General features: G+C 32.7%; 7 protein-coding genes and 2 pseudogenes across 17 annotated transcripts; 6 read left to right on the forward strand and 3 right to left on the reverse strand.

Moving 5' to 3' along the window:
- Nucleotides 1-8,066: 8,066 nt before the first annotated feature.
- LOC148625990 (uncharacterized) lies at nt 8,067-9,155 on the forward strand. The gene has a single exon (XM_088571075.1). It carries the CDS (start codon nt 8,067-8,069, stop codon nt 9,153-9,155), a length of 1,089 nt encoding a protein of 362 aa, XP_088427201.1.
- A 4,995-nt stretch (nt 9,156-14,150) lies between these two features.
- On the forward strand, nt 14,151-21,677 carry LOC148625991 (uncharacterized). Of its 2 annotated transcripts, XM_088569511.1 has the most exons (7): nt 14,151-14,384; nt 14,796-14,857; nt 15,424-15,535; nt 18,597-18,643; nt 19,160-19,241; nt 19,569-19,609; nt 20,986-21,677. In XM_088569511.1, exons 1-7 carry the CDS (start codon nt 14,287-14,289, stop codon nt 21,291-21,293), a joined length of 750 nt encoding a protein of 249 aa, XP_088425637.1. In that variant the 5' UTR covers nt 14,151-14,286; the 3' UTR covers nt 21,294-21,677. The 2 variants fall into 2 exon arrangements, with proteins under 2 accessions (XP_088425637.1, XP_088425638.1); XM_088569512.1 differs by lacking the exons at nt 18,597-18,643; nt 19,160-19,241.
- Nucleotides 21,678-24,740: 3,063 nt separating this feature from the next.
- Nucleotides 24,741-34,958, reverse strand: LOC148625992 (uncharacterized). Its single transcript, XM_088569513.1, has 5 exons — nt 34,652-34,958; nt 33,914-33,947; nt 30,777-30,920; nt 26,242-26,484; nt 24,741-25,410 (listed from the first exon to the last, which is right to left on the reverse strand). The coding sequence occupies exons 1-5, from the start codon at nt 34,652-34,654 to the stop codon at nt 25,385-25,387; spliced, it is 450 nt and encodes a 149-aa protein (XP_088425639.1). The 5' UTR covers nt 34,655-34,958; the 3' UTR covers nt 24,741-25,384.
- An 8,468-nt stretch (nt 34,959-43,426) lies between these two features.
- LOC148625993 (putative N-acetylated-alpha-linked acidic dipeptidase) lies at nt 43,427-63,640 on the forward strand. Its single transcript, XM_088569510.1, has 18 exons — nt 43,427-44,294; nt 46,191-46,491; nt 46,841-46,969; nt 47,383-47,566; nt 49,672-49,768; nt 50,057-50,146; nt 50,535-50,620; nt 51,030-51,149; nt 51,435-51,520; nt 52,954-53,017; nt 53,223-53,290; nt 53,561-53,643; nt 54,422-54,509; nt 55,747-55,824; nt 56,917-57,082; nt 57,999-58,080; nt 58,852-58,944; nt 59,657-63,640. The coding sequence occupies exons 1-18, from the start codon at nt 43,990-43,992 to the stop codon at nt 59,856-59,858; spliced, it is 2,322 nt and encodes a 773-aa protein (XP_088425636.1). The 5' UTR covers nt 43,427-43,989; the 3' UTR covers nt 59,859-63,640.
- A 2,868-nt stretch (nt 63,641-66,508) lies between these two features.
- On the forward strand, nt 66,509-92,322 carry LOC148625994 (uncharacterized). 5 transcript variants are annotated; one of them, XR_015919969.1, is made up of 30 exons: nt 66,519-66,723; nt 70,058-70,145; nt 70,566-70,740; nt 71,333-71,641; nt 71,961-72,045; nt 72,549-72,604; nt 73,035-73,121; nt 73,500-73,546; nt 74,383-74,471; nt 74,857-75,000; nt 75,414-75,588; nt 77,077-77,150; nt 78,256-78,399; nt 78,867-78,963; nt 79,145-79,227; nt 80,049-80,189; nt 80,578-80,656; nt 81,271-81,356; nt 82,276-82,413; nt 82,861-82,924; nt 83,573-83,634; nt 84,328-84,421; nt 84,640-84,710; nt 85,676-85,810; nt 86,189-86,345; nt 87,086-87,180; nt 88,550-88,699; nt 90,245-90,405; nt 91,322-91,579; nt 92,091-92,322. XR_015919969.1 is itself a non-coding variant. In XM_088569515.1 (29 exons), exons 3-29 carry the CDS (start codon nt 70,104-70,106, stop codon nt 90,360-90,362), a joined length of 2,997 nt encoding a protein of 998 aa, XP_088425641.1. In that variant the 5' UTR covers nt 66,520-66,723; nt 69,423-69,617; nt 70,058-70,103; the 3' UTR covers nt 90,363-90,657. The 5 variants fall into 5 exon arrangements, 3 of the variants coding, with proteins under 3 accessions (XP_088425641.1, XP_088425640.1, XP_088425643.1); XM_088569515.1 differs by lacking the exons at nt 91,322-91,579; nt 92,091-92,322 and adding an exon at nt 69,423-69,617 and having other exon boundaries at nt 66,520-66,723; nt 90,245-90,657; XM_088569514.1 differs by lacking the exons at nt 91,322-91,579; nt 92,091-92,322 and having other exon boundaries at nt 66,520-66,723; nt 90,245-90,657.
- A 7,796-nt stretch (nt 92,323-100,118) lies between these two features.
- On the forward strand, nt 100,119-154,567 carry LOC148625995 (uncharacterized). Of its 5 annotated transcripts, XM_088569520.1 has the most exons (29): nt 100,119-100,195; nt 105,104-105,184; nt 106,105-106,285; nt 111,711-112,013; nt 113,523-113,619; nt 114,211-114,245; nt 117,016-117,114; nt 117,595-117,675; nt 118,119-118,205; nt 119,614-119,663; nt 119,994-120,082; nt 121,266-121,409; nt 122,031-122,151; nt 123,022-123,095; nt 124,202-124,342; nt 125,360-125,474; nt 127,134-127,148; nt 130,450-130,529; nt 131,258-131,407; nt 133,301-133,379; nt 134,401-134,486; nt 136,162-136,302; nt 138,128-138,218; nt 142,255-142,337; nt 143,889-144,023; nt 145,403-145,571; nt 146,269-146,357; nt 150,897-151,037; nt 153,206-154,567. In XM_088569520.1, the coding sequence occupies exons 2-29, from the start codon at nt 105,158-105,160 to the stop codon at nt 153,243-153,245; spliced, it is 2,943 nt and encodes a 980-aa protein (XP_088425646.1). In that variant the 5' UTR covers nt 100,119-100,195; nt 105,104-105,157; the 3' UTR covers nt 153,246-154,567. The 5 variants fall into 5 exon arrangements, 4 of the variants coding, with proteins under 4 accessions (XP_088425646.1, XP_088425648.1, XP_088425647.1 ...); XR_015919971.1 differs by lacking the exon at nt 146,269-146,357; XM_088569522.1 differs by lacking the exon at nt 143,889-144,023.
- A 1,316-nt stretch (nt 154,568-155,883) lies between these two features.
- Nucleotides 155,884-156,641, reverse strand: LOC148625996 (uncharacterized; annotated as a pseudogene).
- On the reverse strand, nt 156,442-167,550 carry LOC148625997 (uncharacterized; annotated as a pseudogene).
- Nucleotides 165,501-221,858, forward strand: LOC148625998 (uncharacterized). Of its 2 annotated transcripts, XM_088569518.1 has the most exons (29): nt 165,501-165,633; nt 168,957-169,037; nt 170,159-170,339; nt 170,849-171,151; nt 173,455-173,551; nt 175,816-175,856; nt 177,613-177,714; nt 178,324-178,410; nt 179,389-179,475; nt 181,603-181,652; nt 182,039-182,127; nt 187,757-187,900; nt 188,494-188,611; nt 190,224-190,297; nt 194,720-194,860; nt 196,662-196,776; nt 201,084-201,098; nt 203,686-203,765; nt 204,148-204,297; nt 206,350-206,428; nt 207,676-207,761; nt 209,563-209,703; nt 210,161-210,248; nt 211,384-211,466; nt 212,032-212,166; nt 212,404-212,563; nt 216,156-216,244; nt 217,255-217,395; nt 217,862-221,858. In XM_088569518.1, the coding sequence occupies exons 2-29, from the start codon at nt 169,011-169,013 to the stop codon at nt 217,905-217,907; spliced, it is 2,949 nt and encodes a 982-aa protein (XP_088425644.1). In that variant the 5' UTR covers nt 165,501-165,633; nt 168,957-169,010; the 3' UTR covers nt 217,908-221,858. The 2 variants fall into 2 exon arrangements, with proteins under 2 accessions (XP_088425644.1, XP_088425645.1); XM_088569519.1 differs by lacking the exon at nt 201,084-201,098.
- The last annotated feature ends 4,539 nt before the right edge of the window (nt 221,859-226,397 follow it).

Consider the following 226,397-nt stretch of genomic DNA (forward strand, 5'->3'; position numbering starts at 1 on the left):
AGAAATACAAAAAATAATAAATAATTCTTTAGTAAAATAAGACATTTTATTAACTACATTTTCACTTTATTTCATTTCCTTCCATATATGATTCGTTTCTGTTTTGTTTTAATTTCACACTGCGAATGTTTTTTTTTTGTTTTTTGTTTTTTTGTTTTTTTTTGTTTTGTTTTGTTTTGTTTTGTATTCGTTTTATTTTGTTTAGTTGCATTCCTTCTCTTAAATTTCAAATACTTTGATCTAGTGTCACCTGATGTCACATGAGGACGTCTAAAAACAAATCATGTATTGACTGGGATTTCCTGTTCTTCATAATCTATAAATAGAAAAAAAACCAACATGTTTTTATTTATTGTATGATTTGTACAATCAACATTACAAACACGATTTTAATGAACTCTTTAATCGAATATTACATAAAACAGCACAATATACAAATGCATACATGCATGCAAGTTACACTTATGAGTGGCGGATCATGTCACAATAGGGATATTTCTATCGGCTTACGTTTTCTAACGGCTTACTTTCAACAAGTATCGGCTTGGTTTTCAAATGTATCTACTTACTTTTTAAAAGTATCGGCTTACTGTTGAAAAGTAAGCCGATAGAAATAACTTTATGCATAAAGTAAAAAGTAAGCCGATACTTTTTAAGTTTTGCAAATCTGTCAGCCATTCAAATTCCCGTTTATATAGGATTTAAACCTTTCTAAAACTTAATGGATAAGAACTTACTAAAATGTGATAATTTGTAATTCTGATTCGAGTCTGGTGCATACTTCGTTGACGACGGTAAATTTTGATTTCATTACATTCTTATCGAAAGATGCTACTTGACAATGATTTTACGAAATCAAACTTGTTAATCAATATAATTATACATACTACGTGTTATGTAAGCAGATTTGATATAAGCCAGTGGATCACTTTCACGACACACTTGTGGAATTTGTGTACTACAATAGTCCATTGGTTGGGAGGGTTCACCGTGCACCCATCTCCACTTATCAACTTCGTGGTTAAGTACCTTTAGACACCTTTTAAGGTAGGGGTTATAGTGATTTCTTAGTGCCCCCATTAGGTCCCAGGGACGAAGCCCCCTCCCCCCTCCCCGAAGCAATATATCGATGTTATTTCTTTGTATGAATGTTGATGCAGGACATGTATATATGCCACATACATTGCCATGAACATAACTAATTGCAATGTGCATAACAAAATATTGTTGATAACAGACTTTCAAGAGAATTTTCTAAATGAAATAAGAATTGCATCATTCTTTCAAATTTTGGGATCGTTTAGACTTCAATTTTTATAACGATTGGTGTTGTTCTTATTTGTTTTGGTTTCTTCTTGATTTTATTTTTCGTTTGTTTTTGAGTCCTTTGTTGATCGGGATATACCTACGTCAATCGAATAAAGGAATGATAAACAGAGAAACGATTTCTTGATCGTCCATCATTTTTTGACGCCTTTTCTTTTCTATATATACATTTGCAGTGGTGAGGGAGAGCTAAGTTTCTACTTACACATCACGGTCCCGTCAGTACATTGTAATATCTTGCCTATGTCTTGATATTTTGAGTTTGGATCAGTCAGATAATGTAATGCATAAAAATTGTAGTCCATTCAGCTGAACTAGTAGAAAGAAAAGGTTTTGTTATACCTCGGGATTTCGTTTATCTCCATTAGATGGCTTTAAGTTTATTCCCTTTTACATATTTAGAATTCCTGATTTTCAAGTAACATTTGCATTTAACTCACCTTATTGGGAAGACGAATTACATGAGATCCCAAGTTTATTTCAATAGTTTCATTTAAAACTGTTCTTTTTTTATATACATCTGTTGACACTTGATCAGGGACTAAAACAAGATTTTTTGTCAGTTGTGCTCGTCGTTCTCGAATAAACTTGTTTTTGAATTTACTGATTTCTTCAACTACAGTCTTGAATATAAAACAATATACAAAGAAGAGACTTTCCAGTACCTTGTAAGGTCAAGCTCACACCCATATGTTGTATTCAAAGGCTTTATAAAAGGCGAGACTATAATTCGCCACGTTCAGAAACAAAACGAAAACTAGTATTAATTGTGTTCGACACCAACACAGATTCCTATTGTCACAGGAGTTCCCAAAATCAGCTTTTTACGGCTCCAGGAGTTGGTTAATTTGTTTGGGTTTTTTTTGTTTTTTGTTTTTTTTTATTTTCTTAAAAAAATTCTCGACCTGCAGCCATCTCGAAATGGCGGCCATTTTCAAAATCAAATTTTATTAAATCGGAAGCTCTTTTAAACAAAATATCAAGTCTCTACATTTTTTCTCTTCATTTTTTATGATTTTTCACATCTTTAAACGGTGACCAGGTTGGAAATTTCAAAATGTTTGGGAACATTTATATATGGTCCCTATTTCTCTGCCAAGTTTGGGTTAAATTCATGCAGCCGTTTCACAGGAGTTCCGCGGACAAAAGTAACAGACTATGCAAAGTAAAGTTGGAACAAAAATAACAAAATTAACCCTGTAGATTTATTGCTGCATTCAAAAACTTTCAAAAGTAGATACCGAAATTCAGTCATTTGAAAAATCATACATGAAACTTCTGAGACTCGTAAATTAAAAGTAATGATGTATTACAGTGAAATTATTAATAGAAAACAATATTAAGAACATTTTCCTGAACGCAGCATTAAAGTATTTAAAGAGAGCAATAATGAAACACATCGGAACATACTCCAATACATAATCAAAAATACATTTTGGTCTTTTGTAGTCTATTGTTAAAGTAAAAAGTTACAAGAAATTCTTACAGAAATATAAAATGAAATGCAGCTAGATACACCCGTAGAGATAGAGCCCTGCATGACAGACGGGGCAAATATAGACACACAATGCAAGCTGAATACATGCAGCTTTGAATTTTTAATTAGCGTGAAGATATCACTCAATATTGTCCAACACTGGAACTATCCTGTAGGGAATCAATCTCTAAATAATATTCATGAAATGGAGGTGCGTTCGACCAACCCGACTTAGATGATATAAACTGTGAAGCCACCTACATGTTTACACATATTTCAATAGTGTATGGTCTGAGATAACTTCCGTGCACCTCACTAACTAACCAAAACAATGATTCTCAGGAACCCTTATACCTTTCATTAACAAATTATTTTATCGCCAAAAAATGAACTGAAGCATTTTTGTATTTTTTGGGCACTTTTTGTACCTCTTAGAGGCAAATATCCAATGTTTTTGTTTTTGTTTTGTTTTTTGTTTTTTTGTTTTTGTTTTTGTTTTTGTTTTTTTGTTTGTTTGTTTGTTTGTTTTTGTTTTTTTGTTTTTGTTTGTTTTTTTTTTTTTTGTTTTTTTTTATTCTTCTAACTTAAATTTTCTTCAAATCGAAGTACATTTTGTCAGACAGCCAAATATATTAGCTTTCCATTTTACCAAAAAGTTGCAGTTAAAAAAATACGTACCCTTACCCCATCGAAAAATCGCTTAAAATGACACATTTTTTTCGATGTTAAAACCCCTAAAATATTTATACTTCAGTAAAAAATGGCTTATTTAGTGTTTTCTATTTAGTACTATCATAATCAATACTTCTGGAGTTCTTTTGATGACTTTCAAAGTCAGAATTGATCAAAAATTGCAAAAATTGGGATTTTCGATTTTTTTGGACTATATATAACCTTCTAGGTATTTCTAGGGAGAAAGGAGTCCCTTTCAGTTGTAAAGTGTTTTTATATCAAAATAAAGACACTGAAAGCAACCCATATATTTCTAAAATAAACTCTTAAGATGGAAACGAATGTTAACCGTACTAAAATGAAAGCGCTCTGAAAAAAAACGAGCTTTTAACAAAATTGCAGTTCGTTCCCAACTAGTTCGTTGACCATTTCAAGGGCCTTAACGAACTTGCATGAATATTTATCGAACTATACTGATTTTTTAAACTGTTTCAATATACAAATAAAAGAACACGCCAATAAATCAAAGTACTCAAGTACTGAATCAATCTATATCCATTGTTTAAATTTTACGCCTCAAATAATCGTCAGATTGTAAAAATATGGGATAATAGAAAAGTACAGGGGTCGAATTCAAACGTATATAAACACAAGATTACTGTTTTAAATGATTAATATTGAACTCTGATATTTTTTTAATACACCATTCTGATTACAAAGGTCATTACAAATAAAACATACCTACAAAAAATTATGATGCATGGTAGCAGTGCACCGATATGCGTGATATTCAGGTTCGCGATGAAACATGAAGCAATTAAGCAGGGATATGGGGCTCCCTATGCACTCAGAACCTCTGGGTGATGCAAAAATCTGCTTTCTAATTACCGGTATATGTTTGCTGACACTTAAATCTACGGGAATACAAAGTTCTTTTTGATGGAATATTTGAAAAAATATGTAAATTTATAACAAACTATTCAGGGTTAATATATTTCCTGAAGGTTTACTAGAGTTTGGAATTTTCACACCACAAAAGAAGTGACTGAGAATCAGCTGTTAGTCGTTATCTATTCTATAGCTTTCACAAACTTGTTTTTAACTCTGTTGGTGTCTAGTTTGTAAAAATATGGCAGGTGATATCGATTCTAGATGGTGAGCATAACGGTGTCTCGTTACAGCACAGTAAAAAGTTTAAACTTGAGTTTTATCCTTGCATCAAAACGGAAATACAAGATCATCAGTTCTAATAAACACTTTAAACAAAAAGCCGAGTTTACCAAATATAAAATTGAAATCAAGGAAGCCGGGATTCTAACGGCGACTAAGAAACATCAATGAGGGACAAGAAAAATGAAATAAAATATCCGCTTCCAAAAGTTTTACATGATTCTTTTTTTTTTCTTTTCTGATTTCTAAATGAATGTTGATCCGGTTTTCCCATTTCCAAATAACTGTGTCACCACATTCTTTTTCAGGTGACTTTATCGCATCACAATGTAAGCGGGAATGTAAGGTTATTTTATGCAAAAACGTTAACCTTGAGTCTTTTAAAAAGTAGATCTTCCATCTATAAATTTCAGTCTGAACGGAAAAGACATTCCGCTTAACAAAACTCATAAACATTTGGGAGTTACTTTTAGTGACGACGCAAAATGGAACGATCACATAAAAAATCTAGCTACCTCGATTAGAAAGCATCTTAGTATTCTTCGAAAATTAAATTTACACTTTCTAGGAATCACTTAGAAAAACTGTTTACAGTGTATATCCGACCTTTATTTGAATATGCCTCAGAAGTATGGGATAATTGTGGGGTAGAAAACACTCAAAAGATAGAAACTTTACAACTCGAAGCTGCTAGAATAATAACTGGCTTACCGACATTCACCAAATCGGAGCAAGTATATCGAGAAATTGGATGGGAACAACTAAAAGATCGACAAAAACGTAAGAAATTAAATTTATTTCATAAAATATATAATAAAATGGCCCCGGATTTTTTACAAGATCTAATGCCACCGAAGATTCAATCTACTACAGTATATCCGCTTCGAAATGGTGAAGATATCATTGTTCCCTTTTGTAGGCTGTCGGTGACTCGTGAATCCTTTCTTCCATCAACAATACTTAAATGGAATAAAGTAGACAGAATATTAAGGGAGATTAAGGCACCCAAACAATTTAAGTCCATCGTGTCATTGTGGTCATACGTACGAGACTTCTCACCAGTACTTTTTTGTATGCCCTATTTATAGCAATGCAAGAACCAAACTAATGAGCGACCTACCGCGGGTTCTTGAATTTTGCAGTATAGACCTACATCTATTTGTTGGTCTTGCAGAAAATGTATCAGAAAAACAATATCAGGTTGTGTTGGACCGCGTATATTCCTTCGTTAAATGCACGGAAAGACTCCTTATTGCTTATCACATCACACCTCACCACATTACCTAATGTTATATTTTTACTGTCTCGTCTTAATTTTGTAAAACATAAATAACACTATTGAATTTGTATGCCTATACTTTATTGTCATTATTATTATTTCAGGAAAAGACTTCATAAGTATGTTATTTTACTTGTGTCTGATCCATTTTGTTTATTACAAATAAAATATGTTTAAACTAAACTTGAGTCTGATGCAAAATGTTTTTCCCGAATATTTTTACAGGATTCCAAGTGTATTGTCATGCTAAACACTGATAGAACATTTATAAACTTTTGTATTACAAATGTATTGATGTAAAAATTACCACCTAATTAAAGAAGTTTCTTTTCTCAAATTTTAATTCAATATACTTATTTCATTAACAATAATACTGACTGATTCCATGCTTTAAACCATCTTATAAAATATAAGATAGGGTATACACTTTTTATTGCACATATAAAGGACATTAACTTTTTTTGTAATTTAAACGATAGGAAAAGATTTTGTTTTAATGAGAATATGCATCGCACCCATCCCCACAGCCGATAAATATTGACAGTTCCTTTTTTTCTCTCGGTCACATTCTCATTTTCCTTCATTTTATTTGTGTTTGTGTTTGTTTTTTTTTTGTTTTTGTTTTTGTTTTTTTTTTATCATGTGATTTTCCCCCACCCAAATGGAGTATTTACTTATTTGTTATTATATAAATCGATTGAGTATCAATATTCGAACGAATATATTACGGTAATTAAAGATCATTTTCCTTCTTATCGGAAGTAAGGAATCACGGTATTCATCCTGGATGGAGAACCACCATTTCGAAAGGGAAAGCGTGTAGAATTATTTGCAGTCGATGAAATACACACGGCGAGTTAAGGAGGGGTTCCCATAACATAAGTGTTCTCTCGAACAGGGCAGGAATCGTCCAACCTGGAAATTTATATAGAAAATATATCTATTTATTTGCAATCGATTGATACGAAGTTTGAAAAAAATCCTCTTACATGATGAACTGGTATGTTTAAAGGGGTACCTTTCCTAACGGTCTTGAATGTGCCACCTGTCAATTCATATGTATTGTATCTACTTGCGTAACAATATCTTCGTATTGCATGTATTACAGGAATTGCATCCCAGTAATATCACTTAACGGAAATGTTGATAAAGGGTTGGGTAGGAGTGTTTCTATGGATCAATTGCACGTTACCAAGAAATATGTCGTTCAGTTATTATAATCATGTAAATCTTGCAAATTCTAGTTTGTTTTCCATTTTTATCACCCACATGCACCACTAATTAAATCTTTTCCAATAAATATTGTCACTATATTGTTTTTATCAGCCTTCAGTCAATTAACACCAAATCATTAATAGATACACTTAAACAGTAATATATGTTATAACAAGAGGCAAACATCATATATATTTTTATCCGAATGTACAATACTAATTTATATACATGTAGATATATCATGACTGATTCACTAAAATAATTAAATTGTAAAATGTTTTCTCGAAGTTTTCTAAAAATAAAATTGAGTCTCTTCGAGGCTTAGCAACTAAAAAAGTCTGCAGAATCAGAACTTTACATGTACTAATATCGAGAGTGGTAGACAACGAGGTATAGAAAGAAAAAAAAACAGCAAAATAATCATTATGTAAGAATAAATAAATAGGCGATGAATCGAAAGTTCTTCGGTTCTGTCTCGGGGAAAACCATCTCTAAAATCATTGTAATACATTCAAATTTTTGAATTTCAGATGTCAACCAAAAAGCCATTTGTTCTTCATAACCTTTTTAATTTGATATTATTGAGAACTTTCCTCTTTTACCACATTATGTATCTACTTAATGTGTCGGTTTGATACAGTAAAGGTCATAGGTGTTATAAATGACAATTAGGAAATTGGTAATCAGAAGTTTACTGATAAAAATGTATACACCCATGAAGTGATGATAAACATTTCCCAGTGGCATTCTATTGTTCTATTGTTTAAAAGTACCTACCACCGTATCAGAGATTTCTTGTTATATACAATGTAGATTGATAATGTAATTCAGTGTAGAATAAAATGCTAATCTAAATAGATGCCTTCTATACTCAATCCTGTTATGATATAAATTGTAAGGAAACATAACAGAAATTGGCGACGAGTAATGGCTGGATATATTGGCAAAATCGAAAATTTCGTTGACAGTATTGAACATTGGACTTCATATGTTGAACGTCTTGAACAATATTTCACAGTGAATGAAATAGGAAACGATAAACGTGTACCGGCATTATTGAGTTTAATTGAAGGTAAAACATATGCTTTGTTGAGGAATCTCACAACACCTGAAAAACCAAAGGACAAAAGTTACGATGACATACCGGTAGTCAAAATCTTGAAAGAACATCTATCTCCCGCACCACTGGAGATAGCCGAAAGATTTCGATTCCATAAGAGAGGCCAAACAGACAGTGAATCAATCCATGAGTACGTTGCTCAGATCCGTAGATTATCAGAACATTGTAACTACCCGGATTTAAACAACACTTTAAGGGACAGATTAGTTTGTGGATTGAAGTCAGAACAAATCCAAAAGAAACTTTTGTCAGTGCAAGCACTAACATTAGATAAAGCTATTCAAATATCTGTCGCGATGGAGACAGCAACAAAAGACGCTATGGAGTTACAAGGGAAACAAACCGAATCAGCAGTGCATAAAGTGAAGAAAAGTAAAACGAAGTCGAACTTTCAAAAACATCAAACTATGGAAAACAAAGGAAGCTATACGTGCTACAGATGTAACAAACCGGGACATAAAGCAAATGACTGTCGTTTCAAGGATCAAACCTGCCATAAATGCAACAAGAAAGGACATATTGCAGCAGCATGCCGATCGAAGAAGAAGAAGGTATTCTCTATTAATGCCGAAACCGATGATGATCAAAGTGATGAAGCTGGGATCTATACTGTGTATATCGATCGACAAGAAAATCGAAATTCAAATGATGATGGGAATTATTCCGCTAAATCATATGATCACAGTAACAAACAAACTGATACTGGAATTTATACAGTGAAATTCAATTCAAAAGAAATTACAGTGGATGTTACAATCAATAACAAATGTGTTAAAATGGAAGTAGATACAGGATCCGCTTTAAGTATCATGCCAAAAATTTATTACGATCAATTGTTTCCAAAACGGAAATTAGAAGGCACTGACATAGTGCTTCGTACATTCTCAGGAGAATAGTTAAAGCCGTTAGGAGTAGTTAATGTCCAAGTTAAGTGCAACTCACAGAAAGGTGTTTTGCCGCTCTATGTTGTTCAAAAAGGAGGAGCAATTCTTTTCGGAAGAGAATGGCTACGAAAAATTCGACTTGATTGGAATTCTATCAACAAAGTGAGTGTTGAAAGTATTAAAACGGAAACGAATCGACTAATGGATAAGCGCAAATCGGTATTTAGAGACGAAATCGGTTGTGTGAATGGAATTAAAGGAAATCTTATCTTGCAAGATGATGCCAATGCCGTGTTTATGAAAGCGCGACCAGTACTTTATGCGATAAAGCCGAAAGTTGAGAAAGAACTTGACCGTTTACAAAAAGAAGGAATTATTTCGAAAGAAGCAACGAGTGAATGGGCTACACCGATAGTGCCCGTTGTAAAGAAATCAGGAGGAGTCCGAATATGCGGTGACTTTAAAGTTACTATAAATCAACAATTGAAGGTTGATCAGTACCCATTGCCGAGAATTGAAGATATATTCGCTACATTATCAGGAGGAGAACGTTTTTCGAAAATTGATTTGACGCAAGCCTACCTGCAACTCGAGATGAACGAGGAATCAAGAAAGTATTTGACAATAAATACTCATAGAGGACTTTACAGTAGGTTATTATTTGGAGTCGCTTCAGCTCCTGCCATCTGGCAGAGGACCATCGATCAAATCCTACAAGGACTACCAAGAGTACAGTGCATATAAGATGACATGGTCATCACCGGTCGAGATGACCAAGAACATTTGGAGAATCTAGACAATGTTCTTCAAAGACTACAGGAATTCAAATGTCCGTCAACAAAGACAAATGCAGATTCTTTGAGAAGGAAATCAAATTGTGTGGACATAAACTCGATAAACATGGATTACACAAGACAGAGGACAAAATAAGAGCAATTTTGGACATACCAGAGCCTGAAAATGTTACACAGGTACGTCAATATCTTCGTTTGATAAATTTCTACCACAAATTTCTACCGAACATTGCTACCGTTGTGTATCCATTACATAAATTACTAGAGAAAGAGCACAAATGGGACTGGAACGCCGACTGTAGAAAGGCTTTCAATGAGTCAAAGAAACTAGTCACGTCTGACCAAGTTTTGTGTCATTATGACCCTAACCTTCCAATCCATCTTGCTTGCGACGCTTCACCATATGCTTTAGGGCCGTACTTTCACATGTGATGAAAGACGGGGTCGAACGCCCAATTGCCTTTGCGTCGAGATCACTTAATAAGAGTGAGCGAAGTTGCAGTCAAATTGACAAGGAAACGCAAGGGATTGTTTTTGGTGTGAAGAAATTTAACGCATACCTGTATGGTCGTATATTCTGTTTGATAACCGACCACATGCCGTTGGTGTCGATATTCAATTCACGAAAAGGGATTTCAACAACGTCTGCGGCTCGTTTACAAAGACATGCTTTATTTTTGAGTGGATACGTGTATGACATTGAGTACAGAAATACTCACAATCATACAAACGCTCATACGTTATCTAGAAATCCGCCAAAATTCAAGACACCCGACCAAGAGGATTATTGTGACGAAGTAGATGTTTTTTATGGTAAAACAGCTAGAACAGATATGTCTAACAAGTGACAGTATCAGACGAGAGACGGTACGTGACACCGTGTTATCGAAAGTCTATGAGCTGGTGCAAAAAGGTTGGTTCGTGAATAACGAAAAGGATTTAGCACCATACTTCAGCAGGCGGAATGAAGTTTTTATCATTCAAGAATGTTTGCAGTGAGGAATTCGGACAATTATTCCTCAGAAATATCAAAAACAAACTCTTGAGTTATTACATTCCGCAAACCCGGGAGTTGTGAAGATGAAATTACTCGCAAGGAGTTATGTATGGTGGCCCTCTATCAATTTCGATATTGAGTCACTAACAAAAAGTTGTCCGGGATGTCAAAAACATCAACGTGACCGGAAACAGGTACCACTTCACCCGTGGGAGTGGCCATCAACGCCTTGGAAACGAATTCATATTGATTTTGCAGGGAAATTTATGGATTATATGTTTTTGATTGTCGTTGACGCTCATTCAAAATGACCAGAGGTAGTACCGATGAACAGCACATCAGCTGGACAAACTATCAAAGTCTTGAGAACTATCTTAGCAAGAACGGGACTACCAGAACAAATAGTAAGTGATAATGGACCACAGTTCGTTTCAGCCGAGTTCAAAAACTTAACTAAAATGAATGGAATTACACATATTAAATCCGCACCGTATCATCCGGCAACAAACGGACTTGCAGAACGTTTTGTACAAACTTTCAAACAGAGCATGAAAGCTATGAAGGGGGAAACTTCTGACATTTACAAGACACTTGCAAATTTCTTGCTTACCTACCGAAACAATGTGCACAGTACGACGAATGAAACACCAGCTAAACTATTTTTGGGTCGACAGTTACGTAATCGACTGGATTTATTAAAACCTGACATTAGCAGACAAGTGCACGACAAGCAGATGAAGTCAGCTATAAAACCAACGAAGGAGATAATAAGACAATTCAACGAAGGAGATTCTGTTTCTGTTCGTGATTACAGAGGCCAGAACAAATGGACAAGTGGACATATCTTTAAACGCAGTGGACCATTGAACTATCAAGTAGAAACACCGAATGGACATATCTGGAAACGTCACGCAGACCAGATAATCAAATCAGACTTTAAAGATCAATCGAACGAAGTCAGTGACAATCTTATTGAACAGAATATAACCAGTGACACTGTTGCAAATGACAATCAAACACAAAAAGCAACATCCAACGATGAAACAGTTCCAACAAGAAGATATCCATTGAGAAATCGAAAACCAGTTGTGAAATTAGATTTATGAGATTGGTTGTAGTGTCGTATGGGTAATAATAACTCCCATGTACACCCAAAAGTAGGGGTTAGGTGTACATAAAGTACAAGTTAGGGAATATATTGTTTAATGCATGATTTAGTTAGTTATTTTCATAGTTAAAGTTGTCTTTACAATATAGACAGTAAATATTTTTATTAATCTTATTCTCAGATTTCATTCATTCAAGATTTTTACTACGTGTGTAAAAACAGCTGATTCTGGAGTACTCTTCTCTGACACTCGTATGTTTAATCTAGAAGGGAGGATATGTTATAAATGACAATTAGGAAATTGATAATCAGCAGTTTACTGATAAAACTGTATGAAGTGATGATAAACATTTCCCAGTGACATTCTATTGTTCTATTGTTTAAAAGTACCAACCGCCGTATCAGAGATTTCCCCAAATTTTTCTCTGTTCAAGTACACCTCTCAGTGTGATATTAAGTATCATAAAAAAAAACATACACAAATACATAAAGTAATATGGCGAGATCATAAAACAAAATACAACATAAAAACAAATAAACAAATAAAGAAAGAAAGAAAGAAAGAAAAGTAGAGAATAATCAAAATGCACATATAGAAAACAAGAAATTTAGTCACACATGAGACAGCACAGGTTCATATTTACAATCATTACAGTGACTACAGTGACATTTTTTACCCCACACCAAACATTTGTATCAGCTGTAAACTAATCGAAGGACGTCAGAGTTCCATATCTGTGCTGCCTCATATCTTAAGGATTTCTTACCGTAGATTGTGGTTTATGGTCGGATGCCTCCGTTGTGTTTACAAATTATAGTTACTACTTTTAACAGATGATACTAAATCTTCCAAAACATAGGTCATTTTTGTTGATAATTCTCCAAGACAATTGTGCGCATCTTTCTTGTCTTTAGACATGGTGACTGTTCCAAAAGTGAATTATAAGAACTTGTATAATAAATATAAACTAAACAGAGCGCGCGCTCTTATATTTTAGTCTTAACTTAATCTATCAATGTTGTGAAACTTTCGTCAATTGTTTCTTTCTACTGATGTGAATTCCCTTTCAATTTTCAGTTGATTGGACTAAATTCGTTAAAAAGTGGAAAGGTTTTCTCTTTTGGGATTATAACTCAAATTCAAAACCTTGCAGAAAGCGATTTGGTGTAAATTCCCTTTCAATTTTTTGTAACTCAGGAAGGCGGTCCACTGTTCTCAGACTGCGAAGAAATGGAATCTTTTTATAGGGATTCACTTCAATTATTATTGTTACTATTATTTATTTTTTTTAATACACATTTCATCAAGAAAGTACTCCATACCCCGAAACCCAGACCATCTCGCTTTTAGAGTGGGTGAATTAGGAACTTACAACTTACTTAATTTATACCCATGAATTTATGAATTTATGAAGATGTACATGTATGTCACATGTGTACACCAAGAAAACGGCATTCCATGGGTAGGTTTAGTCCATTGTGCTAATATTGCAAAAAAATCAACATTGTTGACATGACATCGTTTATATTGGCTTCGATGATAAGTTCATTGATGATTTGACAAGTGTTGAATCTTTTATTTCTGGGGCTTGACATTCAGTTTAGTTGAGTTTACGATTTTGATAAGGATCCTGCACCTATCGTGAGAGAGTTTCTTTCAATTTATATTATGTTCTTGGCTTTTTTGTTGGCTCTGTCGGAGTACAAATACATGGCAGTGGCAGATTCAAGGGGCCGGGACCCCCTTATAAAATATTTGTTGAAAAATTGTGTTAAATCTTGAAAAACACTCACTTCGTGATCCTTACCGGTGATCCTGTCAAGAATTTTTTCCCCCCTTTTCTTACCTAAAACTGTGGATGCGCCACTGTATGGTTAGGCAGTTCATTCTTTGTATATTGAACTGGAACTAGCAATAAGCGTGCTAGATTAGATATGTGATTATGTTAAGGTATTTGAATAAAGTTAATAATTCAATGTTCTTTCACTGATATCAGTTCTGCTATAAATATTTCTTTCCAAACATTTTAATTGATTTGCATTTTCTTTTCTTTTTTTTTTTTTTTTTTTTGGTTTTTTTTTTTTTTTACATTTTTTTTAATTGCTAGTTCGAAACACGTCGAGTGGTGAAAGAATCACTTGACTAGAGAATAAACCAACAAATAAGGAAGGATGCGAGCTGAGACATAACTCACACCATTTAGATTAAAATTAAACCGATAGGTCAACAGCAACTACATAATAATGACTGGCTTTAAATGGCAACTCTTACTCTTGCTGGTGGTTGTAATTCTCGCCAATGCAAATAAGCGAACAAGTGATAGTATTGCGGGAGAACATTGGTAAGTCATAACTATTGCTCTAGTTAACATTAAGTGTTGTCATTCTACCACTAACATGTAGGTATGGTACAACAACGGTAGAGCAATCTGCGTTTAAAAATTATTTGATCTCCTAAAAACGACTGAAATGAACTATTTGAAATGCAGCTTTATACCTATTAAATCGTAAAGCATATGTATACATTCGTCGGTATTTTTAGTGTTCCTAATTATTCTTTAAAAAAAACTCTGAAAACAATGGTACATGTAACATGTTTACGAACTTTCGAATTGTTACAAGTTATATATGGAGGATGTAATTTTGGACTATCGTAGGATCATTATGAACTGTAAAAAAATCCTATATTCCATTGATTTTCACAGATTTGCTATTCAAATAAAATAGTATTTTCTTTTTAATTATATCTCTAGCAATACGACAGATGGTTCAAGATGCTGTTTCGACTTTTATTTGAAAGACGGAAAATGCAAAGGTACGTAAATACTCTAAAGACACCTCAAATGTTGAAAATCTTTAAAAATATAACTAAGATATGATTTATCATATTTATCTAACTAAAGTATTCGAATTTTTGCATTTGAGACTTGGAAATCATACTCACAGAAACTATAATATATGGTATACTAAGTGGGATGCATCACACAGAGAAACCAAGGAATTTCAGGCGGCTGGGATGAATGGATACTTAATTTTAAAAGACTCAAACTCTGATTCAACCTCGCTCTGAACTCGGAACTCGATAGTTAACGCAATGCTTCGCCATACTCCGTATTCATACATGCTACATCCTTAGTCTGGAATTGATGCGAGGTTGCAAATTTGGTCGCTCTTTCAGTGGTATTCGAATTCCTTCTAAGATCTGACATATGTGGCAACACCGCCTGCACCAAATCCGACGCTCTAGACCACTCGGTCAACAGTGTAGCAAATAGGGTCGTCACATTCTGAGACGTATATTTATATACTAAAATAAAACTGAAATGGCATCTAGCAATATAATGTATCTACATTATACTTTGTACGATATCGTCATTCTAGAATGTGAAAATGGAACGCACAAGCCAGGTGACAAAGACCACTGTATTAAATGCGCAGACAATTCCTATGGTAAACGTTGTGGTCATGAATGCAACTGTTTAAGCAATCAAATGTAAGTAAAAATTTAGGCTTTTTCTTCCATTTCTAGCCGATGATTTAAAATGCATGTGACTTTTTAACCACCGGGTGATTAATAAAACATCTGCGAGAATTTTCCCGCCATTTAACATATTCCTAGTTTGCTACAGATTTCATAAGAGCTGTGTCTATTCTTGATTAGAATTATTTCTTCACTCTTTGTGGTAAAATTAAGATTGTAATTATTCAGAAGTGCATCAACAAATCGTAATGTAGTAGATATATGACACAATGAATGAATTGCATTTTTGAAGAATCTGACCTGTTATTTTCAATTTTTGCCGTTGAATTCAGGGAAGGAACAGATTCTCCTCCAGTGGTCTCGGGGATTACAAGATTTCTCATCCCTCGATAGTTAAAAGTTACAGACCGCCAATTCAACCAATGAGCATTGGGAACGTACGCAAAAATAGTCCTACGCAGAAATTACCCCTGTTCCTCATAGTGCTGTGAAAAAAGTTCTCATCTCATTTAAAAATATTTAAACAGTTTCTGAAAGGAAAAACATTTCTATACATTTTATAGGTGCATTTTGCTTCTTGTGATGTGAAGCCTAATCTCCATAATGATTTCTAAATATACCCCTATCTTGTGAAAACACTGGGATTTCCCATGCTATTTATAGACACTTCACTTCCGGTGACCAGTCCTGCAATGCAAGTCTACTAACCCCACATGCCATTCTGAGGATTGTGAGCTGACATATGTAGAATCATGCTGATATATAGTCCTCTGCAGGTTAAAGTTAAGGTAAAGTCCAGAGAAGCCATTGAATATTGTGAAATTAGCATAGAAGCCTATGGGAAGTGGAATTAGTGGTTTTTAGCCTAAATGTAAGATTTAACCTCGCTAAAGCTTGCGGGTTTAAAGAAATATAAAACTTAACTACATATACATGTAGCTCGAATGGAGAAATTTTGTAATCCCCTCGAGATCGGAGGAGAACTTATACATGTTTTCCCTGCAATGAGTCATTAAAGGGCAAATAATGGGTGTCAAATAAATTTATACTTTATTTGTATAGTAGCCAATAAAGCGATTAAGCTCCGCCCACCATCATGGCGTCACAATCAATAACGTTGTCAAAAGTGGAAGTAGGTCATAGAAGAAGAAATTTCACATCGGAAAAACATGACGGAAATTGTTGTTTAATTTTGAATATTTATGCTATGTTTATGACTCGTTTAAAAGTATATGTTACAATTTACAATATTTCGTCAATAATGTCCATCTCTTAGAACTACTTTTTGTCGCGGGTTTTCATTGAAAATGCTTAAGGGCCCTCGACAGATTCCTACTTTTGAATTAAATTCTGTTAAAAACACAAAACCATCAAAATTGACTTATTGCAGGATAAACACAATATTAGTGTATTACAGAAAAAATATATAGAAAGTATTTGTATAAGGCTAAGGAAGGGGAAGTAATTGCGTGGCTCTTCCGAGCCGAATACAAATACTTTCTATATTTTTCTATATAGAAATATATATATATTTCTAATATTAAAATGAATACCATTTACGTTGATATTATTTGTCGTACCTTTGTCAATCTTCTTTTCTCCCTTTTTTCTTACATATCACAATGTACATATAAGTATCTTTTCTTTATTTTAACACAATCTATTTAAAGCTGCATTAGCTGTCATTTTCGTAATTTTTTGTTTCTGTCGAAGTATGCCTTAACTTTGACTTATGTCTACTAAACTGTCTTTTTCTTATACAATTTCATTTTGATATTCACAAATAAAATGCTTTAAATACATGAAATAGGTTTCTATATATTTATTGTTGTGCAAGACAAAAAAAATCGAACTAGCAAGATAAGTTCGTATGCATTTGACTTCTGGTGACCTTTATCCGCGCATGTACTGTAAGGATCGCTTCTTTAATAACAAGCATGATTGCAAAATGAAAGTGGTTATTGAACGACAAGAAAGACCGACGGACTCAAGCCTTAAAAGAAACAAAGTTTGAATATATAACGCAAGGATCCTTTTGAAATTTACACATTATGATATAATGCCGCTTAATATGATCATTATTTATTTAAAAACTAATCAAGAAATAGATGAAATGAAATGTGAACAAGACACGTGCTCACCTGCGTATCCGTTATTGTTATTTTTTTACCGAGGTTAAAGTATCTTTAACCCTGGGGAATTATCATGTCTTGTCGGCAATCTTCAGAAGTAATGGCGAAAAATAATTAGCTCAGACCTATCGATCTTCTCTTATTTACAAAAACGTTGTTTTCACAATATTCTGTAAGGTATTATCGACATTAATTGCATTAGTAAAATCTTACTTCATTGAATCAGCAAAATTCAGTAGAATCAAAACTGAACAAATTTGGCAGCTAATGCAGCTTTAAGGAATGACTTAGCATATTATATAGTGTGGTGCATACTGAATAACCTGTTTTGCAGGCTATTTTTAAGCATACACCACGGGCATTGAGGTTGTTCCTAATAACCAAAAACATATAACAGCCATTCCTCATAATTCAGTTTTAGTAACAATGTTTAGCGAATAAATCATTAAATCATCGTTGATGACACCACAGTCACCAAAACAAAATATGGTTTTAATGATGGACAAAAATTGCGTGTAACTTCTGATATCAAACTATCTAAAAAAAAACAATTATTATTATAAATCATTGAGAAATCTATATGATAAATAAGATAACCACAATATAATTATTCGTTCTGAGGACACTTAGAAATTTATCTCATGCATGGAACAAGTTCCGCGCAGTCTTCAAATCTTGACGTTGTTCGACACTGTTTGGGTAATTTACTCTTCCCAAACTATGAAGAACATGTAAAGCAGATGGTACTTTTTGGATGGTTTTCAATGATCAGTATGGAAATGAAAACGATTTATTTCAGATTAAAAATTCTTTATTCGTATTCCATTTGTAAATTTAAAAGTTAATATAAAGATTAGTAAAAAACTTGATAAAAACCAGAAAACATAGAAAGTTTGTAATACATTGTATTAAATTTAATCCGCTATAAATAATGTTTTCAGATGTGACAATGTTGTCGGCTGTATTAATAATCAGTCCGGGTCTGAAAGTGAGTGTGATAATTGAGAAGATATTTTCCACTGAAACCTGGCTAAACCGTATATTTTTATAATACTTAAATCGACATTAGGGACTGCTAACAGTATCTGTTTTAGACAAATTCTCGGACTATTCAGAGTTCGATTTAGCCAGGTATTACTTTTTTTTATCAACTAATGATACAGTTATTTTTCTTTTAAAGTGCATTTTCTAATCTACAACTACATGTACCCTAAAACCGCTGAATGGAATTCGATGAGACTACAAACAATGGGTGCACGATTTGACCAAGTGCCGATTTGGCTTGTTACTAACTGGTTCTAATGTAGTCGAAGGGCTGACAAATAAGGTTAAATGTCCCACAGGGAACGAGAGCATGCATTTCAATTAATCTAATAGTGCTTACTGATCAATATCGGTGAGTAATGATGTATAGTGTATATCAATACTCGCCATACAGTATACGTACACACCTTGCATATAACGGATATCCATTTTGTCATAACGGTTATCCATTTTGTCACAGGAAAAGAAAGTCTTGGTTCTTCATTTGAGGTTGTTGTACCAGTTCTTGTTTGTGTTTTTGTACTGATCATTCTTCTATTTTTGTAAGTAATGTTTAGAAATAAATAGCATTAATTCTTTATAAATATATGTAGTTTCTTTATCTCAACCGAGAAATTATAAAAGCATACGAAAGAAACATCGAAAAACAAATATTACTAATTTAATATTTGGTCACAACTTATTGCAGACGAACGGAAATAAATAGTTGAGGCTGATGCTGCTTGTTGTATTCTTTTAACTTTTATTCCTCAACTACTTTTGTTTCTAACACTGAACAATTTTGACAAAGATATTGCTTTAATTTGTTAAATGTAAAATCGAAATATCTATATCTTTTATATCATGATCTGATGTTCTGTAACTTACAGATATCTCAAATTCTACAAACGACGATGTGGCTCAATAAAAGGTAAATATCGTTATTGGGTGAAAAATAGGATATTGTGTTATTTATAATAATATCATGAATGCTTTCAACATAAATACGACTAATACTCGTCCAGTATAATATTAAAACCGTTTTGGCTCGGGCAATTGGACAAATGGCATATTGGGGTGGCCATAGTAAAAAAATGTTATAAATTGTATAATTAAGATATATAATAGACTCTTTTGTGCTAACTGTAGGATAGTCGATGAGCTCTACGCATGCTCAATATATACTTCCGCGAGGAAAATTCTTTCGTTCTACCCAAGCCCTACCTTGCGGAAGTGTACATTGAGCATGCTCACCAACTTAGCACAAAAGGGTCTATTCTACAGATGCCAGAGGGGTTCAACAAAGTTTAAATATTGAATTTAGATAAAATTTTTCGTCAAAATAACCAAAGCAACAATATGCAAATAAAGAAAAATCCATTCACGATTGATGAAAATATTCAAATGATATATGCAAATGACCATAAAAGGAAAATCCATCAACCAATGATAACACAAGTTGCAGAATAACGTTGAGACTAATATAGCTCTCTCACTGAAACGACGCGCGCTAGGTGTGCACTTTATAAAACAATTTGAGCTGAATGTCGTTCAACCTCGCTTCCGGCCAATCTGTACATTTGACCTGGACACCAAAACAAAAATGAATTTTACCTAGTAACCGCTGAATGATTTTCAAAATAACTTCGAAGAAATATAGTTCGATACAAAAATTAATCTATTTCCCATAATAAACAAAATGTAGATAAGCAAAAACGTACAAAATGTTATAAGCTCCCGTTACCGTCTATGATTATTTAGACAGTCAGTAGATCTGTTCGAGGGATTCGACAAATGACGTATTGAACTTTTTATATTTAATAGAAATGTAGCATAATTGCTTTCCAAATTGGTCTCCGGCTAGCCATGGATTGCCTCTGTACAATAACCAAGGCAATATGGAAAACCTGAATACTATTGTATTAGAACGCTTGATATGAACAGTTTTTGTTAATTGCTTTAATATATGCCTAATTATTGTACATATGTACATGTAATACTACTATAAAACTAAAACATGAATAAAAACGTTCTATCGACTCCACAATGGCATGACAATCAACAACATTGAAGAATGTCAGCATTCTGTTCTCATAATGTTTTTTTTTATTTTTAATAAGTCTATACACATACACAGTGAAGAGTTCAGAAATTCCGAAATAGCGGGTTGGGTCCCGGTACAAATGTATATCTTTGGATCTGCCTTTGACGCATATACAAGTGTACATGTATAGTCAAATACATATTCATTTGAGTATCTTCATAAAATATGATGGTAATATTGATTGTTTATTCATGTATTTGTAGGTGTTCACTGTCGCCTTAGTCGAAGAACTACAACACAAAAAGAATCTCAAAACGACGAAGACCCTTACTCTGAAATTAGAGAGTCAGAAATGATCAAAGACCTCAATTCGAATGATGCGTCGTATGACATTGAAACACCGGGTGATGGTTACAATCATCTTAGAGTGAATGGTAAATACAAGAAGATGAACTCAAATAATTACAATGAAAAGGTATACTTCAAACTGGAAAAAATGATGGCTACCACGGATGAAAAAACTACCGATCCAAATTATGACAAGATGGGAAATATTTCATCACTTAAGTGATTCATCATTTGTTTCATTGGTGTATATATACTCAACAAAAAAGTTAATATCATTCAATATATTTTATCATCATCAGCATATGATTAGGTGAAATTACTATAAATTAATCACCGTAACAAAAAACAAACTTTTTCAAAATCACATAACAGTTTAGTAATGTTTCATATAACTCTCGTAACAAGTTTATTTCATAATTTTGAAATATTAAAACAAGTATTTAGCCTTTATTCTTTATCATTAAACTTGCAGTGTTTTATACTTTTAATGTTATTTCACAGTATAATATTACTGTATTTAATACAATACCAAGTATGAGTCATTAGCGACAAGAACAAAAAGGTTATCATTGTTGTTTTTATTGAATAAAAAAGCAGAAGTTTTTAATATTTATTCAAATGAATAATACTTTTACCAAAATACAGCGATATTTTTGAGGGTTACAAGATTTAAGAATACTATTCTCTATCAAAGAACTCATTTCGCGAGACGTTGATGAAACAAACTTTTGTAGTTGGCACCTTTTGTTGATTGGAACGGCCTAATGCAAGTGGCCTAATGTTCCTTAGTATCTTTTTTCTTTAAAATATACCAATGCTGTTTCTCTTTGTCTGTTTGTATGTTTGTTTTAAACTTCTATGACCATCAACATGTAGTTTTGGGGTTCAAAATCCTATAGAAGTTCTTTTTAGACAGTCGTCTGGTTAGTAATTTAGTAGCAGTCGTTATAAAAATCAAACAGGTGGTGATTCATGCATGTCAAACACCCACCGAATTCATACATGCATTTATTTCTTGTTTAGAAACAGTTAATGATCATATAACCAGTCTTACGTTTTTCATTTGATCATTGAACTTCAGAGAAAGAAATCATATAGATTGCACAGGAAATTGGCCTCTGCAAGAGTTATTGTTCTTGATTTAGTTTGACTTAGTTGATTTTAGTGGGAGATAAATGTACGATTTTCTCAAAAATACAGAAATAAATATTGAAGGGACACAATTGTTATGCAAATTATAGCATATGTAGATTGAAAAATCATCATTTTTTCTTTGGTGGGATTTTCTTAACGATGAATCAATTTGACATGGGCAATGCCTGAATTTTATATGGACTGGTACTTTGGACAAGTTTACATACAGGAAGGCAAATCTGAAATAAAGATCGGTACTGTCAAAAGGATTCCTGTTTATCCCTAAACATTGTTTGCGGGGGTATAATAAAATATTTATAAACGCACTTTGATTAAGCAAAACAGCATAAGCACGGAACTTGTTTTATGAATGCACATGTAAGGCTTACAAGAAAAAAAAACAAAACGTAAAAGATACAAAAGTTGACACTGATATGCATGTCCCATCAAAATTCATGGACCTTTTTGTGAAAGTTACAAGAACAGTTGCCATGATGAAAATGGAAACTGAAATGTTAGGAAATGAGTTGAATAAATGCAGACATTCCCAAGACGAAACTCATAGACAAAAATAGTTATGAAGACTCTGTGTCATTTTAATTTTGCTTCATTTCAGCGCACCTAAAGCAACTGAACATTGCACTTTCTTATCCTACTCTAAGTAACATTACCCTACCGATGTACCTGGTCCAGTTTTTAGTGGAGTCGATTGGTCATTTACTTTTGTTACTTTGTATGTATGATTTTAGTTACTTTATGTTCTTTGTTGTGTATGTCTGTTTTCTATGTCTGGTCTTTGTCCCTAGATTACATTCTTTTGATTACCGCTATAACTTGGTTCCCTTGATTCATCTCTCTACAAAGCTGTGCAGTAAGTGCGCGCGTCTGTTAGCCTTGTGGCGACATCCAAAAGTAGTAATGATCGGCTTTACAATTATATATCTTCACATAAAAGTAAATGCCTTAATTCTCGAATATTTGTATTAAATATACTTAGCATGTTTGTCACATTGAAATAGATATATACTGAATCGGATTCATAGATTTTGGAAGGATAAAAAAAAATAGGTGCTAAATTTTGTCCAAACTTTGCACGAAATTAATCAAATTTTCCAACCAAGGGGCATTTCAACACAGCGACCCCGAACCCCCACTTCCTTGCAACCACACTCATATGTACTTATATCTACTATTGTTTTCTATGAATCACCTCTATCATTGATAATGTCCGAGTTATGTATGGATTTTGTACTTATTTGACTTTTACAGAAAAAAATGCAGATACAATTGGATAGTGTTAACGCTGTACAATTACGTTATTTTACTACTAATTACAATCTTCCGCTTCCTTGTGAATAATTGGAAAACGTGTTGAATGTTTCCGACCTTATGATCTATTGTGTCATATTCAATGAGTGTATATTGATATCTCTTCCTTTAATACTAGTACTTCACTATGGAAAAACACAAATTTATGAAGAAAGAGAGTTTTTTTTTTTTAAATGTGAACAAAATTATATTTATAAAGTAGATGAAAGCAACATGATATCGTTGGCTTATACTTTGCATACATATGTATAATGTATACAAGTATGTCATATATTTAGATTAAAATATATTTTTTTGTAAATGCATCATAAGTGTTTAATCTTATATCATCTACCCCATATCGCATTTTTATATCACACCTTAGACCTACATGTATATCGCATACCCTTTATCATACCCCTAGACCTACATTTAAAATGTATATCGCATACTTTATATCGCAGACCTTCACAGACCATACTTTAATATATGTTAATAAATATGTAATTGGCTCTGTTATAGGTTTTAGGTCGGTCATATTGCTCGAGGCGGTTGTATTAGTCCCGAGGCATCGCCGAGGGCCAATAAGGCTGTCTAGGCCAATATGATTGACCGAAACCTATAACAGGGCCAATATGAAATTACTTATTTATTGACAATTTTATTAACCAACTCAAGTAGATGATTTGTAGAGCAGTTGTTTTTTGTGTTTTACCAAGAACATGTAGGTTTATTTCCATTAATCAGTCTTAAATATCCTTTTTGTATAAAATGGAAGATTTTTTTGTGTTTCTGCAGCTTTTAGTCTTGGTGATCAAAGTTCATGAAATCCAATTCTAACTCAAAATGGCGGTATCAAACGACCGGAAGTTATGATGCCGTATTGACCCTCTTTTTTCATATTGGCCCCGTAAAGATGCCTGGTTTGAATTTATATCAATTGGTCAGTTTTTGACATATTTTAACGTATTTTGGGTAGTTGGTTAATAAGTATGGTTATAATATATGATGCAATGAACATGACATGTTAAAATGATCTGTATCACACATGTATCAATCCTTGACCCCGGTGGCCCTCGGGGTAATGTAGGAGTCTCGGGTTGATACACGCATGTGATACTAGTTTTGACATGTAATATTCAGTATGTGATGCTAGTATGTATATACACTACTTTTAATTACTTTAATAACATTGCATCGGCGTTGAATAAATGATAATGATCTTAAGTTTAATTCATAAATATTCTTTAATCTCAATAGTATAACACTTTTCTCAATTTTTTCAAGTGTGTCAACATCCTTCCATTGTTTAAGGAGGTAGACCTAGGGTTAGCCTATCAAGCTATAAACTGAAACAGAATGATATCAGTCCAAGTTACTTTGATGCTTGCATGAGATTGATGTAAAATGCTGAATACAAACGTTCGAATTATTTGTAAGAGTTGTGTCCTATACCCTAGACTACGTACTTAAAACAATCATTGAACACGAAATAACATAGAAGGGATGAGGGAGGAAGAGATAGGAAATATCGTCTAGCGGGTATTTTTCGCGATTGTAAAATTTGCTCCATGAAGGTGTATTAAAATTCGCGGTCTTTTTTTTTCGCCTCTTCAGATTTAATGGAATGAAAATTATATGTAGAATATCTGGACCTAAATTTATCAAGCTTTCATTTTCGCGATTTCTATAACTTCGCGAATATAGCAAAAATTAAAAACTAATTAAAGATATCTCGCTATACGATAATTGTGCCTTTAGGTCCATATATCTAATATCTAGGTTCACTGTCAAAATCATTGTTGCATGCTATATGTTCAGTATTTCCTTTTGATCAGCGGGTTGATATGAACGGTTTTCCTCTTCAGATATTTACTTTTTCAGTATTTGGACAAATTCTGAAAATAAAAAAAAAATGTGATGTCAGTGATCAACACAGTGTTAGGTTAAATAATGGCAATATAGCGAAGACATGATTATCGTCGTAGAAACGACGCTATAAATCACCCCTACCCTATGATCTACCAGATAGGAATTACTGTATTACAAATAAACGAAAAATCTCGAGTTTTCAGTTTTCAGTTACCAAAAATTAATATAATATTAAAAAATAAAATAAACAGTTGAAATTGATACGCATTTCTTTAAAAATAGATCTGCTTTTTCATAGTTTTTTAGGGTTGTTTACGACATCAAAATTGGTCATCAATTTGTTTTTGAAGTTTTTAAAAGTTGGAAAGTACTGCTTTCCTAAGTCATTTAATACTGAATGATTCATTGATTGATTGATAGTGGTTTAACGTTCAAGAGTAGATATTTCATGCATTTTAAAACGAAAACATTTGAGAAATCGTAGAGACCCCGATTTATACTAGTCCGACACTCTGAGTCGGATATTTTTATGAGCTCGCTAATAGAAGCAACATCCCGCAGATAGGCATACCACCTTCTGATTCCCAGCCAAACCAGATGTCGCTCTTTCCCTTAAATATCATGTGCTTAGGAGAGAAGCGATGACTACCAATTTTACAGTCTTTTGTGTAATTTGGCTGGGTATTGAACCCACGACCCCTCGCACTAACACGCTGTACACCAAGGTCACCGTGGTGGTTATTTAATATTGATATAAGTAGCGACTTTCACTTGTTCAATCCATTGAGAAAAAAAAACGATCAGAAGGGAAGTATGACAATGAATTTTGATTGCTATGAAATACTTGAAAATAATACCTTGAAAATTGATGCAGCCGTCTCCATCGGTATCTACAACTTGCATTATTTTTTTGACTTGCTTTTCTGATATGTTTTGACCCAGTCTGGCCATTGCCTTTTTGAATTCTTTACACGTTATTAATCCATTTCCGTCGAGATCGAAGGCATTAAAAGCTTCTCTCAATTTGTCTAGATGGTTCGTGTTTTCTTCCTTTTGAAGCATCATTGCTACAAATTCATTGAATTCTATTGTGCCATTTCCTGAAAAATACGATATTCAGTCGTTTTAAAAAAAGATTCGTGTAACTGGAGACGAATAGTATCACAGTTAACTGGGTATATCTGATTTCCTGGTCAATATCATAAGCGGCCCTAGGATCGCTAAAAATATAGACTTAGGTCACTAGCGATGGGTATGCACGATATATGAATAAATTGAAGCATATAAATTAAAAAAAAAAAACTGAAACTATCTAAATTAACTTAATTATAATGCATTTATATCGAAAGGAAATATAAGTAATTTGAAAGAAATACTCAAACGTTTCTTTTTGGAATTTGAATATAAGAACGTATAAAATTAAATAAAATTATAACGTTTTATCCGCTCGGCCAATTGAAGTTAGAAGACATCACTGGTGACCCGGGGTTATATTTGAGAGAAACTTGTGGTACGAAAATATTACCTGGGCTGTCAGGTTAGGTAAAGGGGTTACAAAACACCTAAATGAAATAAGTGTAAAATCAGCGAGACGTTTTATTTTATGACATTCTGATATCAAATTCAAAGCACCTTAGTGATCAAAAGTTTAGCTGATTACTTGAAATTATTCCCATAAAACATGTTGTTAAAATTTCTTGAAATTTATTTATTTTGCTTCCTTTAAAGTAAAATAGTGAATATATTTTCAAGAAATTCAAACGGCCTAATAAATTTTAGAGAAGATACTAGGTACCCCTTAAAGGCCACAGCTAAACATATAAATCTTTGCGTGAAATGAAGAGGTACTGTGACATGTGTAATGTGGGAAGTTAAGCGGAGTTTCCCGAAGTCGTCGGGCACAAATAGGGGATATTTGACAAATTAGCGATCACTTTTTTATTTCTGCTTATGAAAAAAAACAACAAAAAGAATAGACTGAATCCTGCTGGTGTACAAGGTCTACGGGATTTGTTTACTTTTTACTCGGAAGTCACGTGACTGGCTTCGAGTATTGTAAATATAAGAATGACAAAAGGGCTTCCGGCAGATAACTTCACGGACGGAAATGCTTTCTTCAAATTAATGGGTGATTCTCCTCTAAACTTTAAATATTTCACCGATATCCAAAAAGAATGATATTTCAAACATTTTAAGTGTTAATTTTCAGCTAAATATTGTCGAACTGGTAAATTAAATCGAGACACCAAACTATTTTTTGCCACACTTGGCCGCTGAGTAATTTCATAGAAGATAGATAAAGGCCAATACAATTTAATTGGAGTTATCTCTATTTGGGTGGTGTTGGATTTCAACTATGCCCCGTGAATGGTATTATAATCAAAATTATTTCATCAAGAAGCGTCACAATCAACATCAAGTTTAAGGTCTCAAGAACGGAAACAAAGGCAATAATCTTATTTTCACGATATTTGTGTACATCTTTGTTTTGTTTTGCTGCAGGTTGCAAAGGAAATATGGGTTCAACACCAAAACAGTCTCAAACCTTAGTCCATGTCATGACCGACACTTTAGCACATTGCTTAAAAAATAAACACCGGGAACCTATCTTGCAGGTTGCACGCCAAGCGACTTACGAGTTTCAGCACCTTCGGTGCTTTGATTGATTATTTCACTAAATTTGCCGTAAGATGTTTATTTACTGAAAAAAACTAGATTTTAAATTTTTAAAAATGGATTTATTGTATTCATTTATGTTCATTGCTTTTATACATCAAATAGTTCCCGATGTGTAATAAATTTCCATAATATGAAATAAATTCGGAAAATTCACACACTGACTTTTTTCCCGCCAAAACGTAAAAACTGAAATAACGTTTGCCGATCACAAAGTTTAAAATAAAACCAATAAATGACGAAAAAATCTATATCTAATAGATATGTTATCGTGAGTAAGAAAAATATAATAATTACTCGTGCTAAGAACGCTAAAAATAGATTTAAAGTTTACTCGTACGTGCACGTTACGCGCACTTGTTCATGTACATATAGAAACCAGGCAGTTACTATATTCTATGGGTGGCACATTGTATATTTTATCCCACAGATTTTTTTTATTCTAATGTAATTGTTGAACCATGTGTATGTCATTATAGTATGAAGATTTGTTTAAATCGACAAAGGATGGCTCAGAAAATGACTTTAAATTTCCACAAGAAAGCAACCAAATTTTGCATAAAGTAAATTTCTCAAAAATCTCATCACGTTTCTGTTAGTCACTCTTTCCAGTGAATTATCCTATTGATACTGAAAGGACCGGAAATAACTTATTAGTAAGTACTTAATTTGTAAAAATATTTTAGAAGTGCTATCAAATGAAATTTTCAGAAAATGCTCGGAAATCACAAGGAAGTCTCATTTAATAAACTGATTTCATAATTATAATTTTAGTACAGTATTTCCGTTCAATTCAAGGTCACTTGTTTTCAACAACCTTTTATATCGAAGTTAAAAACAGACTATCGTAGCAAAACTGTTGGCATGGCCATTGTAATTTTTTACTTGCATGTACATAGGTGATGTATATAATTATTGATATAATTTGACTGAATGACTCATGTGCTTAATGAAGACTCAGAGACATAATCCTTCGATTAGTCAAATTAAAGTTTGGAGCTAGCATGTCAGTAATGCTAGTATCCCTTTGTACAGATACAAGTAGTCGTTTCTATGCTGTGTATGCTGTGTTTGCTGCCCATTTTTACATTGGACTCAGAATTGAGTTTTGAATTTGAGTTAAATTTGTGTATTTTGTTGTCTGCATTTGATAGAGATAGTGAAACCAATCAAACTAGTTCAACCCCGTCGCATCCTTTTTTACTATAAAAAATTAGGAACTTCTAGATTTGTTTAAAATTATTGGACTTTGAGGTTTTTGTACATGCTTAAAGTATAGTGTGATACCAATTTCGCTGATACAACGTATTTGTCCTTTCGGAGCAAGTAGAAGGCAGTCTCCGTGTGTAGAAAAAAATATCACCGTTCATTTATAAATGTCTATAGTGTGTCTTTTTGATGTTTTATTCTTTAGAAGGGATGTTACTCCTTTGGTAACATTTTCCTATTTCACTTTATTTATATTCAGGGGCCTTTTAGTCGATCCTTTTTTCCCCATATTCATAAACCTTAGGAAACCAGAACGTTTAATTTGAAATACATTTTGATATTTTAATAAGTTTCTCACTTATTGCAATGCGACAGATGCCGCTGGGAAAAACAGGACATACATGTACTTACCATTTTGGAGTGCCTAATGTCATTCCCGATATTTTTCTATGGGAGTTCATATTGTAAGGGCTTCAATTTTTGAGTGGTGACTAATTTTCTTTATCTTCAGCTTACATATCTAATCTTATTTCATGCTTTTCCGTACATTGTGAATGTTGAGCGGTTTTCTGTTTTAACGTTCGGGTCTTTTACTCGGATTTTGATGTACCTCAATTCTCCTCTTTGCGTTTCGATACTTTTTTGCCGATGTTGAAAGCAAACATCTAATTATGATATAATTATAGAGGTAACACGCTTTCTGATTGGAAAGACCAAATTTTGTTATGCGAATTTGGCGCCATTAAACTTTTTTGATGATCTATTCGTTAAGTTTTGATACTAAAATTGAATAACAATAAGTGATGACTGTTGTATTCGGTTTGTGTATTTGAAATAACCTTAATAGCCGTGATGCACATTTGAAAATAACATTTAAGTGTGCACCACGTGAATGGGAACAGAAAAAATGAAACATATAAAAATATGAGATGTGGTATAACTGCCAATTTTAAAGTCATCCATTAAACTTCTACAGGACACCACGCAGTCTTCAATGATGGGAAAATCCATACCATAAAGGAAGCTGTAAACGGCTCCGAAATAAATGAATTGAAACTATTCATAAAAGACGAAAAAACGTAAAACGAATAACAATGAACATAAAAAAAACAAGGACAATCACTGAACTACAGGTTCCTGGCATGGGACATGCAAATTAAGTATGTGGCGGAGTTAAACATGTTTGTTTTCCCCTCATCTGGGAAACCGTGAGAAAATACAACAATAAAACTATAAAAATCTGTTGAATTCGGATTTAACTCTTGAGATTGATACAGAATACAAACACTTTTACAACTAGGACAAAGACAGCAAGCTGTATCTACTTCGCCCAAGTAATCGCTTTTTCCGTACGCTTGTTCAAAATCTAAAAGCAACTGATAAGCACACCTTGTTTAATAAAAAATATATCAATAAAAACACGTCCAACAGGATTTAGTGAAAATATATCTTAAAATGTCTAAACAGTCATTCCTTAAATAATTTTTAACTTAAATGCAATACTAACCATCCTTGTCAACTCTCTTCATGATTTTACTGATATCAGAATCGCTGGGATATTGTCCAATAGAATTAAGATAGGTTTTAAGTTCTTTACATGAAATCTGGCCGTCACCGTTGGCATCAAATACTCTGAAAGCATCTTTGTATTCTGAATTTAAAAGTAGAAATCTGTTTAAAGTAAAGGACCGTGACATATAAGCATGCGCAATCATTTATACAATTTTAAGGTATTAGAGTCTTTTATCTTTATAGTTGAGGAAAAAACTGAAAAAAAATCTTGTTATGCAGTTCACTCCGATGCGTTACCTTTGTAGCAACCAACAAATTAAATTATAATTGTGCTTTAAGGAAGTAGATCTAGGGTAAGGGACACAACTCTTAAAAATCATTGGAACGTTTGTATTTAGCATTTTACATCAATCGTATGTAATAGTAATCAAGGGAACCAAGGTTATAGCGGTAATCAAAAGAATGTAATCCAGGGACAAAGACCAGACATGGAAAACAGACATACACAACAAAGAACACAAAGCAACCAAAATCTTAAATACAAAGTAACAAAAGTAAATGAGCAACTCGGACTACACTAAAAAACTGGGAGCATGGACCAGGTGCTCAGGTAGGGTAAGCGTCCTCTGCTTTCCTAGAAACACCCGCCGAATTGCTCATAAAAAAGTCAAGTCTGGGGTAGACAAACGAGGAAAGGAAAACTATGACCCGTTGAATAAATCAGTTTTCATGGTGCTCATGGATACACCATAACGATCCACGAGTTCATGATGACGACCATAAAACTTCTGTAGTGATGACTTCAATCTTGTAGCAACATAACCCTGTTCCAGAAGCCTATTTGATAGAGTTCTAGCGAGATACAAAAAGTCTGCGTAGTTTCGGCAAGCTCTGGCATAACGTATGACTGGTGATATAAAGACTCCATACGCAGAAGCCGAAGGGATGTTGCCACAGATGAAAGGAAAGGTGACAATTCTGAATGAAAAGTCATCACGTTTGTCGTAAAGTTTGGTCAATAGTTTTCCTTTACCATCGATTTCTAAGTGTAGGTCAAGATATGAGGCTGACTTCACAGTGTCTGTAGTATCCTTTATCTCAAATTCTTTTGTGTAGATGCGATGCATCAAATCCCCGAAATTAGGATTGTTTAAAGATAATACGTCATCTATATAGCGGAAACTGAGATTGAATGATCTAGCCAAACGATATTTTTTCTTTCTAATCAGATCAGCTATAAAGTCAGCCTCATAAGAGTGAAGAAATAGGTCAGCAAGTAAAGGAGCACAATTTGTTCCCATTGTAACTTGGATTCATTTTATTCTCTTTCAAAAGAAAGCTTGAGAGGCTTTGGTGAAATTGAATATAATACAAATATATCACTGATTTCATGAGTTATGTCCCTTACCCTAGGTCTACCTCCTTAAATTTAACGTTGTGCCACAAATCATAATGTGTTTTTACCAATATTTGTTTATCATTTAAGGATCATTTAAGTACCCATTTTACAGGCATTTAGGTAGGGAGTTGGTAAGCTAAGTTTTGCATCATATTTGTATACAACAGATCGTGTGTAGCTGTATCTTTAGCTTCCAGTATACCTGTTAATTGGCTCAAAGATATATTTTGCAAAAGTTACCTCGTGGCGCAGATGTGAAGTATTCTTTTAAATTATGACATATGCGCCAATCATGTTGAGTTGTGTTGTGTTATTGAACTTTTTTTTATTTATTTCTTGTCTTTTTTTTATCAAAGGCTGATCCCGGCTCGGTACACCGGGTGAGCTGCCTTAAGTTTTTCTGCACAAAATAGATGAAATGAAAGAAAATCACTGTAGCGTTACGGTGCGCGTTCCCTTGCACCTTCCTGTTCTTCAATTCATATATCTGTCCATATCTGGACGTTTCCCTCTTTTTTTCTGGCTGCTTTTCTGGTCCATGGTGTAAAACACTTAGAAGAAATTATTTTATTAAAATTTGCCATTTATACGCAATAAAAAATAAAGGAGAGAAAATGGAACCAAATAAATGATTTCCAGATACTGTTCTTGTCAGAAATGAGCAGAATGCACATTCATCACATGTTTATTGAATCATTATGCTCCCATTCTATACTAGATGTTCTGCCAATATCATCGTAGAAGTGTCTGGTCTATTTAATAATACAAATGTTTGACACCCTGATGAAAGACCAGAATCAATACTGTCTCTGTTTTATCCTTTGATATTTCAAGTTAAACAAACTCTGTGGTTAAAACACGAAATAAGCATAAAAAGTTCGATTTCAGTGCTATCTGTTCAATTATAACAGTGTTCTATAGAACAAGTATTAAATCATCCTAACACCGAGAAAAAATGACGTCGGGGTTGAAATGCTTCTAAAAATATTCTGCTGCAGGATACTTTCGAAGACTTTCAAATTATGTCTTTAAAGAAACAATCGTTTCCTAAGAACAACAAATTAAAGTGGTTCGTGGGGATGCGGGAGTGCTCGATTTGTCGTATATTAACTGTGTTACTTTACTTATTGCTATAGAGTTTAAAGGAAAATCTAGGAAACCATGATTTGGAGGGTAATCACAAGAATATAACCCAAGGAAAACAACTACACTGTAGGTAGGGAAAATAGACAAACACAACAATGAGCATGAAATAAAAAAAAATGATATTTATATAGATAAAAAAACACAAAAACAAAAGTGAACGAGCAACACGGTCTCCACTAGAAACAGAGAATGGACCCGGTACAACCAGTAGGGTAAGTGTCCTCTGTTTTTCTAGACACACCCTCCAACCTCCTCATAAAATGCCATGGTAGGGGTAGACGAAGAGGAAAAATAACAATAACAGTACCACGGTCTACAAATCAGTTCTTATAGTGAAGATGAACTCGCCACAACGACCCACGATCGAATTTGCATAAAGACTGCACAATTCACTAATGCCTAAAAACCTACATGTCAATCTAAGATTTACTAAAAGGTATATTTCAAAGATGTTAATATTGTAGAAGTCAGACAATTTTTATTGTAGAAAATTTTGAAAGAATTCTACATGTGTATTTCCATAATATGCTTCCAAAACAAACTTAACGCTACAGACATCGCTTATTGTAAAATCTACCTTTACTAACCTTTAATTTGTTCTTCTGTCAATGTTCGTTCGGCCTTAAAGAGAAACCACCATATTAAGGGCATTTAAACATTCACATTAGACAAGCATATGTGTACATCTCTATTCAACCATTTTAACTATAAATGTACGTGTGTGTTTATTCAGTAAATGCAATACCAAGTAGCCGAGGCATCATTGTCAGCTAAGTCATATTGTAAATTTCTTTTTACTTTCGACAGCTTTTCATTTTGGTTTTTTGCAGACTGTCTTTTTTTGAAAACAAGGATTTCAAGTAAAATAAATCAGAATTATTAAATAATTGTGATTAAACAGAAAAAAAAGAACACCAATACATTACACTGACCAACTTTCACTGAAAATCTAGTTTCCACTTTCCCTTCAGCTTAGTATTTTTTAAAAGACAAATATAAATTGTCAGAAGGTATAACTAGTATTTCTATTGAAAAACTTTACTTGACAAAATGCATCGTTTGCGAAAAACAAAAATGAACAACTGTTGACAATTGAAATGACATTTACCCACAATTCTTTGATCATAGGGACAATGAGTGAGTTTTATCATATTCGGTCGAATGAAATCGAATTTGTTCAAGATACAACGCACCGATGTCTTATTTTGGTTAAGATTTTACCACTTGATCAAATATGCCTAACTGTGTAACGTTTGTTGAAGAATGCTAAAGATATCTAAGGAATCTTTTTTCATGAAAAACTGATAACTTATGCTAAATCTTACCATAATAGTATGAAAACTCGTCAAAATACATCCATTGTTTACATGTACTAAAATGTCACTAAACTCTAACTTATATTTGTTTTGACAATATTATGATAACTCTTATTACTACAGTATAAACACAATGCCATTTAAACTAAAGCCGACAGGCCGTTCCGATATATAAACATATTCCATTGTGAAGCACCCTTCAGTCAAATGTTTCCTTCTCTTCGTAATATTGATGGAAAAAATACCGACAAAGGGAATATAAATCTGAATTAATTAATAATGTATTATGTATCTCAGATGTATTCTGGAATCTGTAACCATGATCCAACAAGTAATTAACAGTTTTCGTCAATGCATATGCATTTATTTGTGCATGGAACTTATTCATAAATCAATAATTAAAAACATTCTGATATCCGAAAAGTCACTTATGCTAAAATAAATAAAAACAGAATGTCTTATTTCAAAATTTACCCAAAAGGGGTGAATGTTTTAAGTTAGACCTAAAAGTATAGCATTACAAGTTAGTCTCACATATTACAGAGCAAATCATACATAAAGATTTAGAGAGGGCTCTTAATACTGCTGGTAAAGTCAAACAAGTGATTTGACGGATCAAGAGATTTTGAAAATAGATGGGGGAGTGCCATCTGAGTTTTAAGAAAAAAAGTGGGTTGAAGGCTATTTATTTTGCCAAAATTCTGCACCAAAATTACAGAATTTGCTGATAAAAGGGGAAACCGAGCTGCGGAACCCCTAGATCCGCCACTGCAAAGTCTACAAAATTACCAACTTCAGCAATAAACAGACAACTCGGCTATTAAACACGTGATCTTCTATCATACATATTCTACCCTTTTTATTAAGTCAAGACACTCACAGAGGGGCAGATTTGACTTAGAATTATTGATGAAGTTTACATATATAGTAATTGCATTAAGGAATTAAATGATGCGGTATATGATACAGTTGGGAATAACATCTATGAACGACTGAGCAATTTGGTAATGAATGCGTCAATTCTTCAATGCGTCATTCTTCTTTCCACTGATACTTCTGATACTAAAGTATAATGAAAGCCATAGATTATGCAACAATAAACCTTATCTGCAAATAATCAGTTTGTGTTTTTTTTTTTTTTTTTTTGTTTTTGCTTCGTAAATCTTATTTACATTGTCTGGAGATAGTCTTGTAAAGTTCAATTTAATCTGGTATAGTAATTGAAAATCGTCACTGTAACATGCTTACTTCTGTGGCTATTTGTTTTAAGTACTTCTCTGTCTAAGTATCAGGCAAAATATGGTGTGGATCACGAAGGAAAAACGCAGAGATTACATTGTATTATCCAAGTATTTATGCCTAATTACCTCAAGAAATAACCATCAAAGTGTTTATAAAGTTTGCTTTTTTAAGATATTTATAGGTCAAATTTAGTTGAAATGCACTATAGTTAGTTTGTTTGTTGGGATTTAACGTCCGAGCAGCAATATTTCAGCTATATTCAGACAATGAACATGAAATTGATGACAAAATGAACATGAAATGATGATAAAATGAAAAAGGGATGGGACACAAGGACAATGGGAAATTGGGAGAGGTGGGAAGGGTCGGGCAATTTAGCCTCCTGTGGCGGAGCCCTATGGTTCCTACTCCTATCGAATACCAAAGTAGGGTTCTTTAACGTGGAGGAACGTGGCATCTTTCCCAACACTGTGCACCACTATGGTTTGCGGTCAGGATTTCCGTATTATAGGCTGACAATCCCAGCATGTAACACACCAGGGGTATCCCATTCCACCACCTGGGGCACACATCCCAGTTGTTCAGAGCGCCCTAACCCCCGGCTAGGGTTCTGAGCACTATTTAGTCGCCTTTTACGACAAGCTTAGCGCTGCTGCAGGCCTATTCTTTTAACACCCGGACCTGCACAGGGCGAAATGCACTATAGAAAAATGGCTGGAAAATTTTCCCGCACTTTTTTTCCTATATAACCAGTAAAAGAATATTTATGACTAAAAGGAGCACACTAGGAATCTGTAATAAAGATTCTGAGAAAGTTTCATTGAAATCCATTCAGTGTCGTGGGAGGAGTAAGGGATAAGTGATGGGCTCCGCTGTGTTATGGTAGGACGAACGGAAGAAGACACCTATCACTATAAATCCCCACTCTTCAAGTATAATTATAATTAAAACTATAATATTAAGATTTTTATTAAAGTTCTAACACTCATTTTAAAAAAAAGTCAAGTTGTCGTTTTTACAGAGTCCCGATTAAACTTGTAAGGTGCCAATTTAACCAAATGCCGATTTCACTTGTTTTACTGGTTCTGATATAGGGAAGTGCTTAACTAACACAATTAGATACACCACAGGGAACCAATGCACGATTTTCGTAGCCTATATAATAATGCAAACAGATCAAGATCGTTGTACAATAATCTGGTGCATTGATGAAATTTCCCTATGACGTTATTGATGGTGGTCACACGACTACCACTTTTATCATATAAAGAAAAATAAAGGAGAAGGGTCATTAAGGGCCATTTTTTGCCTAATCTTAGAAGTAAATGATTTTATGGTTTTCTCTTTGTTTCAACGTGTTTGTTACCATAAATAACCATTTTTTATCATTCAAAGAATTTTTTTTCATTTTTGGGCCAAAACTAGCAAAAAACAACAAAAATCAAGGATTTCTGAATTTTTTTTTTATAAATAATTCAGTTTTCATCGTACGAACATAATAATTAATGAAATGTTAAGAAATAATGTTAGTCATACTTTGAGCTAAAAAAAATACTGAAAAGAGCATTATGAGATCCATTTTTGGGTAAAAACATTAAGGCATGCCTATTTCACAGCTTGTGAGCTATGCCATAGCTCGCAAAAATACAGACTTTATTTATTATGCTTTTATACAAGGGCCTACAAAATAAAATAATTATTTGGTTCTTGTTTCCCTACTCTACCTATTTTTGAGAGTGAAACCTTATTTTTTTATAGCATTTTTCCACAAGCACCATTTAAGTCAAAGCATTAAATTTCAACACAAAAATATTTATGCGAAACATTGCACACTCTGGTAAAAATGTTTCAATTAAGTTTGTTTGAATAGGAAACAAGTGATAGGTGTCCATAAAATGCCTTTTAATCCATTTCTTATTAGTTGAATGCATCTTTGGTAGAAACCTCAAGTAATAGTTACTGCCAGTAACTTACTGGGCCTGCCAGGTTGAAATTTTATATTATATGCTTTCTAAACATGTTTATCAATGAATCTGTGACGACTTAACCTGGAACCTGTTTTTGTTTTTGTTAGCTTACATTTCGGATGTATGGGCCAAAACATTTATCGTCCCCCTCCCTGTAGCCGTGTAGCTACTGACCCATCAAAATTAGTACTTACCGTTTTTTTTTATTTCAAGTTATATTTTTTTCCGCCATTCCATTCTTCAAAAGAAATTTGTCAAATAAAAAAAATCAAAGACTACCTACACAAATGGTCAAACTACCATAGAAAAATCATTCGTCTGAGTAGGTCGGGAGAGGGGGAAACAAATATTTTTAAACGTGGCCAAGGCAATGGTTGGGGCCTGTAACTATTAACCTGGTTGCGTATCAAAGAACTGCAACATTTTATTAGTTGAATGGGTCATTATTAAAAAAAACTCGGCTAATAGTTAAATACTGGACCCGCCGGTTTGTTCATTCGACTGTTTGTTATTTTAGTCGTTGACAGAGTGGTGTATTTTAATTTACAGATATTGGACAAAAAGGGGTAATTCAACACTTTCTTCGAGGTTTTTAGTCTCTTTACTAAGATATGTACCTTTTTTTTTAAACTTATGTGCTATTTTCCGAGATATAAAAGTTCTAGCAGCAGAAGGCATTTGTACTTCCTGTTTACAACTACGTGTACATGCTATAACTGACTGGCCGCATGAAAAGAACACGCAAATATTTTAATCTTGGATTGGGAAAATCATATCTGTTTCATTCATAAAGTTTTAAGTTGTTCTTTTTATGCGACCACATTGAATTTTTACCTTATCGATGCTGAAATCGCGGACATGACCCGTTTTCCGGTGGATAGGCGATCGTTCAAAGAGCGATAACTCGAGTAATACAACAATTATCGTACACAGTAAGATCAGACATTCGTCTCCTCGGATATAACGGTTGGCCATCACGAATTACAGCTTTTTGTTTTAATAAAAATTGGGCATATGGAGGTCCTGAATGACCCTTCTCCTTTAAGTATTCAGACAATTTTTAAACATTTATTTCAAATATTTCAGATAATATCAGAAATCATGTAAGGATATCACTCAAAAGTGACAAAATACATAGATAAATATTTACATAAAATTGTTTTAAACTCACTAAACACTTCATCTTTTACTCATTGTGCATTTAGTCAGAACAACTATTTTGTTAATAAAGACCGGCGCGTAGCTCCCATATATGCAAAAAAAAATCATTTGCTTGCACATCTCTTCGCAAATTTCAGCTATTGACGGACTTAGTACTTCGGGTTATACCAATATCTGACTGGCCGGATATCTTCTCTGATTTCATAGGCTCTGTCTTGTGACTGTCAGTTACATAAATATTATCCTGGTTCCCGGGACTACGTTCAATGTATTAGCTAATAGCAATACACTCTCACGAGTATATGTGTAACATACTGAATATTGCGATCGGGAACCAGTCTACATAAATACAGGGTTCAGTACAGGGTTTAGTCTATAAAGTTTGATTGCCGGTCAAAATTTATAAATGAAGAAGTTAAGACTTCTATTTCAATAAGAAAAGTTCCGATAACGACAATAGTGGACATGAGATATGCAGTTCCCGCGTCCCGCCCCCTCTAGATTCAGCGCGACCTCTTCCGGTCAGAGTACCTAATGCAGTGAAGTAGGGAGCGAAAAAACAACTGATTTATGAAATATTGCGATATTTTAGTCATTTTACAAAACGGAAAATATATTTCAATATGTGACAGTGTAACCCCCACCTCGAGTCCAGCGTACGCCGTCTAAAATCGCTCGGAGTACGGCGTACGATTTAAAGCGTACAGCGCTCGCGCACAGAAGTGCCGCGTATGCTTTAAAACATCCCGAGTCCTGCGTACGAAAAAGGGGATGGGTTATAATAACAACTATAACATATTTATTCTTGTAATATGTATTTTTGCAAATACGATATAACTGTAAATCGCGGCTTAATATTTCAGCCCGCCGATTTTTGTGACTTTTTTCTAACATGGAGTCCCCCAATAGACCCTTTTGTGGTAAGTTGGTGAGCATGCTCAATATACCTTCCGCGAGGTAGAGCTTGGGTAGAACAAAAGAATTTTCCTCGCGGAAGTGTATATTGAGCATGCTCTGGTGTTCATCGACTATCCCAACAAAAGGGTCTATTATATTGTCACATCGAAAAATTGGAAATGCTAGTATATTATAAAATAAGATGTTCCGAATTCGCAAAAAGTTGAACCTTAAGTTCATGTAATTATACCTCCGTTCGGAAAGGGAGGGGTATACTGCTTTATCTTTGTCTTTTAACTTTCGTCCGTCTCATTTTTTCCTCCCTATTAAAAAACAGCTACCTACTATTTGTTATGCAGTTTGAGTAAGATGGCCTATATGACGTGATATATTTTTCAAGTCTGCTGCTTTCTACTTTCTTTCCAATATCATGATCATGGAAATCACTAGTGAGCCGTCGCTCACAAATTTATATCAATGTTTTAGTAGTATGTTTATGAATAAATAAAAACAATGTAACAATACAAATAACTAAAAATTATGGTCAGTGATATTTTTTTTTCTGGTTAAAAAAACAACCCTCTAAATCGTCAGGTCCTCGGAGCTTCCGGGGGGGGGCTTCGTCCGCCTGGGCCCACTGGGGACCTTGAGCGGTCCCCAGATCCCTTGTCGAATGTATTCTGCTTGAACATGGTTAATTTGTCTGCCCTGAAACAGACCCAAATCCTGTCATATATGAAAATACTCGCATAAGCAAAGTTTAATCTAACTAAATACTAACTTGTTTTCATAGATAGGGTACAGATATATTCATATAAGCATTTATGACTTTAGTAGTTAAAAGACTATTAAACATGTGAAGTAATTTTTTTCTTTAATGTAAGTAAAAATAATAGAAGTAATAAATTTGAATTTTAATTTTAATGGTTCAAAGTACCATGATATGTGTGTGTGTGTGTATGTGTGTGTGTGTAATTTCTTTCATAAAATATATCTGTATAGTTGTATAATACTTATCCTGGCAAAAGAATTTCAAAACATACATGTATGTATATTTGGTTGTTTATCTGTTAAAGACTTGTCATTTATTCCACTTAAGTAGCTGTCTTTGTAAGAATCATGCAAAATTTGAAAAATGTGATACACCCCAAAAAAGGCTACATATTTGTATTTTTATAATTAAGTTGCTTTATGGGTCTATACCATGAAATGTGTAATTATTTATTCATGTCTGCCTGCTCTTAGGAGATAATCCACATTGAAAATCCAATAGATTCTATTGTATTTGAGTGTCATTTACAGAGTTATTTCCCTTAATTTTCAAATATACAGTGCATTCTATATAATTTTTATCTCCTATGAGCATGGGTTATATGAAAAACCACATGTTAATTTCTGTTTACTATGACATTTCAAACAAAATATCAAAAATAAAAATATGTAGGCTTTTCACCCATGAATCACATTTTGCATGATTCTTAGCTGGAGTGCTACTAAAATACATACACAATGATACAATTCAAAAAATGTTAATAATATATACTTCAAATTTTGATATGCTGTATACGTATTTCATGGAGTAATCTCTCATCAGCACGACAGTCAATTTTTAATCAAAACCCATAAGAACATGGTCTGTACCCTTTTTTGCGACGGAAAGAAAAGTTCGTTCAGAATGACACGATATGTGATAGTGTAAACCCTATGGAACATGGTTCGTACCCCATGGGCATTGAATAATAAACTCAAAACGTAGTAAGCTAAATGATCCTGGTGGTGATTGTGACTTAAATATTTCGATCAATGGCGTCAGACATGGCTTTACAACAAATTTCAGAAATTAAGTAATGATCGATACGTATAAAACATATCTACTTACATTGTTGTTAAACAGATGACATATAATCACTATTTTAATGCTTCTTGCAAATATTTATAATTTTAGCTTTTCACATTTTGTGTGTTTTGTTTCCGTAATTTGACTCCTGTAGTCTGTTTTGAACTGGTTATTTTTGCTTGTTACATCTGCTTTTTATACGTTTTATAGACTTCTGTTATTCATTTCTGTTACGGTTTTAATGTTCAATTCTGTTTTCTTTTTAAACGTTAATTCAACCTAAACCGACTTAAAGTCGCATGACGTTTGAAATAGAAATAAAATATGACAAAGTTAATAAATGATGATTTTGACATTCCAATTATAAACTTTCTTTTCTTAATGGCAATATGCCAATAAATCGAATTCCAGGTATGGAGTATATATTTCACAGTTAATTCATTACTGTCATACATGTGATTTTTCTCAGTAGAGTGAGAATGATGTTTGATAAGATATGAAGACAGGGGTATCTTCACTTCAGAAGTTCAATGATCGCCATTACTATCTAAATGACCGATGTGTTCTTTTTATCTCATAGATGAGACAAAATATCTTTTGTTAGTTTTCACAACTTACGTGATAGAAAATCTGTAGAACTTGGCGCCTACCAGATTTAACCTATATTGAACTTGACGAGTGCCGCTGGCGGAGAAGTACAGTTTTTACCTTCCGGAACACCTGATGTCAATCCCAGAGATCATATAGCAAGTGCTTTAATTTTTTTTTTACTGGTTGTAATTTTTATCTTCAGTTTTTTTTTCATATAATTGTAACTTATTCTGTTGTCTTCATTGTGTATGAAGATTGTCTCTTCTTCCTGTTTTCGCGTTAAAGTCATGTTTAAGATTATTATTATGTCTTCGATGTATCATTCTGTGTTGATGCTTCGGTACTCTTTTACCGAAATTTAACTAATGAACATTATTAACTTATTAACAATGAATAAAATGAATGATTCTCCAAACGCTTTACAAGTTTTGTAGCAAAACGATCTCATTCGTGCAAAAACTAAGGCTATATCGCTTTCAACCAGAGTACCAAATGTTACTTTTATGAGAACAACATCCACAAATATTATATGTTTAATCCAGTAAATAAACCATTGAAACGCAAATATCATTTTCGTATAGAATATAATTCTTGAACAATGCAGTTTGAATAATTAGTTTTTTTCAAAACAATTATGATACAATCTAGCTAAATTATGGTTATCTTATCTATATAATCTTTATCTCAATCCTATACAATGATCCATTTGTGTAAAATCAGAAATGGCTTTTAACTTGAGGAAAGTAGCAACATTTCACTTGTTTTATGTTGTTTTTTTTTCTCCAAAATTTCTAGTCACCATTTTCTTTTTTGCGACTTTGCATTTAAAATGAAAAAAAAAGAGTCCTCACTAACTTCAGTTTGATAAAGACAAATTTATATTATATGGACTATAATAAACCTTGATAATATCATGAACGGTAAAATTAAATTGTTAAAATTACAGTCGAAATGCTTTCAAACTGCATCATCCGCGTAGTAAAATAAATTCTCTTCAAAGGTTCAAAGGTTAACGCACAAAGCTTTGTGAAGAAGTGACAACATTGTATTTTTATTTCATTTGTTCCTTTTCTTTGTTGGGAGTACAAGATCACTGTCAGTTGGACAACCGGAAGCCCTTGTGTATGATATTATCAAATCACAGGTGGTTGCTGAGGAATCCAATGCATTGTATGTGTCTTGGTTAAACAATCAATAGACTGACAGCTGGCGCTGGTTTCACAAAAAAATCTAAAATCCTTTCTGAACTCGAATTTCAACTGATCATATCACTAACAATTTAGGATTTTAGAACAAACCCAAGGATCTGAGAAAAATCTCAACTTGGATTTTGTTTTCTTAAGAAACCTAGCCCAGATTGAACATAATGGACATTATCCTTTAAACTACACATCACTTCAAGACACAAGGACCTCAAAAGTCCAGTAACTACCATCAACATACCAGATAACACTTAAATACAATTTACTTGTATGATAAGATAATCTCAATAATTATTGATAATTTTAGGACAAGATTTTACAAATGATGCACAAGATAATAATTCAAATACGGTTATCATGTTAACATATTGTGTATAAGTTTTAGATTGTACACGTATATATTAGACATATGCACTCTTTATATACGAGCATATAACAAATACGTTTAAAATGCCTAAAACATACGATTTAGAAGTACCTCAAAAGAGGAGAAGGAAGATTAAAATAACGGACTATACATCTTATATCTTTGGTGCTGTTGGCGTAGTTGGCGGACTAGTAATTGGTGTATTGATAGGACGATATGGATTGTGTAAGCCTTTGGAGGATAATTCCGGATCTGACATTGGGCCAACGCATCGACCACAGAGTGCATGGGAAATGATTTCTCCCTATTTTCTTGACGATGGGGATCCTTCAATCAGTGACAAACTTATCAATGATATCAACACAAGTAACATTAGACAATACCTGAAGTAAGCAAAACAAACTTATGATAATAATAATAATAATAATAATAATAACAATAATACTGATTATAATAATAATAACAATATCCTTAAGCTACATTTCAAGAGGTAATTTAATTCAGTTTCCACTAATCACTAATCCCCTTGTATACCTACTGTGTCTGAGTCTATCAATAAATCTTGCCTTGTCTTGACCTCATATCTTGACCTTCTCTACCAGATCGATGGCAAAAAGAAAAATCATAACAAAACCATACAACAAACGCGATGACTTCTCAACTTTCATTCCGTTTATGGCACCACCAACACCTGCGTTCACAATTTATATGTAATACCCACTATACATACAAGAATCTTTCTGAATAATCCATTCATAGTCATTCGCAAGCATTAGTATTGAACTTATGACATGCCCGATTGAAGGGACTCGTAAAGCATTGGTTTGCTATTTTAAACGATTGTTTTACTATTCATTTATCAATTATATCGAGTAGTTTACCATAATTTTTCGATGAATTAGCGGATAACTACGAATTCAAGCGAGCAATTTGTGAATATATATGAATATTTTGCCCAAGTCGAAAGAATTTTTGGTTTAGTATTGGCTTATTTTATACGTAAAACAAGTAAAATGTTGAATTGAAGAATACATGAGGCTGTATGGCTTGAATTCGTATCGCAATATGCAACTCCATTGAAAATTCATTATCGTTCGTAAAACACTCTTAACTAAACCGCTAGTTTTCGTAATTCCGTTAAGTTTCGTTAACCAATCGTTAACTATTCGTGACAGCTTGAATTAAATCGTGACAATTTGCATTGCACTCCAAATTATTGTTTACAATATCGTATACATTTGTAATTTACTCGTAATTAATTGCAAGAAACTTCTTATCTAAAATGCATCGCATTCATATTCATAGTAAATCGTAAAGAGATCGTTCATTCTCGTAGCCAACCATAAAACACTCGCAAACCAGTCGTTAAAGTGGCTTAAATTGCAAGGATTCGTGTTAGTTTTACGAATCTTGTAAATTATGGAGATTCGTAAAACGATATGTGTATGTGAAAGGGTATTATGCAAGAGCTCGCCGAAACTACGCAGGCGTTGTGTACCGTTGCTAGACTCCTTACAATCAGGGTACTGGAACAAGGATACATTGCTTTGCGATTAAAGTCATCATCTCAAAAAATGTGTGGTCGTCCCTATGAACTCATGATATCAAAAGAATATGATAATTGTGTAAAGACTGGACAGGAAAAACAAACACACACAGCAAAAAGCATCAGGTTACCAAAATAACATGTACAAAAAAACTAAAGTAAATAAGCAACTCGGACTCCACTAAAACTGGGAGCATGGAACAGGATTTCACCATTTCTATGTGTCACAAAATTATTTTAACATCCGCTGTGATTTAATATTGGTGGATGTTTTGTTCCCCTTTTCACAGTACTGAGACACTTTTGCAGTTTTAATGGTAAAAAACTAAAGCAATGGATACTTAAAGACTCATTGTGAACTGGGTTTTTAGAATAAATAAAAGGATAGCAATTCAGTAAGATTCTTCTAGAAAAAAATCAAAGCATCATATGCTATTTATGTAGAATTAAGATGGTACTGAACAAGAACAAGGACATAGAAACCGTTGTGATTTGGTGATCACTTAAGCAAGCCCTGTCACTTCCGCTTTGTGCAAATAGAAGTTCTTATGACTTTGAAATGATATGCATTTATTTCTCTTAAATTTTATAATTTGATTGTTTCTTTTTATATCAAAATCCAACCGTGATTGAACATACTACAAATATCAAACCGATTATTGTAAGCATGTGTATGTCTCATAGTCTTCAAGAAATGCTATTAATCTTTAGAAATGAACAATTAACCTATTTTCATAGAGAACTATCAGAAAATCCCCATCTTGCTGGGACCGATGCCGATTTTAAGCAAGCTGAAGAACTTAAAAACTTTTGGAAAAGTGTCGGATTGGACGAAGTCCATATCCAACCATATGACGTGTTACTATCCTACCCAAACACCACAGATGAAGATAACATGAATCAGATACAGATAATTTCCAGCAACGGAAGTGTTATATATGCATCTCCTCTTTATGAGAAAATTTTGCATCCTTCAGAAAACAAAACAGGTGTAGTCCCTCCATTTAATGCCTACTCATCTCCTGGAGTTGTGAATTCGGTGTGTACACATTATTATATACGCGTACAAAATATGACACATTACATTAAAATTCAATGAATATTGTCTTTTTCTCGCCTTTAATTTTTTGTTAAGCTACTTTTCTTGTTGTTGATCGCTGCTCCCATGTTTCATGATATAAGGATTTACTGTTTTATTGAACTATCTACATATGTTTTTGTTTTTGTTTTTGTTTTTATTTTGTTTTGTTTTTTCTTTGTTGATTTATTTTTTTTCGCTTCGTTAATGTTATTCCTTTTAAGTTACACTTATTTAACTATGGCTTTCCTTTTGTTTTGTGTAAATGTCCTACTTTCGTGATAAAGATTTTCCCTTTCTTATGTTGCAGTCTGAATTGATCTATGTAAATTACGGTCGTGTGGAAGACTACAACTATTTGGAAAATCATTTTCCTAGTATTAACGTTTCTGGAAAAATTGTGATAGCAAGATACGGAAAGATATTCCGAGGAGACAAGGTAAAACCCTTGTAAATAACATGACTATTATTTATTCTGTTTAATTACCAAGATAAGAAAAAATACAAACAGTAAAGAAACATGTGAGTTAGGACTAATTAAGGGAACTATGATTCGATCGGGAATCAAAAGAGTATATACCAAGGATAATTGATGACTAGATAGGGAACATAAACACACACAAAAAAGAAATTGTTATTAAGGTAAGGTGCTGAAAACATTTTTTCTTGTTTGATGACATTCCATTTCATTCTTAGTCATCATGAAGGAAAACGGTCACTTACAAAGCATTTGATGTGCGATACGCATAGTCATTTTTATACTTATTGACATTATTTCCTTAAACTCCGACTTGATTGTAGACAATACACATGCAATATGTTCACTGAAAATATCTCTCTAAATCTGTACAGGTTGCTCAAGCTACAAGACATGGAGCGATTGGAATTATAATATACTCAGATCCGGCTGACTACAGCGATAACCAGACAGAAAATGTTTATCCTGAGTCAATGTGGCTTCCACCATCAGGTGCTCAAAGAGGAACGGTAATGAAAAATAATGGCGACCCTCTAACGCCCGGTTATCCAGCAACAGGTACAGTGAATTTGTTTGGACGGAAACCGTTTGCCACTTTTTGGAATCGGTTTAAAAATACCATATAATCACAATAAAAGTAGTCATGTATTGAATCAATTTATATCGATCGCTCGAATTTTACGCCTCAAATAATTGTCAAATAGCAAAAATAGAGCATAAAAGGATAGTACAGGGATCGAATCCAAACGTTTCTAACAAAAGCTTATTGTTGTAAATAGTTTATACAGAACACTTCAATTTATTTTTAAATTCACCATTTTGATTACGAAGGACATTTAATAAAACCATGCACACCAAATTCATGATGCACTGTATCATTGCGCCAGTTTGCGTAATATTTCAGTTTAATGCCGGTTACGTGGAATACCTTGATTAATAAACTCTCAGATATACCGCGTAATTGAACTACATGTAAAATTACTAGTTGGCATTTCCCATTCTCGAAAGTTTCAAGTTGAAATTCAAGTTATGGACCTTCAGATCGAAACTGTCTGTCAAATCGTTCGAACATAAGCCACAATCATTGAAATGAATCATATCCTTAGATACATGTCCCTCTCAATTATCTACATTCCTCAGTTGATAAGACAAATATATAGCACAAACACTAATGTTCCAGATACACGTACGGTAACAAAACCGCAAATGCTTAGAATATAATTTCAACAATGTCTGGTGCAGAAAACACTAGCTATGCCCTTTTGGAGGCCCTGCAGCACATTCAGCTCTATTGTCTTTACACATGACCAAACTAGCCAAATCAAATGATAATTCCAAAATGCAATATTACCAGACCACAGACTGGCACCATTCCCGGAAAATGCATTATCGAAATTCCTATGCCATCGTTTTAAACAAGGTTTCATTTTTATTTGTCATCAGATGTCACGAGGCGGTAACCGTAATAAAAATAAATACACGATATAGTTTGTGATACATCGTGATGGCTTCGGGGATTATGCTACCCTTTTGATAAAAAACACTGACAAAAAATGAGCTACACATAATAGCATTGAACCCCTTCCCTTCAAAGTTTCTCTATCGTCTAACCCGGACTTGACTTTCTATGAGCAACTCGGTAGGTGTTTCTAGAAAAGCAATGTCGGTGCATCTGGTCCATGCTCCCAGTTTTTAGTGGAGTTCGAAATGCTCATTTACTTTTGTTACTTTATATTTATTATTTTATTTATTATATGTTCTTTGTTGTGTTTGTCTGTTTTCCATGTCTGGTCTTTGTCCCTGGAATACATTCATTTGATTTCCGCTAGAAACTTTGGTTCCCTTGTTTACTCTTTATATAATTTTCTCGATCGGATCCACTGCTCTTTTTGTAAATATTTAAATCTGCCAGGGACTGCAGGAAACATTTGGAGACAGCTCATCCAATTGGTACTCAGCATTTCTCTTTATATTTCATTTTTATGGTTGTCATTTATAGATTAAAATCGAATGTTTGTTATGCGTCTAAAATAAATAAGCACCTTAAATTCATCATTCATTGATAGTTAACGACTGCTTTATTCGGATAAATGCATAGAAATAAACAGGTACTGATAAGAGTTAGAGGTCAACTATTCTTAATTAGATTGTTGTTAATACAATCCTAATTCATCAGCATAGTACGCCGTAAAAGTTGTTTATTGGGATTGTTTACTGGCGTATTAACATAGAATTAAACTGGGTATATTAGAAATACCAATAAAACGGACCTGGCTCTCTGCATCTAAACTTAAATGGGTATGTCAATTAATGGGACTATTTTACTGCGGTAATATAAGATAATTGAAGATGCTATCAGGTTTTTCAAACCTAAAGGCTCTGGTGACTGCTTTATCAATTCTGATCTTCGATCTAAATTGATACAAAGTGTCTTGTAAAAAACAGGTTTTCCGGTTTTTTTTCTGGGTTCGGTATCAACAGACTTTACTTGTAGTAACTTTAAAAATGGTTTATGTATACCTTGGGGATAATGTTTTTTTTTTATCTTATGATTTCATTTCCAAACCTTTCTTTTTAGATTGTTTTTTTTTTAATTTGTTTGATTGTTTGTTTATTTGTTTGTTTTTGTTTATGTACTCAATGAAGTTTATTGTTGAAAATAGATACGGCCTACAGACTAAGCAAGGAAGAAGTAAAAAAATGGTTGCCAACAATACCAGTACATCCCATTGGATATGATATCGCCTCAGAACTGTTCGAGTAAGGAATAATCATATATTTGAAATAATTGGAGTTATGTCTTAACACTACAGCTATGTTTACAAGTTACACAAAAAACCTTATATTGATAAAGAAAACACATAAGAGAAAGGAAAAAAGATGAAAGTTGTTAATTTAACACGAGTTTTCTTTGCTACTGGAACAACAACAAAGGCTGAATGTTTTAAATTGGGTTGTCTCTAAAAACCCAAAAAGTTTGGGAGTAAAAATGACGATTAGTGAACTGATTTTTTAACAAGTTGTGCGTGTTTACTTTTTCTTTTGCAGTTCAATGACTGGACCTACTAATATCAGTCAGGACTGGAAAGGTGCAATGAATGTGACATACAGGCTTGGTGGTCCTCTCAATAATAATCAGTACGGTATTTGAAAGTTTTGAATAATAAATACCAATTAAAATAAAATTCATACACTGCAAGTGATAGAGATGATTCAAGGTATAGAAAAATTCTTCGAAATTCATGTGTAACCATTGTTTTTTTTTTTTAAAGTCATTTGCTGTTTGTACGGCACTGAAGTGCTTTTTTGAAACACATATTTCTCAATGAACTCAACCAAATGATGCAAAGTAAAAATTTCATACAAATCTATATATTTTTTTATCTCAAAGGTGCAACAATCGAACTAACTGACTAAGACTGGTAATGTGGCCATTCTTGTACCTTGTTATTCATTTGAAGAAATGTATTCCAAATTTAACTACAGACAAAGTGGCGATCTGATTGCTTTTACTTCAATAATTTAGGATAGTGAAGATGCGTATATCAACATCAAACCAAAGGCGAAAGATTTATGATGTATTTGGAATAATACGCGGAGCAATTGAGCCTGGTGAGATATTTGATTATTATCTGTCTGTTGTTTCTACTACCATTTGTACCGATCAAGTATTTTTTAAGAAGGGAGACCTAAGGTAAGGGACATAACTCATGAAATCAGTGATATGTTTGTATTATCAATTTCACCAAAGCCTTTCAAGCTTTTGTTTGACGCAGAATAAAATGAATCCAAGTTAATTAGATGCTTACATAAAATTGATGTAAAATTCTGAATACAAACATTGCAATGATTTTTAGGAGTTGTGTCCCTTACCCTAGGTCTACCTCTTTAAAGCCAGTCACCCTCTTCAATATTTCATTTTACAACTGACATGCAAATATTTTAATTTACATGTATTTAAAGTATTGCTGACGTAAGAAATATTTGCACACATGATAAGTGATTTAGCCTTTTCTTTAAGATCGTTATGTATTAGTTGGTAATCATAGGGATGCGTGGGTGTTTGGTGCTATTGACCCGTCAAGTGGAACTGCTGTGTTGAAGGAAATATCACGAGCGATGGGTTTTAGAGTAAAAAATGGTGAGTTTTTTTAAGACAATTTGAGATTTCAAACTTTTCAAAAATACTTTGGTTTCAATAAGTAAATGAATTTATATTTGAACCTGGCATGAATTTATCAAAACTTTTCAATCATCTAAAAGAAATACACGTTTTCAATTTCAAAAATATCAAAAGCTTAGAGTCATAATGCTTCAACCGTTACCGTTAAAGAAAGAGTGCATGAAATAACTTTTGTGTGGCTTAATCTTTACACACAAATTTGAAAAAAAGTATGAGATAATCCATACACAATACGTACTATAGGAGAGTGGCGACCACGCCGATCAGTAATATTCTGTAGTTGGGGAGCAGAAGAATATGGATTAATTGGATCAAATGAATGGGTGGAGGTAAGCTTTTAGATGTATAATGGTATCAAACTGATCACTTGATAACCGACAAATAAATGGGTGGAGGTAAGCTTTTAGATGTATAATGGTATCAAACTGATCACTGGTTAACCGACAAATGAATGGGTGGAGGTAAGCTGTTAGATGTATAATGGTATCAAACTGATCACTGGTTAACCGACAAATGAATGGGTGGAGGTAAGCTGTTAGATGTATAATGGTATCAAACTGATCACTGGTTAACCGACAAATGAATGGGTGGAGGTAAGCTGTTAGATGTATAATGGTATCAAACTGATCACTGGTTAACCGACAAATGAATGGGTGGAGGTAAGCTTTTATATGTATATTGATATCAAACTGATCACTGGTTAACCGACAAATGAATGGGTGGAGGTAAGCTTTTATATGTATAATGATATCAAACTGATCACTGGTTAACCGACAAATGAATGGGTGGAGGTAAGCTTTTAGATGTATAATGGTATCAAACTGATCACTGGTTAACCGACAAATGGCTATTAAATCTCGACATTAACGTGCACACTGTGGAGGAAATACTTAGTATAAGATTATTTTGCTGATTTTGTGGATCGTTATGGTGTATCCATCAGCACCATGAAAACTGATTTTTTCAACGGGTCATAGTTTTCCTTTCCTCGTTTGTCTACCCCGGACTTGACTTTTTTTTTAGCAACTCGGCGGGTGTTTCTAGAAAAGCAGAGGACGCTTACCCTACCGGTGCACCTGGTCCGTGCTCCCAGTTTTTAGTGGAGTCAGAGTTGCTCATTTACTTTTGTTACTTTGTATGTATGATTTTAGTTACTTTATATTCTTTGTTGTGTATGTCTGTTTTCCATGTCTGGTATTTGTCCCTGGATTACATTCTTTTGATTACCGCTATAACCTTGGTTCCCTTGATTACTCTTTGTACAATTAAAAAGGTTCCAGAAATTTTAGGCTTCTTGTGAACAACAGACACTAGTGAAATCTTTAACTTTTCTGTGATGAAGTAGAGACGACGACCCTTTATATACTTTACTGTCAAAATTATTCAACCAATCCTGTTTCGGTTCATTTTACCAGACCTCTCCAATTTACTACAAAGTTTTGCTTTTTGAATCAAAACACACAACTAAGTTTAAAAATGAAAAATGTTTATTGTGGAAAAAAAATATTTATTTTCAATTAAATACGTATAATGTTCTCTTAATTTATTTCTTGTGCATGCAGATGTAAATATGCTTAATTTTTAAATATAGAGAGAGGGACTTTGTAAAAACCCGAATCATTGCCAAACGATATTTAATAAATAATTTTATTATTTATTTGAGTTATTATTCAAACGAAATGTTTAAACTTAAACTTTAACAAATAACGAAAAGCGAAAAAAAAATGAATCAAGATATAACAAAAATGAAATTTTCTTTCAGCAATTTGCGAAGAATTTGCAGACAAGAGGAGTAGCCTATCTGAATGTTGATATCGCTGTTTCAGGTACTTTAAATCAAGAGTTTAAATGCCTGCGGATATATGCGTATGTTACGTGACTGATCTATTCACTCTCGGGGTCATGCGAAATAAGTCCGTTCATTTAAACGTGGTCAAAAAGACGCAAACATATGCAAAACGTATGTCTGTTTAATTTATAGAAATAAATTTTGTATAATTTTCAAATTAGCTACTTTATTTCAATTTACAGGCAACTATTCCTTTACTGCGGACGCCTCACCATTATTAAAGCATGTTATTTACGAAACAGCTAAAAGGGTAAGAAATCACTTGAATAGAGATAATTCTAAGCAAGTACTTACTAATAAAACTTTTCTTAAAGTTAAAATATGCATACCTTTACCTTGAAAAAAGACGGTTTTTGCTTAAGCAAGTGACGAAGTGTTATAATCTTTACTACTTTTCCAGATCCTTGTGGTGTTACATGAAGTTTAAATACAAAAGATGGAACTTATGAAGTACGGCAATAAACATTTTACTTACATTTGGATATCTCCACGTTTACATTATAAGTAACATTATTCACAGGTGCAAAGTCCAGACACATTTGAAACATTGTATGATCATTGGAAAAAGAACCACCCTGATTCAAAAGATCCAACGAAACCGAGGTACGTTCATCCATACACGTTCAAGAACTCAAAAAAGAAAAAAAAATACAAAAGGAACACCTTTAGCTGCTAAATATATCTAAAACATGAAGTGTACATATTGAAAAAATGATGCCTATTAACCTTTCAAGGACGAATGATGCGTTGAGTGAAGTAAAAGATTACTGAACAGGGGTAAACAAATTTAAAACGAGATACTCTGAATTTTAGATACAAGTTGTAAAATAAATAAAGAACAACAACATTAAAGGAAAAACACACATCATAAGTGACAACAACATTACAAAACTTAAACTTAAGAAATATGATTTGAATATAAGTCGCTAACGGGTGGATACTTCATTTTTTAATAAGGTTCGGCTCTTTTATTTATTGTCTTAATAATTAGTAAATCATGAATTACTTCGAATGTTCAAATCAAAAATACATATTTTTGTACTAGTCATAAGACTCATCGTCATCTGATTTTTACATTAATATTAGTGATAAGTGGTTGTCTACTGACAGCTTGTTTCTTTTTCCATTTTTGACGAAAAATTCCCTACTAGACAAAATAATGACTGACATGACCATCAACAGTCGTTTTTGACTGATACAAACACAAAATGTCTTAATCAACGCATTATCTGTCTATGACAAATACCACAACGGTAGGAAATGTTGCATCAGCCATTTGTTGTCAATCTAAACAGAAGAAAGGGCCAAGTAAGAAAATGCAATAAAACAAGGATATTTTTTGCCTTAAAGAAATTATATTGAATTGTCAATTTCAATTAAGGGTACCTGTTGCTGGCTCTGGTAGTGATTTTGCTCCATTCATGCAACTTGCTGGAATGCCAATCATTGACGTAACCTATGGTAGTAAGGTAGGTATTTTTGAATAAATATGTTTCAGGAAGACTAAATTTTATGATTGTTTTAAAACGGACTGACCTTTGAAGTCACATTATTTTTAAAAATAAAGCTACATAATGGTCAGCACTTGGTAAATAGTAATGTAGTGGAGTATTGTATCCGTGAATTATTTCAACTCTAATTGGATACAATAAGGCTTCTGGAACAGGGTTATGTTGCTACAAAATTGAAGTCATCAAAACAGGAGTTTTATGGTGGTCATCACGAATTCGTTGATTGTTACGGTGTATACATCTGAACCATTGATTTGTCCAACGTGCCAGAGCTTTCCTTTCCTCTTTCGTCTACCATAGTCTCGACGTTTATAATGTTTCTAGAAAAGCAGAGGACGCTTACCTTACCGGTGCATCTGGTCCATGCTCACAGTTTTTAGGGAAGTCCGAGCGCTGCTCATTTACTTTGTACTATTTTAGTTATTTTATGCTCTTTGTTGTGTTTATCTGTATTCCATGTCTGGTCTTTGTCCCTAGAGTACATTCTTTTGACTTACCCTAGAATCTTGGTTACCTTGATTACCCTTTCTGCATATAATCTAAACGTCCAAATGTGTTGCACGAAATTACAACAAATATTGAGCAAAATTCTACAGTGACGTAGGTAAAATTGAGAAAAACGTAGGTATGATGTCGGAAATAAGACTTCTATATGTTTTTGTCGTTCGTCATATGTATATTCTCGTACGCGTTTTACGATCATGGGTGTGTTATAATGAACATTGCATCACGTCATATTATAATTGTATCTAAGGTCTAGAGCATGTATACACAAAAGGTTAAGCTGTTATTACGGTAAAAAGCGTATCACATACGGGACAATATTCAAAACATACAGATGATTTAAGATAAGTAATCATCAAGGCTATATCTATTTTATTTCGTGAATGGTTAAAGGTTTTATTTCTTGAAGATGGCTTTATAAACTTTCAAAAATCATTTTGTGTAAAATATTGTATGAGTAGTACACATGAGTTCAGCAGTAAAACTTTTATTTTCATTGTATCGTTTGAATCGAATCATAAACATTCATTTTATTTGTGTCATATATTTTACATCTCTTATACGGGCATTAGATAAATCTTGAAAGTTTGCCCTAATAAACATGGGAACGTTAGCGCTTTTGAAATCGAAAACAAGCTTGCTTCAAAGCACTATACAATTTACTTTGATATTTTCTTTCTACATGCTACAGAAAGCGAGCTATCCGTTGTACCATTCAGAATATGAAACTTTTTATGCAGTAGAGACTTTTTTGGATCCAAACTTCAAGGTGAGTATATGATGTTTAAAGCAAAATTGATTTATCGAACTTATAGCTTATTTTTTTTATAAACAAGTAGCATTGCTAAAGTTGACAGTTTGATAAAGTCTTTATTATGTTTACTTGGTCAACCAACTGCCTAACACATTAAGTAGCACTCCAGCTAAGGATTATGCAAAATATGATTCATGGGAGAAAAACCGACATGTTTTTATTTTTTGATATTTTGTTTGAATTGCCATAGTAAACAGAAATTTACATTGGTTTTTTTTCATATAACCCGTGTTCTTAGGAGATAAACATTATATATATTGCACTGAAAATTGCAAAATTAAGGGAGATAACTCTGTAAATGACACTGAAATACAATAGAATCTATTGGATTTTTAATGTGGATTATCTCCAAAGATCAGATAGATTTAATTGAATAATCAAACTTTTCATAATATATACCCTTGAAATAACTTAATTACAAAAATGAAAACATGTAGCCTTTTTTGGGGTGTATCACAGTTTTTCAGATTGTGCATGATTATTACAAAGACAGCTATTTAAGTTTTAAAAAGATAATTACATAAAATTTTTCTCCATTTTGGGGAAACATATCTATCATTGAGATTGTTATCACTATTGTAATGTTTTCATACATGGTCGTTTTATTTACTTCTAAGACGGCTAGATATTTTGTAATTTCACACCATAAGATGAACAAGTGATACGGTATCAACGATTCGCGGTTGTGATGAGACACATTTTATATAAAATCTGATCGGTCGAAAATGACGTTGTGACGTTGTTAACGCTGTTCTTCCTTTGTAACAACTAGTGACGTCATGGACGGACGATCGTTAGAATTTCTACAATTACAAATGCTGAATATCAAGCTGCAAACTATTTCAAGGAATTATAGAGGAAAAGCTTTTTTAAAGCGTGAAATTTGAATATTGCAAAATATCAACTTGTCTTTTTTAATTTCAACATCATAAAAACCTGCCAAGACTCATTTAATATTGAAATAGTATGACTTGAGTTGGTATTTAACAATATTCAACTTTCACCCGTTATAAAACCTATCATTTTATTTCTTTCAAAAATCTTTAGTACCACCAAACTGTTGGACGTGTACTGGTAGAGGGAGCTAGATACTTAGCAGAGGAACTGATTGTTCCATTCGAGGTCACAGATTATTCTAGCAAAATAAATGAACTTGTGAAACAGATAAAACTTGACAAAGGTCAAATATTATCAACGCACAGTATCAACATGAGTAAGTTACTTTTATCGATAGAAATATTTTCATTACAGACTTACAGCATAAGAAATTTCACTTACGCGACCTCTCTGAGGAATTGTTTCTACCTTTAACTATTGTATGGTGAGCTTCTGCAATTTTTCTTTCTGCATTTGTAGTTCTTTGTATCTGGCATTACCACTTGAGTGGTTTCAAATTAATCACTTGCAAACCTGATTTGTTCAACGTGTCATAGTTTTCCTTTCTTCTTTCGTCTAACCCTGACTTGATTTTTTTATGAGCAACTCGGCGGGTGTTTCTAGAAAAGCAGAGGACGCTTACCCTACCGGTGGACCTGATCTATGCTCCCAGTTCTTAGTGGAGTCTAAGTTGCTCATTTGCTTTTGTTACTTTGTATGTATGATTTTAATTACTATATGTTCTTTGTTGTGTATATCTGTTTTCAATGCTGGTCTTTGACTCTTGATTGCGTTCTTTTGATTACTGTTATAACGTTGGTTCCCTTGATTACTCTTATTACATTGTGGTTCTGCACTATATCCCTGTGTCTTGTATATCCTTGTGTTCATCATCTTTTTTCATACTTAAGAGACAAACACATTCTTAAGTTTATCTATGTGAGATATCCTTCTCTCACCCGTGGGCACGGGTGAGATAAAACACGAGATGATCCTGATGTCACAATAAAACATTTTATGATGTCTCGTAATGTCAAAGGGATTTCGGTAAGTAGAGCTTTCTTAAATGACGTAATAATCACAAAATTATTTGTTAATATCTCTTAAGTGAAAAATTGCAACAACTGCAAATATGAATTAATTCCTTTAGTTATGCTTTGGAACATCAGACATTCGGAATGATCAAGTTTGTCGTTTGGGCAATGTGAATCTAGTTTTGATTATAATATTATTTTCATAAATTATTTTTGCAGGTTTATTAGATCAAGCTGCTGAAAATTTTAATAGCTCCATACATAGGTTTAAAGAGGCTATTGGAAACGTCGACAGAAAAAAGTAGGTAAAAATAGACACCCAAAGAAGAAAAACACACCCGTATATATTTGATTTATGTTTATTCACTGTGGAAAGTGTAACATCTCAATAGTCGTTTTTCATGTAACCGACTTTGAGTTCGTTTTTAATATAAAAGAAAAGGGAAGTAACTTTCTACATTCTTGTATTCTGACAGACTCGTTTACTGTCAAATTGGAGCAATGTGGAGTAGTATTATTCAAATTCAAATATTCAATTTATTACATCCGCGGTAAGTACTTTGATACTTTTAAATAACTTATTTCAAACCATTCAGGTGCTTACAAAAGTGAAAATAGCTTAGGTGTCATAGCAAATGTTAACAGTTTTCCATTTCTCCAATGAGACCGCCAACCAGGTTGTTTCGTGTTAGTGGGTCAAGTCCATTTGAAAAAAAAACCTTGCTAAAATGACTTGCATTCTGTAAATATGAAAAAGGACAATTGTACTATAATATTCGATGAAATATATGACTTTCATTTATATACTGCAATTTATATGAACGATCATTTGACTAATTCAGAAAACAAGTGACATTTTATGCAGTTTAAAATTACATATTGATGAATGAAGTAAAAACATACTAATTACAAATGCAAGTAATCAAATTGGTCTTCCTGATTTGGTAAAATGATGTAACGAGGTTATATAAACTTATATGTTCAGTCCATTAGAAATATAAATTCTACATATTTCCTGTAGATAATATTAATGTATTGATATTCAAAATCGCATCTCTTTTCTACTCTTCAGTCCGTTTTCAGTAAGAAAAGTTAATGACCAGTTAACATTACTAGATAAGGCCTTTTTAGATCCTCAAGGCTTGCCAGGGAGGCCTTTTGCAAGGTAAATATAAAATTTATATAAGAAAAAGAAAAAGAAACAATTTATTGACTTAATCTTATCATTCATGTAAACGTGACCTATTTATCAAATTTAAATTAAAAGTTTAAGTGTAAAACAATTTAAAATTTTGAAATTAAATTTGAAAATGCAAGTGTTTAATAATAAAAAAAAATGCAATGGGTATTCTATGGGGTATTTTTATATGGATATTAGAATTACGACAATGAGGGGGGGGGTGAAACATGGTGTAAGTGGGAAGTTTATACCATTCAAAAGCTTTACGTCCTAAATGGTAAAAGGGCAGCACACTTTATTCAATTATTCAAAGGAAAGAAAATGAAATACAAACAATATTAAAATAAAAAAAAAAAATACATGAAAAATATACATATGTTAATACTGAAAGGACAACACAAAAATTGTCATAGTTTTACCATAAATAATTGAGTTTATGAAACAGTAATCCTGCAAACTACAAAGTTTTGAACTGGACAAACTAACGCAAAAGCAGCTAAAATGATTCACGAAAGTCAAATAGTTAGTACACACTTATGTAAAGAAAACATAATGAAATATCAATTGTGAGCACTTTTAATTTACACTGAAAGGTCTTCTTTATCGAGTCATGCTTAAACGTCATATTTATTGTAATACGCTTTATTATAGCTAAAGTATAACTGACTATCTCTGAATATTTTGCATTGGGTTTTAGGCATATTTTGTTTGCTGAAAGTAGTGTTAATAGTTACGCTGGTAGCAGTTTCCCTGGACTGGTTGATTCTCTGTTTGAGATAGAAAGCGCCCCAAATCAGGAGCAGAGATGGGACATTGTGCGAAAACATTTCTCAGTTATCATATTTACAATCGAGTCAGCTGCTTCTACGATAAAGAATGTTACCAAATTCATGTCGTAGAGCAAAATATAACTTTTAGTATTTGTAATGTGTTACCAGAAAAAAACTGATATAGATGTGTATGGTTCAAGAAGAATATGTTTATCATGTTCATTTCACGTGTGAATATACTATTTAATTGTTGAGCTTAATGTTGCACCACAGAAGATGTGAATGAATAAGTATTTGAGCTAACATTGTTCATCCCGGTGGGGTTGTAGTCACTTTGACATATTTACCATATCTATCATCCTTTTATTTCTGTAGCTTCTTTTGTAAACAAGACTTTGTTGTATGAAGAGGGTACACTGTAGGCAAAATTTGCATATAAGAAGTATGGATTGCAAATGGCTGTATTTTAATCTTATGAAGATGATGTGTCTGTCTAAGAATGTATATGAACTGTGGCACACGAAGAAAAAAAAACGTATATTATTTCATTATCCAAGTATCGATACCTTATAACCTCCAGAAATAATCAAAGAGTTTGTAAAATTGCCTTTATAAGATATTGGTAGGTCATATTTAGTTGAAATGCACTATTAAAAATCCCCTGCCCGCAGATTTTCTTTATATGAGCAGTCAAAAATACCCACATCAGCATAAATTTAGATAGCATTTCAGTTGTTCTTCTAGATGATTTGAAATTATTTGAGGCAAAAAAGGCTAAATTGAAAAAAAAATATGTGCCACCCATTGTCTGATTCTTACACAGAATGGTATTCAAAACAATTAACCATCCTTTCTTACAAAGCATTTTGCATTAATATTTTAATTCAAACGGTCTTGGTGTTATTTTGACATTTTTTCTGATTATGGATAGTTCTAAAACTAATTATAACAATTATACATAATTCTTAATTCATAAGTTTACAGTGTTTTATCTGAAAATACTCGCTCTAGATACTTATATGTCACTTTGATAAACAGGAGGTGTAACGTTTACATTATGTTTACCTGAAAGTTATGTACGTATGTTGGTGAGAAATGCACTAATGACAGTAACAAATAAAAATAAAATCAGTTACTTCTAAAGAAAAAATACTGACTGACATAACTGTAAAATTGAAAAAAATGACAACATCAAGTATTGTTATTACAATTCTTCTTCTTCTTTTTTTAAATAAATGTTCCGCTTTTAAGCAGTATTCCAGATATTAGGATTAATGCAATATGGGATTCATTTTTTGAAAGACCTACATGATTATTTTTATTTTTGATATTTTGTTTAAATGTTAAAGTAAACGTGAATTAACAGAGTGTCTTTTAATAAATCCTCTTCATAGGAGATGAAAATTATATGGAATGTACTGTTGAATTCAAATTTATGGAGATAACTCTGTAAATGAAACTCAAATTCAATAGAAAGTAGCCCCGTGCAGGTCCGGATGCTAAAAATAATAGGCCTGCAGCAGCGCTAAGCTTGTCGTGAAAGGCGGCTAAATAGTGCTCAGAACCCTAGCGGGGGCTAGGGCGCTCTGCCCACAGAGCAACTGGGATGTGTGCCCCAGGTGGTGGAATGGGGTACCCCTGGCGTGTTACATGCTGGGGTTGTCAGGCTATAATACGGAAAACCTGACCGCACCGTGTTGGGAAAGACGCCACGTTCCTCGCACGTTAAAGAACCCTACTGTGACATTCTCCCGGAGTAGGAACCTTTGCGCTCCGCCACAGGAGGCTAAAGGTTACAGACCACCAATTCAACCAATGAGCATTTGGAACGTACGCAAAAATAGTCCTACGCAGAAATTACCCCTGTTCCTCATAGTGCTGTGAAAAAAAGGTCTCATCTCATTTAAAAAAATTAAACAGTTTTTGAAAGGAAAAACATTTCTGTACATTCTATAGGTGCATTTTGCTTCTTGTGATGTGAAGCCTAATCTCCATAATGATTTCTAAATATACCCCTATCTTGTGAAAACACTGGGATTTCCCATGCTATTTATAGACACTTCACTTCCGGTGACCAGTACTGCACTGCAAGTCTACTAACCCCACATGCCATTCTGAGGATTGTGAGCTGACATATATAGAATCATGCTGATATATAGTCCTCTGCAGGTTAAAGTTAAGGTAAAGTCCAGAGAAGCCATTGAATATTGTGAAATTAGCATAGAAGCCTATGGGAAGTGGAATTAGTGGTTTTTAGCCTAAATTGTCCAACCCTACCCACCTCTCCCTATTTCCAGTGGCAATCAAAATTTGTCGACCCCATTGTCCTTGTGTCCCATCCCTTTTTCATTTCATCATCATTTCATGTTCATTTTATCATCAATTCCATGTTCATCGTCTGAATATAGCTGAAATATTGCTGCTCGGACGTTAAACCCCAACAAACAAACAAACAAACAATAGAAAGTATTTGGTTTTCAATGTGGATTATCTCCTCAGAGCAGACATATTAGGATGAATGATAATACATTACATCATATAGATCCACATAACAACTTGATAACACAAATGAAATGTGTAGCCTTTTTATAATGTGTATCATCTATTACAGAATTTGCACGATACTTACAGACTGCTACTGAAACAACTTTACTCTTTGTCTTTGATTGCCAGGGCATGTTAGACACATCGAACGGAGTATTCAAGACGTTGTTTTATGTTATGAATATTATGTTACGTTTTTCAACAATTGTCAGGGAAGGATTGACAAAATTTCAAGTTCTGGTAAATTATCTTGAGGCACTAGATTTTTAGTACGCAGCTTAAGTATGGGGTCCTTTATCATGGTATACGCACTCCTATTTCTTGTTTAACGACGTCACAACAACCTACCTATATCTGTCTTTGACCCAATTTTTTACTTTTATTACTTTTCTTTTCTTTTTTTTTTTTTTGTTTTGTTTTGTTTTGTTTTTTGTTTTTTGTTTGTTCACGATTTCTTCTAATCTTTAAGGGCTAAAGGGTGTGTTTAGTTATATTCTAAAGTGCTTATATTTCTATTTTCCTATTAACATAAGTTGACGATCTTCACCTTTTTAAAAGGTCGATCATTTGTGCAGAGTATTTTGATATATCGCATATAAATGTATTTATCAGTTACATTTTTTCTCTATATAAATTCAGAAGTAAATTCTCAGGAAAAAGTACAAAAATGAGACTACACATGACATGACATATGGACATTCAACACTTGAACATGAAAAAAGTAATGCTGTCGAGATGATAAGAATCACATTTTTGTTAATTTTGATTACTTTGAAATTCTGAAAAGGATGAGAGTCCATAAGGCCTTGTTCTGCCTACTGAAATAATTGGTAAAAAAATATTAATTTGGAAGAAAACTAAATAATAATGTAATACATATTGTAATTTTTCAATTTTATGCATTCAGTTTGTTATTTAATGAGTAACAATACAAAAACGAATGCACAAAAACCCCCTGAAAGGCTATTTTGTCAATAAAATAGCATTTTTTCACTCTTCTGCCACATATTTTATAGTGAGATCCAGCGTTAACCAAAAAAAAAAGATTGATACTGAAAGTGTGCATTTATAAAATCTTTCTACGGGAAAAAGGATTTTTTATTTTTTGTTAACGCTGGATCTCTATGTGCATTTAACAAAAAACCTTCTAAAATCATGCTTAAAATTCCTTTAAAAAAGTCGTACTTTACCTGTATATGTATCATGTGACCTAGCTAACTGTTACATGATTAAGTACCTGGCCACCCGTGTAATATACGCTGAAATCCTAATTACACTGTACAAGTGGAGTAGACATATTCATTAAAGAGCTTCTATCTCACCTTTATGCCAAAGAATGAAATAAAGTCTAAAATAATCTTTGATCAGACGTCGATTGTGATATAGCCACCGCTATAAACATGTATGCATGTACGTGAATGCACTTATATACTTTGAACCGCGTTACTGTCCTTTACGTGGGATTTTTTCTATGGATTTAATATTGGAATCCAAAAAGTTGGAAACACTGTTATAATATCGAGCGCGAATAAAGGTTTTTACTCGCTTCTGTTTTTATTTTGAAAATAGAAAAACTAAAAGCCGTTTTCTTTGTTTGCCTGTAAAAAATCAAGGTCTGGGTATTTATTGCAATGATTAAGTACAGTTCTATATAACGAAATTCTTTCGACACTGCTTTCTTTATTCGGGAAAAATCTTCAATACATATACACTTTAGAATGAGTACATATTAAACATGTCCTTACATGTATTCGATATTGCAAATTTAATATATGCAAATTGCTGTCAATTTTACGCAACTTTCTGTGTATAAAATCCTGTTGGTTAAGTGTCTTGTATATAAAGTAAATATTCCAACATTTCATTCGTATTTACTGTGCACTGACACATACGCCACAAAACATGTAGACACTTAAAATACCCGTTTTATATCAAAGCTGGTACCCGAGGAAGTACTTTGATGCTCCGCTCAGGAGGAGCATGGATATACATGTAAATTCTTCATGTCCATGTGTAAATATCTGTGCTTAATAGTCTACATGTAGTTTTAGTATTTGCTACAATATTTGTGCCAAGCAGTCCTGTCGTGCTAATTGTTGTCTGCAGTTCCGCTTTTTGTCGGTTTTTTCGAATATTAAATGCAAATTTTAGCGTCTATATTTTATGTGAACGAAGTTGTCTTTTATTTTAGTTAGCTGCATCCTATGTTACGTTTGTATTTAATCCATGCCTCTTGAAGATATTAAAAAAAAACAAAAACAAAAACAAAAACAGGCGCGTCGCGGGTGGTGGATTTAATGGGGTGCGACAATGCCTTAATATACAATAGGTTGACAGGTTAAATAAGCATGGTCTGACCGCGAGCCATCTGAGGTTTAGTGGTATGAATATTCACGTGACATTTATTGAAATTAGTTTTTGAACCCTAATTTAAGATGTACCCAGATTTCATGCATTTTATCGGAGATACGGTTTGCATTGATGTTACATGTAATCTGCGGAATTCCTACAAAAGGATACCCCCTGTGATTCTTATCCGAAATTGAAGTGTGTCACTCTTTGGCTTCTTAACTTCCCAGTTTCATCCCCAATATTTTGACTGATGAATAGCGAAAATTTCGAAAGCGGCAGGATTTAACCTCCCACCGGGAGACTGACAAGACAGTTGAAGATTACGGAATGTATGATGAAATGTTGGGAGGCTCCAGTCGAAAACGGCCGACAGCCGGAGGTTTAATACCTATATATATATGCATCTATTTCAAACTTTCCCACATTAATTTACTATTATTCGGAATCATAAATTCTAATAAAAAATGTTTTATTTTCATTTTTCTCGTTTATGTATTTTAAAACTTCGCAAATATTATAGAAATTGGTGATTTAATTACCAGTATTGATAAGTTTATCAACAATGATTTGTGCATGTACGTGCTTATTATTTTTCAACTATTGTACTCTGAAAACTTTTAATACATTGCTTAGGGATCTGTCTGTTTGTCTGCCTGTCTGTCTGTCTGTCGTTATCCATTATAATCATTAGTGACTTTTAACTGGTTTTGAAGATATATATAGCCACTCATGCAGTGTTATTATGTAGTTGATGAAGTGACGATAACACATGATTTGTATATTTGCCCCATCTCTGTTGATTCTGTTTTCAGCGGAACATACTCTGTGACTCGATGATTTTAATTTTTTTTTCAAATTTATACAAGTTTGATTCAAGTAAAACGATATTTAACGGAACGGGAGACAAAAATGATTTATTGTTTAAAGCTTTATAAAACGTAGAAATTACAGGGCTAAGTGCGCACCAATTCAAAACTACTCAACGAATTGTTACATCGGGCACTGAAGATAAAGTAATATATATGCATTCTTAATTTGAAGCTTCAAAGATTAATTCATGCGCAGACAAAAAAAAAACGCTAAATAAAACATATTTTTGGCCGATTCTAGACCCAAAACTATAAAATATTAACATTACATGTATGATATGGTAACATATTATGTTGAATTGATAAAAACGCACACACAACAGATCAACACTAGAAGAGAAATACTTGTATGCCTCTATGACCAGGTTTTCCTCCAAATCTTGTTACTATTATTGTCTAACAGATTGCATATTTCTTTAATAAACAAAATAATTTTTCTCCTTTGATTTTATTAAAACGAAGATGAAATAAATAGTTTTAATAAAAAAAAAATGGAACAATTTTGAGTTTATTAAAGGGAGATAATTTCATTTCTTCTAGTAGACGCTACAGCGCCTTATGTACCTTCATCCTTTGTCCGTCCCCCTATAGTTTCCACAATGTAATTGTTAAGTTCATAGTGGGGACAGAGTTGACATTATCCGTCGCTTTCGTATTAAAAAAAAAATTGCCGCTTTTCACCTTTTTTTTTTTGGGGGGGGGGGTTAATCAAAGCGTTTTTAACAATAAAATATTAAAATATAACAAACTACGCCTTACTTAAAAAAAATTCCGAATTTGCAAATTCTTTACGACTTTTGAACATGATTGCTTACAAAATGCAGTAAAGTTGAGTAAATTTTCAAAGGCAAGTCTAACCAGGACAGGAGCGCAAATGAGCGTGATGCCAATATTTTGGGAAATAGTTGTCTGCCCTTACACGAAAGTAATCAGGATCTTTAATCGATTGTTTTGCCAACATGAACAATATAGCTCTGCCGTATTTCGATTCATTTAATATTTCAAAATCTTCCAATTTGTCCCTGAACTAGGTGTATGTTTCTATATCTTTTATCTTATATGTGAAACGTATTTGCACGATTGAATTGATGGTATCGATTTAATTTTGGGTGACAAAGTACAGACCTATTTTTGGCTTTGACTTTCCGAATGTGTTTATTTTGCCGAAGTATATGTGTCTAATTATACATTTAAAGAAGAAACGAAAGTAGATGCAGCCATATTCACAGGTAAAGTATACATAATAACAATTAGTTATCTATAAATATACCTTACATTTCTGGAATAGTTAATTTTGGCGTTCTGGTGTTGTATTTTAACATAATTGCATTTTTAGCTTGTTAGTTTTTGAGGTCTGTTTACTACTGTGTAGTACAGTCCATTAGATACACAGCCTCTTATTGAAAAGGAAAAGAGGAAAAGACTATCTTTCATATCATTTTAATCATTTAAATGAACTTGTTTGCTGAACAAAGTATTTACCCCTTTAATGAGTCTACTTTTGGGATAACTCGTGACATAATATATTGACAGCTTAGAGGACTTTAAAGCTCCTTGTTAAATACTACACATATTTTGAACTACACAAAATTTAAATAGTAGTAAAAAGGTGGCTTTGTGCGAACACCACCAAATCAGGTTGCTGACTATTTATTGGATATTATTAACATTTTGTTTGTTTGGTTGGTAATAAGATACACATTACTAGTAACTGCACATATTACTTGCACCCACCTTTCTTCTTAAAATTAGGTCTCTTGAACAGGGTTATATTGCTATAAGATTGAAGTCATCATTTCAGAAGTCATAAACTCGTGGATCGTTGCGGTGTATACATCTGAAAATCGTTCACTGTGTCATAATTGTCAATCCCTCTTTCGTATACCACGGACTGTACTTTCTACGAGCAACTCGGTGGGTGTTTCTAGAAAAGCAAGCAGAGACCGCTTTCTGTACCGGTATACCTGGTCCATGCTCCCAGATTGAGTGGAGTCCAGGTTGCGCATTTACTTTTTCTTTGTTAGTGTGGTTATTTTATGTTCTTCGTTGTATGTGCCTGTCTCCCCTGTCCAGTCTTTCTTCCTAAATTGCATTATTTTGATTTCTGCTAAAATATTGGTTCTCTTGATTATGATTGCATTGATACACTGAACTGAGAGATTTATATTTTTACCGCATTAATTAAGTCTTTGTATTTCAGACACGTGACTCATAAGTATTTATAAACATTAACTGGTCAATATGTCATCTCTTGCGCAGAGGGTATTTTTGCTATTTTTAACTCCTAACCCTATTTATGAAAATAATAACAGTACATCGGAAACAGCTTCGCAGATCCCGTATAAAAGAGCCTCTTTGCCGGCGAAGTGATACGTAGGAAATCAGAAAGCGATTTTAGGTCTGCGGAGGACATTGGTCAATACGGTCGACAAATTTCCGTTAATTCGTATTTTATTTATGATGGATTGGTCTCGAAAATATCTTATGCTCCAGGGTTTATGCATGACCATTTTAGTATTGCCTTTTTTATCAGCTCAGTATATCGGTCCAAAGGGTTTAAGCACCAGTTATAAATAATTTACAAATTTCATTTTTATACAAAAGCATAAAAACCAGCGGATGAAGTGTGTTCTTTGTTATTCGTTCACGTATCTGTAGTGCAATTCACTTTTTACAGTACTTATAGCACATCGCTTTACATTATGATTGGAGATGACCCTTTAATCAGCAAATAATTGTTTTTCCCTTATGATTAAAAGGAATTTAATGACAACGTTTCTTCAAATCAAATGTGACGTCGGAAATAAACAGAATAACATCTCACTTAGTTTTGACAAGTTGGACAGAAGTGACGTCATTGACGCTTGCGTATTGACCAATAACATGTAATTTGCTTCCTTAGATGTCATTTTAACTAAACTTGAGTCATGCTGTCTTGCAGTATCAAAAAGAAACGACGGAACAATTTTGTAAAAAAAAAAAAAATAAAAAAAAAAATAAAAACTTCATCTTGTCTTATCCTGTCATATGAGCAAACCGTATAATCAAGTAGCTTGCTTTATTCCATTTTGTGAATATGATGATAGAAGAGCTAACAGGAACATATATCCTTAAATCTTGCCGCCATAACTTCTGACTTTTTAACAAAAACTGACAATTATAAGTGTGCAATATACATTTATAAAAAAAATTAAAAATTCAAGCGAATGAATTATGTGTAGGCATTTGACCATTTGAGGACCAGTAAGACCAAAGCTTAACAGTTATATCTTAGTCTCTATAAGAACTGTACTGAAATATCATGACAAGCCATTTTTGTAGAATAGATGAAAAATGATAACCGGTCAAACGTGATTCATCATATTGAAGATACAGCAATCTGACGAGATAGATAGACTTGTCAAATTATTGGTTGATTTGTAGTGTTACTGCTCCTACTTGCTTAATCGTAAAGATTAACAAGGAAACTTATAGCATCTCTCGATCAAGAAAATTTTAAATATCTTAAATGTGAACGGCATGACTAGTTGCATTTTCAACTACCCGGAGTAAGTAAAAGACAAAGATTAAAAGCAGAAGAGAATAAAGGAAATGCTTCGCTAATTTTGCATACATTCGTAAGAAAACAGATAAGTTTTTAATGCTTGTCGACAGATATAAGCATACCATTTCTAGTTTCAGAACTGATAAGCTGTTAAATCTTTCAAAAAACTTGTTTATTCGAATAATTCAAATCTACAATCATTTAATCAAATTGGTTCATTTTTAAAAGTATTGACGCTGGAAAAGTGTAACTTCTAATATAACAAAATGCAATGCAATAAAGAATACCATATACTATTTCGCGTGCAAAAGTAAATAAAGTAAATTGAAGGAACTAAGACTCAAACGGTAATCAAATTAACTTTAATTCAATGATAACGGATAGACAGGGGAAGTAACCTCGCATAGAGAAAAAGGAAAAACCGAAAACATAGAAGTAATAGTAAATGAGCAACCTAGATTCCTTTGGAACATGTGAACCGTGAGGAAAGGCGTCCTCTTCATTTCTAGAAACAGACACCAATTTGACATAAAATGTCACGTCCGGGATAGACGAAAGAGGAACGGAAAAAATGACACGGTAGGTAAATCGGTTCTCATTGTGCAGATTGATAAACCATAACAATTTACTAGTTTTATACGAAAACTCAATACGCAATATGCCTCAGATCATAAGATAAGTATGAAATATGGGATGAGATGTCGTCGCGTTTGTTGTATAGTTTGGTAATGTGTTTTCCTTTTCCATCGATCTCTAAGTGTAGGTCATTATATGAGACCGACTTCAATGAGTCTGTAGTGTCTTCCATCTCAAGTTCCAAAGATATCCCTTCTTTTGGATAAGGTAAGATATAAAGTAATTCATTATCTATAATATTCCATGATTCGAAAATTCGGAAAGAATGACTGAAGTTATTAAGTCAATTATGTCTAGTATTATAATTAAGGTAGGGTTGCCGACCTATAACAATTCAAATTTGCCATTTACACACAAATCCAACGTAACTGATTTTTTTCCAGAATTATTAACAGACATGTTTGATGTGATGACCGATGAAATGTGAAAATGAAGGATAAGACTTTTATGACATTGCTGCTTATTTCACTTGTAAGGAATATAACTTAATGTAAAGAAATATAAACAATGCGTATGTTTTCCAAAGGCCTTCATTACTTCTTCGTTTATCTAAAAATTAACCCAAAAAAAATAAAATCGGTTTCGAAAGATATCTGGACATGGATGATCAAATGATGATTTCATCCGATAATCGTTACCAATTGCCCTAATTTACATGTAGCAACAACGATTGACTAATATATGCAGAGTGAACTTTACGCAAGGTTTGACATCTTGAAAGATGTGTCGTTTGTTACGAAACCTACAAATAAAGTCTGAACAAATCTTAAGTATTATTTTATTTTATTAAATATTATCATGTGACTTCTTTATATTATCAGTATATTAATATTTGGAATATTTAGGATGAGAATGATGCTGTGCTTATATTTTTTATTTTGCAATCAACAGCTATATCGAAATTTCTCCAGAGAAATTCGCAGGGTCGAGCGTTGTCCATCAAGAGCGGAAAGGTTACAAATACGTAAACTATTCAACTGTACATCAAATGAAGTCTACCATTGTTTATTGGATGAAGATGGTTTTTTAAAGGAAACGTGCAATGCTTTTATACAGCTGCCCCCTGGTAAACTTATGTGTTCTATCTTATTTGATTTGTATTAAGTAGCAGTATTTGTAAGAATCATGCGAATTCTGTAATATGTGTTATACCCCAAGGCTACACATTTTTATTTATTTTGACCACTCGTACCGCTGTGACATCTATGGCAACACCGCCTACACAAAGTCCAGCGCCCTAGATCACTCGGCCAGCTAGGCTATATAAAAATATAGCTTTCGCTGGGCGGGTCAATCCTTTTCGTAGAATAAATCAATCTAGGATTGTAACTTAGTACACGATGTATTGTAGTACGGTACAGCTCATCTAAGTGTTGTTATGTAGGATAGAGGATTAAATCAACAAACAAATCAATATTTTACATGCAACTCAGAATGTGACGACTCTATTTGCTACACTGCTCCATTGGATCAAATTGATACAGGGAAAATCACGTTAGCATAGAAGGGTCTGAAAAATTCCCAATGGTGTTAGAACTGTCAGAATAGAAGCATTTATATATGTTTCAACAATTTTAATTTTATTTCAAAGAAGTAGATACTTGTAGACTGTAATCATGCTGAACGCCTTGGCACCTTTACTTTCAATTTTTGTCCAGGATATTTCCCACGCTATTCAACACATACAGATAGAGTGTACTACACTTCATGTTCAAGCGACAGATACCAGCCTGGACCTGTAAAGTCTAATGAAATAACAAATTGCGAACTCAAAAAATCAACATGCAGTGGATTGGGTCAAGTAGTATGCAACAATGGAAGTACTGTAAAAGATTTACAGTGTGGATGTGACTACAGACTCGGATATGTCCCTGGAGGCTCTAGCTCGTGCTGTTCGCCTTCAGAGTCAGCCGACTGTTATTGTAGCATAATACCTTGTAATGATGATAACCATGAGCTTAACGCAGGTTTGTTGTTTCTTTCATTTTTTTTTATTTATATATATTTGTATGATATGTTATATATTGTTTATTAAATGTAAGCCAGTGTTATTTTTTCATGTTTTGATTGTCGTCAGATACTACAAAAGTTTGGAATTGCTATTCACTGTATTAATATCAATTCTTAAACCATAATTTTTTTCTCTTTTTTTTTTTGACAATAACACGATCTCGATTTTGTACGAAGAAAGATTCAAATGCATGCAAGATTTGTAATGAATATTTTGCAAATCAATTGTCATTTTGATTTACAACCGCATGCAATTAAATCATATTTGCAATGTAGATTACCAGTGTGTTAAGAAGTGCCAAAATGGATATTTTAGACCTGATGGAAAGAGTGATTGTGAAAATATTTCTGACTCAGTCAGGTAAGCAATAATAGGACATGCAATAGTATCGGGCTATCGACCAAATTAGCAAAATATTGATCAGGCAATATTCTTGTAATTCAAAGGTTCTTTAAATCGAAGCTGTCTGTCCGGACAAGAAATTGCAAGACTGCTGTCTGGAGTTTTAATTTGTTTTTTTTTCTGATTATCGTATTATTTTACGGTAGTTTGTTTTATGTCACTTTGCCAAGTTCATTAAATGAGTCAGCAGACATTACCATTTCATAAGAGTCGTATAATGTAAATGTGTATTTTTCGCGGATGAAATGAAAAGCGTATCCGCGATATTAGTTAACGCTTTATAACGTTGATATTATTTTTGAAAACTCAAAAATTGATATCCGCAAATATGTTTATTTGACATAATCCGCGAAAATAAGCAACTGAGAAAATCTTTAGGTTATTTTTATAGGGGTCGGGGATAACATCTCTTCCAGACAATTCAATATTCAGCTTTTCTTTATATTATCATGATTTTTTAGGATTGATATGACAACGCAATTTACGATCTTAAAGGATAGAATATTTGAACCAGAAGGTATATATTTCTGTATTGTATATTTGTCCTTTTAAAAATTTACATTACAACTGTACGTAATGTACGTTTCAGCATTATTGATAGCGCACTCTCGCAACATTGGCTGGTTTAGTCTCTTGTTATATATTGACACAATTAAGGTAATCACCGCTTGAACGATAACTGATGATTGTTATCCAAGTGTAAAGACAGAGCAAAGAAATCGAAGATACAAACAACAACTAACATTCGAAACCAAATTAAAACACTACAAGAGTTAAAAGTAAACAAAACATTCCACACTGTAAGAAAATAAATTGAAAAAGGCTTATGCTAGAATGGATGTGTCCTTCTATTATAAAATATTTTTGAATAACTTTCGCCCTAAAAGTTAAAGATACGTTTTTGAGTGTTTCCCATTTTTTTTTATTATTATTATTTTACATTTCAGGTTTTAGTGTTAGTAAGATGCGTCCTGTTCCGACAGGAACAATCTATAAAGTAGGAGTTGCAACTTTCATATTCCTTTTTTTCATCGGTATGTACAAGAGATTATTTAGATATAACAAAAAGATAACAATCATGAAGAGTGTAATTTTCATTTAAAATTAATGGATTGATTTCATGTAATTATAATATACATGTAGTAATGTTGTAATTCTTACGATTTTCATGTGTGGCACTATCGTCAGTGTAGTCAGGTTTATACATGTATATGACATACACATATCTAAGTTTGTATATATTTTTTTATATTGTAGTGTGTTTTTGTATAGTCAGAAATTTAACAACATTACTAAACATTTAGTTTGATAACAACAATGCAGCAATAAAGAATAACTTTAATGATGAAAAAAATTATCGTTTTTTTAGAGGTTTTTGAACTGTTTCTTTCTAAAATATATCTGTTTTTCAGTGTTTTTTGTTAGCTGTTTCTTTTTATTTACCCACAAGTTAATTGAAGTAAGTAAACTTTGCTCACTTTAACATGATACGGAAATTTTAAACATAGAAAAAAGTAATATCAAAATGATTAAAACCAGAAAATGTTGTCATAAAAAGAATATGGAAACTCAGATAATTTTGAATTGAACAAATAGCAATTTATATGATATAGTTATTCACATTACATAATAAACCTGCTCATAGATTAGATTTTGCTTCTTATTAAAATTCCAATCTAATTAGCATATGTCTTTTTCGTGCATTATGATTGGTTGATCATCTTCTATGATCTCAACGATTTCGAAAACAATAGGGGTACTAGGGGCCATTATATTTACTTCAAATATTGAAAATGACAACCATGTTACATTATCGATTGAATACTGACATTTTAAATGTCAATTTTTGGTGTCACTGAGTAAGAGCCTCAAAGAAAAATAAGGATAAATATATTTCAAAGAGATTTGGATTGGAATTATATGGATTAAACACTTTTTTCTATAATATATGGACGTGTAAATCGTACCATTCACTCTCAAACCTGATATAAATAATATTCAGACTTTTAATTGTTCTTTAAGGAAATAGCCCGATTTTACACATCGGTATATTCTGGAAAAGTGATATTTACATTTAAATTCCATTATAGAATCAGTTTTGGATTTACGACCATGGTAATTAAAAGATCTGTGCCACATAACCTGGTGCATTAAGGTTTAAAATTACTGGTAAATATGTAGAATGAAAACAACATAAATTTTGAAGCTAAATTATACAAAAAGCAAACATGACTCAAAGCAATCACCATTCTTCATTGTATGCAGAGCTGTTCTTATTTTGTATCTGTGGTATAGGAAAGAAAAACTTGGGACGAGAAATGTGAAGAACACGTTTATGAACTTATAAATGCAGCTAACAAAGGCGATCTTGATACCGTCAAAAGGTAACAACTAAACTTATTTATGTAAATATTGCAGTATAACTGCTTTTTGCTATGCTTTATGCATACGGAGAGCTTTAACATGATAATGGTATGTAGTAAGTTTCACAGTGGCACAGTTTCACTAATTTGATATGAAAAAAAAATAAAGTTTATCGCATACACATTACATGTAGTTCGATCTAATTAAAGCCTACCACACATAGCTTCTAATTCTGGTTAAAAACATATTGAAACATTATAAAATTAAAATATTATTTTTACATTATATTTTTTTCACAAATTGTTTTACTGGTAACTGATGACATGTACAATATTTCATATTTTTTATAATTTGACATTTATTATTTGTTCACTTACTACGGCTGATTTTTAATTCTTGTTGCAGTTACATCGACGGAAGACTTGTCGGTATCAATGATACTGATATTAATGGTCGCAGTGCACTCCATTTGGCTGCATGTGAAGGACACGTTCATGTAGTTGAATTCCTGCTCTCTAAGCAAGCAGTTTGCCCTTCAACTAAAGACAGGTAAAATAAATTGCTACAATATACCTCCCTAAATCGAACCCTTTTGACTCTGTAATTGATTCGGTTTAAATAGGTGTTCGATTTACTAAGGTAAGATTCATTTGAATTGATATAAATGAACTTAACAAAGTGTCTGGTTTAGACAAGTTTTTTGGATTATAAAGGGATCAGTTTATATTATATATATGTAGTTGAGACAAGTATCAGTGTATCAGTATAGAGGATATTACTGAACCGATGCTTCTTTGGAATAAAAACAAGTTTCACTCTTGTATATATTAAATGATCATTGCATTATCAATACTTATCGGTTACAAAATCTTGTATTTTTTTATTTTATTTTGTTTTCGTTTTCTAATTGATTTTAGTTTAACAGCAATTTCTTTCTTTCCTATTTTTTTTCGGGTGTTTAGATGTATGGAGTTTACGTCTCAAGAAGATGCAGAATGGCATTTTGAGCATGTTTTAGCGAGTCAAGATACTTTGGGGCATTACAGTAAAAAGAAAACTTATTATGAAGAAACAATAAGTAAATTAAAAGGATACAAAGGTCCAAGTTCATTAAAATTAAGAACACCAAAGACAAAGGTAAATGTTTTTTTTTTAACTTGTAATTGTTGTTGACCGTTGTAGTTTATCCATGAACATAATGATTCTCCACATGTATAAGTGAACGCGCTTTTTTAAATATATACTTTTGTAATGGTAAGATTTAAAATCTACTGTCTCTTATCTAAATGATCAACCAATTATATGGGTATATAACCAATATATAGCGTGTATAAGACTTGAATGTTCTTATGATTATTGACAAAAGAACACACAGAAATTAATGGACAGATGAAAAAACGTATGTTGTCACCCCACCTTCATGCTTCAACCATTAATTTTTGCGTATATCAAAATATTTAGATTTTTTACAGTAAAATATTTGCGAGTATCAAAGTTCACGGTTATAACAATCTAATCAAAATTAGACCTATCAATTAACCAATTCAGTCACTGAATGTAGGATCTAACAGCACTCCATTCTACTTTCTATCTTTATGATTTTTCTGGCCAGCAAATCAAATTTCATCTGTCATGTTTATAATAGCATTACTCAAAGGGAAAATCTGGAGGATTCTGAAAAGGTAATCTGAACTGGTTGGAGTGTTGTAAGATCCAACATGCAGTGACTGAATGAAACAATTGAAAGTTCTGATTAAAATTAGATTGCAGTTATAAAAAAATACAATTCATAAAGTCGAAAATCAGTTTCGCGTGTACTATTTTTTGCGCTTATTTGTCTTCCGCGGAAATAGCGAAATATTACACCGCGAAAAATCATATGTTTACAGTATAGCGTATAGCGGGAAATTTTCGCGAGAAATAGCGAAAAAAAAAACATAATATTTAAGTCTAGATATTTCAAAGTTATCTCCTTTTGACTGCTTTTATGGACGAAAAAAACAAACAAAAAAAGGCCGAATTTTATACATATAGCAAAATCGCATAAGTTGACACCTGCAAAAATTACCCGCAATACGGTATTAAATGTACGTGAATATATTTCTTTCCCCTTTTAGTACTTTTGCAGTATTACAGTAGACGAATTAAATTATAATAATTATTATTTCTGAACATTTGATTTGACTATTTCAAAATACAAATTACATATCGTATAGATATAAATATATACAAATATCTCAAATTTTGACAACATGGGATCATGATTGATACAGAGAAGATTAGGTGTGAACATTTAAAATAATGTTAGAACTGTCAAATTTGCTTCGTATTTTGGTTTTGATCGTTTCCTCCACGGGAATCGAACTCGTATCGTCATGACATCTGTGGCAACACTGCCTGCGTTAACTCCAGTGTTCTAGACCACTCGACCAGGTGTGTCATTTCTTCTGTAGGATTAAACTGGGTAGTAACTTAGTACACGATGTATGGTAGTACAGGACAGCTTATTTAGGTGTTGTTTATATATTTATAGAAGAGAAATATGTATTTTAATACAGTCACTTAAAATAGTTGGACTATTTATCCTGGCGTGTGTGGTTTTTTTTTTTTTTTTTTTTTTTGTAGCTATATTTGAAAGATAACGTGGCTCTTCAACTAGTAAAAGCAGCAGAAACGAACGATATAACAGAATTACAAAGGTAAAACATATTTGAAACCTTGACGAACTAAATACTATCAACACATATATTTCAGTAAAGATTGCTACAGTTATCGCACATACACTCATACGGGTGCTGAGAACTACCATAATCATATAAAAACTACATACTCGTGATAACTTGTACAACAGTTGCTCTCAAAAAATGCAGATATTTTACTTTATAAAAGTTTATTTTAATCAAATGGAGAGAATAATAACAGAAAAAATGATAACAACAAAGAAATAAACATACCTCAGGAGATAGTAGTCCACAGCATTCTCTTTTGAAACAGTTTTTCTCAAGCACTGCAATATAATTCTCCCTCTCCTATATCTTTTTCTTTGTACTAGAATCCAAAATCTCCACAACCGAACAGTTTGTTTGTGAATTTTTGCTCAGAGATAAAAGAAAAAAAGTTAAATTCTTCAAGAAAAAATTTACAAATGTATTTAATGTTTATCTATGAGTTTTTACTTAAAGATAAATGAATAGAAAAGCATCCAATCGTATTAAATATTTGTATATATATTTGTGATATTTAAATCTTTAAAATTAATTGACCCAGTTTCAGCAATTTCTTTAAATTTGATAGATTAATCCAGTCATTTTACAAAATTCGTTGCCGTTTTCAGCCATTTTTGTATAATGACTATGATTTGGTCATTAGATAGACGTCAGTTAGAGAAATGTCTGAATTTAGAAATTGCTATATATATATATAATAGTGCAGCATAAAAAGAATTCTACTGTTTTTAACCTAATATCTAAAACTTAAAAAAATTATAACCAGGATATTAAATGTTTAAATGCGCCTCAATCCTTCAGAATCTATATTGTTTTTCATCCAATAATTAATCATTAAGATACAAGTTTTTAGCAAAATGAAGTTTATTATGATTTTCCGTTCGTATTCACATACACTTAGAATTTTATTATATTGTTTTCTTCTTAAAGCATAACCTGAAACTTTTTAACTGATTTTTTCACTTATAATGCATTGTATTCTGCAAGTCTGATAAAAAAATTCTTAGAAGTTAAATTGTGGCGTTGACTAGTTATATTGTGTTTACTATGGAAATATTTTCAGTAATTTTATTTTCAGATTATTCAAATTGAAAACAGAAATGAACCTGGCAGATTCGTCAGGAAAGACAGCTCTACATGTTGCAGCAGAACAAGGGTCGTTAGATATCATAACTTTTCTGGTCAATGAATGTGAGGTATCGCCATTTGCACGTTCGAAAAAGTAAGTACTATACTGTATTTTTAAACTAGATACCAAAATAATGTTTAGGAATAATAAGTATATCACTTATCTTTTTCGTAAAGTTATAAAATGCCGAAAAGGCTCGAGATGAATTTGGGGGGGGGGGGTGGGCGGTGGAGGCTCTTCCTTTTTTTTAGTTGTTTATCGTTCTATCTTTATATGTTTGTCTTATCAAACAAATAACATGCGATTATCATATAATATGTTGCACTTTTGATTGTGTACACCACTCATTTGTTTTTGTTTTTTTTTGTTTTTTTTTTTTTTGTTTCTGTTAAAAGTTCAGAAAACTGATAACAAATCCAATACAACCTTTTTTGGGGGAGGGGTGAAATATAAAGCCTACAATGATGCTTAAATGGAGATGATTATTTCTAAAAACTATTCAAAGACCTTTAGATTAGAATGGTACAATTTATTATTACAATTTTTTTTGTAATCTGTAGTGGAGAGAGACCTGTTGACTTAGCTAAATCAGAAGACAGCAAACACGTACTGCAGTCTGCAATGGATGATCATTTAAACTGTAAACCTGAAGTCAAGGTAGGATAAAAAGTTTGCGACAACAAGCGCTACCCAAAAATGCTTGTGCACATTGTACTGTCTTTTATCAAAAATTATATATGACTCGTGTTACTATTCAGAAAAAGCGCAGTTTATGAGGAACATGACATGTCTGAAACTAGATTTGTATATTTTTTATTACTTTATTACATCTTTTCAGGATACCGAAGACGAAACGCCAACTATAAGGATTTTAGAAATATTAAAGTGGGCTTCAGATGGGAACCTAAAGAACCTTAAAAAGTAGTATACTATAGTTTATTGTGTTAATAAACTGTGTTAAAAAATCATTTAATTGTTATATTGCTATATTTTGTATATGTGTTAAAAAGGTGCCCGTAGCACATTTTCAATTAAGAATCCACGATGTGCGACCGGTCAACGCTTTTACACACCGATGAAACATCGAAATGAAATACTCAATTCTTATAATTACTTTTTATATGTTTTTTATTGTTCCATTTCTATTTCATTTAATATATACATATTAAATAGGCGAACACAGTGAACAATAAAAGCAGTGCACGTAAAGTGAATGTTGCCTAAGAAAATAGCTTGAAGATATGTTTCATCGAATCATGAAAAATCACGTGTCAAGCCGATTCTCCAATGAGATTATCGTATTTTAATGATATGCAAATTAAATGCATTTATCAGAATATAAAAAAAACGTGTATTCTAAGAAGTTTGAACGATATAATATAAGTAATATCATAAAAGATATTGTTTGGCTTTCAAGTATGTTTCACTAACTATTGTTGCTAAATATTGATCTTTTTTATGTATAAAAAAACGCTTTTACTCAAAGTAATATCAACAAAACCAATATATGATCGGTTTCAATTAAGGTGAAACCAACTGAAATAAAGAATTTGATAGAATGTGCAAGTAAATTATATATTTTTGTAAAAATTTAAAGGATTTTAGATTAATCGTAAAAATATTTTGTTTCTACAAAATTTCAATATTATTTGCATGGTTAATAATGAAATATGGCTTATTTTAACATTCAGTAGATGAATATAATTTTATCAATATATACTAGCAATTGCCTTTTTGTTCAGGTTTAGTGCATTAGACTACGATTTGTCACTTTGTAATTATGATATGCGAACAGCACTTCATGTAGCAGTGTCTTTTAATCAAGAGCATGTTGTTGAATATTTACTCAAGGAAGGAAAGATTAAAGAAAATGTCGAAGACAGGTATATTTCCGGAGTTATCATTTTCTACACGTTTTATTTTGTAGAATGCTTTTACTTGTTAAGAGAGCGTTGAATGCCATTGACAATTAAAACATGTCTATATTAAATTAAAATTATATTATAACTTAATTTGTTTTCAGAGATTATTGCTAAAACTTTTTATGTAACAGCAGACCAGTGTATATTGTAATAATTATTTCTGTTTCCACACTTGATCGACAAATTTCTTATTAAGGGTGAAGAAACTCTACACACAAAAGTGAATCTAAATTAACTCAATATGACAAACAAGGATATATAAATAACATATCAAACATTTTCAAATGACACAAGCTAATCATTTTAAAAGCATAATGATGTAGTGTGACTTATCTATTCTTTCCATTAGATGGCAAATCACTCCACTGATGTTGGCCAAGGAAAGAGGAAAGAGAAAAATATTCAGACTGTTCTTAGATCTGTGTCCGGTAAATTTATCACTTACACTTTTAGATTTAGGAAACAGTTTTATAAACAAAAGTTTGTCAACTGTCCTTAATTAATTCTAGTATATATGAACACGAGAGTGCTCTTGGCATGTGTTTTAGAAATAGTTTCAAGGTTACAAAAATAACCAGTACAGATTTATAGCTCGTTTTTTTTTCTTTCGCATTGTCTAGTACAATGCGTTTAGCACTGATTATCAATACGTAAATAAACTAATGAGGAACATACTGAAATGAACTGATCATTTAGACATGTAATTATAAGGGTCACCAATTATTTTTAAATTACTCTAAAAAAGTGAAATAATTGATTTCATCAATTACTTGCACCTTAGAGATTTTGAAAACTGAGGCAAAAAAAGCTTTATTTTACCAATGATATATACCATTTAAAATTGACAAGACACAATAGTTTTGATAATGGATTAAGTGGTAATAAAAACATGCATATGGCATTTTTATTTTTCTACTTTTCAATGTTAGTTCACTTCAAATGTTCATTTAAAAACACAAATTCGACAGATAAGTAATACCTGTATTTGCTTTTGTGTTCAGAAGTCGTTTGTTTAAGCAACATGCATGTGTTTTCTTCATAGAATGTTGTTAACACTGAAAGTGACGAATATAAAACGTATTGCTTGCTTATGGCCGGTAAAAATGGTGATGTCGAGATATTGAAGCGGTAAGTTAATAAAAAAAAGCCAAAATTTCAATGTATTGTTATCTGTCAGTCATCAATATCATGTTGCTTGGCAATATCGGATTTTAAGCAATAAGTGTTGGTTATCATAAGAGTTGACTTCCAAAGAAATCCGTCTAGAGATACTATATTTACAGGAAGGGAAGGTAAATAAAAATAAGTTTATGTGTTGTCTGCAAAACATTTAGGTGTATTTTTTTCAAAGTTGAAAAGAAATAGCAGATCTTGTTATTATTTATTGCGTCTAAACAAAAGGGAGATTGATGGTAGTGTGAAATACATGTTTCATGCTACATGCTTATAGTTAAGTCCCTACCGAATTTGGTTCTCTCCTTTGAACCGGCGATCATTTCTTCTAGATATGTTAAGGTTTGCACGAAATTTATTAAAGTAGTGAAATAAAGGCAAAACCAAAATTACCAAACCCATACATGTAATCATATATCCAGAAGTAAATAGTAAAAGGACTAAAAATATCAAGGATAAAACGATAAAATCAAATTAACAACTACGTTTATTTATTTTGATAATACGAAAGTTGATAGTCACAAATGTAAGATACAATGTAACAATGTATATATAATACTGTTCAGTTATTTTGTTGTTGTTATTGTTGTTGTTTTTTTCTTTTCTTTTTTTTTTGTTTTTTGTTTTTGTTTTTGTTTTTGTTTTTATTTTGTTTTTTAATTATACATTTATGCCAAAATAAAACCGAAATCGACATTTCTGTCAATGCGCCATATTATTCGTTTGGCTGTGTATATATCTGTATATAGATGTTTGAACCAGCGGATATTTGTGTTTTGCTCTTTAGCCATTGTTCTTCTATAGGAAAACACAATTACATGTAGTATATACATATATATAATACAGTCTGTGGACAATATTCTGCATTTATTAGATTTAACAAAAATGGAGTAGATATGAGTTTACAAGATTACGATGGAAGAACAGCACTTCATCTTGCCTTTGCTGAAAATCAGAAAAATGCTATCAACTTTTTACTTGAATGTGGCTGCAGTGGAAACATAACTGACAGGTTTATATTTTCAAAGTCATTAAATGAAAAGGATTTGGTTTGTTATACCAGCTTAGATTTATTTGGAATAAATAAATTGAGTTTACTTGCAACACTCAAGCTCAGCCAGTAAACGGATGTTTGCAACAGTGAAATCTAGATAGGCGACGTCAAGTCTTCGAATTCAAAAACGGTTACCTCCATTCTAATGTAACCACCAAATTTGTTTATCAATTAATTAAAAAATAAATGATACCAGAAATTTACAGTATTGTTGAATGAAATTCATGTTACAACAAATTATGCACTAGAATTATACCGCAATACATTATGATGAATTAACTTTGTAGGTAAAATATAACTAATGTTTATAGACTTGTGTTAAGTACACCAAAATACACGATAGACGCAAAGCATATACAAATGTTAATGGTACACTGTATTAAATGATTTATGTTTGATCCAAAGGTATGGTAGAACAGCAATAGATAAGGAAACAATTAAACGTATAGAAAGCATCAGGCGAGACAAGGTAACTACATTTTTATACTCCCAACGCTTGAAAAGCGGGAGGTATATAGTGGTCATGGTGTTCATCCGTTTGTCCGTTCGTCTGTCTGTTTTCTGTCCCCAAGTCTAATCTGCAACTCCTCTGAAACCGATGAATTTAGTTTATTGAATCTTTCACAGACTTTTTATAACATTATGCTATTGTACATCTCCTACCTTGTTTTTAAACCACTGATGTTACTCATGGGATACCATATATGGTTTCTGGGGAGGGAAGCGGGTATCACCAAGTGAACTTCGGTCATAATTTTTCTAGTATTTTACATAGAAGATATTTTTTTGTTCCTGTATCAGAATAATTACATGTTATAGTAAGCTTATCAATGGAATAATTCGAAGTAGCTAGTTATGATTAATAAGTAATCAAACGAATCTATCGGGTAAGTCAGTTTAAGAAACATAGCAAGTAAATAAAAAAGTTGTTAAACTATTGATATAAGTATAAGTCTTTACAATAAATTATCTTGATCAAAGGCTCAGTAGAAGGGTATCGTTTGACGAAAGCGGTTATTAATACATGAAAGCATCTAAATGCAGAACCACTTATCTTTATTGTTTATAAAAGAGAGTTGACTGCACGAAGCTGAGTTGTTTATGTTTATTAACACAGAATATACCGACTACTGAACACAGTAAACAAGATGACCGTTCATCCGATACTAAAAAGGAAAGGTAATATCTGTGTGTTTTTCTAATCAAAATTCAGTTATAAACAAAATTAAAAATTCAAATTATGGCAAAACAATTAATACAATTAAAATACCAATCGTATAAATATTGCATTTCTTGTATACTGTACATGTGTTTCAAGGAGTAACATCCCATCAATAGCAATCGAACTTAATGCTTATGTATGTCAAGATTTAAAATAAATCCTACACAAAAAGTACTCAAAACCAAAAACATCGAAATAGGAAGCCGTATCTCAAATTAAATGAGTTCTAACATATTATGTCAAAGAAGCTACACTATTGTGGTTCCTTGTTTGAATCGAGGAATGAATTGTAAAGTTGAAATATAATCAATGAACAACTGGTTGTTAATTATCATTGGCTATTATCGTTTGATCAGCATTTCTGAAAAAAAATGTTTAGAGGTTTTTTTTCCTTTCATTAGACTTACCAGATTTATTTCCTAAATCATTCGCGAGATAAAAGATAATGGAAGGGGTGTCAATATTAGGAATTACATTTTTTGTCAATTATCTTCTGAATTGTCCTATTTGTAAAAATGAGACTTGCGTCCTATTTGCTCTCATGCAAAACCCAAAAATCTGTGAATTTTATTGAACTTGTTTTCTTTGTTGAACAATTACATATAAACTTTTTTGTATTATGTGTTGAAACTGATTGTTCTTTTTTGAAGGGTCGATTTGACTTCCTATTTCGCACAATGTTCAACATTAAATAGTTTGCAGATTGATGTACCTGGGCTAAAAGAAAAGTATACCAAACCTCAGGTATGTGTTTCCATTTTTGTTGTTTCTTTCAAATGTTTGCTAGCATGTCATTTATATTTATGGAATAAAACAAGATTGTTGTTCTTGATGCATTGATAGTAATTATACGTTCAAAAACTCAATTGAGAGCAGCACAGGTATCATCCACTGAATTTAGTTACTAAAAGAAACCTGCGTTTTAACCAAGAAGTCGTAACTTTTTTTTTATTATTTACTAGATAACCGACAAGTCAAATATGTATGTCATATTTGAAGCCGCGGCTAAGGGAGATTTAGATACTTTAGAAAAGTAAGTATGTTTAAATGAACTGAATTAAAGTGCACTGCGAGCATCTTCTAAAAACCGGATCTATTAATCTAGTAAAATGGGCGTCATTTGCACATATAACAACATCCGCCGAATTGCTAATTACCGGATATTATGATAACCAAGGTTTTAGCGGTAATCAAAAGAATGTAATCCATGGACAAAGACCAAACATGGAAAACAGACATACCCAACAAAGAACATAAAGTAACTAAAATCATACATACAAAGTAACAAAAGCAAACGAGCAACTCGGACTCCACTGAAAACTGGGAGCATGGACCAGGTGCACCGGTAGGGTAAGCGTCCTTTGCTTTTCTAGAAACACTGGATAAATTCTCCAGTGTATACATTCCATAGGTGATCTATTAATGTCCCTTCTTTGAAGAACAAGGATAATGCCAAGTAAGCGCTTGTAAGTCAAGGGCATGTTAAACCTTTGCCGATGTCATCATTACAGATCGTAATCACAAATTAATTGACCGATATGAAGTTTCCATCTCAAACATTGAATTCTTCAGTTAGATTTCACGTCTTACTGGGTTGACTACTCTCTGAATCATGACATTTGTCGGATTTTATCCACGTGCAATACGACAGTACCGCCGCGAAGCAGGTCATCCTTACCTTTCCTGTGTGCAGATTCCTGATCTTTACTCTTTCAATATGTATTGTGTTTATCATGTTCATGTCTTTGTGATTTTTTTATGGTTTTTTTTCACGTGTAAACTTCACTTGGAGTTTGATGTTTTTTGCAAGGGTCCTTCTATTGTGATATGTAGGCATTTTTTCCGATGTTTGATGGAAATAGAATAACCCATATTTACTCCTGTTTTATAAACTGTCAATTTAAATAGGTTTTTGACGTTTTGTATTTCAAATGGTGCATTCGAGTATTACCAAAACAAGCAGCTTTGAATAGAACACTTTAATGTAAATTTCTACAGGTGTGATTACCCTTTCTGTGATGCAGTTGACTACTTCAAAAACACTCCACTTCATGTGGCGGCTTCTGTTGGGCATATGAATATAGTTCAATATTTAATAAAGGAAAGGAACGCGTCCCCCTTTATAAGAAATAGGTATGTTTTAATTAAAGGCGTCACTGTTTCAATATATGAACTAGTGCTTGTAGTTTCATAAATTACATTATGCTTATATTTCGCATTTATATGTAATGTAAAAATCGAAACTCGAGGTTAAGATTCGATTTGATTTTCTGTAGGAATTTTGGTAATACCAAACTGTCATATACTGATATAAGCTTTAGTCGTAGATATACGAAATAAATTTGACATTGAAACCATTTATTTTGCTATAATTTATCGGAGAAAGAAATTAAATTGTATAAATCTATCTATCAATCTATTAATCTAGATTAATTTCTATTTGTAAAAACCATTTTGCCAGAAGTTGTATGATATGATGTAAAATATTTATGCTTTATACTGTTATAATAGCATTAGGAAAAGGCCAGTAGATTTGGTTGAAGACGGAATCAAATGTCTTGTTTCAACAGCAGCCACATTGGAGAATCTGCACCAGCGCCAACGTTTTACAAAAGTCAAAAGTTTTCTGCTCAGAAAATCAAAAGAACTTAGTAAAAATGTTTCACATGCAAGTATTTGTATTTCGTAAAGACCACATTTCCTCTTGTAGAAAAAGGTTGTAAAAAACTAAACGGAAACTAAACGATTGTAATGGGGTCTTGAAAAGCAATGATTTTGTTTATTAAATTATTACTACTTTAATAAGATAAGATCATGATTTTCAGATCGACACCAACACTCTTGTGACACATCTGAAAACATTTCATAAACAAAATGGCAAGGAATGTATTCCTTTAACCAGCGTTGGTAGTAATCATTGATTAAACGACAATTATTTTTCACAGAACGTAGAACAGCCTACAATCGAGCTTTTTCTTACTTCTGTTAAGACACTAAAAACGGACAATTGCTGAAAGGGTCGAGATATGATAAGTAAACGATTATCCATTTAAAAAGAACATGAATCAGCGTACCGGATCTAGATACTGTAATAATTCTTCTTTTTTTGTGTGTGTGTTTTTTTTTATTTTTGAACTGCACATTTTAATTTTAAATCTTTTAAATCGATTGGAAGGCTACTTTTGCTTTGAATTCACTTCCCTGGCACATTTCTGTGGGTCTGTTTGATACCAATTCCGGTATGACTGAGCTCGGTATAAGAAATGTTAATCAATAGATCAAATGCGTACTCGTTATATCAGTCTTGTTGACCGATAACATTGTCATAAATATATCTTTCATTGTAACATTATATATTCTTATTCTTCGATTGTGTAATGATTTTACTATACAAGCCTGTTTTTTTAGACATTAGACAAATCTTTCCACATTTACGATGAAGATGTTCAGGTGTTTATGCTTTTGAATAAAACGTACAAGGGAGATATAATGTCAGTAAGAGGGTAAGACATTGTAATAAAAAACACTAATATCATTTATAGAGAGATAAAATGTCCTTTTGGTCTTTTACTAATATATTTGAAATGCAACATAATAGTAAGCATTTGCGCCCAAAGGTATCTTAATAAAACGAAAGTCTTATAATGATTTTTTGTTATATTCATTGTTGTAAACTCTTGAACATTTCATGAACTTCCAATGAATCCAAAGTTGATTCGGTTTTGAACACTTTATAATTACGTAATAAAGTGAATAGTATATGCTGTCCGATTATCTACGTTTGTGCAATGTAATTGAGTCTGCTGATCATAATTTAACAACAATTAAATAGAATTTTAGTGACAAAAGATGACAATAAAAATGTGGCTTGAAAAAAAACTAATGTTAAGCGCCTCGGTTTTTGGAGATATGTATTCCTTCCCGTCGATGTCTGAGTTCGTCCTTTTATTAATCTTTTTTTGACATTTTAACTGCATCCATATTTAATTCAATCGCGCACAGTTATGACAGAGTCATTAATATGTAAATTTAAAGTATAACCGTCTGATATTCCAGCTAAATAACAAGCATCCAATTTTGACAGCGCTCATTATCGAAAAAAAAATTAACCCTTTAAGTGTGTAGCATATAAGGCGTTAATTAAAACTGAAATTCGATTAAAAAACAGAAAGACTTAATGTTGTTGACAACATAATTTGTAGATTCAAGTACCAGTCATATTAAAATTTAGCTACCAATTGTTTAGTGATTCATTGTGTAGAAATACCCACCAAAAAATGATGCTTCATCAGTCTACTTATGATATACATTAACATATTAACCATAATTATTTCGTCATTCGGATCTGCAGTTTTTAGAAAATAGTACATTTATCTCCCACTAAAATTAACCAAATCAAACCAGATCAAGAACGATAACCCTTGGTAAATGCCAAATTTATGTACAGCTCATATAATTTTTATCTCAAAAGCGCAACAACCAAATGAAAAAGTAAGACTGGTTACGTGATCAGTAACTGTTTCTGAACTAAAAATAAAAATGAATTCGGTGGTTTTTTATGTGCATGAATCATATTCTTTCTTATTTTATAACGACTACTATTTAAGTTTTACTCTTGTAGTGTAAGAATTATTTCAATTTATCAGTTTAGATTTATATACAGATATCTCCTATAGAGTACTATATTTGCCCAACGGCTGCAAATATTTGATATATCTCAATAGCCACCCACACTACGATGGGGATTTTTAAAGAATTATTAGTCGTCTTTAAATAAAATTATTTTGGTGTATACATGTACTTATGATACAAGTTCAATGATTTTTTATGATGCTGTCAGTATCAATACATATATTTTCATATGATTTTCAGCTACTTGTTACAAAATTCAAGCCTTATCAACAAACAAGATTATGATGGACGAACGGCATTACATGTAGCTGTAGCCGAGATTCATGATCATCTGGTGCAATACTTTTTGACCGATCTAAAAGACGAAATAGACATAAATATTAAAGATAGGTGAGAACTGTAGTATTATTCTTACAGCTTAGCGTTATCTTATTTTGAATATGGAGCATACAAAACTGGCTGCAGAAATAACGTCAATACCCGTGGTGCACACTAGAAACGCAAGTTATTTTTAATAGTGCAACACGGGCATTCAGGTTACTTCTTCACAGACCGAAAAATATAAAAGTTGTGTTATATGTCTTCTAACTTATTATGTCTAATAAAAGTATATTTTTTATGGAAAACTCAAAATAATTATTTTTACGATAAATTCTGACTGAATATCACCATAAGTAAAAAAAAAATACAAAAGTATCAATTGTGATACAACTTTATTGAAAAAAATCTAGTAAGTCATTGTTACTGAAGTATTAACTTGTAGGGGATTTGACAATGAAAAATATGTCCATCAGTCTGATGATTTTTCCTGAGAATAGGGGTACATATTTGGTTTTACCTAAAAAACCGTTAGTGGAACTGCAACTTCCTTGGAACAATTTGAAAACTGAGATATTCGGATATATAATAGAATATATATATATATATATATATATATATATATAGAAGGGTCTGAAAAAATTCCCAACGATGTTAGAACTGTCAAATTTGCGAAGCAAATTTTTGTCGTTCCCTCCGCGGGACTCGTTCTCGTACCGCTGTGACATCTATGGCAACACCGCCTACACTAAGTCCAGCGCCCTAGACCACTCGGGCAGCTAGGCTATATTAAAATATAGCTTTCGCTGGCCGGGTGATTCCTCCTCGTAGGATTAATCTAGGGCTGTAACTTGTACACGATGTATGGTAATACGGGACAGTTCATCTAGGTGTTATTATGTAGGATAGAGGATCAAATTAATGATGCATGTCACAACAAATCAATATTATACAACGTCTCAGAATTGACCACTCTATTCTCTATACACTGCTCCATCGGATCAAATTGATACAGGGAAGATAACGTAAACTTATAGAAGTCCCGCGGAGGGAACAACAAAAATTTGCCTCGCGAATTTGACAGTTCTAACATCGTCGGGAATTTTTCAGACCCTTCTATAAGTTATCTTCCCTGTATCAATTTGATCCGATGGAGCAGTGTAGAGAATAGAGTCGTCACATTCTGAGACGTTGTATATATATATATATATAAGTTATTTTACTTAGTTATGTACAATGTAGAAATTATAAGAATCAAAGTCAAACACGAAAAACAAAATTGTTGTTTGCCTCAACGAGATGTAAAAAGTTATAATCAGTTTATATTTTGGCGTCCAACTGATTCAATAATAGAAGGCGTTAGGGTACCTGAAACAGAGTCATATTAAAGTTCGTATGTGGGTATGTGGAGAGGGAATATCTGAGATATCGTATAGTATTTAAGACAAAATTTCGCCATACGCATTAATTAGTGTCAAAATTACAATGTACTCTTTAAGTCTTGCGAAAACGTCACACAAAAATGTGGAAACTTTTATGCAATTGAAAATCGATTTTTATTTTTTTTAAGTAAAATTAAAGAGTTGGAAAAAGTGTTTAACCTTTCTTCTCTTATAGATGGGGCAATACTCCTTTACAAGAGGCAACTAGATATAACCTTTCTGAAGAAGATGATCCAATAGAGGAGTATGAAAATATTATGCGCTACCTAAAAAATTTCAAGAATGATCAATGAATTGCGAAATCCATTTATGCTACGGACTATAGTGCAGTTTTGGGTTTGTTTTATTTTTGTAAAAATGGCAGTTGAAAAAAGTATTGATGTTGTTTTAGCTTAGCCCCAGACTGCGAAATATATGGTAATATATGGAAATTCTTTATGCAGAGTGAGAAATTGTGTTTTGGGCTGTGGCATAACTGGATGTTTATCAAATTCACAAGCTGTATTTGTTATATAAATTCTACTCTATTTTTTTATTTTTTCTGTCAGCGTTATAACATTTATAGGAATAAATTTACAACAAATGTGATCTTTTCATTCAGATTGTCAACTTTCTTTTCATCTGTGGCAACATTCCTTCCGCACCTGGGTATGGAGTATTCATATCACAACTCGTACGTTATGCCTGAGCTTGTTGTAACCACGCAGACTTTTTGTTTCGCGCTAGACTTCTTACAATGAGGCTTTTGTAACAGGGTTATGTTGCTACAAGATTGAAATCATCACTATATATAGAAGTTTTATGGTCGTCATCATAAACTCGTGGATTGCTTTGGTGTATCCATCTGCACCATGAAAACTGATTTGTTCAACGTGCCATAGTTTTCCTTTCCTCTTTCGCCTACCCAGGATTAGACTTTTTATTAGCAACTTGGCGGGTGTTTTTAGAAAGGCAGGGGACGCTTACCTTACCGGTGCGCTTGGTACATGCTCCCAGTTTTAAGTTGACTCCGAGATGCTCATTTGCTTTTGTTACTTTGTATAAATTATTTTATTTTATTTATGTTTTTTGTTGTGTTTGTCTGTTTTCCATGTTTGGTCTTTGTCCCTGGAATACATCCTTTTGATTTCCGTTAGAATTTTTGGTTCCGTTGATTACTATTTCTTAACAAAGGTTTTTCAAAATTAAAAAATCTCTCCTTCATTTTCAAAATCTGTTAGTTTATTGTGTTGTTTGTTCTCTTTTGGTTCAGTTGAGCAGCACGTTTAAAACTAAACACCGGGATGAACTCATATAGTTGGGAAGAATGAGCTTTTACTGGCTTTTTCAAGATTATCAACTCGGTTTTCGTTGAATATCATATCTGATGAAAACAGAAGAACATGCAACTATGATAAATGCTGATAATCGGGCCATGGAGAGCAAATAATGTTCAAAAAATTCAAGTATCAAAGTCAATAAGTTTCTGTTTGATAATTGGGTACATTCTGCATTTAGTACTCAGTTCAATGTGAGTCATCATATACTAATAGTTTTAAAATATCTTAGTTTTATTTTAAAAATCATTTATACGTTATTTGGTGATGTTTTTTATATTAATTGAGAATCGAAACAACTGTAAAACATCTAATCTGAACACATGGCACAGGAATCCCTAGTATTTACAAAAGAACTTCAATGAAAGAGGTTTTGGTTATACCTGTTGTAAACGTTCAAGTGAAACAAACGTCGGTAGCTAATATGACATTATATTGCTCTCTTTTATCATAGGATAACCAGAATAAATACAACCATTATAAAAATTGCTTTCAAAAAATTGCTGCTAACTTTAGTCGGTTCTTTTTTTCCAAAAAGAAAAAGTTAAGTGCGAATATACTCGTAAGTTTACGTATAAATACATGTACTGAAAGTTCATAAATGTTTGTCGTAAGGATTGTTGGGCAGTATTTTTTATAATTTTAAGCAAATTTGAATTGTTTTAGTTGTATAAATAGTGTTTGTAAGTCTCGTTCTTATTTCAGCTTCTCTTTCGTCCCGAATTTCCGATGTAGAACGTAGTCCGAAGACTGATCTGTATTTTGTTGTTTATTTTCGGGAAATCGAAACGTTGCATCGCAATGCATAATCTTCTATTTCATGCAGTCCTTAACATTTTTATGATGTAGAACTAGATATTTCTCATTTTTATCAGTATTTTTACACAAAGAGATATTTTGTTTATGCTATTTTACCCAATTATATGTTAATGACGAATCTCTATGCATTTTAATGGTAGACGAGGACCAATTTTATTGAAACACGTGACAAGACTTACACACCCTATACTGTATTAACTCATTTTCGTTTCTGTCTTCTTTCTTGCAATTACAATCTAATTTTTAAGATGTCAAATTTCTGGTCTATGCATGGGAAAAACATTTTGCTATGACATCACAAAATCACTTTGGGAAATTTTCAGTAAAAACAGTGTGAATATCCTTGTTGGACCAATCCCATTATAATTTATTTTTCAAATAATTTGTCGTTTGGTGAAAAGGGTACTCAGGTTATAAATATACCATTAAGAAATAAAGGAGCAACAATACTAAAGGACAATTTAGAAACATCGGGATCAGAATAAATTGCCAAACACAATTAAAACATGCAAAAAATTCGATTCACCTACGAAATATATAACAGAATAAATTGCAATTACATATAAAAACTGTATAAACGAAAATCAAGGAAGCACACAAAAAGATAAACGTGAAATCTAAAATATATATCTTGTCTCATCTGTGAGAAAGGAACTTCATATTATAATGCTGTGTTTTGAGTCTTATATAAGAATATACAATGTACGTTATTTTATTAATTGTTTCGGTTTATCTGGACTTCATATTTGCCTTTCTTTTGGGCAACTCGCTTTTGTAGTTTACTTTGCGAGGGACATGGACTCGGTGGGAGAGACCTTAAACAAGCCAAATTCAATTTGAATTTATATCTTTATTCTTATCACTAGCTACCTAGGTCAAAATCATAAATACAATAATAATAACTGATAAAAGTTACAATAATAAAGATTATATACAAATCAATTAATTATTCAAATATCAATCATAAATAAACATTTATAAGGGCATAAACTTTAAGCAGTATTTTATTCCTTAAAAAATATATTTCAAAATAAGTTACTGAGAAAAATTCGCCTTTGTCTTGGTTCAAATCAGCATATTTAAAGAAAAATACTTTTAAATTTAAAAAATAGTTTTTACAAAAATAATTTATATCACAACAAATACGCACCTTAAACAAACCAATGGTTCAATTCACTATTTTAGTTCACATCTTTATTCTTGTCACCACCTAACTGACAGGAGCATTTCGTAGAAATTAAATAGTAAACTGGTTATGTGTCATTAGCAGAAGTGAACCTTGTCCGCAATATTGAATATCCGTATCAAAATTTTCTAACAAATATTATTTCCTAACGAAGTTAATAGCAATATTACTAATACTTTTTGCCATTAAGAATTATATAATATTGTTTTGAGTTAGCAATGCTAATTCTATTTACCCAAATGTCATCTTTCCTGTTCAATATTCTTATCATAATTAATACTTTTACCAACAAACAACATGAATTTTATCAATAGAAAACTGACATTTATCATTGAAAGAAATCACAACTAAAATATTGCAGAATTGATAATTACGAGAAATAAAAATAAAATATTGGTTTTTTTTATTATTATTATTCTTAAACTACAGTTTAAACCAATGTCTCGTTTATATATTAAAAAAAAACTTTCAATTCATTTTATTTGCAATTTATACCCATTTCCAACCTTGTAATATCAACCAGATCGTGATGACTACCATAAAATACTCGCTGAACTTTACCCTCTCCTAAAGGCTCATTTGACAGTAACCTTGTTTTATCAAGAAAGTCAATGTACAAGACAGTGGCGGGTCAATTGTGAAATTTTTAGCTCCATCTGCTGGAGATGTTGATGAATTGCCACTAAAATGATAAATTCCATTATTTTAACATCACATTCAAAGTACTTCTAGTTAGATTCGGGATTGATTTTTTTCACAAAATAAGCTTTTTCTGTTACAAATACATTTTTGTTTTAAGCATATCATGTACATCCCTGTTTTGTATTGAAAGATTTGGAAATATGATCATGCATGATTTCAGCTTATCGCGTGGAAGTGTGGTGTCAAGGTAGAATATTCAACTTAGTTTTTTTACCTTTTTTAAAGCCATCTGCAACTTAACAAGAAGACAAATCAGACGTAAAACAATTATATGTACACAGCCAAAGTGCGTCAGGAAACATAGACGAATTACATTCACAATGTAGACAATTAACAGAATAAAATACAACTACATATAAAAACTGACGCTTTGGAAATAAGACAACAAACAAAAACTATAAGCACTTGCAATATAACACACTTCAAAATTTAAAAAAAATGGGAGTGGCACCAAGATGCACTGGAGGTGGCGGCATATCCTGATCCGCCAGCGGCAACCGTCACATTACAAGCGAGTAAAATCCAGTCTGCATTATCCAAAATCTAATTTTATCTATGAGCAAAAAACTGCATATGATCAATCAAGTTATAATTAATTGTGATGACGACCATAAAATGTATATTGATAGGAACTATAAGGTTGAGCATACACCTTTCTTGGAAGCGTTATGTCAGTATCCACTCTGCAATGAGGAACTTAGTGTAAAGAATCACCTGTTTGTATCCCATATGCTGGATATGTTTGTATGTAGCCACTCAGAAAGGATAGCTAACTATTGGAAAGTCAAAATCACCACGTTTGTCATAAGATTTTGGTTTAAATCGTGCTGTATCATCTATGTATAGGATGATATGTTTATGTAAATTACTAACAACGAGTATCAGTCATTTTTTTTATGAAAGGAAACAGCTATTAAAGAGGCACTCATGTAGTGTTTTTTTTTTTAATTCTAAGAATAACCCAGTAACTCTTGAATCCCCACTTCACTACTGTAAGTAAATTAGTACTTTGGAGTTTTGAAAGTCTTGCACTCGAAGGTAATTTTACAACATATTAAGAAATGTATCATTTATACAAGGCCAACCTGAAATCAACAACTAAAATTTCAACCGTGCAACTTAATTTAGATGATTTTTTCTTAACATTTATTTGTGGTCTTTTACATTTTATGTCTAATTCAAATGCCCAAATGATGAAGTAGTTTTCTATCACAATAGTACAGAAATTATGTATAATTGTTTGAAATGCGTAAAAGAACTGCCAAATATATGAAAATTGCATTTAAAATTTACTATAACAAATACCAATTTACACTTTAGAAAGTACTAAAACGTGATCTTAAACTTGGTAATTAGCAGAGATCACTAGCTGGTCTCGCTGCTAAGATATAAAATACGAACACTGCATGTGATGGTACCTTTTAAATAATATAAAATTGACGAAATATAATGTTTCGTATATGTTTATTTAAATTTATTCAAGAGGCTATTTCAGAACCTCAAGATTGAGGACTTCAAGGCTAAACCACCTGACTGTTTTTGCAAAAAATCTCCATTCAAACTGGTCCTTCCGGTCACGTCGTTACGGGAGATTTAATCATCATTAAAAAAACGAATCTCTGCATAATGGAATTACAACCTTAAAGTTCTTATGGATGAAGTGAAGCACTACGCAAGAAAATGGATCAAATGAGAACAAGAAGACATTTATTCTTTGTCAGAGTGGATAAAGGCTGTGAGGTCTCTATAATTTTGAAACGTGAAACGAGTGAAAGTAGTTTTAAGTAGGTCAATGAGTGCAAATGCTTCATAAGTTTTAAAAACCCGATGAAGCAAAAACATTGTCTACTATACATGACAAAGATGTTGTCGTTCCAGCAGACAAAGACAAAACAACATTGTTTTTCTCTGCAAAACATATTACATCCAATGTTTATTACCAGAGGTAGACTTAGAAAATGATAGGAGCGATAAAACCTATACTGCCACTACATTATCAAAAGAAGAGATAGTGGATATCCATAAATCTTTGCTATCCTCTTTTGGTTCTCTACCAAAGATGATGATGTTGTGATTTACCGTCTATGTACTGGATTCCTGAACTCCACAAGAATCCATACAAACAACGTTACATAGCATTAAAACCTATGATTTTTCAACACTGTATACTTCTATTCCTCATACTCAGATAAAATTCCGACTCAAAAACATTATACATCGTTGTTTCTCCAAAAAAGATGGTACACCTAGATATAATTATATAGTTCGTCGTAGAGATTCCTCATACTATGTAAAAAATAATTCCAAATCACGCTGGAAATTATGATCGACAACATACATTTGTATTTGTCCAGTGTGGTGGACGTGTTTTTCAACAAACGGTCGGCATTCCAATGGAAACAAATTGTGCTGCTCTACTAGCTGACCTATTCTTACACTTTTCTGAGGCTAACTTCATAGCTGATCCGAAAGAAAGAACTTCGTTTGGCAAGATCCTTTAATCTCAGTTTCCGCTATATAGATGGCGTGCTATCGTTAAATAATACTAGTTTCGGGGACTTGATACATCGCATCTACCTCCAAAGAATTTGAGATGATGGATGCTACAGACACGGTGGAGTCAGCCTCATATCTTGACATACACTTAGAGATCGATGGTATAGGAAAACTATTTACTAAACTTTACGACAAACGTGATGACTTTTCATTCAGAAGTGTCAACTTTCATTTCATCTGTGGCAACATCCATTCAGCACCTGTGTATTAAGTTTTCATATCACAACTCATACATTATGCCAGAGCTTGCCGTAACTAAGCAGACTTTTCGTGTCGCTAGGCTTGTTACAGTTAGGCTTCTGTAACAGGGCTTTGTTGCTACAACAAATTAAGTCATCACTATACAGAAGTTTTATGGTCGCCATCATACACTCGTGGATCGTTACGATGTGTCCATCTGCACCATGAAAACGGATTTGTTCATCGTGCCATAGTTTTCTTTTCCATTTTCGTCTATTCCGGACTTGACTTTTTATGAGCAACTCGGCTGGTGTTTCCAGAAAGGCAGAGGACGCTTACCCTACCGGTGCACCTGGTCCATGCTCCCAGTTTTTAGAGGGAGTCCAACTTTTTCATTTGCCTATTGTTTGTATGTTTTGGTTTAGTTACTTAATGTTGTGTGTGTGTGTGTGTGTGTGTGTTTTCTATGTTTGGTCTTCGTCCTTTTGATTTCCACTAGAACCTTGGTTCCCTTTATTACTCTTTCAAAATGATTTAGTCATTAATCCTGAAAAGAATACACAAGATTATACCTTATTGGAGCCATCCTCACTTAGGTTAAGTGTGTTGTACTCTTTTTAGGCAAGATTTTATATAACAAAAATATGGAAATTTATTGAGCAGTATAATTTATCAATTACAGGTACTATAATAATTCGTTATATAAAAGTAGTGAACATAATATTGCAAAAAGTAAATAAGCAAGTCTCTCAAGCTTATACATGTAGGCATGTTTTGATTTAAAACTTAAACATTAATTTATACAAACCAATTTTTGTAGAGCCGACAAGTCATAGGGGACGATCGCATGAATTTAGGTTTCAGTAACAATTGACTTTTATAGTACTATTTCTAGGATTTTTCAAATATGCAAATTGATTAATTATTACTTGAACTCATAACTACTAAAGTTTATTTCAGTTCGGGGGAAAAAATAAACCAATTGACTTTCACTTTCGTTTCGAACATTATAATTTTATGTCGTTTTTGTGAAATTTCCTTCACTGAAAATGTTTGTGTGACTTGTGTGATCATTGCTCTATATTATAAGTCATATTTATTAGCCAAGGTGTTTGTTTTAATTAAACAAAATCCCGCACTGTTTTTAATTGCTTGTTTTGACACGCCCGCTCAAGAATATTTTCAATGAGATGCAGGGTCCTACTAAAAAACGTCCAATAGAGTCTAGAGAGCAACTAGCATCTGAAGATGTTTAAAAGCGCTCGAAGAATACCAATCATGATAAAAATGATGCTCTTGTTGCATACTGCTTATAATTTAAATATATACATGTATATATATATATAACGTGATCATTAAAATAAACGTTATACATACAATGTACATCGACCTGTTCACAAGTATATATTGCATCGTTGACCCATCATCAAAATGTATCTCTGAAAAGCAGTAAATACACTCATTTAAACTCCCCAGATCTGTTTTTAGGTATACATGAATTTGTCTGTCGCTATGAGAGAGATGTATAGTAGAAATGTTCGGCTACAATTTGAAAGTGTAATCATAAAAAAATCATATCAGTAGAATTAACTAAATTATGCTGCATTCAAGATTGATACTTACACTATTAATGTGGACTTTTAGCCAGTTTAATGGGTTGGATGCCGATCAATCACACTCGCAATTTTCTAAGGTCTCTCGAGACTTCCGAATGCAGCTCCAGTATCTTAAAAATGATACGCTCGAGATCGTTGCATTATTACATGTATATATACAGTACGTCAACCACTTGTGAGGTAGTTAGAACATACACATCGGTCGTATATTACCCACTGTGCAATTATGAATAGGATTATTATTATAAGCTTCATGTATAAGTTAATGATTTTATTCTAGTAGAACCGTATAAATAAGACAATGGTATACAGAAAAAAAAATCTTTAACTTGAAATTGATTTGCCGCTCACGGCGATGGGCTGCCTTTTTCGATGCATATGATATGATCACTTGAAATTTTGCTATGTTAATAATACATCTTCAAATTCACTGCTAAAATACTAAAGTAGTCTTCAATGCATATGCGCTATGCGCTCCTCTGAATATTTGGTGATGTACTGACAATCTCCAAAACACAGGTTCTTGCATCTTCTAACAGGTACGAGAACACAATTAATTCCCCTTGGTTTTCGTTGTATAAACAAATATAGTTCCAACTTTGGTAGTAGGTACCTTCCACATTTTTTCATATTTTTACTGGAAACTTATTTGCTGAAGTTTTGCCTCTAATTGGTAGAAAATAGGTTAAAATTACATGGGATTTTTTTTCATTAATCAATTCTGACTAAAAGTTGTGATTTGGTTCAGTGGAAGAAGGTTAAAATTTAGGACTTCTGACTCAGTTCATTTGTCATGTTTACCCCATCTCCGAATTATATGTATTGATTTCAGAAACTGATGGTAAAATTTTCTACAATTTATATATAAAATCCTGTTTGTACATATCTTTAGGCCAGAGAAGTTTTATTCAGTTTGCACCGGTGGAATTTTTCTAATCTACTCCAATGCGTATATTGAAATGCACTTGAAAATTAATTGCGGTCTCGTGCCAACACGGAGGTTAGTACAGGGACGAAGGAGCTACCAACCTCTGTTTCGGAGATCGATATACTGTTTGTGTTGGTCAACTCGTTGGTAGCATTTAGGAACATACCATTATCTTCTCGAGGGGGAGGGACTGGAGTTTTATGAGTTCGAATTTTTTTAGTAACTATATTTTTTAATCTTAGCCCCCTCCCCAGTCAGTCTGAAAATGGCATGTGCCTTCACCCATAGGTACCGTCCGTGCAAGATCCGAGAGGGTAGTAAAAAAAACCTCAGTTTGTCAACCGACAATTTTAAATGCTTGAATTGGTTATCTATAGTGCATGTAATTGACAAGTTTCGTTCCCTTCTGAATGTAAAATTTGTTCTTTTCAATTTGCGAAACCAAGTTTTTATTTGTCACAAGATGTATCAAACTTCATCTATAAGATCATTTAGGTTTTGTGATTTTATTAGTAGTTTTTTTCAATAATTAGCAGGCGCGTAGCTGAGGCCAAATTGAAGTGTAAGCAAAATTTCGGCATCATTTATGCCTCTCCTGGATGTATTTTATCTCAAAATTTTGAAAAAAAATGGCAAAAGTAAGTGTAGGCAAAAGCTTTTTTTGCCTAACGGCAGCTACGCGCCTGATTAGCTGTTAAATCTTGTGAGATCAAAAATTTTCGAGCGCTTTTCTTCACTTCGGGAGATCTCGGGCGTTTTTATAAGGATTTGTGTAAACCAAATCGAAAGCTGAATTAAGCAGTGGCCAAAATTTACCGCCTGAGTATGAACTTATAACATTAGCATAGAATATATAATTTTTACACATATAAACTACTTATCACTGTATCGATATTGATGTGTCTAGCTATCCGGTTCCCTGTACGCATCGTTCAACCGCAAAATTATGTGACCAATGGTTAAGTGTCCGAATTATGCTTCTACTTTCGACTTTGATATTCCGAGGCACTTCAGTCGTAGCTAGTTGCCTAGGCCCTCTGCCCACAGAGCAACTGGGGTGTGTGCCCCAGGTGGTGGAATGGGGTACCCCTGGCGTGTTACATGCTGGGGTCGGCAGGCTATATTACGGAAAACCTGACCGCAAACCATAGTGGTGCACCGTGTTTTCAAGGATGCCACGTTCCTTGCACGTTAAAGAACCCTGCAGTGGTATTCGATAGAAGTAGGAACCTTTGTGGTACGCCACAGGAGGCTAAATTGCCCGACCCTACCCATCCCTCCCTTTTTCTTGTGGCAATCAAAATTTGTCAACCCTATTATCCTTGTGTCCCATCCCTTTCTTTCATTTTATCATCATCATTTCATGTTCATTTTATTATCCATTTCATGTTCATTGACTGAATATTGCTGAAATATTTCTGCTTGGTCATTAAACCCCAACAATTGATCAATCAATCAGTCAACCAACAACACCAGAATTCTACCTGCCCCAATGAAGTCGAAGAGGAAGTGGATAACACAGAACTATTACCTTGTGTCCAAATGCTGCCAAAAAGCGTCTTTTTCCTTTCAAAGGCACATACATGTATCCTTGATAGGATCCAAGTGGCAGATCCTAGTGGTCTGAACCCCACTTTTTTTTTGTTGGAAAATTTAAAAACTTGGTGCAAAATTTTGCCAAAAATAAACAAATAAGATTGTTGACATTCACAATCGCCATTCTGCAAAAGTTACATTTGTATGTCAAGGTCAAATGGGGTCAGCAGGTGTAAGATCAGGTGATATTGGGTAAGTAAGTCTTGTAATCAGACTCCAGGGTTTCGTGAGAATGGGTATTAATCTACCATTCAAATGCAAGGAGATTAGTTACTTAGAGAGTGATGAGTTCACCACTAAAAGTCAAACATCTGTTTCTGTAAAAGAACCAATAAAAATGACAAATATCTAGTTCTACATGATAAAAATGTAAGGAAAAAGAATGTAAAGGAAAACTTTGCATTGTAATGCCGTTTGAAAGGACTTATATGGAAATCTTTTGCTTTTTCAAAAAAATTATGTTGTTCTTGGTTATAAATCCATATGTTTTTCTAAAACATCACAGAGAGGCAAAGTGTGCTACACAGAAAAGCAGGTTTGCGATATGCTTGATTTCTCATTGATAACATATTTGTTACATTTGGAGGAGCTGGTTGCCATTCCGATGGGCACAAACTGTGCTCCTCTCCTAGCCGATTTGTTTTTATATTCATACGGGACTGAATTTCTTCAGAACCTTGTAAAAAATAAAAATTTAAAAGATTCTATATCTTTTAACTTTACATACAGATTTTTAATGTTGTATTGTCCATCAACATCCCTTCTTTTTGTAAATGGTTACCGTCAATATCTCCACCTGAGTTGAGATATAGGAAACTACAGAAACAGCATGTTCTACATCTTTTTTGGACATATATCTCGAATTCGACAACAGTCACATTGGTCATCTCAGCACAAAGATTTATGATAATAGCGAAGACTTTAATTTTGATATCATAAATTTTCCTTACCTGTGCAGCAATATCCCTTCATCTCTTGCATATGGTGTTTATATTTCACAATTGATTCGCTATGTTAGAGCAAGTACTAATTTTTCTGATATCCTTGAACACCATAAATATTTGCATTACACACTCCTGAATCAAGAAATGAGGATATGCATCTTAAAAGGTCTCTTACCATTTTCTTTTTTTGATATCAGTTCTTGGTTGAAAAATACTCAGTTTCTTTTAAAACAATGAGTAATAATTGTTTTTTTTCTAAAATGTTCTTTGTGCTGATGTGACCACTGATTAACTTATTATGACAATAGCCTGCAAATGCTTTTTAATCACCACTGATAAAGTCATGCTGCTTGAAAGAGAGAGGTTTTGCGCACTGTAAAACCTAGACTTAACCCACCATTTCGTTTGAAGTGCTTGTACCATTGCGGTACCAGCTGCTCTGATGGTGTAATATTTATTTTGCCAGATTTATATTGGACTTGACATGATTATGGATCAGATTAGTGTTTGGTAATTTTGTTCTCTCTAACAAGAAGTTGTCCAACAACATAATCCATGAGAGACATTTGTAGGCATTTTTTTTTGGCCCATTTCATCATCTAAGGATTTTTTAGCTCCTCAAACTTGGTATGAATGTTTCTTTGTGTATGCTGCATAGAACTGATGTGGGGATTTTTGATCTGAGGAAAAACATGGCCACAGTTACTAAAAATAGAACTTAAGGGTCAGACAGAAGTTTTTTGCATATCTCCAAAACCGTTAGGTTTGCCAAATCTTAACTATGTTAAAGTGTTCAGCATGATACGATCTATCTATAGTCCGTTTTTTTGTTTTATTCTGTTATGCCATTTTGGAGTTACGCTTTTTAGCTCACCTTGACAAAGGCCGTGTGAGCTATTGTCATCACTTGCCATCCATTGTCATTGTTGTCGTTAACAATTTTTCAAAACTCTTCTTCTCTGACACTACTTGACCAATTGGATCCGAACTTGGTATGAATGTTTCGTCTGGTGTCCTACATAGATTTTTGATCTGTTGAAAAATATGGCTGCCATTACTAAAAATAGAACATAGTGGTATATTATATCTCCAAAACTGTTAGGTTTAGCCAAATTATTTCAATTGCTGAAATGTTCTTATGTTAAGGCTTACAGAAGTCTTGAAGGGATCAAAGTTGTCAGATGACTCCTTGTAAGAGTATATATTGCCCTTGAAAGGTAAAAAAGTGATGTTTTTTTTTCAGTTTTCAGCCTATATCTTGAAAACTATGATAGAAAGAAACTTACATTGCTGAAATGATCCTTATCAGTCCTACCAAAGTCTTCTTGAGTCAAAATTGTTGGGCAATTCCTTGTTAAATTTATTGCCCTTGAAAGACAAAATTTAACCAGATGAGTGATTCAGGCTCCTAGGAGCCTCTTGTCCAACATATTATCCTTATTTTTTTATTTTTTTTCTTTCAAAAGTCTTCTCTTCTGAAACTACCAGACCAATTAGAATCAAACTTAGTATAAATATTTCTTATGTTATTCTGTTTAGATCTGATGTGGGGATTTTTTTAAAAATGATGCTTTTTCAGCCCAAATCAATGGAAGGAAAAAATTTGAGATTGATGAAATGATCTTTATGATATGTTTTACTTTTGAGTCAAAAATGGTGGACAATGTTTTGTTAGAGTTATTGTCCTTGAAAGGCAAAAATTGGACCAGATGAGTAATTCAAGCACCTGGGAGCCTCTTGTTTGTGTTTCCCTATACATTTTAAAACCATTTTAGCTCAAGTACTACTTAAGTCTAGATTGTTCCCCCATTTACTTCATTATCCATTTAAAATGTTTTTGAAAAATTAAATAATTTCCCTACCTTCCACCCTATTTTTTCTTGCCGCAAGCAGGATCTTCATATGGAAAGTTTGTGATAGCTTGATCCACATGAATTTCATTTGAAATCCGTGTCAAATTTTATTTGCGCAGTTCTGGTGAAATCCATAGGAAATTCTTGTAAAATCATGCAAAATAATTTTCCCTGAGCATGCTTAGGAATCTTTTCACTTAACCCTGGTTAATTTCCAGTTCTCTTTTCCTTTTCTCTTGAGAACTCAATTCTCCCTGTGTTTCTTGAGAAACTGAAGCCTGGTTAAATTAGTCCATTTTGTATAATTTCTCTAATGTTTTCTAAATTTGTTAGTCATGTCCATTTGTAGTAGAGGAAATTTCTTTTACTTGACAGGATACATACGCTTAGCTTATACAAGAAGTATTGTTAGATTTTAAATATCTAAGTACATGTATACATATATTTTAATGAATAAAATAATTCAGTGTTCATTCCAGACCATGCCTTGCGCCATTGGCACAAATATTTTATGTATGGCACATTAAAAGTACCATAAATTGTAGGCCCTGAGACTGGGTGCACAGTATTTCGAAGGTCAATCTCTGAATTTCTAAAATTTTATCAGTTCCATGTCCTGACGCGTTTCCGTTATTTACAGCACCAATGGTCTTGACTATTTCTTAGTAAACAGGAAAAACGGAGGTTAAAAATTTTTTGGCATGCGGTTCAAAATGACTTAAAGAAACGGGGGACAGTGCCACAGGACACAGTCATTTCCTCTGATTCTGCCGACACCACCCAATCAATGCAGATACGGGCCTGCGAAGCTGGAGAATTTTGAGTGAAATGGAAAACTGAATGTCCGTGGGCCAAGGTGGGATGTAATCCTGATGCAAAGCAGTCCTGCAACATCAAAATGAATGACAATTTGAATCAGCAGAATGATCAATATCTGTTAATATCTTTTTATACATTAATGGTCTCTCACCTACATGTAATTAATGGTCTCTCACCTACATGTAGTTAATGGTCTCTCACCTACATGTAATTAATGGTCTCTCACCTACATGTAGTTAATGGTCTCTCACCTACATGTAATTAATGGTCTCTCACCTACATGTAATTATGAAACAATTGAGTGTAAACAAACAACTTACTTGTTTGTTGAATCTTTCCTTTTATATAAAAATAACCCCCTATTAAAAGCCATGTTGACCCCCTTTTTTTCTGAGAATGACCCCTGTTTTACTGTTGAGGGGGGCACTGGCCCCTTTTGCTATTTTCTAGAATGAACACTGTTAGTTATATATTGTTGATACAAAGTGTATGATGTTGCTATTTTTTTTTTTTGGCAAGTTTAATGTGAAGAAACAGTGTCAGTCTCTTAATTAGGACTTATGTTAATGGAGGATGTTCATCACAGTTCTGCTTTTTTGTGTGAGTAAATAGATATATTTATGTGCTTTAGGCGTAGTAGTTTTCAGTTTTATAGTTTAGATTGTCTATATTGGGAAAGAACCAGTTTGAATTTCGCAGGTAGTGTATAAAGGAGATGATCACGTTTTTTTTTTTTTTTCAATTATCAAGGTTAGGCGGTGACCACGTACATGCAAAGTGTAGACATATTTACAGTATTAATGAAATATGTAATAAAGAGGTCAATTTCATTTTTATTAATCCTGATATTTGTATATTTTTAGATATTCTGTAATGTTAGTGTATTTATTGGGTTGGACTGTAACTATTTTTTCTTTATTGGACATTAAATTGTGGATAGATTCTGATTTTTCAGTAGTGTCGTTCTGGACAGTAATTCTTTTTTGAATATGTTTTGTTTATGTAATTAAAACATTAAATTGACATGGTCACCGTGCCTGATGAAATCAGAAATGTGTTTTCTTATTGTAATAAAAAGTGATAGAGACGTAGCTTTGGTTTGGATAGTAGATTTCAGAAAATTAGCAGAGTTTTGCACATAAATAATTTATGTTCGGTTGAACCAGTAAATTTAAAACATAAAAATGTTTATACAGTATGTATTTATGAGAAACAGTCATCATCATAATTAGTAGTTGGAATATGTATTGAAGTCTCCAAAAGCCCCATACTAAGGGAATATGTTATTCAAACACACCCTTTCTTAGTAATTAAATATTGAAAATAGATGGTTGGGTTATTTGAGGATGTTTCTATATTTTAACAGGTTATACCAAATAACCTGGTTTGTGACTGTTTACACTTGCGAAGGTAGTTGATCAAAATAGAATCTTCCACTTGCTCAAATCATCTAGAACTCATTTTAATTCTTGAGAGTTTTTTTTTTTTTTTTTTTTTCAATATGATCTTTGGCATTGTAGATATGTATACAAAGAGTAGAGGCTGTATTTAAGAGGTATGTACCTAGATGTCCTGCCTATGGCATAGAAAGATTTCTACAGGCTGAAGCTGTCTGTGGAAGCACACAAGAGTACCACTGTCTGTATGATGACGATTGGAAAATTGCAGAGCTCTGTCAGTCCTATAAACAGATCCCCTCAGGTATACTGATCAATTCTGTGTAGGGTTTTAACACAGGATTTTGGCCTGGTAGCCCACAGCTTAACCTTTGGAAGGCAATATTTGTATAGTTCTTTACAATCACTGTAGAGATTATAGCAGCCCACTTAATTTTTACGGGCCGTTTGTGTGTTGTCCCCTGCTAATTGTAAACTCTGTCCTTGTAGTACCCCGGTACAGACCAGTTTTTTTTTACTCTGTTGAAATTTATTAATTAATTAAAAGTTTCTATGTGGTAATTTAAAGTTATAAGGTTTCTGTGTATTTTTATTTGCAAATTGAAAACATGTACTGTAGTGTTCACTTATAACATGAAGACTTATAACGAATTCGAACATATTTCCCACTTCCAGTGTTTTAAAACTAATGCATTTCATCATTAATATAACAAATTCATTATAGTGAAATCAGGGTTTTAACAAAGTATTTCTTATGGCCTGGCAACAGATTTATTGCTGAAGTTTGCCTGGATAAAACGAAGGGTCAATTTAATTGTTAAGTAAACATCAGACACAAGTTGTCTGCTACTCATGGTAATTGATTAATCAACAATTTTAAGGTTGTTGAACATACAGTTAGATTGGCTAATCTAACCTGTATTTTTTGTTTTATTACACAGTAAAACATCAATCAAATAATCTCAAATAAAGCCATTGACAAAATTAGCCTAAGAACATTCTAGTAGTTTTATCAAAACAATAGTTTTTCAAGTTACAAGCAATTGAATATGCTGTGTAAAATACTATAGACTTTAAATGGTTCGATGATTAAAATCCTCACAAACTTTCAAACTGCCAGTATGAAGAGAAAGGCAGTTGATCTCTATAGTATGTAATAGTTTAGCCAGGTGGTACTATTTTTTTGGGGAGCCTCATACAGATAATAGATCAGGACAAAACAGTGCACTGATAAAAGAGATAAAAGGGGAGGGGGTTATAAAAATAACTATGTTTCTCAACAGCAACAAAAACAATTGTTTTCTTTTTCATTCGTCATTTGTAATGCCTACACATTACAAAACAACTATAAAATTTACTACTAGAAAATGATGCATCAATATTGTTACATCTTAAGCGATGATACCATCTTTGAAAAACAAAAAGGGAAATAATCCTAATTTTGAAAAAAAGTTTCTGATATAATGAACAATGCATATGACAAAGTAACTTAGACAGTTCCCTGAGATTCTTTATAAATAAACTCTACTGTACAAAAAAATGCTCGCAACTGCTCTTAACATTGGCTTAAGGAGGTAGACCTGGGGTATGGGACATAACTCTTGAAATTAGTGACATGTTTTCATCGTATTCAATATCATCAAAGCATATCGGCTTTCATTTGAAAAGTAGAAAAATTAAAATGAAATCAATCCAAGTTGCTTAGATGAGATTGATGTAAAAGGCTTTATACAAACATTCCAATGATTTTATTTCATAAAATAACTGACCTACCTGACTTATGTACCATAGAATTTCATTCTCTTTGGTATTCAGCTTGTCCGGTAATTAAAATCAGCTGATTATTGCTGATCATGTGACTTCCTGTTTCCTTCATGGTTCGATTTTTTTTTTTCGGCCCGAAAGACTTTACACGTATTTTCAGCTCTGTAAAATCGTTCCACTTCATACCATTCATATAATGTCAGATTCTAATGCCAATAGTGCAGCTAGTGATGGAGCAATGTCGTCAGCCATGAATTGGGACATCTCAGGAAATACATAAAAAGGAGAAGACCAGTCATAGCAGGTCAGGTAGTACCAGTAAACATACTTCTAGCAGAAAGAAAAAGTCCAAATATGAATTTTTAGTGGAGAAATGGTCAAACAAATACAAGAACTTCATACATCGTTCAACACAAAAATGGAAGATTTCTTTGCTAGATTTACGACAGTGACTGCTACAAATTTGGATCAACCACAAAGGTATACCAATGATGATGAAAACAAGGAGAGTTCGTCACAAGGAAGTCTTTCGCCTGATCGTGGGTCACAAAGACTAGGTGAATCTATGTCACAAAGGCAACATCAAAGTGAATCAGAAGAGGAAGAGATTCTGATGATGATAGAGTTTCTTTGCAAGTAAATGCTAAAATTTGGTAGAATCATACACTGACACAAAGTAAGATCATGAAAATTCAAGTGACAGAGGCAAAAAAAAATAATGTCTTTTTGACGTATTCGGTTCAGATGCTGTTACAAATAAATCGGAATAGAAATTTGGTATAACTTTAGATGAATCTCAGAAACAAATCTTGTCAGAGAATTGGAGAACAGAAAAACCAAACTCTGTAACAACTTTTTCAGAGGAAAATAAAGATGCTTTTCCAGTTGAAGAAGACCCATAGAAGTAAATGTATCTTCAGGTACAGTCACTAGACAATATGATTGAGTCAAGTTTGATAAACAAGCATTGCAAACTTGCCACCTTTTCTAATTCAAGCAAAATTTGTACACACAACCCAACAAGATGGTGGAAAAAATTGCATATAGGGGTCAACAGGCTGCTTATATGGGCATTATTATGCAGATGTACACACAACAAAGTCTAGGTACAAATGTACATTAATTGAAATTTTGTCAGAAGGCCCAGATACCAGTAGTGTAGATTGGGCAGTCCAACGGGTGCGTGATGCATTCACTATCACAACTAAAGCTCTTGATCAATTTAGCAGGACAGGTTCTCACCATATAATTAGGAGGCAGTTGGCCATGACTGATACATCCTTATTCACACAAGAGAACAATAGAGATATTCCTGACTTACCTTTATTTGGGAATGGTGTATTTAGTGAAAAATTAGTCAACTCTCAAGTCAGAGAAGGAAATAAAGAAAACTCTTGCTGAGTTACTTTCTAAATTTGACATTAAAGATACAAGTAAAAAGAGAAAATCTACAACTAGCACTGAATCTATTCCAAACAAGCAACAATGTTTTGAAAAAACAAAGGTGTGACAATACAGTCATAATTTAATCAATTCTTTTCATATCCCAAAAGTCCAAGAAAACATTGCCAGTGACAAGAGAAAGTACAAAACAGTTTCGGCATAAAAAGACGGAAAACAGTGGTTATAGAAAATTCCTTAGAGTTTGTTAAATAATGGGAAGAGATAATGACCAACCAATAAATTTTTTTCTGGAATGAAAAAAGGTTAGAAACTGGAATTTATTCATAAACCCTAATATCAGGGAATAAAACAAACTCTTGAAGATGCAAAGCATTTTCAACTCTTAGAAAAAGATATAGAAAATTTAAAAGACAAAAATGCAATCGAACCTGTTGTAAAAGGTCAAATCCAAAAACAGTTGTAATTCAAAATACAGAGTCGATCCTAAATCTTATTGTTCAACTGGGTTTCATAATAAGCAAGGAAAAGTCAAGTTTAAACCCCTCTCAAGATATAACATACATAGAGGGGGGTGGGGGTTCAAAGTAACCAAAGGGAAAGTGTTTCCCACAGAAGTAAGGATAATAAAGTTGAAGGTGGAAATTCAAAATCTCTTAAGAGGGTAAAATTTTGGTTGGTGGTTGAGCGATGCAAAACAGTTGAAGGAGTGAACTTTCAAAATGTTAGAGGCATCAGAAACACTAACGACGGATGTATCATTGATGGGTTGGGGAGGTCAACAATCAGACTGTTAAGGGTCTGTGGCCGAACGAGATGAAGACCGAACACATAAACAGTCAAGAATTGGGGGCTGTTCTGTTTGTCGGTAAAACATTTTCTTTACATGCTAAGAAACAAGACTGTTATCATTTAAGGTCAGACAATATAACATGTGTCCAATACATAAATAAGTAAGTGGGGACAAGATCAGTCAAACTATGTCAGATAGCATGGAAATTGTGAACAACATAATCTTGAAAGTAGCACACAATGCCGTTGTCAAAACACTCTGGCCATCAAATTAAGTCAGTTCAATGTCAAGTCAACAGAATGGACACTTCATCCAATGGTGATGCAACAAATTTTAAATCTATTGGGGCAAACGTCTGATAGACTTGTTTGTGTCAGCATAGAATTGTCAGACTCAAGTGTATTGCAAGAGATCTAAAAGCATTTGTCGGGATGCTCTTTCGATCTTGTGGGAGAAAATGTTTGGGTTTGCATACCCCCCTTTGTCTCTAATTGTAAAATTCAAGGGAGCAGTCTGTAGATGTCCAAGGGAAAAGGGTGACTTTCATTCGGCATAGAATTTCAAAACAGGATCATGCTTATCATGAAAATGCAAAAATATCTGTACCAGCTTTTCCAAAAAATAAGGAAATGGATCCAATCTACGGATAATTACAAAGAAATGAAGTTATTTTTGAACATTAAGAAACCTCTTAATCCAGTTTCGGCCCAGACAATTTCAAGGTGGATAGTCAAGGTTATTATGAAGCATATAAAAAAAAATAGAAAACAGTCGGGAAAAATAAAGGACATTGGACTAGATCTGTTGACCTTGCTTGGGCACTATTCAAAGTAGCAACAATGAAAAATGTGATGGAAAGTGCTGACTGGAGTCAGTCCACAACATTCACCAAGTTTTATTTGAACATATGAGTGTTGATTTTTTAAATGCGGTATATAAATTCTTTCCTGGCGAGCTGCTGGACATGGATTCTTTTTTCAATTGGTGATTAGTATTTTAATGGCCTATATCACAATTTAAATGATTGTGATTAAAATATATATAAGTAACTTTTTACTTTGTAATACAAGACAGTAAGTCATGCATTATATGTAGGACATGTTCATGGTGGTTTTTTAATCTGATATATAAATGAACTGATTAGATGAATTCAGAGCTGACAGAATCTTCAAAAACTTCATCAAGAAACCACAGCATGGGGTGAGTACACTTTATAATCATAGTAAATTCAACATGGAACATATGTCAGGTAGGTTGGTTTATTTATGAAAATTTGTTTTCAAATTAGAATTTTGTGAATAAGTTATACCTACCTGATATATATAACCCCCCCCCCCAATTTAACTACACCTTTCATGTTTCAGTTCTTTAAAGGTGTCTTTCTATGCACCTAAGTATATTGAAGCATGAAGGAATCTGGAAGTCACATGATCAACAGTAATCAGCAAATTTTAACTTCCCGATGAGTTGAATACTGAAAACAATGAAATTCTATGGTGCATATGTGAAGTAGGTATAATTTATTCACAAAATTATAATTTAAACACAAATTTTGTAATTTGTGATTAAATTATGTGCCTTATCCTAGACCTACATCTTTAAATGGCAAAATGGCATCAGATTAAAGAATATTTAATATTTTGTCTTACTGAATTTAAAGAAAATTTGCTCTAGAGATATCCAGTTGCCATTGTTATTTCAGACTTAGAACAGTAAGTGGGCAAGCACATTTTTCAATGATTATGACTTCAGTAATATATTATACTTCCAGGAAACTACCCAAGGTACAGTAGCTATGGAGATGATATCTACTATGACAAATGCAGGTCAGCTTACTACCAACTTGGACCTGTCAAGTCATACAAATTCACAGACTGTCTGTTCATTAAGTCTAAATGTAGCTCAGAGGGGCAGATCCCTTGTTCGGATGGCACAACCAAGATTGATGTGACTTGTAGATGTGATTATAAGAATGGCTATGCCATGATAAATGTAGGATGCTGTTCTCCTACATTGTTTGATGATTGTACCTGTTATAAAAAGTCATGCCCTGAAGGACAAGAATTAGATCCAGGTATTCTCTACAAAAAAATTTGTTTGAGGCACTAGTACCAAGATTGATTTGTCAGTTTTTCAAAGTAATAATACCCTTTTCTTTTAACTCTTTGACTTAAATAAGTTTATTAGTCAGTCCATGAACTGGTCAACGCAACTAAATTTGTTATCGGTCATCAATCACCAATCAGTCATCGATCTGTTAAACCAATCCATTAATCTGGTGATTGCATCATGTGACAACAGAGAGGTCAATTTATTTTACAGATTCCATGGTTTCGTTTTTGAGATTATACACATATTTACACCATGCAATAGATGTATAAACATCATTTAATTATTCTTATTTCACGTTTGTTTTATTTTCAACAAAATACAGTATCTTAAATTTAAGGTAAATTCAACATGGTAGTATATTGGATTGGTGCCATTGGAAATTCTTAAATTTACATAACTGGTCATCCATCATTTTACCTCACAAAACTGTGATCGGGTTGGTCACAGGTCATCCGTTATCAATCCATCTGCGATTAATCAGTCATTGGTTATTGATCCTTCATAAAGTTGTGCGGATCATTTCAGGGACTGTATACCCTTCGTTTGGGGAGTATATTTAAGCCTGTTATTATTTCAAAGTTATTTGTCAGAACTACTTCATAGCTTATTGTTGATATGTACCAAGATTTCTTATAGGTTAATGCTGTCATTTGAATAATGTTCTTGTAAGTTATTCTGTAAGTACTTACTTAGTGCTGTGATATGAAATAATGCCCAACTTAATAACGTTTTCATTAAAGATCAATACTTAATTGGGACTAGATGGATCAGAAAGGATTGTCCTAATCTTTTGACCACAGCATGCTTTAATAACCAACTTTAATGGTTTTTTTATCAGTAAGTTACAATAATGTAACCCTCCATACACAAGCATCCCTCTTTTGATGGAGGGCTAGGTTGTCATAACTACTTACCTTTGTAAACAGTTTCTCAGTTCATGTCTAAAGCTTGGTACATGAAATGTTCCATTACTTGGTGAAAAATTTAAAGGGCATGTTACATGTTGTATTGTGCAAATAATCATTTACTATGAAGGTACTTTTATTCATGGATTAGGAAAGAAACACAAGTTTGTGGATTCTTGAATTTGTGGTTTTGAGGTTTTCAGTATTCACATCAATGGGAATATCCTTGTCAGTGGGTACAAAATTTAAGTCTAAAAGGAATTCATGATTTTCACCTTAATTGAGAAAAAAATGCATGGCAAAATGTGAAATTCGGATGTATCAAGCTTTCACATAAAATTCATGTGAAATTTTCACATAAAGTTCATCTTAAATGAATTTCATCTTAGAATCACATAAATTTCGGTGAAGTTCATATGAATATCATGTGATGGTTGATATGCACTAATTGCATATGAACCATACTTGCCTTACCCTATAAAAAATAATGAAATTCTATCAACTTCACTGCATATTTAGTAAATACATTATTAATAGTCATTATGCATTGAAACTATGTGTTACAGGTTATAACTGTGTCATAAAGTGCCCTGAGGGATATGAGAGGAAAGATGGAGAACAACAGTGTTCCTCGATAGTCCATCAAAATATTACAGAGGTTGAGTAAGTGGTGAAAAGTATGAGAAAAGATGATTCATAGATTAGTATACATTAAGGCTTGATATGAAAGTGTTTTCACATGTGTATATAAACCAGACCCAGAGCATATTATATCTTTTAAGTCTGAATTGCAGGGTAACCTACAAGTCAAGGAGAAGAAGTGACCAAAACATATCAGCCCTAAGCTATGTTTTTTTTTTAATTGTAAAAATGTCCTCGCTGAATCATGGAAAGGGAAGTAACTCCAAATGACAGCATTTTAAAGTTTATGAAATATAGAGTTATTATGTTATCAGTTTGCTTAATTATGTAAATACATACAGTATCTCCCATTAGATTTTTTAGAAGGTAATAAAGAAGGATCTGAAAGAAAATAAATGACTGCTTATACAGTGTTTGTAGTAAGATTTTTCAATTATTTTTTTCATAAGTGTGACTTACTGAAGGCTCTTTAGAGAGTTGACAAAGAAATCAGTTTACTGCCAATTTCTTTTCTTTGCCAGAATCTTAGGTCCTGTACTTGAACGGTTTTCAGTATAAGGCCCCTTTAGCTAGACAGTGTAACTTTTCTTATTTAGTGTCTGATATTTTCAGGTCAACTGATAAGAATAACCAGACTAAAGCCTCAAGTAAGTTACACGAAGTAATTAATCTTTATAAGGATTGTAAATTTATAGAAGAAGTGGTTAATGCAGCCCTTTCTGTTCATAAAACTGCAGATTTTTCATTGAACTTTGTCAAGGAATGAGAGGAAGTCATTAAAAAATAAAGTGGCTGTGTCAGGAAGATATGAACATCAGAAATAAAAGAAATTTGTTATTATAACCCCCCCCCCCCAGAAATTAAGTTTGAAGGGGGACCTTATAAGATATAGGAATCACTCCGTCTGTTTTTCTGTTTGTTCACATTTCTTGTCAGCATACATTGTAACTCCTCCTTATTTGATGAAATTTTATAGAAAGTTTAGGCACAATAAGTGCACATGAAGGAAAATAACAAATATTGGATGACTTCAAAAGGAGATAACCCAACAAAAAAGTTTTATATATTAAAACCTCATTATGACAACTCTTCCTAAACTGCTCAAGGAATTTTGATGAAATTTTATATGTTTTATGTGAATTTTGGTCATTAGATGTAGATGTGCACGAAAAAAAAAAATTACTGGTGGATGATTCCTTAGGTAGATAATCCAGCATAAGGGTTTTACATGTTAAAACCTATTAAGCCCAACTGATCCTAAACTGCTCAAGGGAATTTGATGAAATTTTATAGAAAGGTTCGGTATCACATCGATAAGCATGAAGGAATGTAGTTACTGTTGGAGGACTCCAAAGGGAGATAATTGAGCGCCGAGGCCATGCATTTAACTTCATCATATGATGTGAGGGTATTCTCTTTGTGAGCTTGCTCACCACAGTATTTCTGTTTCAATATTTTACAGATTCTTCATGCAGAACTTTCATGTTATGGTACTTTGATTAAGCAAGTATGATGATGTTTAGATAATTTGAAAAATTTATATGTGAAAACTTGTCTTAACTGACCTACTAAGGGAATACAAAATTATGGTCACATTATTCAGTTTGTCTTTATATACAGGTTAATATTAGGTAGAATGCATTACTTAGGGATATTTTACTCGTAGTTCTTTACATGTTAGACAGGTTATTGTTAAATGCAGGTGTTTGCTAAGACTGATTCGATTGTATTTTTTTCACTTTGATTGACAATCTTGCCACAGTGATATGTTACAGAAAAATGATGAATATTGCTAGTTATGTCCACATGCTAGACATATGATGAACTATGTAATAATTAATGTATTCAATGAATATGAAGTTTTTGGGTGTGAACACAGTTTCTTTGCCTGAAATATGACTGCAGAGTGATCATAATGTACAAAATTAACAGAATGTTTTAATCTTCAAGCAATTTTTGTGTCTCTTTGAAGCATAATTTTCATACCTCATCATGTTTTTTCAGTCATTTTGCATACAAGTCTCCAAATCACAATTGACATTTTAAATACTTTATTAATTTTTATTTGTATTACATTTGTATTTTTGGCCAAAAAGAGCCTTTAATGCCCTACTCCTTCCTAATCATACAAAATCTAGTGACACCATATTTAGCATCCTATTGATTACATTGTCAAATCTGCTGTGATTCTATAGCCAAACCAATTCCTATTTCAGCACCAAAAAACATTCAAGGCTGAAAAGCAAAACCAATTCCTATTTTAGCACCAAAGTTCAAGACTGAAACCCTGCTGTAGGATTATTGTTGCTTACAATGACCTTTTGCGGTCGTACAGTGGTATGGTGCTCTTGTTGTCTTTGTCAATGTTATCTTTGGTAGACACTTGGTTTTCATGCATTAACTTAAATATATGTTGCTTAATCTTTATAAAATTTTATAACAAGTTTTCAAACCACAAAAGGAAGGTTAGTATTGATTTTTGGGGACATGGCCTGATGCATTTTAGAATTAAGGGTAAAAAAGGGACCAAAAGCAGGTATTTCATAGAATTCAATTATATAACTCCAGTAATAGCATAGGAATGTCTATTGTTTCACAATGTTCTATACCAAAATGATCAGGTTGGTATTGATTTTTTGGGTTTAATACTTTAAAATTGTAGAAATTAGTGGCCGAAAGGGGGCTAGAAACATGCATTTTCCTTAAGTCCAGACAATAATTTGGCTATTAGTGTATGGATCGCTTTTAAACTGTACCATACCACCAAAAGAAGGCTGGGCTTGATTTTGGGGGTTAAAACTTCAACTTTATTTTTGAATTAGTGACCAGAAAGGGGCCCGATACAAGCATTTTCCTTATGTCCATAAAATAGCTGAAGTAAAAATGAATGGATCTCATATAAATTTTACTACAAAGTACCATACTCCAAAAGGAAGACTGGAATTTATTTTTTTGGGGTTGCTACTTGATCCAAGTAAGGATAAAGGGCAAGAAACAAGTTTTTTTTTCATTTTTTGTTGATAATTTGAGTAAAAGTTAATGAATAGCTTTGAAATTGTACCACAAGTACCGTACCTATAAAGGAAGGTCTGGATTGATTTTGGAGGTCTTGGCTTCAACCATTTAGGAAAAAGGGGCCAAAAAGTAAATGATTCAATTCTCAACAGACTGGTTAATTTCTTAGTTGAATGGTGTGTCCATACATGCCCCAACAGTTTAGGGTTCATCCTTTGCAGTCTTATTAAGGTAGGCTTTGCAAGTCATTTTATTATTTTCAATATTGGATCATTGCCTTAATGTCAACCAGTAATTATATATGAATATTACCATAATTTTGTTTCTAAAATGAATGACTGATGTATGTAGCCCTGAATATTGTGTGCAATCTTTATTTTTTAACTGTTTTACTTATTCCAGTTTCAGATACAGTACCACAGATTACATATGATACATCAGTTTCAAAGGTTCTCATCTTGATACTTTGTGTGGTGTACTTCATTACTATTTTTATTGGTGGTGGGTATATATGGTAGCAATCAACTTTGCACTTCTTTCTTATTTTATTTGTGATACACATTGGTTTGCACAGTATGGATATAAATGCACATCTTTTGAAAGAACACTTGGCAGCTGTTGTAAACATTTGTGTGGCTAAGGTGTCTTAATGGATGGCTCACATTTGCCATTGAATACCTATTAGGAAACACATTTTGTTCTATATCTGTTAATACTTAGCCAATTGTAACAAAACTTGGTAACATATATGAGTAAAAGTTTTTTTTTCATATTCATATTCAGCTTAAAACATTTGTTTATTGAAATCTTTTGAAGTCAAGTTTGGTTTGTCCTGTATCTACTGGTAATTAAAAACAGCTTGTATACAGTGAGATACCCAGATAAATAAATAAGACTTTCAGGAGCTTTTTGTTTATTTCCATGTCCCGACTTTGTGGTTATTGTTTGTCTCTTGATCAAAATTTTTGTTTTTTTTTTTAGGATATGGGCTACACACAACCTGGAGACCATTTCAGCTGACACCTTTTGTAATATTGAGTATAGTGACATTGGCTTGCTTAGGTAATATTTTGCAAAATTAGCAAAGAACTTAAGCTGTCTTTCTTTTTTTAATTTTTTCCCGTTAAAACAACTGTTCTTTAATCATATTTTTGTTTGACGGTCTGTGCATTCATTGTTTCAAGTTAGAATTTTTTTTAAATAGAATGTTAGAAAAGTGGGTTTTTTGACACGGTAATCTGCCCTTGAAATGCTCATTTTCAGTGCATTTCAATAAAATTATAACTAAGTTTTTACCATAGTGATATGGACAATCTTGCCTTTTTTCCTTGATTCTGGTAATGCAAATAGTTAAATCAAACTTAAAAAATGGTGTTGTTTTCTATAACTATGATTCATCCACTGTCTGAATCTTAAAGAGACTGGCACTTAATAGTTAAAATTACCGTGCATTAAAGATGACTGTAAACATTTTATGCACACCTAATTATCTGTCTTTTGAACAGTTTATTGTGCAGTTGCAATGTACCTGTATAAAGACACAATGATTGTAATGAGGATTGTAATGACGATATTTACAGCACTGATGTTAGGTAAGCCAGGACTTTTACTAAAATAATTCTGGTATGTAAACATTTCAATTTACACATTCAGTTATGCTTAACCTATCTTCTAATATGACGTCTTCATATCATCAAACAATATATGTCGGTACAACCCCACCTTTAGCACCTGTGCACTGTCTCTTTTCTTTCGCTGTTGCTTCAAGACAAAACACTCATTTAAAAACATTTAAGCTATGATTTAACGGCTGAGAGGTTATCTAATTGAAATCAATTATATAAATACACACATTTAACACATACGATGACATGAATATTCATATTTATGACAGAAATGCGCATCATTGGTGTTTTCCTGGCAGCTGTTCTCATTGCCTCCTATGAAAATTAGGGGCCAAGTTAACACTTGTTGTTATTGTGAAATGCATATATTGTCGTCTGTTTGTTTTGCATGTTTGTCAACAAAATGGAGGCGTCTAACATTATATTAGAATTCTTAATTAATCCAACTTCCATACGGGGTAGGTAAAACAAAACAGTCGTTATTTTGGCTATGCCTTGGGAAATTTTTGTCACAAAAATTACCATATTTGTCATATTAGAAAAGAAATAATTCATGAAGGGGATAGAGTTGTACCCATTTTAACATGGGTACAGCATTTATATTCGATTATTTAACACCGATCTACAGCAAGTACAAATCTATAAGTTATTTTGGATACTATCCAATATCCTCTATAATTTTGCCATCTTTCACCATATCAGGGATGTTTTTTTTTTCACATTTTAGTGGATTTCTGCCAATTCCAATCTGGATTTTACCATAAGAATTCTTGTTTTTTACTGTACATTTACTTCCAATTTTTTCCAATTTCTGTATTTTTTGTTAACCTTGTCAAATTATCGCTACTATATGGAATGATGGAGACAATTTTTGTCAGAAATATCTCGTCTCCCAATTAATGGATTGATTTGAAATTTGGTGTGTGGTTTCATATAGATGGGGCATGTGGTTGCTCTCCATTATTAACTTCCTGTATACTTTCAGGTGTGCTTAGCATAGCAACACTGACAACTTAATGTTCATATTGATCCCAGTTATGTCAGCTGATAGGTTAGATAAGATACTAATATGAATCTTACAGTGCCATTTGGTGAAATTTAGTGGAAACAGATACAGATTTTTATGCCCTTCCTAACTTGTACATATTGTTTGACTCTTGTTCTTACCTCTATAATTTTGTCATTTTCAAAAAATAAAAAAGGTTATCTTTTTTGTTATAAACGCATATAGGTGATGAAATCAATTGTCATGACTGGTAAGGAGTCTAAAATTGTTATAATACTTAGTCCAATCTCAAAATAGTATTGTCAATGTTTAGAATTTCTGTGTAGAACAAGATCAGTCCACATTATGACTTTTTTTTTATATTTGTAGGGACAGTAGTTTTATTGATTTACTTCATTTTTACCCATGAAATTTCGGAGGTAAGTTTAAATACTATTTATTTCAATGGAATCTTTTACTAAGATTTTAACTTTTGTTTCAAATTATTTAAGGCAGTAACGCTTCTCTGAGTTGACTTATAAAGAAAACATACCCTCACAAACAAAGTATTAAGGATTCAACCTGCACATATTACCATCCATGTTCCTCCTTAACTGTTCAATTAATATTTAAAAAAACTTAGAATGGAATTGAAGCATTATATGTAGATGTGCATGAAACAAGATTAGTATTAGCTTATTTTCTTGCAAGTCGTGATAATCCAACTTATCTCCCTCAACGTTCAAGCCTTTGAATTGTATTTATTTCAGGAATGTTATGTGTACAATGAGCAATATGATAAAAGATTGTACAGTTATTTGAATGCTGCTGCAAAGGGTGACATGAAAGAGATCAAAAGGTATCATGTATTGATATAAGCTAAAGCCTATAAAGGAGGTTTCCAGGTCACGTAAAAAAAATACAGCATTGAAGTAATATAATTAACTCTGTTGAATAGAGTTGACCTTCCTTTGATTAAATAACAATCACCAGAAGAACGTCCTACATTTGTAAGTAGTTACGACCTGGACAAAGAGAGCTGTAAAAGGATATGATTTGTGTCTTTAAATAATTAGAGCCTGCCACAAAAAGTGGCAGTCGCCCTGTAGTGATCGCTCTGTCTTTCTGTTACAAACTCGTGTCCGGGCTGTTACTTTATTGTCTTTTGATGTGGGCTTTTGATATTTGGTATGTGGGAAATCACCTAAAGACGATGTATCACGTACCATGGATAGTGGCCTATGACTTTGAACTTTGAGCTCAAGGTAAAATTCCTGTTTTTATAGTGACAAACTGGTGTCTAGGCTGTAACTGTTTTATCTTTTGATGTAGGATTTTGATAATTTTCATGTGGGTAGATCACCTTAAGACAATGTATCATGTACGATGGATTGTGGCCTTTGACCTTGAAATTTGACCTCAAGGTCAAATTCTTGTTTTTTGATGACAAACTTGAATCCAGACTGTTTTTTTTTTTATGTAGGCTTTTGATATTTTGCATGTGGGTAGATAACCTAAAGAAAATGTGTCGCATACCATGAATAATGGTCTTGATCTTGAATTTTGACCTCAAGGTCAAAGTCCTGTTCTTTCAATGACAAACTTGTGTCATATTTTGCATGTGGGTAGATCATTTAATGATGATGTGTTGCGTACCATAGTTGGTGACCTTGGATCTTAACTATTGATTTTTGCACAACTGTTTGTGTCTTGACTGTAATGAGTTTTGCATGATTAATTGAATTTGTTAAGCAAGGCTGATGTACTGGATTTTTACCTCGGGGGCCCACAGAGATGGATTCCATCTCAATGATATTTAGCCATTTTTCTGACCACTCTCCAATTAGAATTATATTCAATACATCCAAAAAAACAACTGAAAAGCTATTTAAATTTATCCTGAAGCGTCTGTGATGTGGATATATTTTAACTGTTTATATAAGGAAGAAGTGTGGGAAAATTTTCCCACCATTTTTCCATAGTGCATTGCATCTTAATTTGACCTATCAATATCCTAAAAAGGCAAATTTAACTAACTTTAGATTAAAGAATGAAGACTATATAGAAATGGAAGATGTTGATTATGACAATAGATCAGCCCTCCACTTAGCTGCCTGTGAGAATCAGATTGATGTTGTAAAATATATCTTATCTCATCATTTCTGTTTTCCTGCTGCCACAGATAGGTTAGTAACACATGTTAACTTATTGGCAGGTAGACATAAAAATGTGTTTTGGCTACTTGTGCTTAGGATTTGTTTACATTAAGTTTTGAAACATGATTGATAAAAACAATATCTGGTTGTTTTTTTGTTTTTTTTTTAATTATTATGCAATGCTATTATCTAAGCACATTATATAGGCTCATGTATGTTATTATGGGTTTTTTTTTGTACATATCGTTCTCTGCACTTAATGACCTGGGGCGGGTTTCATAACAAATCTCTATATGATATTTTCATTAAATTCTTCCTCAACATAAATTACGACCAATCAAATCACTTGAGTTTGAAAATTTTAGGAAGATACTCAAGAATTTGAGAAAACTTTCAATTTGAGAATTTTTATGAAACCCAGGCCAGGACTTTTGGTAACTATGTCAGTGTTGCTACAATGTAACCAGAGCATTTGCAATGAAGAATTCAAACTTGCTAAAAAACAGGAATTATAGTTTTAATTTTAACATTAAGATACCTTTGGCAAACGATCACCATTGAAGACGAGTGCTACTAATGGGGGGGTTACTGAGTTATGATTTTTGATATTTATAAAATTTATATAAAGCTGTAACCTTGTATATTTAACAGGTGGAATAGAACTGCATTAGCTGATATTGAATTTCATGAGAAAAATAAACCTGATAAAGAAGTAGATTATACAGAGGTTAAAAATAAGATAAACAAATATAAATTTTCTGGACATGAGAAGGTAATTATATACAATGAATTTAATTAAGAGGTGGTTTTACAGGGCTCTATATATTCTAAAGTCCTATATGTCAAATAGAAAAACCGTGTAGTAATGTCACACTCTTAAGCGTTTGTAAATAGTATTGAATTAAACTTAAGGGATTCTTTGACACGGATATTAGGTCATAGAAGGTAAATATCTCGTCACAAAATTTATATTTCATTGATCACACTCATTTTGTGTCAGAAACTTATGCAAAAACATTATTTCACTATCCAAATTTATACCTGTATCTAGCTATTATGTTAATACTTGCCCTGCCATTCAGCTTGCAACCTTTGTGAGTCTATCAAGCTGAACCCTTGAAGGCCTTTCATCAGATTTGCCAGAACCCATGCTCCTGTTTGATGAATGTGATGCAAGTGACATCTTGTTGGCACAGTAGTTTAATTTCAGTTTTCGCTGTATTGATTGTGTTTTATCACAAAATAAATACTAGATTTTGTAACTTTATCCATGGCATATGTTCTATGATTGTCACCATGGCCTGATAGGCTGATATGGAGTGTCTGTTACCAATATGACTTCTGACCTTCAACTAGCAGCACGACTAGTGTATTGCAAGAAGCTGGAGCTGCTCACGTCTTCAAAGAATCTAAATTTATGTAGTGGGATTTTTGCTAATGGTTATCATATGTGCCCTTATTGTTTTTTGTGTCATGCAATTTTTCATGGTGTGTTATCTTTTTGTTCTTGGTGTTACCTTGTCCAAGTTTGCACTGTAGCGTTGCTAATTCTTCTTGTAAATCATTTTACTTATGGACATGTTGTTTTATATAAAAAAAAATTAAAAAATTTCAAATTTAATATGTGATTTTGTTCTTTCAGAAACATTTTAAAGAGAAAAAAGCTGTTGAGTTAATCAAAGCTGCACAAAAAGGTGACATTGAAAAAATTAAAAGGTAACAAATGTACAAGGTGATTTTTTCGAACTCAATATTCACCTGGTAAATCATCCTCAGAGCATTTTTTATTGAATCATTAAATAATCCAGCAAACTATAGTTTGCACTGATAACCTCCAAAAATAAAGTTTGTGTGCTAATCATGCTAATGTTTGCTAACTACAGTCAAATGCCCGTATTCAGCAATAAACTGGCATAAAAGACAATGATTAAAAAATCTCTATGAAGTACATGATTTTACTCACTAAAAACAAACTTTATTGTTTTTTTGTGAGATAAACTCAGTTTATCAAATTATTGTTGCTATCCTTGCTGTGCATCACTTAGACATGATTTTACCATATAACACTCATTGATTTGAATGATATACATGTAAAAAATTGCTTACTAAGATCCTTCATTTGATATGCAACTTCAATATTTTGGTTTTTTTTTTTATTCCCCAGCTTGAAAAGTGCGAGTATATAGTGATGGGGATGTCCATCCGTTGTTCCGGCAGTTCTTCGTTCTGTCTGTAACAAATATTACCCTTACAGATTTCTTGACTTCTACATGAGGGAATGATAAGATATTTGGTATATGGCTTATGCATGACGACTTGTACCATGTCTCCTTTTTCCAGCTTTCTTGGTCATCTACTTCCTGTTTTCTGAGCCACTTAGAATTTTTACTTGTTAGGTATTGGGAAATTCTTCGTTGCAGGTTTTGCCGCACCCATTGGAAGGAATGATTAGATTGTTGGTGTATAACTTAAGCATTGTATAACTTGTACTGTGTTTTCCCTTTGCAGCTTTTTATGTCATCTACTTACTGTTTTTCAAGCAAATTTTTACATATGTGTGGTTTTGGGAAATATTCCATTGAAGATTTCTCAGCACCCATTAGAAGGAATGATAAGACAGATTTTGATAATATGTCAAAGAGACAGTGACCCAACTAGGGTAAAAAACATCAGATTTTTATTGACACTTTTAATCCCACCCCCATTTTTGTTTCTGGTTTGTACCTAACCTACAATTAAAATTTCTTTGTATGAGGTCATTTTAGGGGAGTGGGAGGGTATAGATATAGTGAGTATTGCTCAGTCTTTCTTCTTTCATATAGGTTACATAAACGAAATACTGATATGAATTTGCAAGACTCGAGTGGACAGACAGCCCTCCATGCTGCAGCGAAGAATGGCACTGTTAATATAGTTACATACCTTCTAGAAGAATGCAAAGTTTCTCCATTTGTCAGAGCAAGGTTTCTATTGTTTCTTTTATGTCTCCTTTTAGCATGTTTATCTATTGATATTGGAAGAAAAAACAAAGCCAGCAACTATGCTTACTGTATTCTTGCAATTTTTGTAAAGAATCAAGAATTACTTGTTAATTTCACAATATCATTATTTTGTGTTTATGAATTTGAGTTTGGGAGTTGAGAATTTCGTGAATGTTTACTGTAAAAACCTTCAGTTTTTTGTATGGAGAAAATGCTTTTGTCAGCTCATTTTCTAGAAAATTATATTGTAATTGCAATTTTTTTTTCGATAACATTACATGTGAATACATGTAGCAATATTTTTCTCCCTTGAAGCATATGAAAGAAATCATAAATACTGTTATTCCGTAGCAGACTTTGCAAAAGCACAGGAAATACTCATATTTCCCAGGACAACAGGAATTACTGGAAATTCCTGGGAAATACTAGGATATAAAAGTTTTTTTTCTTTTTTTTCAACATTTAGGCATATTTGCTTTGCATTATATAAGTACATACATGAAAAAATCAGTAATTGAATCACTCTAAAACACTCTTCCTGAAATTTCTGATACTATTTTCTATGATTTTTTTCATTGTTTTCGAGAATTAATCCAAATGCCAGCTTTCAGTTGATATTTAAAAGAAGTCTTAAATTGCAAGCCACACAGTAGTACTTATTGATAAATGATATATGGAATGTGTGAAAGTCACAAATTTTTCTAGTATTGATTTTTTACGTTTGTAAATATGCTTTATACTGTATATTAGTTTCATTTAAAAAAATGGTTCTAATGATTATTACTTGTTCATGAGGACACTGCAAATGATTCTGAATATTGAAATAAAAGTAAATTGTTTTTTTTTTTTTAATTATTACATTGATTAACACAGTAGAATAAATATAATTTTTAAACAAGTATTTCCCTGTATTTCCCACTCTCTTGAAATTTGATAACATTTTCCAGGAATTACAAGTGGGAATTACAACCACTGTTATTCTTTATCCCAACCTTGTAGGGGAAAACGTCCACTAGATATTGTTCCTCATGAGGAGAGTGAGGAGAATAAAAAAGTCAGAGAGTTACTGAACAAGAATATGAAAAAATTGAGAGAGGCACAAATTGATGACATGGTATGTATTACGAATCATTTCAAAGTAATTTCACACTTGTTCCGAAAAAAATGTTTTAATGTGCTTAGCAGTTATAATGTTTAAAGGTTTCAAAATAAAGTTTGATATATCTTTTGAGTGAAGATTAATTGATTACCTTGTTTGGTTTATGATTTTAAGGTATTTGTATAAAGATTTTTTTTGTCACTTTGATATGACAAATGACAAGTTTTATATTTTATCTATGAAATTCCATGTTCTAGCATTCTTTTTTGCTGTGTTTGAATTAGAGTGCACCATATGGGATAGAGTTAATCTGTCAACTTTCCTTTCATCTGTTGCAACTTCCCTTCAGCACCTGCGTATGGAGTGTTCATATCACAACTCATACGTTATGCCAGAGCTTGCCAAAACTATGCAGACTTTTTGTGTCACGCTAGAACTCTAACAAATAGGCTTCTGGAACAGAATGATATTGCTACAAGATTAAAGTCATCACTTCAGAAGTATTATGGTCGCCGTCATGAACTCGTGGATCGTTATTGTGTATCCATCTGCACCATGGAAATTGATTTGTTCAACAGGTCATTGTTTTCCTTTCCTCGTTTGTCTACCCCGGACTTGACTTTTTATGATCAGCTCGGCAGGTGTTTCTAGAAAAGCAGAGGACGCTTACCCTACCGGTGCACCTGGTCTATGCTCCTAGTTTTTAGTGGAGTCCGAGTTGCTCATTTGCTTTTGTTACTTTGTATGTATGATTTTAGTTGCTTTATGTTCTTTGTTGTGTATGTCTGTTTTCAGTGTCTGTTCTTTGTCCCTGGATTACATTCTTTTGATTACCGCTATAACCTTGGTTCCCTTGATTACTCTTTAACAAAGGACTTGAATCATTTTGAACTAATTTTTAGGTGTGTATAATTGTGTAATATTTTTTTCCACACAGGCCAGATTTTAAAGGAGGAGTGTTGTGGTAATGCCAAAGTACTTTAACGCTTGCACATTTTTAGCTCCTGTCCATAGTCAGGAATTTCTGGCCTCTGTATTGTTTCGTTTTCTCTTTCATTTTACTCTTTAAATATATTGCTGGAGTTAATAGGGGCAACTATTTTGGTGTATCTGTGTATATAATTATTTTTGGGCCAGCTGCAGCCTGCCCAGTGGTGTGATGGTTTCCTTGTCGTTGATTGAAGATTATGGGTGTCCTTGAACGGACATTTTTCATCCTAGTGGGGTTATTGTCTCCTTGATATATTCATTATTTCCATTCTTGTTTTATTGTTATTTCTTTGACCAAATGGCAATTACCTGATGGTCTGTAGTTCACTTGACTTACATTATATTCTCCACTTATCATTTTTTATTTTCACTGAGGGCATCTTTTCACTAGCAACACATACATGAAATTTACATAATTATCTTCTGGTAACTTGTACCCTCAAGTTTGAAAGGTAATGTGTTCCATTCCTAGCCCAGAGAAATGAAATAGTTTAAAATTAGAAGTCAAACCATAACTATTAAGCATGCACCATTTAATGTATAGAGGGATGCATTAAAACCCATCGAAGAACTTTAAATTTTAAAGAAGCAAGGTTCCTTGTCCATCAAGCAAGATAGATATATTTGTCATGTCACTAACAGAAAACCTTTTACCATTGTTTCCTTTCTTCATGTTTTTTATAGGATTGTATTGAACAGGTAATTTCTTATTTTATTACTTGTGTTAGTTTTTATACTTAGTACACCATGCTTATAAAATGCACTAAATAACTAAAGAGAACATTACATGATTAGCAGTTCACATCATTTAAAGGTTTTTATACAACCCCAAATAATTTGCTGTCATATAATGGTATGTTGTTGTCAACTGTCTCATCTGTGTCACTATTATCCATGCACAAAATTTTTACATGATAACTTGATTATTAGTTGGTGGACATATATAAAAATCTTTCCACAAAGCTCCAAACTGCAATTGTTTTTGGGGGGGTTATGGCCTCAATAGTTTTTGAAAAAAAGGACAAAAGAAGTGCCAAAAGCAAGCGTTTCAACTCAAGTATAAATGTATGGATTTCTATGATATTGTAGCTGATGGTCAGACAGGTTTGTTGGTTATGACATACACATTTTTGGAATTAAAAGCTGAAAAGTGCCAAAAACAAGTTCAACTTTGTTTCCAAAATATAGCTCGGGATGGATCTTTATGATTTTGTTCCAGTAGGTTCCACACTACAAAAGAAAGGTGTTTTGGTGTTATAACCAATAATGTTTGGAAATAAGGTTAATAAGGGACCAAAAGCTTAAGAATGTGACCTAATTAAATGTGTGTGGATCTCTTTACAATTGTATCACAAGTTCCAAATCATTTAAGTTAGACTGGGAGTGATTTTTTTATCTAGGGTTTGACCTCTGCAGTTGTATGAAGCTGCACCATGTGAACCATTTGTTTTTTGTCATTACATGTACCAGTATTTTAATCCCTTTTTGGTGTTGTAAAACTAAATGTTTATTTATTATACCCTCTGCAAACAAAGTTAGGGATATAATACAGAAATCATCCCATCTGTCTCACTGTCCATCTATCTGTCCACATTTTTTGTAAGTGCAAGTCTTCCTATACTGCTCAAGAGATTTTGATGAAGTTTTATAAGAAGGTTAGGTATCATATGTTAAATTTGCAAAAAGAAAGATACAAGTAATTACTACTTGAGGACTTCAAAGGGAGACAATCCAAATGAAGGATTTTTACATGTTAAAGTCAAGTACTCCCAAACTGCTCAAGAAATTTTTATGAAATTTTATTGTAAGACTGGGTATCATATGTATATCTGCATGTAGGAATATCATTACTGTTGGATGACTTCCTAGGAAGATAATCCAAGAAGTTTTTTACATATATCTAAGTCCACTTGAAGTTGGGGGTATTTTCTGTGAGCTTGCTTACAGTAATTCTAGTTGATATTGCTGAATAGAACTACTTGTTAGATAATTATAGTATAACTCATTGGAATTTCTGAATAACCAAAATATGGTCACATGGTGCAGAGAATGCCAAAATTTTTTAGTGTACAGAAATTTCCTGCACAATTAAATCTTCAAGCATTCTTGGTAGAGGTACATGTTTTATTTGGGTTATTCACAATTTCCAATTGGTGATCCTATTTATTATTATATATATATATATATATATATCAACAAAATTCATTGTTATTTATTTATATCCCCACTTGCAAATGGAGGGTATACATATACCCCTGAAATGATCTTGACAAAACTTTATAAGCACAGCTCTTAATCCCCCAATGGACATTTTATGAAATTAATAAGAAATGTTTAATCATCATTTGTGGATGTACTTGAGGGAAAACAATGTCCAATGCTACTAAAGAAAGATAAGCCAACTGAAGGGTTTAACATGGTATCAGTTCATATGAAGCAGGATCTGTTCTCTACATGAAGTTGCTCAAAATGATTTTTGTTAAGATCATTTAGAAGTCAGGTTTTGATCAGTATAATTTGTCCTTCATTATATCATTTAAAAATTTTATGAAATGATAACTGATTAACTTGATGTGATACTTTTGTGGTTGACTATTAATGTAAACTATTAACTTACATGGCCAAAGGGCCATATGAGCTATTGCCATCACTATGTGTCCAGCATTCGTTGTCATCTGTCGTCGTCCATTGACTTTTTACAAAACAGTACACATATCAGGAAAGGAAAATTAAAGTTGAATGAAAAAATATTTCAGATTGATATTGTTATACTCTACATATGTTTATCAGGATGCACTGATATATTAAATACAGGTGTAAATAAAACAAAATAATTGCTGCAAAAAGCACTAAAATAATCCTAATGTAAAACTCTTATAGATTATACTTTAATTACATAAAACATGTGAACCATTTGCAAATACTTCTTTTTGTGGATTAGGAAGTTTATTCGATTTTGGAGTTTATTTAATTCTGCGTCTGATTTGTTCTATTAGAATATGTGTTTTCTTGCTTTTGAAATTAGAAAAAGTAAAGTTGATTTACAGTATAATAACCAATGCAATTTCATTTAAAATGTTTATGACTGGTTGCTCTATCAGTATGTCAGTCTGTCTGTTATCACAATTTTGTTCCCAGCATAGGAAATTTTTGTAGTTAAGATAAAATGAAAACAATGGCATCATTTCTAACAGTGTAAAGGGTCATATTAAATTATAATAAGTCGCTAAAAAATTGATTTTCTATTATTTGCAGTTGAGCCACTCAAACTGTTAATTAATTTAACCCCTTTAATACTTCCTTTTTTCTTCTGGATAAAACAGGTGTGTGCCAGACACTGTTCTGTATTATCATACTGGTATAGTTGTAGTTATGTTATTTTGAGAAAAAAAAATATATGTATTGATTCCTATGTTTGTTTTGTGGTGCCCTTCATGGCCATGGCCCTTTGATTGGAAATTAAACCATTCTTCTTTTTCTTCTGTTGTGGGAGGAAGAACTTGTCTAGCTTGGGGACTTAGGTAAATGTCATGAATTTAAACTTGTTGCCTTGATACTTTGTTCATTATTTATTGAAAATCATTCAAAGTAGGATCAAATGTTAACTATAAATTAGTTGATTTGCACCATGCTCCGAGACTGGGTGTTTGATATGAGGGTACATGGGGTATACAAGTGTGCTCACTAAGGTTCTTCAATTAAGAAGATATGAAATACGTATATAAAAAAAATGTAATATGAATTATATATTTTCATTACATTTATATAAATTATGACATTTGTCAAATATTTACTTCCATTAAACACATCCTGACTTCAAACTAAAATTACTTTTACATGTCATTCATTTTTTTTTTTTTTTTTTTTGATGAGGGGGAGGGTATTTGAAATTTCCAGTATAAGTTTTCATTACTAATTTAAGTTCTTTCATAAGTATGAAAAATACTTTGATACTTTGGTAAAAATATATCCTGTAATATTATATATCTTAACTTTACAGATCGATTGTTCTGATCATGATTTAACGATTGTCAGGTTACTGAACAGTGCTGCCAGAGGTGACTTATTGACGATGAGAAAGTTAGCATAAACTTAACAGTAAAAATGAGTGTGAATGTTTCTCCCATTTTAAGGTGTTAATAAAAAATGCACATGACTTTTTAATTATTTGGTGTCAATTCAATTTCTACTTGAGCTTTCATGTTTACTGAAGATTTCTTGGGAGATAGTTTTTTCTCTAACTGGAAAATAATTATATTCCTGACATTAAGGCCAAATAAAATTATACCTCTGTTTCCTGTTACCCCACTGATTCAAGCCTTGACCCCTTCCACCAACTGTGACTTATTTTCAAGTTAACAAACATCAGATACTACCACCAAACAACCTGGCATTTTACAGATGGAAATCAAAAATCAATTTTTGGTTTCCGTAAACTGTGGATGGTTATTAAAATGTTTTTTTATGAAATTTGAGAAAAAATAAGTAAATAAAATGAAATCTAAACCAACCAACCATTTTTTTCTGACATGTTACAGGGAACAGAGGTATAATTTTATTTGGCCTAAGTATTTAAGGCAAAGAAATGAGTTCTAATTGAGTGATTCAGACCCTCTATGCTGTCTTGCATGTGTTTTTAAGCAGCCATTAATGCATACCTGCAAATAAAATTTTGAACATCACATGACTTTTAAAACATTTTATGATCAGTTGAAACAGCAGTGAATTTTTTTTGTTGATCTTGTACTAACCTCTGTCAGTCTTGTTTATAGATTATATCTTTTAAAAATGATCTACAATACTTGCAGACTCCAAAAGTCAGGTTGTGAAATGGATGCTAGAGACTATGACCAGAGAACAGCTCTACACATAGCTGTTAGTGAGAACCAGGAGTATATTGTAGAATTTCTTCTGGAGAAATGTAAACAACAAAACATTGCAATGCATTTCAAAGACAGGTATGTTCTTCTAGTTTACTATACCCCACGAACGACGTTTGGGGCATATAGGAATCAACTCTGTCTGTCTGTGTCTGTCTGTTCAACCATCTTTCTACATTTCTAGTCACCCAAACTCTCCCACTCTCTCTAAACTGATCAGTGGATCTTGGTGAAATTTGATAGGTAGTTGGGCATCATTTGAAGATGTGCATGAAGGAATATACTATATTACTGTCAAGGACTCCAAAGGGAAGTAATTCAGCTGAAGGGTTTAACATATTAAAAACTCATAAGTGCAACTCCCCCTAAACTGCTCAAGGGATTTCAGTGACTTTTTTTTTCCCCCACAATGCATCGCAAGGGGACATGAAAATGCCAGGCGTCTGTCCGTTTGTCGTGCCGTCTGTCCGCATTTTCCGAACTTTTTTTTGTTATGTTTTTACCAAATAAGTTTCTTTTTTGGTATGTGGCCTTACTGTGAAGAGTTACAGATTAAGTTTGACTTTGGTTATGGTTGAATGATTTATACGGAAGTTACAGCCCTTGGACTTAGAACATTTCAGTGAATTTACAGTTTTCAGCTTTTTTTTTGTAATGCTTTCACCAATAGATTTTAGATTTTGTATGTAGTCTTCCTATGAGAAGTTACAGATTAAGTTTTACTTTGGTAAGGGTTGATTGATTTTTATGAAAATTTCAGTGAGTTTAAAGTTAAAGGGGACATTGGAACGCTGTTCTTTTATTTTAGTACAATTGGGCATCACATGTGGGATGATTTCAAAGGGAGATTGAGCTGAAAGGGCTATTACCTTTAACCCAATTTTAAGTGGGTGGTATTCTTTTGTGAGCTTGCTGACAGTATTTAAAGTTTTGAAAATATAATTATAACCAACATAGCAAAGTAAGGAGTATAATGTTTTTATCATCTTTCTGTCTGTTTGTCTTTCCATGCCCCTGCCACCTCTAGTTGTCACCTGAATCGTGCCTTCATTTTTTTTATTGATTTTCTTAGAAACTTTAGTGAATGGTTGATAACATTAAAATCTTGGAACATAAATCAGGAGACTACTTTTTTTGCAGGGAGACTTAATAAAAAAAAATAATGATTTAGGATTCTAGCCTGAATATTGCTGCTATTTTCTGTAGTTTTTTTTTTAATGGAAAAAATGATTTTCTAGTACACAAGTTTTTCAAAGTATGACTTTGCACATCTTTTAACTCCAGATTGATGAATTAGCTGGCATCTTTTATAAATGCCTTTTGTATATGACTGCAAAAATATTGCTGTCATTTAATGGAATGATGCTGTCACTCTCAGTGTTCTTTCAAATTAGTCAGCAAAGACCTAGATTATTTCTTATTACAATAATATTTTTTTATTAAATGATTAAATTTTACATCAAGATTTCACACCACAAAGGGTGGGTTCGAACTAAATAGTTTTTTGAATTAGTGTGTCTAAATGGGGCCAATGATACCGCAAAAGTAATGCTAGGAATGATTTTTTTGGGTGGTAGCCATATCCATGAAAGAATAAACGCCCAAGAAGGGACAAGATACATTTATTGTGGTTTTGGGGCAGTACCTCGTGTTTGGATCTCTATGAAATTGTATTTGAGGTTTTGAGGGATAATTGCCCTTACCATTTGGGAATGAAGGACAAAAAAGGTGTCAGTATTGACTCAGAAATAAGCTTTTCTCCAGTTTAAGAGAAGTTGCATTTTTCCTATTTCTCTATACAAATTTTGAAGTTTGTAGAACTCTTTCATTTCGGTCAGAATCTTATCAAACATTTTATCACAGTTCAAATTAAGACCAATGAAAATTTTATGTTCACAGGTTGATAGGTTTTATAGGGTTCAACTTTTTTGTTTGTTTCAAGCTGCATCCACTAAAGCATTTAATTTGCAGATGGAACATGACTCCTTTTGAAGAATCTAAAAAGAAAGACGGACAAACTGTTTATAACATGATGCTGAAACATTGTCAGGTAAGTCCTTGTTTTAATTAGGTTGTCTTGAAATTTGATCTGTCATCTGAGGAGTTATGAAATCATATCCCAGAGGTAGATTTTTTTTAATTGGAATAATTGAAAAAATGCAGTGAAAAGATATGAAATAATTATCCAATCATGTCAATACAACAATAAAACAGTACATTCTGAAATTTATAAAGAAAAGGTTGCTTTATACAAACCTCATAAAATAAGGTTGTATAATGGAATGGTGATGTTGTCGTACCAGTATTTTGCACTAGCATGTAGTTCTAATATGCTAAAGCTATTATCAGCAATTCAGTAACAGAAAGTTTCTTGGTTAGACCAAATGAAGGTTAACAGTATTTTGATGCATATGATACTTTCATGTAGTCCCCTTTTACAGTTTTTGTCAACCGTCTGGAAGGTCAGAAGGAGTATTAAAATGGTAGCCATCTTTAGGATCTAATTTCTGTGTTTTTCTGTGAAATTGCTTTTTTGCCTTCCATATTTAGGATTTATTATACCCCCCTCCTCACACTTGTTAGTATGAAGTATATAGTGATTCTGCTGTTCGCCCATTCATCCATTGAGCATTTATTTGCAACTCTTCTTGCTGTCAGGGTGGACTTTGATGAAACTTTCTCTCATTCTTTATTACAGGATACATTGTACCAATGTGTAACTCATATTTTGATTTTCGATCTAAAATCTTAAGGGTTTCTTGATGCAAATTGGTCAACCAAAGGTGGAACATTTTCTAACAGTAATTCCTGTAAAACTGAAGAAAGGAATTTGATGAAACTTTTACACAACCTTAATCATGTGATCCCAATATTGTGTATCTCCTATTTTTTCCACCTGAATGATTTTATGGGTTTCCTGATGCAAACCATGGACTTTGCCAATGGTTGACTAAGGAATGCCATCTTCTAATCGGCAGCTGTCCTTTGTTACTGTACTTTTAAAAAATTAATTGACAAAGCAAGGAGACATTTAAACACCCTTCATTTGACCTTGTTGAACTATATTACAGGGATTGGTTGACACCGAGAATGATGAGTATCATACTTGTCTGTTATTAAATGCTGCTAAAAACAGAGATGTAACAGAACTAAAAAGGTTTGTAAAAGTGGTTAGCACTGGCTAGGAATGACATTTCTGGTACTTTATTCATACACATAGGTGTCACCTTCAAAAATTCTAAAGCAGGAAATCTCCCCCTTAAAATTTTTTTAAGATTTTATTTTTTGACATGTTTTGACAAAAATTGAAGTTACAATTTTAAGCTGAAAATTCATATAAGAAGGCATAAACTTTCCCGAATGTGGCAAAATCTCCCACTTTTAAATGGGCATGTAATCAGGTTATTGTTTCCCTTTTCATGAAATATCAGGAGGCTCTCCTGGAGAGTTAACTCCTTTGATTTGACCAGTGTTCCTTTTTGGCCATCATTTGTATGATATAAATTTATAGGTTTCATCAATTAGCTTGGATAAGTTCTAGGTCTATGGTTTCACTATTATAATTACATTTCAACTTTAGTTTTATCAATAAATCTGGGTTTTACTATTTTGTGTCTTTCAAACTGAGTTCAGGTCTAATGTAAAAGAAGGGAGATTGTATTGAGAGCTGTTCCATACCGGTTTATTTTACAATGTACATAAAAGTAAAAAAAAAATTATTTCGTATTTTAACAGAAAATGATGTAATTTTAACCATAAACCTCCAACAAATCTTATAGTTTTATGTGGATGATTCAAAATTCTTTATTGAATTCCGAAAACCACTGAAATATGGTGAAATTAGCACCACCTGAAAATAACATGCTATTTCGTATATAAAAAAAGGGTATAAATATACCCCCACCTTTTGTTTGGGGGATATATAGGAATCACCCCTTCTGTCTGTCCATCTGTCTGTCTGTCTGTCCACTTTCCTTGTAAGCACTTGTCCGCACTCCTTCTAAACTGCTCAATGGATTTTGATGAAATCGGATTACTCTAAAGGGAGATAATCCAAATTATTGGTTTTATATGTAACAACTTGGTTAGTGCAACTCCTCCCAAACCCCTCAAGGGATTTTGATGAATTTTTTTATGAAGGTTTGGTATCATATGTAGATGTGCTTGAAGGAATATAAATACTATGGGCAGACTACAAAGGGAGATTACCTTAATTAAAGGTTTTACATTTTAAAACCTTGTAAGCTGAACTCCTTGGAAATCCCTCAAGAATTTTGATGAAATTTCGTAAGAAATTTTGGCACCTATGTAGATGTGCTAGAAGAAACATATTTACTGTTGGAATACTCCAAAGTAAGATAATCCATTTAAAAGGTTTTACATGCTAAAACCTTGTAATTGCAACATCTTCTAAACCGCTTAAGGAATTTTGATGGAATATTATTGGAAGTTTGGATATCATAATGGAGATATACATGAAGGAATATATTTACTGTTAGATGACTCCTAAATCGAGGGTTTTACATGTTCAAACCTTGTAAGAGCTACTTCCACCAAACCCCTCGAGGGATTTTAATGTTATTTACTAAGGTTGGGTATTATATGTAGATGTGCTTGAAGGAATAACTGTTGGATAACTCCAAAGGGAGATAAATCCAAATTAAAAGTTTTACATTTGAGTCCATTTGAAGTTGGGGATATTCTCTTTGTGAGCTTGCTAACAATGTTTCTAGTTTAAAATTGTGATTGAAAAAAAGTCGGAATTTCTATTTTTTTAATTCAATTTAAAAATTTCAAATAATATGAGAATTAAATATGATTTGTATTAACAGGTTGCATAAGGAGAAGGTTGACATGAATCTTAGAGATTATGGAGGTAGAACGGCTTTACATATAGCAGCAGCTGAGGATAATGTGGATGCTGTTGGATTTCTTGTTAAGATTGCTAAAGTTGCTGTTTCTATTCCTGACAGGTATTGTTAATTATAAAAATTTCAAGTTTTTTAAGCTCTCATCGTTGTCGTCGTGGTTGTTAACATTTTCTCAAAAGTCTTGGAGTTATTGCCATTTTTCAATGGTTTGCTATTTTTAATGTTGTTTCTTTCAAAAATCTACTCCTCTGACACTATTTTATCAATTGAAACCAAACTTGGTATGATTGTTCCTTGGGTTATCCTGCATAGAATTGATGTGGGGATTTTTGATTTGTGAAGAAAACATGGCCGCCGTTCCTAAACACAGAAAATAGGGGTCAAACAGTAGTTTTTCACATATATCTCCAAAACCATTAGGTTTAGTCAAATTCTTTCAATAGCTGATATGATCCTCATTTTAGGACTACAAAAGTCTTCAGGCATAAAAGTTGTCAGACGACTCCTTACAAGAATTATTGCCCTTGTAATAGGAAAAATGACATTTTTTTTTTTACAGTTTTCAGCCAATGTCTTGAAAACTATATTAGATAGAAACTTTTTCATTGCTGAAATGATCCTTATGATAAGTTTTACCAAAGTCTTCTCGAATCAAAATTGTTGAACAACTCTTGTTAAATTTATTGCCCTTGAAAGATGGAATTGAACCAGGTGAGCCATTCAGGCTCCTGGGAGCCTCTTGTTTGTTATAAACATGTTTAATCTACCCCTGTCTATCTGATCATCAAGTAGGGACCCTACATTGTGTAATCTGTAACTCCAAAAGTATTGAACAATATACAAATATATATGCAAACTTTGCACAGTTATTATGTAAGGGGGCTGGATCTGCCTCTTTCAGCATGCTGAACTTTTTTGTCACTTTGTGTTGTCCAGGTTACCTACTTAGTGTAATCTACACCTTAATAAGTATATTATCAAGTAGTACTCCAGCTAAGAATCATTCACTATCTGTAATATGTGAGTCCCCCCCCCAAAAAAAGGGCTTCAATTTTTTTATTATTGTTATTAAGTTGCTTTACAGGTCAATATGATGAAATGTATAATCATTCATTCCAATCTTAGCAGAAATCCAACAGTTTCTATTGTATTTTAGTGTTATTTATGGAGTTTTCTCCCTTAATTTTGAATTCTACAGTGCATTCTATATGATATTTATCTCATATGAACAAGGGTTCTATGAAAAGCCAGATGTCAATTTCTGTTCACCATAACATTTTAAACAAAATATCTAAAATAAAAATATGTAGGGCCTCCAACCATTAATCACATTTTGCATGCTTCTTAGCTGGAGAGGTACTTAATGCTAAAACGTTATTGAAGACATGCACTTCCTATTATGGATAAATTTGAAAAATATTTGATATGAGTTTCACTTGTTTAAGATGGCCATCTTTTTAATAGTACCTGTATATGCTATCATAAGTACATTATTTAGGTAATTAGAAACCCATATTATAGTTTTTATGCCACACACATTTTTGATGTTGTATAAATTTTCAAGCTTCTTAAATTGAGTTTTATTGAATCAAGAAAGGAATTATGATACTAATGTGTGAAAAGTTATATTCTTAAATACCATTTATATTTATAAAATGACTGCAGGTTATTTTCAAGTGTGCACCATGAGCATTGAGGTTTTTTCCAAATAGACTGAAAAAATAAAACAGTCATTCGTTATAATTCAATTTTTGTATCAAAATTCATGAGTGAACCATAAAAAAATTGATGACGTCATACACACATTACAAAATTTGGTCTGTGAGATAATGGACAAAAATTTTTATCCAATCAGAAAGCGTGTTTCTTCTGAATTTGAATTATTTGGAAATATTTCACAATATCATTTCTTATGTTTTCTTTCTAGGGATAACCGCTTACCAATTGAAGAAGCAAAAAATCAGGATATTAAAGAAATTATAAGGAAAGGTGAAAATAACCCTAAGCAAACTACTGAGGTAATTAAGTAGCTGTCTTTGTAAGAATCATGCAAAATCTGAAAAATGTGATACACCCCAAAGAAGGCTACATATTTTTATTTTTGTAATTAAGTTTTATGAGTCTGTATAATAAAGTGTGTAATTATTCATTCAAATCTGCCTGCTCTTATGAGATTATCAACATTGAACATACAATAGATTCTATTGTATTTGAGTGTCATTTACAGGGTTATCTCTCTTAATTTTGAAATCTACAGTGCATTCTATATAATTTTTATCTCCTTAGAGCACAGGTTACATGAAAAACTGAATGTTTATTTCTGTTTATCATGGCAATTCAAACAAAATATCAAAAATAAAAATATGTAGGCTTTCCAACCATGAATCACATTTTGTATGATTCTTAGGTGGAGTGCTACTTAAAGTGTCCATCTTTACATTTCATATTTCATTATTTATTTTGAGAGTTTTCTAATTTAAATTCCTTTTCTCTCATAGTAATTGACAGTACTTATATATTTTTTAATGCTAAATTAATTTCTTAAGTCCCGTACATAAATTTTCATTGGACACACACACACACAAACACACAAACTAAATCAAAAATACTGTTTTCTGAACAAACTGAAATAGTTTAGTGACTTTTTAAGTAAAAATATTTTATACTTACCGGTAGGTATTGTCTGGGTATGAGGGGAAAAGTAAGCTTATTTTCCCCTGAAATACTACACTTGCCTAAGGTATAGCTGAGGACAAAAGTTGTAACAGTCAGGAAGTTTTTTTATTATACTGGAAGAGACAATATTAGACACAAATTTATACTAAAGACTTAAAGATACAACTTTACTAGATCTCAGGAAAAAAAAAACTCCATTTACATATACTCATTTTAGTACAATCATATTTTTTTTATACAGACACGCAAATGAACCTGCCGACTGTCCATGTTGTTTCTGTTGTCTGACTGAAGTTTAAAATCTCTGGACTCGACTTTGAATTACAATGAATGCCAAAAATTCTGATTGATGTGTAATAAAAAATAGCAAATCCCGTAACATCAATGAAAATTTCACGAAGTATAATTACACTTGTGGCCAAATTGTTTCAGGGAGGGCAAATAATTAGGAAACTATTTACCAGTCAATAGTCTTTTGGCATGCTACTTATCAGAATAGTAAAACTATTTACATTAATTTTGGAAAGAAAAAGTATACTGAGGTAAATTAAAGTAAGTTAAAAATGGAGATAGACATGCATTTTGAGTTCAAGTGATTTTAAGAAAAGTTTTTTGAATATGTATCATGTAAAATGCTTTTAAATAATAATAATCATGAGATTTTACATGCTTATAGCCGTTTTTGATTGGTTGAGAACATCGTTGCCAGAAAGTTCATACATGCATGAACTTCGCCAGATCGTTCATACATGCATAAATGCTAGTCAACTTGAAACCAATATGGCGGCCGGGTAGTTTGAAAGAGCGTGGCAACGAACTGAACGGCATAATATAGCCGTAAGAATAGTTTATTACATGCACATTGATTTTACTGGTCAAGTTTGTTTACAGAGAGTAATTTTCAGCTCTGGGAAAGAAACTTATAACTGAGTCAGAATGAACCCTTGAAAACACCTTGTTGTAATTTTCTTTCTTCCTTGTATTTCCTTGCTAATTATATTCCTGTTGAATTGTTTACTTCTCGTATTTTTCAAAGCCAACTATCACTTCGTCCATGCCGCCTTCATTGTCGTTGTGCAGCCAATTATGTGTATAAATATTCGTCCGCTCCCATACATGTGCAAAGGAATGTGTGTGTATTGAAGCATAAACATAAACACTGTGTATCAATATAACTGACTGAGGCTCTCAGTGGGAAACTTTTACTGTCAGTTAGAATTATAAGGATTGAACAGTTATTTTTGGTCGTTCATACATGTATGAACGGATCTCTCCACTCCCAAACATTACATAAATGACCTTCGGCCGTTCATTAAGTTTTGGAGCTCCAAGATCTGTTCATACATGCACGAACGACCGAAAATAGCGGTTCAGTCCTATAATGAATCGCCAAAGAAAGTCATTTTAAAGGAAAAAAAACATGATCAATATCTTTAATAGATTTGGTGAGTTAGAAAACATAATAATGATAATAATGACATTCAAGTAGTGCAAATTGAATTAGTATATATAAGATTGAAACTGTAAACATTTTTTTTAACTTGACATGAAGTTATTAAACATTGAAGAGATATTATGTCAACAAAAATTGATTTTTTTTTAAGACAGGCTATGTAAGATGTAATGAATGAAAATTTTTTTGTCCCCCACCATTGTCTGAATTTCTCGCCAAAATGACTAGTTTTAATTTTTTAAAATAATCCTTGGATTTGTCCATTTCAGTATCTCTTACTTGTCTGGTATTATATTCAGAATTGGAAATAATTTTTTTTTTAAATTTATAGTGTGTTCTTTTTTAGCTCACCAGGCCATAGGCCATGTTAGCTGTAGCCATCACTTTGCATCCGTCGTCGTCTGTTGTCATTAACAATTTTTCAAAACTCTTCTTTTCTGAAACTACAAGACCAATAAAAACCAAACTTGGTATGGATGTTCCTTGGAGTATCCTGCATAGAATTGTTGTGGGGATTTTTTATCTGTCGAAAAACATGGCTGCCGTTACTAAAAATAGAACAAATGGGTCAGACAGTAGTTTTTCACATATATCTCCAAAACGTTAGGTTTAGCCAAATTCTGACTGGGTAAATGTGTTCAAAATGTTGAGATCTATCTGTGGTCAAATTTTCATTTTAATTTATTATGCCATTTTGGAGTTATTGCCCTTTTTCAGCTTTTTTTGCTATTTTTGATGTTATTTCTTTCAAAAATCTTCTCTGACACTATTTTACCTATTGAAACAGAACTTGGTATGAATGTTCCTTGGAGTATCATGCATAGAACTGATGTGGGGATTTTTGATCCATCAAAAAACATGGCCGCCATTACTAAAAATAGAACAAAGGGGTCTGACAGTAGTTTTTCACATATATCTCTAAAACCGTTAGGTTTAGAAAAATTATATCTATAGTGAAATGACCCTTATTATATGGTTTTCAAAAGTCTTCAGGGATCAAAGTTGTCAGGTGACTTCTTGTAAGAGTTATTGCTCTTGAAAGATGAAAAATGGCAGGGTTTTTTTTATAGTTTTCAGCCAACATCTTGAGAACTATAATAGATAGAAAGAAACTTTCTATCGCTGAAATGATCCTTATGATAGTTCTACTAAAGTCTTCTTGAGTCAAAATTGTTGGACAACTCCTTGTTAAATTTATTGCCCTTGAAAGCCAAACTTTAACCAGGTGAGTGAATCAGGCTCCTGGGAGCCTCTTGTTTGTAGCCAAGGTTATCTTTTAAAGGTGTATTTCTGATTGTCCCACATTTGAAAATTACAGGTAGGACTTGAAGGATAAGATAAGTGGGACAATATATTCGCTCCTGTTCCGTAGCATGAACTACGGCTGAGTGTTTTTCTGAATAAAAAAGTTTCAAAAAAAAGTTTCAAAAAAGGAAATTCAGATGATGGACAATCAGGAATTATTTGGGTTGTTGATTTGCTGTTTAAAAACATGCTAACTAATTGTTGATAGTAATGAACAATTAATATAACTCTATCAATATATAATATTTTTATTTTAAGTCATAATGTCATTTTCAAATTTATGACACAATTTAAGTCACAATCATAAAGCACTAAGAGGATATTGTTTAAAAAAAGAACATACCAATATCACAAATTATGTATGTTCTGTCTAAAACAACACATATGAAGCCATGTCTGTGTATTTGGTTATTGCGACTTCATTGTTCTATATTTTTGGATATATGATCACAGAACACAGTAAGATATAACACGTGCACAGAACTAGTTCCACACACTCATTAAATCTAAGCATTCTTTGGCGCTCATCATCATATTTTGGTTATCCACTCCTTCCAATTAATTATCTTGTTATTTTTGCTTGAATGAAAAGTTTTGATTCACTAAGAATTCCTTTACAGCTTACATATGCAGATAAAACTTTGACAATGGTTATGAAGGCTGCTGCTAAAGGTTTACTGTGCAAATTAAAAGATGATGACAGGTAAAATTTGTACTAAAACTCTTAAATCCACTAAAATCTTGGTTTCCTTGACTACTCTTTCCAAAGATTTAATGTTTTAATCCTTGTTCACCTTGTAAGGGCTGGTGGATAATAATAAAATATCTATAGAAAGGTTTGATAGTTAATTTTAAATTCATGTAGACTTACTATTACTATTTTATACCAAAACTCAGTGTGGGTGGTATATTGGATTCACTTTGTCCCTCTGTCGCTCAAAATTTCATTGCTATTATCTTGACTCTCAATACATAGATTGATTTCAAATTTGGTGTATAGCTTTATATAGATGAGGCACATGTTGTAAGTAATTTTGGGTACTGTTTAATATCAACTTTCTGTACCAGTACATAGCACTGATACAACTTCATGTTGACCCCTACAAGATCAAAATATCATAGCAAGATCTTCACACCTGCCCCTATTATGATAATTTGTTAACCTACTCCAGTATGAAATTTTCACCCCAATGATATTTTGACCACCTTATAATAGTAAAGTAAAGACAGTCTGTTTAAAATGTTACAGCATGAGGTGTGATTTATATATTGTAGCAGGGGGTATAGTCATTGTAAAGGAGGTAAATTTATTCATATTAAGGTCAAAAAGAGAGGTATCACAGTGGGGGTAGATTTATTATATTGGGCAGTTAAATAATGCAGCTCTTTAAAAGTAATCTTCTAATATGATAACTTCCCACTTGTTATCATTTGCAAACTTAAAATGGATTTTTATGAAATTTTATGATGTACATAAAGGAATCTACAGTGAAACCTGTCTAAACCAAACCCTTTAAAATGTGCTTGATTAAGAGAGGTGTTTGGTTTTCTAAGATTAAAAATACATTTAAATTTATATAAAGAGATTAGAAAAATGTATCATTTAGACAGGTTTTCATATTATTCTGTGTTTGATTTAGGCAGGTAATTACAGATGGCAGCCTTGAAGACGAGATAAGCAACATAAGGGTTTAACATATTAAAACCACCTTAGTGCAACTCCTCTAACACAGCATAAGAAATTTTGATGAAATTGTAGATGAAGGTTGGGCATGGTTTGTAGATGTGTATGAAGGAATACATTAATTACTGGTTAGTGTCTCCAAAGGAAGATTAACCAACCTAAAGTTTTTACATAATAAAACCTTGTATGTGCAACCTCTCTTACACGTATTAAGAAGGTTAGGCATTATATGCATGTGTGTATGTAGGAATATATAAATTACTTTTAGGGAGATCATTTAATTTAGTTTAGGTTTTACATTTACCTTTGCCTTCATTTAAAATAGGGAAAATTTTCTTTGTGAACTTTGTTCTCTGTATTTCTTATTTTAACTCTACCCCCTGCTGCAGTATATTAACCCCCTTATGTAATGATCTACACAAGAGTAATGATTAATTGGAACAAGTGACTTCCTTTTGTTAGTTTGTCGCTAAACTACTTGTTCCATTCCCTTAGCTTAAAATTTGATTGAGGTATTTGACTAAGTTGATGGTCAGCATTATAGTTGTGGAGTTGTATTTTTTTTTTTAGGTACACATGTTTTAAAATGGACAGTTGTGACTATTTTAAAGACACCCCACTGCACTTGTCAGCAACAAAAGGGAGACTAAATGATGTAAAATATCTTTTAAATGAATGTAAAGTTTCTCCCTTCGTACGCAATAGGTATGATGTAAAAAGAATACCAAGTTTCAGGGTAAACACATGTCCACCTATCTGTCCTTTTATTTGTTTATTTGTAAGTGAAATTTTTAAACCATGGAAAGTTTGATATTTACACAGGCTAATGTGCCACACATGGGAATCATATGGTTTGCATCATATGATTATCATATGAATCGAGCACCCTATGATAATCATATGTTTCATATAAGATATGATAATTGCATGGTTATCATATGATATTCACATGTTTTTCACAAACATGATTATCATATGTTTTCAAGCCCATATTATCACATGACAATCATATGATAATCATATGACTACCACATGATAAATATCATATGATTATCATATGAATCGAGCACCATATGATTATCATATGTGGCACATTTGGCTGGGTACAGAATGTAGATATACTTGAAGAAAGTTAATTTTGTCAGATGCTCAAATAATCAAACTGAAATATGAATATGATTCTATAGAGACCGTATGGAAGCGAGGATTTCAGTGGTTCTGTACACATTTATCTGGTAGGTAGGAAGTGGGGGTCCATATCAAAACATGGACTTTGCCTTTGATGAATATAAGGTACTCATATCTCTTGACCATCTCTCCTTCTTCACCACTAAATAGAATTTAACGAGACTTGAAAAAAATATTAATTAAATACTGAATATGTGCATCTCCAATTTTAATTTCATTGTTTTTGAAGGGTTTTTATAGCATAATATTTGGTCTTTAATTGAAGAATATAGGGTATCTATTTCTAACCAGCATATCAACTTTCACTACTGAATTAAAAGAAACTTTTATATAATATAATTGATGTACATGTTTTTGGAGTGCTTTCTGTAGAAATTTTGAATGTATATAGGGTATAATTGATAACATTTTATTAGTTAAGCTTCAACCAAGTAATTAGCTTAACAAATCATTGATAAACAACACATTAAGTACTTATCCGTCTAAGAATCAGGCAAAATGTGTATAAGGTTTTACACATGAAGAAAAAATACACAGAGATTTTATTGCATTATCCAAGTATTTATACCTCATAACCTCAAAATTTAACTGTCAAAGTGTTTGTAAAGTTTGCCTTTTTAAGATATTGATAGGTCAGATTTAGTTGAAATGCACTATGGAAAAATGGCGGAAAAATTTTCCCAAACTTTTTCCTTATATAAGCAGTCAAAATATATCTATGTCACCAATGTTTCAGGATATATTTAAATAGATTTTCAGTTGTTTTCTAGATGTATTTGAATATGTTTGAGGCAAAAAAGACCAAATTGATAAAAATGATGTGCCACTCATTGCCTGATTCTTACTCACAATGGTACTTAATAATTAAACTATACTATTCTATTGATATATTATAGTTTATGGAAGATGCCAATTGATTTAGTCAACGAAAAGATCAAGTTATGGATGGAGAAGGAGGAAATCAATGAGACGTTACGAAGAAAATCTCCTCGAAAAGTGTTTGAAAATGTGAAAATTGAACTAGAGAACGCCATGAAGAAAGCTATTGAGGATGATGTTAACAAGGTCAGTTATCTCAAAATAATATCAGATTGTTCTTTTTGGGTATGATCTGGACCAATGATTGGGCAAAGAATATTGCTTACCATAATTATTTTGCATGTTGTGAATTATATACTGTAAGTGTTAATACTTTTCCTATCTATTATTCATGTTGAGAAATCACATCATTTTAAGATGTGGATTTGTTTTACTTTCATTTAAAGAGATATTCTTAAGACCTACTTCCTGTCCCATAGAAAAAATTATGAAGGAGTAATCAAGGGAACCAAGATTTGAGCCAAAATCAAAAGAATATATTCCAAGGATAAGTAAACAGGGAAAACAGACACACACAACAAAGACCATGAAAAAACAAATTACATGTACATAAAAACTGAAGTAAAATGAGCAACCTCCACTTTTGAACACCAATTGTGCAATATGTTTGAAAATGAAATAGATTGAAATGCATTATTTGTATTTGATGTATAAGTACCAATATATGATTAATATGGATAGTATTGATGGGTTTAGATAATTTCTCCACTTTCCAATTTGACATGAGTAGTGGAAAGAAATTTAAATTATAGCTTCATGTAGGCTGAAGAAGAGTTGGTTTCTCTCATAAAAATGGTAGAAAACTAGGAAAATATAAAATGGTGGGAAACCTCTTGCTATACCAAAAGAAAAATGAAAAAGTACAAAATCATTTCAATTACAGGATCTTTACTTTGAAAAGCTAGACCAAAATTTGCAAACATTTTTATTTCTGAACAAAGCATCTAAAGGTGATATTAGAGCCATCAGAAGGTAAGAAATATATTTTGGTTTACAATAATGAATTAATTTTAGAATTGTATAGTGCTATAATTGTTACCACAGACAGCAACGATATTATGAAATAAAATAAAATGAGCTTAGAGTCAATAAGACCTGCAAAATAGACAAACTATGCCAATTTCATTAGATGAAAATTTGTGTTATATAAAAATAAGTGATTAAATCTATAACAATTTGTTCCAACTTTTTCAGTTTTTTGTTCATAGAAAATTACCCACAATTTATTGCTTTGATAAGCCTTTAAAATATGTCACCAAATACTTGTAGGTTTATCCTATTCAAGAACCTCGGGACAATATGCTTTATATGACAATAACTTGATCTGATGTGTAATAACGCTCTTGGTTTGTTGGTTTTCTTTCATCTGCATTGATTATAGTTTAACTTAGTTATAACTTGGTACTGTGACAACATTGATGCCAATCGGTCTGCGGTTTGTGGATCAAATAATCCAAAATTAGACAAAATTTGGATTAAAAATTGTATTTTATTTTGGACTTGAATTAATTGGTAATGAAATTGTAGGGAGTGTTTTAATTTTCGGACTTAGCTGTGCTTGCGTTGCCAACTTTAGGACAGTTGACGCTTGTTCATGTAAACAGGTTCATGGTTCATGAAACCGAAACTGCCAAAAGTTAGTGCATCCCATAACTTAGTTGTTAGAAAAATACATTTACTTAAGATATTATGAATAGAAAATTTGTAATTGAATTATATTAAATAAATTATACATAGAGTTTTTTGAAAACACAAGCCAATTAACCTAGTTTTTAATCCTGGAAAAAAAAGTTAATGATTGAGACCCTATTTATAAATTATATTTTGCAGAATGTTACGATAACTGCATTCATGACACATATACTTGATACGACTTACAACTGCTTACATGTACCAGTGTATTACTGTATTGAACAATCAAATCAAACTTGGTACCAGTTGAACAATCAAATCAAACTTGGTACCAGAGAGTTGATTGAATAGAACTTGGTCTGCTAAAACGAGTAAAAATGAAACATATCTAAGATTTCAATTTATATATTTACATGTACTTAGATAACAAAATAATGCTTTAAAAAAAAAAAAAAAAAATTATGTTGGAACAATTGTGGCTGTGTAATTAGTCTTCTACTGAAAAGTACCCAAGAATTAAAAAAAAATTGTAATCAAAATGCAATTAGCAGTGTTAAAAACTAAAAATAGCAATCATTTATGAATAGACTTTAGTTGGGGTAATCTTAATTTCAGTAATCTTAATTGATTGTAATCCATTATACATTGTGAGTACCTGTAATCAAAAGTAATCTGTAATTGACATTGATTTCAATTACTTTTAATCCTAATTAATTGATTACATCTTCTCAAAGCTCTGTAATCGTTGATAATTTTTCAATTACACTTGAGTACATCGGAACCTTGGGTTTTAAAAGGAGTGAGTTTGTGTAATTTTCCATAGAGGAAATACATTTACTTAAGATATTTAATTAGAAAATATGTAAATTGAATCAAATATGCTATTATGTGTTTTAATTCATTTGAAACCCCCTCAAGGAAACAATGGATTACACATCATAAACTAGCGTCATCGATTACATGAAAAAAATTCATCGATTAATAATCAATTACTGGTGACAGTATTATTATGCCTATCCCTGGGTTAGTCAGTTATGACTACAATTATCATTATGGGTTGATTTCATGCCAAAAACCTGGTTTTGTTACATTTCCCATGATTTTCATATGAAAACCCATTTACATATCTTTTTATACAACTGCAAAAAATTTGAGGTCATTCTGACGTTGTCAACCATGTTGTTGTCTATAGACACTTGGTTTATGTGCGATAACTTTAGTTGTGGTTGACCATGATTACTATGAAATTTTGATGTGATTTTACTTACCACTAAAAGAAGGCTCCTATGATAATATGGAGTTTGTGGCTTCTACAGTTTTAGAAGAAGGGGCAACAATGGCAAAAAAAAGGGTTTTTTTTAAACCCATGTAGTATGTTTATATTTCTTCCGATTTTTATAAATTCTGGTAAACTATTGCGTCAAGCTTATTGATTCTTTTGGACTGTTTTCGAGTTATAAGGGGTCAAAGAAGCCAGACCCCAAGAAAATCAACTTTTTCATTTTTAGTCCAATTTCAGTTTTATTTATTAAATAGATTCCTTATTAAAATCCCTGCCTGCATTTTTCAATTATATTTCATATCTCTTATGAGTAATAAGGAGTCAAAGGGGCCTCAACCAAAAAAAATCTACATTTTAGCTCACCTGGACCATGTCCATGTGATCTGTTGCCAACACTTGGTGTCTGTCTCTGTCATTGTCTGTCGTCTTCGTCGTTACATGTAACAATTTTTCAAAACTCTTCTCCTCTGACACTACTTGACCAATTGTTAACTAATTTGGTAAGAATGTTCCTTGGGGTATCCTGCATGGAACTGGTATGTGGATTTTTGATCTGTTGAAAAGCATGGCTGCCATGACTTAAAATAGAACATAGGGATCAGACAGTAGTTTTTCGCATAAATCTCCAAAGCCATTGGGTTTAGCATAATTCTGACAGTGTAAAAGTGTTCTGCATGATGAGATCTATCGATGGTTAAATTCTCGTTTTAATCTGTTAGGCCGTGTTGGAGTTATTGCCCTTTTTTGACATTTTTTTGCTATTTTTTGTTATTTCTTTCAAAAATATTTTCCTCTGACACTACTTGATCAATTGGAACCAAACTTGGTATGACTGTACCATTTAACGTTTTAATCTGTTCAGTGAGGTTGGAATAATTGCCCTTTTTTGCCCTTTTTTTCGCTTTTTTTTATGTTATTTCTTTCAAAAATCTTTTCCTCTGACACTACCAATTGGAACCAAACTTGGTAAGAATGTTCCTTGGGGTATCCTGCATAGAACTAATATGGGAATTTTTGATCAGCCAAAACACATGGCTGCTGTGACTAAAAATGGAACAAAGGGGTCAGACAGTAGTTTTTTTGCATATTGTATCTCCAAAACCGTTAGGTTTGGCCAAATTCTTTCAACTCTGATATGATCCTTATTTTAAGGCCTACAAATGTCTTGAAGGGATCAAAGTTGTCAGACAACTCCTTGTAAGAGTTATAGCCCTTGGAAGGTGAAAAAAGACATTTTTTGGCTTTTTAAGTCGCTAATAGTGTTAGCGACTTCTTGCATTCGTAATTTCTGTATTTAATACTTGCATATGATTTGCATTAATATGTAGTCATTCGCCACATAATCCAGCAGATTTTCACCGTGTTCACAGCAACAGTGTTGTAGTTCCAGATTCATACAAGATAAAAATGTAGCTCTTAAATATCATACATGTGTGTTCTATGTTTCTTTCTTTCTTTTATGAGAATGGGAAGTTTTCTTGAAATGATCAGTAAGCTTTGGACATTACCCGGTTTCCGATTCAGGCACTGAGGCTAGTAACAAGACTATAGGTCATATACATTAGCATGCCCTGATATTTATGAATATTCATTGCAGCTGCTAAATCTGGTTCATAAACTGGTTCCTGGTCAATATCATAAGCGAACCAAAGATTGCTACAACATACCTTTTTTTAAAACATATCATACACATGTCTGTGCATTTTTTTTTTTTTTGCTTGTATAAGTTCACATTAAAAGATAAAATGATCAGTTAGCATTGAATTTATGTAACATTACCCAGTTGCTAATTCAGACACAGGCGTTTGTTACAATTGATCATATAATGTTCATATGTATTATCAGTATACTGATATCTATATATAGCCATTCGGGTCATAACGGTTACGAAAGCGTACACAATAATATCAAGGGAACCAAAATTTCAGTGGAAGTCCCCTGATTTTAGAGCATATCGCATTTGTATCATTTCCGATGTTAAAAGTATGCCAATATCAGTGACAGTGAATATTTGACGATTAACGACTTTGAAGTCTTCAGTCTTTGATTTTTTTGTTTTTGTTTGTTTTTTTTTTTTTTTCTTTTTTTTTTTTTTTTTTTTTTATTTGTTTTGGTTTTCAGCCACTATCTTGAAACTATAATCAATAGATAGAAACCTTCATTTGCTGAAATGATCCTCATGATAAGTCTTCTTGAGTCAAAATTGTTGGACAACTCCTTGTTAAATGTATTGCCATTGCTTTTTTTAGTTATTTGGGGTCGAAGGGGCCATACCCAATTTTTTTTTTTTTTTGGTTTCATTTTTGGTCTGATTTTGAAAACTTATTTGAATTTCAATTTTTGTGCAATTTAGTAAGTGTCTAAACCAGTTGTAAGTCCCTATGCTTAAGTGTGTCAAAAACTAATATTGTGTCCATTTGTCCCAACTATTCACGTTTCAACTCCTGCAGTCGTATCATGCTACACTTCACACTTCTCACATACCATAGAAGATTACACAAATAGTCAGGCATATTGACACATGAACACCAAGTTTCAATTGTTGTTTGACTGTTTCGTTGAAGTACTGGTATATTTTTGTGTATTTTTTATTTCAGTTATTTAAAGACAAATTCTGAGCTATTGAACACAGTAAATTATGACAGAAGGTCTGCATTACATATTGCTGTGGCTGAGGGTCATCAAGAATTGGTAAATTTCCTGAAGAAAAATAAGGCTGATGTGGAAATAGAAGACAGGTGAGATGTAGATTTTTTGAATTACTCATATTTTAGTAATTCTAATGTCAAGTCATCAAAAGTTCATCCTCAATTTTTCCAATTTTTTAAAAGGATCATTTATGCACCTGCCCAAAAATGACAAAGAGATATAGTTCTGGTTTGCATATGTCCGTCCAATAGGCATTTGCTTTGAGATGAATTTCCCTCTGAAACTCAGTTACTTGTTGAATTACTTTAAAATTAAAAAAAAAAATTTCACACTTTATTGCCTTAATGGAATTAACAAATTCTGTAGGAGTTACGGAACTTAAATTTTTTTAACATTTCTCAATCATCGGAGACATTGGAATTCTGCACTCCCCTTGAAATGGCGTCTTAGAAAATTTGGTTTTTTATTAGGATAATATTGTTATGAAGTGTAGATGTGCAACCTATACCACCATTTTGATTAGAGTAGTTTAATTTTTTGGAGTTCAGGCAATTACTGTAGACTTTTGACTATTTCCAAAATTTATGAACAAAAGACTTTGTGGATGCTTCTCCTCTGAATCCTTTCATTTTATGTATGATTCATTGTTGAAAAGCAGATGTTCCTATAATGATGCCAAAATGATTAATTAATTTTGTAGTATTTATAGGACTAATACTATTTTCAACATTTCTTAATCACAGAAGATTGTTTTGTTGCATCATTTTCTTTAAAACTTAGGCCAAAACTACTAGAAAAAATGTTTACTTTGTTTGTTTGTTTGTTGGGGTTAAACGTCCGAGCAGTTAAACCCCAACAAACAAACAAAGTAAACATTTTTTTCTAGTAGTTTTGGCCTAAGTTTACTTTGAGTTCATGGGGAAACAATCTCCATTTTGACAGTGTTTGAGCCAAAATAACAATAAAATGTTAAGAGTAGGCACAAAAAATTAGGGTAGGTAGGGTAGCAGGAAACATATATTTTTTTTTGCCTGATTGGTGTTTTTCTTTCCAAAGATGTTAACCTCCTGATCTCAACCTGTGACTCTGAGTAAGCAAAATGAATCTACTGCCTCTCATTGTATGGCATAAAACTACTGGAGAACAAATTTTTTAAAATGTTCGGCTTCTTTCTTTTTGGTATTCTGTTGAGTTCCCATGAAAGACGCAAAATATCATGTCACAATTTATTCAGTTTTCTTGCATCATCAAAGCAGAGTCATTTCAGTGTAAAGGAAATGAATAAGTAAATACAATTGATATTTTAAGTGATTTTGACCTTTCCTGGGAGATTTTATTCAAAGATGATGATCAAATATGGCATTGCCACCTCAAAAAATCAAATATTTCAACAGGAAACTTCAAACGAATGACTAAATATTCCACTCTTGATTTATTTAAAAGTGATAAAGGAGAATCCTTTTGTTTTTTACCATGTGTAGCATCCATGGTGGTAAGAACAACATTGACAAACATGGAGAAAGTTAAAATTTCAGTATAAGTTTGAGTAGTCCAGGAATTACAGTGTAGAACACTGATGGCTGTCAAGCAACTCCTGATTTTCATGATTTTTTTCTGATTTTGAGCTGTTTCTGATTTTTTCCTGAATTTTCCAGAAAAACTCCTGAATACTCCTGATTTTGAATCTTTGTACTTCAAAAAAAATTGTTAAAATATTTGTATATTTTATATTTCATAGTGTTATACAAGTTAAAACTGAATGTATATTGTGGAGAATGATATTTTGTATTCATTGGGTTGCCGTTTAACATTCGAATTGTGACTTAATATTTCCTTTACTATGTATTTCAATCAAAGTGTTCTTGAAGATATTGACATTTTTCGTTTGCCCGTCAATCCATCCATCAGTCCTCTTTTTCTCATCACAAGTATTTTTGCAGTGCTTAGCCTAACATACCAAATGTTTACTTCATCAATTAATAGTACATAACCTTTCTGTATCAGCAAACCATGTGTTTATACAAAAGTAAACATGTTTTTTATTTGGCAAATCTACTGAGCAAGGGCATCATTAGTGTCTTACAGACACATTTGATTTACTAAAAAAAAATCACTACTACAGGTAAAAAATGGCGCAGGGCTCCTGTGACAAACAGTGCTTCTAGTTTTTCTTATTTTGATTACAGGTATATTACTCTTTTACTTTTCTTAACAAAAATTAAGAATGCTAGTTTCATTATTATTTTTCACATTGTAGATGGGGAAACAAGCCTGAAGCAGATACAAAACAAGCTTAACAGAATGATACTGATCAAATGATTTGCGTTTCCATATAAGGGCATCTATAGTTGATATTTATATATGTTAAGGTAACAATGTTTTTGTTATTATAGAATAAACATGGCTTCTTTTAATATTGCCCTTCTTATCAGCTTGTGCATTTGATATCCCCGAGTGCTATAGTCTGAAAGGATATCAATTGAGGGCTGATAACAAGGGCAATATTTAAAAGGCTATGTACATGTACTATTCTGTTTATCACATATTTTTATACCTGTAATTTAATTTTTTACCAGTTTTTTCTTATGAAAGAAGATAAAAGTGTAGTAGATAATAATTTCAACTGACAACATTATATTAATTTGACTATGATGTCGCCGATGAACAGGATATTGCCGTCATCAAATATCATTGATAAAGGTCCCATGTCTCTACAACTTGCGGTTCTCGAAATATAAATTTTTAAAATTTAAGTATGGTATTTCAACTCCCATATGGTTTGATAACAAAATACAAATTTATGTTTATTAAGTAGGCTGTTTGCTTACGTACATGAAACCGTTTGCAGATTTATTCTTTCTGTTATGGTTTCAAGATATTAGGGATTGAAAGAAATTGTTTTAAAGGGACATAACTATTAAAGATGATAATGAAATCCTTAGCAGGGTCATATCCTAATTGAACATGATGACATCATGTTCACCAAATATGGTCATGATATCCTGAAAAATTAGTTCGGGGATCATGTTGAAAAAAAAAACGCCAATAAAAGGGACATAACTTCTACAGTGGATAATGGAATTCTTCACAGGGTCATCTTGTAAAACTGCTAAATGAGTTCTATCTTGAAACATGATTAGGGGGACCATGTCAAAGAAATATTTGCAAATAATGAAAGAATGAAAATATAAAAAAAAAATTAGAAAAACAATAAGGTCTTTCCCATGTAGGGAAAGATCTTAATAAATTTAAATGTCAAGGACATTTTTTTTTAATTCTATTGACATAAGTGTCAACTGTTTGTAGGTATAGTGGTTAAATATATTACAAGATGTAATTGTACAATGGTGAATTATTATCTGTAAAAACTTGTAAAACTTGCAATAATGTGTAAAAATATGATATAGTTATGTTTAAATATCTGGTTTTAATTCATTTGTTCATTGAAAATATCTATCATTATATTATTATTGAAGTTTTTGATATTCTATACAAAATGTGCATGTGTTTTAAGGAGTAAACTCATTGGGGACATTAGAATCAAATGCATAGAAAGAATTAAAAACTGTTTTGTATGGAGTGGTTTTTTTATTGTTTTAAAGTGCTTATATTAATTTTGTTTAAGTTGTTTTTTTTTAATATTTATAATTGTACTAAAACAATATAATTACATTTTATTATATATTAAGGAGTAAGGGACATAACTCTTGAAATCAGTGATATGTTTGAATCATATTCAATGTCACCAAAGCCTTTTAAACTTTCATTTGAAAGAGAATGAAATCAGTCCAAGTTACTTCGATGCTAACATTACATTGATGTGAAATGTTGAATACAAAAGTTCAAATGATTTGTAAGAGTTGTTGTGTTCCTTACCCTAGGGGTACCTCCTTAAATGAAAGGTAGATCATACCTATTGAATATTTTTGAACACAAGTCTATAGAATTTCTTTTAATATTTGTCAAAAAATTTTTTATCTGATATTCATCCAGGTTGTAGAAAAAAATTAGGAGTCACCAGACTTCTCATGTTATTTTAAAAAAAAGGAAAAATTCTGATTTCAATTCTATTGAAATTTTTTTGCCAATTATCTCCCTTCATAAAGTATTTTTAGAATTATGTGCATTACAACATTCAATCACAGTATAACTGTGGTAGAGGACATATTTATATAGTTATTAATGCTTTGATCTCGTTGCTTTTATACAGTATATTATTATTATTTAGTCTGGTTCTTAGAAGCCTTCTTGAAGCTAATTTCATGCTAATTAAATGACTTCCAAAGTGGGGAATGTACATTGCTACTCCTATTTAAAGAAATGCATCATACAGTGATATATACCTTCTATTATAACAGGTCTAGGTGTCTGGGGTAGGCCCTCAGTTGAAATTTATAGAGCATTTTTAAAATAAAGGTGTTAACATTATAATGAGTGGGAGGTCATAATTTACATATTTACATCTATTTTGCATCTATTGTTGTATGTAAGTGCTATATCAATCTTTAATGAGTACCTCAATTACTGCCATTTCTTAGACTAGTTCTTATCTTTGTCAATTTTAATTACTGCCATTTCTTAGAGATTTGTGTAATTTAATAGTGTTGATGTAAGGTCATGATCACAATGTTTATTATTACTATACATGGTCTTGTACCACTTTGTTAACGAGTAATCAAGGGAACCATGGTTTTACCCATATCCTCAGTGTCTGATATCTCATGCATTCAGTCCAAGTTAAGGTATGGGCAGCAAAACTCTACTACAGATTACCACAAACCAAACAAGGATCCATCTACATTAAGTATTACTGCCCAGACAACCTGTCTTCCCAAAACTCAAAATACTTTTATTTAAATTTTTTTATTACATTTATTTCAAACAAGAGAACAACAATATATTAATTCATATTATGTAATATGACAAGTTGTTATATCAGAATGCGTTCTTAAGCCCTAAATAGTCTGCATGTTCCTTGAACAACGATTCGGTCTTTTCAGCTGCGTTTACAGACTTTGCTAGCTTAGATGCTACAATGCCAGCATCAACTAATGAATGCATTCTTGTATAATATTCCACACTTTCCTTGCTAAACCAACCCACATGACTCATGACTTGATCAACATTATCAACAGATCCAGATAATGCCATTGTGATAGCACATCCAGATCTAAAACTGTGAGGGGTCTCACCATCATAAATTCCCAAAGTAGACAAGTAATATCTTAACCTTTCGTATATTGTTGAATAAGTTACAGACTGGTCAAGGACTCTGCCATTTTCTGAGTAAATAAATACCCAGTTGATAAATCAACCCCTCCGCGTCTACAAAATTCCACATAATCAAGTAGACCTTTTACCGGACAGACATCGGAATCATCACATTTTTTTATTACAAAGGAATTACTTTTACTTTTATCTCCCCTGAGTGTTTTACCAAAAGTATGCTTGAACACCAGTCCTGAGGCATCATTTAAGATGATTATCTTTCCACACTAAGAACTGACGAATTTTGTTTGGTGTGCAAGTGGCTAAAGTTGGGCAGCCAGATCCACGAATAAAAGCAACAAATGTCTGTAAGAAACTATTCTTCTTTTTAAGAGCAGAAGACGACGCTTGTCTCTCATCCAATTCACCAAGCCTGGTCTCAATATACTGCCAATCTATTTCCAGATCCTAAAAACAAAGCACATTTAATGACAAAATGATACTCTAAACACATATAATGGCCAACGCAAACCTATTTCGTCCGTAATAAACCCTTGTTTTGAAGGAATTCTAACAATGCCAGTTTGACATTCTTTCCAAGATGAAAGGAGTGTGTGGAAGCATTTTTTAACCTGGCCCACCAAACAGGTAGTGGGTAAAGTTTTGGAACCACTAAGGTACAAGTAACTTTCTGTTCCTCTAACAAAGTACGGGGAAAATTAACAAAAATGGAGGGAAAACATATAAATTTGTTTCTTTGCTAAATTCTGAGAAAACACATTTACTCCTGCCGAATTTGGAGTGGGCCAAGGAGTAAATTGGCGTAGAGGACTCCCGTCTTTTGACAACATCACATTAGAATCTAGTGCCATAAGATCAGTTGAATGCGGACCAAAAAGGGATTCTATCTCTGACCAAGAACTTTGACTTAACATAGTATCTGACGCATTCATCTGTCATGAGGGTCCATCTGCTGCATTTTGACTAGAGGGTACATAACTAATGTGCAAATCAATATTCTGATCAACTACGTAATGGAAAATTGATTTCAATACCTGATTCAACGTTTGACATTTACATCCCTGATTATTCCAAGCTGCAACAACAGCAGTATTATCACATAAAAGATCTGTGCGTGAATTCAACAATGTACCCTGTAGAGCTTTCAAAGATTGAAGGATAGCATCAGCTTCCTTTATATGGATGTGTCATCATCGCCTTCACCCCAATAATCACTTAAGACAACCCTCTCTTCACCTTCATGTAGTATAGACCCATACTTAAATCCAGAAGAGTCCGTAGACATTTTAATTGTCTTGTGGAACTCTGACCTCCATGCCGAAAAACCTGACGAATTGTCGAGAAATCTCCAATACTCCAATTCCTCCCTTAATTTACCAGTCACATTAACCAAACGACTGCTCTTTGTTGCATGAGAAATTGCTGCATTCACCTCTCTGCAGAAAAGCTTACAACCTGGCACAGCTAATGACATCGAAATGCATTGCCACAAAATCTCTGCAGTTTTCAAATCAACTACTTTTGAAGATAGGATTGATTCTCGAAGATCAATAAACTTGAGTTTTTTGTCACCTGGAAGAATAAAAGCTTGCTTTTGTGAGTCAACATAAAATCCAAGAAATTTTTTACAAGGTTCTGGAATAAGGGAAGACTTTTTAAAAGAAAGAGTGTAACCCAATCGGGTCAGGAGCTCAAGCATGACGTACGGTAATTTGTTTGCCTCCTCTACAATGTCAAGACTCGAACATATGTCACCCCCTTGGGAAACTGCAAATCGATCATCAATATATATCGTATTCATAATGTCAAGGGTTCTCAAGTAGGATGTAGCAATCCATGCCCAATGTTTGATGTACAAAAGGTGACGCTTTCCATCCAAAAGGTAGCGTTGTGCATGTCATGAAGTAACCCCCAAATTGTATTCCGAAATACGTCTGAGACTCTTTACTTAGAAACACATGATCATAACCTGACTTGTCGTCACATGTTATAATCAGAGCATTCTTTTGAACTAACCTAGGTATATCTCGCAACGTTTCCAAATGAAAAGGGCAGTCCTTCACCCACAAATTTAAATACCTCTCATCGTGGCACAAGCGTGGTTTGTTAGGTTCAACTGTTAAGGGCATTATAATTTTGGGGGGTTTGCAAGTGCCAACTTTGCCTAGAAGTTTTACCGAACCCATAGCAATCCGTTCACACAATTCATTTGCTACAAATTCTGCAAACTGTTTACAACTATTGGAATTTGCGAAGTATTGTTTGGGAGGGAAATCAGAGTCATAATCCTTCCCCTTAAATTTACCCTTAAAGTGTTTGAAAAAATCTTCAACATTAACTCCTTCCTTTAACCATTTCAAAATATCATTTTGATTTGAATTGTCTCCTATAATAGATTGCCAGGCTGGTAAGCATTCATGTACCTGACCGCTCACAAAAAGTTCTGGGTCACGCAGAGGTAGCAAATTAATATCATAATCAACATTGTCATTCAGTACATGTTCCGCTAATTGTACACGAGTCGTAGACGAAGGGATATCCCCTCCAAGTGTTGTCCATGCTGGTTTTTCCCTTATCTTTACTCGTGTTGGATCAAAACCACTGTTTCTTTCCCAGTCGTGAACATGAGTAAAAGTGGAGTCCACAGTGTAATCATCTTCCCCAATGTTCTATATAAAAACAAACAACGAATTAATAAGAAGTCCTATAAAACCAGCAGGCAATCACCAAAGGAGAAATCCCCTCACCTACAATTCGCGTGAGTAATCCCATTAGGGCATCAGTGTCCCTTGAATTGCGGACGAAGGAATTTCAAATTAACAACTTTAAGTATTAGATGTGTGGTAATCCCATGTACAAACAATCCACATTTATTAACGTTTCGGCATCTTTAAACTATATTTATTATCTGTGAACCTTTATTACTTAAATGATATATTCAAATACATGTATAACCATTGAGAGACTTTAATATATATTACATGAAAGTTAAAGTTTTATTTGCTCTTTGCGGCCTTCATTTGATCCTTCACTTGATGTGTTGTGCTTTCGCAAAATAAGCATGCACCCCTTGGTCGATAGTATCGTGGTCTACCTCTAAAGTTTTGCTGGAAAGTAGATGCAGGGTGCGGTGGTGGAAGAAATGGAAAATGTGGCATTCCATACATTGATGAAGTTTAAAGTTGAGGGTAAACATTATGTAGCAATGAATTTTCTGGGTGCGGTCCCAAACTATTGACACTTTGATTATTTTTGGATTCGCTTTTCGTATCGGGCTGTTTTTCCTTTAGACATTTTGCAATGGCCTTGGAGATAGCATCAGTCGCTTCCCCCCCCCAAGACAGACAGACACAAAGCAGCTACGTCAATTTTCCCCTGATGGCGATTTGCCTGTCGAGCAAGCTCCACAAACATATCGGCTTCCTCATGGCCGACCTTCTGGATATTTTCGCTAATTCTTCTTACGTTAAAAGAATCAAAGGGTTGCTTGGCTCATCCTGAAGACAAAGGGTCCTCACCTTTTCTTTGAATTCTTTTACGGCTTCAACTTTTGCAGTTTTCTCAAGTGAAGCTATTCTGTCCTCCAAATCAGAATCTTGGTCTCCTTTACGTTTCCCGCCAGTAGCCTTACCATTTGTCTCATCAGAAGCATTTAATGATGTAGAGGGAGTATTCTGAAAAACAAACGATAAATGTTTGAATATTTTAAGGGAGTACTATCGTTTCAAACGAAAAGTTGTCATGTCTTATTTGATAAAGCTCTACATAAATGAATAAAACACAAATTAGTTTACCAATTTCAACTGGTACACACTGATGAAAATCTGATGGGATATGGAGTCAATACACAAAAAACAAAATCCTTATAAATATATTGATAAATTTTAAAAATTTTAAATTTTAAAACAATATTACTGTCTGTCATGCTTGTAGAAATGTTCGTATATATTATATGTATTCAAAACGGGATAACTTGATACCAAACAATCGAGTTGACCTCAAAATACAAGGCATTGTAATTCTGTATTAGTGGTTGACAGTTTCAAATATTATCAATACATGCTAAGCAAATGAAGTCAAATCCGCATTCATACGTAGGCGTAATTATAAATATAGACCTTGACCAAATTCTGTGAGGTATATAAAAGTGATCTAAAAAGATCTATCATGAAAATCGGACAAAACCAAATGCATCCGGTCTAACATAAATGTCATTTATACAAGTTCATCACACAGAGCAATTATTTAACTTGTATTGACTTGCCCGTAAACGGTTGTAAAACATTCATTTTCGGTTAAAATTCCAAAAACCAAAATAATCAAACTGAACATCTTATAACTAAGCTAATTTGCTTACACCAGTAAATACCAAAATGAATACAAACAAAAATAGGAATGGGGGATTAAAATATGTACAAAATGGAATTGTTAGTAATAATTATAGCCATTGATTTGCATATATAACTATAAAGTACGAATATTGAGCATTGAAACTATTCATTTTCCACGTGACCATCCAAACAGGTTTGTTTACTGGGTGTACATATCTGTTTTTGGAATGTATTTAATGTCAATCAATGTAAACAGTTATCCAATCAGATGAATGACTCAAAATTGACAGCGGTCAGTCCACCAATAACACACAAGAGGGGTATTCAGAGTAATGAGATTTCGTACAATATTTTAGAACTAATAACATTTTTCATATAAATTTTGAGTAGGTTACCATACAAGTATTTCAAAGCAGCTGTCTAAAATTTCACATTATTTAAATATGTTTTCGACAAATTCATTGTTTTCGACTAAAAGAATGAAGTAAAATACTCGGTAGTTATCTCGATTGAAAGGAAAAAAACTAAACATGAGTAGGGTAAACTACGAATTCCCTCACATAATCTAGTCGCGATCTATATATACATGTAGTTAGTTACTTTTGTGCATGCTCTGCCCGCCCCACTTACTTTACATACATGTTTTGTAGTCAGTATCCAGTCATTTAATATGAAAACTATGAAATCCTATTGACAGTGTATTGCCAATCATTTCTTTTAGTATCATTATCCATCTGTTTCATGGATACACGCGGTTATAGCTAAGACGCTCATGGAATACCACTTATATTCAAGACTTGTGCGTGAAATGAATGCTAAAAATATGCCTAGGTAAATATGGTTATCGAAATTCTGACACACACTAAAATATTAGAAATACATCTGGTAATCATATAATCATCAATCAAACTCTTTCATAATCAGGTAGTCAAACATCACATGAGAAGGTTCATTCTATGAAAAAAAAAAAGGGTTACAAAAAATGTTACTCACAATATCTTGATCTGACAGATTCTGGCCACCCCGACCAAACTCATTGGCATTAGAGTATGAGGCAATGAAGGGCCCATCTAGCTTCAGCAATGTTGTTTTCTCTGCCAGCAAGCTGGAGCACTCACTGGTATTATCAACCCAGTAATACATTTTTTTTTAAATTAATGGTTTTAACAAGAGGAATAAAAGAAAAACTGGCTCGGACGACGCCCAGAATGAAAAGGTCCGAACCTGACACCAGATCGGACACACTGTTGTCTTGTAAGAATGTGGTGTCCCCAGATGGGAATCTTAGCAGACTCACATCTGGTATGGAAAGTGCCCCGACCAATTTAACAAAAAATACCCTATTACACGTTCAGTCTGCAGACCATCTACTCCAGTACAAAAATTCTGACTATTTCAAAATTATCAAACCACGCTCCATCACTTTTAATGATATATTTGACTACAACGATGACGGACCACATTGTACCATATCAAAATGTAGTATCAAAAATTGCAAAACATGCAACATTCTTATAACCGACTCTTACTTCTCAAGTTCCCTTACAAACAAAACCTTACGTACAAGAAGTCACGATGACTTGAGTTGCAAATCAACAAACTTAATATATGGATTAGAATGCAACTTATGTGGTTTAGTATATGTCGGAGAAACACAAGAACAATTAAACAAAAGAATGTGCGGTCATCGTCCGGGAATTAACATCACCAAATTCCTGACAGTTTATCAACATTTTAATCAACAAGATCATTCTATGGAAGTTCAAATTTTAGAAAAAAAATTACCATCCTACGAACAGTCCCGTTTTAAGTAAAAACTATCGTAGGGAAGGATAGGAGTACTGGATACGCAGACTAGGTACTGCAATACCTTACGGATGCAATGACAACATCAAAAGTATAGGAAACCTTTCTATCCAATATAACAATAGCATAAATGTGATCAATTTATTTGACAAAAATCCAAGACGGGAAAGGAGTCATGGCCATCGCCACTATACATCACCTAAGTTACATGATGTCTCCATAGATGGTCTCCTTCCCTTCATAAAAAACATCTTGGACTTCATCACATTAGAACCAAACTTTATTCTATACCTCTCCCTCTACTACACTCCCTTTACAAAACAAGTCTTGACATTCCTGTTTCTGACCCCACTTCATCATTATACTGACTTGTTGCCATCATTTTGGATATTGGTTTCCACAGACTCTTTAAACCAGTTTGTGTGAAAAGTCAAGATGAAGGAAAACGATCATTTCTTCCACTACCATTTGTCAACAAAGGTATATATGCAATTAATTTGGCTAACATCCTCCGTCACAAAAACGTTACCAACAAAATTCCCCCATATTTCAAAGACAAATCCATACCAATTATTTCATATTCCTATACTTCACCCGTAGCATCCAAAATTTTCAATTATGAAAGGCTATTGCAGAACGTCGAGATTGAGGACTTCAAGGCTAAACCACCTGACTGTTCTTGCAAAACCTCTCCATTCAAATATGGTCCTTCTGGTCACGTCATTACGGGAGATTTAACCATTATCGAAAACGAATCTCTGCGTAATATGCTTTCTAAAGGTCCCAAGTACCGTGAACCACGCTCCATAAATTGGAATTATAACTTTAAAGTTCTTATGGATGCCGTCGAGGACTATGCAAAAAAATGGATAAAACGAGAACAAGAAGACATTGATTCTCTGTCAGAGTGGTTGAAGGCCGTGAGGTCTTTAATTTTGAAACGAATGAAAGTTTTATGTAGGTCAATGATTGCCAATGCTGCATCAGTTTTCAAAGACCCCGATGTAGCAAAAACATTGTCTACTATACATGACAAATATGTTGTCGTAGCAGCAGACAAAGCCCAAAACAACATTGTTTTTGTCTGCAAAACGTTTTATATCCAATGTTTATTATCAGAGGTAGACGTAGAAAATAATAGCAGTGATAAGACCTACACTGCTACCACTCTTTCCAAAGAAGAGATTGTGGAAAACCATAAATCTGTGCTATCCTCTTTTGGTCTCTCTACCAAGGACGATGATTGTGATTTACCGTCTATGTACTGGATTCCTAAACTTCACAAGAATCCATACAAACAACGTTTCATAGCTGGATCTGCAAAATGTACCACCAAACCTCTTTCAAAACTTTTAACTTCTATACTCACAACTGTCAAAGAGGGTCTACAGTCCTACCACAACACTTGTTACTCCCGTAGTGGTATTAATTCAATGTGGATCCTGAAAAATTCAAAAGATCTTTTGGAGACAATCAGTTCAAGACTATTATCTGAATATAATAGCATTAAAACCTATGATTTTTCAACACTGTATACTTTACGACAAACGTGATGACTTTTCATTCCATATTGTCAACTTTCCTTTCATCTGTGGCAACATCCCTTCGGCTCCTACGTATGGAGTGTTCATATCACAACTCATACGTTATGCCAGAGCTTGCCGGGACTACGCAGACTTTTTGTATCGCGCTAGAACTCTAACAAATAGGCTTCTGGAACAGGGTTATGTTGCTACAAGATTGATGTCATCACTACAGAAGTTTTATGGTCGTCATCATGAACTCGTTGATCGTTATGGTGTATCCATCAGCACCATGAAAACTGATTTATTCAACGGGTCATAGTTTTTCTTTCCTCGTTTGTCTACCCCGGACTTGACTTTTTATGAGCAACTCGGCGGGTGTTTCTAGAAAAAGCAGAGGACGCTTACCCTACCGGTGCACCTGGTCCATGCTCCCAGTTTTTAGTGGAGTCCGAGTTGCTCATTTACTTTTGTTACTTTGTATGTATGATTTTAGTTACTTTGTTCTTTGTTGTGTATGTCTGTTTTCCATGTCTGGTCTTTGTTCCTGGATTACATTCTTTTGATTACCGCTATAACCTTGGTTCCCTTGATTACTCTTTCATTTTTCTTCCAGTAGGTATGCCATATAGTGGGATTTATCTTAAGTAAAATCCGGTTTACCGAGAACTTTGTTGATGTTTACCTTTATATTTTTAAAGTTGAATTTGTCAGCAACTAATGATCATAGCGGCTTGTAATTTTAATACATTCTTTCTGTACATGAAGGTATGCCATGTGGTAGGATTTATTTTCTGAAAAATTCGACGACAACCTCCTGTTTACCGAGGGTTTTGCTTTTTTTAACTTTTAATTTTGAAAGGTGAAATTTTCGTCGCACTTTTTCCGAGCACTGTTAATTTCCCTTATATCATGATTGAAAGCGGGATATCACTTGTGAACCAACGCTCACAGATTTCTTGTCTACCTTGTCTACCTTTATTAGATATCTGCATCTGGATAGTGAAAGTAACAAGTACTATCTTTTAAAAAAAAAGATAGACGACGCAGTAAAATTTTACTTCTAAGTTTCCAGATTTCTTTCAAGAAAAGAACAAAATGGCATGCCGTTTCAAATTTTCTAACCCAATCGGGAAACAGAATTGCGATCAGGGGACTTGCGTTTCCATAGAAGACCGTCCTTAAGGTCATAGTGTAAAAAGCGAAACTATAGCGACAGCGTCGGAAAAAAAATGTTGTTTGTATATCATTATTTACAGTCAGTGATAAGAACACATACCCGTAGCCCGGGGGGGGGGGGGTTCGGACGAACCCCGGCCGCGCGACTTCTTGATAAACAATAAGCGCTATTAAACTCGCAATTCAGATTGAAGTCTGACTATTAAAATCAAGGTTTTACTTGATTTTATCCATAAGTGCTTGAACTGTTACTCACTGTCCACGTTTTTGTTGTAATTCATGTGGAATGACGTGGTAGACTACCTAAGCTCGGTCAATTTAATTGTCTACATTTCAGTAGGAGTGACCGGGTAAAAGTAACATCTATTTGAATATATAAAAAAAAACATGTGCTCTGGGTCTATTCAAGACATGACAATTGATGACCTATTTAAATATCAAACGCCTCTCAAGGTTTCATTTTTACTGTGCAGTTTTGTTGGGCCGATAAGTCACGAGGGACGAATGGTTTATTGTGGCATAACAAATTGAAAGTAGATACTGTTTTGAATTAAATTATTTTCTTCTCTATGAAGTATAAACTTGCAGTTACTGAACACCAGGTTTCCTTTAGATAAGTATGATCATAAACTTTTTTTTAAAGTGCGCATTTGCTACACTGTCTGTTTTAAGCCGTCATTTATATTTTTTTCATACTTGAAAATCTGAATGAACCATGACCACTGTCGATTTTGTATTCCGATTTGTTGAATCCAGAAATGTAATACACATGTAGCGTATGGTTGCATGTAAGTAATTTGAGACCGACCATTAATCAGGGTTTTAATATAGGGAATGTAAATTTACATTACAATAGACACTCCCTACTGCATCTGATGTACTATGCATATGCTCATTTAAGGCGGGGCTAATTTTGAAGGGACCCCTGGCCTAATTCCTTTTGGGATTCCTTGTATGGCGCTGTTTTCAGATATGGCCGCCCACTGATCAGAAAACAGCTCCAGACACTGAATCCCAAAAGTGATTACTCTAGCCTAGCTATTGCTTAGTTGAAAATTACATGTGATAATTCTTTGCAGATATTTCAAAACTTTATTGAGTTTGAAGTAACCCCCTTGCCATTTGTGGGTGTTTTTGTAAGTTGACTGATGAACATTTGGTCCTTAAAATTATAAATTAAAATCTGCCGCCAACAAAATACTCCATGTATTTTAGGAATGTTTCTTATTTTTTACATCAAAATCTATTTAACATTTTGCAGAAACGAATATTTTGATCAGCTTTCATAATGAACACCCAAGAGAGAAAAGGGAGTAAAGAACTCACAGTTATAAAATTATGCTGTGTTAATTCATTTCCTAGTATTATTTTGATAAAAAAAAACAGAACATTTTATCTTTTTGTTTTATATCTCGATGCAATAAATTCTCCTTTTCTTTAAATAGAAATTTCTATCTTTAACTTCAGTCAGTTCAGACAAGTTTTGACTTGATGATAATTTATGTCAATTTAACCTGCAAATAGTTTTGTTAGTAATGAAGTTTTATATGTTGTTGACTTGTTCTGACCATATTCTTTTTGTTTGAAAATCAATATTTGTTCTTTCTAATTGAAAAAAATACCAGCCCATTATGACACTGAAATATATTCTTTGGAGAGACAGTAAAGCAGACACAAAATGTCCACCTGCCCAACTCAATTTTTACTTAACATGTCTGACAGTCTTACCTTTGGAATCACTGATCTTGATCAACTTATATCTGGCAACAGATTTCATGAAAAATCAACACCAAATGAAAGTTCCAGCACATTGATCTAGAATCCTTATGTCTCTATTTTATACAACTGCAATAAATTGCTATCGTATAATGGTATGGAGCCATCATAGTCATTGTCAGCCTCGTCGTCTTTGTTGTCCATAAATGTCTTTTTCCATTCAATAGTGGTTATTACTGTATAGATCTTGTTGAAATTACACCACTAGGTGCCATTCTACAACAGGAAGTCACAAATTGATTTTGGTGGTTGCGACTTGAACCATTTAGGAATTAGGGGACAAAAGGGCCAGAAACAGGCATTTTCATGTTGTGCATTAAATAACTTGAGTACATGTATAAGTGTGTAGATCTGATTGATGGTGCCATACCACAGAGGAAGCCTGTGATTGATTTTTGGAGGTTGTTACCGGAACCATTGAGGAAATCAGGGCCAAAAAAGAGATCAAAAACTGCAAATTGAATTGCTCATTATGATTTGGAGTTATCCTTCTTTGAATTGTCATTATATACATCTATTATCATTCATATTCAGTGAGGTAGTAATGAGTCGTCAAGAATCAAGATTTGTTATGATGAATGACTATTTGTCATATTCATTTTGTTGAATAACTTGAATAAACAGCTTTATTAAAGAAAACTATTCTGACCTGAATTTCCATCCTCCATCTTGGGATCAATGTAACTGCCATTACGGTCATCCCCTTTACCCCAGTGATTACAAGAACTTGAATAAGATGTATGCTTATCAAATGTCATTTACTATTTTTGGGATAAATCATAATGAGGTACACTTTTAGTGATTCATGAATGAACCTGAAGCAGATGTTTTTACTGAAATTGAATTTCAAAATATTGTTCAATATTGTGTCCAAATGTCATGTTGGAAATAGAGAGTCGATTGCGATAAACAAAGATATTTTTAATGGTGGCCTGAGTTGTTGTGTCCATAATGAACTGTAAGTCCCTATGTTTAGTGTTTCAGAAAATAATATTGTGTCACACTTGCCTCAAGTGAACCAAGTTTAACTGGCTGCGGTCCTATCATGCTGCATTTAGCAAAACTTTTTTTAGCTTACCTGGCCATAGGTCGTGTTAGCTATTGCCATCACTTGGGGTCAGTCATTGTTGTGAAAATTTTTTCCAAATTCTTCTCTTCTGAAAATGCTTTACCAATTAGAACCGAATTTGGTACGAATGCTCCATAAAGTATTCTGCATAGAACTGATCTGGTGATTTTTGATCCATGGAAAAACATGGCTGCATTACTAAAAATAGAACATAGGGGTCAGACTGAAGTTTTTTCTCAAATATCTCCAAACCATTGCTTTTCTAACGACCCAATTATGTGTAGAAAACTTCTTTTAACTTCATCATTGAGTTATCTCTTTTTTGTCATACATGTATCACTTCTCCCTTTTTTTATCAGGTAACTTGGACCTTGTTGTTAACATTAAGATTAATTAAGATTCTACATTATCATTAAATATATACTGGTATTTATAACAGGGAGTAATGAGATATTTCTATATACCAGTATTTATAACAGGGAGTAATGAGAAATTTCTGTATACCAGTATTTATAACAGAGAGTAATGAGAAATTTCTATGGAAAATTATATAATTACTTATAAGTAAATGTCTAAATATAAATATCAGATACATGTAGGGAGTGATCACATGTATTTCTAATTCTGACAGAAACAATTACAGGCCACATAACCAGTCTTAGTTTGTTGCTTTGGTTGCACTTTTGAAATAAAAATTATGCAGGTTGTGTATGAAATTTTAACCATGCAAGAGTTCATGTTCTTTATTTGGATCAGTCATTTGGTTTGTTTTAGTTAGATATGAATATATCTTTTTTTTTCAAAAATACAGAAAGGACTATTGTTACTTCAGATTATATCATACATATAGTAGACCTAAAAAGCATCATTTGTTCAATGTTTTTTTACACCATGAACCACCAATACCTAGGTAGTGACTGAATTTTATATGGACTGGTACTTGATATGACAGGATAAATGTACTTAACTTGTACAAGAAGTATTTTTAGATTTGAAAATACATGTAGTATACATTTATTTGGAAGTATTTAAAATATTAATTACATTGTTGATTGATACAAAGTGTATGAATTGTTTTTCTTTTTTTTTTGCCAGGTTAATGTGAAGATACAGTGTATGTCTCCTATTTAGGACGGATGCCAATGGAGGATGCTCATCATAGTTCTGTGCGTTTGTGTGAGTAGTAAATAGTCATGTTTATAGAGCATGTATTTATGAGAAACATTTCATCATCATAGATATTTTAACCAATGTTTTGGCTTACATATTATAAGATTTGTTAAAAACTCCCTAAGGTCAGTCAGAGGAAACTTACTTGTATGTTCTTATGTTTAAAATCTTAATGGAAAAATTCTGAAATTCTTGTATTTCTTAAAAAAAGGTTTACTGGATGGTTTAAAGGCTCCATTTTTTTATACTTGAATTAATCATGTCAGTATAGATGCTGTAATATTACAAAGGGTTTTTATCCCTTCATCAGCATTGATGGTCTTTGCTAAGGATAAAATAACAATAATAATGATATGATAAACACAACAACAACACACACACACATACACACAATACTTACACACCCACACATTAACTTGTAAACTTTCAACATATATATGTGATGGTTGTAGGGAACACACCCCTTAATATGATCTCCAAATGAAAATAAATTGGTTGGATTGTGGAGAAATAAAATTGAAAGAAAACTAAATGCTGTAAACATTATTTTTTAAAGGTTGCTAATTTTAACACATTCATGGGTACCATAAACAAAGATAAGCATTGAATAATGTTTAAAATCCTTTTTTTTGGGGGGGTACTTTTTTGTGCATTTCTGTCCATGTTTACAGTATTATTTTTAAACAAACCTCATGAAAAATCTTAAGTTTTATAGTACAATGAAATCTTTTATCAATTTAATTAATAATGCTGTCAGTTTGAAAGAAATTGACTTAAATTGGGAAAAAATTTTCAGCCAAGATAAAAAAAATTGGGTCAAGAGGGGATGAGAATCTAGGATATTTTTAATTTTTGCCTAAGCAGAGCACTGTCTCTCAATTGAACTCATTTTTTTAAAGTCCGAAAAAAAAAAAGATTAGGTTTAGACAGGTTCACTGTAGTCCTGTCTGATCACTCCATTTGACACATGAATTAAAAGAATATATGTTGACAATTTTGAGTGATTCATAATATGTATTTCCAAAAAAAAAAGAAAGATTGACCGAAAAAGAGTCTTTTGTTCACTCAAATTTTGTAGGACTCTTATTTTAATTTTTTGGAGTTTTATGATCTTTTGTGCTTTGTAGATATGTTTATCAAGAGTAGAGGCTGTATTTAAGAGTTATGTACCTAGATGTCCTGCCTATGGTGTAGAGAGATTTCTACAGGCTAAAGCTGTCTGTGGGAGCACACCACAGTACCACTGCCTGTATGATGACGAATGGAAACTAGCAGAGCTCTGTCAACCCTCTAAACAGCTCCCCTCAGGTATATGGATGAATTCTTTGTAGGGTTTTAACCCAATACTTTGGCCTAGTAGCCCACAGCTTAAACTTTGGAAGGCAATATATGTATTGTTCTCAACAATCACTGTAGAAATTATAGTAGCCCACTCAAATTTTTATGGGCCATTGGTGAATGGTCCCCTGCTAATTTCAAACCCTGTCCTTGTAATGCATTTTAGTTCTTTTGTTGCTGTTTAAAAATAAAAGTTTTTATGTGATAATTGAAAGTTATTAGGTTTCTATGTACTTTTACTTGCAAATTGAAAACTTGTACAAAAAATGCTCTCAACACCTCTTTATTTGTTGAATGGCATCAGATAAAAGTAACCTTTCTTCATTTCTTCATGGATGTTTACTATTTTGCCTTACTGTATTTAAAGGTCATTTTACTCTAGAGATATCCAGTTGCAATTGTTATTTCAAACTTAGATCAGTAAGTGGACAAGCACATTTTTCAATGATTATGACTTCAGTAATGTATTATACTTCTAGGAAACTACCCAAGGTACAGTAGCTATGGAGATGATGTCTTCTATGACCCATGCAGGTCAGCTTACTACCAACTTGGACCTGTCAAGTCGTACCAACTCACAGACTGTCTGTTCATTAAGTCTAAATGTAGCTCAGAGGGGCAGATCCCTTGCTCGGATGGCACAACCAAGAGTGATGTGACTTGTAAATGTGATTATAAGAATGGCTATGCCATGATAAATGCAGGATGCTGTTCTCCTACATTGTTTGATGATTGTACCTGTTATAAAAAGTCATGCCCTGAAGGACAAGAATTAGATCCAGGTATTCCTATAGGCAATAACAGTGCACCATGCTGAATTCATATACATGTATCAAAGTTTTCCTTAAGTCAGTGCACTGTTATTGTCTCTAAACTGCATTAAAATTTTAAAAGAAAAATCACTTATTAAGCGAGGAAAACAATGTTTTTTATTTGGTGCAGACGACCTTGGCAACATGTAACATTCCTGACATCACAACGAAAAAGTTATATTCATTCAGTGACTATATATCATTTGTAAATATATAATCAATGCATTTTGATTGTTCAAGTAGAACGGTTGCAGTATAAGACAAAATTTTTTGTTGGAGGCACTAGTGCCGAAGATTGATCTATCAGTATCTCAAAATGAATTTTACCTTCTGTTTTTATACGCCGTCTATGGATGTATTATGGTATACCATTGTCTGTCCATTGTCAACACTTCGGATAATAACTCAAAAACACTTTCGTTAACTTTTATGAAATTTTGATGAATTGTTTATATCTATTGACGTAAGCTCCCTTTTGATTTTTATAAATTTCAGACTTTGCGTTTTGGTGTTATGAATTTTTATACTTAAAAAAAGGGGGATTTTCAAGTTTTCGGACATGAACTCAAAAACACTTTCACCTACTTTTATGAAACTTAGGTGAATTGTTCATATCTATTGAAGTAAGGTCCCTTCCAATTTTTATAAATTTCAGATTTTTCATTTCCATGTAATAAATTTTTATAATTAAAGAAAAGGCGGAAATGACCACAGAAGTTTAGTCGTTGAAAAATCGTTAAAAGGGCAACGGGTGTATCATGCGCTTAAAGCACAGCTCTATATTACTAATGGACTTAGCTTTATTAAACAAGTAATAATTTCATCAAAGAAAGCATATTTGTCAGTGCTACATAGCTGTTGAAACTTCCACACGAGGGCAGAGAGTCTCACAAAATCAATGAAAAATTTAGAATCTTCTACATAGAAATGTAAGATTTTTGGAGGTTTCCAGTTAAATTACTATATTTTTTGTAAAATATATAAGAGTTAAATTTTTACATTAAAAACTTTGGGTTTGTGTGAAAATCTCCCAGGTCAGACAGTGTTGATGAGGAGATCCAAAGATTAACAGTTTTAATGCTAGATACTTATTTATGTTCAATTTGATTTGCATTAAGCCTTCTAATTGGTTGGCTCTCATTTCGATAGTGTTCCTGTTGGTTACTTTGTATAAATTAATATTGTACAGTGATTATTGGTTTCCAGTCCATATTTCAAATAATCCCTAAGTTATCAAAGTTTGATGAAGGATCAACACTTATTTGTCCCCCGACTGCAATGCAGAAAGGGACATAGAAATATCAGTGTCCACCCCCAGTTCAGTCACATTTTTGGATGCAACTCCTGAGAAATTGCTTGGCAGGTTTTTTAAAAAAAATAAGTGGAGGATTATTAGTCACCATTCTTAGTTGATAATGTTGCGCTGCTATATTGATTCAACAAATTTTACAGGAGAAATAGAACTTTTGCAATTCCACTTTAGTTTTGCCACAGTGGTAGACATATGGCTACTAGTTGCTTGTTTTGATTTTAGTTTTGCCGCAGCGGGGGACATGTGGCTACTAGTTGCTTGTTTTGATTTTAGTTCTGCCGCAGCGGGGGACATGTGGCTACTAGTTGCTTGTTTTGATTATAGTTCTGCTGCAGCGGGGGACATGTGGCTACTAGTTGCTTGTTTTGATTTTAGTTTTGCCACAGTGGGGGACATGTGGCTACTAGTTGCTTGTTTTGATTTTAGTTCTGCCGCAGCGGGGGACATGTGGCTACTAGTTGCTTGTTTTGATTATAGTTCTGCTGCAGCGGGGGACATGTGGCTACTAGTTGCTTGTTTTGATTTTAGTTTTGCCACAGCGGGGGACATGTGGCTACTAGTTGCTTGTTTTGATTTTAGTTTTGCCACAGCGGGGGACATGTGGCTACTAGTTGCTTGTTTTGATTTTAGTTTTGCTGCAGCGGGGTACATATGACTACTAGTTGCTTGTTTTAATTGGATGGGTTTTAAATTGTTTTTGATTATCTCCCAAGTAATGCTGGCATGACTATCTTTGGGACAATTTACCCATGTTCATAACTACTAACTTTGACCTGTCAAGTTCAGTTATAGCTTGGTTATATTCACTAAACTTGGTTGATAATGAAATACACACTAAAATGAATTAAACTTGGTTGAATAATGTGAGATTTCTGATTTTTTCTTATTTTTTTTATAATAGAACTGTATATTAAGTGGCTAGATATTTTTGTAATTATTATGCATGTAATATGTGATACAGATTATAATTGTACCAAAAAGTGCAGTGAGGGATATGAGAGGAAAAATGGAAAGCGGCAGTGTTCCTTGATAGTTGATCAAAATAGTACAGATGTAGAGTAAGTAGTGAAAAGAAGATATGGGAAATTAGAACTATACATAAATTAGTAGAGATTATACCAGTAATGTGAAAATAATTTAACTTAGTTCTAAAAACCAAGACCCAAATCATATTATACTAAAATGTCTATTAAGTACTCATCACCTAGTCTTTATCCTTATTTATCAGTATACTGTGAAAGTACTTTAATTTGTGGAACTTCAATGAAAAGCTTGTTTTCGTTGGGAACCAAATTTGGTGATTTGGCCTTTCCACAAAAACCATGACAATTGGTACCCCATGAACAATAGAACTTTCACAGTATATACTATTTTTAATGAAAGAACAATTAGAATTGAAAGTTTATATACAATTTTTAGAATTTTTCATCATCACTTATATCACTGATGTAATGAAAGTGGGCATCTCTGTTTCTAATCAAGATGGATTCGTGTACCAATGATACCTAAGATTTTTATGAATTATAATGGATTGGGATGTAACTGTAAACATTTCAGAATCTATCATATCTTGCTTTAAGCTTAAACTTGACACTAAAATTTGAGATAAAAGGAATGATTTTTCATTTCCTGTTGTTAGCTATCTGTTTTTAGATGATGACACCCCTTTGTCACCATTATATGGTGTTTACATATCACAATTGGTTTGATTTGCTCATATTTTTAACAATGTTTTGGATATTAACAAAAGAAATCTTATATAATAGCAATTACTACATCAAGGTTTTCAATACCACATGCTCATAAAAACTTTTACATAGTTTTTTAATCAGTACAAGGAACTTATTCTCAAACACAGTTGTACTTGTAAAGGATTAATATGTGTAGGTATCTCCACCGCTCTATTTTATGGTGATATTCTTCACAAAGTTCAGAAAGCCCAATACTCAACCAATAAGTTGACTAAACTGTTAAATACACTCTTACGTAAGGAATATAGTTATGATATTGTCGTCCAGTAGTTAAAATAGCATTTTTTGGTATTGACATTGAATTGCTCATAGGCTCTTTACACAGAAACTAACACACTATATTTAAAAGCAGTTTTCAGCATGACAGGGGTTGTGTCTTATTGAATGAGTTAATGTACGGTGGTTCTCGAGCCCGCATGGGAAGAATTGGGATTCATCTTACATTCGATAAGGACATGACTTTATGTACCGGTAGGTTTAAACTGGTCTACAGCTGGTATGTCAATTAACTGCTCATTGTCCTCTGTTTTTTCATTTGTGTAACATATGATCAGTTCGTTTATTTCTGTTTTAACAAGAGACTCTGACCTTTTCGAAATGATTTTTAGGCATGTTTAATTGTATTTATGGCCAGATTTAAAGGGGAAGGTTGTGCTCATGCCAAAGTACTTTAACCACATTTTTGTCACAAGTCATGAATTTCTGGCCTCTGTATGTCTTTTCTTTTCACTTTTAGTTTACTATTATATTGCCGGAGTATATTAGGGCAACCATTTTGTTAACTGTGTATAATGTTGTTTTAAGGCCAGCTGCAGCCTGCCCTGTGGTGTGAGGATTTCTTTGTTGTTCATTGTAGACCCTTTAGTGGCCTTGAACTGATATTTTTCGTCCTGGTGGGGTTGCTGTCTGTTTGACATAGTCACCATATCAAACTCATTATGTTATAAGTCTTGTTATTCAAATAGGGTTCTCTATGAATCATTGAAAGTTAAGAAACTCTGAACAACAAAAACATAAGCAAAGCATTCTTTAACATCTATGAAGTATTGGGTCACTTATTAACATGGAAAGGGAAATAACTCTGAACAAACCAGAACCTAAGCAAATAACGCTTCCAAGTCTATTAAGTTATAAGGCCAATTATTAACATGGAAAGGTCAGTAACTGTTAACAAATCAGAACCTAAGCAAATCATGTTTAAATGGATCACTTATGAATCATTTAATGGGTAGAAAGACAGTATGTTTTCAACTTAATGAATATTATACACATGTATACTATGGCCCATTATTTCAGAACCAAAACAGTTATTAAGAAGGTTGAGAAAGAAAACACTATGTCTGAAAATATTATGACTGAAAGGAAAAAATAATTAAATTCAATTATTTCTTTATCAGTGTGACATTTTGAAAGCTCTTAGACAGTTTTGAAAATGGACAAGAAATTTCAACTTACTGCCTATTTTTTTTATTTACTTGTATCTTTACATGACCTGCAGTTAAATGACTTACATCATACCTATAACTTAAACCACATTGTATCTTTTCTAATTTTGTTTATGATGTTTTCAGTTCAACCGATTTGAATGCCCTGAGAAATGAAGTAACCTCAAGTAAGTTACACATTTTGCTTTTATTAAGGATTGTGAATAAGTTACAGAAAATGTGTAAATACAAGTAAGTAAATTAATAATTTGTTTATTTAGTGATATGTGTAACACAGTAAACAACAGTCAAGTTTTAAGTAGCAGTCTTTATAAAAATCAGACAGACGGTGATTCATGCATGTAAAAAACCTACCGAATTCAGTTATCTTTTTTTTGTTATGAAACAGTAACTGATCACATAACCAGTCTTAGTTTTTCATTTGGTTGTTGCACTTTTTAGATAAGAATTAGATAGATTGTACGTGAAATTGGCACTTTCCAAGAGTTATTGTTCTTGATTTGATTTCAATTGGTTGATTTTAGTGTGAGATAAATATATGGTTTTCTGAAAAGTACAGATCTGAATACAGAAATGATTATCATTATGTGAAAGTATAGCATGTGAAGACTGAAAAAGCATAGTTTGTTTGGTGGGTTTTTCTACACCATGAATTACTTTACCATTTGCAGTGTCTGAATTTTATGTGGTACTTAGATCAGGGGCGGAAACACCTAGCCCATTTGACCTATTGGTCACTTCAATATAATAAACTGGGTGAATTAGATTGTCAAGAGAAGAACAAGGAAAAATTGCTTTGAAAAAAGAACTGTTTGCGTTTCAAATAAGCATTTAAAATGTATTTTGCAGTTTGTCTCGAAAAATAATTCAAATGTTGTATTAATTGTTCACCTCTTGGTAAAGTTTTGAAATTTCACTTCATTTAGCATGGGTGAAAAGAAGTGTACCTCTAAGTTCATGATAAAAGTTACATTCTGTTTGAAACTGTACCTTGTCCTTGATTTTATCGGCATCACATAAGCAACAAAGTCTTTCAAAAATGGGTTCACCCACATAACAGCTGGTTTCTAAACATAGAGGAAGTATTTGGCATCTAAATTGTGATAGGACAGGCCTGGGTTGTATGAAAAAATCTCAAGTTTAGAATTTCCTCAAGTCCAGTGTTTTTTTTTTTTTTCAAATCTTCAATTTCAAGTGGTCTGATTAGTTGTAATGTGAGTTGAGCAAGGATTTGAGGAAAATCTTAAGTCAATATGTTTTATGAACAGAACCCAGATCTCTCAGATTTTTTCGTGTTCATGTTTATTTAAGGTTCAGTTTAGTAATTAGCTTTAAATGTTCTGTAACTTGGCTTTATTATAAGTTTGGTTATGCCATTTTGTGTATACATTTGCACCAGAGATTTATTGACATTATAAAGTTGACATTTCAATTTATTTGACAGTTGTTTATTTAGTCTAATATCATTCATAACTGACTGTATCTCATAGGACCAATTTTTGACATATTTGTTGCAGTCGCAAATACTTGTTTACATATTTTATTGTCACTCATACCTATGAGTCTGTTCTAAGTATCTGATCATATTATGATGATGTCAATGTGTGTATAGCTTCTAAATTCCCATACTGAAGAGTAGCATGTGGGTAAATTTTCGTGTAAATCTGTTTAGCCGTGGTGGAGTTATTGACCTTTTACATGTTTTTTTTTTTTTTTAATTTTGTTTTTTGTTTTGGTTGCAATTTTTAATATTATTTCTACTTTAAAATATTTTCTCCTCAGATACTTACTGGACAGAATTCAATGAAATTTAATATAATAGTTTCTTTATGGGGGTGTTTTTTTCGGTTGCTTATGAAGCCAGGTAAATGATTCAGGCTTGTTAGAGCCTTTAGCTTATGGTAACTGTTTTACTTATTTCAGTTCAAGATGCAGTACCACAGATTATATATGATACATCAGTTTCCAAGGTTCTCATCATAATAATTTGTGTGGTGTACTTCATAATTACTGTGGTTACTTATGGTGGGTAACTTGTAGCGATCACCATTGCACTTCTTTCTTACTTCAATGTCTGTGATATATATTAGTTTGCAGTTTTTATGTATACAAATACACATCTTTTGAAAGAAAACACTAGGCAATTGTTTTAAACTTATAGTGGGTAACTGTTGCAATAACCATTGCACTTCTTTCTTACTTCAATATTTGTGATACATATTGGATTACAATTTTATTTATACAATTGCATATCTTTTGAAAGAACAGACACTAGGCAGTTGTTTTAAACATTTGTATAGCTCAAGTGTCTTAATGGATGACACCATTGCTCAAAGTTGCCTTTGGAAACCCTTTGGGAAGTACATTTTGGCCTGTATCTCTGCTATTACAAAGCCAAATTTTAACCAAATTAGGTAACATTGATGAAAAAAAAAATTCTTTTCCATATTCACATTTATTTTTAATAAAAAAATTTGATGGTGAAACTTGTTTGTTCTTTGCTTTCTTGCATATAAAAACAACTTGTATACAGCGCAGTACCCAGGCAAGTAATTGAGACTTCCAGTAGGCTCTTGTTCATTTTCATGTCTCAACTTTATGAATATTGTTTGTATTTTTATCATTTTTTTTCAGGATATGGGTTGAAGACAACCTGGAGACCATTTAGATTTAAGCTGACACCTTTTGCTATATTGAGTACAGTGACCATAGGTTGTTTAGGTAATTTTTTGCAAAATTTACCTACAAAAAACATGTGTGCCCTGTAAGGATGTAGAACTAGGGTAAGGGATATAACTCTTGAAATCAGTGATATGTTTGTATTATATTCAATATCGCCAAAGCCTTTCAAGCTTTCCTTTGAAACAGAAGGAAGTCAGTCAAAGTTACTTTGAGCTTACATGGGATTGTTGTTAAATGGTGAATACAAACGTTCCAGTGATTTGTTAAGAATTGTGTTCCTTACCCTAGGTCTACCTCCTTAAAACAACTGTTCTGTAATATTCTTGTCTTTAGTTAAGTCATGTCCAAGATGGAAAAACTTTTCGACTGAAGAAAAATCTTAAAATTTGGTTAGTATATTTGCATAAGATGAAGACATTACATTTTGTAGGTTTCAACTGATCTATAGCTGGCATATCAGTTTTCTGCTAGTAATCTTTTATTTGTGTATTTGTGTAAATTGTAATCAGTTTTTTTATTTCTGTTTTAACAAGGGACTGAGATCTTTTTGAACTGATTTTCAGGTTTATTAATTGTGTAGAATTTTTTTTCCACAGTGTGGTCACTGTACAGTATTTTAACCCTGCCTTATGTTTACACCTGTCCCAAGTTAGGAATTTCTGGCCTCTGTATGTCTTGTTTTGTTTCCACTTTCAGTTTACTTTTATGTTACTGTAGTTGATAGGGGCAACAATTTTGCTGTACGTTTGTATAATGTTGTTTTGTGACAAGCTGTAGCCTGCCCTGTGGTGTGAGGTTTTTTCTGAAGTTTACTGGAGACCCATGGATGGCCTTGAGCTAACATTTTTCATCCTGGTGGGGTTATTGTCTCTTAAAATTTGACATATTCACCACATCCATTCTTGTATATTGCTAAAAGTTGAAATTGACCATATATTGACATTTGCAGAGAAAAAGAATGTCAATGTTTAATCAATATGTTTTATTTGCACTTAAAATTTGTGTTTTTTTGTATAGTTCGGTCTGCAGTTGCAATGTATGAGTATGAAGGTACAATGTTGGTGGTGAAGGTAGTGATGACAGTTTTTACAGTCCTGATGTTTGGTAAGGCAAGACTTTTACTGAAATAATTATCATACAAAAACATTACACATTGAGTCTTTTCATAACCATATTGATGTATCACTACTGTAATTTACAGAGTTATCTCCCTTAATTTTGAATCTACAGTACATTCTATATAATTTTCATCTAAGAACAAGGGTTTTATGAAAAACCACATGTTAATTTATATTTACTATAACATTTAAAATGAAGTATCAAAAATAAATAATATGTGGTCTTTCGAACCATGAATCACATTTGCATGATTCTTATTTGGAGTGCTACTTAATATTTTAATTTTTACACCCTTACCTATTGGGCTTTGGAACAGTTCATGTGGGAGATTCTACCTCATTAACACTGCCTCATGTGGAATATTTTTATGTAAAAGCCAATTTTTTGCATAAAAATTCAATTATTTTTTTTGTAGTTTTCATTGAAAATACAGTTATTTTTTTATCAAAAACCTCCCAAAAATATCTTTACATTTGTATGTGGGAAATTATAAATTTTTCATTGATTTTATGGGAGTCTTCCACTAATAGGTATGGACATGTTACAGCAAAATGTAAATTAAGTTGTCCTGATATTTAGAATAGAATTATGTTTCTCAGTGTAAATTCCACCTGGTATCAAAAACGTTGCAGTAATTTCTTAATTCAGGCATTCTAGTATTAAAAAATAAGCATATGTTTAGTAAATTTTATCCTTCCTAAATTTCTCTGGACAATTCATAATTTGTCTTTAATGCTTATCCATACCAGATATGAAATAGTCTGTAACATGTCATTGACCATGATAACATTCATTTATGAGCAACTTGGCGGGTGTTTCTAGAAAAGCAGAGGATGCTTACCCTACCGGTGCACCTGGTCCATGCTCCCAGTTTTTAGTGGAGTCCGAGTTGCTCATTTACTTTTGTTACTTTGTATGTATGATTTTAGTTACTTTATGATCTTTGTTGTGTGTGTCTGATTTCCATGTCTGGTCTTTGTCCCTGGATTACATTCTTTTGATTACCGCTATAACCTTGGTCCCCTTGATTACTCATTCACAAGTAGTTATCATAGGTTAGTTGTGTGGGCTTGTAGGTTAATTATAAATAATAGTACATGTATTATGTAATACCATGATATTAAGAGAGTGTCCAAAATTTTTTTTCAAAACTTATTCACCCATTTCATATCACAGACATCTTTTCCTTATGTTAAATGCTGGTTTATGATTAAATGCAACACTGGAAGAGAAATGAACTACATAGAAAGCATTGAAATTCATGTAAAAAGGGAGATAACTCTTTATTTTGTGCAAAATTTGGTTTGCTTTGTAAGGGAATTTTAAAATTATTTTCTGAGCCATCCATGGTTGATCTATGGTGGATTTAAAAAAATATATATATATAGTTTTTGATATACATGTATTATAAACATTACATTGGAACAAAAAATTCAATGTGCCACCCAGATCATGGGATCAGCCTGGTTTCTACATGTACAACCTCTTAAGTAGCAACATATAGAGATTTTATGCCTTGCCTAACTGGTACATACTGTTTGAGTCCAAAATTATGTCAATTTGCACAAAATAGTGTTTTCTTCTTTTCTTTTTTTTAACCTGTGTCACCAACAGTGAAAGCGGGTCCAGTAGCCCCTTGACTCAATCTGTCCCTCATATTTAGAGGTACATACTTTGTGTAATCTGTAAGTTATTTAAACAATATTATTTAAACTTTGTAGAGTAATTTTATACATATTGAAGATGTGCACCTCATATTATGTAGAAATTTGGAAATTTTTTCTCACATTTTCAATATGTTGCACTCAGCCATTTTTCTGCAGTAATGCTGTCATTATTACATAACTTAAAGAAATTGGTAACCCACAATGTGGTTTTTTAACTTGCTTAGGGGTTGTATACATATTGAAGGTACTTATGTTGTGACAAATATGTGACGGTGACTCTGGTCTATACACGTATTGGTATTGTTTTCAATACTTTTAGGTGATGAAATCAATTTTCATGAAGAGATAAAGATTGTTATTTTATCTAATCTCAAACTTGTAAAGTATATGTTCAGAATTTCTGTGTACAAGAAATTTAGCTCACATTACTATTTTATACTTGTAGGTTCACTGGTTTTATTTGTGTACATCATTCTTACCCATGAAACTTCTGAGGTAAGCTTAAAAAACTGTTCTGCCAAAAATAAAAAAAGATTTTAACTCTTACTTGAAATTTTTAAAGACAATAACACTGCTCATACTTGATTTATAAATGAAGAAAAACACAATTGTTTCACCACCGCAAACAAAGCATGTTCAACTTGTTTATATATCTGTGCAAGTATTTTTTTTAATGTAACTCCTCTTAAACTATTTAGTTAATTTGAATGAAACTTTTTAGGAAGATTAGGCACAAAATAAATATATGCATGTAGCATGATGAATATTGGTGTGTAAGTTTGCAAAGGGAGATCATCCATCTTAAAGGTTTTATATGTTGAAAAAGGACTTGCACCTCATTATCTCCCTCAAAGTTCTATTTTTTTATTATATTTTTTCAGGAGTGTCATGTGTACAATGAACAATATGATAAAAGATTGTACAGTTATTTGAATGCTGCAGCAAATGGTGACATGCAAGAAATTAGAAGGTATCATATATTGATCTAGGCTGTAGTCCATAAAAGAGGATTAATTTTTGCAGTTACCAATTTTGTCATGTGAACATATTCCAAGATGTCAGTTTTCCGTGGTTTAAAATTAATAATCAGCATCCTTTATTTTTAAAAATAAATATGGTGGGTACTATTTTTCTCCTTTTCTGTCCACCACTTAAATAGATTATTACACCATAAAAATTAATACATTTACAGTAATCAAGGGAACCAAGAAATGAGTAGAAATTATAACAAAATAATACAAGAAAAAAGACTTAACAGTGAAACACAAAACAAAGAACGTGAGATAATCAAAATAACATGTACGAAGAAACAAAAGCAAATGAGCAACCCAGACTCTACCAAAAACTTAAAGTATGGACCAGGTGCGCTGGTAGGGAATTTTGTCTTTTGATTTCCTCAAAAGGCCTGTGGCTGAGTTACTCATCAAGTGTGGGGTAGACAAAAGAGGAAAGGAAAACTATGACACCATGAACAAATCAGTTCTGATGGAAACAACATAATGATTTATGATGGTGACCATAAAATTTTGTAGTTAAAAACCATGAGAGATGTGATTTTTTTTGTTTGATAATGGTTTTTCTGAATACTAATGATTAAAGTGGACCAGGATTTTATTTTAATTTTGTCTGTCAGCCAGTGTTTCTGCAACAACCATTTTTTTGACATATTTTACTTCAAATTGCATGCAAATTTGCAGTTTATTTTTTTGTATGTATGATATTGTATCTTCATTAGTCTTAAGATTTGGTTAACATGTGGTTCTGTTCATTTGAATTGATCACATTCTTCTTCTTGTGGTTCGCCATTACACTTGAATGTGAGTCTCCTCAACAAATCTGGCCATCTTCTGTAGGTCTTCGACAGGTCCATACAGTTTCTCTGTAATGGGGGTTGGTTTATCCCATATCTTCTCTCTCTGTGCCTGGTGTTACTTGCATGTCTGCAGAAAGTGTTCTGTATTCTGCTCTGCTTCTCCTCAGGGACACATACATGATGGTATGACCTTCAAAACTCTATATAGATGTTGGTTGATTCTGTTGTGTCCTGTCCTGAGCCTGAAGATTGTGGTTTGCTCAAATCTTTTTAGTTGATGGTAGCTATCTGGCTTCTGAGAGGTATTGTGCTGAGATTTGATGATGGTCTTCATCTCTGTGTAGCAGACAGGATTTTCACCTTGCAGTTGTTGATCGCCTTCCTTTGCTAGCTTATCTGCTTTTTCATTTCCGATGATTCCACAATGTGAGGATATCCACTGTTTGACAGTTTTAAGGCTCTTGATGGAATAAATAGCTCTTTCAAGTTGTGGTAGTTTGTTGTTGGACAGTGCTTGTATTATGGAGAGGGCATCTGTTAGGAATACTACTTGCATATTTTCTGTGTTTTCCTTGATGTAATTTGCCGCATGGATGAGTGCTTCTTCTTCAGCTTTGAAGTTGGAGCAATTTAGTCCTGTTGGTATTGCCATTGACTGTTGTTCCTCATTTGTAGATGCTAGCCCCTCCTTTTGTTGTAGCATTTGTGGCTGAAATATCTGTGTAAACTCTTGCCCACAATTTTGATGGATACTCTTCTTTTAGCATGCTCATTGTTATGGTCTTTCAGATGATGTTTGATTGTTTGTCTTTGGCACTGAGTAACGGAAATGTTGTCTGAATGGTTACATTGTCCTCCGTCTCTGCACATGGATTGTCATTCATTTTAAAATCTATAGGTTTGACATTCTTAGTTAGATGTTCTTGGGGTTTTCTTTGCAATGCTCTTGTTTCAAGAGTGAAGCTTGATCTTTTGAGTCTGCCTGAGGATAGTTGTTTTAGTCTCTCATTCATAGGGTGGTTTGGTAAGCATTGATATTTGGTGGCCTGTATCATAGCTTTACATTCTCTTCTCTTACTTAATGGTTGTATGTATGTAATTTCCTCCATACTAGCAATAGGTGTTGATTTCATGGCTCCTGTGATGATGCAGAGTGCCTGATTCTGGACTTTATCTAGAGTCTGTTGGTGAGACTTAGCTGCTGTCATCCAAGCACTAGAGCCATATTCTAGATGTGGGTGTACGTTTCCTTCGTAGACAGATTTCAAAACTTTCTCATTAGTACCCCAGTTTGTACCAGCAAGTTTTCTCATGATGTTTAATTTTCATCTGGCTGTCATTATATATGCTGTTTCCACGTAAGTCTCTTATCAAAGGTTACACCAAGGTGTGTTTGCTGGTCTTCCAATGTGATATGGATGTCATCCATGGTCAGTTTGACAGATTGGGTTTTAGGTGAGAGTGTAAAGAGGGTTGCTGTTTTTTTTCTCTCTATTGATGGTAACACATTACTCATTTGCCCATTTGACTACCATATCTAATGCTGTTTGTATCCTTTACCTTGCAATAGTTGCACACTCCTCAGAGCACCAGAGGACAAGATCATCTGTGTAGAGCGCTGATTGTACACCATTTGGTAGCTCTGCAACTAGGTCATTCATATAGAGTATGAAGAGAGTTGGTGGCAATACTCCTTCCTGTGGTACACCCTGTTCTAGAAGTATTTTTCGGCCATGCTTCCCATCTACGAGTACTCTTGCCCTTCTATTGTACAGATATGAGTTGGACCATTTGTACATTCTTCCACATACTCCAAATCTAAGAAGGCCATCTTTCCAAACTTTGTCAAATGCTCTCTGAAGATCTATGAAGACAGCTAGCATTACTTTCTATGATTGAAATGCATCCTCGACTACTTGAGATAGATGTGTTGTCTGATCTTCTGTGCTCTTGTACTGTCAAAACCAACTTGTTCATGACCAAGAATGTTGTACAATTCCAAGTATGTCTGTAGGCGATTGTTGATTATACCCTTCATTAATTTGCAACAACTGCTTGTTAGACTAATTGCATGGTAGCTTGAGGCTTTCAACTTGTTGTTTCCCCTCTTCAGTATTGGCATCTTTGTGGCTTCTTTCCAACATTGAGGGACTTGACCTTGTCTGCAGCTCAGGTTGAGAATCTGTAGCAAAGTAATTAATGCCAAGGTGCCAAGGTGTTGAAGCATTTCATTGGTGATGTTATCTGGACCTGGTGCCTTTTTCATTTTCATTTTTCTGTTGGCTGCCTTCATCTCAAACATCGTGATATATCTCTGCATAAGTTCATGTGTTGGCACCTTTGATCTTTCTCTCAATTCAGTTCTTACTTCTTTTTTCCGTGATGTTGGTATATCATTGTTGCTTTCTTTCTCATAGCCTTCAGCAAATTCGTTTGCTGCCACTTTTCCTATGGTTGCTTCTCCTTCAACTTCTAGTGTGATCTTTTCACCTTTGCTTCCCTCATCATTCAGTGCTTTTGTCAAGTTCCAAAGCTTTTTTTTTTTTTTATCTTTTTCCATATCCGTAGGTGATGTTTTCTCTCTCCACCCTTTTCTTTGACATTCAATCTTTGTTCTTTGATGTTTAGCCTTGCACTTTTGGAGTTTGATGTTATTTTCCTCTCTGCGATGTAGTTCTGCATCATCCCTTGCCTTTGTGTTGCCTGTATCTCATTGGACCAGTATGGCTTGTAGTCCTTTCTTACACCTCTTGGTATACTTTCCTTTGCTGCCTTTAATACAACAGTATTGAATGCTTTCACCACATTGTTAATATTCTTTCCCTCTATTACTATGTCCCATGTGAGTTCATCTGTTCTAGACTGAAACATACTCCAGTTTGCCTTCTTGTAATTCCATCTTGATAGCTGAGCATACTCAGATGTTGTTTCTGCAAGGGATATTATGACAGGTCAATGATCACTGCCTCCTAGCTGGTCACATACCTTCCTACTGATTTTTTGGTGAATATCGTCAGTACAGAAGGCTAGATCTGGTGTGGTGGTTGTATGCCATCGACGAGAATAAAATGTAGATGCATCAAAGGGGTCGTTGACAAGGATAAGGTGGTTTTCATCCTGCCAGTCTTCTGTGGTCTCCTCTCTTTTGTCCATGGTATTATATCCCCAAATTTGTGACTGGCTGTTGAAATCTCCTACTATGAGGAATGAACTGTTTGGTATTTGTATGGTGTCTAGTGACATTGGAACAGTAGAAGTTAACGATGTTATACAAGCTTTTCCCAATAGTGCTTTGATTTCAATGTATTCTGCTTCCTCCTTAAACTTTTTGTCTCTAAGGCATTAATGTTGTTTCTTAGTAGAATCATTACTCCACCTTTTTTTCCTTTCTATCACTCTGGAAGACTTAATATCCTCTGATCTTAAAAGGTTTGTCCTCTTACAGATGTGTTTCTTCAATAAAGCAGATGTTCACATTGTTTTATTGAAGAAATTGTTGAAGTTCTTCTCCTTCTGTTTGATACCCCTTCTGTAGTCCACTGCATGATGTTAATATGTGGTTGCTCTTTTCTTTTTTGTTTGATCTTTCTATGGTCAGTAGCTCTCCTTGTTTGTCCCCAGACTCCACAAGACAAAACTAAGGTACCTCCAGTAGCATTGGTTGGGCTCCTTCGAGACAGAGAGCCCGGAACTGCACCTTCATGGTGGGTCCTCACAGGGTGAGCACCAGATCGCTTGTTCATGGTTTTAAGTGTCATTTTGGCGCTGTATCGTCCAACACCTCCTTCTTCAGCACTCTAGGTTTTCTGTCGGGGTTACCTCACCCTTAGCTCCTGAAGTTCTAATCCTGGAAGTACAGTAAGGAAGTTACAGATTCCTGGTTCTTGATTTTCCTCGAGGTTGTCTAATGAAGCCTTTCCCTGCCAATGGGTGTAGCTGTAAGGCAGCGGAGGTTTTAGATCAGAGTTTTCCTTCTCCTAGATGGGCTACCCTCCAAAGTTTACGAGCCCCATCTATCCGAGGCTATCTGGTTTTAAGGCGTCAGTGACTCACCTTTGCCCCTTCTCCAGTCAGTTGAAACGGCCGGACCAGGTCCACCAGTTGGTAAACCCATCATGAAGGTTGGAGTTGGACTTTGGTTGTCAGAGGCTGTTTGAGACACACACCTAAGGGAGCATTTCAAATGATATTGAGAGCCCATTCCCAACACCTCCCCTTGGTTTTGACAACCTTCCGTGACCAATTGATCACATTAAACTTATATAGAATTGCATGCCATACAGCTAGTTGAAATAGACCAGTTTCAATTTTAATACCAATTTAGGTAGGCTACTGAGTAATTTAAATAGCTCTTTAGGTAGAAATATGCCCTATATTATACCTTTGTGTCCTATTTAATTACCACAGAACAACTGTGTAATCACTTAGACACTGACTTATAAGTTTGAATAGCTGTCAATTACAATGACCTCAACCTTTAAATTTGCCATCCACCATGTGGTAGTTAAGTAGCTCATTGGTATAATGCAGGGTAGATTTCTACTTAAAGAACTATTTGAATTACTCACTTGCCTAGTTAGATTTCTATTGAAATTGGAACTAGTCTATTTCAACTAGCTGTAAAAATATATACATTTTCAGATTGTTAGGCTATATGTACTTAATATCACTTATGATATAAATAGGAGTAATGGTGTACTTGTATAAGTAAGTGCATATCAAATGATTAACTTAATACTAGTATTAAAATTTGTTGAACTTTGATGAAGACTGACTATAAATTTAGATTAAAGAATGAAGACTATATAGAAATGGAAGATGTTGATTATGACAATAGATCAGCCCTCCACCTAGCCGCCTGTGAGAATCGGATGGATGTTGTAAAATATATCTTATCTCATCATTTCTGTTTTCCTGCTGCCACAGACAGGTTAGTAACACATCTGAACTTATTGGCAGGAAGACATAAAAAGATGTTTTGACTACTTGTGCTTAGGATTTCTTTACACTAAGTTTTGAAACTTAACTGTTATTGTATAAACTATATCTGTTTCACTTCTTTAAAAAAAACTGCAATGTATAAAATTTCTTATTATAACTTTTTATGATTATTGTGTGTGTGTGTGTGTGTGTTGTTCTCTACAGTAAATGACCTAGAACATAGTGTAAATATTTTAGTGTTACTACAACATAAAAAATGCTTTTGCAATAAAGAATTCATTAATTCAAATGAAATTCTTACTTTTAATTGGAAGATACTATCGGTAAAACAATTTGAAGCTAAGGAGGTAGACCTAGTGTAAGGGACACAACTATTAAAATTCATTGTAATGTTTGTATCAATCTCATGTAAGCATCAAAGTAACTTGGATTGAATATGATACAAACATATCACTGATTTCAAGAGTTATTTCCCTTACTCTAGGTCTTCCTCCTTAAGCAGGGTAATGAAAATGTGGGAGGGGTTCTGAGTTGTGACTGTTGATATTTACACAAATTTTTAACCATTAATATATTAAACAGGTGGAATAGAACTGCATTAGCTGATATTGACTTCCATGAGAATAATAAACCTGATAAAAAAGATTATAAAGAGGTTAAACAGATGATAAAAGACTATAAATCTTCTGGACAGGAGAAGGTATTTATATACAATGAATTTAGAAGGTGATTTTACGGAGTTTTTTTTCTGTGGTTTTGTATAATCATGTTGAAAACCCTGTAGTAAGGCCTCTAGCAAAACAAACCCTTGAATGGGAATAATTTCAAAGAACTTGGTTGAGGGGGACAACTTATTTATTTTTTTGGGACTGAATTTTTATGAAGAAGGTAAATGTATGGGTGTGGGGTATTGTAAGAATGCCCACTAAGGTTTAATTTTATGTGCCATGAAATTAAAATTTTTCAGAAAGAGATAGAATATCAATAGTTTTATACATAAAAAGCAGAAGGTACATGTACAGTTGAAAAATATCCCCTAAAGTTATATTTATATAGTGATAGGGGTGTCTATCTGTCCTTCTTTCCTTCCATTACGCGAGGGGGACCCATCTATTATCAGTTACTCCTCCTATACCACTGAATGGAATGGAATGAAACTTTTAAAGAATCTTTATTACATGCTGCCATTGTGCACCTACTATTTTAGATTTCGATCCAATTCAATTTGGGGGTTTCACATAGGGAAACATGGACCTTGTCATTTAAATTGTGAATATTGGGACATGGGGGACCCATCTCTTTTCCATCACTCTTCCTAAACCACTGAATAGAACAGAATAGCATAGACAGTCACAGAATCTTTATAAGATGTTCCTATTGTGCACCTATTTTAGATTTTGATCCATATCAAAATGGAGGTAAAAAGGTGCATGTTAACAAATGGGGGCAGTCGGAGAGCGTTACTCATAGTTTTTGCTAATTTTTTAACATGGTTATGCTTTCATTTATATTTATAACTATTTAATACTAAATATCATTGACCACTATCTTTTCTGATCTTAAATTTTCTTCACTGAGGTCCGAACAGAATTTAGTTTTTGAGTTTGAGTGTATAATCTATGAATAAATTTATGCACTCTGATAACCTTTGATTGGTTTAAATAAATATCTGTATCTGTATCAGCAGTAATTAAAAGTACTCCTGTGTGTACTTATCACTTTTTGGTATGTTCTCCTTTGTCTGGATCTAGCTTCTCCATGCTTGTATCTCCGGTTTTGCTATTACTCATGTCAAATTTATCTATTATTCACATTTTTGTTGCGGGAGGTATAATGTTTTTGACTCGTCATGCCGTCCATCAGTCCATCTTAAGTTTTCCAGATTTTTTTCTAAACACTTGCAGATATTGACATAATTTTTGGTATATAAGTTCACCATGATAAGTTACAGGTCAAGTGTACATTTCCGTTTCGTTCCACTCTGATGATTTTTACCGAAATTACAGGCTCTTGAACTTAGCAAAATTCACAGAAAAAAATGTTTTCCAGACTATAAAACTCAAAGAAATCACAGTTTGGAGTTTGAAACTACATTCTGAGTAATAGAATATAGTTAGAAGATAAAGGTCTAAAGCCTGAAAAACATTCTTATTCCTCTTTTTATTGGGCTCCTTCTACATGTATTTTTTTTTACAAATTTACTTGAGTATCCAACATGAGGAAGCGTGGGGTATGTGAGCACACTCTCTAAGGTCCTTTAATTCTTTTTTGAATTATTTTGCCTATGTATAAATATTATTTTGTTCTTTCAGAAATATTTTAGAGAGAAAACAGCTGTTGAATTGATAAAAGCTGCAGAAAAAGGAGAAATTGATAAAATTAAAAGGTATTTAATGAATAATAAGGTGGATTCACTTGATCCCACTATTCATCCTATAAATGGTCCACATTAATAGCGTGTTTTTCATGAATAATTCACTCAAATATACTCTTGAAATTATTATTTTCAAACTTTGACCGAGGCTTATGATCATGAAATGATCTGGTGAACTATATTTTAGACTGATAACTTATCTATAATTGGTGTGTTAATACCTGTTTTACTACAGCCAAACTTTCCTTAGGGACCTTGTATTTAAAAATGTTTTTTTATGAGTGATAATTCAATTTATTATATAGATAGCGGAGATTTATCGAAGTTCCCGGTGTAATAAATTTTGATAATTCACACTGTGAAATAAATTGAGTAATTTCACTTTCGCACTTTCTCCCACCAAAATGTCACAACTTTGATATCAATCCGCCAATCACAGAATTGAAAATTCATGTAGAAAATGACGATAAATTATGAACAAAATCTATATATTAAATAGGATAATCAATTGGTCATTGTGAATAACCAAAACATTATCACTCATGCCAAGAATGCTTGAGGATTTAACTCATGCGCGAAACAGCTTCCGCACATGAGTTAAATCTAGGCGTTCTTCGGCACTCGTGATAATATTTTGGTTATTCACTCTTTCCAATTAATTATTGTATTATTATCTAACACTTGCTATACCTACCGTGATATAATTTTAACATGTGTTAGTATGGTCATTCTTTGTTTTTAGTAATTTACTCATTAAAATTTCTATACTATAGTCGGCGTCACATAAATAACATACTGTTAAAATTTGAATAAAAATATTTTCTACGACTTTATTGACACCTACCGTCATTTAAATTGTCTTAAATGACTTGCTCATTTGTTCAGCCAAACGGCTTCTCCCTAAACATTGAATCGTTAAATTCCGGTCAGATTTTAATTCTAGGTGCCAATATTTACATTGGAAAAAGTCGGCCATGTTTACAGTGATCAGGTTGCTAGGAGATTTGTTTACGTTTAAATGGTTTGTCCAAAAACCAAAGAACCCAGAATGCACTTCGGCGTTATTTCGGTTATCTCGGATTTATTTTACGCGAACAACGTACAATACCGAGAAGTTGATCAAGCAGACGATTGTCACCGGAGTTCGACGGGAACTTACGAACTTCGTTTGTAAACAAATCGTCCCGTAAAAACCAACATGGCGGATATTAGTATGGGATTTTCCCGTAAGGATTTGTTACGCATGATTTAAGCTAATAAGCGACTTGTTTATGAGAAGCTGTTTGGCTAAACGAATGAGCAAGTCATTTAAGACAATTTAAACGACGGTTGGTGTCAATAAAGTCGTAGAAAATATTTTTATTCAAATTTTAACAGTATGTTATTTATGTGACGCCGAGTATAGTATTAAATTAAAAAGAACGTAACATATTTTCTATTAATTTGAAATGTAAACCTCAATGTCTGTTATCTAGTGTGCAGAATGTAACCGAGGCTATTTCTTTATAGACTTGAAAAATATAACAGTCATTCTTTAATTGAACTCTTATGAAATTGAGATGTTTCTATAGTCCCTGATACAATTTACACAACTATTTGAGGGATTAATGATAGCTTCTTGACTGATTGCTGACCATTGATAGCCAGTGATCAGTGGCTGGTCTGATTGACTGATTGCTGACCAATGATAGCCAGTGATCAGTGGCTGGTCTGATTGACTGATTGCTGACCAATGATAGCCAGTGATCAGTGGCTGGTCTGATTGAATGTATCTATTATAATGCTGTTGTAAATTTACATTGAAATAAAAATATTAAATTTTCAATTTCTAATTAATTAATGTAAAATGTAAATCTATATCATTTAAATTGAATAAAATAACAAAATGGAACAAATCATTTCTTTCTAAATTGATTAGGGGTGTGGTAGTTATTCCCCTTTGAACTTGGTTTCCTGAAGTATACTTCTGAATCATCTTGTAACTACCCTCAAACCACTGAAAGTAAAAGGGTGTGAAATATAGACACAATATGTAGTTCTGCATATATAACAATATTTTGATACCTCTGATATTGTGGGGGTTAGGCACTATGTACTTAGTTTCCAGAAATGCACTAATAAAGCATCTCTATGCTTTATGAAACTTCTCTCATCACATAGTCAAAAGTAGACAATACAGTATTCATTCCATAAAATTGAAAAAGGGGGGCAGTGGCCCTCTTGACAGCAAAATAGGGGATCATTTTCAGAATAAAGGGGGCCAATATGGCAGTATAATAAGATAACAGGAGAGATTCAACCAACAAATAAATTAACCTCAGATTTGTATACACTTAGATGAGAGGTAACAGAGGTACATATACTCCTACAACATAAGAGGTTGGAATTCCGTTCCTCCATACCCCAAACTTTTACTTCCAAGCGCCATATTGCAAACCACTTGTACCAACATTCTTTGAAATCGGCAGAATTATAGTAAAATGTTTACCATTTACAATTTTGGATTTTTATTGCTTGATTTCTGGTGGGTTAAACTTCTTTTATGTGAAGAAAAGACTTACAATATTTTAAAACACTGTTAAGCTTATTCACGTTTGCAGTGGCTTTCAACATGTCAGTTTAGGATGGCACCAAGTCAGAAAATAGCTTGCCAGACAACCTCTAGCACTGCTGGAGTAAGATACACACACTCCAAATAAATAAAAAGAAATACTATTATATTTTGTTTTTTTATGCCCCCATGACAAAATGTCTGGGGCATATTCATTTACCCCTGTCTGTCCGGCTATCTCCTCGTACAGCTTTTGAACTATATCTAAAATATTTTACAGGATATTTCTACACATGATGAAGGTGTGCAGGATCAAAGGATTTTGATTTTAGTGAAATATTACGGAAATTGGTGATAGTCACACTTACTCATTTTACTCAGAAATATATGGATCATTGCTTGTCTGGCTATCTCCTCATACAGTCTTTGAACTACATCTAAAATATTTTACAGGATATTTCTACACATGATGAAGGTGCGCAAGGCCAAAGGATTTTGATTTTTGTAAAATATTACAGAAATTGGTGAAAGTTAGACTTTGCAATTTTTGTCAGTAATATATCCCAAGGGATTTATTATGGGGATATAAACATTATTTGTTAGTCATTTTCATCAGAAATAGAGCTATATGGCTTGTATGGCTATCCCCTCATCTAAATTGTTTTTTGCAGGAAGTTCCTACACATAATGATGGTGTGCAATGTCATAGCATCTTGATTTTCATGAAATATTACAGAACTAGGTGATATTTGGACTTTGGAATATTACGAACTGGGTGATAGTTAGACTTTGCAATTTTTGTCAGAAATATATCCCAAGGGATTTATTATGGGGATATAAACATTATTTGTGCGACAGTCCGTCCATCGGTCCTCTTTTTCTCATTGCAATTAGTCTGACACTACCACACAGAATTTCATGACACTATGTGACCAGGATACAATATGTAGATATGCATATATTTAGGAATTTCTGATCCCCAAATTGATCTCCAGATTTTTCATGTTATGGTACTGGAACTGAATCTGCAAACCATGTTTTCATACAAAAATAAATATGTTCCTAATTTGCAAGTGGGGGTATCATTAGTGTCTTACAGACACATTTGATTTACTTTAAAAAAAATCACTGCTAACAAATGATGTGAGGGCTCCTGTGATAAACAGGGCTTCTAGTTTTATTATGGCATTGTGTTGACTCAAATTGTAATTCAACTTGATGTTGCAGCTCCACTTAGAATTTTTCTGTTCTTATCAGGATTGTATCCAACCTGGCCCAGCACCAAAATGAACAGTTTCATCTTCACTCGAAATTCTCTAGGTTCACCAGCCATGTCCATTTGTTTTCAATCAGTCGGCTCATCTGAAATTTACTGGGTCCCGTCAATAGGATCAGGGGAAATGATCGTGTCCCCTGCACACCACCTGCTGTTTCCCTAAATCATTTTTGACCTGAGAAAAGTTTTGTTTACTACGAGTGGGCAAAGTCATTGGTAAGCTGGTTCTTGGTTGACCATCATTACACTACATAGAATACAAGCGAGAACCTGTTTAGGCCATTAGTGCTTTTAAATGACAAATATGCTTCCGGACACAGATCCAAAAAACAAAATCTGGAAATTCAGAGATAGACCTACGGAATAATGTGTGCCTGCAGGGCCCACATGCAACACTTTATTTGCGGCATGCATAAAATGTCCGCGCCAATGGCGGAAGAACGCTGTTTGGAATGAACAATAGGCCAAGTTGTTTTTTTTTTGCATTATGAACTACGAAATTGACTCTGTTGACATTCTTCACAATATGATTTATTTTCCCCAAAATGAAAGAAAATGATGATACATTTTGATAGTGATTTGTTTATTTTGTACTTTTTTCATTTAGGTTACATAAAAGAGACACTGATATGAATTTGCAAGACTCAAATGGACAAACAGCCCTCCATGCTGCAGCAAAGAATGGCACTGTTGAGATAGTTAATTACCTTTTATCGGATTGCAAAGTTTCTCCATTTATTAGATCAAGGTCTCTTTTATCTTGTTTAAGTATGCTTTGAATTGAAACTATTTGGTAGATTTCTTCATGATGTCATCACTTACCTGTGATTTGATTTTTATTGGCAAAATTTATTGAGTGGCATGGGGCATCAACTTTAAATCATCATAATTTTTTCATTTTTTCAAGATACTTGAAATATTCTTTTGGTTCCCTACACTGCCAATAAAACTCTTTTTATCCATGGATTTTTAAGTAAATATTCAGTAATGAGACTATATGAGCATAAAATTTTAAGAATAATTTTATATGAACATAGTGGTTTACATATAAATATTTCAAATTTATTTTTCAAGTAAAAGAGTTATAAATTCCCATACAAAATATAAATTTTATCTAAATGAAACATTTTACAGAACCAAAATTAGATACAAAATAATGAAGTTAAAAAGATTTGAAAATTGTGGTTCTAATCATGAAATTGTTAATTGTTTACTTAGTTGTTTATTTGCCAACCAATTTGACACTTAATGATATGCAAAGTAGTGAATATGACATCACTATTGCAAACTCTGCTTTTGACAAAACTATTTCTTTTCTTTCAAATAAAGAACAACTTTTTCTTCACTACTCAAAGTTTTTTTTAAGAAGGTTTAGCATCATATTTAGATTTGCATGAAGGAATGTAATTACTGTCGGAGGATTTTAAGGGTCTTTCACTTAACATTTAACTCTTTGTGAGCTTCCTATCAGTATTTCTGTTTAAAGATAAAAAATAGTACAATGTAGTAAACTGGAAAAACTGTGAGCAGTGCTCACTAAATCTATATCTCCTGCTCCCCCAATAATGACCATATACAGAGAAGTCTTAATTGTAGGTTCAGAACCCAAAAAAAAGTTAGAATGAAATTCTGATAGTTTTTACCCTAGTTGGGTCATTGTCTCTTTAACATAATATTAAAATCATTCTTGTTATATTCAAAACTGCTGTGTACATGAAACCTTTGAAGTATTTAAGATTGAGTGAATGTCCTTAGTTGCTTCATGGTTTCTTGCCAATAACAGAAATTTTAGATAAATTAAATATTATGTTAATATATAAAGCTGTAATTTGTATATGGAAATACCGGTATCTTAAAAGCTCATTTAATCACTTTATCACCAAACATCTAATCATTCTTTCCAATGGGTGCTGAGAAATCTGCCACAGAATATTTCCCAGTACCGCACTTCTACAAATTTTAAGTAGGTCGGAAAACAGTAAGTATTGACCTGGACAGATGAAAAGGGGAGACATAGTACAAATCAAGTTTAAGCCATAAACTTAAAATCTAATCATTCCTTCCAATGTGTGCTAAGAAATATGTGATGGAAAAAATTTTTGATTATTGAACATGTTAAACCTAGTCCTTTGGAAAACAGGAAGTCTATTACCTAGAAAGCTGGAAAGGGGTACATGGTGCAAGTCATCATGTTTAAGCCATATTCCAAATATCTAATCATTCCCTTGAGTAGAAGCACAGAAATCAGTGACGGAGGGAGTAATGGACAGACACCCCCATCACTATATACCCCCTACTTTTCAAAAGTGGGGGGGGGGGTATAAAATCAAAGCATCATATTTTCTTTTTAATATGATTACTTACGAAAATGGAAATTGCATGATGTGGTTGATGAAAACTTTCAGTTCTTATGTGAAAATGCATTTGTCAAGCTCATTTTCTAGAAAAAGTAACTTCATTTCATGTCAAACTGTTCTATTCTATACCACACATTACGTGTAAAATATAATACCTTAAAACATAATAACAATAAATACTGTTTTTTGAAGGGGATTACGCCCAGTGGATAGTCTGCACCATGAGGAAATTGAGGAGACAAAGATAATCAGAGACTTATTGAACAAGAAAATGGAAGAGTTAAGAGAGGATAAAAATGATACCAAGGTATGTTTTTGTCGCATGAGTTTATTTTAATTTTTAAATATGATGATCAAAGCTGAATAAATTTAAAAAAAAAAAAAAAAATTATTCTTGTAGAAGTACTCTCTTGAAAATCTGATTCATCTTTGAATTTTTTCGACTAGAGATTTGATTTTTTTATTTTTTCATTCTCCAGATTGTTTGAACTTTTGTCTTTTATTTTCAATTTTATCAATAATAAACAAGGTGGTGTATTCATTTATGAACACTAGTTGCTGGTCCAGTTACATATGTTTACTGAAAAATTTAGCTTACTCTCTAAAAGGACTTAAGTACTACTCTGTCTAAAAAGCAGACAAATTGTTTGTAAGGCCTGGCACATGAAGAAAAAAACAAAGATTTTATTTTTGCATCATATAAGTTTTAACTCCTGATAACCACCAGAAATATCCATGAAAACTGATTTATTCAATGGTTTGTAGTTTTCCTTTCCTCGTTTGTCTACCCCGTACTTGACTTTTATGAGCAACTTGGTGGGTGTTTCTAGAAAAGCAGAGGATGCTTACCTTACCGTTGCACCTGGTGCATGCTCCCAGTTTTTAGTGGAGTCCGAGTTGCTGATTTGCTTTTGTTACTTTTTATGTATGATTTTAGTTGCTTTTTGTTCTTTGTTGTGTATGTCTGTTTTCCATGTCTGGTCTTTGTCCCTGGATTGCATTCTTTTGATTACCACTATAACCTTGGTTCCCTGGATTACTCTTTTGTAAAGATTGCCTTTTTAAGATATTAATAGGTCAAATTTAGCTGAAATACATTATGGAAAATTTCCCACACTTTTTCCCTGTCTAACAGTAAAACAGTATATGAGTCCAAGATGCTTCAGCATAAATTTAAATAGATTCTCAGTTGTTTTCTTGATGTATTTAATGTATTTGAGGCAAAAAAGAATAAATTAAGAAAAATAATGTGCTGCCCATTGCTTGATTCTTACACAGAATGGTACAAAAAGATGACTAAACCCAAATAAGAAGGATTAACAAGCTGTTACAACATGTGTATGTAAAAAAAAACTTATGAAGTATCTTTTCCATGAAACTTTCATTAATGTCTTTCAAAGTTAGATATTATTTCATAAATAGTTTTGATCCAACAGGCTTTCATAGTTATGATATTACAGTTGTTGAAGCATGTCGCTAAAGTTTCTTGGAAAGAAAATGTAATGAATACAGTGTTTTCCCCAATTAGGCAGAATTCACTCATTTTGGCTCTTTTTACACTATAAAATTTCCATGTCTTTCGTAGATGAAATGCAAAGCGCGCATTTGACTTCACTAATTTAATTTTCATGGTTGGATTATATATATGCCAGACATACATGTTTCATTTTTACTCTAGTTGAAATAATGTACACTCATTTTTGCAGGCATTTACAAGGTAATAACAGGACAACATTTAGTTTGTTTAAGGCTTTGCAAAAATGAGGTGACTTAATATTTTCAATACCTCATACCAAATGTTGCTACTTTACTATCAAAATTGGTTCAAATGTGCATTATCATGAAAACTGGTGCAAAAGCACAATTTTATACAACTGTTTTGATCTGCATTTTATAATATTATAATTCTAACCATGAGATTCTTCATGCTTATAGCCTTTTTTTATTGGTTGCCAGAAAGTTTGTACATGCATAAACTTCGCCAGATTGTTCATACATGCATGAACACCAGTCAACTTGAAACCAATATGGTGGCCATGTAGTTCGAAAGAGTGTGGCAACAAACTGAACGGCATAATATAGCCGTAAGAATAGTTTATTACATGCACATTGATTTTATCGGCCAAGTTTGTTTACAGATAGTAATTATCAGCTCAGGGAAAGAAACTTATAACTGAGTGTGACTGAACCCTTGAAAACACCTTGTAATTTTCCTTCTTCCTTGTTATGTTTCCTTAATAATTATATTCCTGTTGAATTGTTTACATCTCATTATCAGATAAATACATCACCTTTTTTGATTCTTTTAAAAAAAAGCAAATTTGTTTTCTTAGCTTGCCTGTCCGAAAGGCCATGTGAGCTATTGCCATCACTATGTGTCTGACATCCTTTATAGTCGTCCGTTCACTATTTCAAACATCTTCTCCTCTGAAACTATTTGATAAAATGTAACCAAACTTTGCATGAATATTCCTTTTAGGGTTTTAACAATCCTTATGTGGTGATTTTTGATCTGGCAAAAAACATGGCCACCATTACTTAAAATAAAGCATAGGTGTCAGAGTGCTGAATTTTGGAAATAACTCAAAAACAGTTGGCATTAGCTCAAATCTTACCTGAAGTAAATTTTTCAGCATGATGGGATGGATCCATGCTGAAATTTCAGAAAGTCTTGTTGATGGATAAATGACATTTGGGTCCTAAAATGGATTTTTTTTGCTGAATTCCACATTTCCAACTTTGAAAATCTTCTCCAAAACAACCGGATGGATAACTTAGAATACTTTTAACAGTCTATGCATGGAGATTTTTGATCTTGCAAAAAACATGGTAGTCATTACTAAAAGTAGACTATAGGGGGTCAAAGTCCAGAATTTTGCACATGACCCAAGAACAGTGGAGTTGAGCTAAAATTTAGTAGAAGTAAATTTTTCATTATGATGAGTTGAACCTACATGTATGCTGAAATTTTCAGAACTATCCATTGACGGATGAATGAGTTATGGGTCTTGAAATAGATTTTTTCCAGAATTTATGATTTCCTACTTTGAAAATCTTCTCCTCCACAACTACTGGATGGATTGTAACCAAACTTGTCGTGAATGTACTTTATGTATCCTTAAAAATTGTTGTGTGGGGATTTTTGATCTGGCTAAAACCAGGACTAATGTTGCTATAAATAGACCATAGGGGTCAGATTGAAGATTATTAGAAATAACTCATATTGGTAAACAAATTGGTTGAGCTAAATTCTGACAGGGTGAAATTGATCAGCATGGTGAGAACAAATTATGCCAAAATTTCCATAAAGATCTGTTGACCAATGTTGAAGTTATTGCCATTGAAGAGTCATAAAATTACTACACGAGATATGTTTTATACTATGAAAACCTATTAAATAACTAAGATGCTCTCTTTTGATTAAACGATTCTTGTTACTATAATACAGTAAGATCAAGAGTAAGCTTTAGAAACCTTAAAGGACTATTTTTGACCAGGTGAGCAATTCAGGCTCTTTAGAGTTTCTAGTTTCCTTTTTTCTGTCCTTGTGAGAAGAAAGGGAAAAAATGAAGTGATTTCCCATTATTCTATCATGTCAGATGAATAAATTCCAAATAATGTACTTAAAAGATGCAAATTGTGGGGCATGTTTTTAATGCTCCTGTGACTAAAAGTCTGATGGCATATTAATCTGCCCATGTCCATTCATTTCTTTGTTCATCTGTCTGATTGTCAGTCCATTTATCCATCCAGATGGTGGGTTTGTGGTTTATTTAGTTATCTCCTCCTACAGTTGTTGAGTAACTGCTTGAAATTTTGTAGGATGTTTACACTCTTAAAGGAGGTGGACTGAGCGAAAAATTTTCCAAAATTTTAAGAAAGTTTGACATATCAACTTCAATATTCTAGAAGAGCAAAGGGTGCTTACTCTTCTATTGCACCTGGTCCATGCTCCCAGTTTTTAGTGGAGTCTGAGTTACTCATTTATGTTTTTTTCTTTGTATGTATTATTTTACTTACTTCATGTTCTTTGTTGTGTTTGTCTGTTTACCATGTCTGGTCTTTGTCTTTGAATTACATTCTTTTGATTTCCTCTGGAATCTTGATTCCCTTGATTGCCAAACATACTGCATTTTAGGTATGAAATGAGGAGTGGTTAGTTGGATAAGGTAATAAGGAAATTACAAAACTCTTACTCAGAGGGAAAATATTTAATTTAACATGAACTGGCAAAGTCAGTGACAGAGAAAAAGTAAAAATATCCACTTTGTGCCTGTCTTGGTACAGGCATTTCAATGTGAAATGTTGGGTCAAAGCAGATTTTATGAGTAGCCAACCCTACTGTTAGCTGTCAACTGTCTTCAAAATGGGTAAGAAGATTATGTTTAAAAACAAAATGAAAGTCTTTCACTTTAATCACTTAAAGACTATTAGGAAATAAGAATATCCTGTAATACCTTTGTAATTTATTCAATGAATAGCTTTGAATAAATAATTAGCTTTTATAAGCCAAACAGACTAGCATTTAGAAGAAGAAAGTCACAAGAAATATTTCTTCCTATTATTATCATAAAGCATGTTTATCATTGTTTTCTTTCTCCATGTTTTTTAAAGGGAAGTATGGATCAGGTAATTCTTACGTTTTAGTATCAGCTTTTATTAGCACAATATGCTTATAGAATACACTTATTATTAACCAGAAAACATATGATGTGATTCCTGTATACATTGTATCTAGATTTTTATTTTTCATTTACCATTTAACCTAATCTTGGTATTGTAAATCTAGATGTGTGCTTATTTTTAATTATACAGTAGCAAAGAAGTTATTCTTACATGTATCTTACTTTTTTACATGCTTTTATAGATTTTGATAAATTTTTTTACACCATCCGATCAACAAATTATACCCTCTCTCAAAAAGGATATATTGGTAATCACCTTGTCCATCCATTATCCCCTCCTTCTGAATTTCATCTCGTCTCCCAATGAATGGATTGATTTTCAATTTTTAGCTCACAATTTTTCAAAAATCTTCTCCTCTGAACTGAGCAGAATTAAATGAAACTTTGCACATATGTTCCTAAGGATATCTTGCATAAAAGTTATGTTCAGATTTTTGATCTGTCAAAAAACATGGCTGCCAGTACTAAAAATAGAACATAGTGGTCAGACTAGTTTTTTGCATATGTCTCCAGAACCATTAGGTTTAGCCAAATTCTGACATAGGGTAAAAGTTCTTAGCATGATAAGTCCTACCAAAGACTTCCTGAGTCAGAATTGTTAGACTACTTCTTGCCATTTAAAGACAAAATTTAACCAGGGAGCCTCTTGTTTGATATTACAAAATCATATTTTTTAATATCAGAAAGTATTTTTAATGTTAAAAATTCAATTACAAATTCCCGATTTAGTGACATTACAAAATATCACTCATTTGGTAATATTACAAATTGAATTAGTAATATTAGAAAATGAATTTGCTATATTAGAAAGTGAATTTGTAATATTTGAAAATGAATTTCTAATATTAAAAAATCATTTACATTTTTGAAAATTACTAACTGATTTTCTAATATTGAAAAATCGTAATTGAATACAACAAATCCATTTTCTAATATTAAAAATATTTTTTTTAGTATTAAAAATTGAATGAAATTTTTTAATATAAAAAAAAATGATTTTTTTAATATGAAAAAAATGATTTTTTAATATAAAAAAGGGTTTTGTAATATTAGAAATCAAATTTGTAATATTAAAAAATCATTCTTTAATATTAGAAAACACTCCATTGGGTCCACCTTGGCTTGTCATATATGTGGCTTTATATGGATAGTGCATACGTTGTCAGAGATTTTTTATGCTCTCTGATATCAACTTCATATACGACTGAGGGTATATCTTACATGACAATGCGTGTAACTTTCAGTTTAATAATCGCTTTCTATCTTACTTCAAATACTTGAAAAAATTTTAAAATGTAACTATAGTCTGAAAAGTGATAGTGAAATTCTTATCCAAACAGCCTCTAAATCAAATGAAATGAATCTTTTTGACAAATAAAATATAATATTTTCCCTTTACAGAACAAACTTTTGTCACCAATACTTTAAAGAAAATATTGCCCAAAACTAGATTTTCATGAAGTTTTTTTTTTATTTTTGTACAACTGCAAAAAAATTGTGGCTATATAATGGTATCCTGCTTTCGTCGTTGATTGTGTCTTTGTCTTGTATCTATAAATACAATAACTTGAGTACAGGTACATGTAAAAGTGTATGGATCTCGATGAAATTATACCACAAGTAGCCATACCACTAAAGTAAAACTGTGGTACTTATAATTTTCTACATTCATTAAAAAATAATACACATTAGACAGAATTTCAATTTTCCACGCAGTTTTTGAAACACCAGCATTTGGCTAATTGGAAAACAGAATTACTACTTCCATAGAAGAGCATTTTTGAGGTTAAAGGGTTAAAACAGGAGTATAACCACTGTGTGGGGAAAAAAACATTACAAATACTTATATAAAAAGAAACTTTCACTTGATGAAATGTTCCTATTTACTATGCATGTCTACAAAAATCTTCAAGAGTCAAAGGTGTAGACTGAATAATCTGATTTTTGTTCTTCTTGGTCAAATGAATTAGCAACTACCAATAGATTTTGCCATCTTTTCTATTTGATTGATTGAAACTCATCAGGCCCATTAGCTTCTGACCTATTGTTCTTTTCATTATTTAACCTTCTGTGAAAGTACCGGTACTTTAATTTGTGGCTACCAATCTTTGTGGATCAGGGAAGAAACACAAGTTTGTGGAATCTTGAATTTGTGGTTTTGAAATTTTCAGTATACACATCAAAGGGAATCTACTATTTGTTGGGAACCACATTTCATGGTTTGACCTACCCACAAAAACCACTGAAGTTAGTACCACACAAACAATAGTATTTTTTTCAAATTCCATATGAGTGGTATCATAAATGAAAATTTTCAAAGCTTTACTGCACTGAGTTATGTAGCTACAAAAGTTGAACTTTTTTATACAGAAATCAAATTATATCTTTTCTTTAATTTCAATCTTTAAACATTTTAATTGTTATGCCCATATTTGACCAGGCAATTATTGTATACATTTTTCAGTCAATTTTTTGCCTGATTCTTACAGGAACTGACACTTGAACAGCCTGATTTCTTGTTATATTTGTAGATAGATTGTTCAGATGATGTTTTAACAAGAGTGAGGTTACTGACTAGTGCTGCCAGAGGTGATATACAGATGATGAGACGGTTAGATTTTTTTTTGTTTATTGAAGAATTGGCAATAATAAAAATTTTGTCTACTGAAGAACAACATGAATTTTCCATGTGCATGTTGTTTATTGCACGAAATATGCACATGGAAAATTTATGTTATTTTTCAACAGACAAAATTTTTATTATTGCCAATTCTTATAAATTAATTTTCAAACATATTTTTATCTTTAAACATGAGAAAAGTAGCTCTCAATTTAACTGAATAAGGGTGTGTCAATATTTTTTTTATCCATTGAGATATATCATTTTATTAGTAGCAGAAATTACAATATTTGTTGGGATCATTTGTCAATGTCTGGTTTTATATACAATGTAAATACTCTTTTAAGATAATTTGATTAAATATATTTTTTAGCCTTAAAAGATCAGGTTGTAAAATGGATGTACATGACTATGACCAGAGAACAGCTCTGCACATAGCTGTTAGTGAGAACCAGGAGGATATTGTAGAGTTTCTCCTGGACAAATGTAATCAAAAAAATATAGCAGTGACATGGAAAGATAGGTATGTTCTACAAGATTCATTCAGACAATTTGGTAAAAAAAATTTATATATGTATTTGTATAATTTATTTAATATTGTATTGTATTTATACGACAAGTGAAAATTCCAATACTATAATGATACATGTATCATGCTGTAATTGTTGTCCTAAGATGTTTCATATCCACACTATAATATGAGTCTAAGTGTAAAGATATCTGATGTTATATACTAGGTGCCACACCCCAAAAAGAAGGCTGGGGTGGATTTTTGGTTGTGACTTCAACTGATTAGAAAATATGGGTTGAAAAGGGGCCAGAAGTAAGACTTTAATTATAATTATGTTCAGACAATTACTGAACTATTATTGTATAGATCTTTTTGAGGTACAGCAAAATGCATACTATAAAAGAAAGGCTGAGACTAACTTTTGGAGTTTCGACTAGAACCATTGAGGAATTAGGTGGCCAAAATGGGGTTGAAACAAGCATTTATATATGTCTGTAAAATAATTTGAGTTAAAGGGTAACTATTGGATCTATTTGAAAATTTACCACACTAATAATTTGAGGGTATGTGACTTGTACTGTAAGAAAGGATGGGTCAAACAGGGGACACAACAGTTCTGGTCACATATATATAGATACATATTATGACACCCACTTTGCAAGTGTGGGGTATATAGTGATGGGGTGTCTTACAGTCAGTCTTTCCATCCTTCCTTAATTCATTTACACAATTACACAGGGGGTACCCATCTCTTATCTGTTACTCTAAAGTTTGAAAAAAAAATTATTACATGTTCCCATTGTGCACTTCCTACTTATATATTTTAATCTAAATCAATTAGGGGGTTTCACTAACAAAACATGGACTTTGTCATTTGTGAATATGGGGACAAGGGGGACCCATATCTTATCCATTACTCCTACCATATCACTGAATGGAATTGAATGAAATTTTTACAAAATCTTTATTGCACGTTTTTATTGTGCACCTACTATTTTAATTTTTTTATCTAAATCAATTTAGGGGCTTTTATATAGCAAAACATGGACTTTGTCATTTGTGAATATGGGGACAAGGGAGACCCATATCTTATCCATTACTCCTACCATATCACTGAATGGAATTGAATGAAATTTTTACAGAATCTTTATTACACGTTTTTATTGTGCACCTGCTATTTTAATTTTTTTATCTAAATCAATTTAGGGGTTTTTATATAGCAAAACATGGACTTTGTCATTTGTGAATATGGGGACAAGGAAGGACTCTTCTCTTAACTGTTACTCCTTTTATACCGCTAAATGGAATTCAATGAATTTTTCACAGAATTTCTTTATAACATGTTCCCAGTGTGTTTTTTTAGATTCTAATTTAAATCAAAATGGAAGTCAGAAGGTACATATTGTTTAAAATGGGAGTGGGGGATACCAAGTTAGTGAGCTTTAGTGGAGTTCAACTTTTTGTATTATTTTGGTTATTTTATGTTCTTTGTTTTGAGTGTCTACTTTCCATGTCTGTTCTTTGTCCCTAGATTACATTCTTTTGATTTACGCTAGAATCTTGATTTCCTTGATTACTCTCTGCGTTGAATGTTAGAATCTTATGCTATTTAAAACATTTTATCACAATTCAAACTCCCTGTTTTTTAAGCTTGAATGTTGTGTCCATATTTGCCCCAACTGTTCATTGTTCCACCACTGTGGTTTTATCAATGTGGGCTTTGGGAAGCATTTTGCTGATAAAAGCTTTCCAAGTGTGGCTAACTGTTTTGATTTCAGATGTTTGAAATTTTTTGTCAGAACCCTAGATTGATGTATTACATTTGTATCAGGATTTTAAACAAATGCTTTACTCCCACTCAAAAAGTGGATGGTATATTGGAATAACATTATCCATCCCTCAGTCAGAATTTCAGTACAATTATTGTGGCTCTAAATGGATGGATTGTTTCAGATATATATGTATAGGTTACACGTTGTAAGCAATTCTGAGTGCAGTTTGAAATCAAATTCCTGTACGAGTGTGGGTATTACTGGCAATTTCATTTTTTTGTTTGTTTTGCAGATGGAATTTGACTCCTTTTGAAGCTTCTAAAAAGCCAAACAGAGAAGCTGTTTATAATATGATACTAATATATTGTCCAGTAAGTCTGTTATATTATTATACCCGCCTACTTCCAAAGTGGGGGTGGGGGATGTGTATTAAGCAACAGGATTCCATACTGTACTTCCATTACACAAGAGGGGCCCGTCTCTTATCCATTTATTCCCTGCAACACTGATTAGAAGTGTATGAAACTTTCATATAATCATTATTTACATGTTCCCATTATGCACCTCCTATTTCAGGTTTTGATCTGAATTGGTTTAGGGATTTCATATATCAAAACATTGATTTTGTCATTTGTGAATTTGGAGACATATTGGAGACCCATCCTACATCACTGAATGGAATTGAATTAAACTTTCCCAGAAACATTTTTATATGTTCTCATTATGCACCTCCTATTTAGATCCAAATCAATATGGTGGTTAAAAGGTGCAGGTTATCAAATTTGGGGAGTGGGGGGTGGGTGGGGGGGAAGGAGTTATAAAGTTAGTGAGCATTGCTCACAGTTATTCTAGTTTTATTCTTTTCTTAAGAATCATGTATGAATATGTAGCTATAGAGCTTACTTTTTGTCAGTACTTCTCTGGAACACATTTATGCTTAAGCTTGCTAACCTTTTAGCGAAAAGCAAGAAACCTATTGATTTTGGGACAGTAGGTCAAAGAAGTCAGGAGAGTTTTTGTGTACTAACCCATTTGACTCAGTTCATAGATTGGGTGTCTATGAAATGAAATTATCTAAAAATGACTTGCAAATACTTAAGTAGCACTCCAGCTAAGGATCATGCAAAATTTTATTCATGGGTAAAAAGCCTACATATTTTTATTTTTGATAATTTGTTTGAAATGTCATAGTAAAAAGAAATAAACATGTGGTTTTTCATATAACCCGTGCTCTTAGGAGATAAACATTATATAGAATGCACTGTAGATTTCAAAATTAAGGGAGATAACTCTGTAAATAGCGCTCAAATACAGTAGAATCTACTGTATTTTCAATGTTGATTATCTCCTAAGAGCAGGCAGATTTGAATGAATAATTACACATTTCATAGTATAGACCCATAAAACAACTTCATTACAAAAAAAAAAATATATAGCCTTTTTGCGGGTGCATCACATTTTTCCGATTTTGCCTGATTCTTACAAAGACTGCTACTTAAGTGGATTTTGATTAAATACATTTTCATTGACATTTTCATTTATATCAAAACTATTAGATAATACATCAGGATTGGGGCCATGTTCTTTTACTGCTTGTTGAATTACCAGTATATTACAGGAATTGGTTGACACAGAGAACGATGAATATCATACTTGTATGTTATTAAATGCTGCTAAAAAGGGGGATGTAACAGAACTAAAAAGGTTTGTAGAAATACTTAACCTTTGCTAATACTATCACATGTTAATACTAATCTAAATCCTTTTTTAACTTACCTACACAAAAAAGTCTATGTGAGCTTTATATTAAATCACTTTGTATTTGTCTAATTTTTTTTCTTATTTGCTCAACTACTTGAAAATCCCATGACCTATTTTAACCAAACACTTGGCAGAAATGATAAATGGAAGAGCTTCTATAAAGAACTACTTTTTGTTCCATTTGATCAAACAAAATGGCCACTGCAGGCTATCTAACTACAGATTGGCAAATTTTCCAAGAGCAACTCCTCTAAAATCATAGGAGCCCTTGTTTTGAAACTGAAAGGGAAAGACCACCTTTACATTAAGGTAGGCTCTTATGAAAAATTATACCAATGTAAACAAAAATAAATAATCTTTAAAGCAAAATGTGCTTTTGTAAAATGCTCAAGTCAATGCAAAATTAGAAATCTTTGAAATATTTGTGAATAGCCATCTTGCGGAATTCTCCTATCTGAAGGAAGATCATATGTAAACTTTATTGATTTTCACCGATAGCTTCAGCTTAACTTTTGATGTCACTAAGTTGGTCAGGTACTGATACAAGTACTGCATATAGTATGTTAACAAAGAATATTCTGTAAACAAGTTTACAATACTGTATATCTAATCACCAAAACATATTGTCTTGTCAAGCTTATGATTGATGAAAGAGAAATATTCAAAAGATTTTTTTTACCAGCAAGACGAACATTCTTCAGAAGTAGCCATTAGATTTTCCTCAGACATACTAGTTTTCTGGCTGCAAATCCTACTTGCAAGTCCTGTTGTTCATCAATGTTGTGTGATATTTGCTTACATGTTGTGGCTCAGTCTCTTCTTCTGTATATTTTGGGTTTAAATTATAGGGTAAAAGCCCCAAATTTGCACTTTCTTTGGACATCGTAATCAAATACCTATTTTCTTTCACTTTACAAACCGACTTCGTGACGTCACAGCTCAACCGATCATGGGTGCAGCAATAGGCTCGGGAAATTCAAATTTCCTAATTATAAATGGCAATTAATTACTTAAGAAAATGAAATTATTTTATTTCAATTTAATTTCCAGGAACATTTAACAGATTAGTTTCGATATTTATGACTTGCACAATATCATAGTCTTCTCCTATAATAGGGTTGAATTCCCTCAACAAACAATCCACTTTTTCATTGGGCTCAGCAGGCTCAACAGGTGGCTGAGGCGATTCAGTTGCCATTGAAAACCTATGGGAAAACACATTTTGGCCTATATCTCTGCCTTTATGAAACCAATGGTTATCAAACATGGCAGAAATAATAAAAGAGACAAATTGTATATGTTATTATATTTTGATTCAGCTTGATTTAAGTTGATGGCTGCCAGAGACGATAAGAGCTTCTGGTTGGCCTGTTTTGGAAGATTAACTCTGAAAACATAGATTACAATGTTTTGAAAGTTGAAATGGTTAATAACCATAATTCCCTCAGACAAACAGTCTATTTTTTTTGTATGGCTCAGATGGCTCAGCGAGTGTCTGCAACCACTCTAAGTTGCCTTTGAAACCTTGTATGAAAGCAGAGGATGCTCACCCTACAATTGCATCTGGTCCATGCTCCTAGTTTCAAGTAGAGTGCTCCCTGTATTGCATTCTTTCTGCTGGAATATTGGTTCCTTTGATTACTCTTTCAAATTGTTGGCCTCCAAGTTAAAATTTATTGAAATTGTAATGACTTTCACGCATTTGAAAATTAGGTGAAAATATATTACTATCAATTGTTTTCAGGTTGTTTAAGAAAAAGATTGACATGAATCTAAGAGATTATGATGGAAGAACTGCTTTACATATAGCAGCAGCAGAAAATCAAGTAGATGCTGTTAAATTTCTTGTACAGGTGGCAAAAGTTGATGTTTCTGTTCCAGACAGGTATTGCTCATTGTAAAAAAAAAAAAAAATTAGTGATATTTACACTTCACACAAAAACTTGGTATGTAAAGGAACCACCTTGTGTGTCAGTCAACTTTTCAGTCTGTCTATACATCTCCAAAGTGTAGTTTGTCCTAAACAATGAAATGGATTTCTATGAAATTTTACAGAAAGGTCAGTGTTTATAAATATAAAGATTTTTAAGTGCTGATAAATACATGATGGTGATGCAGGTCAAGCTATTTTATTGGTTTGGTTTTAGTAAGATTTTATTAAAGATTTTATTAAAGATTTTTAAGTACTGATAAATACATGATGGTGATGCAGGTCAAGCTATTTTATTGGTCTGGTTTTAGTAAGATTTTATTAAAGATTTTTTTTTCCTTCATCTCCTCAAATTTCAGAAGTGCTCTTGTTACAAAGGATAGAAATTTATAATTCTATGTTTACTTTTCAGGGATAATCGCTTACCTATTCATGAAGCAAAGAATGATGTTATAGAAATTTTAGAGAAGGGGAAAGATAATGTAAAGCAAACTCCAGAGGTGACTCAAATTGTTTGACTTTAAGTAATTTACTTATCTAAGGAAACATAGCATTTTTATCTGATATTTGATATTTCTACAATTAAAATTATTCATCTTTAAGATTTTGAGGCTGTATGCTTTATTGTCAAGAGTGATAAAAAATGATAACTAAATGTTCCTATTTTTTCTGCTTTCATTCTTGTATGAATAGCTTAAACAATACATGATCTCTTTGTAATGACCATACATGTATAACATCAAAGAGCAAGTCATTTGTAAACTATAAAATCATGCCAACAACAATCAGTGAAGTTGGTGTCAAGTGACAGCTTCTTACACTATAACAATGTATAATATCAGTAAAATAATACTGAAGCATTTGCTATGGGATGATTCAAATATGTCAGAATTCCAAAAACATCACCAAACATGAACACATGAAACAGAGCCGATCTGTTGAATGGAATTATGTGGTCATAATTAAATGTCAATGCATAAATTGTCTAGTAAACAATGCATTGTGTTCTACAATCAATATCAATATATCAACACTTTATAATTACCATTCACTTGTTAGTAGATAGGTTTTTTTCTAAAACTGTCAAAAAAACATGAAAAAAAAAAACGTATTTTAAAAGTTCTCCTGCTCATGATAGATAGCAGTGAGCATCGAATGTTCCCTGTGTATTGAATTTTGATCATTCATATTTGAAATACTACCGGAGTATATTCTTTGGACTTCCTCTCACCTAAACGCCTTCTTCATGTGACTTTAACTTTGACATTACTAATGATTTGGAATATATTTATTTGTAATAGTAATAAATGTTTTGAGAAAATTTATATAATAAATAGGATAATCAATGGTTTATCATGAATAACCAAATTATAAATCGTTTGTGTTGAGAACACTTAGAGAGGAAGAAATCATGAACACTTGTTAAATCTGGGCTTCTTCAGTATTCATGATCATATTTTTGGATTCACTATCTCTTCTCAGAAATTTGTAAAGAAAATAGGATTGTTAGACAAGTATTTTCTCATGATACCTTGATGCAGGAATATGAATGTCATCTTCATACAAAAATTAATTTCATTGGGGACATGCCCAGTGATCCAAAAGTACTTTCATTCAGTTTATCTTTTTTTCCAGCCAACATTTGCTGAAAAAACCTTGACAGTGGTAATGAAGGCTGCTGCTAAAGGTTTACTGAGTAAAATGGGTGACAATGTCAGGTAAAAGCAACATTTATTTGTTTACTATCTGAATGATCAGGCTCCAGAAACTTGCAAAATAACTTAGGTCAGAAAAATTCTTAACTGTCAGTGACTTTGTCAATTTCAAAGACACCGAGGAAGTTACGAATATTTTCAGACTTAAGTATTTTTTTTTTTAAATTTGTGGCATTCAGGCCAGAATGATCAGGTTGTTATAGACCTGCTGAAATGAATAGTTCCTTTTATGTGTAGTTGCTAACAAAACAGTAAACTATTATGAAAAGGTTAAGCATCATAAGTTTTGGTGCTTGAATACATATATTTATAACAAAGACAATGTCATCAAAGTTGATGGAGAAGTTTCCTTTTCTCAATTCTTTAAGTTTGAATAAAAAAGTAAACTAATTTAAAAGACTATCCATTTAGAAGAGACATAGTGTACAGTTACTTAAAAATTATCTGTAAAGTTCACAAACTAACTTGTAATTTTTTAACATATTAAATAGTTATTTCCCTTTATTTTTAATTTTTTAGTGATTTCTTTGTAATAAAAGAGGTTGGAATTGTACATTTTTTCTTACAGGTATAAGCATTTCAAAATGGATACCTCAGACTATTTGAGAGAAACACCTCTGCATGTGTCAGCAACGAAGGGAAGATTGACTGATGTAAAATATCTTTTGTATGAATGTAAAGTTTCTCCTTTCGTTCGTAATAGGTATGACATAAATTTCTTAAATAGAAAATAAATATTTATTAATGGCTATTGCTTTTAAACTTAAAAACAATTTCATAAAAATAACTGTTCTCCGACTTTTTTTCTCAACGTTTTTAAATATTGAGCAGATTTTTGGTATGTGTGTCTACAATATAAGTAGAAAAATATTTCAAGTAAAACAAGTCTTAACAACAAACCAACAGTTGTATAAAATAGTATTTCATTTTATTACTTTAGTCTCGGGAAGAGGCCAATTGATCTAGTTAATGTCAAAATAGAATTATGGAAGGAAAAGGAGAATAGCAAACGTAAAACTACACGTCTTCAAGAATTTGAACAAGTGAAAACTGAGCTTGAGAATGCCATGAAGAATGCAGACTGTGATGATGTTCAAGAGGTAAATTCTCTTAGATATACACTTCGTCATGTACTGTTACAACACTGTCATCATAGGCAGGATGAAATTAGCAGCATGGTTGGAGTTGTACATAGGCTAAGGCTCGAGAAGTGGTAAAAATGCCAGTTATTTACCAGAAAAGTGAGAATATGTCTGATGGTCATTTTATTAGCTCACCTGTGAGCTATTGCCATCACTTTGCGACGTTCATCATCATCCATCATCCGTCATCCTCATGGTTAAAAAGTTTTCAAAACTCTTCTTCTTTGACACTACTTGGCCATTTGGAACCAAACTTGGTGTGAATGTTATTTGGATATTCTGCATAGAACTGATGTGGGTATTTTTGATCCATCAAAAAAACATGGCTGCTGTTACTAAAAATAGAACATAATAGTCAGACAATAGTTTTTGTAAATATCTCCAAAACTGTAAGGTTAAGCTAACTTTGACGTGGGTAAAAGTGTTCAGCATGATGAGATCTAACTGTGGTCAAATTCTGGTTTTAATCCGTTAATCCTTGTTGGAGTTATTGCCCTTCTTCGATGTTTTCAATTTTTAATTTATTTTAAAAATCTTCTCCTTTAAAACTGCTTGACTAATTTGAACAAAATTTTGTGTGAAAGTTTCTTGGGGTATCCTGCATGGAACTAGTATGGGAATTTTTGATCATTTGAAAAGCATGGCCACTGTTACTTAGAATAGAACATAGGGGTCAGACAGTAGTTTTTTACATATAGCTCCAAAACCATTAGATTTAGCTAAATTCTGACATGAGGTAAAAGTGTTCAGCATGATGAGATCTATCTGTGGTCAAATTTTTGTTTTAATCTGTGAAGCCATGTTGGGGTTATTGCCCTTTTTTCATGTTTTTTTTTTTAATTTAAATGTTATTTCCATAAAAAAATCTTCTGACACTTCCAGACCAATTAGAACCAAACTTGGTATGAATGTTCCTTTGGGTATCCTGCATAGAACTGACTAATTTATGATCTATGGAAAAACATTGCTGCCGTTACTAAGAATAGAACATATGGGTCCATACATGTGAACCTACCAGAATTCAATTCTACCGGAATTAGAACCTAGTAAAGAATACTTCCAAATCATCTTCCAAATATACAGTAGAAGATGTTTACAAAATGCTGGAATTTTTAATTGACAACATATTTGTCCAGTGTGGTGGATGCGTTCAACAAACAGTCGGCATTCCAACAGTATCAAATTGTGCTCCTTCACTCTTATGAGGCTGACTGTATAACTGATCTGATCTGAAAGAAAGAATATCGTTTTGCTAGATCCTTTAATCTCAGTTTCCACTATATGGAAGACGTATTATCTTCAAGCAATCCTAATTTCATGTGAAACATCGCATCTACCCCAAAGAAGTTGAGATAAAGGATACTGCAGACACTGTGATGTCAGCCTCATATCTTGACCTACACTAAGAAATCAATGGTAAAATAAAACTTTTGACCAAACTTTACGTCTAACGTGATGACTTTTCATTCAGACTTGTCACTTTCCTTTCATCTGTGGCAGCATCCCTTCAGCACCTGCGTATGGAATGTTCATATTACAACTATTACGTTATGCCAGAGCTTGTCGAAAATATGCAGACTTGTTGTATCGCGCTAGAATTCTATCAAATAGGCTTCTGGAACAGGTTATGCTGCTACAAGATTGAAGTAAGTCATCACTACGGAGGTTTTATGGATGTCACGATCTCGTGGATCTTTACGGTGTATCCATCTGCACCATGAAAACTGATTTGTTCAACGTGTCATAGTTTTCCTATCCTCTTTGGTCTACCCCGCACTTGACTTTTATGAGCGGCGGATGTTTCTAGAATAGCAGAGGACACTTACGCTACCTGTGCACCTGGTCCATGCTCCCAGTTTTTAATGGAGTCCAAGTTGCTCATTTGCTTTTGTTACTTTGTATGTATGATTTTAGTTACTTCATGTTCTTTGTTATGTATGTCGGTTTTCCATGTCTGGTCTTTGTCCCTGATTTACATTTTTTGATTACTGCTATAACCTTGGTTCCCTTTATTATTCTTTCACACATATTTGACTTGTTATACCGCGAAAAAAAAACGCCAATAAAAAACTTCAGGTTTTCACACCAAATATTCAGCTGAAAAATGACAAATCTCCAGTTTTGAAGGAATGATTTTATCATATGTATGTATGGGTCAGACAGTAGTTTTTCACATATTATATCTCCAAAACCGTCAGGTTTACTTAAATTATTTCAATTGCTGAAATACTTGATGTTATAAGGCCTACAAAAGCCTCCATGGATAAAAGTTGTCAGACGACTCCCTGTAAAAGTTATTAATTTTGAATGGTGAAAAATGACCTTTTTTCTTTTTTTTTCAATTTTCAGCCAAATATCATGAAAACTATGATAGATAGAAAGAAACCTTTTATTGCTGAAATGATCCTAAAGATAAGTCCTACCAAAGTCTTCTTGAGTCAAAATTGTTGGACAACATCTTGTTAAATTTATTGGCAAAATTTAACCATGCTCCTGGGAGCCTCCTGTTAATTCAGATATAATATAACAATAGTAGTCCAAACAGAAAGTTGTTAAAATATAATATGTTAATAATTCCTCTGATTAATTATTAGAAAGAGTTCACAGAAAAATAATTAGCGATTACTATTATGAATTCAACTGTATGATGAACAATATTTTCTATGATAAATATATTAAAAATTGGCCCAAGACTAGGCTTAAGAAATTGAAACATTAGTCAAATCAAATTCTAGTCGTACTGATTTTAAGAAAACAAGACCAGTGAATTGTTTCAGTTATAATACTTACATGGATTGCTATTGCACTTAGCATCATGTAAGGATTACCATCTTATAGATTTATTAGTGTCCATTTGTGGAATCTTGCACTGATTTACAATTGGAACTGAAAATGTTTGTTACATTTTTTCATATGCTTAGGATTAAAAATATATGTTTCTGACTTATGAATTAGTTCATGAACTAAAGATCAAACATGATCATATTGTAATTTCATGTTTTTAACAGGACTTCATGTATGAAAGCAGTGTGATATATGTATGATTTTCAAAAACATGATTTCATTTATTTTGAAATGCACAAAAACATATATATACCAAACTGGTCTCAAACATATGTTTAAATATGTTTCAAAACATATGATAACATTTATCTTATAATTGCCTGTGAGGCAATAATTCCAATCTTATTTGCCTATTTGTGAATTTTGATTGGTTGTTCATCTTCTAAGTCTTCATTGTTGACATTTATTACAATTCTGTAAATTCCATGTACATGTGGTTGACAACCATGCCTCGTCTGTTGACTGACAAGCCCACCCATGTTTTTTATGTCAATTTCAGATGACAAAAACAATAAATACATTTCAGATATATTAGAAGCATATAACACTCTTTTTGCAGAATTTATGGATGGACCTTTCTCTTTCAAAACTGCAAAAAAAAAATGCAAATACCTTTTTTAATTAAATCAATTTTTAATATTTCTACTTCAATTTCTATTTCAAGTTTTGTGTCACCAATATTAATATTGTATAATTTTTATTACAGGATTCAAATTTTATAAAGCAAGAAAAACAAGTTCAAACATTTTTATTTCTGAACAAAGCATTTAAAGGTGACATCAGGGCCATCAACAGGTAAGAATCTGTACAATTATACAAAATATCAGAGATAGCAATTGCTAAAGGAGATAATCCAACTTATGGGTTCACATGTTATATCTTGTAAATCCAACTTTTCTTAAGCTATCAAATGGATTTTGGTGAAATTTTACAGGAAGGTTAGATTTCACATACAGATTTGTAAAGGAAAGTAACTTAAGATAATTTAATGAGAATATGCTTGAAGGAAGGCAATTACTGTCAGGTCACAGTAATTGAATATTATACAACTAAAGTGTTAAACATGTTGTTAGTTTACTCAAAGCGGGGAGTATTCTCTTTGTGAGACTACTCACATTTTTTTCTAGTTCTTTCTAGTTTTGTTGGCAACATATAATCGTGCTGAGTAAATGAGAAATTTGAAGAAAAAAACAGTGTTTAATGTAGATTCTTACACAAGCGTATTAGATGTAGTAAATGAGTTATGATACTCATCATAACAGAAACCATTTCTCCCATACATGTATATGTTGATGTAGTTGATAAAACAATTAAACACATATCTTTGATACTTTGCTTGTGATTAAATATAGCAAATAAATTTGCTGATCTAGATATGTTTAACATTTATGAATGTAGACCTAAGATGAGGGACACAGCTCTTACAAATCTGTGGAACGTTTATATTCAGCATTTTACATCAATCTCATGTAAGCATCAAAATAATTTGGACTGATTTCATTCTTTTTCAAATGAAGGCTTGGTAGACCTTTGTGAAATTGAAAATGATGCAAACATATCACTGATTTCAAGAGTTATGTCCCTTACCCTAGGTCTGCCTCCTTAAAATAATTGTTTTGTCAAGTCAGAAGAATCAGTGATATCTGACTTCAATTGTAATTTAACAGAAGTTTATCTAATGAAGTTTTACAGAAATGGCTAGAAATGGCCAGGTAATTAAGTGTTTGGTACATACAAATACAGACAACAATTTTCTATTACAGTTTTATTGAAATATGTTTTACTTCGTGCATATTTTTCCACAGTTATTTAAAGACAAACCCTAAACTACTGAATACAGTGGATTATGACTCTAGATCTGCCCTTCACATTGCTGTAGCTGAGGGTCATGAAGAATTGGTAAAATTCCTCAAATCAAAAGATGCTGATGTGGATATAAAGGACAGGTAAGACTAACATGTATTATTGTGTGTGTACCTCAAAAAGAGAAAAATGTCGAACGTATCTGTTCATGGGAACATGTTTCAAGTCAATGCTATGGTTATGCAATTTCAAGTGTCACAAAATGGTTTATACTAGGGCAATTAGGGATCCTTGTTCTATTTGTGTTATGACATGTATTTCAAACAAATACAACCTATTCTCAAGATGAAGTGGATATTGAGTCAGGCTCAAACTGTAAACCATTAAATGAATACTTTTACAAACTCAAGGGTAAATATAAATTTTCTGGCAATAAGTTACATGTACATATTGTGTTATCATCATTAAGGTGTTTCTTTGTCATCATCTTACTTTTTGGAAAGAATTATTTTAGAATTGATTTTCTCTTGTCCTCCATTATATATCTGTTTTTTTAATTTTTTTAGAAGGTTTTATCCTTTAATTTTTTTTATATTCTGTACATTGTAGATGGGGAAACAAGCCTGAAACAGACACAAAATCAAGCAATCCATAATTATACTTATTAAACTAGTCTTTAGTTGATAGTAGTATTAATTAAGGAATTGCTGTTATATTTTTTGGTCTATATGGTAGTAACCTCAATTATTTGGTGCACACTCATAACCTGCATAGCAGGTTATTTCCAAGTGTGGACCAATGGCATTGAGTTTATTTCAATAGACCAAAAAAAATAATAGTCAATCCTTATAATTATTTTAAGTATCAAAATTTTATGGGTAAATCATTAAAATAGGTTGATGATGTCATAGTCACATTACAAAATTGGATCTATGAGATGATGGTCAATTTTTTTTTATCCAACCAGAAAGCATGTTATTTCTGAAACTAAATTATATCTAGATAGTAATGGTATTGCAAGATATGTATAACTGTCAACTGTAGCTGTAAGAATCATACAAATTTTGTAAAGTGTAACACATCTCAAAAAAGGCTACATATTTTTATTTTTGTTATTAAGTTGCTTTATAGGTCTATATGATAAAATGTATAATTATTCATTCCAATTTGCCTGCTATAAGGAGAAAATCCACATGGAGATTCTAATAGTTTTCTAGTGTATTTCAGTGTTTTTTTACATAGTTATCTCCCTGAATTTTTAATTTCACAGTATGTTACATATAATTTTTATCTTCTATGAACAAGGGTTATATGAAAAGCTGCATGTTCCTTTCTGTTTTCTATGACATTTTAAATCAAATATCAAAAATAAAAATATGAAGGCTTTCTAATCTTGCATTACATTTTGCATGATTCTTATGAGAAGTGCTACTTAACTTATAGTTGCATGCTTATAAGTTTAAAAACCTAAAAATTGTTTAAAAATATTAGTGTAATGTTGTAAAATGCTATAGAACTGTGAGGAGTAAAAAAATATTTTTATACTTGCAATAGAGTAAATTAAAGATATGTAAAATTTAATTGTGTGAAATGTGTGGCTTCCGTAGTTATTTGTTTTGTAACCTCCATATCTGCCCCCACAAGACTGACTCCTTTGCAAAAGATTTTATGCAATCAAACTTAAGATTGCAGGAGATTTTATTTTTTGTGTTACATATATCTACCATTCGTTATTAGGAGACATTATTTTTATTATAATAAATCATTAGTGCATAGTAAAATATATGTAATTTATACTTAGGGATTAGGTTCTGTAATCAGATGTATTGTATGTTCAATAATGTAAGATTTAAATTTTGGTTCTATTGGGAGTTGCAATGTCTGGTAATAAAGTCATTTTATATCCCCATTCAATGAGTGGCTCCTGTATTAGAATCACTTTGTGCATCTGTCCATCCAAATGTCATTACTATATTCTGGGATCCTGAATTCGGCTTGATATAGATGGGGCATGTGTTATAAGTTGTTTTGGTATAAACTATCAGCAGTTTTGTACAAATTTGGCATACCTAGCATGACAACATGTGCAACTACATGTTCTTTCAGGTTTAACATTATTTTTCTGTGATATAGTGTTTATTAGGAAGATTTATGTATATTGTATATGACCTTGTGGTTTATGTATGTTATATATGACCTTGCTGTTTATGTATATTTTAACATGAATAGACATTATAGACAGGCTATTGTTGCATTTATATTTTGGTTATTGTAAAGTTAATCTGTACCAATGCATACAAAATACAAGTAATCAAAATATTGTTATAAAACAAGGGTATTTAGAAATTACAGCTGTAATTAAATATTTTTTTTTAATTTTGTCCGTGTGAGATAAGTAGGAACTCATATTATTCATATATTCATATACATAAAATTTATTAGTGATGAGAAATTTTAATTTTGCTTTCTGGATATAATTTACTAAGATTGTTCATTAAAAAAGGCTGCTTTTTAGGGAATGCTGCATGTAATTTAACTTTAAAACTGTTTACATTGATTTCATTTAAGTTGGATTTTTTAACAAATATAATTGTAACCAAGCAACTGAATTATATTTCATTACCATATTGCTATGCTACTTCTGTTTCCAATTTGAGACTGTAATTTAACTTTTATTTGTGATGTATATGATTTAACAAGTTGGACGATAAATGAACTTTAATCAAATGTATGGTAAGTGATGATGACTTCTATAACAAACATATATCTATGGTATAAAAATTTCAACACATACCTTTAAACCCTCCCATATTAGGGGAGATCTCCAAAATAAATGGAAGTATTAAAATCTCCCACATAAAGATTTAGGTTTTTGGTAAAAATTACTATTTTTCAAAAAAAGAATACTACATAATGAAAGAAATTTGTTTTCACTTGATCATTTGTGAAACAAAAGGGATATTAACTGAGTCATGATGTTCTCAAACGGTTCAATGTTGATGAAGTAGGTCACATTGCTCTAATAAAGGGTAGATTTCTACCTAGTTTAATTCAAATTACTTTTTAAAAAAATGTTGAAAGTGGTTTAAGTTCATTTCAAACTGCCAGTTTTTGTGCATTCCTCCTAACATATTGTTCTTACATTACCGTGAATTGGGGAATTTTGGCTATAGTTTTATTTTGGCTTTTTTTGGCTCATCTCGTAAAAGAGCACGAATTAAAAACACCAATACATAATGTGTTTCTAGAAAAGCAGAGGACCCTTACCCTACCGGTGCACCTGGTCCAGTTTTTAGTGGAGTCCGAGTTGCTCATTTGCTTTTGTTACTTTGTATGTATGATTTTAGTTACTTTATGTTCTTTGTTGTGTATGTTTTCCATGTCTGGTATTTGTCCCTTGATTACATTCTTTTGATTACCGCTATAACCTTGGTTCCCTTGATTATTTTTTCACACATATTTGACTTGTTATACCGCGAAAAAAAAAAAACGCCAATAAAAAAAAAACAGGTTCTTGATTACTCTTTGAAAATCTATAGGCAGCCAATATATATCAGTGTATTGATATGTGTGAAGAAGAACAAGATTGATATGGTAACATTTGTTTACATCACAATATTAAATTGACCCTTCATTGTAGTATGATATGTTAGATTCTTTTTAGGATAATAAAGGATAGTTTGATTCCACCGTGAAGATAAAGCCAAAATGAAACGTTCTGAATGCACCAAAATTAAACATGCACATTTTGACTGAAAACCGCTAAATAACCTGACGCCAAAATATCCTAATTTACGGTGATAACATACATTTTTTACAGGTTATAAGATACAGTCAAAAAGTGATTGCAATATTAATAGTTGTCGTACTCAGTTTACATTTATTGCTGTGCTTACCATGACTGACATTAGGTAACTTTTAATGTATTAACTACAATGTTGCTGCATAGTACATTATTTAGGATTTCGTTTATATTTCAAATATCTATTTATCATTCTGAAATTTATTTTGAAATAATAAAAATTGTAATTAATCAGTGCAATATCCCTTTAAGTCCTGGTATAGAGTTGGTCATAAGTTTAATAGGGACCACTTAGTTTAAGATACAGTGTGTAATTTAATTCAATGGTTTGTTTTCTTTAGTTGATTAATATACGAATTATTGTAGATGAAAGAAGTAAAAACTGAGCTTCCAAAATATAATTAATTTATTCTGATCTTTCGAAATAGAAAAAATATAAACACCAAAAAGCAATATGTTTTTAAATGAGTTTTAGTCTCAACACTTTCAGTTTATGTATGTTATTTTTTAAGGTTTGTCAATTTTCATGGTTTCCTTTTTATCATCTAACTACAGGTATCGTGTGCCTTGTCTAACTATGCTATCCTTGCTTTTATATTCTTTTCTTAAAATAAGGTTTTATGTTTTTGGTTCTTGTTTAAGAAATTGTCGCCCCTTAATAACTGATGTGGATCTTTTATTTCTCTCCTATGTTTGGTCTTTTTTGTTTTTTTTCTTACTAATGTTTATTTTCAGTTTCTTGTTTTGCAATGTTGGAGTGATCTTGTCATTTTGTATTAATTGTATAAAATATTTTTTCTGTTATAGTCTTTTGTTTATATATTCAATCTCAAATGATAATTGAAATAATGAGAATGATAAACTATGTTTAGAACTTTTAATTCATGTTCTAGAGCTATCGTCCTTGGATGCGGTCGTGTGTTTATTATTGATGTGGTGGTAATCTTGACATTAGTAATATTTATTTCAATTGTCAGATGTATTTTTCTTAATTACATTCAAAACCGTCTAGATATTTAAGCCCTTAAGTCGGATCCCTTTTTATGTCCCCACTTGGAAAGTGGGGCTATATAGTGATAGGGGTGTCCGCCCGTACTTCCGTAACTTCTATCACACCACTTATTGAAATCGAATGAAACTTTCACGGAACATTTATTTCATGTTCTTATTGTATACCTCCTGTTTTAGATTTTGATTCGAATCAGTTCGGGGTTTTACATAGCAAAACATGGACTTTTGTCATTTGTTGATATGGGAACATGGGACCAATCTCTTACCTGTTACTCCTCCTATACTATTAAATGTAATTGAATGAAACTTTCACAGAATCTTTATTACATGTTTCCCCTATTTAAGATTTTAATCCGAATTAAATTAGATGTTTTACAAAGTCAAAAACTAAAGTTGATACATTTAAATATATTTTAATTTGATGAGAATCCTGCCATTTGATGGGTTTGTTGACAAAAATCAACATTGTTTCAATTGTATAAACTAACTTGCTATTTAGGCCATGCCCACCTTTTACGGAACTACTTTTTGTTTGTCTACATCCGAAACAATGTTTTCAGTCACATTGTAACGTTGAAACGTTTTGTGACAATAAATTATTTATTAACTTTATGTCCGCCGCGTTTATTTCAAATTCCTGCTTTAATAACTGTGTCTTCAAATATGGAAAATAACGGAACATTTCCAAGTGATGAAATGACAGCGTCTTGCCGCAGATTTTAAAACTGCGGCCAATTTGTTTACTTAAATTACTACACGGCTGGAAAATTAAGGTTGCTGTTTACTCAGTGTTAATAAAAGTGATGGATATATCATTTTTTTAATTTTTAATTAAAATATGATGAATGTATTCAATTTCTGATTAGTTTATACACTATAACCTAAACGCGGATTATTCAGCGTAAACGGACCCAAATTAGGTTATAGCGTATACAGTAATCAGAAATTAAATATATTCATTAAATATACAAGCATAAACCGTGTTGGACTTTTAAAATCCAATTAAAATATTAACATAAAATAATACTTTAAACAAAAAGTAACTGTATAGATATACAATGACATAAGATACTATCACAGAGACTATTGAAACTATTCGATGTGTTTTTAATAGGCTTCTGGAACAGCGTTATGTTGCTACAAGATTGAAGTCATCACTACAGAAGTTTTATGGTCGTCATCATGAACTCGTGGATCGTTATGATGTATCCATCAGCACCATGAAAACTGATTTATTCAACGGGTCATAGTTTACCTTTCCTCGTTTGTCTACCCCGGACTTGACTTTTTATGGGCAACTCGGCGGGTGTTTCTAGAAAAGTAGAGGACGCTTACCCTACCGGTGCACCTGGTCCATGCTCCCAGTTTTTAGTGAAGTCCGAGTTGCTTATTTACTTTTGTTACTTTGTATGTATGATTTTAGTTACTTTATGTTCTTTGTTGTGTATGTCTGTTTTCCATGTTGAAGACCGTTACAATTGATTTTTTTTTTATTTTACTCTAGTTAGTAGACCTAGTGCATTTAAGTTAGGTGACAATAGCCTAAAGGAAAGTCAATTACAAATAATAGCCTTTAGTAATATGTTTGTGTAGTATTTTGTACATGAATTTACTCTTTCCTGAGTATATGTCAATCTTTTAATTAAGTATTTTTTATACAGATTTTCATAAAAGAGATGCTCATATTCTTTTGTTGCTTTGTACGTAATATGTTTAGTAAGTTTATGTTCTTTGTGTCGGTCTGTTTTCCATGTCTGGTCTTTGTCCTTGGATAACATTATTTTGATTTCCGCAGGAAAAAAACGAAAATAATACATACAAAGTAACTTAAGTAAATGAGCAACTCCACTAAAAACTGGGAGCATGCATCGGTAGAGTACGCGTCCTCTGTTTTTTTTTAGAAACATCCACCGAGTTGCTAATAAAAATTCAAGTCCGAGGTAGTCAAAAGAGAAAAGGAAAACTATGACACATTGAACAAATCAATTTTCATGGTACACCGTAACGATCAACGAGTCCATGATAACGACCATAAAACTTCTGTGGTATGACTTTAATCTTGTAGCGATATAACCCTGTTCCAGAAGCCTAATTGTAAGAAGTCGAGCACGATACAAAATGTTTGCGTAGATACGACAAGCTTTGGCATAATGTATGAGTTGTGATATGAAACTTTCATACGCATGTGCGGAAGGGAGGTTGCTGCAGTTGAAAGTAGACGATCATGAATGAAAAAAAAATCGCGTATGTGGTATAATTGAGTCAATAGTTTTCTTTTACAATCGATCTCTAAGTGTAGATCAAGATATGAGGCTTACTTCAGTGACTGTAGTATCCATTTTCTCAGGTTGTTTAGGGTAGATGCGATGTATCGAAACATCTTTGGAAGATGGTTTCGAGTTATTTTTTTACAAATTAAAGTTTCAGTCGCTAGATTTTTTTAAGAACTGTTCATAAAAAGATCATAATTCTCATGAATAAATCTCGGAGCGTTTATCACCAGTTAAGCGCTAAATTAAGTAAGAATGATTTATTTGTGTTTTCGCGACAACTTAATTAATATGAATAAATTAAAAATGGAAGTTACGCCAAATTACCAAATATGGAAATTCTACGTCATTGGTTCTTAATATCTATTTTTGTATATTGAAAATGTATTATGCCCGAAAAAAAATATTTCATCTTCAAATAATGCTTGTATATATTATGCAGATTGGTCCACTGATCTGGGTATGGGAGCAATAATCGTGTTTAGAAAGTAAGAAAACTAAAGTTCTCGATTTCTGTCAGCTTTTCATTTTCGTTATGCATACATCCCCGTGAGGAATTCCCAACATTTTACACACCTTTTTAGAACTTAAAACAGGAGGGTAAGACCAAAATACTGACACTGTATGTGTCGTTATTTCTTTGTCGCTGGGTTATATTAATCAACAAGCCCGGTAGAACATATGTGACCAAGAAGGCGGCTTCTTTTATCTTTACAGGGTTCGGCGACCCCTGACACAGGTGTCGACTTGCGTTTGAAATTCAGGTGTATAACTTTGATAATAATTGAAGTATAATTGAATTTATTTTGTCTTACGGACTATGATATAAAACATTGAGAATTTGACTCAATACACAGTATATAGTAGGTTACCCTAGGTGAGTTTCTAGTACAGACAATGTTTTTAAAGGTGGCTTAAGTATTTATTTTTTAAAAACACGAAGACCCTTATGGGTTAGTTTATAAAATCATCAATAACCAATCAGTATAAATGGGTTTATATTAAACTTTCCCAATCCCTGGCTAGGAGACATTCCATATCAATATGTTCATTGAAGGTCGAGATCGGAAGAGTTCAAAATCTTTGAATGTAAATTTAATTTACTTTATGTAAATAGTTCAATCTTACATGACAGAACATGATGAAATATTTGAATCAATTTATTTTCAATTAATTGACGTAAGAGACATCTAGGGGCGTTTTTATTATATATATTAGCTGTAATAATTCAAATAAACCAAAAATCAAAAAATTAAATTTTGGTGTCATGTCAGATCCAGAATTGTTCTCTAATATTTTACAACCAAATCTAGACATTTATTGGCATAAAATAGAGTGTTGATATCTACATAGTTATACACAGTCCTAAAATCTAAAATATGAAAAATGTCGTTCATAAGTATGTTGGATAATACTGGTCCCAGTATTGAACCTTATGGAACACCTTTGTGCATTATTTCAAATGAACAGCATGTACAACTTACTTTAACACATTATTTTGAAAAAAAGATTGATTGATTCTTCCGACAATCCATATGCTTTAAGTTTTAATAAAATCAAATCATGGGATAAACAAAAAAAAGCTTAAGACAAATCCATTAGTATAGCAGCTAAATATTTTGTTATCATCCAATGTTTTTTTCCAATCTTCAATATTTGTTTTAAAAATAGTTTGACATCCAATACTTTTATAAATGTTGACAACAGTGTATTGAAATGAATATAGAAAAATTCTGAAAGTTTATCAAAAATACCTTTTTCCTTTTTCAAATATCTAAAAAAATAGAAATAGTTGAAATAAGACTGTTTGACGATAACTATATTTTTCTAAAACATTATTTTTCTTGAATTTTGATCTAACTTGAGCAATCGTCATTATTACATCAATAGCAAAACATAGACTTTGTCATTTGCGAATATATGAATAAAGGGAACCTATCTCTTATCCGTTACTTCTCATATACCACTAAATGAAAATGAATGAATTTTCACAGAATCTTTATTACATATTCCCATTGGGCACCTCCTGTTTTAAATTTTGAACCGAATCAAATTGGGGGTT

This window comes from Perna viridis, chromosome 2 (assembly GCF_037379345.1).
Source record: "Perna viridis isolate PV_CMFRI_1.1 ecotype Kerala chromosome 2, ASM3737934v1, whole genome shotgun sequence".
NCBI lineage: Eukaryota > Metazoa > Mollusca > Bivalvia > Mytilida > Mytilidae > Perna > Perna viridis.

Bases quoted from the DNA above. Each gene is read 5' to 3' on its own strand.
- LOC148625992 (XM_088569513.1), bottom strand. The intron at 26,485-30,776 runs GTTAGTATTGCA...CGTATTTTTCAG, and splicing joins GAAGAGAGTTGACAAGGATG to GAAATGGCACAATAGAATTC. The intron at 25,411-26,241 runs GTATTATTTTCA...TTTTATTTTCAG, and splicing joins CGGCTGCATCAATTTTCAAG to AATTTGTCCAAATACTGAAA.
- LOC148625995 (XM_088569520.1), top strand. From the start codon at position 105,158: ATGTTCATCACAGTTCTGCTTTTTTGT. The intron at 117,115-117,594 runs GTGGGTATATAT...TTTTTTTTTTAG, and splicing joins CATTACTATTTTTATTGGTG to GATATGGGCTACACACAACC. The intron at 133,380-134,400 runs GTAAGTCCTTGT...ACTATATTACAG, and splicing joins TGATGCTGAAACATTGTCAG to GGATTGGTTGACACCGAGAA.
- LOC148625994 (XM_088569515.1), top strand. From the start codon at position 70,104: ATGAAGGATAAGACTTTTATGACATTGCTGCTTATTTCACTT. The intron at 75,001-75,413 runs GTAAAATAAATT...TCGGGTGTTTAG, and splicing joins TGCCCTTCAACTAAAGACAG to ATGTATGGAGTTTACGTCTC. The intron at 85,811-86,188 runs GTATGTTTTAAT...CTGTTATAATAG, and splicing joins TCCCCCTTTATAAGAAATAG to CATTAGGAAAAGGCCAGTAG.
- LOC148625990 (XM_088571075.1), top strand. From the start codon at position 8,067: ATGGCTGGATATATTGGCAAAATCGAAAATTTCGTTGACAGTATTGAA.
- LOC148625993 (XM_088569510.1), top strand. From the start codon at position 43,990: ATGCCTAAAACATACGATTTAGAAGTACCTCAAAAGAGGAGAAGGAAG. The intron at 50,147-50,534 runs GTACGGTATTTG...TCAATAATTTAG, and splicing joins GGTCCTCTCAATAATAATCA to GATAGTGAAGATGCGTATAT. The intron at 55,825-56,916 runs GTGAGTATATGA...AAAAATCTTTAG, and splicing joins TTTTGGATCCAAACTTCAAG to TACCACCAAACTGTTGGACG.
- LOC148625998 (XM_088569518.1), top strand. From the start codon at position 169,011: ATGCTCATCATAGTTCTGTGCGTTTGT. The intron at 169,038-170,158 runs GTGAGTAGTAAA...TGTGCTTTGTAG, and splicing joins TCATAGTTCTGTGCGTTTGT to ATATGTTTATCAAGAGTAGA. The intron at 182,128-187,756 runs GTATCATATATT...CTATAAATTTAG, and splicing joins GACATGCAAGAAATTAGAAG to ATTAAAGAATGAAGACTATA.
- LOC148625991 (XM_088569511.1), top strand. From the start codon at position 14,287: ATGACTGGCTTTAAATGGCAACTCTTACTCTTGCTGGTGGTTGTAATT. The intron at 14,858-15,423 runs GTACGTAAATAC...TCGTCATTCTAG, and splicing joins GAAAGACGGAAAATGCAAAG to AATGTGAAAATGGAACGCAC. The intron at 18,644-19,159 runs GTGAGTGTGATA...ATTTTGTCACAG, and splicing joins TAATCAGTCCGGGTCTGAAA to GAAAAGAAAGTCTTGGTTCT.